The sequence below is a fragment of the Lucilia sericata genome, unplaced genomic scaffold (genome assembly GCF_015586225.1).
Source record: "Lucilia sericata isolate MDLA Ls3-8-SP2 unplaced genomic scaffold, ASM1558622v1 Contig000084F_arrow, whole genome shotgun sequence".
In the NCBI taxonomy this organism is placed as follows: Eukaryota; Metazoa; Arthropoda; class Insecta; order Diptera; family Calliphoridae; genus Lucilia; species Lucilia sericata.
The window spans coordinates 212281-500638 of record NW_023994117.1 but is presented as its reverse complement, the minus strand read 5'-3'; the positions used below and the strand labels follow the sequence as shown (position 1 = coordinate 500638).

The 288358-nt window shown below is 33.3% G+C and overlaps 20 protein-coding genes and 4 long non-coding RNA genes across 45 annotated transcripts; 10 read left to right on the top strand and 14 right to left on the bottom strand.

Annotated features, from left to right (window-relative positions):
• Positions 1-90: 90 nt before the first annotated feature.
• Positions 91-2023, bottom strand: LOC119599674 (26S proteasome non-ATPase regulatory subunit 5). The gene is made up of 3 exons (XM_037949549.1): positions 947-2023; positions 697-880; positions 91-632 (listed from the first exon to the last, which is right to left on the bottom strand). The coding sequence occupies exons 1-3, from the start codon at positions 1905-1907 to the stop codon at positions 269-271; spliced, it is 1509 nt and encodes a 502-aa protein (XP_037805477.1). The 5' UTR covers positions 1908-2023; the 3' UTR covers positions 91-268.
• A 159-nt stretch (positions 2024-2182) lies between these two features.
• Positions 2183-4163, bottom strand: LOC119599659. The gene is made up of 3 exons (XR_005231089.1): positions 3634-4163; positions 3423-3543; positions 2183-3343 (listed from the first exon to the last, which is right to left on the bottom strand). It is a non-coding gene; the product is annotated as an uncharacterized LOC119599659 (long non-coding RNA).
• A 19-nt stretch (positions 4164-4182) lies between these two features.
• LOC119599660 lies at positions 4183-7659 on the top strand. The gene is made up of 3 exons (XR_005231090.1): positions 4183-4647; positions 4713-4890; positions 7621-7659. It is a non-coding gene; the product is annotated as an uncharacterized LOC119599660 (long non-coding RNA).
• Positions 7660-11923: 4264 nt separating this feature from the next.
• On the bottom strand, positions 11924-13210 carry LOC119599658. Its single transcript, XR_005231088.1, has 3 exons — positions 12609-13210; positions 12397-12517; positions 11924-12317 (listed from the first exon to the last, which is right to left on the bottom strand). It is a non-coding gene; the product is annotated as an uncharacterized LOC119599658 (long non-coding RNA).
• On the top strand, positions 13098-13334 carry LOC119599661. The gene is made up of 2 exons (XR_005231091.1): positions 13098-13147; positions 13205-13334. It is a non-coding gene; the product is annotated as an uncharacterized LOC119599661 (long non-coding RNA).
• A 12085-nt stretch (positions 13335-25419) lies between these two features.
• Positions 25420-27324, top strand: LOC119599673 (brahma-associated protein of 60 kDa). Its single transcript, XM_037949548.1, has 3 exons — positions 25420-25639; positions 25717-26943; positions 27008-27324. The coding sequence occupies exons 1-3, from the start codon at positions 25517-25519 to the stop codon at positions 27161-27163; spliced, it is 1506 nt and encodes a 501-aa protein (XP_037805476.1). The 5' UTR covers positions 25420-25516; the 3' UTR covers positions 27164-27324.
• Positions 27325-28343: 1019 nt separating this feature from the next.
• LOC119599664 (cleft lip and palate transmembrane protein 1-like protein) lies at positions 28344-30357 on the top strand. Its single transcript, XM_037949533.1, has 3 exons — positions 28344-28901; positions 28996-29436; positions 29498-30357. Exons 1-3 carry the CDS (start codon positions 28452-28454, stop codon positions 30287-30289), a joined length of 1683 nt encoding a protein of 560 aa, XP_037805461.1. The 5' UTR covers positions 28344-28451; the 3' UTR covers positions 30290-30357.
• A 202-nt stretch (positions 30358-30559) lies between these two features.
• On the bottom strand, positions 30560-75689 carry LOC119599663 (nose resistant to fluoxetine protein 6). 2 transcript variants are annotated; one of them, XM_037949531.1, is made up of 7 exons: positions 74327-75689; positions 36612-36874; positions 33647-33825; positions 32871-33584; positions 32644-32809; positions 31962-32585; positions 30560-31321 (listed from the first exon to the last, which is right to left on the bottom strand). In XM_037949531.1, exons 1-7 carry the CDS (start codon positions 74721-74723, stop codon positions 31193-31195), a joined length of 2472 nt encoding a protein of 823 aa, XP_037805459.1. In that variant the 5' UTR covers positions 74724-75689; the 3' UTR covers positions 30560-31192. The 2 variants fall into 2 exon arrangements, with proteins under 2 accessions (XP_037805459.1, XP_037805460.1); XM_037949532.1 differs by lacking the exon at positions 74327-75689 and adding an exon at positions 37158-37236.
• Positions 75690-100633: 24944 nt separating this feature from the next.
• On the bottom strand, positions 100634-116864 carry LOC119599649. Its single transcript, XM_037949523.1, has 12 exons — positions 116621-116864; positions 116332-116549; positions 115400-115581; positions 115111-115334; positions 114757-115042; positions 114587-114694; positions 104865-105030; positions 104596-104777; positions 104375-104526; positions 104149-104313; positions 101164-101306; positions 100634-101103 (listed from the first exon to the last, which is right to left on the bottom strand). Exons 1-12 carry the CDS (start codon positions 116862-116864, stop codon positions 100987-100989), a joined length of 2187 nt encoding a protein of 728 aa, XP_037805451.1. The 3' UTR covers positions 100634-100986.
• An 8964-nt stretch (positions 116865-125828) lies between these two features.
• LOC119599687 (proline dehydrogenase 1, mitochondrial) lies at positions 125829-164992 on the bottom strand. Of its 7 annotated transcripts, none has more exons than XM_037949564.1 (12): positions 164743-164992; positions 160171-160914; positions 150791-150912; positions 144384-144470; positions 141462-141643; positions 131609-131673; positions 129723-129904; positions 129486-129660; positions 129249-129410; positions 128996-129187; positions 128754-128931; positions 125829-126468 (listed from the first exon to the last, which is right to left on the bottom strand). In XM_037949564.1, the coding sequence occupies exons 2-12, from the start codon at positions 160729-160731 to the stop codon at positions 126263-126265; spliced, it is 2112 nt and encodes a 703-aa protein (XP_037805492.1). In that variant the 5' UTR covers positions 160732-160914; positions 164743-164992; the 3' UTR covers positions 125829-126262. The 7 variants fall into 7 exon arrangements, with proteins under 7 accessions (XP_037805492.1, XP_037805496.1, XP_037805493.1 ...); XM_037949568.1 differs by lacking the exon at positions 150791-150912 and adding an exon at positions 150285-150406 and having other exon boundaries at positions 164743-164974; XM_037949565.1 differs by having other exon boundaries at positions 164712-164962.
• Positions 164993-173969: 8977 nt separating this feature from the next.
• On the bottom strand, positions 173970-187532 carry LOC119599641 (histone deacetylase 6). Of its 9 annotated transcripts, none has more exons than XM_037949506.1 (12): positions 187246-187532; positions 186900-187133; positions 182911-183123; positions 182706-182836; positions 180220-180403; positions 180016-180152; positions 179812-179946; positions 179054-179754; positions 178292-178992; positions 177602-178219; positions 177261-177348; positions 175053-175465 (listed from the first exon to the last, which is right to left on the bottom strand). In XM_037949506.1, the coding sequence occupies exons 2-12, from the start codon at positions 186900-186902 to the stop codon at positions 175053-175055; spliced, it is 3324 nt and encodes a 1107-aa protein (XP_037805434.1). In that variant the 5' UTR covers positions 186903-187133; positions 187246-187532. The 9 variants fall into 9 exon arrangements, with proteins under 9 accessions (XP_037805437.1, XP_037805438.1, XP_037805441.1 ...); XM_037949507.1 differs by having other exon boundaries at positions 187273-187531; XM_037949508.1 differs by having other exon boundaries at positions 187284-187531.
• A 982-nt stretch (positions 187533-188514) lies between these two features.
• Positions 188515-190655, top strand: LOC119599693. Its single transcript, XM_037949584.1, has one exon. It carries the CDS (start codon positions 188601-188603, stop codon positions 190425-190427), a length of 1827 nt encoding a protein of 608 aa, XP_037805512.1. The 5' UTR covers positions 188515-188600; the 3' UTR covers positions 190428-190655.
• A 6592-nt stretch (positions 190656-197247) lies between these two features.
• Positions 197248-198680, top strand: LOC119599695 (transcription initiation factor TFIID subunit 8). Its single transcript, XM_037949587.1, has 5 exons — positions 197248-197506; positions 197561-197847; positions 197918-198065; positions 198124-198246; positions 198305-198680. Exons 1-5 carry the CDS (start codon positions 197362-197364, stop codon positions 198598-198600), a joined length of 999 nt encoding a protein of 332 aa, XP_037805515.1. The 5' UTR covers positions 197248-197361; the 3' UTR covers positions 198601-198680.
• Positions 198681-199324: 644 nt separating this feature from the next.
• On the bottom strand, positions 199325-206685 carry LOC119599670 (structural maintenance of chromosomes protein 6). The gene is made up of 16 exons (XM_037949544.1): positions 206414-206685; positions 203725-203947; positions 203388-203661; positions 203205-203331; positions 203070-203147; positions 202834-203006; positions 202569-202772; positions 202284-202483; positions 201576-202224; positions 201294-201513; positions 200731-200901; positions 200268-200624; positions 200115-200198; positions 199820-200044; positions 199616-199746; positions 199325-199545 (listed from the first exon to the last, which is right to left on the bottom strand). The coding sequence occupies exons 1-16, from the start codon at positions 206534-206536 to the stop codon at positions 199521-199523; spliced, it is 3264 nt and encodes a 1087-aa protein (XP_037805472.1). The 5' UTR covers positions 206537-206685; the 3' UTR covers positions 199325-199520.
• Positions 206686-213250: 6565 nt separating this feature from the next.
• Positions 213251-216160, top strand: LOC119599692 (dystrobrevin beta). 2 transcript variants are annotated; one of them, XM_037949583.1, is made up of 9 exons: positions 213251-213640; positions 213705-213924; positions 213987-214236; positions 214339-214629; positions 214685-214961; positions 215017-215110; positions 215177-215294; positions 215357-215540; positions 215610-216160. In XM_037949583.1, exons 1-9 carry the CDS (start codon positions 213472-213474, stop codon positions 215996-215998), a joined length of 1992 nt encoding a protein of 663 aa, XP_037805511.1. In that variant the 5' UTR covers positions 213251-213471; the 3' UTR covers positions 215999-216160. The 2 variants fall into 2 exon arrangements, with proteins under 2 accessions (XP_037805511.1, XP_037805510.1); XM_037949582.1 differs by having other exon boundaries at positions 213252-213640; positions 215354-215540.
• A 495-nt stretch (positions 216161-216655) lies between these two features.
• Positions 216656-220846, bottom strand: LOC119599662 (probable ATP-dependent RNA helicase DDX46). Of its 2 annotated transcripts, none has more exons than XM_037949530.1 (5): positions 220607-220846; positions 220237-220539; positions 219022-220177; positions 217954-218954; positions 216656-217859 (listed from the first exon to the last, which is right to left on the bottom strand). In XM_037949530.1, the coding sequence occupies exons 1-5, from the start codon at positions 220624-220626 to the stop codon at positions 216797-216799; spliced, it is 3543 nt and encodes a 1180-aa protein (XP_037805458.1). In that variant the 5' UTR covers positions 220627-220846; the 3' UTR covers positions 216656-216796. The 2 variants fall into 2 exon arrangements, with proteins under 2 accessions (XP_037805458.1, XP_037805457.1); XM_037949529.1 differs by having other exon boundaries at positions 219022-220180; positions 220607-220840.
• A 652-nt stretch (positions 220847-221498) lies between these two features.
• LOC119599667 (glucose-induced degradation protein 8 homolog) lies at positions 221499-223020 on the top strand. 3 transcript variants are annotated; one of them, XM_037949540.1, is made up of 4 exons: positions 221499-221881; positions 221950-222169; positions 222372-222543; positions 222605-223020. In XM_037949540.1, exons 1-4 carry the CDS (start codon positions 221764-221766, stop codon positions 222776-222778), a joined length of 684 nt encoding a protein of 227 aa, XP_037805468.1. In that variant the 5' UTR covers positions 221499-221763; the 3' UTR covers positions 222779-223020. The 3 variants fall into 3 exon arrangements, with proteins under 3 accessions (XP_037805468.1, XP_037805464.1, XP_037805465.1); XM_037949536.1 differs by having other exon boundaries at positions 221926-222169; XM_037949537.1 differs by having other exon boundaries at positions 221501-221881; positions 221947-222169.
• Positions 223021-223149: 129 nt separating this feature from the next.
• Positions 223150-224832, bottom strand: LOC119599666 (nucleoporin Nup35). Of its 2 annotated transcripts, none has more exons than XM_037949535.1 (2): positions 223791-224832; positions 223150-223718 (listed from the first exon to the last, which is right to left on the bottom strand). In XM_037949535.1, the coding sequence occupies exons 1-2, from the start codon at positions 224714-224716 to the stop codon at positions 223574-223576; spliced, it is 1071 nt and encodes a 356-aa protein (XP_037805463.1). In that variant the 5' UTR covers positions 224717-224832; the 3' UTR covers positions 223150-223573. The 2 variants fall into 2 exon arrangements, with proteins under 2 accessions (XP_037805463.1, XP_037805462.1); XM_037949534.1 differs by having other exon boundaries at positions 223161-223721.
• A 14531-nt stretch (positions 224833-239363) lies between these two features.
• LOC119599686 (solute carrier family 35 member E1 homolog) lies at positions 239364-241536 on the top strand. The gene is made up of 5 exons (XM_037949563.1): positions 239364-239700; positions 239823-240031; positions 240312-240437; positions 240496-240735; positions 240796-241536. Exons 1-5 carry the CDS (start codon positions 239364-239366, stop codon positions 241018-241020), a joined length of 1137 nt encoding a protein of 378 aa, XP_037805491.1. The 3' UTR covers positions 241021-241536.
• A 2566-nt stretch (positions 241537-244102) lies between these two features.
• Positions 244103-245462, bottom strand: LOC119599644. 2 transcript variants are annotated; one of them, XM_037949518.1, is made up of 5 exons: positions 245437-245462; positions 245022-245326; positions 244680-244915; positions 244393-244590; positions 244103-244331 (listed from the first exon to the last, which is right to left on the bottom strand). In XM_037949518.1, coding segments are annotated over exons 1-5 (948 nt in total). In that variant the 5' UTR covers positions 245438-245462; the 3' UTR covers positions 244103-244123. The 2 variants fall into 2 exon arrangements, with proteins under 2 accessions (XP_037805446.1, XP_037805447.1); XM_037949519.1 differs by having other exon boundaries at positions 245433-245454.
• A 3730-nt stretch (positions 245463-249192) lies between these two features.
• LOC119599642 (protein tilB) lies at positions 249193-253243 on the top strand. The gene is made up of 5 exons (XM_037949516.1): positions 249193-249271; positions 249339-250185; positions 250378-250580; positions 251055-251094; positions 252958-253243. Exons 1-5 carry the CDS (start codon positions 249262-249264, stop codon positions 253034-253036), a joined length of 1179 nt encoding a protein of 392 aa, XP_037805444.1. The 5' UTR covers positions 249193-249261; the 3' UTR covers positions 253037-253243.
• A 6964-nt stretch (positions 253244-260207) lies between these two features.
• On the bottom strand, positions 260208-270456 carry LOC119599643 (DDB1- and CUL4-associated factor 7). The gene is made up of 5 exons (XM_037949517.1): positions 269802-270456; positions 265237-265429; positions 264708-265167; positions 264465-264646; positions 260208-261188 (listed from the first exon to the last, which is right to left on the bottom strand). Exons 2-5 carry the CDS (start codon positions 265425-265427, stop codon positions 260990-260992), a joined length of 1032 nt encoding a protein of 343 aa, XP_037805445.1. The 5' UTR covers positions 265428-265429; positions 269802-270456; the 3' UTR covers positions 260208-260989.
• A 1706-nt stretch (positions 270457-272162) lies between these two features.
• On the bottom strand, positions 272163-273292 carry LOC119599678 (extensin-like). Its single transcript, XM_037949554.1, has one exon. It carries the CDS (start codon positions 273176-273178, stop codon positions 272363-272365), a length of 816 nt encoding a protein of 271 aa, XP_037805482.1. The 5' UTR covers positions 273179-273292; the 3' UTR covers positions 272163-272362.
• Positions 273293-281625: 8333 nt separating this feature from the next.
• LOC119599677 (fibrous sheath CABYR-binding protein-like) lies at positions 281626-282483 on the bottom strand. Its single transcript, XM_037949553.1, has one exon. The coding sequence runs from the start codon at positions 282404-282406 to the stop codon at positions 281702-281704; it is 705 nt and encodes a 234-aa protein (XP_037805481.1). The 5' UTR covers positions 282407-282483; the 3' UTR covers positions 281626-281701.
• Between the last annotated feature and the right edge of the window lie 5875 nt (positions 282484-288358).

Here is a 288358-nt window from a genome sequence, read left to right as displayed (position 1 = left end):
TGAAAATTAAGGATAGATGGTAGATGATATATGTAGAATGGTTGAGAATAGAGAATTTAAATCGTTTTTGTAAAATCTTAAAAATGTTAGTTTAGCTGTTTGCGTTTTAGCTGACGATATGGTGTATATAGTAGAAAAATATGTAATTTCCTTTTATTATCTTTTTATATCATACATAAAAACTTTTCACTCAAAGTAATTGTATGCATTGGTGTTTTAAAATACAGTTAGTTGATAGATAAAACTATAATAAATCATTATTAACTTATTAATTTCCCTCCACAGCAACGTCCATAATGCTCTGCATATAGTAGGGGCCTTCATTAACATAAGTACGCAATTGTATGTTGGTTTGAACATCGAAAGCACTGCTATCGGCTAACAATTTAATGACACTGAATTTTGCATATTTTGCATCTTTGTCAAACTCCACCTTGCGGTCAAGTAAATACTCCAAAAATCCTGCTGTATTTTTAAGTGCCTCAATACCCCATGGGTATAGACAGAGAGCACCGATTAAATTAAGCGTAGATATTTTGATGTCAGGGAAAGGGTTGCGACAAAATTCCATTAAAAATTGCATATTGTTCGAGCCCTCGTTTAGATAATTAAACCAACGTTGTAGTATGCAACTACAAAGATATATAAAATGGTAAAGTTTCAACATAAAAATAATTAAATTTATTTGTTATTTACCTAATTTCCGATGCTACTGCAGATTCAAATGTAAATATATGTTCTAAACTGCTAAATGCACGATTTTTTAAATCTATTGGCAAATTTCGCAAATAAGAAGAATAGTTTTCAAATACATCTTTCATTGCAGTGCCATAATTCTCTTCCAGCAAAAGCACGCCTTGTTGGGTTTGGGTCAAATTTGCTAAAAATTTTATAATAATAATGAATAGCTATTAAAAAAAAAGATTTTAGAATATAGCGCTCTTACCCAATGTGTCAAATGCTGCTGGTAAAATAGAAGTATCACTAGAGTTCAAACATTCAAACAGACAACTTATTATATGTGGATATCCCAGTATAATTTTTTGTGGTTGTACACTGGATATTTTACCATAAAACTTCATAATGCCTGGAATCAACAAACGATCAAGTGGATTTTGTTCGATTTCCTCAATACGTTTGCCAATCACATCAAAAACTTGTCGTTTCTCCAGATAAAGAAGTCCATGATTTTGTGCGGCAAGTAAAACAAGTATTTCCATGACATTAACTTGCAATAATATATCATCGTTGTCCAGTTCAACCAATGCATGATCTAATATATATTCCACTTTTTCCAAAGTGGCAGCTGAACGTTTTCCCAAATTTACAGCCAACTCGTAAACACGGCATTTTATAACTTCAATACCTTTGAGAGCATTCAGTAGTGAGTCTTTGACAAACTGCTCCTCTAAACGAGTTTCCAATACCAAAGTTAAAATTGCTAAAGCCGGACTGCCCAGTTGGGTCTCAGGTTCCTGCAGAGCATTTAAAATATGGCGTAAAAGTTCATCTGAGATGGCATCACTTAAGTTATCGTCTCCAATTTGATTTTGCAATTCCTTTAATATAGTATTTAAAGCTAGAGCTCTAATACGGGGTCGTTTGTGCATTAACGCTCTGTGCAACAAGTGTGGCAAGTCATTCTGTCTTAGAGTTAAACTCGCCATGCATATGGACAATATATCGCTGACCAAATCAAGGGGTTCAGCATTAACGGCTGCATCATTCTCTTGATCGTCTTCCTCTAAGCAATCATAAATTTCCGAGGAGCTCAGCAAACGGTTAGTAACTTTAGTTTCCAAATTTGGAGTTTCATTGAGCCGGCCGCGTATTTCTGTCAATGTAGACAAACGATTTTCTTTTGTCTTAAGATTTTCGAGTTTTTCACAACACCACTCCTCTGTCATGTTCTTTTTTTAAATTTTGTATTCAAATATACAAATAGATTTAGAAAACAAAACAAATCGAAAACAAATATTTGCAAAATCACTGAAACAGAGCCCTTCGTCGACAAATATTAACGGCGTCGTCTGGCACTAAAAATGTCGAAGGCGGCTTAAATTCGACTGTAAGCCGGCTAAGTTTTCAGTTATTTTTAAATTATCAACGATTTTAAATAATTAAAAGCGGAATCCCCGAGAGTAAAGAATGGGATTTTGAAAGCAAATATTTGTTACGTGACCTTTGGCAGCACTAGGTTGAATCCTGGCCGACTAACTTTTCGCATGACACACTCAGAGGTGGTCTCTCCCTTCAACCTAGCCTCAGGGCAGTACCAATTAATGATGAATTCACTAACGTTACAGAAACTAACACGATTACACTACATTGAGACATGACCACAACAGGAGGTAGATGTTTCTCCAGCCGCCCATCCCAACCATGGTTACTATCTCCTCTCATCCTCTAAAGCAACCCCTTAACACCGCTCGCTGTTCACCACTTACCTTCTCTCTTCCTACCCCTTAAACAAATAAACTTAAGCCTTCATACCTTTTTTTTTTTTTTTTTTTTTTTTTAATTCAAATCATTTAACGAACATAATTTCATTTATTTTATCTATTATAGGTTTCCTAAGATGTTTATCTACCTTAAAAATTGGGCTTATAATAATAGAATAAAAGAATTAAACTTCAACAATAAAGAAAAATTACATATATTTATACACAAATCTAACAAAATAACGTATTATTACACTAATTCTTAGCGATATTCACAATAGATGATATCAGGCGTTTCTACATGCCACAGGAAAAGACCCTTTTCCAAAATAAAACGTTTATTTATTTTTTTGCACAATATTGCCAGACCATCGATATGGTTCACTATATCTAATCTTCCTGATCCTGTTCTAAAGAGCTCTTTATTTCGGGAGGGAAAATACAATTAAATAAAAAAAAAACTAAAGTTCGAATATATACTTCGTTTTGTTTTGGGGATGGATATTCCTACAACCTGACGATTTTTTTTTTTTCTTGCGAGGCACGCTAATCACAAACACATATGAATATATCTTATAAATAAATTAAACTTAAAACTAATAAATGATACGGAGTAATCTTAACCCTAAATTCTGATATATATCTTCTGTTCTATAGTTAAATATACTAAAAATCAAGTGCAATAATTGAAATTTCACAATTGAATACGTAGCGTCGAGTATTGAACGGATTGTACTATTTTTCTTTCTGGCTATTATTTTTCTTAATTGAGTATGGTTACCTGTTGTTTTAGGAGAGGATTTAAATTTTTGGAGAACCCTTTTTGAGATTCTTCCCAGGAAGAGTAAGGTTTCCGAAAATAGTTAACTCTGGTCCTGCTCCAGATAGAAACCCGTCTCAAGCTGTTTGGTCGAAAGATTAATATTTATAAACATTTGACCAGTAACGCTAATAAAATAACCTATACACTATGAAACTTACGTTCTCCAAGCTTATAATACTATTTTGCAGGAACACTTCTAGATTTCCTTATCCTTGTCGTTGCAGTAACCTTTAACTTTATTTCTTGTCCAATACTCGAAATTCTCAAACTCTTGCTACCCTATAGACACACAAAACATATATTGTAAGAAAAATCACACAACTTTCTTTTCTATATATTTTTTTTTTTTTTTACAAACTGTTGCTTTACCTTTATTATGTAATTTCCTTTTGTATTATTTTTAATCTTTACTTTTATTTGCCAATGTATATGGTGTATATTTTTTTATTTTTTTTTTTTTATATAAAAAACTAGCGATTTGATTTCACTTATTATTGCGCGCACTTTTTTATGTCTTTATTTCTCAACGTCCAGAAGCTTTGTAATCTTACCAAGTACAAAATTTACATGGCTACGCTTGACCTATATTAACTAGCTATTCCAATAAAGCCATCTTTATTTTTTTTTTCCCTCTAAAATCTGCCTTTTAACAACGATACATATATCCCTTTCTAACAAAATTTTATTTAGTTAAATATATCTATTTCATTTCCATTAGAATTCCCCATTACAACTAAATTTCAATACAAAAAGGACGCATAAATTCATTCATCCGTTTTACTACTACGTACCCTACTGTAGCAATCATTCACAATAGTCTGCAACAAGTAAAACATATACGAACGTTTACCAACACTGGATAACATATGTTTCATTTTTTACAATCAAAACAAAAAAAATTGGTATAGTAAGTATCGTTCCACACTATTTTTTTCCAATTTTAATTATTTTCTTTTCTTTTCAGGTAAAAACAGCGGGGCTTAACTGCGATCCGTATGTCGGGCGGTCGCACGAGCAAGGTTTCCCCCCCTGTTTGCCAATGGTCTACTGCGGATTGGCAATCCCCACTACTATAAGAAAAGTAGACCATTCCGACAAAAAAAAATAATAATGTAAAAATCTTTAAGAGCACGGCCATGTGGTGAGGCGCCGATGTCGCTGGCCAAGCCGGATAGTGCTCGAAACTCGTCCCACTAAGGTCCCCCCACGCAAAATTTTTTTTTTAGACATACACCCTACAGTCGGCACCCCCAGAGTCCCACCGCAACAAAACACCGGGTTTCGAGATGAGGAACATGAGGAGAACGGTGTGCGTGGAAATTAATGGCCTACGTGGGGAACTCCCACGCCCTGGAGTCTCACAGCCGGGCAAAGCAAAATTATGTAAGTATATGAATATGTTCATTCTATGGTTCAGTTCATGATGCATTTTGTTTAAATATTTACAGGTACTTCATATTGCGGATAAGGTTTTCTGTCGAAAGTGTATAATACTGGAGGATTCTCAGATAAGTCGGGATATACATTTTCATTTAAGGATTTTACTTTGTGGTAATTTTTTTGACTTTCAGGTACCTAGACAGTCAAATGGACTAGATCTTATATTGCACTATGGGAAATCTTAAGGTAAGTACATGCAAGTAAAATAAATAGTTTAATATTTGTATAATTACGAACGAAACGTTAAAAAAAAAATCAGGTACTAAGTGTTTATATGTAGAAAATAAAAGAATACACATTTACATGACATTAATGACAACCAAAAACATATAACATAAATTTGTATAAATAGTCATAGAAATGTGTTTCTTAAATTCTAATATTGCACTTAGTAAACTATATCACAGATTAGTTAATTTCGTCATCGTCTTTTATCTTTTTATATCTTTTGCATGGTAAATACCTATAGATTTTCCTTGCATATTTTCAAGCTCGTACATGTTGTTGCCCACGGGTTTGAGTACCCTACACTTAATGAACTTTTTGCAAAATTTTGCATTTCTATTTCTTTCAAAATCGCTCAAAATGTTATTACGTCTAAAGACTTCTTGCCCTGGTAGAAATTTAGCATGTCGTGCGCGTTTATTATACCTTTCAGCACTTTTTTCATATGCCTTGTGCATATTTTTTTTTATTTTTTCTCTTATTAGTTCAAGCCTTTCGTCTACTTTTAAATCTATTATCTGATGGTCTGTTAATGAGTTTAACTTTCTCGCTAGTTTATAATCCGAGCCGCTTGAGAACATATGAAACCCGAAAAGGGCAAAAAATGATGTTACACCTATTGCGGAATGTACTGAGGTTCTCAATGCACACTCTATTTCAGACAAATACATGTCCCAATCACGATGATCCTCTTGTAAGTATGCCCTAATGGCATTTAAAACAGATTGGTTTACTCTTTCAGCAGCGTTTGATTGGGGACTGTAAAAGGCTGTTTTCATGTGACGAATTTTATAAGTTTGAATCATTTCTTGAAACGTTTTCGACACAAATTGTACCCCGTTATCGGAATGTATGATTTCCGGTACTCCAAATTTATGAAAAATTTCGTTTACCAGGAATTTTACGACATTACCCGCGGTAGCTTCTTTCATAGCTTTCAGAAATGTAAATTTTGTCAAATGATCTACTACTATAAAGATGTAACAGTTTCCGGTCTTAGATCTAGGATACTTTCCGAGAAAATCTACATATAATTTCTGAAATGGTCGGTCTGTCAGAACTTCTGCACCGATTGCAGGCATTAGATTTTGATTTACCGCTTTAACTTCTTTGCAAGTTTGACATGAATTTACGTAATCTCTTATCTGCACTGTCATTCTGGGCCAATAAAAGAAGCGTTTGACTCTTTCTAGAGTTTTAGTTATTCCGCCATGAGCTGCTAAGTTATCATTATGAGCTCTGTCAATAATTGTTGAAGTTAAATTAGACGGAACCCATAGCTTCCACTCATACTGTTCACCGAGATTTGGATCTAATATTGTCTTCTTAAAAACTTTACCGTCTACAATTTTCAAATCAGGGAGATGGTTCGAATTTTCTGTTATGTTTTCTATTAAATCTAAGTATTCTTGACTTTCAAACTCGGTCGTTTCAAAATCTAACAATAGTTCACTGTCAATCTCTTCTATAATACCCATATTATCTAGTGGAGATCTGGAAAGCATATCTGCGACAATATTCTCTGAGCCTTTTCGATGATGGATTTCAAAATCATACGCTTGCAGTTGTAGTGACCAACGAGCTAGTCTCCCACTCAAATCTTTAAGCGTCATTAGCCATTTGAGGCTAGCGTGGTCCGTAATCACGGTAAATGGCATCATCTCCACATAAGGCCTAAACTTCTTTATAGCCATGATAGCCGCTAGACACTCCTTTTCAGTCACGCTGTATTTTCGTTGGCAGGAGTTAAACTTCTGGGAGTAGAATGCGATGGGATGTTCTTCATTGTTCGGATTCAACTGATACAACACAGCACCTATCCCGTAATCCGAAGCGTCGCATTGAATGTAAAAACGTCTAGTGAAATCAGGATGTTTTAGTACCGGAGCACTGGTTAAAGCTCTTTTTAATTTATTAAAAGATTCAATTGCCTCAGGAGTTAGTTTAAACTTTTTCGACTTTTTTAAAGTATCTGTTAGCGGTGCAGCGATTGTAGCAAAGTCTTTTATGAATCGACGGTACCAACCGGCAGTGCCGAGGAAACTTCTAACTTCACGGGTCGTTTTAGGAATCTTTATCTCTCTAATAGCAGCAACTTTCTGCGGATCAGTTTTTAGCATCCCTCCTCCGATGATAAATCCTAAGTATTTCAGTTCTTGAAAACAAAATTGTGACTTTTTTAATCCAATCGTTAGGTTAGCTTTCTTTAAGCATTTCGCTACTTCTTCCAATAATCGTAGGTGCTCCTCAAAAGTACTTGAAATTACCAGGAGGTCGTCAAGATACATAAAAACGTTTTGTTTTATTCGTTGTGGCACCACTTTATCCATCAGTCTGCAAAGGCGCTGCGCCGCGTTGCAAAGACCGAATGGCATGACTCTGAATTGGTATAGGGGACGTCCAGGCACTGTAAAGGCGGTATATGGCTTACTTTCCTCATCCAGTTCAATCTGCCAAAAGGCATACTTTAGGTCGACACTGCTAATATAGTAGGTTTCGTCTATTCGGCTTAAGATTCCATCAATGTTTTGCAATGGGTAGGCATCTTTTACGGTAAGGTTGTTTAATTTTCTTGCGTCGAGGCAAAATCGGTTTTTTCCAGGTTTACGAACTACAGTTGTTCGATTGCTCCATGGGCTTTCACTTTCTTCTATCACGTTTAATTCAAGCATTGCATCAATTTCTTTGTAGGTTATTTCCTGCACTGCAGGCGAAATAGGATAATGGCGATCTTTAACAGGGACTGCACCTTCAACTAATTTTATGGTGTGTTTTTCGAGCGGAGTCACCCCCAGTCCGTCTTCCTCAAAGGTTTTGAACATCCCTATTGCCCTATTAAGATCTTCTTGCTGTTCTAAAGTTAACGTATGCGGTTTCATTTTATATTCTAATTCCTTATTTACAATGTCTTGCGGGACTTGCTCAATATTAATTTCATCTGCTCTGATTATTTCGGGTATTAATCCAAATGTCTCCCAGAAATCTATACCTAAATATAATTCTTGTTCCAAATCAGGACAAAGATATAATAACATAACATGTTCTTGATCTTTGTACTTAATGGATAATTTTGCTTTTCCTAGCACTCGGAGTTGTTGACCACTAGCAGTTTTCACACTGGTCAACATTGGATTAACCAGAACACCTAATCTAATTATTAATTCTCTACAATTTTTCCCAATGATACTAACAGATGCTCCTGAATCTAATAATCCTCTCATTTCATAACCATTTACTTCTACATTAACAAAAATTCTAGGATCTATGACATTTTTATTTGACCTATGAATCGTTTCTATTATTTTTCTCCTTAAATTACGACGTTCCTTAAATTCTTTTCTAATTTTTAAAATTCTTTCAGATACCATCTTACTGGAGCCGGATCCGAATATCTTGTCCCTTACCCTATCATAATTAAATTTTCTTGTTTGGAATGGAAGATAATGTCTAATCTGAGGTATATTGTTTTCTAAATTCGTTTTACTAATCTGATTAAACCCATTTTCCTTTCTATTTTCTTTATCTAATCTTTTGATGATGCAGGGTTCGGCTTTTGACGTGAGTCCCCTGTCATTCCCACGCCATTCATCTGGTTTTTCTGTTGGCACACTGGACATTTCGGTGTCGTGACGTTGGGCTTGCCGCATTTGTAACAGAACAACGATCGCTGCTCAGATGGACACTCCATGTAAACGTGACCCGCTATTTTACAATTCCAACATATTAGGGATTGCTTTTGTTGTTGGAAAGCTTGCTGGCCTATACGTAAAGCTTCCACTTCCCTTATTTCTGGTATTTCCGTTTCATCCCTCGTCGTATATTCATCATCGTAAACTTCATTTATTTGCCTCACACGTGCTGGGGGTATTATGTTACGTATTTCTCTCCTTGGAAAATTGCGATCAGCATCGTTACATTCAATTCGTAATTGTTCTACTGAAGAAACAGCTAAAGGATAAACGATTCTTGCTAGATATGGATTTACATTTCGTTTCATGATTTTTATCATGTCATATTCTGGCATGGGTTGAGTAAGTTTTGACCTTAACTTGTTCATTTCATGAAAGAACATATCGATCGTTTCATTATTCTGCTGCTTTCTTTCCACCAAGTCTCTCATCACCTCGAAATTGGATCGCGGAGTCTGATATTGGGATAGTAAAGCGAGACGTAAGACAGGCCAGTCAGTTAAACCGTGAGTCCCTATAAACGACCAATACCAGTCCTTTACTGAGCCGGACACAAGTAGATGAAAATCTCTAACAACTTCCCTATCTGGAATGTTGTAATGGGTTTTCAGATGTTCTAACCGGAAGATAAAATCATCTATACCCATGGTCTTATTATCAAACACTATTCCCAATTTGTCTATTCGAATTTGACGGAAATCAAAGGAAGTATTTCCGTTAGATGATATTCTGTTATCATGTTGTGTGGTAAAATTCATTGGAGGAATTGAATTCTCAGGCACGAATTGGTTTGGAAGAGGTAAATATGCGTTTTCATTTCTTGGATTTGCTCTGTTTTCATTATTTACATTTCCAGGTACGTTGTTTCCGTTTCCTGTATTGTTACCTATTGCAGCTGGTGTACCCGCATTCGTAGTTTTTGCCAAATTATTGACTGCTTTCGCCAGATCTCCTATTGTCTTCCTAACTTCAGTCATCTCGTCTTGAACCATTTTCCTAACTTTGTCCTCCAGGGACCTCTGTACTACAAGTGCTTCATCCGCAACTAGTTCCATAACATCTGGACCTATGTTTCCGTTCGCGGTATTAACTTCATCTGAGGGTGCCCTAAATCCTGAATCAGGGCCATTCCCATGGGCCGTGGTCATTATCGTGGCAGACAAATCAGTGAATTGGGACCCTATGTGGATATTCTCATTGGAATTAGCCATACCTTGTTTTCTCGGTTTATACACCCTTCTTTGTTTTGGATCAGAATGGATTGTTGATCGATTCAAATCAAATTCTGGTAACCTACTTCTCTTCCTATTTCCGTGAACACTTAATAACTTCCTATTTGATTCAATACTAGTGTTTTGTTCTTTGTTTTTAGATTGATTCCTAGTCTGGACGCTCATTACCCTAAAAATCTCAAGGCTATTTCGTTTATTTTGCTTTCCTTTCAAATCAAAAGGAACATAAGTTAAGCAGATTAGAAAAGAGTTAAAATTTTAAACATCGATCAATTCGTTTAAACAATAATACTAAAACTTAATATATCTTAAACGTACACAAAAAAATATAATTTGCAAAGAAACAATTTGGAAATTAAATAAATAAAACGATTTAAATAAATCAGATAAACTAATAAAAAATAAATAAAAATAAATAAATAAATAAATAAATAAATAAATAAATAATTAAATAAGCAAATAAATAAATAAATAAACAAACAAATAAATAAATAAGTCAAAATATGAGCTGCATAAGAATTAATACTGTTAAAAAGATTTTAAATAGATGTTAAATAAACCTTTTTGGTTGTAATAAAAAAAACTTGAACAAAAATAAATAACTAATAACCTTTAACGTTTATCGATTAAGCTCTATATTATAAATTTAAAAAAATTATTATATTATTTTTGATATAGGGGCGGTAAAAGATAGGTGGTGGTGCATGCGGTTATATATATATATATATTTTTTTTTTTATGGCTCTCTCTGTATAGAGAGTTTCTGTATTCATGTCTCGTATTCAAAACTAACAAATAAACAATATTTAAGATCTCCGTTTACCTACTGACATATTCCTACGGATCTGTCATTGACCCTCTTGGTAGCATTTTAATACTTCAGACCTCTAGTTATATTCCAGAGCGGCTATTAAAATGTTTCCCTGGGCTGCAAACAGTATACTTAAGGATTACAAATATATAAAAATGTTCTAAATAAGTGCATTATCAGTTACGATAAGGTATTTTTTTTTTTTTTTTTGAACTCTTATGATCTGTTTCACACTTATTATTTGATACTTTCTTTCAGCTCCGAAAGTGTTTACCTAGATGACCAGTACTACTGACTTCCGAATTTCTAATCCAGAACGGCTACAGATCTTAACAAGTAATCAGATTTGGAACTAAAAGATTGTTTTGGGCTATGGACTTTTACACTAGTGGTCTATTAGATTGTGTGTAGGTTTTCATACACAATATTATATGATAAGTTGGCGTTTTACGCCTTCTTTATCCTATTTGTTTGGGCGCCATATTGTTACGTGACCTTTGGCAGCACTAGGTTGAATCCTGGCCGACTAACTTTTCGCATGACACACTCAGAGGTGGTCTCTCCCTTCAACCTAGCCTCAGGGCAGTACCAATTAATGATGAATTCACTAACGTTACAGAAACTAACACGATTACACTACATTGAGACATGACCACAACAGGAGGTAGATGTTTCTCCAGCCGCCCATCCCAACCATGGTTACTATCTCCTCTCATCCTCTAAAGCAACCCCTTAACACCGCTCGCTGTTCACCACTTACCTTCTCTCTTCCTACCCCTTAAACAAATAAACTTAAGCCTTCATACCTTTTTTTTTTTTTTTTTTTTTTTTTAATTCAAATCATTTAACGAACATAATTTCATTTATTTTATCTATTATAGGTTTCCTAAGATGTTTATCTACCTTAAAAATTGGGCTTATAATAATAGAATAAAAGAATTAAACTTCAACAATAAAGAAAAATTACATATATTTATACACAAATCTAACAAAATAACGTATTATTACACTAATTCTTAGCGATATTCACAATAGATGATATCAGGCGTTTCTACATGCCACAGGAAAAGACCCTTTTCCAAAATAAAACGTTTATTTATTTTTTTGCACAATATTGCCAGACCATCGATATGGTTCACTATATCTAATCTTCCTGATCCTGTTCTAAAGAGCTCTTTATTTCGGGAGGGAAAATACAATTAAATAAAAAAAAAACTAAAGTTCGAATATATACTTCGTTTTGTTTTGGGGATGGATATTCCTACAACCTGACGATTTTTTTTTTTTCTTGCGAGGCACGCTAATCACAAACACATATGAATATATCTTATAAATAAATTAAACTTAAAACTAATAAATGATACGGAGTAATCTTAACCCTAAATTCTGATATATATCTTCTGTTCTATAGTTAAATATACTAAAAATCAAGTGCAATAATTGAAATTTCACAATTGAATACGTAGCGTCGAGTATTGAACGGATTGTACTATTTTTCTTTCTGGCTATTATTTTTCTTAATTGAGTATGGTTACCTGTTGTTTTAGGAGAGGATTTAAATTTTTGGAGAACCCTTTTTGAGATTCTTCCCAGGAAGAGTAAGGTTTCCGAAAATAGTTAACTCTGGTCCTGCTCCAGATAGAAACCCGTCTCAAGCTGTTTGGTCGAAAGATTAATATTTATAAACATTTGACCAGTAACGCTAATAAAATAACCTATACACTATGAAACTTACGTTCTCCAAGCTTATAATACTATTTTGCAGGAACACTTCTAGATTTCCTTATCCTTGTCGTTGCAGTAACCTTTAACTTTATTTCTTGTCCAATACTCGAAATTCTCAAACTCTTGCTACCCTATAGACACACAAAACATATATTGTAAGAAAAATCACACAACTTTCTTTTCTATATATTTTTTTTTTTTTTTTACAAACTGTTGCTTTACCTTTATTATGTAATTTCCTTTTGTATTATTTTTAATCTTTACTTTTATTTGCCAATGTATATGGTGTATATTTTTTTATTTTTTTTTTTTTTATATAAAAAACTAGCGATTTGATTTCACTTATTATTGCGCGCACTTTTTTATGTCTTTATTTCTCAACGTCCAGAAGCTTTGTAATCTTACCAAGTACAAAATTTACATGGCTACGCTTGACCTATATTAACTAGCTATTCCAATAAAGCCATCTTTATTTTTTTTTTCCCTCTAAAATCTGCCTTTTAACAACGATACATATATCCCTTTCTAACAAAATTTTATTTAGTTAAATATATCTATTTCATTTCCATTAGAATTCCCCATTACAACTAAATTTCAATACAAAAAGGACGCATAAATTCATTCATCCGTTTTACTACTACGTACCCTACTGTAGCAATCATTCACAATAGTCTGCAACAAGTAAAACATATACGAACGTTTACCAACACTGGATAACATATGTTTCATTTTTTACAATCAAAACAAAAAAAATTGGTATAGTAAGTATCGTTCCACACTATTTTTTTCCAATTTTAATTATTTTCTTTTCTTTTCAGGTAAAAACAGCGGGGCTTAACTGCGATCCGTATGTCGGGCGGTCGCACGAGCAAGGTTTCCCCCCCTGTTTGCCAATGGTCTACTGCGGATTGGCAATCCCCACTACTATAAGAAAAGTAGACCATTCCGACAAAAAAAAATAATAATGTAAAAATCTTTAAGAGCACGGCCATGTGGTGAGGCGCCGATGTCGCTGGCCAAGCCGGATAGTGCTCGAAACTCGTCCCACTAAGGTCCCCCCACGCAAAATTTTTTTTTTAGACATACACCCTACAGTCGGCACCCCCAGAGTCCCACCGCAACATATTTTAAACTCGGGATTGTCTACCAGAGTAGAAAATTTTTGTATTCGTAAAAATATTTTATTTATTTCTCTCGATATGCAACTAATTTTCACGAGATTTATTTTTAAACTCACGAGAACTATTTTTTTTTCAACTCTTCCACCCCACAACGATTACTATTTAAAGGTGTTCCTTAAGCTTATCATTATTGTCATTCTCGAGATCGTGGTTCCGTTAAATTGGTATCAGAGTACATAAAACAAATTTTTCAGGAGAAGCAAAAAACCTTTTAAAATTATAAATAAACCAAAGATTTTGTTGCTCAAATAGTCCGAAACTTGGCAAGAATAAGTCTTCTTTGTTTTCATAAGGATTTTCGAAAATTGGAATTTTTCTTTGAAAAAAATCTAAATCTGTTAAAATAAGCTCTAAATTACAAGGATTGGTTAGGTTAGGTATGCAGGTCGTCCTCGCGATGTCTTCACTGGGGACACACTTGGGTCCAGTATATTGAATTTTATGATTTTACTGTAGCTTAGGGCTTTTTGGATTACATATGACGATATGTATGTAAGTTTTCTAAATAAAATAGGTACAATAATAATAATTCCCCAACAGTTTCTCAAATTGGTCCTTAATCTTTATAATTTCGAATAAAAATTTTTGTTCAAACTTATAAAGAGCTAACTTTGAAAAAATAACTAATTTTACATAAAGCGTATATGTTCTCTAAAGCTTCCTCAGAACCAGTTCCATAGGTGACAATTTCTAATAAAAATCATTGGTCTCAACGCCAAACTATGTAGAACAAGTTCAGGCTAAAAAAGCGTTCTAGAACTAGTGGTGAAACTAATTAAATTTTTCCTGGGATATTATTATGTATTATTAGTATACTAAAACTCAAATAAAGCAACTGTAATGGGCGTCGCAACAGTATTACATACGACAACATTACAACTGGAACTATTTGTTTCTTTTCCGTACACTATCCTAGGTGAACCAAAAATCAAAGAACTCATACAGTCTAAATCAAATGGTTAATCTTAAAATCCAATACTCATATAAGAGCCGTCCAACAGAACAACAATTCGATTTGAGATTTATATACGTAATGCATACTAAGATCATATTTGCTCTGTATGTATTAAAATTGTGATGATTCAATTGAATACGCATATTTCAGACCTGTTCCAACAGGCCATTCGAAATGAAATGATATTCATTCAAATCCAAAAACACATTTCTAAAGTTATTTTGCCATTCTTGACGATACAGACGCAGGTACATCAAGTGATCGGAAGGAATACCTTCAGATAAACGTTGTTTTTTCTTTTATAAATGATTAATATAGTGTGATAATTCTAAGGGATCTAAATACGACATAAAACCCACAATGCGTAGTACCGGATTTCATGTCAAGTGATCCAACTCAAAAAATCTATTTTGATGAAATTTGCACCAAGGTTAGTACTATTGAATAGTAGGCCAACACAAGTTTTTAGCTCTATCGGTCCATAACATGCGGACTTAGAGGGGGTCAGAATTGGACATTTTGGTCATACAGGGTTTTATTCGAATGAATGTTACTTTTCACCTACTGGTCCTAGCAAAAATTGTCCAAAGGAGTTCAGATAGCTATTTCTTCATTGTTTCCAAAAAAAAGACTTTTTTATTTATTTTTACTTGCGGTAAACAAAGTAGGTCAGTTATTTGTAATATTTGTATTATTTGCAACGACCTTTACAACACAAAATTTCTGAAAAAAAAAATGAATATTGTACAAGCATGCATGGTGTCATATATGGTTCGAGCATGAAAGCACAATCAAATTATTGTGCCAGCATGCTGGTGTTGTGTTATGGGCCCTTTTAAATTATTAATTTAATTAATTTATTCAAAATATGGTGAAAATTTCAAGTCATCTTAAGCTGATGAATTACCGCGGTGGCGGCTTTAACATTTTGTTCGACGGCTTTAGGCCGAATCGGCGCAGGCCTCTGTACTGAAACGCTAAATAAACAACATTTAAACAGAGTTGCCAAGCTAAAGGGAAAAAACTTTGTATCACTACTTTGTAAAAAACTGTTGGCAACAATTATTTTACAATATTGCCAGTATCAAAAAGTGTATTCATGCAAAATTTTCCGTTATAAATTTTGTTTTTATCGTTTAAGTTAAAATATGTAATAGGAATATTATTTCTGCACTTTTTTGCATTCTAAGCGTCTGTCAAAAAAGTAGAATCAATGTATTTGTATGCTGCAAGTTCCAATAACAAAAGTTTTAGCACGAAAGCTAAAACAACTTTTGTAATAGAAGAACAAATTTATTGCGGCAACAATCATATTCGTATTGCGGAAGATACCTCCTTCGGGAGAGCTTGTGCGGCCAGGGCGATACCTCCAAGCAATACTTCTAGAAGATAAAAAAGAGACATTGCCAGTTAAACAGCATGGTGATAATAAGAAGATATCTAAAGATAATCGTCTGGAATATATATAGGAGATATGACCCTATTGTCTATATTATATATATTATATATAGTTTAATCTATATTTTGTGTTTTTCAGTAATCAGTTACGTTACTTATTATCTTAGTTTAACTCAGTGTTATTGGCCAATTAAATCTAAGTTATAAATGAGAAAACACAATCAACAAAAACAATAAAATAATAAATTCGGAAGAAGAGAAAAACTTAATGTTAATAGTATTTTTTACTTGTTTTATCAATATTATTATTGTTTTAAATGTTCATTTTAATTTTTTCTAAAATGTTTTATTTTACAAAAGTAATATTTTCAAAAAAAAAAAGCTGATCATACTGATAAAGTCAACAGCTCTTAAATCCATAACTGAAAAACACAATCATCGGTTAAAGTCCGCTTAAATTTGTTCCGAGCTTAATCTAACAGCAAGTTAAGCCTAGTTTGACTGTAAGAAACCCGCCCTAGTAAGAAACCCGCCCTTACTTGTTAGTTATCTATATACATCTACATCTATTCTAACGTTACTGACTGACTGATTCATCATCGCACAGCCTAAATGGTTGAAGCTAAAGAGCTGAAATTTGGACAGGAGGTTAGTCTCTTACCAAATAGATGCACTAAGTGGGGATTTTTAGAAATTCTAATGTTTAGGGGGTAAAAAGGGCAAAATGGGTAAATTCGGTAAACTCATATCTCCTTAACTAGAAAATATACAAAAACAATAAATCGTATCGTCGTTCATTAAAAAAGTAAGGCTCTTTTTTCAAATTCGACCACTTTAGGTAATAAACGGGCAAAAGCTGTATTTTGGTACTTTTTTCGAAACATGAATATAATAATAAAGAGACTTTTGTTAGGTACATTTTTGTTCTTCACTGGTACTTTTTTACTTTGAGTTTTCTTTAAAATTAAATCTAGAAACATGAAATTAAGCATATAGGGCCCGGAGTAAATGAGAACTTATAAAATGGGATTTTTTGGTACTTTTTCGTTCTTCAAAAGGTACTTTTTGAATTATCTATGATATTGAACCTAGAAATATGAAATTAAGCACGTGGAGCCCGGATTAAGTAAGAACATATCGATACCCTATATTCAAAAAGTGCTAAATCAACAAAGTCTAGTTTTCAGGAAAGCAGAAAACTATTTAATTCGTGAAATATTACTAATTCTTACCTATGAAAAAATTTTAATATTTTGCACATTTTAGAGACTTATTTAAGATAGCACTTTTTGGTCGACAAAAAAAAAAAAAAAAAAACAAATATTTGTTCTAAGTTAGCATGTTTTGTTCAAAGAATAGAACAAAAATTTCTTCTAATAATATGCGTTATTTTATAATTTTATGAAATGTTATTTTAAAGGGATATAAGTCAAACCAGTAAGTCCAATAAGATGCATTTACACCATTTAAGTAGAAAAACTCATGGCATATCTGCTTGTTTACTATTCCTTATTCTCAGTACAAATATTTTAAATTATGAAAAGTTTTTGAATATAGAAAGTACCAATATTTTTTGATTATAATACTCCATAATTGGCACATTTAAAGACTTTTTTATAATCAAAATTCTAAATTGGAACCATAGAATATTATAGATCTTAGTGTTATAAACGATTTCTCAAATAACTTTACATTTTTCGGGAAAACATTATTTAAAGTCTAAAACTGGCTTTATATACAAATATATAAATGATCATATCTTAAAAATTATACATTCAATTTATTAATCTTCACCTGTTTTGTGTTCAGCATGTTCATCTTGTTAATATACAAAATAAATTTTAAATAAATTTTTTTTTTTTTTTTTTTTTTTTCATTTTAGTTATTATTTATTGAATCTTTCTTACATAGAAATTTACAATAAGTATTGAAATCTTAACCTAAACTATAACTAACGTCGTTATTGCCACTGCAATTTCAACAAAAGTTCTCGATAATTTGATTATCTGGCAAAATCCAATGTTTCCGTTCTTCTCAGTCGTCTGTGACCCTCAAATGACAGCAACTCCCTGGCAAGGGGATTTGGGTGATCCATTAGTTTCGACAGGTAGGTTAAACAAGAGAGTTTGATCTCCTCGCGTATTATGGGGACATTGAGATCCCTATGAATATTACTATTGCGAATGTACCACGGGGCACCTGTTATTGACCTTAACAGTGCTGACTGCTTTCTTTGTAATTTTTCAACATTTGATGAGGAGGCTGTTCCCCACAGTTGAATGCCGTATAGCCATATCGGTTTTATAACTGTTTTGTACAAAAGCACTTTGTACTCCAAGTCTAGAGCAGACCGTGGTCCAATTAGCCAGTACAATTGAGCTGACTTTAATTTTATTTGTGTAACCTTGGCTTCAATGTGGTGAGTCCATGTTAAGCGGCGATCAAGGTGGATACCAAGATATCTCACATGGCTTTGTTCAGGAATTTTTATATTGTTTATCTGCACGGGAGGACAATTTTCCCTTCTTAAAGTAAATGTAACGTGAGTACATTTTGTAGCATTGACTTTTATTTTCCATTTGTCCAGCCATTTTTCCAATTCGCCGATGTGAAACTGGAGTTGTTCAGAAGCTATTGAAGGGTTTGCATGCATGCTTACAAAAGCGGTATCATCCGCAAATGTAGATGTGTGAGTCAGTGCGCTCGTTGGCATATCTGCAGTATATAAAATATATAGGAGCGGACCTAGAATACTCCCCTGGGGTACTCCAGCAGATATTTTTCGACGTGAAGAGATCACATCTTTAGATCTGATTTGAAAAGATCTTGCATATATGTAATTTTTAAGCAGTTTGTGAACATTCGCAGGTAGTAATGTGATAATTTTGTGTATTAGTCCATCGTGCCAGACTTTATCAAAAGCTTGAGAAATATCTATGAATAATGCAGAGCAATATTGCTTGCTCTCGAAGGCCTTTCGAATAAGAGTTGTTATTCGATGTACCTGTTCGATAGTGCTGTGCTTTCTTCTGAAACCAAACTGATGGCCAGGAATAATGCAATTATCGTTAAAGTGTACTAAAAGGCTTTCAAGCAATAACTTTTCAAAAAGTTTTGAGAATAAAGACAACAGGCTAATGGGACGGTATGATGTCACTTGAGTGACATCTTTCCCCGGTTTTGGTATCATAACAATCTCGGATACTTTCCATGAGTTAGGGAAGTATCCAATACGTAGCATCGAGTTAAAGATGAACAAAATAATTCTCAGTGCTGAATTGGGCAGGTTACTTATCATCGTGGTAGTAATTTTATCTATACCAGGTGATTTTCCTGCCTTTAGACCTTTGATTGTCATCTTCACGGTAGAGAACCGGAATTTTATTGGGTGTGGAACCACATTATTTATAATGTTAGCACTAATAGAAGAATCTGTATCATTTTGAGTAAACACATTCTCCAAGTGATTGGCGAATGCTTCAATTTTTTCTGACGTATTTCTTGCCCATTGACCATTCTGAAGGCGTATAGGTGACTCATATGCAATAGGGCACTGCATATTTTTAACAGCTTTCCAGAGACTATATTCTGTTTTCTTAGTAGGGTCTAAGTTTTTGAGATAATTTCTCAGATTAGATTCCTTATTATCCTTTAAAGCGATGCGAAGTCTTCTTTGGCACTGATTAAGTTTAACCTTTATGTTTGGAGATCGTGATTGTTGCCATTGACGTCTGAGTGTTCTCTTTTCTTTAATAAGAGACTCAATGTTCCTAGGACATTTCGATTTTTTGAAGTCTCCCAAGGTGACTGGGGGTGTAGACACTTTGACAGCATCTTGTAAGATATCCGTAAATATATCGACAGCGAATTGTATTTCATGGTCATTCTTCAATGAAATGTTTTGTGGCAGGTGTGAGCTAACATACATTTTATACTTTAACCAGTTCGTTTTCTTGTTAGGGAAACAAGAACAATAGTTTTCCAATTTATTTGGGGTTTCTAATAACGTTAAAATTGTAGGCGAGTGGTCTGACGAGAGGTCCAATGAAGGGATCACTGAAATAAATTCTCGTTTTATATTTTTGATTACAGCAAAGTCAATTAGATCGGGAATCTTATTGAGGTCTGTAGGCCAATAGGTAGGTTGGCCACTAGATATGGCATCTAGTCTGTTGTACGATATTGCTTCTAGCAATTGTCTGCCTTTGGGAGTAATGAGGCGAGAGCCCCAAAATGTATGTTTTGCATTATAATCACCAGCTGCTATGAATCTTGGGCCAAGAGTTTTAAAGTATTCGAGAAACTGCTCTCGATTAACATTATACCTAGGAGGACAATATATTGAAGATATTGTAACTCGACTATCAGGTATATTTATAGAGGTGGCCTGGATATGGTCCTTTTTGTATTCTGGCATTGGGAAATGTCTAATATTTTTTCTCACTAAAATGGCTGTTCCACCACAGGCTCTGCCACTTGGATGTTTTGTATCGTAAGTGTAGTATCCATTAATTCTGAAACAATTCTTTAGGGTAAAGTGTGTTTCAGAGACGAGTAGTACGTCAATTTCCTGAAGTAGCAGGAATTGTTCTACTTCATTCTTGTGTTGGCTAAGGCCGTTAGCATTCCAAAAACAAATTCTTAGAGAATTCATTTTTTATTTAGCAGGATCTGCATGAGCATGCTTTGATTCTGCATTAATTGTTGAAACATATTTTGCATATTTGCCATGAAACTGTTCATGGTTTGAATTAGATTCTCAATAGAGCTTTGAGAATTTGTTTCGGGTGCAGGCACACCCTCTTTTAATGCATGTGCATATGAAAATAATGGGGCATTATTTTCATTGTTTGATTGCAAATTCTCATTATTCTTATTTGTAAGACTTCTATATTGGGCACTAGAAGTTTGATTTGCATTCATTTGGGTAACGGAACCCTCTTTTGTCGTATGGGCATACGATTTATTCTGATTGCTTTTATTTGTGATACTTCTATATTGAGCACTAGAAGTATTAGGAAGGCTTGGGAAGTTAGAAGCTTTATATTGAGCATATAAAGGTCTTCTGGCCTTGTTTGATTGTTGGATGTGTAGATATACTGGACATCCGCGATAGTTAGCAGTGTGATTTTGACCACAGTTACTGCATTTTCTTTTATTGTTATCTGTTTTTGGGTAAGGACAATCTTGACTCTTATGGATGTCTCCGCATCTCACACAAACAGATGGTAATTTGCAGAAAGTTCTGGTGTGACCGAACTCTTGGCAATTTAGGCATTGAGGAGGACCTCTGCGCTTAATGGGTTCCTCTACAGTTATTTTGCGATTGAGAAGATATCTTAAACTGTATATTGGATGAGTATCACCCTTTTTTTTCAATTGTGAAGAGTTAAAAGTAATTTCAACTCTAAACATTGGTTGGGGAATTTTGTCCTTGTTAAATATATTGTGAATGGACTTCACTTCATAACCTTCAGACTCTAGCGCCTTTTTAATGTCATCAGTTGGTACAGAGCTGTCTACACCTTTGATAACTACTGTCAAACCCTTTGCACTTTTTAGTTGATACGTGTAATAATTTCTTTTCTCAGAATCAAAACTATCAACTATTGTTCTAAAAGACTTTTCTGAATAAGTCTGTATTTTTGTTTCCTGAATATTTCCTTTCCGTAGAGAGACTACATGGAAATTTTCTTTGCCTACAAGTTGGGACAACTTATTTACCAATAGATTGGTGGTAGGTTCGCGCAAATAGAGGGGAGGTGGCTTTTGGTCTTTTAAAGTCATAGATGGTACTTTTTCACTTTCTTGGTTATCAAGCAGTGCAAAACGATTTTGACTTACGGAATTTGTTTTCGCTTGTTTTGGATTTGGTTCCAATTTTGAAGTCCTAGGGCTGGACTTACGTTTTGCATATGTGACATAACGGTCCATTCCCGTTTGGATCTTTTGCGTTTTATGCGAGCTCAATAAATTTGGAGTATTTTTTGGTATGGCACCAGTATTCTTTGACATTGGGCTTGAGTGACCCTCCTTATCATTAATGGTTTTCACAGTGTTAATATTGTTATTGGTACTATTTGTGATATTGTTCACATTAGCATTACTATTTACATCAACCATTGAATCAGTTGTTTGATTATCTATTTTTTCTTTTGCTTTGTCTTCCACACAATTGTCTTGTTTTGGCGCACTTGAGAGAGGAGATCTCTCGTTTGTTGTTGTTTTTGAATCTGTTGTTTGTTTATTTATTTTTTCTTTTGCGCTATTATCTACACAATTGTTCTGTTTTGGCGCACTTGAGAGAGGAGATCTCTCGTTTGTTGTTGTTCTTACACTTAAATAGTTTTTATGATTTTTTGGATCATAATTATTGTTGTTGTTGCATGGAGAGCTCATAACAAAGTATGCATTTTTTCCATTGCTACTGAGCCTCCTTTCACTTGTTGGAGAGTTAGAGAAACTCATGCACAATAACACACACTACACTCTATTTAAGGTTTTGTTGTTATTTTTTCTTTTTGTATACTTTTTGCTTTTTTTATAAATTGTTTTGTTAATAATTGCATTAACAAAAACGACAATTTATTTAATTTAAATGTATTTTTAATATTAAAAATAAATAAGTATGTATTTAATTAGCGTCCATTCGCTGTTACTTATCTTTTTTTATATTTTTATTAAGAATTTATATTCACAATGTTATTTTCCTGTGAGAGCGATTTAAAACACGTCTATCCACTATAGATGAATATCTAAAGTTCAAATAAATTTGAAGTTTTAAAAAATTTTGTAAAATTTGTATGGAAGTTAGCACTTATTTTCTTCAATAAAAATTTAACTTATTAACAAAAATTGTCGTTAAAAGTGCAAAAATTACTTTTTTAGTTTCAAATTTATACCAGACGTGGTCATGCATTAAGGAATCCTTTTGCATCAAAAACTCACTTTGCCCAAAATTGAGTTCGCACTTTTTGAATATAGGGTCACGATATAAATGGGGACTTTTTGATACTTTTTCGTTCTTTAACTGGTAATTTTTGATTTTGCTATAATATTAAACCCAGAAATTTGAAATTAATCATGTGGAGCCCGGAGTAAATGCGAACATATAAAATTTGACCTTTTGGTAATTTTTCGTTCTTCAACTGGTACTTTTTAAGTATTTTATTTTTTAAAATGGAGTATTTATTATTTGGTACTTGTTCTTTATTTAACTGGTACTTTTTGTATTTTCTATAATATTAAATTTAGGAACATGAAATTATACTGAAATGGTACTTTTTCGTACATCAACAGGTACTTTATGAGTTTTCTAAAATATTGAATATATAAACATAAAATTAAACAAGCAGTATCCTGATTGAACATACTTATTTTTTCTTTTACGGCTGGGGAGCACATTTGATAGTTTTGTAACATAAAATTTATTGAATATTAATGTATTTACATTTAGGTTTGTTAAATTACTGATGTCTGTTCTGAAAATGAAATCGGTTTCTAAAACCGATAAACTTTTAAAACCGAATTTGGTGTTCTGCAAATCGAATTGTTATTTGAACGTAAAAGTCACAAAAACACAAAAATAGAAAAATAATTATTTAATTTATTAGAATAAAATTACATTTGATTTACTTTAGACTATATTTATGTACTCGGTTTTAAAACGAGAAAAATTATGCAAATTCGTTTTTAAACGAGAAATTTACTCGGATTCAGTTTACAGAACAGACAGAACTATATAATATTATTTTGGCCAAATTGGCTTTTTTATTACGGAATAAATAAATAAATAAATAAATATATAAATAAATAAATATATAAAATATCTTTTTAGTACACTACCGTTACCGCTAAAATACCAGTACCAAAATATGCCAATATATCGATAACACTAAAGTACAGATACAGAAATAAGTCAAAATACCGATACCGCTACCGAATTAAGCCAAAATACCGATACCTTATCACCGTTTCAAAACGGTTGCTATCATTGTTTATAGGTCTTCTTATAAACCTTCAGCGAAAGATCTTCTAATAGGCCTTCAACGGAAGACCGTTTAATAGGCCTTTTTGAGTAAACCTTCTATCGGCCCCCTTACACAGCGTTTTTAGAATTTTGTTGCGATTGCAGAGGGGTGAGTTGAGTATGTAAGCTAATTTTTCGGGAATATAATATAAGGAAAAAGCATTCCGCTGTCGTTGCGGAATGCGTTATACGCATAATATATGACTTGAAATCATTGAGAAAGTACTCGTGAACGGTTCGGTTATTTCACTGAGTGGTTTTGACTATTTACGCGTAACGCTATGGATTTTCTGAAGTTAATTTAATAATCAAGTTAAAACATGTGTATCATGCCGGAATGGAAATGTGGCCTGCCAGTGAAAACAGTATCCCTTATTTAATTGTAAGGCAGAGTATTTTAGGTTTATATTTCAGTACATATTAGGGTGATCGACTCGATTTTTCAACCGGTTTTAAAACCGGTTTTTTCTGCTTTACCAGTGTCGGTTTTTTCTAAATGTTGATTTTTCGAATATCGAATAACCCGGTTTTTTCACTTTTTAAAAATCGGTTTCGAATACTTTTATTTGGTTTGTATTTAAAGATTATTTAAATGAAATTTTGAAGTAAATAATACAGCGCGTTTAAATATTCGAGTCCAGGAACTAGGATATATTTTTTTAAAGCACCATTGGTTAAACTTTTTTGATTTTCCTAATTAATTAAAAAATTTTATTTGTAAAATTGATAACTGTTTAATAAAATTTTATTAATCTTAAGATTATATTCCAACTACAATAATTAATTAACCGCTGAAATATTATGTAAGTGTTGGAATGCCTATGAAAATTTCCTAAAAGGGCTTTAGAATAAGCTAGGATTACATAGTACCTTATGTTTAACAGAAGTGTCCACTTTTTTCCTATTTTTTTTTTATATTAAAGAAATAATGTAAATCAGACGACTAGATCTAAAGCTATAATCTGTTAAACTGTTAAAAATCATTTCGGGCCATGTTTTATTAATCAAATTTAAACATAAACATTAATTTCTTCAAATTAACATATATTTTTTTATTTATTATGAAAAACCGGTTAACCGGTTTTTTCTGAATTTGAAAAATATCAACCGGTTTTTTTGAAATGTCAACTATTCGAACTATTCGAAAACCGGTTTTTGGAAAATGTCGAATAATCGATCACCCTAGTACATATACAGGAAATAAAAATTGCAAATCACGTAATACTTTACTTTAAAAAACTGATGCAATAAATGTTCTTGCTCTATTTCATTGTTATAAATTATATACAAAATCCCACTTAAAAAGTCTCTCGGATTCCGTTTTTATTTAAAATCTTTGAAAATTTTAAAATTAGCGTATTTTAGAACTTAGCCAGCTTACAGTCGATTTTAAGCCGCCGCCGATATTTTTAGTGTCAGCCGCCGTAAATATTTGTCGGCGCAGGGCTCTGCACTTTTTTGACATTTGACAGGCAAAATGGCGTCATTTCACCACAAAACTTTGCGTCGTTGAAAGAGAGTACATAATTTTTGTCGTGTAGATTTTCTGCTAATTTTTTTAAATAAAATGTCTCAAAGATTTGCTCCTGGCCAGCCAGGGCAATCACCAGTGCCTGGACAGCCACGTTATCAACCACCACCACCTCAAGCAGCCGGTATGCGTCCATACGCAGCTGGAACGGGTTTTCCGGTACGTATGCGAATACATATGTATTTGATCGATAGTGAAGCACAAAAAAAAAACAAACATTTTTATTTCCATTGCAGCAAAGAGGTTTCCCTCTGCATCCCAGCAACCCGCAAACGGTGCAAGCTAACACAAATTCACCTAGTGGTCCTCCACTTCATCAGCGTGCCTCACAGCCAGGTTTTCAAAGTGGTCTTCGTGGGACAGGCAGTGGTGGGGGTAGTAAACGTTCTGCCGAATCGCGTACTGTAAGCAGTACACAAAATAAAAGTGAATTTTCAGCGGCCAAAAAGAAAAAGAAGTTGGCCGATAAGATATTGCCACAAAAAGTGCGTGATCTGGTGCCGGAGTCTCAGGCCTATATGGATTTGTTAACATTCGAACGTAAATTAGATGCAACTATAATGCGAAAACGTTTAGATATACAGGAAGCTCTTAAACGTCCCATGAAACAAAAACGTAAACTACGCATTTTCATTTCGAATACTTTTTATCCCAGCAAAGAACCTACAAATGACGGTGATGAGGGTTCGGTAGCATCGTGGGAACTGCGCGTTGAAGGTCGTTTATTGGAGGATGGTAAGGGTGATCCCAATACGAAAATTAAGAGGAAATTTTCGTCATTTTTCAAGTCACTTGTCATTGAACTCGACAAGGAGCTCTATGGTCCTGACAACCATTTGGTTGAGTGGCATCGTACACATACGACACAAGAGACCGATGGTTTCCAAGTTAAAAGACCTGGTGATAGAAATGTACGCTGCACCATACTGCTGTTATTAGATTATCAGCCATTACAGTTTAAGCTGGACCCACGTTTGGCTCGTCTGCTGGGTGTTCATACACAAACCCGGCCTGTAATTATATCTGCGCTGTGGCAATATATAAAGACTCACAAGCTACAGGATGCCCATGAAAGGGAATACATTAATTGTGACAAGTATTTAGAACAAATCTTTGGTTGCCAACGCATGAAATTTGCGGAAATTCCTCAACGACTAAATCCTCTTTTACATCCTCCAGATCCAATTGTAATTAATCATTTCATAGAAAGTGGGGCCGAGAATAAACAGACAGCTTGTTACGATATCGATGTGGAAGTAGATGATACACTTAAAACACAAATGAATAACTTCCTAATGAGCACTGCCAGTCAGCAGGAAATTCAAGGTCTTGATGCCAAAATTCACGAAACCGTGGATACAATCAATCAAATGAAAACGAATCGGGAATTCTTCCTTAGTTTTGCTAAAGATCCTCAAACATTCATACAGCGTTGGATAGTTAGTCAAACGCGAGATTTGAAGGTGATTTTTTTTAATTTTTATATTTGGTGATTTAATTACTGAATTGTTTTATATTATTTATTAGGCTATGACTGATGTAGCTGGCAATCCAGAAGAAGAACGCCGTGCTGAATTTTATTATCAGCCTTGGACCCATGAGGCCGTTTCGCGTTATTTCTTTACGAAAGTTAATCAGAAACGTGCTGAACTTGAACAAGCTCTGGGTATACGAAATGGTTAAAGGAAGTGAAAAAGTCATTTTATGTTCAATCTTAACTTTCGGTTTAGTTTTTAACACATTTAACTTATCTGTCTCATTTAATTATTTTGTGGTATAAGTCAGATGGACTCATTTAAATATAAAACATAAAATTAAAGTATAGTATTGTATTGCAACAATGATTTATTTTTCAATTTCAACATAAATATTGATTTAAATCTAAATTCAAAAATTTAATAGATGATTCCAAAAGAAATAAACATTAATATAATTAAGAAAAAATTCGATTTGTAATACATATTTCATTATCTATCAATTTCTTCATTTTACCTTACCATAAAACTGACTTCTGCAAAATTGTATCACGGTTGCTACATAAACGACATTTATGGCGGTTTTAACTGTATTCCGGGTGCCACCTACCTGAAAATATTTAAAATTATGAATCAATTTTGACAATTTTCAATACTAAACTTCTCTTGTCATCACTGAATAGTTAGTTAGTTTGAAAGGAGGATGTATATACATCTAATTCGAAGAAATACACCTAGGTCTCTATCGGTGTTGTGCGCTCCTTAACCAGTGCCTCAGGTGGGAATCGAACACATCACCTTCGGTCTGCCAGACTAGAACACTAACCTACCGGAGATCACCATCACTGAGTAAGTTTGGAACATTTCTGCACTGGAACTCATCCAATTCAGAGCCTATCCGGTTTCCAACTGACAGATCGACATAAGGACCCAGAATGTAATTATTTATTACACACGTAGAGCCAAACCTAAATAAAGACGTTGAGCTTTGCGCAAATTATTTTTGTTTTTATAAAATTTATACGCTTTTATTTAGGAATGGCACATACAGTTTGAAATTTTGCCAATGAGACTTCACAGTAATCGTTATTAGAAATTCAATAAATTAATTGGAAATATATCCATTTAAATATATCAGGTTTTTTTATTAAAATTATAAAAATTGTTTGGAATAAATTGGGATGTTGGATAGTCTTGGTTTTTAAATATTGGTAAAGAAAGATAAATCTTATTTAAGTGTTTGGAACGTTGATAATACAATTTTTAGAATTGTTTAATTATTTCAAAATAACATATTAATGAAAAGTTGCCGACCTGCAGCCAATTTTGATGCGCCACAGAAAATTATAATGTCAACCGCCGTTTTCTTAATGTTTGCCGGCGCTGGTCTCTGTATACAACTCAGCTGTTCGGCATTTTTTTATTTCTATTTTTAAGGCGTTTTCTGTTTGTTCTTCATAATTAATGGAAAATTATTAATTAATATTTCAATAAAAATGGGTTTTCCATCGATCACCACAATTTTGGGAGTAGCCTTTCTTGGCTACATCGGTCACTCAATGTGGATGATGGCCCAATTGTTTACCACACTCAAGTGTAGTGACATTCCCTGCTACACTTCCTTTCTGACAAATAGACCACGTATGCAATTGGCCCTATTTACCTCGACCAGTGCAAATCCCATTTCTGCCGAGGTAACTAAACTAGAGTCATTAAAGAATTTCAATTACTGGGAACATTATGAAAAGGACTATGAAATTCAAGTGCCGGCAAAGACAAGACGCAATGGCACTTTACACTTACAAGTAGTGTTGGCTTTAGAAGGTGAACCTTTGGAATGGAAGACTCTTAAAAGAGATGGGCCCACTGTAATACATAGTTTAAGTATTACCGAGTACATGATTCCAAAAGCTGAAGCCTTTAATTTGTTAGGAGAGAGTGGTAATGTAAGTTTAGTTTAGTTGAGTTGTTTGTTGCTGATACGCCAAAAAGTTAAAAGATTTAAGAAACAAACTTGTTTATGTTAAAATTTTCTTGCAGAAGGACCAACAGAAAGAATCTAAAGCAAAGAAAAATTCAGCAGCAGCAGTTAAACCCAAAACTCATATTATGTCTGAAGTACATGTATCTTTGCTTACCGATCTGATCTCATTATCTGCGAAGGATGTACCACCTGAAATGGCACAATTGATACATGTCAATCGACATCAACAGATTTTGCCCATTTTGAAGACTGATTTTTTTAATATACGCATGAAAAACTTAGTTCCCGTTAACCGTAATATGACCACATTTACTATAACATTTCATTTCCGTCCCATGAGTATTGGTAAATTACGTCTAATGCTTATGATAGAGCATGCAATGAAGATGATGCTTCAAATGGGTTTCACTAAGAACGACATTGAAGAAGTTAAATCTGTGCTGTCTGAAACAAATCTATATTTCCTTTTGGCCACTATATTTCTGGCCAGTATTCATGTAAGTAATACTAGAATTTTAAAGTAAAAAAAAAAACGCAATTTAAAATGTTCTTTTACAGACTCTCTTCGATTTTCTTTCCTTTAAAAACGATGTAATATTTTGGCGCCAACGAAAGTCCTATCAAGGTCTCTCTATGCGCACTACGCTTTGGCGTTGTTTTTCCCAGATCGTCATATTTCTGTACTTGTTGGAGGAGAAAAGCTCTTTATTGGTCTCAATACCAGCTGGAGTTGGTGTTTTAATTGAATTATGGAAGTGCAAAAAAATTCTCAAACTAGAAGTCACCCTAAGGGGCATACACAAACGTTCAGAAGAAGGTGAGGCGAAGGCAATTGGTACTGCTGAATCGAAGACCGAGGAATTTGATAAACAAGGCATGCGCTACCTCAGCTATTTATTGTATCCTTTATGCATAGCTGGAGCAGTGTATTCACTTATTTATCAACCACATCGTAGTTGGTATTCTTGGACACTGAATTCCCTGGTAAAAGGCGTCTATGCATTCGGTTTCCTGTTTATGCTTCCTCAATTGTTTGTTAACTATAAACTTAAGTCTGTGGCAGATCTGCCATGGCGAGCATTTATGTATAAAGCATTTATAACATTTATTGATGATGTATTTGCCTTTATTATAACTATGCCAACTGCCCACCGTGTCGCTTGTCTGCGTGATGATGTTGTATTCCTTATATATTTGTATCAACGTTGGCTGTATCCAGTCGATAAGAAACGTCTTGATACAGGACTTGCTATTGAAGAGACGGTGGATAATGAGGATTTGACTCAACGTTTGATGGAAAATTCAATGGAAACTGCCACTACTAGTGTAGAAGATAAGAAACTTAAGTAAATAAATGTAGAAGACTTTTTTAATTTTAATATTTTAATAAATACATTCCATATTTTAATGTAGACAAATATTTGGTTGTTGTCATTGGATAAAAGATTTGAGTCATCATATTTTGTGTTTGTTTTCCGAAGTTTGACATTTTTTTAATTTAGCACGCCTGCATATCTTGAGTCAATTTAAATAAAAACAACTCTATCAATAGATTGGTTTAAGACTAAACATTTTATTTTTCAATTAATTCAATGTATACATGAGTTTAGCACATTATATTTGTTTATGTTTTAAATTAAAAAATATTTTTATATAACAACTTGTATTACATACACATTATGTATACATACGAATTTTTTCATTAACAAACATTATGATTATTTATTAATTAATTTCTAATTACAAATATTTAATACATATAATTAAAATGTTTTCTTTTAACAAAGTAGATAGTAATGAAATGATCATGTATGTTGGCGTGTATTTGAAATGTGTTAAAAAAATGTAAAATGTTTTATAAACGACCTTAATCCTTTGGAATAATTTAAATAAAAAGTAAGAAATAGCAAGAGTTTGTTCGTTTTTTTTTTTTTTGTGAAAAGTTTCTTAATTTTATAAATATACAAATACATAAGTACATAATAAAATAGACAATATTTGTTTTATAATTTAGACGATTTCTTTTCGAATAATGTTAATTTTATAATGATTTATTTTTTTTGTGTTAAATAATCTTGAAAAATGTATGATGAGTTTTTTTGTTTTTTTATTATTAGTTCGTTGATAAATAGAGGAGTGTTTCGTTTCGAGTTTTTTTTTTTTTTGTTTTAATAAACTTAACAAATAATTATGTACATAATTAAAATATATAAAACAATTGCAAGCGTAGTTGTTGTTTTAGTTATTGATAAATTAAGCTAAACGCTTTTTTCGACTAGGAGATAAAATTTTGAGCATTGTTACTACAGGGGCCTCAAATGACATGGATACCACAAAGGAGAGTAAATATGAGGCCACCACAAATCCAAAGAACATGACAACCTGTAAAATGGAAAATAAAATTATAGAAGTTACCGTTTTTTCTTAAAAACAAATCTAGTTTAATGAGTGGTGAATTTAATAACATTTGGTAGTGATATTAAAATAATAGCATACTTTTAGGCATGATAATTTAATCTTAAAAATAACAATACAAGATGGTATTTTGTTATGATGATTTCCTTTATTAAAATAAATACATTACAACCCAGCAAAAAATAATTGATGTAATACTTTACAAACGACATCTTAATCACATCTAAAAATGCGATTGCATACTTTTCGCTTTTATAAACCAAACATATACTTACAAATTAAAACACAGTTAAAAATGAGAAAAGAGATGTAGAAAAGTCACTACAAACAACATATTCGAAGTACTTCAAATTTTGATGAAATTTACATAAGCGTTTCATTGAAAGAATGTGGTTTATTTTTGACATACAAATATCGGATTTTTACATCTTCTAAAGATAAGATTAGATGTAGTTCAAAGTTGTCAGAAATGAACAACATACCTCCAATGACACGCTAATGTAAAATTCATAGGTTTTTCACCTGAATTTGAAGCACTTCGGGTTACTAGTTGTGATGAAAATTCTACATCTTTTGCCACACTTTTTTTTGCTGGGAAATAACTTACCATTGTATCACCACCCAAATGTAAAGGTGAATCCGTATTCAATGCCATTGAACGTATAACAATGGGATGAACCAAATAGGCACAGTATGTAACTCTGGAGAAGGGATAAAGGCATGGAGCTGACAACAAAGTATTCACAAAGCCTCCATAACCCGTAGAGCAGGCAATAGTAATCCAGGCCAAGGATAAAGCCCACGCCGAATGACTTAGAGAACTGTATAGAGCAGCAGTAAGTTGTGAGAGTTCGGCACGATAAAGACCAAACACTAAGACGAACAAATTCAGGGATGCCAAAGTCCAGGCAGTAATCACTGTTGGTTTCGATAAACGTATTTTACAACTTGTGCGGAAAAGAATCCAACCCACAGCCATGCCTATTAAATAGGGACCCAAACGAGTCCAGGGTTTATCATAAATTTTATCGAACAAGGCCAAAGGATCATCAGAATCGGGACGATGATTGTTGGTAAAAGCAATGACGGCAGTAGTTATCCATGAGAGAACAAGGAAAACACAAGTTGTAAAAGCTGATAACTTAAAGTGACGTACTGATACTATCAGTATTATGGCTCCAATTATATAGAATTGTGTATCATTAGCCAAATACCAACTCCAAAGCATGCACTGCAATATAAAGTAAACATTTTATTAAAAAACTTGAAAACCTTGAAATATTACTTACCATTTGGTCCACGGGAAATAGAGTGTTAATATAGAGCATATTGCGCCACCAATAATCGGGACAGGTAATGTGGTCATTAGTGGGAGGATCAAAAATAGAATAGGTAGCCAAATATTTCATTGACACTTGCACCACGCCCAAGACAAACAAATAAGGAGCGGTTAATCTGTAACAAAAATAAACTTTATGAATAAAAAGATTTCTCATTTCTGTAACCAAAAACATACCTCATAAAACGGTACATAACCAAACCGAAAAAGTGTGCTGTGCATCTGGTAAATTCGTTGGTACCCTTGGCCAGTTTATTTAATTTACCCTTGGCATTTGTGCGGAAATACAGATATGATACTAAACAACCACTGATAAAGAAGAAAGTATCCACACTGAATGGTCCATTAGTGATAGCTTGGAAGAAGAAATTCTTTTCTACATCTTTACGCAATTCCAAATTATCGGAATATTTAAATATGACAATACAAGTATGACCCAATATAACCCAGGCCATTGAGAAGGCTCTTAGACCATGTATAGATGGTATAGTATCGGAACCAACATTACGATCACAGATGGCATTGAAATTTGTTATGGCTGAGAAGGATAACAGCAGCTCAGAATAAATGCTTAGTTTCTCGGGTTCATGTAAATGCCCTTCTAGATGTTCATCGGATGTACTATTGCTGGCAATAACACCATTAATATTTGTTACAGTATGTGGCAAGTTAAGGACTATATTCAATTCTTTAAGAGATTCTTTTTTCAAGGATTCATTCGTCACCGAATCACTGTAGTCGGAGGAAGCACAACCAATACCCGAAGAAGTTTCACTGTTATTCATCATTTCCTTGTCTTGTTGTCGCAAAGCTTCGCGCAATTGTCTTCTTAAAAATACTTCATACATGGTTCCCGTTAGAATTAAGAGCAATACAATTGTTGATACAATTCTGCAAAAAATTCCGAAATAATTTCCAATTGTTAGTATGTGCTAAAAAGGGGCAAAACTTACATTAATATCCAAAAAGTACGATCTTCAAATATATTAAATTCCCGATCGGTAGGTACTCGTACATCCAATATATTAATGGCTCGTGATTCTATTGATCTATAAGCATTTTTGGCCAATTCTTTAACATCTCCACTGGAGCAAGACGAGGGCAAACAGACACCCACATAAACAGTTCGAACCTGGAAAAGGAAAAAATGTTTTAGTAGATCGTTTTATATAATTATAAACGATTTCAGCTTTTTTGTTTTTAAAGGAGAGGTTGATCTGTAAAATCTTCGGGATTCAAATATTCAATAATGCCATCAGACATGCTTCGTTCGTTTCATATTGCATGTTTAATGACGTTACATATTATCAAATGTGGTGGAAGTTGTAACGTTGTTTTCATTACCAAAATAAAGCACTAACAATACTAGTTTTTTTGGTCTTTTCTACTCAAAACTTTGGAACGGATTGTTGTTGTTCGACTAAGATTAACATTTCCACTGGAAGTTTTTTGTAACATGTTTATACCAACGAAAATCTGTTGAAACTGTTCTTCATTCAATGTGACAACTGCTATGTAATTGGGAAGCTACTGAGTAATAGGGCATAAGTGTTATTTATGATGGTTGAAGTCAATGTTTCACAACTTACACTTCTCAGGTGGAGGTGTTCCGTTGTCGTACTGTGGAGTCTATGAACACACTACTATCTGAGCTATATAGTAGCCTACTATTAGTAGGAGAATCGCAAATGCTAACGATGTAGCTGTGTTGATATCGAGTAAATTTCTCGATACAATATATCGCGTGGAATCTGCTCTTAATCTACTTAGTAAATATAGCATTTCCAGTGGCCTCAGCTTAATCCACTGAAAACGGAGTTGGTTCTTTTCAACTAGCGATTCAACTAGTCCTTAACTCAGCGGTCAGACGGAATGCTTTAGATGCGTGGTCTGGTTATGGAATGTTGACTACTGCGTTACGAAACCAGAGTTTCACTGCCCTCTCCATATGCTCTACATTAGTACGAATATGCACGTGCAATTTTGCATAAATGTGCTCGTAATCCTGTGTGTGCACTCAGAATAAGTACCATCATACTAACTTCAGAATTTCTCATTTTGACGAGATTTCTCGTCTTGCTCTCATCAGGGTTACTCCATAGAATCTTTGTTGTTCTATACACCGTTTCATTATTCCTAGCGGCCTTATGTGATTCTCTCACCCATATTCAGCTTTTATTGCGTCGAATTATTTTGCGTTTGGCAGGTTAACTGCCTCGAGCTCCCTTCCCTTTAAAGCTATTATATTCGCCCTTTAGTTGCCGACTACTCCCGAGTGGCCTGGTACCCTAATGATGTAAACCTTACCTCTGGTAGAGTTTTCTGTTAAAGCTTTCTTGCAAACCAATACGGTATTAGATTTAATTCTATCACCTAATATCGACCTAATTGACTTCTGGCTGTGGGCGCCATATTTATTCTAATCCAATTTACGCATTCCGTTATTGCTCGGACTTCTGCCTGGAAGCTAGTAACAACAGATACCTATAGGTATTTGCTTTAATGTTCCGCTTGACCAAGACATTCTATCTAGGATCAGCATTTCAAAGTTTCCGACATATTCTGTGTCTGGTATGCGATCAGGCACGTCCGATGTGTATAACCTTCCAATGTGTCCAGTAAACATTGATGACGTGTCCTATAACCGTTTTTGGCCAATTCGCCTAAAGTAAACAGCCGTTCAGCTGTAAGCGCCGCCTCATATCTTAAATATGTTTAATGGGTGGAATATCTAGCAACGTTTCCAGAATATAATGACTTCTGAAGAAGCGGTCATAATGAAGAGGAGGATGAGACGTATTCCGTCAGTATCCCTTTCTTTGAGATATAGAGGAGCTTTTTGGGATAAAGGCTAAACATATCTTCAACTTTATTAATGAAACTGAGTGGTCTTATTCCAGAAGCAGCTGGCATTACTTCGCGCAGCCTCCTGTGACTAAGTAGAATCAGCAATTAAATGGACACAAGTGAGCACCATATGAAGTGAATGAATGCCATTAAATCTCACCTAAATAGTTTCGATGATATGAGGTTACCGAATTAACCCATTATTAGCCCCTAAACATTTGAACATTTTCAAAAATATCGTTATATTTTAAAACTTTATAGAACAAAAACAAGTAAGAAGTTATAGTCGGGCGAGGCCGACCATATAATACCCTACAACAGTTATAAAAATAAAATATAAATTAAATAAATAATAAAGCATTTAAGTTGAATTGTACCTTGTCTCAGATATACTTTAGCCATTTTTTTGTTGAATAAAATTGTGTACATTTAAGTCATATTTCGAAGAGGGCTTTGTACAGGGGCTAGGGTCAAATGAGGCTCTATCATCGAAAAATTCATCAGGGTCATGAAGGCTAGTATAGAACTTGGTTTTGCAGCTTTTTGTCCAGATACGAGTATATTGAACATAATTATGAACTTAAAAGCCCTATTCGAGGGGTTCAGTTTCATTGAATTATCTTCAAAATTGCGACCTGTACTTTGATTACAAGGTTTACATGCCCTTTGTTCAGTTGTATGGGGACTAATGGACCGCTTATAACCATTTTCAATAGGTTTTGTCACTAAAATAATAGAAGATCATGTACCAAATTTCATTGAATTTCATTGAAGTTTGATTACAAGGTTTACATGGACGGACAGACGGACGGACATTGCTAAATCGTCTCAGAAAATGATTCTAAGCCGATTGGCATAGGACCAATATTATTGTGCATTACAAACATCAGCACAAACTCAATATACCCACTAAAATGGTGTGGAGTATAACAAGAGTAAAGGAACTCAATCCAATATTATAGAAATATTCTTATATTACTAAACTGTTTAAAGAGATTTTTCGGGGAATATTAAAAATATGTATATATAATCGGAAACTTAAATGGAATCCAAAGTAAGAATTGTACTTACAACACTTGTAGGATATGTTTCATTCAGGAGCATTTTAATAATATAAAATCCCGGAATAAAAGGTGGATTTTCATTATAGACTGATGTATAAGTTTGCGTATGAGCTTTGGCAAATGGTAAACCGGAATTTTTGGCAGTTTCTCGGCGTATTTGATCCTCTTCATCGTCATCATGATAGACTGCTCTACATAGAGACATTGAACCCATCCAATAGTTGTTGCCATAAAAGAAACCAGAAGCATAATGTCCCGAAGCATCATCCACTATTAAAGAATAAAACAAGGAAGATAGGTTAAAAAATATGCTATTAGCAGTAGAGTGTTAAATATTTATTTCAATAAGAGTTTTAGATTGCATTAATTTGTAACTAAATACTAATTAAATTTTCTGGAACAAGCATATGCACGCAAATAAACCAGAAAAAATAAGCCACAAATGATTTCAAAAGCGAAAAAAATAAACGTCAAGTCAGCATTGTATTCGTAATGTAATAGTAAAACATTGACTTATTGTTACATAATTGTAATAATTGCATTTGGTTAATACCTTAACAGCAATAACAAAAATTACAATAAATAAACAACAACAATAGTTAACATAATTTGTATTGACTGACGACGACGACGTTGCTGACTAAAACCACTAGACTAGACTTGAACGAGTGTGTCTCTAAATATGCACTCGAAATTACTTTTGGTTTTGTTTTTCATTTAGTGAATACATCTCAACCCTGTTTAACATGTTATTTGTAAATTTTTCTCAAATATTTCTGAATATTTTTTATTTGTCCGATGATTATAGATTTGATATTAGTTAGACTTGCTATTTCAATTTAGATCGTTAGTGGCGTATCGGTTCCGGATTGTAAAGCAAATTTTTACTAAATTAGTCTTAGGTGTAGTTTCTTTTTACTTTTAATACAGAGTCTGGGGGCTTTGGGTTACATAAACTTAAACGTTATTGTTGTTAATCAACCATAAAAGTTGTTTGCACACATTCCACAGCAACAACATAGCAGTTACCATATCTGAACATTTGTGGCAAAGCCAATGTTGTTGCAAAGGTTGTGTGTGTGTGTGGGGGCTTGCAACATATTTTTTTGTTTCTTTATTTCTGTAGTTTTTTTTTCTAACGCAAACTATTACAATTAGAGCTTCGATTTGGCGTTTGTGTGTCTAATATGTACGTTGAAATATCGAGTCGTTCCTATATAAGTATGAACATGTTGAACCGGAATAAAAAATATATATTTTTTTTTGGTTCGAATCAAGTAAAGTTGAGACACTGCATTTTATTTCGTTAATTTTGTTTTGAACGTTTTAATTTTTTAGCCAAGACCTTGGTCAAGGTGAAGAGTATGAAATGTGTAATGAATAAAGTTGAATGAATGATTTTGATTGTTTCAGAATTTGCACTTGACTTTTTTAGTTGTACGTATGATGTTTTAATTGTTTAAAATATTCATCGCAAGTGAATTCTAGGATGGAAAGTATTTTTGTATTCTAAGCTTCTCTCGAACTAGTTCCTAGGCTTTATAACTGCTCTATAAAATAAATGCTTTCCAAGAAGACAATTCCATCCAACTGTTTATACCCAGCATCTAGACAATATCCGATCTAGCCACGTCTGCCCGTCTGTGGAAAGTACGGCGAACATCGGAACATGTTTGATCCGACGTTCATAACTGACTTAAAAATAGCTGTTAAACAATGAAATTCTACATAAATAGGTTGTATATTAGCCCAAATTTCATCAGAATCGGTTCATAATTGATCCTGCTCTCCATATAATCCCTCTTATAGATTATCAGTTAAGTTCGGTATAGATAATGTTACCCTGATATTGATATAGATATATGAAATATGTATATAATGGACTCTGATGGACTCTCATGCTTATTAAAAATTGGACAATCCTTACAAATTTTTGAACCCTTTTTTTGTCATATTTTTAAAAGATCTTTCTATATTTCGGAATTGATTTTATTGGGCACATTCTCGAAAGTTAGGTAGGATGTATAAACAAACTCCATAGATTAGATTAGAGTGAGCCCTAAGCACTGCGACCCTATTTTGGATATTTTGTGCAGTTGAATATATCTTTCGGGGCTAGTGTTGCAGCACCTAAGATTCTTTCTCGACGAGTCCTTAGTGTTGGACAATTGCACAATATGTGTTCTGAGGTTTCCTTCTGACAGCCACAAAATCTGCATAGCTTCGTTGTGGCATTTCCTAGGATGAATTGATGATATCTGAGACCACAGCGTCCCGTGAATAGTCTCGTTAGTATTTTGAGATCACTTTTGTTAAGCATTTGGGATTTTCCTCTTGATAGCGTGATTAAGCGCTTGGTCTGTCTAAGCCACTCTGGGCTTTATTGCATTTTGATAATATATCAGATTACCTTGGTCGGTTTGGAGGCCTCTAATTACGCCCCGAGTTAAGCCAAGGTTCCTGGGTGAAATACACATCCAGGAGGTCAGTAGTGAACTTGCGACATAGCAAATGAGAATCTGCCTTGGCGTGATGCAAGTTCACTTGCAGGCACCAGATGTGCTTTGTGCCATAGATATTACTGGCTGGTTGGTACGTTTTAATGTCTGCCGGACCGTTTCGCCGTTGCAAGGGTAATTTCTAGGATATTACCTTTGCTGACTCGGTTCAGTACCTTCCAGTACTCCACTGACAAATCAGCATTTTGCCCTTCTATTAGGGATAGCACCCTTGATGTGTCCGTTTCGGGCTTTTCCGGGAAATATCCCACATAGTTCTCAGCCTTGGAAATTTCATCTTCGGACAGGACTTGAAGTAAGGCTCCAGTCCAAAGCTTCAGCAAAGGAACTTGTTCTCTAATACACTTGGAAGAGTCTGTGCCCTTACAGTTGAATACCAACCAACCGGGCTTAAATGAGCATCCTGCAAATTGTGTTTTTATAGATCCCTTATTCAGCTCCATAGTTTTACCATCAAAAATGTCAACTCTAAATGAGTCGATTATTTCTTGGTAAAATCATAAACATTTGCAATCAAGAGTTTCAATAAATATCTCTGTCTCTTTTTTTAATAAATATACAAATAAAGTTTATATATTTAATAAACCCACTCATGATGACAAATGAGATACAAATGTTTTAAAGAATCTTTAGAAAAAAAACGTTTTAATTACTTGTTTTGACAATTAGTCAACTAATTTTCTGATTCAGTTAATGTCAAAAAGATTAAAAACATTTACCATTGAGTTACATGCAAGTTCAATGTCATAAATATGACATTTGATTTTTTTTTTAATTTTTATAATGAAAAACGGAAACGAGCTAATCTTTTAAAATAATGCGAATGAATAATTTTATAAAAGCATTAAGTGAATAAATTAAAATAGTTATTCTTAGTTATTTGCAATTATAGTAGGGAGGTCTTTTTTAAACTTTTTTCAGTTTCTAATCGGACTAAACAGTATTCCATTCATTATATCAGGTTATACATTAAGAAAAATAACAAATTAAGCATAAAGTCGTAGTCGAGCAGGTCTGTTAATAGTACAACATTCACCTGCTTTCATCGGAAGGCCCTTTTAATGTATCTAAGATCAGATATTTTGATAGAGTAAATAATATTATAATTTATATTATGATTTATGAGGACATTAACTAATGTATACACTAATCCAAAGATCAGTCAATAGACTAGTTCATAGAATAGTCAAGCGACTAGTCCATACAACAGTCAATAGATAAGTCCATAGAAAAGTCATGGAATAGTCCATAGAATCGTCATTAGTCCATAGAATAGTTAATATACTACTTATATAATAGACTAGCTTATAAAATAGTCAATAAACTAAAGAACAGACTAAACAAGTCCACAGAATAGTTAATAGACTAATCAATAGACTTGACAATAGACTAGTTACGCAGATCTCCTATGGGGACTATAAATAAGGACTGAACTCTTTAGAGTTTGGTAGAGTAATTTATTATTTGGTACAAATGGTCTATTACCACAAATTGACAAAAAAAAAGCATCCCTAATGTGCTTAAAATAATGTTGTTTTTCTTTAAAGTAAAGTCACGCAAGTGCAATGGGTCTTAACTCTTCTTTAGTTGGAAAAATTGTTAAAGCACTTAAAGTTTTGTTACTCTAATTATATTTATGTACATGTGTATGTAAGAAAAAGATGGTATACGACAATATAATTGCATGTGTGAATGTACTAATGTACATTATGTAGTTATTTAAATTTTTTTATTATTATAGTTTAAATGAAACAATTAGTAGTCATACGACAATTACGAAAAAAAAAAAAATAGTTTGCCTCAGGCAATGTCACTCACCACTCACTTGTACGTTCATTTGAACATAAAGTTATGTTCATTAAATTATTAAATTTTTATTATTTAATAAAGTTTGTTAGAAAAAATTAAGTAAATTTGTATATTTCTTTTTTCTAAATTTGCTAACAAAAACGTTAAACAATAAAATCTTGTTGTTTGTAACCATTTATGAATGATCACTGATCGTCCGTCCGTATGTATATATATAATTAATGTTTTGCTGAAATATTAATTCTTGAGGCGTTATTTGAATTATAAATTTATTTAATTGTCAATAGTACAGGAGTGTAGTAGTTGGTTGAGTATTGTATTTGCTGAATGAATCTATTGATCTATTGTCATAGTAAATATTGCCGTCCGCCAAATTGTATTATGTGTATGTACTATTTATTTACAATAATAATAACAATTTCAGAAAAAAACCCTGCAAATTTTTATTAATTTTTAAAAATAAATCTCTGTAGAAGGTTTTTAATATTTTCTTTTTCAATTTGTAATCATATTTTTTGTATATAACCACTGGCCATAAATTGTCATTAAATATAGTTAGCGGGTTTTTTTTATAAAAATTGCATAATTTTAAAAATTACTTTCATCGTCAATTACTGGGTTACTTAATCGGTAAATTTTAACATATTGAAGGGTATTTCATACTCCAGTGATGATATAGCAATGTCAATTTTCCTAAGGCCCCAGATATCTTAAGGACCAAACTCGTCATATAATCAATCAAGAATTCTGTCAGTCACCAGTATCTTCTTGCCCAGGAAACAGGGTTCAATATATTTAACAATTTTTGAATTTCTTGTGAAAAGGCAAATTTCAGTCTTCGCCGGGTTAACATTGAGGCCTCTTGCTGGAGCCCAACTTAAGGCCATATTCAAATTCTTTTCAGCACTTCTACGAAAGTAATTTGAATCTTTGCAGAGCAGAAAGTTAATTTGTTAATTGTAATCAATTTCTTGAGGTCCCAGATGTCTTAAAGATCAAACTCGTCAATATAACCAATCAAGAAATTTTTAAAAAAAGCAAAATCGGTTCACAAATGATAGATAGATAGATGGATAGATAGATAGATAGATAGATAGATAGATAGATAGATAGATAGATGATCGATAGATAGATAGATAGATAGATAGATAGCTAGATAGATAGCTAGATAGCTAGATAGCTCGCTCGCTAGCTCGCTCGCTAGCTCGATCGCTAGCTCGCTCGCTCGCTCGCTCGCTCGATCGCTCGCTCGCTCTCGCTCGCTAGCTCGCTCGCTCGCTCGCTCGCTTGATCGCTCGCTCGCTCTCGCTCGCTCGCTCGCTCGCTCGCTGCTCGCTCGCTCGCTCGCTCGCTCGCTCGCTAGATAGATAGATAGATAAGATAGATAGATAGATAGATAGATAGATAGATAGATAGATAGATTAAGATAGACTTCTAGATAGATAGATAGATAGATAGCTTTCCGATTTAGATATTCCTGTCCCATCTAACTAGGATGTATGTTTCCATTTATATGTTTATTTCTTCCCTCTGTAATGATTCACTGTTAAATAATTTTTAATTAATTTCTTTCTGTAAAATGTTACTTTTTTCAATAATCTATTTCTTTATAAATATCCATTCTAACATAATGATTGCAAAATATTCATTTTGATAACAAATGTTTAATGTTTTTGTAAACCTATTTCTGTAAAACTATAACAACATAAGTTGTGCAAACTAGCCCAGATATAATTTAATAGTTGTACACACTTTTGTAAACACCTTGAGGGCTTTTTAAAAATTTTGTTTTTAAACCCTAGAAAACCCCCAAAAGATAAACAATCTTGTTTTTTCTTATTATTTTATTACAAATTTATTTACTGTTTATGTGCATAAATGTTGTTATGAATATGTTTAATACTTTTACCTTAATAATTGAAATCATAGTGGTTGATTAGTGTTAAACTGTTATTTTTTGTATATTTTCAAATATGGTTTACTAACTGATAAATAATGTATGAAAATACACTGAAAAAATTAATACTAATTTTTATTACAAAATAATATGGTTAAAATGGTACACAAGTAAGACGTCAATGTGCTTTGCCTGTCTTCTTATACTTTAAGCGAATCGTCCTGAACACCCTGTATTACTTTGATATTACACTTTTTGTCCAAAGAAGTCCACAAGATTATTGATTAGAATAGGTCTAATTACACTTTTATAAAGTCAATGTGTCATACATAGTAGCGCCCAGCAACGATGTGCCTTGTTGTTCCTATCCTCTATGTGAAGTCTCAATTTTAATTTCCGGTCAAGAATTACACCTAAGTACTTAACTCTATCGGCCCCCGGTATCTTCTTGCCCAGGAAATTTTTGTCTTTCTTGTGAAAATACAGACTTCAGTGTGTGCCGGATTAACATTCAGACCTTTGAATACGGCCTTGAGCTTGAGTATTACAACATTGTCTCCATAGCAGACAGATCTAAGCCCTTTCTCAGTTAGGGTCCTTAGGAAGCTATTTGTTGTGGTTAAAGAGAGTAAAGGGGACAAAATGCCACTCTGTGGTGTACCGTGGAATAACCTATTTCCTGACAGTTATATCGTACGCCTCGCAGCTTATCCATCTGTTCCTTAGCAGTTACGTAGCACCCGGTTAACATGAAACTGGTCTAAGGATTACATAACAGTGTGCAAGTGATTGAAGTCGCCTTCGATGTCAATGCATACGCAAGCATATATAGTTTGCTATCGAAGAATTCACCTATATAGTGGACAACTTCATTTAATGCGGTTTCCACTAATCGACCCTTTTCATAAGGAATTCTGTTTTTAATCATACAATCGACTATGTATTCCAAGGTTTTAAGTAGGAAGTATGTTAGGTTTATCGGCCGATACGACTTTGGTATCATATAACTGGACCTTCCCAAGGTTCCGGATCTACCCTATTACCGGTGCTTTTCCTGGGCAGATTTCCGCATTCGCGGAGGATAACTCTCAAACTATTCAACCCGGTTACTTGTGAACATTTCTAATTTGGCATCTATATCCTCTTTATTTATGAAAAGTGTCTTGTCTTAAAAGGTTCTTTAGTAAGGACCAATTGGTGTCGTAGATTGTCATAGATCTTGTGGCTTAAATACCTTTGACTCAGATATTTATATAAAATTTTCGTTCCAAACTAAATCAGTGGATTATTCATTTTTTTCAAGTGTAATAAGATACTAACTCAGTTTTTTTGTACATATTTATGGTTAGGTTTTAAATGTATATGGACGTACATATAATAACAATAATCGAACGTGCCTCGAACCATATTTTTTTTTTACCATATCACACTTCCATTTCAATTGTACAAGTAATTGAATCAATATGAATTATCAACTTTTGCATGAGGTCTTATTCGTTGTCTTGTCACGATGATTTCCCTGTTATTTACACTTTTGTTTTTAAACAATTTTCTCAGATTTGATTTCAGTTATTATTATTTATTTATCTTTTATTGTAAATAATTTGAGTTTAAGTTTTATTTGTAGAAAATTGTTAAATTTAGAGAAATCTATTGGAAAAAGAAAAATGATTCTACTATCTATGGAAAATTTTAAATTAATAGATTTTTAAAGAAAAACTAAATAACGGAATGCTAAAATTTTTCTTGAACAAAACATTTATACATTTTATATTTGGAGTATTAAAACATATTTGGTTAATACTTATGTTAATATAAAATAATAATAATAAACTTTTTCAGTTTTTTAATACGGAAATAAAATCTGGAAATACATGTTGAAGTATTATGGTGCTATTTATCAAACTGCAGTTTATTGTTATAGTAACTCCATATTTAGGATACTGTATTTTAGTCAAACTATTTGTTATAAATTACCATAGAACAAAGAATGTTTAATTACCAAATATGTGCATATGTCGTCGAAATGGCGTTTCAATAATACTTAATTGTTCTAAAGACTTCCAAACGTCATTTGTTGAAATATTTAGAAAAATTCCATTCTAAAATCTATTATTGATGATGCTGTGTTTATGAAACAATTAACATACAAATTTGGTTGCAATTAAGGTTTCTAGTTACTATTTTTGCTACGACTACTTACTACTTGTGGAGTCATGTTTACCCGAAATTAATTTAACTTGTCATCTGTATTTAGAAAATATCTTTTGGTAAAATTCTTTTAAATTCTGGAAATTATATCATCATTTATTAAGTAATACCATTCCATACAAAGATGGTTGGGATAAGTTGATTGGAACATGTATACATGTATATATATCATATCGAATACACCTACATATGCGACTATTGGACTACTATGGACTACTATTGTTTTTGGTAAAAAAAACCTTATATGTATAGTGTTCAATGTTTCATAGACGTAATTCCTAAGGATTTTCCAATCAGTGTTAGCGAGGAATGCTATATCCGGAATAATACCACTTCAAAGATATTTGGATCTAATTTCGACAAAAGCCTGACAATGACAATGAAAGTGTTCCAGAGTTTACTGTCCTCACAACATGCTCAACATTTGCCTGAATACGCATGCCCAATTTTGTATAGCTGTGCCCCTAAATCTGTGTGCTAACCTCAGACTTGTTCATTTTGAGAAGGCTTCTCGTGTTGTTCTCGTTAGACTACTCCCGAGGGGCCTGGTATACATATGATGTAGACTTTACCTCGTCAGTTTAACTACCTCGAGCTTCTTTCTCTTTAAAGCTCTTTCGTTGCCGACTACTTCCGCTCTTTCGTTGCCGACTACTCCCGAGTAGCCGTAAGATATTCATATGATGTAAACCTTACCTATGGAAGAGTATTCAGTTAAAGCTTTCCTACAATCCAATAATGTCTTGGATATCGCCCTAATTGCCTTTTGGCTGTCGGTAAATATCTCAACGCATTCCGTTATTGCTCGGACTTTTGTCTGAAAGCTAGTGTTGTGATTATATAAACGGTAGTATATCCATTTCTTGATCTTCAATATAGAACCTGAGACCCGCTTTATCCTCCAAAAAAGAGCCATCCGTGTATCAACTGCTGTTTGGTCTAATGTTCCGCTTGATTATGAAAATCTATCAGGGATCAGTGTTTCAAACTTTCAGACATATTCTGTGTCTGGTATGAGATCGGGCACGTCTTCTGATTACTTTCGAATGTGCCCAGTATACATTGATAACCGCTTTTTCAAAGAAGTTATCGGGTTTTTGATGCATAAGTTTTTATAAAGCCATTTCGTATCTATGGTTCTACATAACGCCCTGCCTTGTTAATCCTTGTTAATTTGTCGGTCACCGGTATCTTTCCCAGTAAACATCGTTCAATAGAATACCGGTGACCGTCAGAGTTAAGTACTTAGGAGTTTTCGACTTTCTTGTGAAAAGATAGATTTCACTTTTTGTTGGGTTAATATTAAACCCCTTCGGTTGAGTCCGGCTTAAGACCATGATCTCATTAGCAGTTTAACACAAGCGATTTGGATAATTTTCCCTTACAAGTATTAAGAAATCGTATGTATAGCAGACGCGTCTGCGTCCATTTTCGGTGAAGGTCTTTAGGAGGTTATTAATCATGGTTACCCAGAGTAAAGGGGACAAAATGATTATCCTGATAGTCTGATAATCTCGCAGCTTATCCATTTGTTTCTTAGCACATAGTGGAGTATCAGTGTGCAAACAAAACCGATAAAAATACTCAATAGGGGTTGAACTATAAAATTTTAAGTATTTTAGGATCTTTAATGAAGACAGTATCATTCGCTAAAAATGGGCTCAGAAGAGCTATTCTCCAAGTGGTATCCTCTCTCCACTTTTGTAGAATTTGATCATTAAATAACTGTTCAGAAAAATTGATCCACAGAAATGTGTAAGAGACGGTTACAGCACTTCCTGAGAATAACTCAAAGATGCAGCCAAATTCAATAGAGTATCGATAGTGGATTCGGCGTAATTTCAAGCAGTAATGATTAAACATTAAACCTGTTTGCCATTCTACTAACTGTATAGTTATAGTTAAAAAATTATCTAATAATACTAATTTCCTTATCTTCGCACAATCATTTTTTTTCACAAAAAATATTTAATTTCCTTTTTAAGCGAAATATGTATTTCGTAACTCTTAGTCATTATCCATTTTACACTTTTTCAAAACAAATTTCTTTCCGTAATCACTTCTTGAGTACGAGACCCGGCTAAAGTTTAAAATAGAAAAAAATATATATCTTTCGTATTAAATTAAAAACGAAAGCTTTATAAAAACAAAATCCAATTCTATTTATTTTGTTAATTTTTGTTTGTTAGTTGATGTGCAAAAATAACAAATATTTAAAACTTCCGCATTTGTTCATGTAATGAATTCATAATTTTTCAAACCATTCCACGTGCTACATCTCCATTTTAGTATTTGTGGGTATTTGAAGCGAGCGTTATGGCTTTATGACTTTAGTAGTGCAAACAGATGGACAGACAGATAGTCTGATAGACAATTATAAATATGATTCGTGTTTTTTTTGGCGTACTTATTGCGGGGTATTAATATTATGTTGATTGTAATTATAAATCTAAGTTTTAAAATAATTTATTTAAAACAATAATTACTGATAAGGTATTTAATAGATAAATGTGTTTATTAAGAATTTTGTTAAGTCAACAAAGAACTGATGTAATATTTAGATCTATAAAGTTTATGAAAAATGGTTTTCAATGGGCGCTCCCTTTGACGATATCGTAAGTTCTAAACACAAGTGACAAAATTCCTTTTAATGACCTTCAACATCTTGAAGTCGGTAAAGAAGCGCACATCAGACTAGAGCCTATCATATAGACTAGACTATAGACTAGACTGTAGACTAGACTATACTATAGATTAGGGTAAAGACTATAGTCAAGATTATACTATACTATAGACCAGATTGTAGACCAGTTTATAGACCAGACTATAGACCAGACTATAGACCAGACTATAGAGTAGACTATAGACTAGACTATAGACTTGACTATAGACTAGACTATAGACTAGACTATAGACTAGACTATAGACTAGACTATAGACTAGACTATAGACTAGACTATAGACTAGACTATAGACTAGACTATAGACTAGACTATAGACTAGACTATAGACTAGACTAGACTAGACTATAGACTAGACTATAGACTAGACTATAGACTAGACTATAGACTAGACTATAGACTAGACTATAGACTAGACTATAGACTAGACTATAGACTAGACTATAGACTAGACTATAGACTAGACTATAGACTAGACTATAGACTAGACTATAGACTAGACTATAGACTAGACTATAGACTAGACTATAGACTAGACTATAGACTAGACTATAGACTAGACTATAGACTAGACTATAGACTAGACTATAGACTAGACTATAGACTAGACTATAGACTACTATAGACTAGACTATAGACTAGACTATAGACTAGACTATAGACTAGACTATAGACTAGACTAGACTAGACTATAGACTAGACTATAGACTAGACTATAGACTAGACTATACATTCGCTCTTTCATTGCCGACTACTCCCGAGTGGCCTGGTACCCATATGATGTGCCTTCTGGCTGTCGGTAAATACATTAGGCCCTGTGGGCGTTATATTTATTCTACTCCAAATTACGCATACCGCTATTGTTCGGACTTCTGCCTGTAAGCTAGTGTTGTGATTAGGTAAACGGTGGTATATTTCTATTTCCGGGTCTTCAATATAAAACCCCCGGCCCACTTTGTCTCTCAATTTAGAGCCATCCATGTGGCAACGGATTTTTCAAAACAAATTTCTTTCCGTAATCACTTCTTGAGTACGAGACCCGGCTAAAGTTTAAAATAGAAAAAAATATATATCTTTCGTATTAAATTAAAAACGAAAGCTTTATAAAAACAAAATCCAATTCTATTTATTTTGTTAATTTTTGTTTGTTAGTTGATGTGCAAAAATAACAAATATTTAAAACTTCCGCATTTGTTCATGTAATGAATTCATAATTTTTCAAACCATTCCACGTGCTACATCTCCATTTTAGTATTTGTGGGTATTTGAAGCGAGCGTTATGGCTTTATGACTTTAGTAGTGCAAACAGATGGACAGACAGATAGTCTGATAGACAATTATAAATATGATTCGTGTTTTTTTTGGCGTACTTATTGCGGGGTATTAATATTATGTTGATTGTAATTATAAATCTAAGTTTTAAAATAATTTATTTAAAACAATAATTACTGATAAGGTATTTAATAGATAAATGTGTTTATTAAGAATTTTGTTAAGTCAACAAAGAACTGATGTAATATTTAGATCTATAAAGTTTATGAAAAATGGTTTTCAATGGGCGCTCCCTTTGACGATATCGTAAGTTCTAAACACAAGTGACAAAATTCCTTTTAATGACCTTCAACATCTTGAAGTCGGTAAAGAAGCGCACATCAGACTAGAGCCTATCATATAGACTAGACTATAGACTAGACTGTAGACTAGACTATACTATAGATTAGGGTAAAGACTATAGTCAAGATTATACTATACTATAGACCAGATTGTAGACCAGTTTATAGACCAGACTATAGACCAGACTATAGACCAGACTATAGAGTAGACTATAGACTAGACTATAGACTTGACTATAGACTAGACTATAGACTAGACTATAGACTAGACTAACTAGACTATAGACTAGACTATAGACTAGACTATAGACTAGACTATAGACTAGACTATAGACTAGACTATAGACTAGACTATAGACTAGACTATAGACTAGACTATAGACTAGACTATAGACTAGACTATAGACTAGACTATAGACTAGACTATAGACTAGACTATAGACTAGACTATAGACTAGACTATAGACTAGACTATAGACTAGACTATAGACTAGACTATAGACTAGACTATAGACTAGACTATAGACTAGACTATAGACTAGACTATAGACTAGACTATAGACTAGACTATAGACTAGACTATAGACTAGACTATAGACTAGACTATAGACTAGACTATAGACTAGACTATAGACTAGACTATAGACTAGACTATAGACTAGACTATAGACTAGACTATAGACTAGACTACCTAGGACTAGACTATAGACTAGACTATAGACTAGACTATAGACTAGACTAATAGACTATAGACTAGACTATAGACTAGACTATAGACTAGACTATAGACTAGACTATAAGACTATACTATAGACTATAGACTAGACTATAGGCTAGACTATAGACTAGACTATAGACCTATAGACTAGACTATAGACTAGACTATACGGCTAGACTATAGGACTAGACTATAGACTAGACTATAGACTAGACTATAGACTAGACTATAGACTAGACTATAGACTAGACTATAGACTAGACTATAGACTAGACTATAGACTAGACTATAGACTAGACTATAGACTAGACTATAGACTAGACTATAGACTAGACTATAGACTAGACTAGACTAGATCTATAAAGTTTATGAAAAATGGTTTTCAATGGGCGCTTCCTTTGACGATATCGTAAGTTCTAAACACAAGTGACAAAATTCCTTTTAATGACCTTCAACATCTTGAAGTCGGTAAAGAAGCGCACATCAGACTAGAGCCTATCATATAGACTAGACTATAGACTAGACTATACTATAGATTAGGGTAAAGACTATAGTCAAGATTATACTATACTATAGACCAGATTGTAGACCAGTTTATAGACCAGACTATAGAGTAGACTATAGACTAGACTATAGACTTGACTATAGACTAGACTATAGACTAGACTATAGACTAGACTATAGACTAGACTATAGACTAGACTATAGACTAGACTATAGACTAGACTATAGACTAGACTATAGACTAGACTATAGACTAGACTATAGACTAGACTATAGACTAGACTATAGACTAGACTATAGACTAGACTATAGACTAGACTATAGACTAGACTATAGACTAGACTATAGACTAGACTATAGACTAGACTATAGACTAGACTATAGACTAGACTATAGACTAGACTATAGACTAGACTATAGACTAGACTATAGACTAGACTATAGACTAGACTATAGACTAGACTATAGACTAGACTATAGACTAGACTATAGACTAGACTATAGACTAGACTATAGACTAGACTATAGACTAGACTATAGACTAGACTATAGACTAGACTATAGACTAGACTATAGACTAGACTATAGACTAGACTATAGACTAGACTATAGACTAGACTATAGACTAGACTATAGACTAGACTATAGACTAGACTATAGACTAGACTATAGACTAGACTATAGACTAGACTATAGACTAGACTATAGACTAGACTATAGACTAGACTATAGACTAGACTATAGACTAGACTATAGACTAGACTATAGACTAGACTATAGACTAGACTATAGACTAGACTATAGACTAGACTATAGACTAGACTAGACTAGACTATAGACTAGACTATAGACTAGACTATAGACTAGACTATAGACTAGACTATAGACTACTAGACTATAGACTAGACTATAGACTAGACTATAGACTAGACTATAGACTAGACTATAGACTAGACTATAGACTAGACTATAGACTAGACTATAGACTAGACTATTGACTAGACTATAGACTAGACTATAGACTAGACTATAGACTAGACTATAGACTAGACTATAGACTAGACTATAGACTAGACTATAGACTAGACTATAGACTAGACTATAGACTAGACTATAGACTAGACTATAGACTAGACTATAGACTAGACTATAGACTAGACTATAGACTAGACTATAGACTAGACTATAGACTAGACTATAGACTAGACTATAGACTAGACTATAGACTAGACTATAGACTAGACTATAGACTAGACATAGACTAGACTATAGACTAGACTATAGACTAGACTATAGACTAGACTATAGACTAGACTATAGACTAGACTATAGACTAGACTATAGACTAGACTATATACTAGACTATAGACTAGACTATAGACTAGACTATAGACTAGACTATAGACTAGACTATAGACTAGACTATAGACTAGACTATAGACTAGACTATAGACAGACTATAGACTAGACTATAGACTAGACTATAGACTAGACTATAGACTAGACTATAGACTAGACTATAGACTAGACTATAGACTAGACTATAGACTAGACTATAGACTAGACTATAGACTAGACTATAGACTAGACTATAGACTAGACTATAGACTAGACTAGAGACTAGACTATAGACTAGACTATAGACTAGACTATAGACTAGACTAGACTAGACTAGACTATAGACTAGACTATAGACTAGACTATACTAGACTAGACTAACTATAGACTAGACTATAGACTAGACTATAGACTAGACTATAGACTAGACTATAGACTAGACTATAGACTAGACTATAGACTAGACTAGACTATAGACTAGACTATAGATTAGACTATAGACTATACTACAGACTAGACTATAGTCTAGTCTATAGACTAGACTATAGCCTAGACTATAGACTAAACTATAGACTAGACTATAGTCTAGACTATAGACTATACTATAGACTATACTATAGACTTTATTGTAGACTAGACTATAGACTAGACTATAGACTAGACTATAGACTAGACTATAGACTAGACTATAGACTAGACTATAGACTAGACTATAGACTAGACTATAGACTAGACTATAGACTAGACTATAGACTAGACTATAGACTAGACTATAGACTAGACTATAGACTAGACTATAGACTATACTATTTGACTAGACTATTGACTAGACTATAGACTAGACTATAGACTATAAACTAGACTATAGACTAGAATTTAGACTAGACTATAGACTAGACTTTAGACTAGACTATAGACTAGGATATAGACTAGACAATAGACTAGACTATAGACTAGTCTATAGACTAGACTATATAAACTAGACTGTACTATAGGCTGGACTAGACTATTGACTAGACTCCACTAGTTTTTATTGTTTCATTTGTTTAAAAGTAAGATTGCTGGAATAAAGTGTTAATAAATTTTGTCCATGTCACTCTAACTGCCATATGCTCCAAGTGGGTAATTGTCACTGTTACACCTACATAAGACTATAACAACAATAATTTGGCAAATGCATTTAACGTCAATTCGCACACTACTACTATATTTATGGGTTTATTGGCCAACAAAATGCAAAAGCCATTAACTAAATAATTTAATTAAAAATCGTATTCATATTAAATAGTATAAAATATGTATAAAACAATTTCAAAAGAAAACCTAAAAAAAATTAAGCATGAATGAAAATATTTACAAGTCATTTATTGAGATTGTTTTTAAAAAATAACAAATAAATGACAGACAGCAAAGTTGCGAAAGATGGGGTTTTAGTTTATAATGAAAATAATTTGACGTAAATGAAACTTGAGAAATTAAATAAAAGAGAAAAATAATAACAATGCTATAATATTGCATAAATAGTTTAAGTTTGACAAGTACACTGACATATATACGAAGGTAAACATAAAAGTTTACAAGCATAAGTATGTGTTTCACAAGTTTAATATAGAAAAAGAAAAATACGTAGCAGATTTTAGAGTAAATTAATTGGGTACTTAAAAAATTCGTAGAAAAGAACTAAATTTGGGTTTTCAAATGCTTTTAAGTAGACCTTCGTACACATATTTGACCAAATGTTTGTTATGATTGCTTAAATAAATTATAATTTGCCAAATAAAAGAAAGGAAGAAAAAAACTAATTTACCATGAGTCATTAAAAACGCATGTATTAAATAAAAATACACGCATACTCACGCATAGTCTAGCATTTAAATACTTATACGCAAGCGTATGAGTGATATTTTTTCGGAGGCGTATTATTTATGTGTAACAATAACACTCTTTGTCTATTCTCTCTTTATATTAGCTATGTCATTCTTTTTGATCGCAATGGCCAATGGCCCTCAATAAATGTTTACAAATATACTACATTGTCAAAACAAAGTGATCTTGTTTTGATGTGTTTGTTTTGTTATTGTTTATGAAATTAAATATAAAGGTTACAAAGCCTCCAGATTACGGCATTATAATTGATTCATATTAAGTATTGAAGTATTGTTTTGTTGTTAATTTATGTCTATGTGTATACGTTTATAAGTATTTGTCACAATGACCTTGTCTTAGGCTTATGTTACCTTGCACTTCTCTTCTATTTGATTGACTAAATTGAGAGAGAAACTTTGTTTTTACAGTAAAACTAGTATGATTCAATCAGTTTTATGATAAAACTCATGTTTTCCTAGTAAATTATTTATTGGAAATAACAAAATTCATAAAATATTAAACGTAAAAATGCCAAATAATTGCTAATATGCGTAATAAATTTATAAAAAAATGCAATGTCATGTTTTTTGCTAAAATATTACACAACGAAATTTTAAATATTTGAGTTTAAGTATATGTATGTATTCGATTCCTACCAGAGACTTATTTTCTGTTTTACTACATTGCTTGTAACTGTAATAGACCAATAGCAACAAAATAGTAGAATGAGCAACCCTGGGGGTCCGTTTAATCTTTCCCATTGTTCCTGAATGTAACTTTGGATTACATTCCCAAGCCTTTTGCATTTTCCTTGACTCGGTATGGATCTCTCTTTGCTGTAGTCGATCTCGATGATTCCTTCCGGACCATAGAATAGGATCATCACCCTTCCCGGTAAATAAAGTTACAATATCGGTTTAATTGTATTGCAATAGACCAATGGTTTCCAAATACTATTCTAGGATAGTTCAGGAAGGGATCAGATAAAGTAATTATTACTTCCATTAGTCTTGTAAGAAATTACCAAGTCTTTTCTTGACTCCGTGTGGATCTTTCGTTTTGTCAATGTTGATTTTCAGAAAGACTCTTTTGGAAGCCTCTGTAAGTTCTTTTAGGATTTTGGACATGCCAAAGTAGTAATGCGAGAGTAGACTCAATGTTCTCTAATCGTTTTTTGAATTTCCACACAAATACCCACCTTATATTAATGAGTAATGGCGATATTCTTGTCGAACACCAGTGTTAGACGCAAAAGCAAGCCTACCTGAAGTACTCGGTAGTTTGCTTCTGCAGACCTAGACTTCTGGTCACCTGTAGCAGTTTTCCCAGTATATCATTGAATTGGAAAACTTTCCACATAAAACTGTGATATTGGGCGTCGAATGACTTTTCAAAGTCAACAAATAAATGATATATGTCTGACTTAAGATCAATTGACTATGAATACAAGATAGCTTAGGGCGGAATCTAGCTTGTCTGACTGTGAGATATACATTACTTGACAATTAGTTTAGTTTAAAAGGGTTGTATACCAAGGTATACATCCACTCGGAGACCTAAAGGGTCCATGTAGTAGGATATCCCAATTCATCGTGGAATCTTCTACCTAGCCATTTTATTCTCTGGGACAGCTGCATAAGATATTCCCTACTTTTTCCAGTTCCTCTTTGTCCCGCAATTGCGCAGTGACCAGTTATTACCCCTACTAAGGTATGTACTTATACTCTTCCTGTCCAATCCTAATAGTATTTTGGTTGCTTTTGGGTTTAATTTCGGCCATAGTACCCTAGAAACCCTGCAATCCAATCTGCTGTGCCAGGATAGGTTGGTAGAGTTTTTGAATTTTTCAGAGATTAGTCTGTAGTAATAACAGATAGATGTTGAGGTCAAGCTCTGTTCGGCCAATTCATCTGCGATTTCGTTTCCCGGAATATTACAATGTCCCGGTACCCAACGCAGCCTCACTGTGTATAACCTGTCCAATGGTCCCCTTTGCAGCTAGTTACCAAGCTAGAATGTAACATGTGACATTGTTAAGCTTCAACTGCTGCCTGACTATCAACATAAATGTTGATAGTCAGGGCCCTTCTTAAGGGCCCTTCAGACGATCACACTTTACGTACAACAAGTCTAATGAAAAAGTAAAATGAAATTCCATCCTTATGACAAAAAAGACAATAAAAGTCGTATGATTTATATTTTTTGTGTTTACACGATTGGTATAAAACAATAACAAAGTAAGATGGAAACAGTTGTTTCACTTTTTTTGTATGTGTTTACATAAAAATACATCCCTGATCTAATGCGACTTGCTTGTTTTTTTGAATAATTTCAAAACATGAAGAGAGCCATACGACTGTCAAATTTTCCAATCGCATTTTCTCTCAATGTGTGATGATTTCGTTACATATTGCGTTTAGACTATCCCATCCGTTCTCTTCTACACAAAATTTTGACAGATCATATTACTTGCGTGCTCGTGTGAAGGGGGCTTTAATGATATCCACGGCTTTCCAGATCGCCATGATCTATAAGAGATTCTTATGTTATCATCAACCAGATAAACTCTGTCCCCTGTACCAGATTCCGTCTTATAATGAACTTTAGATTCATCGATTATAAAAAATCGCTATAAACAAATATAATTTTTATCAGAAATCGACTGTAAATAAATACTTTTTTAATCAAATTTATAACAATAAGGCCAAGGCAATAACAAACATCTCGTAAGAGTAAATACACATGTAAAATGTATATTTATCATTTAAATAAACTTATTTAAATATTGTATAATAAACTTAAATATTTATAAATCGTGTACAATTTAAACAGTTTATAAACATATGAATGTATACACAGTAACCAATATGAGTAATAAGGTGCGTATTTTACACATGCGTTAAATGTTTTCTTTTCATTTGAAGTGAAAAAAAAATTATATAACAAAATTTATAACAGCAAAAAATATAATTTAAATTTTTTTTATTATTAATAAAAATAGCATTTAAGAATGAAATAAAAATGACACCTCAGCATGAAGAAGCTAATTTTCAATGTAAACAAATTAATTGATAATTTTTTAATAAACAAATAGTCATAACATACAAATATATTTTTATGAGTAAAAAAAGTATTTTTAATCGAATGGCCCAAGTATTATGAACTTAAATTCATGTATTATTTATACGGAAATAATAATAGATTTATTAAATATTTAAGGGACATTATTTTTATTAACAAAAACAAATTTGCATGATGATTGTTTTGTTTTAAATTTTATAACTGTTTATATAGTGGTATATTTTTATAAATTTTAGCTGTTAAGGTGATTATCGAGATTTCCTAACTAAAGGACAGACTTTAACTGGATTCCCCCTCCAAATCCCGTCTTAAAATGTTATGCAAATGGTTCATATCTGATCCTACACTGAAAGAAAAACCTTCGAAAAATTTAAAATATCTTTAAACCAATGATACAATTTCGTCAATATAATTAAAGAGATTCATTCAATTAATGAATCTTTTTTAATAATAATACGAAAAAATCATTAATTTAACGATTTTGTATTTGTTAAGAAATGACTACAGTCGTCCCCTATAAATCTTAAACAAATATTTGAATTAATTTTAAAAATTTTGTCTGTAACTTTTTACATTTAACAAAGTTAAATAATTCGTTTTTAAAAACGTATTAGTTGCGCAATTTTTATTAATAATAATTAAATATAATTTTGTTTATTTATTTATATAAAACAAATAAAACATTTCAAACCGATTTAGATGCATTTTTGAATACCCTCTCAAAGCTTTAAGTTACCGAATATTAGACTTTTCACTTTATTGTTAGATGTTAAAGGTTAAGAATTAATAAATATTTAATTAATTTTGTCTGAGACATTTTTGCATTAAACAAAGTTAAGTTTTTTTTTAAATTATTTATTTACATTAGATACAATTTTATTATTGTTTATATTAAAACAAATAAAAACAAACTCAATAAAGATGAATTTTGATTACCCTAAAGGTATTTTCTCAAACTATTTATTTAACTTTTGAAAACACGACTTAGGGTTCCTAGATTTCTTCAAAACTACTTTTTGAACTTAAAACTTTAAGCGCGAGGTCCATACTACGCGTTTACGCTTTCTCGCGTCTGTCTATGCGTCTGTCAAAAAAGTAGAATCAATGTATTTGAATGCTGCAAGTTATAAGTACAAAAGCATAGAATGCCTTGAAGTGTAGAATGCATAAAGTATAAACGTCGCACTAGGTTAGGTTAGGTTGTTGAGGCAGTCGGTCCTTCGACCGACTCACTTGGGTCCTTATGGTCCCGTTGTGATACCCTATAGCGGATCCTACGAGAGGAAAACCAAAACCTATGGGACATTACATGTCCGTGTTCGATATGGTATTAAACCAGCCTGAGGCACGAATGAACGATTCTATCTTATATACGTCAATATTTGATAGAGCCGCAAGTTCATGCAGTATTGGACTGCCTAGAAACTCAGTCCTGATATTTGCTAGGGCGGGGCAGAGACAGAGGAAGTGTTCAACAGTTTCCTCTTCATCCTCGCTCTGACAGCTCCTGCAGAAATCATTGTATGGAAGATTTAATCTTCTTGCATGCGCACCTATAGTACAGTGCCCTGTTAGGATGGATACCAATATACGTAATCTCATCCTTGAAAGCCCCATCAAGCAAAAAGACCTTCGTTCATCATAGAGAGGCCAGGTCATTCTTGATATAGAGCAATAGGTCAGTGATGACCATCTGGTCTGCGCAGACCCATATAGTTCATGCTGAATAAAGGCCTTACAGCATGAAAGCGGAATACCAACCAGTGTGTCAGTATCCCATGTGTTGAGGCGTGAACCGGCTTTTGCTAGTTCGTCCGCTTTTCTATTTCCGGGAATATTAGAGTGACCCGGTACCCAGAGTAGCTCCAGGCACGAATGGTTCGCCATCTCGTCAAGAGACACCCGACATTCGCGAACCAGTCTGGATGTCGTATAGACACCAGATAGAGATTTAATGGCAGGTTTACTGTCAGTACAGATTCGGATATTACCGTTGCATATCCTATAGTACCTCATCCAGTTAACCGCTCTTTTTATGGCTGAGATTTCAGCCTGTATGACGCTGCAGTAGTCATTCAGCCTAAAACATACCGCTTTGTTTAAGCGGGGGATAAAGAAACCACCACCCACGCCTTTAGTGGACTTAGATCCATCAGTAAAGATGTCAAGTGTTTCACCTTCTGAGAAGGATGGTTCGTTTGACATCTTAACTGTGAATTTTTTGTCCGGAAGGGTCGTGGGAGAACGTCGCACTAACATTTCAGCTGATTTTGACAATTTATATTCTCTTTTTAATTAGTATTTTTCAATTTTAATAAATTAAAATGAGTTTAATGGAGAGAAAATAAATAAAAGCTTTAGAAAAACGCGAAAGTGTCACATATAAGTTAAAGTGTAGATTGTAAAGTAGAAGAAGAGCAGAAACGTGGTATGAAAAGCAAAAGTTCTAACACTGAGGTCAACTGTTCCCATGACAATCCTTCGCTGAGGAACGAACCAAGTCATACTAGTACTATGACTGTCAACCCAGTAACAGCTGTATCAACCAATATTTTTTTCTCCAGGAAATAACTATCGGCCACATTCTAACAACCTTGAGGTCGATTTTCTGTTAAAAATTAGAATTTTAAAAGACAAAGAAGTCGACTTTTCAAAATTTTAAAAATTATGACTTTTGGTTTGACCTATAAGCAAGTTGGGTTCTCGATTTTCGAACAATCGACATTTTGTCGAAAATATAAAAAACTCGAAGTTGACTAATTTGTTCAAAAAATGACGGTAAGTCGACTATATTGTAGGAAAAAAGTTGACTTTGAAAATAAATGTAGGAAAGATTCGAAAAGTTGGAAAAAGTCGAAAAAATCGGGCCTTTTGTGCTCCTTTTCATGAAAAATGTTTGTTGGTAAAAACAAAAACCTTATAATCACTAAATCACTAAATGTATTATCGTCCGATATTCCGAAACTCAGTTTCCAGGACGTAATTCCTAATAATTTTCCAATCAATGTTTGTGAGGGAAATTTAGATCTAATTTCGGCTAAAGCCTGACAATGGCAAAGAAAGTGCTCCGAAGTTTCACAGTCCTCTCTACATTAGTCCGAATCCGCACATCCAATTTTGTATAGGTGTACGCGTAATCCTATGTATCCATTTAAAATACGTACCATCATACTAACCTCAGACTTGTTCATTTTGAGGAGGCTTCTCATGCTGCTTTCGTTAGGGTCACCCCATAGGATCTTTGCGGTTCTATACATTTCATTATTTCAAGAGACCGTATGGGTTTCTCTCACCGATAATTTTAGTTTTGCCCTCGTTGCGTCAAATGGTTTTGCTTTCGTTAAGTTAACTACCTCAACTCCCTTCTCTTTAAAGCTATTACATTCGCTCTTTCATTGCCGACTACTCCCGAGTGGCCTGGTACCCATATGATGTGCCTTCTGGCTGTCGGTAAATACATTAGGCCCTGTGGGCGTTATATTTATTCTACTCCAAATTACGCATACCGCTATTGTTCGGACTTCTGCCTGTAAGCTAGTGTTGTGATTAGGTAAACGGTGGTATATTTCTATTTCCGGGTCTTCAATATAAAACCCCCGGCCCACTTTGTCTCTCAATTTAGAGCCATCCATGTGGCAACGGATTCCTACTGGTATTTGCTTTAAAGTTCCGCTTGACCAAGACATTCTATTTGGGATCAGCGTTTCAAAGTTTCCGACATATTTTGTCTCTGGTATGCGATCGGGTACGGCCGATGATTGTGTATAGACTTCCTATGTGTCCAGTAAACATTTTTTAATATCGACGACCTTTTCCTATTTTTTCGACATTCTTCTTTTTTAACTTTGTTTTCAATATTTATATTCAAAATTTTTGCAATAAAATATATAGAATCATTTTAAAATGGACGGATTTTTTAATATCGACTTTTCGCTTTTTAGCGACATATTTCGAGATTTATTTACAAAATCGATTATTCGACTTTTTTCTTACAAATAAAGTAGATTTTTCCTCTTTTTTAGGGCAAAATTGTGGACTTTGTTCAAAAGCCGATCTTTAGAACCCTATAAAGCTGTTAAAATTTTGATCAAAATTTACGTATGTGTGATTTATGCTTTTATATATATATTAGTGCCGTTTCACACTGGCAAACTTTTTTTGGGAAACTTTTAATTTTTGTGTATGAGAGAAAAAGTTTCCCTGTGTGAACCGGCACTTAACACTTAAACCAATTTTGATCAAAATTTTGACGTTCAATTAACTTTTTAACAAAAGTCGATTGTTCTAAGCTGGACATCGATAGAGAGTGACCAATAAGCTATCGGTTTAGTTCTCTTAGTTTTTTATACTCTTTGAGATTACGTAAGAAAGAAGAGAACAGGAAAAAGCCAGTTGCGTATTTCTGCTTTTAATATTCCGATGTTGGAATTTGGTTTGTGTTTTTTGGTTAAACTCATAAAAGTTTTTAACATATTCTTAATAATTTGCCTAATGTAGGGTAAAACTTATTAGCAATTAACAACAATGAGGATGGATACAATTTATTTTCTCAATAATGCTCATATTTAAACGTTTATTATTTAACATTTATTATTTGCATTTCCATCTATAAACTACAAATTAACAAGAATGAACATTAACATATTGTTTAAGATTTTTTTTATTATTATTGGTTAAATACACACAAAATTCATAATGGCAATTCTTAATTCTAAGATTGTTTATTTATACATTTTTGCAAAAAAGAATATTAAAATAAATTGCTAATAACTAAATAGTTGTATTCTTGAATAGTTATAATGTTAATAGTGTTAACTACTATTTAGTAAAACGTATTTATAATTAAAAATGTCAACATTTAATTTAATTATAAATACAAGTTCTAGTTTTCAAGTGCAGGGGCTTGGTTTCATAATTTGTGAAGAAAATCAAATTTCAAAAACGTTTGTTTAGTAGATTATGTCACTGTAAATATACATAATGATATACATACATATGTATATGTATGTAAATAAAACTGAAAAGATTAATTACATTATATTTACGAAAATTTTGATATAAATAAAACAATTTTCGTTAATGCAATGACGTCGATAATTGGACTGATTTCAAGAACAAAAACATCGTATTTACGAAAATCTTAAAAACAAACAACTAAAGCCAGTTAGCTACCAACAATAATTTCGGATTCTCTTTATGTCGATCACTGCCCTAAGGTACATGACTTCATGAGTAGTTATTCTTGTTCGAAATTATTAACGAATATTTGCACTTTGTTATTGTTTGTGGGTAAAGATAAAAATTATTGCTATTTGATGTATAAAAGAATTTCTTTTTTAATCTAATCAAAGTGTCTGTGAGAAAAATTTCCAAACTTTTTTGTTTGGGTTTTAAAATGGTTTCTTTTGAACTTGAGATTTTAACACTTTAAAAGCTGGAACAAAGAGTTTCCAAAAAATCAATTATTTCATATTATATTCATAGCTTTACCTCCATTTTTGTTATTTTTTATCGGAACTATATACTGACAGTTTTCATACAAAAATTATTTTAACCGGCAGAATATCTACCGGTTAAACGATAACCGGAGAATGAGATTGTGGCCCTTAAAGTTTGTATTTTAAAAATATTTAGAAATTATATTGAAAACAAGTAAGTATATTCGGATATAGCCTACCGTTATAATAAAACTATTTATTTAGTGTTAAACTTTCTAAACTTTTCTGAAACGGGGCCTATTCTTTACTATTTAGTTGTATCGATATTTTAAAAAAAAGTATATTTAACAAAGTCTTGGTTGGTTGACATGGTAGTTCACTGCACGCGAACAGTCAAGTAGAGTCGAAGAGACTCCGTTTTGACCGTACCACTCTACTCAGATGTAGTATTGTATAGTATTAGATCCAGCCTGTATCAGTGAGAAATCTCAGGATAGTATTAAGCTTAGATCCACATATCTCACAAAGAATAGATATGAAGTAACTGCCAAGAAAACGTTTTCTTTTAACGGATAGAGCAGGGCATACGCAGAGCAGATGGAAGACAGTTTCTTCCTTTTCTCTGTCTGCGACAGTGTTCATTACAGGGTATCCCTAGCCGACTTGTACATCTGCCTTGCACCCGGTGTCCTGTTATACTACTACTATCAATTCCCATATATCCCATCTACAACGGTTTATTAGGTGTCTTGTGCGTTTCTCATTGAAGGAGGGCCACAATATCTTGGTTCCTTTACATTTGTCTAGGTTATTCCACCTATTTTCAGCCTTTTGAAAATTCTATCTGAGCATACTACTCTTGATAAAACCTAACGCGGTTGCTACTGGAACGGCGTTGGAGATATCAAGAGCAGATCCCGTTCTGGCAAGCTCATCTGCCTGTTCATTTCCATAATAGCCCCTATGCGCAGAGACCCAAACAAGGGTAATGTCAGACAGGCGACCCAGCCTTGGCATATCTTTCTTGCATTGTATAACTAATAGGGAAGTGTTAGTATAAGAATTTAGTGAGAGATGTGCCGCTTGACTATTCACAAAAATTCCTATGTTGCCGCGAACAATTAACAATGTCTTATTTAGAAGGTCCGGTTAGAAGGGGGCTAGTTGAAATGATCGATTTCAACCCTTTTCCATAGACTTTGGTGTGAGGATCTACCCTCTACCCAATCACAACACTATATTAAATGCAGAAGTTCGTGTAATAACGGAAGAAGTATGTAAATTGGATTGGACTTAATACGGCACCAACTGATGTTAACATATTTAACGTCAGCCATAAGGCAATTAGGGCGAGAGAGACTTAACCGAATACTCTTCCAAGGATAAGTTTTGCACCATATGGATAACGGGCCACTCGAATTACTTGCTATAAAGGGAAGAAGTTGAGCCCAACAAGAGAAGTACGAGAAGCACCCTCAAAATAAGGGGACGAATGTAGAACATGAAACTCTAGAACACTTTCTTATTGTAAGGCTTTCGAAATTAGATTTTAATATATATCTTGATAGCGATGTTCTTCCTGACATTACATGACTCAGCAACACTAATTGAAAAAATCTTTGGGACTACGTTTAAGAAACTGAACATCGAACGATAATACCTTCATAGAGCAGTATATGTGGTCTAAGAAAATATTGCTTGGTTTCTTCTACCAACATTTTCACTTAAAGGTGAGCAGAATAGGCCCGATAGCGGTGTATTTATTCTGATGTGATGTAGTATATATCGTCCATTGGTTAAAACAGGCGTATGTGACAAATTTAATCGAATTAGCTTGAAAATTGGAACCTGTACCTTGTTTAGACAGAAAGTGATCCTGAGTCGATTGGTACCAAAATGTATCCTTGATATATGTAGTTATCTCCAAAGTGGTTCGAAAGCGATTTTTAGTTAATTTTGAATCTACTTCTTAATGTTCACTACTTCTTTTTTAAATCTCTACTAATATACTGTAAAATCCGACTAGTAAGTGCATTAAAAATAGGTGCTTGTTACTTCAGATTCCCCGCAAATAGTGATCTGTACCTCGTTTATGTATTTTTCTCGAATCGAGAAAAAAACTTAAAATATAATAGTCTTCCAGTTTTTAACAGTGTGACTCTGATTATTTTTAAACTTTACACATTAAAATTGAGTAAGAAATGTTTAAATTTCATGTATTCACCTTGTTTTACACAAGATGATCATGACTTTTTCGACAGTTTTTCTCAATCAAAAGTTTTGAAATTTGAGAATGTTCAAGATATACCGACGTTTTCATCTATTAGAAATAGGAATTATAACTTTTCATTTCAAACGAAAATGCTAAAATCTTTCAAATGCTTTGACTTTACGGGTCTTAAAACGCCAGCTTAACTTTAATTTTTATTTAACAAAATCTGCATAGGGAAACAAAAATAAACAAAAAAATTTATGTTGAAACAATGAAATTATTTATTTAACTATAAAGTAAATGATGGATGTTTCGTTTTTTCTCAACTTTTTTCTTGTTAATTGTATTGTAAACTTATGAAAATGTTTGTTTATCTAATAGTTTTTGTACGGACAAAAAGCAAGACAGACGGACTGGACTGACTGACAACCAGTACTGTTTTATATACAATTTAACCATAATTTTCTTTTGTTAAACGTCACGCAACATAAAATTTCTTTCATAAACATTTTTTTTGAAGAAAAAATTACCACAAGTAGGTATTTGGGTATGAATATATTTAAGTTTTTATAAAGTTTTTGCTAGTGTCTATTATTTTCATTGTTTTTATTAATGGTCCACAATTAAGGCGCATGAAAACAAAAAACAAACAAACAATGGACTTATTATATAATACAACTATTATAAATATGTAAAATACCTACTAATAAATAGATAATAGTATTAATAAAGCTGGTAATAAAAAAACAATGTAAAATTTAATAGTTAATGCTGATTGTTTATCATATTGCTGAAATTAATTTAATTGATTTTAGAGATAAAATTAAGAGATTGCAAAAGAAATGTGAATAAAAAGATTTATACGAAAATTAGTGGAGCTAAAGTTTGCAAAATTACTTTTAGTTTTCTTTAACAAAATAAATGTTTAAAAATCAACAATATTAGCTTCTTAATTTTAGTTTAACTTAATGGCAGATGGCAAAAAGTTTATTTGTTTATTTAAATCAAGCCACGCAGCTGTCAAAATACCTAATGACAGAAGCTATTAATTATAATTTTTTTTATAAATTTATAATAAAGCCATTCAGTGTGTAAACATACATACTTGGCATATTAATTGTTTCTATTCTTATTCTTTTTAGACAATAAAATAACATTAATATTATTAACAATTTGTATTTTGTATACAATTAAACATTCATAGACACATAAATACATACACAAATAACATTTTCAAAATTCTATTATGTGAAATAACATTTCAACCCAGTTTATGAATGAATATGCATTAAATTAATCGCTGTTCTTGTCAAAATGACAGACAGCTGTAAATTTACGTGGTTGACATGTTATAACTTTATTTGCTGCAATTTGTTTATATGCAATTTTCATAAACAGATCTAATATAATTTTATGACTTTTTATGATGATTAATCTTTTGGTCAACATAAAATTGTCAACTGTTTTCTATAATATTAATAAATATGAATTTATATATTCAGTCATGCTAGTGATCTTATGATGAAGGTTCTATTATGGTTTGATCTTCAATAGATTTGTCAGCATAAGTGTTGCAAAATTTTGCTTACCATTTCTCTTCAAATCATAGTAGATTGACTATAGACTAGACTATAGGCTAGACTATAGACTATACTATAGACTATAGACTAGACTAGACTATAGACTAGACTAGACTATAGACTAGACTATAGACTAGACTATAGACTAGACTAGACTATAGACTAGACTAGACTATAGACTAGAATATAGACTAGACTATAGACTAGACTATAGATTAGACTATAGACTATAGAGTAGACTATAGACTAGACTATAGACTAGACTATAGACTAGACTATAGACTAGACTATAGACTAGACTATAGACTAGACTATAGACTAGACTATAGACTAGACTATAGACTAGACTATAGACTAGACTATAGACTAGACTATAGACTAGACTATAGACTAGACTATAGACTAGACTATAGACTAGACTATAGACTAGACTATAGACTAGACTATAGACTAGACTATAGACTAGACTATAGACTAGACTATAGACTAGACTATAGACTAGACTATAGACTAGACTATAGACTAGACTATAGACTAGACTATAGACTAGACTATAGACTAGACTATAGACTAGACTATAGACTAGACTATAGACTAGACTATAGACTAGACTATAGACTAGACTATAGACTAGACTATAGACTAGACTATAGACTAGACTATAGACTAGACTATAGACTAGACTATAGACTAGACTATAGACTAGACTATAGACTAGACTATAGACTAGACTATAGACTAGACTATAGACTAGACTATAGACTAGACTATAGACTAGACTATAGACTAGACTATAGACTAGACTATAGACTAGACTATAGACTAGACTATAGACTAGACTATAGACTAGACTATAGACTAGACTATAGACTAGACTATAGACTAGACTATAGACTAGACTAGACTAGACTATAGACTAGACTATAGACTAGACTATAGACTAGACTATAGACTAGACTATAGACTAGCCTATAGACTAGACTATAGATTAGACTTTAGACTAGGCTATAGACTAGACTATGGACTAGACTATAGACTAGAATATAGACTAGCCTAGACTATAGGCTAGACTAGACTAGACTAGATTATAGACTAGACTATAAACTAGACTATAGACTAGACTATAGACTAGACTATAGACTAGACTATAGACTAGACTATAAACTAGACTATAGACTAGACTATAGACTAGACTATAGACTAGACTATAGACTAGACTATAGACTAGACTATAGACTAGACTATAGACTAGACTATAGACTAGACTATAGACTAGACTATAGACTAGACTATAGACTAGACTATAGACTAGACTATAGACTAGACTATAGACTAGACTATAGACTAGACTATAGACTAGACTATAGACTAGACTATAGACTAGACTATAGACTAGACTATAGACTAGACTATAGACTAGACTATAGACTAGACTATAGACTAGACTATAGACTAGACTATAGACTAGACTATAGACTAGACTATAGACTAGACTATAGACTAGACTATAGACTAGACTATAGACTAGACTATAGACTAGACTATAGACTAGACTATAGACTAGACTATAGACTAGACTATAGACTAGACTATAGACTAGACTATAGACTAGACTAGACTATAGACTAGACTATAGACTAGACTATAGACTAGACTATAGACTAGACTATAGACTAGACTATAGACTAGACTATAGACTAGACTATAGACTAGACTATAGACTAGACTATACCATAGAAATGGCCAGAGCTAGACTATAGACTAGACTATAGAGCAGACTATAGACTAGACTATAGAGTAGACTATAGACTAGACTATAGACTAGACTATACATTACACTATAGAGAAGACTATAGACTAGACTATAGACTAGACTATAGAGTAGACTATAGAGTAGACTATAGACTAGACTATAGACTAGACTAGACTAGACTATAGACTAGACTATAGACTAGACTAGACTATAGACTAGACTATACTATAGACTATACTATAGACTAGACTATATGCCAGATTATAGACTAGACTATAAACTAGAACTGTATTATAGAATAGACTTTTGACTAGAAGGGTGTTACACTATTTGTCTCAAATTTTCAAAATACGACAATTATATCTACAATTCCTGTACTTCTCGAAATTCCTAAAATCAATGTTTTAATTAAATAGCAACACCCTATTATACATGTAATACCTACTCGACTTTGGGTAAAATACCTCGATTCTGTTTACTGTATTTATTTAAAATAAATTAATTTAAAACAAAAGCATTCACTAATTTATTAAAATAAATTAGAAAAAAAAGAATCAAGTTCATTACTAAAATTCTTAACTTTACGGTCATTTAAATGCAGCCTACTCTAAGCCATTGATCTTGATCATTGAATAATGATCTTACAAAGAAATAAATAAGTATGTAAGTTTAAACCAAAACAGCAGTAACACAAAATGTGCGGATACAATAAAGTTTTTTTATAAATATTTTATTTCTTGTAATTTTTAAGAAAAGTTTTTTTTATACTAAAAATAAAACTGGATGGTTTGGTATCAAGTTGTTATTTTGTTTTTGGTATAAGACATTGGATATTACGACTATTTATACAAAGTGGTTGACATACTTTTGAGATACAAAAAGACAAAAAAAACTACAACAAACTACTGACGCATTTTGTTGTTAAAGTGGTTGGTTAGTAAGTCATAATCTTCAAATATCATTATTAACATACAAAACATGATGATGAGCGTTTAAGATCACTATGATTAACAATAACAACAACATCATCATTATCAACAACTTGACTAATTAAAAGTGCAACAAACCAAATCTGGTTTTTTTGGATTTTCTGTTACAAGTTGTTGAAAAGAGTGTAGAAAAAACCCAAAACAGAAAAAAAGATTTAAAAGAAACCACTTTTATTTTCAAGATTTTGTTTTCTTTGTAAAATGAATGATGATGCATTACTATTGCTAATAATTATCATAATGTTGCGTAATATCTTGAAATATTTTTACGCTCAAAGAAAAAAAGTAGTTGGCTAAAATAATCGTATGATGAGCAGCTGAACTTTCAAAAAAATATTTCAAATTAATTTGAATATTTTTGTAGGTTGACATAAATTTTTTTATACATTCCATATGGGATGTTAATTTGAAAAATTTATGTAATATTTATATATAGGAAGTATAAAGTGGGTTAAAGGCTTTTTTTGAGATTGATTTAAAAATTAAACTTCCTTTTAATACAAAACTTACAACTATTAACAGTTGAACAAACTTTTTGCAAGTTATGAAAAGTCAAAAAATATTTCCAGAAGTTCAACACAGAGACAATGTCTAGATTAGACTTTAGACTAGACTATAGATTATACTATAATCTATACTATATACTAGACTGTAGTCTATGCTATATACTAGACTTTAGACTAGACCTTAGACCAGACTATACTGTAAAATAGCCTAGTCTATACTATAGACTATACTATAGATTATAGTCTAGTCAGTCCATAGTATAGTCAGTCCATAGTCTAGTCAGTCTATAGTCTAGTCAGTCTATAGTCTAGTCAGTCTATAATCTAGTCAGTCTATAGTCTAGTCAGTATATAGTCTAGTCAGTCTATAGTCTAGTCAGTATATAGTCCAGTCAGTCTATAGTCTAGTCAGTCTATAGTCTAGTCAGTCTATAGTCTAGTCAGTCTATAGTCTAGTCAGTCTATAGTCTAGTCAGTCTATATTCTAGTCAGTCTTTAGTCTAGTCTATAGTCTAGTCTTTAGTCTAGTCTATAGTCTAGTCTTTAGTCTAGTCTATAGTCTAGTCTATAGTCTAGTCTATAGTCTAGTCTATAGTCTAGTCTATAGTCTAGTCTATAGTCTAGTCTATAGTCTAGTCTATAGTCTAGTCTATAGTCTAGTCTATAGTCTAGTCTATAGTCTAGTCTATAGTCTAGTCTATAGTCTAGTCTATAGTCTAGTCTATAGTCTAGTCTATAGTCTAGTCTATAGTCTAGTCTATAGTCTAGTCTATAGTCTAGTCTATAGTCTAGTCTATAGTCTAGTCTATAGTCTAGTCTATAGTCTAGTCTATAGTCTAGTCTATAGTCTAGTCTATAGTCTAGTCTATAGTCTAGTCTATAGTCTAGTCTATAGTCTAGTCTATAGTCTAGTCTATAGTCTAGTCTATAGTCTAGTCTATAGTCTAGTCTATAGTCTAGTCTATAGTCTAGTCTATAGTCTAGTCTATAGTCTAGTCTATAGTCTAGTCTATAGTCTAGTCTATAGTCTAGTCTATAGTCTAGTCTATAGTCTAGTCTATAGTCTAGTCTATAGTCTAGTCTATAGTCTAGTCTATAGTCTAGTCTATAGTCTAGTCTATAGTCTAGTCTATAGTCTAGTCTATAGTCTAGTCTATAGTCTAGTCTATAGTCTAGTCTATAGTCTAGTCTATAGTCTAGTCTATAGTCTAGTCTATAGTCTAGTCTATAGTCTAGTCTATAGTCTAGTCTATAGTCTAGTCTATAGTCTAGTCTATAGTCTAGTCTATAGTCTAGTCTATAGTCTAGTCTATAGTCTAGTATATAGTCTAGTCTATAGCCTAGTCTATAGTCTAGTCTATTGTCTAGTATATAGTCTAGTCTATAGTCTAGTCTATAGTCTAGTCTATAGTCTAGTCTATAGTCTAGTATATAGTCTAGTCTATAGCCTAGTCTATAGTCTAGTCTATAGTCTAGTCTATGATTGTTTGAAAATCGATTTATGAAACCCTAATTTATACAGTGCATATTTTTTGAGTGTAATTTTATTTCCAATTGCAATAATGGATTTAATAATGAAAATATAGATTTTAGTAAACTTTATATACGGTTGTAAATTTGCTATTTGTATGCAATTACAGTTTATTTCAACAATTCTAATTCACTTAATGACTTAAGAATTTTTAATAGTTTTTACTTAAAAGGTGTTGTATGGTTGGCGGCTAAATCCAAACTTTAAAATATCAACTACTATAACAATGACGTTTAATTTGCTAAAGATGTGGTTTAGAATTTTTATTAAAACATAAGTGCAAGTCCTTCAAAGCATGAATAACTACAAACGACTCGGCTCCAGTAAACAACTTCAATGGTTGTAAACGTTTGCTCGTTGCAATAAATGACCGGGGCTTTAAATAATTGACTTTTTGGCAAATGTTTAATTTTGTTTCATTTTACTGTTTATATTTGTTTATGGATTGAAAACAACCTTGTAGCAATAATTAAAACACAATTAAATATGGGTTTTTAACCTATTTTCAAAATATGTAACACTAAAATCTACTTTAACTGCTGCCAGTTAAATTGAATTTGATTTTAGGTTTTACGACAACGATTGAGTGCGGTAAACTTATTATGTACTATTATTATGTTTAAATAAAACATAAATTTATTTTCCACCAAAATCTGGGTTAATTTAATTAAATTTAATTGAAAGTGTTAATTATTTTTTTTTTACCAAGACATGTTTCGTATTAAATTTTGACAAACCTTTAACGTGTTACGTTTACGACCATTGTGTTTGGTAAACGAATCAAAAATTTTATTATTATATTTAACTTAATAATTGTTAAATTTGAAAAATTATGTAAAAAAAATTTATAACTGTTTGGTTTGTAATAAAATACTTATGTTAGGCTTGGAGGTAAAGAAAGGTATGTATGTTCACATCTATCAAATATTACACATAATTTGACAATATTACTGAAATCACTTTAAATTTGTATAGCCTGTTGCACTATATTAGTCCTTCACTAACATTAAAGTTCACCAATAGGTTCTGTCTCGATTAAGCTATGTCCGTCCGTTTAACCTTCGTCTGTTTATGTAAACCTTGTAATCAAATTATAGGTCAGGATTTTTAAGGTAATTTGGTATACGTACGTATAATCTTTAGCTCATTGACAAACTTAATTGAGTTTGGTTGAAATTGGTTCAGTCCCTATAAAAACTTCACTACGATATTTCATATAAATACCCATAACTATGTTATTTATGCAGACATTGTAATAATTTAGCCTAGATCAATATTACGGGCCCCATAGTATTAGTACAAAATCGACACAAATACAAAGTAACCTCAATGTTATAACGATCGGTCTATCATTGGCCACAGTCCTCCTCTAAAGCCACTATAATAAGTAAAAGTAGTTTATCGTCTATTTATAAGCCGCTTATTCAAATACATAATTTTTAAAAAAGAAATTATGAGGAACGAACCATTCAAGGATATAGCCCTCTTAAACCAGAGGAATTGGTATACTTCAACTTAAAAATAAGTTGAATCTCAAGGACTCAGGGATTTCTCGAAAAAGGAAGAAGATATAACAGAGGTTAAACCTTTATTTAAAGTCGATAGATTGAACTTTTAGATGATATAACAGATTTTATAAATCCTTCTGCCTTCGTGCTGTCCTAACTTCTCAAATATGACTAAAAATGGGTGTTTTTTAAATTTTAAGACACGATATATCGAAAAAACTGTTATTATGGACAAATTCTGAGCGCAGATCAAATTCAAAGTAGAAATTCATACACTGGGGTCTCTGGAACAAAAATGTATTGACATGAGTTATTGGCGTACATTTTTGCAATCATAAAACTTTACCCCTGTAAACATTATTGGAGTACATGAACCGTTTAGTAGTCCTACTTAATGCAGCCATGGACTAAGTTTATGCATGTCTCATATATTTGGGTTAGTTTAAGACTAGTGCTAGTTCTTTCTAGAGTACTCTTTAAACGAGTGTGTGGAGTAGCCCCAATTTTTGCAGGTTATGTTCAGACTAATACAAATAATATAATTTGTTAATAAATTATCAAGGCTTTCATTTGTGGAATTCCTGGTAAAATATTTATACGAAAAAATATATTCTCGTTCTAGTAAATTAAGAAATAAATGTAAGATTTAAGAAATATTGGCATTTATAATGTTTCGTATATCGAATCTACTAGAACTCAACTCTGAAGAGTGAAGAAATCCCTGTAATATCGAAGCCCGCAACCTGAAAGATTATGTTGAGATTCAGCTGAATCGTTAGTTAATTCATTTGAGTTAATTCATTTTGTAATTCTGGTTGTTACTAATGCAAATATTGGTGTTGCACCTAAAGAAGTATATAGTATGTTCTGTGAAATCGAACATTAGGGAGTTAATTCATTTTGTAATTCTGGTTGTTAATAATCCAAATATTGGTGGTGGACCTACAGAAGTATATAGTATGTTTTAGGTTCTACTGAGACTCTATGATATGTATCAGTCGAACAGTTTGTCCGTCTGTTGAAAACGCGATATAATCCGAACGGAAGGAGTTAGAGTACTGAAATTGGTATTGAAAATTGATTTATATCGGTTCACGATTCCACCTAGACCCTACATAGTGGACCTTGAGTACGTTAGTTTCATTCACTAAGAAATTATTTTGTGAAGTATGCCGAAGATAGAACCTTATTAAAATTAGAACATTAATAAAATTAAGAACCAAAATCTATCTTCCAAATTTTATGAGGATCGGAACATACTTGGCCCAATTCCTCATATGAGCTCTCTTACACAAGATTAAATATTAAAAAAATCTTCCATGACTATAATAAATGAGTAAAAATCGGCAATAAATGTCTTAAAGACGTCAATTAACTTTAATTGTAGTTTTTGCATAAGGCCGTAAAGCTCAGAAGATATCAGTAGGAAGGGATGAGCGATTCAGTGATTTCTAAAGAACATCGATCTCAGTGAACGTGATTTTAAAATTAGTGTTCTTTAAAATAATGAATTAAATGATTATTAAATATCAAGAACCTTTCCTTGCGAATATCAAGAACCAACATATCGCCCTTGGACTTGTACTTTAGAAAAACAAATATGTATAGCCTTAAGAAAAATTTATTTTTCTACAACTTTTTAATCTTAAATTTTTCATCATCAGAGGCTTGTCATTAATTTTATAATATCTTCTTGCTATCAGAATAGATTTTTGCGGTGTTTTAGATGAAATAAGTTTCGTCAAGACCACCCCCCCCCCCCAGATATCCAACAGACTTTTATGTATCAATATAACAAATTACATATCAAATAAAAACCATTTAATTTCAAAGTATTTCTACTTAACTTTAAGAAACTCTTACAAGTCAAATTAAAATATTTTTATGTTTGTTTCACAAAAGATCTTTAAATCTTGTTTTAAAAATCCCCTAAATCAAATTACATATTATATTATGACAAAAACTTACTCTTAACAGACCACAATGTGGAATTGCTTAATCCTTGTAAATATTTATAAATATCCTGTGAACAATTTGTTGAAAATTCGCTTCTAATATTAATCCACTGTGAAGCGATGACATTCAGATCGAATACATTAAGTAAATCCTTAAGGCGTAATGTATTCGTTAAATCGATATTAGTCACTATGCCAGCATCCGAGGGTGTTGCAGAATTTATTGAAAGGTTTACCTCGTGAAGACGTAAATTTAAAGGAGTTATTTGATCACTACTAACACTGAGCAGATTTGTTATATTTGTTAATTTTGTCAATTCACTGGCATTATTTTGATCGATGGCTGCCTGAGTCCAAGTGATATGGACTAGCAGTACAGCCCATAATAGGCTTAAATTAAACACATGCATTTTTGTTTTATTTTAATTATAATTATTGTTGTATTTTTTTCGGATTTCGTTAAAATATTTGTTTTAAATTATTACGGTTTAAATGACAAAAAATTATTTTTTGGTAAAAAAATAACTTTCACTTTAGCCAAGAGTAAATATTTGTTTACACCATTTATTTGATTTATTTGTTTAATAATTTTTTTTTTATTACTAATATTTATTTTTTTCTTCTTGATTTTTTTCACAATTTTATTATGCAATATTTAATTATTTATATTTATTTTTTGTTTTCTTAATAATTTTTTCATAAAATTTGGTAAATTTTATTTTAAAGAACTTTTTTTTGTAAAATTTTAAAATTCGTAACGTATTTTTTACGTTGTTCTTTTAAATTTTTTTAATAATTTTCTTTTCGCTTTTAACTTTTACTTTCCGTTTGGTATATTTCAACGTTTTGTTGCCATTAAAACAAGCGCGTTTTAAATATGGAACGACCGACCGACTTGTCCGATCGCACGATTATGAATTGCGTCTGCGCGTCTTCAACGCTTATAAAAATATGCTAAATATTTCAACACGCACCACAGCTCGCTCGGTTTCAGCTTCAGCCTCAGTTTTAATCTCAATTTAAGTTAACACAAGACAATACAATACAAACTCATAGATACAATTTTACTTAAGTATCGAGTAGTTTTTTTCTTCTTCTTCTTCTTCTTTACATCTAACCATTCATTCATTCACACACAGATAAAAATTTCAAGATAAATAAATAAAAATGATAAAATTTTACTGTAAATGAGAGACAAAAATAAAAGTACGAGTGATATTTTCGTTTGTTGTTGTTATTATTGTTGTTTCTTTTATTTATTTTTGATTTTTGGTAGTTGGTTGTAAAAGGCGTAAAAACGTTTTGTTGGCGACCTTTAATTATGAAAATCCAATGGAGTAAAAATTGTATCTAACTATCTGTTGGGTGTTGCGCGTCTTAATGGTTCGACAAACGAAAGTGAACTGAAGCCGTTTGTTTTCTTCTTTCGTTGGCGAAAAGTTCAAGCTGGAATTAGTTGTGTGTTGCAGTACTTTTATATTTTTTGGTTTTTTAAAAAAAATGTTCAATTTTTATTTTATTGTGTGTGTGTTTTCATGCGGGGATCGTTTGTATGACTTGCATATTGTAACACATTCACTCACTGGATATGTTTTTCATTCATTCAGTCAGTCAATCAGCCAACCAGCCAGCCAGTCAGTCATGCAGTTGTTCACTTAACTAATAGATCCATTTGTTTACCTTTTAATGCTGCAAATGTTTTTTAAGTACCAACAGCAGCCAAAGTCTACACAATTTCCTTGTCACTTTTATTTGGTTGATTTGGTTACCGAGATAGGTTTTAGAACATGCAATAAGTGGTAATATATGGGTGCTGCTTTCGAGTGGTTTCCTTCGAGAATGTGGACGCTAGCACTAAGTTTGGTAGTCGTCTTGATAATTTTGATGGCGTAATACCAACAAATTTTCAGGGTAATGGAGACATAAACCTGCCGTAACGAACTCGAATATTCTCAGACTGGTCATGAGTGGTCTTATATTCAGGTGTTTTGGACCAGGTGTACTGTGGTCTTCATCTCTAAAGAGAAAGACCTCACACACAAATCGGAAAGATTTAAGCGTTTCTGAGACACAAACACGTTAGGGATATTCGAATTATCTTGAAACTAAATTAGTTATTAAATCACCATCGGATGTATTTGCTATAGCTGGTTCTTGACTTTAGAATGAGGAAACTGCTTATGTTCCATTAGCAACTTTCAAATTTGTCGCAGGTCTGCGCTCATGATTGCGCTTTCACAACTGATAAACGTAATGTTAGGATAAACTGGCTATGGCTTATTCTAACCTTTAAAGTTAAGAAACTGTGTTTGTTGTCCCCTCCGGTGCATATTACCTTGATGATCTTCTTCCATCTTGATGTGATTGCAATCCGGGGAAAAGCGGTGCTATCAGTACTTTTTGTCTGCTTGGACTATAAACTTTTAGTGCCATATAATATGTTACCGCGGGAACATGGCAGTGTTTCGTACGTTGACTTCTTCCGGTTATTGGAGAGGTTCCCTTGGGGTACACATGGTTCCTGTGGCTTAAACTTCGACTCTCGGGAAGAGAATGTTGGTTAAAAGACTGTTACTCAGTGAAGTCTATACATATTCCGGAAAAAGTTTGGTAATGTTGCCGAAAAAGACAACAGATAACCCATTGAGTAGTGGCTGTGGGACCAAAGTATTCGACGAAATTAGGGAGGAAACCATTCTCTTAACATAAGGGAATTTTAAGGGTATCACAATGGGCCACAAGGCCTCCGAGTGAGCAACCTATGTAACCTAACCTATGTTATCATGTTCAGATGATACCATAAATATGTCCTTCTTTGTCCATGTTCTTCTATGTCCTATGTTATCATGTTCGGATGATACCATAAATATGTCCTTCTTTGTCCAGGTGTGTTAAGGCTTTGCTCTGTTCATACTTGCTTACCACAGTGTGGTAGGTAAGAGTAAATAAGTGAGTAAGAACTTGAATTTAGCTTAGAATTTGTATTTAGCTTAATAGATTTTTATTTCGGTTACCGATTACATTTCTAGGTGCTGTTGCCGAATCAACAGAGACCATTCCATCTGTGTGGTTATAAATGAAAGTAAAGTTTTTGCATATCGGAAATTAAGCAACGGGACAGCAATGGCCAATTGTTTAGATAGTTCGTATACTTGAGCAAGGTGCTTTTACATGAAACGGCGGACCACCTGCGTACACAAAGGGCAGTGGTGAGTCGTCTAACAACTCAGTCAGTGATTATAAAAGTACCACCGTTAAATAAGGCCGTCATGGAAGGTATTCACGTAAAGCACTTCAACTTAAGTTGCAATTGTTTAGCACTGCTTAGGTCATTCTAAAATTCATAAGTCTGTCTACTTAGAGGATAAAACTCATGATCCCCGTTGTCGTATCATGAGTACCTACGAGCTACAGCTAACCAAAAACTTCCAAGTTGCTCTAAAGACTGTCACTGTGCTACACCATCTACATGAGAAAACGAATGTACCCAGTCATGGAACATAAGGTTATGTTTACAAAACAGGTACTACTTTGATGACTAACTATTCCAGCATACCTGAAGAACATACGAAGTTATATGCAGGAGTCAACGGATCGTACTTCTCATATAGTGGCATTAAACGACGTTATTAATATGGCGGTTGTCCGCCGTCGAAATTCAAGAAATTCTGCTGCGGAAATCAAGAGTAATTGTGGCTGAACTTAGGTCATTATAGAAAACCAGGTTCAATACTACAATTTCTACAAATCTTGTGTTAAGGATCTTTTTGTTAAACTTCCTTCCGAATTTTTGTGGTTCTGATTATACTTATTACAAAACTACTTATCATATAATAAGTTCCGAAGACTAACCATTGGAGAATACTAAAGTTATTACTCCTTCAATCATTAAAGATATTTAATTTCCAAATTTTTTACGATTTATGTAAATGGTGTAATATTTCTTAAGTGATTATATTAAATATTTTGTTTTTTTTTTTTGGTACACGAGTATGTATGTGGTAATGTTTGTTGGGTTTTATTACTGTCTTTAACTTACTAGAGTCGATAGATGGATGGCTGGCTGTTAGCTTGTATTTTCTCGATTTTAAAGTTTTCTGGCCAAACAAACGTTATGATGCAAATGTTTTGTAGTATATTGTCAAAAAGATAACAATAAAACGAAAACACGTAATAATATTTAACATACATTAAAACAAATATGTGTTGGTTTTTCAAAAAAATACTTTTCTTAAAGTGTCGGTTATATCTACAACTCTATATATCACTCTCTCTCTCATATCAGTTGATTTTAAATTGAGTCTCGAATTTGAAATTCAAATAAATATTTCCATATAAATTTGTTAAATAAGGAATTTGACCTGTTAATAAGTTTTATTAGTATTAATCTGAATACAATTTCTTTTAATCTCACGTATTTAAATTTAATTTGAAATACAAAAATGTGAAATAGGAAATTGAAGTAAATTGAATATTTTGTGTTGAAATGATAATGATATCAATTGGTAAGAACACTGATATAAATGGTAAGACAATTGTATTCAGATATAAATGTACATAAGAATTGAAATGGTTGCAGTGCTGGATTTTCTCAAAATCTGCTGATTTTAAATAGAGGTAAATTACACGCCAACAAATTTTTAACGAAGAGAGCAAAGTATATTTTTATAAATATTAAGCTATGTTGATTACGAATCTGTCTTTAAATATCTCGAAAACCTAATGCGGTGCATGTATACTTTGGACTCTAGATTATAGCTTTCTTTAAATGTTTTGGCATGTGTTATTAAAAACTACAAATATTTATATTGCGATTACTATATAATTATATAAGAAATTTACTCCATTCCAAAATTCCATTACGAATCGGTTGGAAGGATCACTAAAATCCTATGGAGTGAACCCAACGAGAGCTATTCGAGCAGACTTCTCAGAATGAACTCTTGGAAGCAATGTTATTCCAGTTATTACATTCCTCAGAAACTTTTGGATTGGAAAAATTCTAAGGAACTATAATACGTCCAGGTAACTAAGTTTCTGAACATTGTTTCATAGACCGCTATATATGGTTTCTAACCATAATTTTCCATGAAAATTACCCGATAGTGATCTAGATTATTATACTCTCTCCTTTTAGCCTTACTTAACCCTCTATTGGGCCTAATTAGAACTCTCATACATGGAAGATCACATAAGAGTCCTTATTTTATACCTCAGAACTTATATTCAATCTTCTTAGGTGAGTTACATATGTCTGGTAAAGCTTCGCTTAAGATGTTTAGATATAAATCCGGCGTTTCACTGTCTTCTCTACGTGATCTACATCTGTCAAAATACATAATGCAACGAACTTAATGTGGGTCAATCCCTCTTCTCTTTTGGTCCTATCATTCCGTTACTACAACTAGCTGTTGGCTGTCATCGCTTGATTTAAAATTTATCGGGTAAACTTTCTTAAATTCTTTTTATAGAAAATATATCATTGCCAACTATCCCCAGTAACCCGGTGCCCACTGGAAGATAAGTTAATTATGGCTCTTTAATAGTTAATATGTTCTAAATGTCACCTTGGAATAATGAAACTATGGCTTAGACGAACGGATCAAACAAATGTAGAGCATGCGGAGAGAACAGAAATTTCCAGGTTTTCGTCGAAATTGGATCCAAATTTCAGGGGGGGCGATATTATTTCATATATAACATATTTCAGGAACATTATAACATATAAAGACTATTAAGGATTCGCTTCCAAAGAAGTTTATATGGTACTCTGATAGTATATATGGTAATAAAATTATACATCCATTCCTTTACCAAGTTTAGAGTCTCCTATGTAACAACAAATTACCATGAAAGCTTACTTAAGTGATGCACCAGCCATAATCTTCTAAATGGGTCCAATCTCAAACAAATTTCGACATTAAAAACTACAAAATTAATTCCCTTTCAAGAAATTTCCTAGAAATATCATTTCACTGTTTGCTATGATTCACAAAAAACTATTACATATATAAAAAATCAATATTTTTGAAAAACCCAATTTATGTATTCAATATTCTGTATTGAAATATAAATTTGTTTTAATTATTAGCACTAAAATATTAGTTAATATTTTGGGTTTTCTGAGGTTAAATTTAGAAAAATATTACTGATTAGTCACTATTTATACCCTACACCACTTTGGTGGGGAGGGTATATTGGGTTTGTGCTGATGTTTGTAACATACAAAAATATTCGTCCTATACCCACCTTAAAGTATACCAATAGGCTTAGAATCGTTTTCTGAGTCGATTAAGCTATGTCCGTCCGTCCGTCTGGCTGGCTGTCCATGTAAACCTTGTGCGCAAGTTACAGGTCGCAATTTTCAAGATAATTGGATGAAATTTGGCACACACACATTTTGGCCCAAGGACGAAGCCTATTGAAAATGGTTAAAATCGGTCAATTATTTCACCTAGCCCTCATACAACAGAACCCCCCGAAAAGGGCTTCTGAGCTCATAATTATGTTAAATATAGCTGTATATTGATAAAAATAACTAAGTTTTATACAAGTCTTGATGACTTCGCCAAATTTCATAAAGATCGGGCCTTATTTGACTCTAGCTCCCATGCAAAGTCCCCTTCAGAAAATTACTTCAATACCCAAAATTAACTTATAAACACAAATATTGCGATGAAATTCAGCACAAATAAATATTAAATAAATATTATATAAATACATTTACAAAACTTTATCGGGTTTGGTCCATATTTGCCCCTAGCCCCCCATATAAAGCCTCTTTCAGAAAATTAGTTTTTCATCCATAAATTGCTTAAATGTATCGGAACAAGGTAATATTGAAGATATATGCTTTATTATGAAAAATAAATCACATTTAATATTCATAACTGGTGTTGGGTATCATATGGTCGGTCACGCCCGACTATACTTTCTTACTTGTTTTGTTTAGAAAATATTTAATTGAAATTTAGCTTAAATTAACCTTGAACCCGAAAAAAATTATTGTTTTGAATCAAAGAAAGACTTCTTTATAAAACCATATACAATTTTTTTTAATTGAGTCCATGGAATATTTTCAACAAAACTTTAGCAAAAAAAACATCCTTGTTTTATCATAAAACCAGAAATAATTATAACAAAAGAAAATTTTAAAGAATAAAATTACACAAAAAGGGAACTGTTAAATAAAGCAAATTATTTATACAAGTTTTAAACCGGTTGTAAGTATCTAAAAGATATTTAAGTACCTTACATGGTACGTACGTACACCTAACCATACTTAAAGTATTAACTGTATCTTTGTGTTTGTGTTTAACTGTATCTTTTAAATTATCTGCAAATGTATCTTTACCTGTTGCTCTCATCAGCATTATTTATACCAGGCTGTTGTTGTAAGTATTGTTGTTCATGCTTTTTTGCATGACATAATATTGTACTTGTAAATACAATTTTTTGTTGAAATCAGTGTTGTTAATTCGACCAGATTGTTGCCAAAATATTTGTTGTTTGGTTTCTCTATTGAATTTTACAAAATTGGCAATAATTTACAAAAAAACATTAATTGTTTACAAGAGAAAGGAAATCTGCTAATTTAAGTTGAGATTATAATGTTACTAAAAATAGTCTATAATTAAATTTACATAAAACATTTTAACAAAAAGCTCTTTTTTACGTCAAATATAATACAAAAGAGGAAGTGTTTCCTAACTTTATTATACATAGATAAAGTGGAATGGCTAATTTCCATAATGATTTGAATATTTTATAAAATACATTTTGTATTTTTTCATTTGCTGCGAATATCGAGGAGTGTAGCCCGGATTAACATAGGGTTTCTCTGAACTTTTAGGTTATCGAAAACAATAAAGAATTACAAGCTGTGTTGTTACAGAGATGATTCTTAAGTGCGATACGAAACGCATTCGGAGATCTACATTATCACAGCATTAGCTTTCAGGTGGAAGTTCTTGCTTTCTTGGAATGTTTAAAATGCCAACAGAGGTTAACATGCATATTTTCCTACAGCTGATAAAGAATTTAAGATACCGGACGATTTATATTTGATCCGACACTGGTCCAGAACAGCTATGTAATATTCAACAACAAGATCCAAGGTTTCCATTCTCCTAAGGCGTCTATGACCCTCAAATGACAGCAACTACCACGCAAGGAAATTTTTGATAATTGTGACAGGATAGTTGGATCTTCTCGCATATTGTGGGAATATTGAGATTTCTATGATTGATATATTTGGAAACTAATAGAGTTTTGACGGCTTTCTTTGCAGCTTTTCAATATTCGGTGAAGAGGCGGTTCCCTATAATTGGATGTCATATAGCCATATAATTGGACGTCATACCGCCTTCTACAGAACTTTGTTGTCTAGATCTAGTAATGGCCAAAGCAATAAAGCAGACTTGGAGAGTATTGATTACAGGCTAATTGGTCATGATATCAAATGAGTAACATCTTTTCCATCATTCGGATACTTTCCATGAAGATGAGATATATCCAAAGCGTAATATCGAGTTAAAAATAAACAAAATATTTCCTAATGCTGATTTAGACAGTTTTCTGTTTTTCTTGGACTAGAACTCAGGGGGTGACTATTTAATATGCATAGATTAAGGGATTAGTGTTTGTGGACATTTGATTTAAATGATTTACGGGGAAATACTTGTGCATGAAGTTTGTTAAACATACGAACTGTGCAACTGATGCCTGAATATTCCCTGGACAATTGACCATACATGTATGGGTGTGTTCTTGATGAAAGACATGTGCTGCGTTACAATATATAGATATCGGGAACAAATTCTCTAATTTTAAAGGAACACATTCCATTGATAAAACAGTGTAGCTGAAAAATTACCTTTCCTGGAAAATCGACCATACATGGGCGTGTTCTTGGCGAAAGACGTGTGTAGCGTTAACATATAAAGATATCGCGAACAAATTCTCTCATTTCAAAGGATCACATTCCATTGATAGAACAGTGAAAAACACCCCACGTTGCAACGGTGGTCCAGTGAATCAATAGAGTCAAAAATACTACTGTCACCGATCCTACTGTTACCTTATCCCTGTCCTGTACGCAATCGAATAGACTTTGAACCTCTGGTCATATATGAAAGTTGTATTCCATTTTTGGTCAGATATAAGTGCTATAAATAGTAAGGAGATCAGATGGAGTGAAGTATGTTTTACACCGTTTTAAAAAACCGAGACACTTAAAGAGAAAGAGTTGCCGATTCCTTAATATTAACATCACCCATAAATATAGATAAAACAAGATTATCTGCGTTAAAATCGGCTCTATTAAAACTAGCCCATTTATAGATTGTTATCAAGTCGCGATTGATTGAGTAATTCATTCATATTGTGTCTCATAGTCCCAGTATCAAAGGGAATGAATAAGAATGATAGATATTGCTGTAATCGGCAAAAGAGAGTTGAGTTGAAAGTTTGTCATGAAAGATCGCTTATGAAAATAAGAAATAGGGTAGGGCAAAGATGTCCTATGTGAAAGTCTTGTGGTGTCCTCAATTAAGCTTAAATTCTTTTGATGTGATCCCATCTATAACAACTCATATAGTGCGTTATCTCGAAATAAATTGAGAGAAATTATTACCGGCATCAAGTGCACCATACCACACTCTATCTATATCCTTCTCTTTCGCCCCTACGTTTTTGTAAATGGCATGCTGCCACGGAGGCCACCTCCGTAGTAGTATTTTGTTCCCGATTGTAGGGTGACGACGACACGTGACTCGGGAGTACATCAACACTTGCCGCCGGCACTGGGTTATTTAGTTATGCTCTGCACCGTAACTTTTATCTTTTTATTTTTCATGTTTGTTTTTTTTCCAGTTTTTTAGTCCGCGGGAGGACAATCTGACCTCCCTCAGCTTTAGTGAAACTATAGTTGGGAGAGGTCACCACCCCCGGAAAGCTCCCCCGAGAGATGAAAGTTAAATACACTTTCTATAACTTTGGAAAAACATATTGCTATTGGGCGATAATTTTCAGTAATACTAGCCTCTCCCTGGTATCATTTGGGGCAAATACATTAGCAAATGTCTAAATTTTTCTGAAATATGTTTTAGCTTGTCTTCATTTTGAAGACGTAGGGGTTCTGATATCTGCTAATTTCTTAGTAGGGTCTTAAGTTTTTGAGATAGTTTCTCAGATTATAGTCCTTACTAATTTTTAAGACTTCATTTCTTTGGCGCTGGTTAAGATGAGTCTTCACGCTCAGAAATCTTGATACTTGCCACTGATGTTTGAGTTTTCTTTATTCATATATGAGTAAGTGAATATTTCTTGTCCGAATTTTGCTATTAAATATCTGATTTACAACAGAGATTGGAACTGGTGCTAGTACATCGAATATTCGCAAATTGCTACTCTTACAAGATCAGAAAGTGAAAGTAATTAGAACAAGTCTTATAATTTTATTGATTTGATGATACGGGATTCGGAATATGTATTTAAACAACTGTACATTGATCTTATTTGTGAATTCCTGTTTAAAAGCCAAATTTTAGTTTTAACGACAAAAAATCAAAATGAAGATGGAACGTGTTCAACAACTCTCTGTCTTTTAACAACTCTCTTCTCATTTGTAAAGTATGCCAAATTTATTAACGGGTTCCGTTTATATTACCATTGTGTACACACTGCTACACAAATGATAACTGTGTAATAAAGAGTACAAATAAGTAGGTTAAATGAAGAACCATTATTGTTCACGAGATGGCAGGTATAAACATTTAAATATGAAAATATTTCGAGTATTTTTGTCTGGCAAAAAATTAAGATGTTATGACCATTCTTTATTATTACAAAATTGTTAAATTTATACAAAAACCAAACAAGAAATCTTAGGACTACCACAACATTTTTTTGTAAAGCATATCATTAATTATTCATAATTTGCAGAAATATTCATCCACATTTGTTATTTTACCAATTTTTTATGCTTAATTATTCATAAATAAAAAAAAATAAATAAATTTAAACAAAAAACCACTAACACACACCTTAAGAAGAGAGTAGTGGAAATGAAATGTTATAACAAATAAACAAAGTAAAACAAAAACAAAAAAACAATAACAACATCAACATTAAAAAAAAGAAAGGTCATTGGAAATTGCATAATATTTCTTTACACTAGTATTTGTTTATGTTTTACAGTGTGTGTGTCTATGTGTAAAACAGACTCCAATAGTTACCACAACAACAACTCACATCATTAACTCTAGCCACTGTAAAAGGTATGAGTATTAAACAAACAGTGGAGCTGAAACAGAAAATATTTACAAAATTTAATTGAATTAAGCTTTGAATTAACTTTTGAAAGAATCCTTTATGAGGCCCTTATATGAAGAGTACAGGCTAATTCTCCGAGAATTTGATAAAATAGTCCTCGTTATCACAGACTCATGAAAAATGTCGCAAGATGATTCTTTAATCAGATATAGGTTATCGTCACTGGATCCCATATAAAAAGGCGGGTATGAAAACGAACAGTCTTACATTTCTGAAGCTTCCTGAAATATAATCTAAACTGTTTAATAACGGTAACAGAGCCCTATGAAACGAACAGTCTTACATTTCTGAAGCTTCCTGAAATATAATCTAAACTGTTTAATAACGGCTAATAAACATTGTGGATGAGTTTGCCAAATAACATTTTTTACTGATCTTGCTCTTAAAAGACCATGATTTATAGTCTTCAAATCCGATTCTGATACATCTATGTTTCTTGGTTTGAGAAACTTGAAGAAGCAATGCAGGCGAATCTTTAGAGTTTTCGAGTCTATAACAATGATGTTTACGTTCTTTTTATTTGAGTTTCGGGAGTCTTCCCGCTCAGAAAGCTCTAATATCTCACATACGGATTGAGTTCTAATTTAGTCTGTAGGACTAGCGTTAACATCTATGGCTTCTTCCGACTATATTGTCTACGTTCAAATGAGATTCGACTTTTGATGTTTTGGTTGATTTGGAGGAAGATCGTACGATATCTTTAGATGATTCTTTAAAGTTTTTGATTAATTTGGCTAATTAAAGTCTCTTTGTTCCAGTTAAAGAGGGAGTCATTGTCGAGCACCCTATCTTCCTATTAAATAAAATCACTAATGTTTACGGGTACTGATAGGTTGTCGGTAGTCGTCTTTATTGAAATCTGTGGATTCTTCCGGCTGCAAGGTATGAACACATTCGGTTGTCGCAGACAATGATTGTACTATATCCATAGTAGACTTCCTCAGTAGTTCCAAAGAGTTCTTCTTAAGGTCTAAAACTGACTTTCTTAAGAAAAACGACTTTGAGCTTTGGCCTTGAGTAGCAACACTGAGCTTAAACCCACAAAGTATGGTTAACTTCCTTAACGACAAACTTTACTTAACGACCGCCAGTAAGGCTTTCGTAGTGGTCGCTCTACGGTAGAAATGGTGTCATTTCATTCACCATCTACATTTTGGTGAAAGTAAAGTGATGTTTGATAGAGTGTGGCTTTGTGTACCTATATCTAAACTTTGCATTATTCGATGAAAACAATACCCGCCATTCTTATTCACTCAATTTTAGGTCAAACCCTCTAGAGATTGGGGCAGTGAGAGTTATTTGACTGAATCGCTCAATCACGACTTGTTTGCAATATTCAATGTTGTTTTGTAACGCATGGTAGATAATGTTGGTCCATCTATATTTATGGGGGGTATAAATATTAAGAAATCGGAAACTCTTGATGTTCTGGGCATGAATATAAGGTGCGATGTCCATAGTTTAGTCCTACATTTTTCATGTGTCGAAAGTCTATTTTGGAGCTACTCGACGAGAGGGCGTAGGTACTTATCGGTGACAGTAGGGTATCCAACTCTATTGATTCTCTGAAGCACCGACGCCATGTAGGGCGTATTTCACTATTAAATCGATAGTATAATGGAATGTGTTCCTCTGAAATTGTTGAACTTGTTCCCGATACCCACATATTTTTACGCAAGAACTTTCCTAAAATTTGTTCCTTCAACAAATCCTAGTTCCCATCATAAATATTGAATGCTTGCAAAGTATCAACCACATATTGGAAGCTAGTCAAACATAAATACCATATCATCTTCGACTTCTCGTACCAAATCGTACACCTTTCTCTTAATTTCGCTCGGCGGTTTAAAAGAGTCCATGTTTTGGATTAGAATATCCTTTGTTGGTTCTTTATTAAACTAAAATTTCATAACTTTCCAATTTTGGCCATAACCCTTCACAATACTATATTAAACAGACATGACTTCGAGCTCTACTATACTTTACTCAACAATGCAATGTCGGATGCTGAGCTTTCATTCACATAATCCATGATTATGCGTGAAGTCTTGAACCAGCCAACGTAATCTGTCTGGGCTCTAGTGGTCAGGTTATCTTTAAGAGCCTTTCAGAACATTCCCAAAAGTTTTTACTTCATTCTAGTATGTATTTGAAATGATGGTCCGTCACAGATATTGAATGCTTTATTTGCGGTTTAGTTGCAGCAATTAAAAATTTCGGGAATTGTAAAATTTTAAGAAACTTGTAAAAGGCTTTTGTATAATTTTGATTTGTGTGAAGTCTTGAACCAGCCAACGTAATCTGTCTGGGCTCTAGTGGTCAGGTTATCTTTAAGAGCTTTTCAGAACATTCCCAAAATTTTTTACTTCATTCTAGTATGGATTTGAAATGATGGTCCGTCACAGATATTGAATGCTTTAGTTGCGGTTTAGTTGCTGCAATTAAAAATTTCGGGAATTGAGAAACTTGTAAAAGGCTTTTGTATAATTTTGATTATCAGTTCATTATATCTTTCCTTTATTTTTTAGTTTTCAGCACCTTTACAAAAATCACTTAAACTTGAAATTATGACCCACTGTGCATCATATTGAAAATATACCCAGATTTACACTTGAAGCAAAACACACAGTCAAACATACACTAAAATATTTGTTATTTATAATCTCTATAAATGAGTTGATGTCGTGTTAAATTTACTCTCATACAATTTAGTTTTTTTGTTTGTATATCTGTGATAATTTTTTTATTTCTTTTTTTATTGTTTATTTTCAACATTTTTACCTTTTACATTGATTGTTATTGTTGTATTTCACATATATTTCGGTTGATTTTTTTACATAATATGTGCCAATTTTTTTGTTTTTTGGCAAAATGGAATAAATAAAATGGAATACAAGAAAAAAATAACAAACCTGGTTTGCAATCTGACGAGTCATGCCCTCTATTAAGATTTCTGATGTTTTTGTTATTGTTTTTTATTGCAACATTTTTGAACTTTTATTATATTACTATAACTATTTGTTTAGTTGATGGTTTATGGTATCTTATTGTATGGGAATATTTTTTTTCAACCAGCAGCATGCAAAATCCACCGGAAAATATTAAATAGTTGTTTTTTCAAAAAATATAAATTTTTTTAAGTAAAAAATAAATATTTTATTTAATTATCTCATAAAACAAAAAATATATTTCAATTCGTTACAATCAAGGTCATTTTATAGCCTCCGTTGCTACTGAAGATTAATACGTATTAGAGTGGTCTATGGAAATCGTAAAAAAAATATTATATACACACCTGGAAATACATATAACTACTTGATATCCCAAATCCTTTAGTTAGACACTATCTGCAAAAATAAACGCTTGATTTTGTCATTCTGTTTCTAAAACATCAAAATATCGGTCGTAGCAAAAAGAATAAGGGTATTTCCACCGAAAAGTCTATATATCTTGGAAATAATATGTTTTTAATGGTTTATATTCAAATATAAATCTCAATTAGCTCTACAAATAGGAAAAAGAAGAGACATATCGAACTGAATGGTTCTAGAATAAAGGCAACACGAGATGTGATAAAAGTATACTTTTCGTTGGAGATGCCCATATACATTTTAGGCCCTTATTTAGGTTCTAAGTCGACTTAGCCATGTATTGAAAACACCATAGGCTCTATTGGGAAGGAGCTATATGATACAAATTTTACATAAATATTTTCTATACCGACTCCCATATGATGTCCTCCTCAGGAGATGCCTTAAACGTCCAAAACTTGTTTACAAATACAAGCATATCTCTATCAAACTTCATGGGAACCATAATTGTCCTTCTCCCACATAAAACTTGTCTTACAGAAAATCACCTTATTGTCTGTAGATAGTTTTAAAGAAAGCTATTGAGAGAAATTCTACAAGAATGATTAACTATAAGAATATGTGCCTCCGGTGGGTTAGTAATTAGTTGTAGTCTGTTAGACCGGAGGTCATAGGTTCTATTCCCACCAACGAAACTGGTAAAGGAGCGTAGAATAATTCCGATGAAGGAATATTTATTCGATTTTGATGTAACATATATCATCAATACTAACTAACTAACTAACTAACTAACTAACTAACTAACTAACTAACTAACTAACTAACTAACTAACTAACTAACTAACTAACTAACTAACTACTAACTAACTAACTAACTAACTAACTAACTAACTAACTAACTAACTAACTAACTAACAACTAACTAACTAACTAACTAACTAACTAAAGAACTAACTAACTAACTAACTAACTAACTAACAACTAAACTACTAACAACTACTAACTACTAACTACTAACTAAACTAACTAACATAACTAACTCACTAACTAACTAACTAACTAACTAACTAACTAACTAACTTAACTACTAACTAACTAACTAACTTAACAACTAACTACTAAACTAAACTAACTAACTAACTAAATAACTAACTAACTAACTAACTACTAACTACTAACTAACTAACTAACCACTTAAACTAACTAACTAACTATACTAACTAACTATCTAACTAATAACTACTAAACTAACTAACTAACTACTAACTAATCTAACTAACTAACTAACTACTAACTAACTCTAACTAAAAACTACTAAACTACTAACTAACTAACTACTAACACTAACTAACTAACTAACTAACTAACTAACTACTAACTAAATACTAACTAACTAACTAACTAACTAACTAACTAACTAACTAACTAACTAACTAAGAAATTAATTAGTCTCTCTAGTCGATATGTAACAAAGTCGGCATAGTCTTATTTGTATTTAAGTATATCCATAAATGCAAGATGGAAATGGTTGAGGTCTAAGCCATTTTTGCTGCGATTTTATTGATTTCTTTATAACATATCTTTCATAATATATCTCATATCAGAATATATATTATGGAATGGCGGATTCAAATACAATATAGTATTCAATAGCTGATTTCTTGTCTACCTAAACATTTTTTCGATCGATACACATGCAGTAAATTTTTGGAAATATTTTTAATTTACATAATTTTGGATTAATTTTGGATTAACTACTTTTAAACGAATTAGACGTGTAAATCTTCAGGCAAATCTGTGCGTGGGCAGCGCATCTACCGACAAATGTTTTCAAACATCTTTTACTTACTGGTTGTGGCTACCGCCACCAGCAACTGTCATCATATTGGTAAATGATTCAAAATTGATCAATATGATCTTCCGTTAAAAAAAAATAACAGTAGTTAAAATATTAATATCAATATAATTACTCTCTCACACACACAAACTCAAACTTTAGCTTCTTTCTCCTACACACAATTTTTCTCTTCTCTCAGTTTGTTAAATCACACGCTAATTCGTAACAAAATATTTCGATGTGGAAATTGCGTTAAAAAATAAATATTTATTTTATAAATATGAAAATTATTCATTAAATATTAAACATAGTGAAATATCGGCAGTCACACAAATCGGCATACTTACATTTAAATGAGAAGAAAACAAGTAAGAGTGTTATATTCGGCTATGCCGAATCTTATATACCCACCATCAAACCTCGTTTGACTCGAATGAAACTTACTTATGTCGAATTTCATCTATATACTCGTATATTTAGGCCAGTTATAAGCGTTAAAGTAATTTTCTGAAGGGGACCATGTATAGGGGGGTAGGGTCAATTATGGGTCGATCCTCATAAAATTTGGTAGATAGAATTTGGTTCGTATTAAATTTATTTGTGTCGAATTTCATCGCTACACTCGTATTTTTAAACCATTAATGAGGGGTAGGGTCAATCATGGACCGATCCTCATAAAATTTTTTAGATAGATTTTGACTCGTATGAAACTTACTTATGTCGAATTTCATCTATATACTAGTATTTTTAAGCCAGTAATGAGCGTTAAAGTCATTTTCTGAAGGGGACCTTATATGGGGAGTAGGGTCAATTATGGACCGATCCTCATAAAATTTCGCATATTGATTTTGGATCATAAGAAACTTACTTATATCGAATTTCATCGCTATATTCGTATTTTTAAACAAGTTATGGCTGTTAAAGCTGCTTTTCGAGGGGCCACTTGTATGGGGGCTATCCGAAAACGTGGACCGATATTGCCCATTTTCAATACCAAACAAACCTTACCTATAAGAAATATTTATGTGAAATTTCAACCCTCTAGCTCTTTCCATTCGGACTCTATCGTGCTTTCAACAGACAGACAGACAGACGGACGGACGGACAGACGGACAGACATGGCTAGATCGTCTTAGAATTTAATGAGGACCCAGAATATATATACTTTTGTGGGTCTATGGCCAATATTTCTATGTGTTACAAACGGAATGACAAAATCAATATACCCCCCATCTTTTTTGATGGTGGGTATAAAAACTTGAGCCTAAATACATGCATATCTATAGTTGAGCGATTGTATTTGTAAATATGCAGAGAAAAATTTTACAATTGTCAGTCCAAAGCCCAGATGGAAGGGACGAATAGAGAGAAACCATAGTTTGTTTATTGGTAGTATGCACAATATGGCTAAATTAGTCGTAAACGATTCATTTTGACACTTTCACTTATTTCCATTCATTACAAAAAAAATTGACGTACGTATTAACAATGATGCCCATTATGATTTTTGAATTTAACGTATGTATGTACATGTGAATGTACCCATGTATGCATGTTCAGAGTGTTATATTTACATTTTTCTCGCATGTGAATCTCGTTTAATATCTTAACTCTAATCCATTGCCATCATATCGTCTAGTTTGTCTGAGTAAAACGGATTAAAATAGGTTTATTAATCCTCACTTCCTGTCCATTGCACTTAAGAAATCATTACTGTAATTTACAAAACATTAAATTTTTAACAAAATAAAATATAAAAAAAGTTTTAAACAAAACTTAAATATATATTTCTTTAAATTAATTTTGTTCGTTATTATATATTTAACGCCTGTCAAATTATTTGTTTCTTTTTTTCCAAAATTGAAATTACATTGTCCAATTGTCATCAACATAATTTATTAACTAACAATTAGTGTTTGTAAAAAATTTAGTTTGTTGCTTTTTACAAATAAATTGTCTATAAATGTCAATTTAATTCACATGTCTGCGTGTAATTTTATTTATGTCAATGTCGCTGGTAACTGTTTATAATAAACATGATTTTTTATATTATTTCATTATTGTTTCGAGTACAAATGTCAAACATGAAATCCAGACATAAACATAGAAATCAGTTGTTAAGTTTATTCACACGCTTCTATTTAATTAAAATTTGAAATAATTTTTTTTAAATAATTTGAAAGGAAGTACCTAATCGCAGTAAACATTTTTATAAGGATATTGTTGTAGTGCTTTTATATCTTTGTTAACCAAATTATTGCTAGCTGTTATACTAAATCATTTTATGCTAAAATATAAATATTTAAATACCTCAATGAACGGGAGATTGGAGCAACGACAAACGGGATCCTGAGAAGCTACATGATTCACGACTATTTACCTCGACCAATCATCAATACGCCATTGAAAACATCAGAAACTTATCTCATGACGTCTACCATATATAGTCTAATCAAGAGTCTAGTCCATGTTCTATTCCATAGTCCAGTATATAGTCTATATTCTAAAATATAACCTAGTTTAGTCTATAGTCTAGTCTATCGTTTAGTCTATCGTTTAGTCTATAGTCTAGTCTATAGTCTAATCTATAGTCTAGTCTATAGTCTAGTCTATAGTCTAGTCTATAGTCTAGTCTATAGTCCTAGTCTATAGTCTAGTCTATAGTCTAGTCTATAGTCTAGTCTATAGTCTAGTCTATAGTCTAGTCTATAGTCTAGTGTATAGTCTAGTCTATAGTCTAGTCTATAGTCTAGTCTATAGTCTAGTCTATAGTCTAGTCTATAGTCTATAGCCTATAGTCTAGTCTATAGTCTAGTCTATAGTCTAGTCTATAGTCTAGTCTATAGTCTAGTCTATAGTCTAGTCTATAGTCTAGTCTATAGTCTAGTCTAGTCTAGTCTAGTCGATCTAGTCTATAGTCTAGTCTATAGTCTAGTCTATAGTCTAGTCTATAGTCTAGTCTATAGTCTAGTCTATAGTCTAGTCTATAGTCTAGTCTATAGTCTAGTCTATAGTCTAGTCTATAGTCTAGTCTATAGTCGTCTATAGTCTAGTCTATAGTCTAGTCTATAGTCTAGTCTATAGTCTAGTCTATAGTCTAGTCTATAGTCTAGTCTATAGTCTAGTCTATAGTCTAGTCTATAGTCTAGTCTATAGTCTAGTCTATAGTCTAGTCTATAGTCTAGTCTATAGTCTAGTCTATAGTCTAGTCTATAGTCTAGTCTATAGTCTAGTCTATAGTCTAGTCTATAGTCTAGTCTATAGTATAGTCTATAGTCTAGTCTATAGTCTAGTCTATAGTCTAGTCTATAGTCTAGTCTATAGTCTAGTCTATAGTCTAGTCTATAGTCTAGTCTATAGTCTAGTCTATAGTCTAGTCTATAGTCTAGTCTATAGTCTAGTCTATAGTCTAGTCTATAGTCTAGTCTATAGTCTAGTCTATAGTCTAGTCTATAGTCTAGTCTATAGTCTAGTCTATAGTCTAGTCTATAGTCTAGTCTATAGTCTAGTCTATAGTCTAGTCTATAGTCTAGTCTATAGTCTAGTCTATAGTCTAGTCTATAGTCTAGTCTATAGTCTAGTCTATAGTCTAGTCTATAGTCTAGTCTATAGTCTAGTCTATAGTCTAGTCTATAGTCTAGTCTATAGTCTAGTCTATAGTCTAGTCTATAGTCTAGTCTATAGTCTAGTCTATAGTCTAGTCTATAGTCTAGTCTATAGTCTAGTCTATAGTCTAGTCTATAGTCTAGTCTATAGTCTAGTCTATAGTCTAGTCTATAGTCTAGTCTATAGTCTAGTCTATAGTCTAGTCTATAGTCTAGTCTATAGTCTAGTCTATAGTCTAGTCTATAGTCTAGTCTATAGTCTAGTCTATAGTCTAGTCTATAGTCTAGTCTATAGTCTAGTCTATAGTCTAGTCTATAGTCTAGTCTATAGTCTAGTCTATAGTCTAGTCTATAGTCTAGTCTATAGTCTAGTCTATAGTCTAGTCTATAGTCTAGTCTATAGTCTAGTCTATAGCCTAGTCTATAGTCTAGTCTATAGTCTAGTCTATAGTCTAGTCTATAGTCTATTAGTGAATTATTGACCATCAGTTATTTTCTGAAGGGGACTTTGTATGGGGGCTAGGGTCAAATATTAAAACGTATATAGAACTATGTTTTGCAGATTTTTGTAGAGATACTACAATATTTAACATAATTATGAACTCAAAAGCCCTTTCCGCGGGGTAGGATTGTATGGGGGCTAGGTGATATAATGGACCGATTTCAACCATTTTCAATAGGCTTCGTCACCGAAAAACACGTATGGTCCAAATTTCAGCAAACTATCTCGAAAATTGCGACCTGTACCTTGCGCACAAGGTTCACATGGACAGCCAACCAGCCGGACAGACGGACGGACGGACATGGCTTAATCGACTCAGAAAGTGATTCTGAGTCGATCGGTATACGGTGTAGGATCAATATTTTTGTGCGTTACAAACATCAGCACAAACGTATAATACCCTCCCCACTATGGTGATGTAAAAAGTGAAACAGCTGTTTCCATCTTACTTTGTTACTGTTTTCTACCAATCGTGTAAACACTAACCCCCTCATTCACAAACAAAATTTTTATTTTATAAACAGTTTATAAATTAGATTTTGTATGAAAATTTTGTTTTATAAACCTTTTATAAAACAGAAATGTTGTTTCTGAATAAGGGGGTAAAAATGTTGTTTGTGAATAAGGGGGAAAGAATATAAATCATACGACTTTTATTCTCTTTTTTATAATACGGATGGAATTTCATTTTACTTTTTCATTAGACTTTACGAAATGAATACATTTCGACTATAGACTAGACTATAGTCTAGTCTATAGTCTAGTCTATAGTCTAGTCTATAGTCTAGTCTATAGTCTAGTCTATAGTCTAGTCTATAGTCTAGTCTATAGTCTAGTCTATAGTCTAGTCTATAGTCTAGTCTATAGTCTAGTCTATAGTCTAGTCTATAGTCTAGTCTATAGTCTAGTCTATAGTCTAGTTTATAGTCTAGTCTATAGTCTAGTCTATAGTCTAGTCTATAGTCTAGTCTATAGTCTAGTCTATAGTCTAGTCTATAGTCTAGTCTATAGTCTAGTCTATAGTCTAGTCTATAGTCTCGTCTATAGTCTAGTCTATAGCCTAGTCTATAGTCTAGTCTATAGTCTAGTCTATAGTCTAGTCTATAGCCTAGTCTATAGCCTAGTCTATAGTCTAGTCTATAGTCTAGTCTATAGTCTAGTCTATAGCCTAGTCTATAGTCTAGTCTATAGTCTAGTCTATAGTCTAGTCTATAGTCTAGTCTATAGTCTAGTCTATAGTCTAGTCTATAGTCTAGTCTATAGTCTAGTCTATAGTCTAGTCTATAGTCTAGTCTATAGTCTAGTCTATAGTCTAGTCTATAGTCTAGTCTATAGTCTAGTCTATAGTCTAGTCTATAGTCTAGTCTATAGTCTAGTCTATAGTCTAGTCTATAGCCTAGTCTATAGTCTAGCTGAAATTAAATTTTTACTTTTAAACCTAAAAAGTAGTATTTTCGTTATAAGTTAGTACTATTTCTAAATTTAAATTTTCCATGCCTGGATCGAAATGTATTCTCAATCGCATCCAATATTGTTATGGGTTCCAGAACACGGGGACATTCGGGGAAATTAAATCGCCAACGAATGTAAAGGTGTATTTAGATTTCCCCGGCTGCGTAGACTAAGACATTTTGGTACAAGCTTCATTAATGATCTGGATGATACGAATCTTATTAAATTTATTAAAAGGCCCGTATGCCTCTATTTGGAACCAGAGACCACCCATATTAGGTTAAAGTAATTGTAAGATTATTACCAATTATGATATTATCACTCTCTGTGTCTATCAGTTTGGCGATAATGCCTTCAACAAGAAAATAGATGATCCGCCATCGAATAGTTCTACTTCTGCAGATGATCCCGTAGGTATCTTCTTTGGCTAACTAAACATGGTTGAAAACATGGTGCTGAAGTCATATTGATGGTGATGCCAAAGTATATTTCTGTCTGGAAAACAATAATAAAGACGAGTACTCACCTCGTCCATCTGACTTGTTACATAAGCATAATCATCCAGTTAATCCATAAAGATTCAGAACCAGCTCCTGTTTAAGTGGCATTTACACGATCTGACTTTAAGTGCGTAAAGTCTAATGAAAAAGTAAAATGAAATTCCATCCGTATTATAAAAAAGAGAATAAAAGTCGTATGATTTATATTCTTTCCCCCTTATTCACAAACAACATTTTTACCCCCTTATTCAGAAACAACATTTCTGTTTTATAAAAGGTTTATAAAACAAAATTTTCATACAATATCTAATTTATAAACTGTTTATAAAATAAAAATTTTGTTTGTGAATGAGGGGGTTAGTGTTTACACGATTGGTAGAAAACAGTAACAAAGTAAGATGGAAACAGCTGTTTCACTTTTTACATCACCATAGTGGGGAGGGTATTATACGTTTGTGCTGATGTTTGTAACGCACAAAAATATTGATCCTACACCGTATACCGATCGACTCAGAATCACTTTCTGAGTCGATTAAGCCATGTCCGTCCGTCCGTCTGTCCGGCTGGTTGGCTGTCCATGTGAACCTTGTGCGCAAGGTACAGGTCGCAATTTTCAAGATAGTTTGCTGAAATTTGGACCATACGTGTTTTTCGGTGACGAAGCCTATTGAAAATGGTTGAAATCGGTCCATTATATCACCTAGCCCCCATACAATCCTACCCCGCGGAAAGGGCTTTTGAGTTCATAATTATGTTAAATATTGTAGTATCTCTACAAAAATCTGAAAAACATAGTTCTATATACGTTTTAATAATACTACCGATTTTCGTAATTATCGGTCTTTATTTGACCCTAGCCCCCATACAAAGTCCCCTTCAGAAAATGACTGAAGGTCAATAATTCACTAATAAACACTAGTATCACGATGAAATCCAGCATACATAACTCATATGTAAACTTAAAGCCATGTACCAAAAATTATAAGGATAGGCCCATATTTACCCTTGCCCCCATATAACCTCTCTTTTAGAAAATCACTTTTTTCAACAAATTTTTAAAATATTTCGGAATTAAAGTAAACAACTTAAATGCTTTGTTATTAAATATAATCCACATTTTTAACATACTCAGTGGTGTAGGGTATCATATGGTCGGAAACATTTTTGATGTTATGGCTATTAGTGTAAACTTTATAGATCTCATTGAATGATATAATCAGTTGTAATTCAGGTCTGAGTTGGGGAACAACTCTCGCGTCATCGTTTTTATTTCTTAAGGACGGTCAGGCTTGTGCTTGTTGCTGGGCTTTCGACAGAATTACTTCTCACCCCGCACTAATTTAATGCACTACTTCGTATAACTGTTCTAAGTTATGCGTTGTCTTCATTAAACGCGTGCTTTCGTTTTACCTCAGAGTGAGGTTATGTATTTAACTGGTGGAGACCATAAAATACTCACGATATAACCTGGTGGAGACCATTTAAACTCAAATATTTACTGGTGGAGACCATTAAAACTCTAAAACTTTTTTCTGGTGGAGACCATTAATACTTTTGATGAAATTAAGTCCGGATGCTCCAACTTCCTATATGAAGGTATAGGTCGGTTGGTGGGGTTTTCTCTGGACAAACGTGTGATAACCTGGCAATATGAGTGCTTAATGTACCGCCATCCTAATTAAAAAAAAAAAAAAGAATGATATAATGACACTTTTTTCCTGGGCTATGTAATATATTATTTATCATATACTAGGGCTTAGAACTATAGGTACATCCTATGATAAATATTGATTATTCTTTTCAGAGTTTTGAGCAAAAAATTACCCGTAAGTAGAATAAAGACCCCGTTTTGATGCAATAGTCAATGGACTATAGGCCTATTGTATCAAAATGGAGTCCCTACGTTTCTACTACTGCGCTCAAAAAACTACCACGTTATGCATTGAACACATTGAAGACAGCAGGCTACACGACTACACGAACACAAATGCTGCTGTGCTGCAGTTGTAGTCGTGTGGTAGCTACTGAATTATTTTAAAGACTACAGCTACAAGTAATATAAATAAACAGCTGTTTCTTGTTGATATGAATTTATAATTCAGTGGTGTCACTTTATCGTTTTTTGTTTTTACATTAATAAAAAATAAACGTATAACATTTCAAAGTAATTAAGATTTAAACTATTATTTTGAGTAAAAATATATATGTTGTAATAATTTACATACCTATTATTAATTAATTCCAATATGGTTATCAGAACTTCTCTCAATAAAGTAAAAAAAATATATTTTTTAAGCACTTCAATTTTTTATTATATTAGCAACACTGTTTCTGTTTTTGTGTTTGACAAAAATAGAAATTAGCTTAATTCGACTGCAGCGACAAAAGCAGTCGAGTGGTCGTGTAGCTGTGCTGTCGTCAAAAGAATCGTCTTCATATAAACGTGTGTATTTTATTTTTGACAGATTGCAGTTGGTAGTCTGCTGTCTTCAATGTGTTCAATGCATTAACCAAACATCCATTACATAGTCCTTTTTGCTCAAAACTCTGGAAAGAATAATCGATTTGTACCCTAGATCCTTTCTCTCATTCTTTTAACATTCTTAGACAAAAGGGGAATTAGTTCAAACTGCTTTAGATGATCGAAATAGCCATTCTTAGTCACCGTTCTTCTCCATATTATTTCCAACAATAAGAGCAATGTAAGACCGGAACCATTAAATAAAAATTAATATTATTAAGAAACTTAGTTGAAGTATTAAGAAATAACTGGGAAACTATTTACAAAAGCAAAAATGTAATAAAATATAATATGCCTACTTGAATTTAAACAAATATTTTAACTATATTAATTTTAAAAATATCATGATTTATAATTTCTTGAATTATAAATTTCAATATGACCATTAAAAAATAATCAAAATGAAGTTTGTGGCTATAAATTTAACTGCAAGAGTAATTAATTATAACGAGACATACTAATGTAATATTTACTATTAATGTTATAAAAGGAATTTGGAAATTTTGCGGAAAAACAAATAAAGAAAATAATAATAGAAATGTTGTAAATTAATAAAAAGATGTTAGTAAGTAATAGTTATTAACAGAAATTATAGGAAATACTTTAAAACCCCCTAAACCTTAGGACTTTATAATCAATTACTTTAAATACTATTATTACAAAATGTTTAAAAACAATTTCTATTAACAGCAACAAATTATATAATGTATAGTATTTTGTTGGTACATGAAAATTAGGTTTATATTACATTATTTTTATTTTTTATATATTTATAATTAAAGTTGCAACAACATTATATTTTTCACATTACAAAATATTTCACCTGGAAATTAAAGAAAAAAAAAACTAAAACTCAAATAAAACAGAAATCGCCGCATAATACAACAATAGTTTTGCAATAAAAACAAATAAAACAACAATTAAATTAAAGAAAACAGTGAGAAAACAACAAATATTACATTTCGTATTAAATAACTTTATTGTTTTTGTAAATTTCTTTAACAAAATATTTATTTTAAGGAAAGAAAAAATAAAATACATATTTGGTAATACAACTTAAGTATAATATTAGTGAACGAGCGAACGAATGAATGAACGAATGAATGGTTGAATGTAACAATGAAAGCATAGAGAGAGAAAAATAAACAAACAAAAATTTAAAATTAAAAACCAAAATACTTGTATTTCGTCACGCTAATTTACGCGGTTTTTTTTCAAGACTTTTATTACATGATTATTTTATTATATTTATTGTTGTTGTTTGTTGCTGATGATGGCTAGGATGTTGTTGTTTTGTTGCTGCCGTTATATTTACTTAATTTACAAAACTCTCACAGAAAGTAAGAGTAAACGAGTGTATGTAAGAAAGAGAGGGCGAATTTATTATAAGGAGTAATTAAAATTGACCAACATTTACCGTTAATCAAAGGCATTTGTTACATTGTTGTTGTTATTGTTGTTTTAGGTCCATAGCTATACATTTTATCTGTTGCTGGTAATTGTTATGATTACAAACAGAAAATTATGTTTTTTTTCTCTCAAACATTTTCATTAAATTGTTACTTAATTCTTTATTTTTGTTATTTTCGTTAGTTTTATTCACACTACTTCCTATAAACTACTGCCCAGTAAATTTTCAAGTGCAGCCATTAGTGGTCCATCTAGCAAAATGTAGAGCAACAGTGAACTTACATTTATCAGTAGTAAACAACCCACAAAAACCGCTAACTGAAATATTATAAAAGCTAATACAAATCAAGTTTATTTACTATATTATTAAAAACTCACCGTTTGTCCTGTTGACCAATATATGGGCACATCGGCCGTAAATATTAGCAGACGTATTATTATCGGTGTTATGATTAAATTAATCGGTGTTAGTTTTTCGAAAACATGGGCATATTTGAAGCTTAGAATCTTGTAAATTATATCTGTAAAGATAGTAAGGGAAAGAAAAGTGGCAGAATGTAATAAGCAGAAAATCAAAAAAATGCTCTAAAAGAATAAGAATATAAGGAGATACATATATTGTATAATGATAATATTACGTCACTAATTGTTTTGGTACTGCTAAGCATTTGCCAAACGTTTTTCCCAAATTAAATCTAGTCTATAGTCTAGTCTATAGTCTAGTCTATAGTCTAGTCTATAGTCTAGTCTATAGTCTAGTCTATAGTCTAGTCTATAGTCTAGTCTATAGTCTAGTCTATAGTCTAGTCTATAGTCTAGTCTATAGTCTAGTCTATAGTCTAGTCTATAGTCTAGTCTATAGTCTAGTCTATAGTCTAGTCTATAGTCTAGTCTATAGTCTAGTCTATAGTCTAGTCTATAGTCTAGTCTATAGTCTAGTCTATAGTCTAGTCTATAGTCTAGTCTATAGTCTAGTCTATAGTCTAGTCTATAGTCTAGTCTATAGTCTAGTCTATAGTCTAGTCTATAGTCTAGTCTATAGTCTAGTCTATAGTCTAGTCTATAGTCTAGTCTATAGTCTAGTCTATAGTCTAGTCTATAGTCTAGTCTAGTCTAGTCTATAGTCTAGTCTATAGTCTAGTCTAGTCTAGTCTAGTCTAGTCTAGTCTAGTCTAGTCTAGTCTAGTTTAGTTTAGTTTAGTTTAGTTTAGTTTAGTTTAGTTTAGTTTAGTTTAGTTTAGTTTAGTTTAGTTTAGTTTAGTTTATTTAGTTTAGTTTAGTTTAGTTTAGTTTAGTTTAGTTAGTTTAGTTTAGTTTAGTTTAGTTTAGTTTAGTTTAGTTAGTTTAGTTTAGTTTAGTTTAGTTTAGTTTAGTTTAGTTTAGTTTAGTTTAGTTTAGTTTAGTTTAGTTTAGTTTAGTTTAGTTTAGTTTAGTTTAGTTTAGTTTAGTTTAGTTTAGTTTAGTTTAGTTTAGTTTAGTTTAGTTTAGTTTAGTTTAGTTTAGTTTAGTTAGTTTAGTCTAGTCTAGTTAGTCTAGTCTAGTCTAGTCTAGTCTAGTCTAGTTCTAGTCAGTCTAGTCTAGTCTCTAGTCTAGTCTAGTCTAGTCTATAGTCTAGTCTATAGTCTAGTCTATAGTCTAGTCTATAGATAGTCTATAGTCTAGTCTATAGTCTAGTCTATAGTATAGTCTATAGTCTAGTATAGTCTAGTCTATAGTCTAGTCTATAGTCTAGTCTATAGTCTAGTCTATAGTCTAGTCTATAGTCTAGTCTATAGTCTAGTCTATAGTCTAGTCTATAGTCTAGTCTATAGTCTAGTCTATAGTAGTCTATAGTCTAGTCTATAGTCTAGTCTATAGTCTAGTCTATGTCTAGTCTATAGTCTAGTCTATAGTCTAGTCTATAGTCTAGTCTATAGTCTAGTCTATAGTCTAGTCTATAGTCTAGTCTATAGTCTAGTCTATAGTCTAGTCTATAGTCTAGTCTATAGTCTAGTCTATAGTCTCTAGTTTATAGTCTAGTCTATAGTCTAGTCTATAGTCTAGTCAATAGTCTAGTCTATAGTCTAGTCTATAGTCTAGTCTATAGTTAGTCTATAGTCTAGTCTATAGTCTAGTCTATAGTCTAGTCTATAGTCTAGTCTATAGTCTAGTCTATAGTCTAGTCTATAGTCTAGTCTATAGTCTAGTCTATAGTCTAGTCTAGTCTAGTCTAGTCTAGTCTATAGTCTAGTCTATAGTCTAGTCTATAGTCTAGTCTATAGTCTAGTCTATAGTCAGTCTATAGTCTAGTCTATAGTCTAGTCTATAGTCTAGTTAGTCTATAGTCTAGTCTATAGTCTAGTCTATAGTCTAGTCTATAGTCTAGTCTATAGTCTAGTCTATAGTCTAGTCTATAGTCTAGATAGTCTAGTCTATAGTCGGTCTATAGTCTAGTCTATAGCCTAGTCTATAGTCTAGTCTATAGTCTAGTCTATAGTCTAGTCTATAGTCTAGTCTATAGTCTAGTCTAGTCTATAGTCTAGTCTAGTCTAGTCTAGTCTATAGTCTAGTCTATAGTCTAGTCTATAGTCTATCTATAGTCTAGTCTATAGTAGTCTATAGTCTAGTCTATAGTCTAGTCTATAGTCTAGTTATAGTCTAGTCTATAGTCTAGTCTATAGTCTAGTCTATAGTCTAGTCTATAGTCTAGTCTATAGTCTAGTCTATAGTCTAGTCTATAGTCTAGTCTATAGTCTAGTCTATAGTCTAGTTATAGTAGTCTATAGTCTAGTCTATAGTCTAGTCTATAGTCTAGTCTATAGTCTAGTCTATAGTCTAGTCTATAGTCAGTCTATAGTCTAGTCTATAGTCTAGTCTATAGTCTAGTCTATAGTCTAGTCTATAGTCTAGTCTATAGTCTAGTCTATAGTCTAGTCTATAGTCTAGTCTATTGTCTAGTCTATAGTCTAGTCTATAGTCTAGTCTATAGTCTAGTCTATAGTCTAGTCTATAGTCTAGTCTATAGTCTAGTCTATTGTCTAGTCTATAGTCTAGTCTATAGTCTAGTCTATAGTCTAGTCTATAGTATAGTCTATAGTCTAGTCTAGTCTATAGTTCTTAGTCTATAGTCTAGTCTATAGTCTAGTCTATAGTCTAGTCTATAGTCTAGTCTATAGTCTAGTCTATAGTCTAGTCTATAGTCTAGTCTATAGTCTAGTCTATAGTCTAGTCTATAGTCTAGTCTATAGTCTAGTCTATAGTGTAGTCTATAGTGTAGTCTATAGTCTAGTCTATAGTCTAGTCTATAGTGTAGTCTATTTTATTGTCGTTAAATAGATCTCAAGGAGGTCTAACAGAGCGGCTAGGTTAATTATGAGTACTTACCTCCATTAGTCGACATGGCTGATATAACAGTCCAAAATAAAATACAGCACCAAATTATATGGGTAGTAACAATAAGGATGGCTTTGGTCAACTTATTAACATGATGCAAAATCACATTTAGACCAAATATATAAAAGGCAATGAGAGTAATGGAGAATAGCCAACCTGAAATAAACAAATCAATAAAATATCATTCAATAATAATAAAGAAAACTACAACAGTTACCTGAGACCATAAAAAATATATTGATATTGAAATTATGATTCATTTTGTAAATGATATGACCCAAACAAATGCCCAATAGATGAGGAATTATAAACAAACAAATATTATCCAATATCAAATTGAAATTCACCAATTCATATAGCAGAGATGTACTAAAGATGTTATTAAATAGCAATTATTTTGCCTCATTCCAAGGTTATAGTTATTATTTTAAAACTTACGTATAACCATATTCATAGATGGGTCCCAGAGACCACAATGTGGCTGCTGCTATTGATATGCAAAATATGGTGGTACCTATAATGATGGAATAACGCAATTGTATCTCGACTAGCAGCATTAGTAAACATGATGTAACATAAAATTGTACTTGCAATGATATAAACCAAGTCCAAGGCATACACTGTTAAATAAGAAATAGAAAAAAATTAAATTATGTAGAACTTCAGAAAAATTTGATTATTTTTAAGAAAAGAAGGCATTAACCTACCCTTTCTGTTGGTGGAAAATATGTGTCCATATAGAAAATGTTACTAAACATGTTTTGGGCACAATTCTTATAATCTCGTGAAGGTAATTCCAAGATAACATTATGATGAAAATATTTGTCCAACACTTGAGCTGCATATAACACAAATGTATACGAAGGCATTAAACTGAAATTAAAAAAAAGTTTTTTTGGATATTCTAATTTGAATTTCAGAATAAGTTCTAATATAAAGTTATGCCCAGCAAAGAAGCAATTCTCACAGAATTGAACAAGCATACATAATTCGAGTGTTTTACGTGAACTCCTAACAAACGTCCTATTTTACGGTGGTACTTTTTGACCCACGAGGTGAGCTAGAGACAATTCACCATATCCCCTTTTTGAAAAAAAAACTCGCAGGCGAAAATTTGTGTACATGATGCCTCCGGTCCATGTACAAGCACTTTCTAGCACTTGAGCTATCTAATCTGTGACCAGCACTGTCCTGTTGCAACGCTTAGTCCCACAGACACACCTCTGAGGGGTATCTGTTGTTTTTTCGGCAACAGCACCGAATTTATCTTGAAATATAGATTTTAACATTCTCTTACTTCGAAGTTACACCGCGATGGGACCGTTACAATAACCGGGACAAGACGAAGCCTTAAAATCTGTTCTGCGGGCTACCGGATACCGTGGTACCAGATAAGATGGGTTCTCTGGTTCGATCCCAGGTCAAATCACTACAAGATAATGCCGAGGATATATTTGAAACCACTAGTTTATAGTCCCAACAGACTAGAGGAGTTAGTTAGTTAGTTAGTTAGTTAGTTAGTTAGTTAGTTAGTTAGTTAGTTAGTTAGTTAGTTAGTTAGTTAGTTAGTTAGTTAGTTAGTAGTTAGTTAGTTAGTTAGTTAGTTAGTAGTTAGTTAGTTAGTTAGTTAGTTAGTTAGTTAGTTAGTTAGTTAGTTAGTTAGTAGTTAGTTAGTAGTTAGTTAGTTAGTTAGTTAGTTAGTTAGTTAGTTAGTTAGTTAGTTAGTTAGTTAGTTAGTTAGTTAGTTAGTTAGTTAGTTAGTTAGTTAGTTAGTTAGTTAGTTAGTTAGTTAGTTAGTTAGTTAGTTAGTTAGTTAGTTAGTTAGTTAGTTAGTTAGTTAGTTAGTTAGTTAGTTAGTTAGTTAGTTAGTTAGTTAGTTAGTTAGTTAGTTAGTTAGTTAGTTAGTTAGTTAGTTAGTTAGTTAGTTAGTTAGTTAGTTAGTTAGTTAGTTAGTTAGTAGTTAGTTAGTTAGTTAGTTAGTTAGTTAGTTAGTTAGTTAGTTAGTTAGTTAGTTAGTTAGTTAGTTAGTTAGTTAGTTAGTTAGTTAGTTAGTTAGTTAGTTAGTTAGTTAGTTAGTTAGTTAGTTAGTTAGTTAGTTAGTTAGTTAGTTAGTTAGTTAGTTAGTTAGTTAGTTAGTTAGTTAGTTAGTTAGTTAGTTAGTTAGTTAGTTAGTTAGTTAGTTAGTTAGTTAGTTAGTTAGTTAGTTAGTTAGTTAGTTAGTTAGTTAGTTAGGTAGGTAGGTAGGTAGGTTGATAGGAGGATGTATACTACATCAAATCCGAAGAAATACACCTAGGCCACTATCGGGCCTGTTGTGCGCTCCAATTCAAGAAAAAAAAAAAAAAAATTGTTCACTGAATGTATTATTTTTCCATGTTCAGAAACTCAGTTTCCTGGACGTAATTCCTAAGAATCTTCCAATCGGTGTTGGTTAAGAATGTTATTTCTGGAATAACATCACTTCCAAGATACTTGGATCTAACTTCGACGAATGCCTGACAATGGCAAAGAAAGTGCTCCAGAGTTTCACTGTCCTCTCCACATGCTCTACATTCGTCTGAATTCGCACGTCCAATTTTGTATAGATGTGCTCGTAATCCTGTGTGTCCACTGAGAATACGTACCATCATACTAACCTCAGACTTGCTCATTTTGAGAAGATTTCTCGTCTTGCTCTCATCAGGGTCACCCCATAGAATCTTTGTGGTTCTACCCACCGTTTCATTATTCCAAGAGGCCTTATGGGATTCTCTCATCCATATTTTTAATTCAGCTTTTGTTGCGTCGAATGGTTTTGCGTTTGTCAGGTTAACTACATCGAGCTCCCTTCCCTTTAAAGCTATTACATTCGCCCTTTCGTTGCCGGCTACTCCCGAGTGGCCTGGTACCCATATGATGTGAACCTTACCTCTGGGAGAGTATTCAGTTAAAGCTTTCTTACAATCCAATACGGTCTTAGATTTAATTCTATCACCTGATATCGCACAAATTGCCTTCTGGCTGTCGGTAAATATATTAAGCCCTGTGGGCGCCATATTTATTCTAATCCAATTTACACATTCCGTTATTGCTCGTACTTCTGCCTGGAAGCTTGTGTTATGATTAGGTAAACGGTGGTATATTTCTGTTTCTGGGTCTTCAATATAGAACCCCAGACCCACTTTGTCCCCTAATTTAGAGCCATCCGTGTAGCAACGGATTCCTACTGGTATTTGCTCTAATGTTCCGCTTGACCAAGACATTCTATCTGGGATTAGCGTTTCAAAGTTTCCGACATATTCAGTGTCTGGTATGCGATCAGGCACGTCCGATGAATGTGTATAACCTTCCAATGTGTCCAGTATACATTGATGACGTGTCCCATAACCGTTTTTGGCCAGTTCGCCTAAAGTAAAGAGCCGTTCGGCTGTAAGCGCCGCCTCATATCTTATATATGTTTCAATGGGTGGAATATCTAGCAACGTTTCCAGAGCCTTGGTTGAAGTAGTACACATGGCACCACTTATACCCAAGCAGCATGTACGCTGAACTCCCTGTAGTAGTTTGATATTACACTTTTTGTCCAAAGCAGTCCACCAGATTATTGAAGCATAAGCTAGAATTGGTCTAATTACACTTTTATAAAGCCAATTTGTCATAGTAGGACTAAGACCCCATTTCATGCCTATGGTTCTCCTACATATCGCCCAGCACCGATGTGCCTTGTTGATCCTATCCTCTATGTGGTGTCTCCATTTTAATTTCCGGTCAAGTATTACACCTAAGTACTTAACTTTGTCTGTCACCGGTATCTTCTTGCCCAAGAAGCAAGGTTCAGTATATGTAGAAATTTTTGTCTTTCTTGTGAAAAGACAGATTTCCGTCTTCGCCGGGTTAACATTGAGGCCTCTCGGTTGAGCCCAGCTCAAGGCCGTATTCAGAGCCTCCTCAGCTCTTCTACACAAGTAATTTGGATCCTTTCCCTTTAAAAGTATTACGACATCGTCTGCATAGCAGACAGGTCTAAGTCCTTTCTCGGTTAGGGTCCTTAGGAGGCTATTAATCGTGGTGACCCAGAGTAAAGGTGACAAAATGCCACCCTGTGGTATACCGCGAAATACCTTTTTCCTGATAGTTATATCGTACATCTCGCAGCTTATCCATCTGTTCCTTAGCATGTAGTTGATCCAGTTACGGAGCACCCGGTCAACATAAAACTGGTCTAGGGATTGGATAAGGGTATCAGTGTGCACGTTATTGAAAGCGCCTTCGATGTCAATGCATACTGCCAGTGTATACAGTTTGCTATCGAAAGATTCACCTATGTAGTGGACAACTTCATTTAAAGCGGTTTCCACCGATCGTCCCTTTACATAAGCATGCTGCTTATATTTAAGGTCATTGTATGGTATGCTGCTTTTAACCATGCTATCGACTATCCGTTCCAAGGTTTTAAGTAGGAAGGACGTAAGACTTATCGGTCGATAGGACTTAGGTGTCGCATAGCTAGGTTTCCCTGGTTTGGGTATAAATATTACCCTTGCATCCTGCCATTTAACTGGGGTATATGCCAATTTTAAGCATGCAGTGAATATCTGTGACAGATGTACGGAAACCAGTCCCGCCTCCATCTGCAAAAGTGCCGGGAAAATTCCATCCGGCCCTGCAGCTTTATAGGGAGCAAAGCTCTTGATTGCCCCTTTAACCATGTCAGTTGTAATAACTATTTCCGTGTTACCCTCCCCTTCCTCCAATATCGGTTCATCTATGTTATTCGATATACCGGGTGGGAAATGAGAATCCATTAGGAGTTTCATTGTCTCCTCCATATCCTCAAGCCTCCTGCCCGTGTCATCGATCATAGATTCCGGTTGGACATGAGTTTTGGATAGGAATTTTTTTATCTTCGATACCTCATTTACGCTATCTACCTGTTCACAGAAAAGTTTCCAGGATTCTCGTTTGGCTCTTCGCAAGATTTTCTTATATTCACCAAGTTTATTACGATACTCATCCCAGTATACTGCGGTCTTTTTACGCCGTGCCCGGTTAAATAGTTTGCGAAGAGTCTTCCCAAGGTTCCGGATCTCCCCAGTTACCCAGGGTTTTTCCTGGGCAGATCTCCGCTCTCGCAGAGGGCAGCTGTCCTCGAACGATTCAACCAGGGCACTTGTGAACGTTTCCACTTTGGCATCTATATCCTCTTTATTTCGACATTGAAAAGTGTCCTGACCTAAACGGTTCTTTAGTAAGGCCCCGAACATTGTCCAATTAGTTTTAGACTTATTCCGAAACTTTATCGGCTTTGGTGGTGGCCTTAGTATTTTGAATCTTATGTACCGATGATCAGAAAAGGAGTGCTCGTCCGAAACTCTCCAATCCTGAATTTCGTTTATAAGCTCTTCTGAACATATAGTTATATCTAATACTTCTTCTCTGATTCTATTGACGAAGGTAGCTTTATTACCTAAGTTCAATGTTATCAAGTCTTTAGTATTAAAGAAATCCATGAGGGCTTGTCCCCTGCGATTGGTGTTTGTACTACCCCAAGCTACATGATGCGAGTTGGCATCACAACCTATTACAATTTTCTTATTTTTCCTTTGTGCCTCTTCAACCAGTTTCATCAGATCCGACGTTGGTGGTAGGGTCGGAGAATCGAAAGGCAGGTAAATAGATGCAAGGTATATGTTGCCTCGACCTTGCTTCAGCACCGTTGCATCCGATGTTGATAATCCTGTTGAGAGGAGAAAACATAAGTTCTTGTGACATAAGATACATGTTCTCGGGCGAGATCCTGTATCAGCGTAGAAAAGTTGGAAATTTACGTGATTTAATCCAGAAACCTTGTTGCGAATCGTCCAAGGTTCCTGGATTAAAGCTATATGTATTTTACCTGTGTTGATTTTAGCCATCAGAGCGTTGGTAGCTGTCTCGCTCCGATGGAGGTTTATTTGGATAACCTCAATCATGGTCATCCATTAAACTGTCTTCCACCGAGTTGGTGGTCACCTCCTCGCTCTTTGGATTTGACTCCTCCGGATAGCCTGAAGTGGCTATTAATGCAGTGAGTACTGTTGATGGCACTGCGGTGTCCTTATCAGGCATAGGAATAGCAGTATTTTTAATAGACACATTCCCAATTCTGGAGAGCATTGCTGTTCTGTCTTCTGGCGGGTGAGTGATTTCCTCCTCGCTTTTAGGATTTGACTCCTCAACATTGCCAGTACCTGCTAATGATGCTTTGGGTACTGTCTTAGGTGTTTTAGTGTCCTTGTCGGGGCCGGTTTTGACAGCCCTTTCAATCGGCGCCTTCCCAATTTTGGAAAGGGCAACTACACTTTCTTCTGGCGAGTTAATGGTAAATTCCTCGATTTTAGGATTTGACTCCTCAACGTTATCAGTAGTGGATACTGTGGTCTTAGGTTTTTTAGTGTCCTTTTCGAGGCTTGTTGTAACAGCCCTTCCAATCGGCACCTTCCCAATTTTGAATATGACAGATTTAGAGGCGAAGTAAGCCCTACCTTTATTCTTGGCAAGACTAGCCATGGATTTCTGGTCGATACCTATTACAAATAAAGTTCCCTCAGGTTCTTCTTTCCTGTAAAAGACATCCCATTTTTCCACGGCCAGCTCAGCATTTTGACCTCCAAGAATTTCCAGTATACGTTCATTAGCCAGTTTACTGCCCCATCCTTTTATGTAGACAGTGGACTTTAGGAGCACCGGAAGCTCGCTCTTCTTTGCCAGTCCCAGCCTAGCGCCGTCCCAGGGAGGAGGGATACTTTCCACCAAGTTCTTTAGGGTGCTAACACATTGGTGAGATGCCAACCTCATCAACATCACGCCCATGCTGAACTCGCAGCTCTCGCTCTCTATTGGTTGTTTGCCCTTTGAAGCTATTGCATGGTCCACTATCTTATTGTTGACCAGGTCTTCTATTTTACTCTGTTGGTCTATTGGAATTTTGCCTGTCGGATTACCGGCATCGTAAACTGCATAGCAGAGATCGTCCCGGTGCCTACTTCTGGCAACTTTGGCGTAAGATGGCGGCTCTTTACCTTTTCCTCCGTCTAGCTTCTCCTTCCTCGTTTTTCGGGGCTTCTTTTGAGATTCCCTTACCTTCGAGGTTGATTTCGCCGACGTGTTCGTCTTCGGAATATCTGGCTTGGCGTTGTCACCCTTACTCGCAGGATTCTCACTTGAGATTCCTTTGAGTGAAGTATGGCTTGGCTTCGACTGTGTATTAGAAGACGGGGAGCTCTTTTTCTTCTTAGGCTTATTCTCAGTTGTCAACTCCTCGGGTGACCTGATCCTTTTTGCCTCAGATCTTGTGAGAGAGTCCGATTCCTTTGGAGTGTCGTGGGATTGACTAACTATGATTTCCTGAAGCATCTTTTTCAACTTCCTCCTCTGTGCTCCAGAAAGTCTTTTCTTAGTAATAGGTAGTTTAGCTATGCTATCACTCACCTCTTTCACCATTTGCTCTACTTCATCCTTTTTGGGATTTGCTATAATGGTATTATTATTATTATCATCTGAGGATTCAGAGTCGGAACCCTCACCTATATTTAAAGGCTGAGGTAGCTTAGAGCTCTCTCCGAGTACATCCTTCTCTTTCACCCCTATATTTTTGCCAGCGGCATGCTGTACACTTGACGCATTGTCCGCCACGGAGGCCAAGGTACCCACCTCCGTAGTAGTATTCTGCTCACGATTGCAGGATGACGACGACACGTGACTCGCGAGTAGATCAACACTTGCCGCCGGTACTGGGTTATTTAGGCCCTGCACCGTAACTTTTATCTTTTTATTTTTATTTTCCATATTTGTTTTTTTTTTTTTTTTTCCAGTTTTTTGGTCCGCGGGGAATATAATATTCCCAGGTGGTGGACAATCTGCCCTCCCTCAGCTTAAGTGAAATTAAAGCTGGGAGAGGACAGATGGTCCATCACCACCCCCTATCCGCCACCCGGGGACGCGCTCGGTAGGAAAAATCTGGAAAACTCCCCCGAGTTAGTTAGTTAGTTAGTTAGTTAGTTAGTTAGTTAGTTAGTTAGTTAGTTAGTTAGTTAGTTAGTTAGTTAGTTAGTTAGTTAGTTAGTTAGTTAGTTAGTTAGTTAGTTAGTTAGTTAGTTAGTTAGTTAGTTAGTTAGTTAGTTAGTTAGTTAGTTAGTTAGTTAGTTAGTTAGTTAGTTAGTTAGTTAGTTAGTTAGTTAGTTAGTTAGTTAGTTAGTTAGTTAGTTAGTTAGTTAGTTAGTTAGTTAGTTAGTTAGTTAGTTAGTTAGTTAGTTAGTTAGTTAGTTAGTTAGTTAGTTAGTTAGTTAGTTAGTTAGTTAGTTAGTTAGTTAGTTAGTTAGTTAGTTCTTCTTAGGCTTATTCTCAGTTGTCAACTCCTCGGGTGACCTGATCCTTTTTGCCTCAGATCTTGTGAGAGAGTCCGATTCCTTTGGAGTGTCGTGGGATTGACTAACTATGATTTCCTGAAGCATCTTTTTCAACTTCCTCCTCTGTGCTCCAGAAAGTCTTTTCTTAGTAATAGGTAGTTTAGCTATGCTATCACTCACCTCTTTCACCATTTGCTCTACTTCATCCTTTTTGGGATTTGCTATAATGGTATTATTATTATTATCATCTGAGGATTCAGAGTCGGAACCCTCACCTATATTTAAAGGCTGAGGTAGCTTAGAGCTCTCTCCGAGTACATCCTTCTCTTTCACCCCTATATTTTTGCCAGCGGCATGCTGTACACTTGACGCATTGTCCGCCACGGAGGCCAAGGTACCCACCTCCGTAGTAGTATTCTGCTCACGATTGCAGGATGACGACGACACGTGACTCGCGAGTAGATCAACACTTGCCGCCGGTACTGGGTTATTTAGGCCCTGCACCGTAACTTTTATCTTTTTATTTTTATTTTCCATATTTGTTTTTTTTTTTTTTTTTTCCAGTTTTTTGGTCCGCGGGGAATATAATATTCCCAGGTGGTGGACAATCTGCCCTCCCTCAGCTTAAGTGAAATTAAAGCTGGGAGAGGACAGATGGTCCATCACCACCCCCTATCCGCCACCCGGGGACGCGCTCGGTAGGAAAAATCTGGAAAACTCCCCCGAGTTAGTTAGTTAGTTAGTTAGTTAGTTAGTTAGTTAGTTAGTTAGTTAGTTAGTTAGTTAGTAGTTAGTTAGTAGTTAGTTAGTTAGTTAGTTAGTTAGTTAGTTAGTTAGTTAGTTAGTAGTTAGTTAGTAGTTAGTTAGTAGTTAGTTAGTTAGTTAGTTTAGTTAGTTAGTTAGTTAGTTAGTTAGTTAGTTAGTTAGTTAGTTAGTTAGTTAGTTAGTTAGTTAGTAGTTAGTTAGTAGTTAGTTAGTTAGTTAGTTAGTTAGTTAGTTAGTTAGTTAGTTAGTTAGTTAGTTAGTTAGTTAGTTAGTTAGTTAGTAGTTAGTTAGTTAGTTAGTTAGTTAGTTAGTTAGTTAGTTAGTTAGTTAGTTAGTTAGTTAGTTAGTTAGTTAGTTAGTTAGTTAGTTAGTTAGTTAGTTAGTTAGTTAGTTAGTTAGTTAGTTAGTTAGTTAGTTAGTTAGTTAGTTAGTTAGTTAGTTAGTTAGTTAGTTAGTTAGTTAGTTAGTTAGTTAGTTAGTTAGTTAGTTAGTTAGTTAGTTAGTTAGTTAGTTAGTTAGTTAGTTAGTTAGTTAGTTAGTTAGTTAGTTAGTTAGTTAGTTAGTTAGTTAGTTAGTTAGTTAGTTAGTTAGTTAGTTAGTTAGTTAGTTAGTTAGTTAGTAGTTAGTTAGTTAGTTAGTTAGTTAGTAGTTAGTTAGTTAGTTAGTTAGTTAGTAGTTAGTTAGTTAGTTAGTTAGTTAGTAGTTAGTTAGTTAGTTAGTTAGTTAGTTAGTTAGTTAGTTAGTTAGTTAGTTAGTTAGTTAGTTAGTTAGTTAGTAGTTAGTTAGTAGTTAGTTAGTTAGTTAGTTAGTTAGTTAGTTAGTTAGTTAGTTAGTTAGTAGTTAGTTAGTTAGTTAGTTAGTTAGTTAGTTAGTTAGTTAGTTAGTAGTAGTTAGTTAGTTAGTTAGTTAGTTAGTAGTTAGTTAGTTAGTTAGTTAGTTAGTTAGTAGTAGTTAGTAGTTAGTTAGTTAGTTAGTTAGTTAGTTATCCATAAATCCCACCAATAAACACGAATAAATATAAAATGCACTTAAACAAATGTGTATGTGAACTATTTTAAAAAGTATTGCATGACTTTAGGCTTTACAATTTTATGTGTGCATGGTCGACATTGCTTATAAACAAAGTTGCTAAACAAATAATAACAATGTTTAATCTCACTAATGTTGTTATAAATTGAGGCTAAAACAACATAAAACATGGGGCATATAATACAACAGTGAACGAACATTTGGCTTTCATTTTTGACGATAACCTAAATTAAATCCTTCATAAGTACATAAAATCTTTTAAAATTTACCCGAAAAGTTTTTTCACTACAAGTTTAAAAACGTGTTTCAATTGCTCAAAAACATTTAGCTTGTCCTTTGGTAATGATTTGAAGAAATCATAAGATAAATTAGCACCACTGAAAGGAAAAAAGAAGAAAATTATTTTTTATTAATATTAACGCTTTAATTTAACACTCACTTAATCAAAAAATACGCGTTCATTATATAAGCTGAACGCTGCAATATAACAACACGTTGCTTTACTTTGTTATTAGACAAATCCAAGTCCATGTTATTGGACATAAAACTATATTCGGCCACCAAGTGTAACCAGATAAAAAAGAAGGTAAACATAAACATCAAGCCGCATAGGGGAGTAGAAGAAGTCTGCAGTAAATTATATATAACATTGGGTAAAGATACGTAGTCCAAAAGTTCTTCAAAACAATAGGAATGTTGTCTGGAGAGGATTTTTGGCAAACTTTCTAAATAGGGAAATTAAAATTTGAATAATTTTCATTTAATTGTAATTGGAATAATGTTCATTGTTTACCTCTTTCATTTGTTTTGAAATGCCTCATAGTAAATTGTTTCATATCTACACCTTCCAAGGTATTTTTCCATTCTGCAATATTTTTTAGACTATTAATTTTAAATGAACCAACCGCATGTTTTTTCATATGTTCTTCACTTAAAGTGGAACGATTTAGTTCCATAATATAATGTCTGGCTATAAAAACTGTTAGATGTATTAACATTGAACCACAAAGTATAATTCTGAAATTCAAAATTTATCATTTTAAAGTTTTATACTTCTTTTTAAACATTTTTTAAAAACTTACATCAATATATAAAAGTTGAAATCTTCATAGACTTTGTAATTGTCAGTTACAATTCGATGACTTAAATATGTTATATTTCTAACGAAAATTGTTGTTTGAAAGAGATAAACATCTAGAATAGTCTCCATGTCCGCATTGGTACACGATTTCGGAAAACAAATCATTTGTTGAATTTTTTCGAACTTTAAAAATAATAGTGTATATTAAAGGACTGCTATTTCAGATTTTATAAAAATCTAAATTCTATATACTAGACTATAGACTAGACTATAGAATAGACTATAGACTAGACTATAGACTAGACCATAGACTAGACTATAGACTAGACTATAGACTAGACTATAGACTAGACTATAGACTAGACTATAGACTAGACTATAGACTAGACTATAGACTAGACTATAGACTAGACTATAGACTAGACTATAGACTAGACTATAGACTAGACTATAGACTAGACTATAGACTAGACTATAGACTAGACTATAGACTAGACTATAGACTAGACTATCGACTAGACTATAGACTAGACTAGACTAGACTATAGACTAGACTATAGACTAGACTATAGACTAGACTATAGACTAGACTATAGACTAGACTATAGACTAGACTATAGACTAGACTATAAACTAGACTATAGACAAGACTATAGACTAGACTATGGACTAGACTATAGACTAGACTATAGACTAGACCATAGACTAGACTATAAACTAGACTATAGACTAGACTATAGACTGACACTTTATTTTTTAATGTACAAAAACTTCACCCTGGCTTATAACTAACAAATTTGACTGGTCCCTCGGAGTACGTTATAAGCGGGTTTGTATGTCATGGAGAAATCTTGGTAACGGATTCCGATTTAGCATAGCCCAATTCTTTAGAAATGTATACTTTAGAGCTTTATTATAAATATTCATACTCACCCGAAAAAAATTGTCATGGGCAATTTCCATAAGAAAATGTCCCGATATAAGATGAACATCGAAGGGCAAAACGTATAGTAGTGTCTCCGAATGATGACGCGGTACTTTGAAATACTCATTAAATTGTTTGGATAGAAGACGACAAACATTGGGATTATGTAAACGTAATGAGGTACCCGAAAAGGCGGCACCGGCATAATAACTAGAGGCATCATACACTTGACAAAATAAATATTAAAATTATTAATAACAACTAAACAATTACTCAAACTCCAACAGCTATTCTTACATTTAACCGCCCAGTATTCACCATTTCTCAAGCCATTCACATACACATACATATCCCTAAAACACTTTTCCGTTATATTCCACTCCTTATCACTGAATTCGAAAAAACGTATCAGGGCATAAGGACTAAAAGTTTCAAAGGCATAATTAACACTGGTTATAATGGCGGCATTGGCATTAACGTATTGCCTTTCAATTGATATATTCGCGAAAATAAGAAAATTTAATAAAATCCATTTGTTCATTATGAAAGTAAATTACAGACTACAATAAAAAAATCATGTTTTAGAAATTGTGGTTTCAAAGAAATGATACATTTTTGTTTTGAAAGTTTTGTTTTGTAGACAAAACAGAATTTCATTAATGAAAAATTTAGTGATTGAACAAGAAAAAAAAAATGCAAAACACATGTAGTGCATGCAAAATATTTAAGGTGTTCACAGTCTGTGGTTGCAGTTAGAATTACACAAATTTTTTAAAGCAACAATTTAGTACATTTATCTAGAAATTAAGAAACTTGTACTAATAACATTTTTAATCCAAAAATTTTTAACACAATTTTTGTTTAATTATATTTGCAATACTATGATATGCCTTAAAGTCGTTTGCATCAAGTTTCCATTCAATATATGAAGATGATATGTATTGTAAATATTATGGTAATTTTTATTAGTCATCTGAGTTTGTATGCATACATATTCATTACTATACATATTCCATGTCTTATTTTTTTACTTTTCTTTGAATCATTTAAATTAATACTTTGTGCGTGACCCTATTGAAATGAAAAATTGTGAAAAGTGAATTTCATTCGAATAAAATATGTATATTAGGGTGACTTTTTTTATAACCCATCATGACATTTGACATAATAATTCAACAGTTTATGAGTCTATACCGCCTACCCGCACAGCTTAATATTACCAATGTGACTAAATTTTTCAACGTATCAGGTACTTACGACTTACTAATTCGCTTTTCATCATAAAAAGTACGCCACTAATACCCATTTTGTTTGTAATTTGAAGGAAGGAAATTCAATTATTTTCCCAACTTCTTCCTTATTTTTAAATCATTTACGCTTATCTATGGGGAGGATAAGCAAAATAAGGAAATTATATTTTATTAAATTTATTTATTTTTCTTTACAGTTAGTTCGCGTCTGATTTTAAAAGTTGTAATATAATCTACATATATTAGCATACTCGGTTACCACCAGATATTTTAAGCTAATCCAATTCACCATTTCGAAAAAGCTTATGTCAAAATCAAGCAACAGTGCTAAATGTTGTTCGTCTAAGATCCCCAAAATTGGGTCCTAACTGGGTCCTAAATAGATTATAAGAAAACCTTGTCATGTCCACAACAGAGTCCGAACGAAGAGAGCTGGTGGACTGAAATTTTCCTCAAACATTTCCTATTAATCCAGGTTGTTTAGCATTAAAAATATGTAGTATCGGTCAAAAAGTGTCACCTAGTTCCCATACAAGTGCCAGTACAGAATAATATCTATCACAATTTATAATCAACTGGAAATAAAAAAAACATGTCTTAACAATTAAATTTTCTCTACAAAATTATAAGAAGATCGGTCCATAATTGACCGATCCACTTCAAGAAATTACTTCAAAGCTCATTGCTGGCTTAAAAATTACTCTATATCTATGAAATCCAACATAAATATATAAATTTTATAGAATTATAAAGTTTCATATTTGGGTTACATGTTCTGAAATTCCAAAGTTGGAATAAGAAAATGTAATGTAGTTTTGGAAACCTCGATGTGTTCTCCTTTTCCAGCCCCGATAGAAATGTGGTTCCTTAATTTGTTCTTAGTGGACTCACCATATTGAAGCCAAGGTTACACAAATAAAATTAAAGTCAGCTCAAATGTACTGGCTAATTGGACCACGTCAGCTCTAGACTTATAAAACCGATATGGCAATACGGCATTCAACTGTGGGGAACAGCCTCCTCATCTAATGTTGAAAAATTACAAAGAAAGCAGTCAGTACTGTTAATGTCAATAACAGGTGCCCCGTGGAACATTCGCAATAGTAATATTTATAGGGATCTCAATGTCCCCATAGATCAAATTCTCTTATCGAAACTAATGTATCACCCAAATCCCCTTGCCAGGGAGCTGCTGTCATTTGAGGGTCATAGACGACTGAGAAGAACAAAAACATTGGATTTTGCCAGATAATTAAATTATCGAGAACTTTTGTGGAAATTGCAGCGGTAACGACAACAACGTTAGTTATAGTTTAGGTTAAGATTTTAATACTTGAAGCATGGAGCCGAATAAGGGCGTATAAACCATTTGGGAAATTTTACAGGAGACGATAAAAACATCATAAAACTTTAAAATCGGAATTTTTTCCTACTTTTTTCACATATATGCATAAATATAACTCACATCTATCCCTGTGCTAAAACTCAGTAAAAAATTCGAGTGACAACTTGCCAAAATTAATACTTGAAATTTTGCTAAAATGGAATAAGGGCATATATCCATATATTTTAGTTGAAAGTATATATAAATAAATGTTATTTTTATATACTTCTTAATTATTTTATTATATAAAACTTGGACAGCCTCAACATAACAATCAATTATAGTAATATGCATATAAAAATAGTATAATAACAATAGCATAGTAAAAATTGTACTTAGAAAAATCTTTCTTAGAAAAATCTTTAAATCGCACCTTATTGCGTTATTGTCAAAATCAGCGAACCACATTATTATCTTAGTTCATTATCAAATTGGATAGGACCTCTTTAACTAAAATAATCCGAAAATAACAAGATATAATAATTTTTTAAAATATAACTATAGTTATGGATATACGCCCTTCTTCTTGTCCACACTTTCATACTTAAATAATTCATTCAATAATAATCTTTTTTGCAATATAATTAAAAAATTAATAAATTTGAAATGTTTTCCAACCATTCTGCAAATTTAATGCAATTAGAATTAAAATTTATACGATTTTTTACAGAAAAATACATTAAATTGCTAATATTTTTTACCCAAAAAAATAAATAGTATTTAAAAATCGTGCTTTTAAAACTATCTATTTAGCGAAAAATTTATATTTTTCAATTTATTTTTTATGAATAGATGTAAAAAGGTTAGTTTAATATAATTATGCGAAAAAACGCGATTTTGAAAAGGTGGTCTTTACGCCCTTATTCGCATCCATGCTTCACTTATTGTAAATTTCTATATAAGAAAGATTCAATAAAGAATAAATAAAATGAAAAAAACTTAAGTTTTAAATGTCGAAAATACCCTACTTAGAGCCTTCATATAGCCTCCGGCAGATTAGTGTTCTAGTGTGTTAGACCGGAGACCGTAGGTTCGATACCCACCTAAGGCACTAGTAAGGGAACGCACAACAGTCTCGATAGAGACTTAGGTCTGTTTATTCAGATTTGATGTCACAAATCAAACGATCTCTAACTTCATATGTTGCCGCCCCTGGAACATAAGTGGTGTTCATTTTCAAAACATAAACTCGAATACTCTTTGGCTACGGCCGTGCCAAATTTTATCCCGATCGATTGATTCTGCCCACTGTAGATTGTATATTTCCTGTTAGCATTTGGAAGATTGTTGGATGATTAATCAGTAAACTGAATCTTTTTTAACTCCTTTTGATGACCTAAAAGTATTTCGAAAATGATACCGATATATAATTAACAAAGTAAAAAAGTATAGTCGGGCGTGGCTGACCATATGATACCCTACACCAGTTATGTGTATTATTTTTAATAAAAAAGCATTTATGCTGAATTTTTCCTTAATTTCAATATATTTTTGATGAAAAAATGATTTTCTGATGGAGGCTATATATGGAGGCTAGGCTCAATTATGAGCCGATCCTAACAAATTTTTGGTGGAGGGGTTTTTGGTGACATTAATGTTATTTATGCTGAATTTCATTGAAATTCATGTGTTCATCAGGGAATTAACGACGTTCAAGCAATTTAAAAGGGGGGCTTTGCAAGGGGCTAGGGTTAAATAAGGACCGCTCATTACGAAATTTTGCAGTATCATTTATGCTTGTATAAAACGTATTTTTGTAGTGATATTAGTATATTTGTCATAATTACGAGCTCCAAATCACTATTTAGGGGGTCCAGTTATATGAGGGCTATGTGAAATAATAGATCCATAACAACCAAAATCAATAGGGTTGGTCTTTGGATTCAAAGTTATGTGTGTAACTGTAGTTTGATTACAAGGTTTACATGGACTGACAGACGGACGGACATGGCTTAGTCCACTCAAAAAAAGATTCTGAGTTGATTGATATACTTAAAGATGGGTATAGGACAATTAATTCTCTGCGTTACAAATAACAGCACAAATACTATATACTCTACCCACTAAAGTGGTGTAGGGTATAAAAACATATTATTTGTAAAACAAGAACAAATGGTATAACAATCATAAATTTATCATCCGTTGCCTCGTTTCTGTAGTTTTCTAGAATCGAGAAAAAAAAAATAAAAATATGAAAGTCTTCCAGTTTTTAACAGGGTTGGGCTAATCACTAAACTAAGAATCTAATTATGTCTGTAACAGACATAAAAATTACTTAGAAAAAACTCAAAAATTACTAAAATACGTTTCGAAAAATACTCTAAAACGATCAGTAATTCGACTCATTAATGACTCAAAAAAGTTTAAAAAATAAGTCACAACTGATAAGAAATGAGGCTGATAAAATATTCATAAAGCGGATAGGGTATAATTTTCTCGTGTAAAAGAGTCATAAATGACTCAAATGTGATCAAAAATTTGCTAGCTGGGTTGTTTGTAACAAGCATAAAAATGACTCAGAAAAGGCTCAAAAATTACTAAAATATGATTCAAAAATGACTCTCATCCAGTCCCTCAGTCTGAAGATCATTGTATTTGTTTGAAACAATCATAAAAATGATTTAGAAAAGGCTCAAAAATGACTAAAATATGATTCAAAACTTACTCTAAATCGATCAGTATTTCTTTTCCAAATAGATACTAAAATGAGATCCGAACTGATAAGAAGTGGGGCTCATAAAAGTTTCTTCTATAAGGGTAGCAAATAAGGTATCTTTTTTCCCGACGAATGAATCATTTATGTTCGGAAAATGAGCTCATAAGGGATCATTTTAATCATGCAGAATAGTCATAAATGACACGAGTTTGATCAAAAATTAAAAAAAAATAATAGCCGACCACTGCTTTAATACAATTATGATATTTCACGATATAAAAGCATTTAACATGGAAGCCCTTTTAACAACTTAAAGTTATTCTAATTAAACTTACAATTTTAATAAAACCAATTTTTTAAAATGAAATGAAAACTTTTTGTTTATTATTGTTTTAACACTGAAATATTTATTTATTTAATTTATTTTCATTTTTGTTTTTATTTTTAATATCATTTCATGAGTACAATAAAACTTTTTTTGCAAATACACATTACATAAGAACGATTTTCAATAAATATTTGTTTGTTTGTTGTTGTTGTTGTTTTTTAATAATTATTTTAATTATATAATTATACATATACATAATAATAATGCAAGTAAAGTCATGAATAATTATGTTTAATTTATTTATAAAATAGAACTAGAGTTTTCATTATGTTTGTCTATTTAATAATTGTATTACATTTTAATATAAAAGCAATTTTTATATATATAATTAATTAAGGGTAAATAAATTTAAAAGAAATTCTAATTAAAAAATTAATAAAAAATCTATATCAAAAAAAGGAACTACACGATTTTTAATACTAACAAGTTTAAGAAATAATGGAGAAAGGTTTCCCTTCCCCTAAGAAGAAGGAAACGGAAGTGAAAATAAAAATTAGCAGCTTAAACTAAAAGCTTTTTTTTTAAGCATGTAGTAAATATGTTTAAGGTTTTTTGTGTAGTATTTTCTTTTAAAACATTAATACAATTATTAATTGTAAATTTAATAATAAAGAACATTTTTATGAAAATGTTGAATTTACTTTTAATTTTTTTTATTAAGGTTCTTTTTGTTAATAGTGTTTTGTGTGTGTGTTTTGTTAATTTCATTCTTTTTATTTATTATTTTAACATGTTAATTATTATTGTCATTTTTATTTAGTTAACATTATTAATTATAATATTTATTTACTCCCTTTTTTTATTATTTACTCAATTAAATACATTTTCTAATGAAATTTCCAATTATATATTGTTTGCAATGGATCACACCTAGAAATGAATAATTGGAGCCAAAATAAAACAAAGAATTTTAAATCTAGTATTATTATTCATTCTATACATTACACTCCTTTACATACTTCTTGACAGATATGAGCAAAATTCTAGCAAATTTGTTATAATGTTTCATGAGAATTTCTCTAATAGTAATTGACACTTTTTCGCATATGAATATGTCGTATGTCAGGTTGAAATTAAAAGGTGAGTGGAATCGTACACAGAGGGAAAAATAAATATACACGCCTGGTACCAAATTGACACCAAACTGTTTATAATTTTTCAATACCATCCGTTGTCAAAGTATATACATACGCACGACAACACTATGTAATGTTGACAACATTGCAACAATTCATTGTCGAAATCTAAATTTTATACACATCCGTTGTCTGAATGTTAACAAACGTGGTAAGCTTACTATTAACAAACAATCCGTTGCCAATAGTGAGCTTACCACGTTTGTTAACATTTAGACAACGGATGTGTATAAAATTTAGATTTCGACAACGAATTGTTGCAATGTTGACAACGTTGCGTTGTCAACACTGGTTAACTATAGAATATGCCAGCACCAATACATGTTCCACTGAGGCGTTTAAGTGAAAGTACTGCAGCTGTGAACCGTAATGTTAGATCGGAAATCGGCGATCACGATAACGTAATTTTTTCAGGCAAAATTTTGGACAATTATAGATGATATATGTATCAAGGACATTGGGGTTCAATAGGTCGGTGGAAACCAGATTTCACGATCGCAAAGTTTCACTGTTAATTGGCCGCTCTGCTAATTAGGTTTACACCTCATTGGGTTTCTTTCAGTTCAAAGTTTATACAGAGTAAATCAAATCGATTACAACTATAAAACTCAAGATCCCTAATCAGATTAACTGAGTAAATCCTCCATTTTGCCAAAATGTGATTAAAAATTTGGATAAAAGACTTCTGTATGTAAAATCGTGGTGGACATCTGTCCGATTAGGGTTTCCACTATTGATTCCTTTAATAATAACAAACTTAATGGAATCTAACATCGAAATGATAACTAGGATTCCGAAAAAAGTAAGAGAATAAAGAAATGGAAACTAATACATACAAAAATAGTCATGTTTATTAAGTACATAGATCTTTTCCAAGATCTTCAGGAATTTCAGGGTTTTAGATTGTAAATATTTAATATTACAATAGGTTTTTATTGTAACTGTTACCGTCACCTTTATAATCACCCCTATAGCCAATCAACATTTTAGGTGAAATATGTTCCCTTTTCACCTTTTTAAGTTCACAAGCTTTTTTGTCGTGAAAAAAATTCCACTGTTGTGAAATTTGTTGATGTTATTTTGTAAACATTGAACAGCTGTTGCATACAAAATCAACTATTGTGAATGAATTGTTTACAACAAGTTCATGAATGAAAATTTCAAGGGAACAAAAATTTCACTTCTATTGGCGATAGCGGTGACAGTTCAACAGTAGCCGATAATGCATTGCTGGGAGAGAATCAACTCAGCTGTCGCTGAGTTGACAATATTTGAAGATATATTTGACTAAATCGGGTCGTTCCGGAATGAGAATCCAATTGGCCCGGGAATGTTATGAACAAAAGTTGTTGTTGTTTTTATAACAGTTCGATACTGTCTTCTTGGGGAAAAATCTTTCTGCTGATACAACTGTTGCTGAGTTGACAAACTTTGACCGAGTATAAGTCGGGTCGTTCACGATTAAATATTCAATTGAACAATTGTATCTGCTTTAGCTGACAAGCTAAGAACTATTTTTATTCCCGAAATACACAAATTAGTCGAAATGTATCGCATTCATTTTAAAAAATTTCTCACCAACATTTTGCTCACACCTGTATATAGAAATAAGTCTCTACATTTCACACTCAAGTAGCAGATATTTAAAATAAAGAAATATTGAATTGTTCAGTTTTTTTTAAAGATATTTTCAGAAATTTATTTACTTTTATTTACTGTTAAACGTACATAAGTTTTGTAAATAAAATTAAGAAATTAAAACATAATTGATTTAATACTAAAATAAAATAATAATAATAATATAAATAAAAATTAAAAAAAAAAACACAAAATAGTAAAATTACACAATAATACAAATAAAAATACAGGGTGTTGAAATAATAAAATTAAAAAGAAATGAAAATAAAAGCAACAAACAAATATAATTTAAAAGTTAACTTAAATATTTTTATTTATACAATCTTTGTTTTTTTTTCCAAGAGAAATAATAAAAAAATAATGCTTAATTTATTTTAAAAATCAATTTTAAAATAATAAGATTTTACAAAACGAAAAGAAGACAACATTTACAAAAAAACGGCCAAAAACAATTTTACACTGAATAGTAAATTAAAGAAAATATAAGACAAACATTTACATAAATAGTTATAGTTTAAAATATGAATTTTAAAAAATGTAAAATTATTTTTTTGTTTTTCTCTCTCTAAAACAACGAGGATACGAAGATAAATACAAACTATTTTAAAACAACCAGAGTTGAAAACAAAAAATTTACAAAATTTCTTTTATAAATTAAAATAAAAGGCAAATTTAAAAGTTTTTGTTTAAGAAAAAAAGAAAACCTAAAGGAAATAGAAAGTTTGTAGTTTGTATTAGAATTTGCAATATGTTAAATATTGAAATAAGAAAAATTCCCTACTATTTTTAACATCCCTGTGGAGGCGTTTGTATGTGGGTGTGTGTATGTACTTAATAAATAGATAAACGTTTACAATTACAATACATGACTCGGAAACAAAAACAAATTTTTAAATTTAAAACAATTACATTACATTTAGTTTTTTTTGACAGTTTACAAAAAATTTTTTTAAATTAAATTTTACAAAATAGTTTTTCAATTTAACAGCAACATTTCGAAACACTTTTTCTTATAGTCTTTCTTTAAAAAAATCCATGACATACTTTTTATAATTAGATCTTTTGTTTCTCTTTGTTAAATTAATGAGTAGTGAAAATGCTAGATTCGTTTTGATTCGATTCTTTAACTATTCTACTTTCTTCTAATTTTTATTTTTCTTTTTCCATTTCAAAACACATGGACATACAGACAACATTTGAAGACGTTCAATAACCAATATTTCAGCTAACTGTATCCAGCAGTATTTGAATTCTGTTTAAAATTTTTTAATTTTGTGTAAAATACAATTTAATAAATATTGTTTTTGTTTAATAGATTTCAAAATTGTTGCTTTAAAATGTGTGTTTCCACTTTACTTTTTTTTTTGAAAATGTAGCGCCTGTAAGTATGCAAATGTGTTTTGTTTTTTCTTTTATGAGTTTTTGTGTTATTTTTAGGGTGTGTGTTTGTGTGTATGTGTGAGAGTGGCCAAAGTAGAGGGAACAATTTAAATGGGTACATAATTTCCCTTGGGTTTGTAGAACAATTGACCACGCAACAGTCGTCGGCGTAATTCGGCAGCTAAAAGACGTTTTTCTTTTTGGATTTTCTTAAGGACACCCTTGTTTTCTTGTGCTCTGCGTGAGAGATATGGCAACACTTCTTGAACGGGACCATAGGGAATATACTTATAGGCCGAGTAACCAGCTTGACCTGAAAAACGAAAACACCGAAAATATATTAGAATGTATTTCGTATTAAAAATTTTGTTGCCAAATTCACGTTTTCCCGTCAAATATCAAGTTTTCTATAGTCTAGTCTATAGTCTAGTCTATAGTCTAGTCTATAGTCTAGTCTATAGTCTAGTCTATAGTCTAGTCTATAGTCTAGTCTATAGTCTAGTCTATAGTCTAGTCTATAGTCTAGTCTATAGTCTAGTCTATAGTCTAGTCTATAGTCTAGTCTATAGTCTAGTCTATAGTCTAGTCTATAGTCTAGTCTATAGTCTAGTCCATAGTCTAGTCTATAGTCTAGTCTATAGTCTAGTCTATAGTCTAGTCTATAGTCTAGTCTAGTCTATAGTCTAGTCTATTGTCTAGTCTATAGTCTAGTCTATAGTCTAGTCTATAGTCTAGTCTATAGTCTAGTCTATAGTCTAGTCTATAGTCTAGTCTATAGTCTAGTCTATAGTCTAGTCTATAGTCTAGTCTATAGTCTAGACTATAGTCTAGTCTATAGTCTAGTCTATAGTCTAGTCTATTCTATAGTCTAGTCTATAGTCTAGTTTATAGTCTAGTCTATAGTCTAGTCTATAGTCTAGTTTATAGTCTAGTCTATAGTCTAATCTATAGTCTAGTCTATAGTCTAGTCTATAGTCTAGTCTATAGTCTAGTCTATAGTCTAGTCTATAGTCTAGTCTATAGTCTAGTCTATAGTCTAGTCTATAGTCTAGTCTATAGTCTAGTCTATAGTCTAGTCTATAGTCTAGTCTAGTCTATAGTCTAGTCTATAGTCTAGTTTATAGTCTAGTCTATAGTCTAGTCTATAGTCTAGTCTATAGTCTAGTCTATAGTCTATAGTCTAGTCTATAGTCTAGTCTATAGTCTAGTCTATAGTCTAGTCTATAGTCTAGTCTATAGTCTAGTCTATAGTCTAGTCTATAGTCTAGTCTATAGTCTAGTCTATAGTCTAGTCTATAGTCTAGTCTATAGGTCTAGTTCTATAGTCTAGTCTATAGTCTAGTCTATAGTCTAGTCTATAGTCTAGTCTATAGTCTAGTTATAGTCTAGTCTTAGTCTATTCTATAGTCTAGTCTATAGTCTAGTCTATAGTCTAGTCTATAGTCTAGTCTATAGTCTAGTCTATAGTCTAGTCTATAGTCTAGTCTATAGTCTAGTCTATAGTCTAGTCTATTCTAGTCTAGTCTATAGTCTAGTCTATAGTCTAGTTATAGTCTAGTCTATAGTCTAGTTATAGTCTAGTCTATAGTCTAGTCTATAGTCTAGTCTATAGTCTAGTCTATAGTCTAGTCTATAGTCTAGTCTATAGTCTAGTCTATAGTCTAGTCTATAGTCTAGTCTATAGTCTAGTCTATAGTCTAGTCTATAGTCTAGTCTAGTCTAGTCTAGTCTATAGTCTAGGCTATAGTTAGTCTATAGTCTATTTATAGTCTAGTCTATAGTCTACTATAGTCTAGTCTATAGTCTAGTCTATAGTCTAGTCTATAGTCTAGTCTATAGTCTAGTCTATAGTCTAGTCTATAGTCTAGTCTATAGTCTAAGTCTAGTCTATAGTCTAGTCTATAGTCTAGTCATAGTCTAGTCTATAGTCTAGGTCTATAGTCTAGTCTATAGTCTAGGTCTATAGTCTAGTCTATAGTCTAGTCTATAGTCTAGTCTATAGTCTAGTCTATAGTCTAGTCTATAGTCTAGTCTATAGTCTAGTCTAGTCTATAGTCTAGTCTATAGTCTAGTCTATAGTCTAGTCTATAGTCTAGTCTATAGTCTAGTCTATAGTCTAGTCTATAGTCTAGTCTATAGTCTAGTCTATAGTCTAGTCTATAGTCTAGTCTATAGTCTAGTCTATAGTCTAGTCTATAGTCTAGTCTATAGTCTAGTCTATAGTCTAGTCTATAGTCTAGTCTATAGTCTAGTCTATAGTCTAGTCTATAGTCTAGTCTATAGTCTAGTCTATAGTCTAGTCTATAGTCTAGTCTATAGTCTAGTCTATAGTCTAGTCTAGTCTATAATCCAGTCAATAGTCTAGTCTTTAGTCTAGTCTATAGTCTAGTCTAGAGTATTGTCTATATTCTAGTATATAGTCGAGTATATAGTCTAGTCTATAATCTAGTCTATGATCTGTTCTATAGTCTAGTCTATAATCTATTCTTTAGTCCAGTCTATAGTTTAGTCTATAGTATCTAGGTTTCTAGCGGTTTTTGTTACATGATATGACGGGTTATGGTTATATTGACAACACTACTTTTAAGTTTTTCTCACCTAAGGGGAAAGTAATATAATCACACATGCCCAACAGTTGACCGAAGCAAATAACTTTGTCTTCGGGCGAAATACCGATTTCCTTCATTTTCTCAATGGCATAACGTACAGTGTCTTCATTGTGGGAAGCCACCATAATACCAATCTTTTTAGCATCTTCACCATTATCTTTGAGTATCTAAAATCATAAGAACAAACTATTTTCAAAACCAATTTCTTAAAAAAACCAACAAAAAACATACCTTAATTCTTCTCAAACATTCTGTTAAAGTCTTGTGATACATTTCAGTAGTAGCCTCATAACTAGGATTGACAGGATCAGAATAACCTAGAGCACTAGCTCTGGCACGTTCTTGTTCCATATAAGCGCCGCGTACCAACTTAGCACCGAAATAGAAGTTTTGACGTTTAGCTTGTTCCAAATCGGTGTTAACCTATTAAAGATACACAATTTATTACAAAAATTTTGTTTAAGAGAGAGAGAGTGTAAATTACCTCTCTATAGGCTTCACGCAAATAGCATTGGTATGTATTGAATACAATGGCCTTGTCCTTGTTGTATTTACGCATCATTTCGAGTGTAATGCGGGAGATTGCAGGTTGGAAATAAGTCTGTTCAGCATCAATCATAATACGGACATCCAATTCTTCAGCAGTCTTTAAATTAATAACAGAAAATAAAATTCAATTTTTTATAAACTAAAATTTATTACAGTGTAATCTATATCCCACCTTAACAATAGTATTTAGACGACGAATCATATTTCTAAACATTTCTTCCTCTTTGGGCGGAATTTGTGAGATCAAACGACGCATTTGACCTGTTTTAGGATCGGGCACTCTAAAGGTATCACTCAATTGTGAATCCTCATCAACAATACCAGACCAGGGGAACAAATGCAAAATACTAGAAATAAAATTTATTAATATCTTTAATCTATATTACGAAATAGTTTTATATGTATTTACCCTTCTTTATCGGAGGTAACATTCTTAAGAAATTCTTGAACATTTTTATTGTCAGAGCCCAAACTAGCATAATATTTTTCCAAATCCTTAATAGTCTTGTGATGAGTTAAAACATTGCCTTGACCACCAACCAAATCTTCCATATATTTACGTGTGCGCATAATGACTTCAGAAAGTTGTAACTGTAATAATAGTGATAATAAAAAAATAAAGGATATGATGTAAGACTACGACATATAAAAGTATAATTACAAAATACACAAGTTTTCATACACGCAAAGAAATTCTGTTGAACTATTATATAATTAAATAAATTAAAGAAAGTAAAGAGAGCGAGTGGGAGTTTCTCATAAGTGCAATGACTTTTAATAATATCTAAAAATAAATTATACGAATTGTCTTAAAATAGAACTTTTGAATGAACATATGACAGGATTAATTGAAGAGGTAAGAGGTTAGCATTTTGTCTAATTTAAATTGTTTGGTACTTCGCTCATTCTGTTCTATTGGATAACGATATTATTTTTAAGAATATGAAAATAAATTATATTTCCTGATCAATTGGAAATTTTCACCACACATACGAAAAAGGCAAGGTTGGCAACCGTTTGGAAACGGTGAAAACATTCGGTCAGACTTTCGGTGTTATATTACAGACATCCAGGACGTCATCCCATCTGAGGTCGACAGATTGTCGATAATAAACGCGCAGAAGGCATTGTACCAAACGGCGGTTACAGAAGCCATTAATGGCTACAAGTGCAATAAAGTCTTAAACCACCCGCGATTTCGGATATTGAGAGGCAATTACATAGGCAAACTCGTTCCACACTAATTCAGTTAAGACCTGGTAGGAGCAGTATTCTCAACTGCTACCAAGAACGAATTGTTCCAGACCCCCTTAACCGATGCCCTGCCTGTCTTCAAAGCCCTCATGACACAGTGCACCTATTAAATTGTCAGCATAGGACCACTAACTTTACTCCCATAGACCTACATATGTCTAAGACCGAGTGAAGTGACACAATTTCTCCAGCTTCCAATAACATCTCATGATATATATATTATTATCTCATGATAATAATAATTAATCTTATTGAATATTTTCAGGGAAGAACATCCATTTACAGCCAACCTGTTACAAAAACAACATCCTATCAAAGAAAGTCAGTTGCACGAACGCAGAAGTCAAGGGATATTTGATCAAAAAGCAAGGGATAAAGACCAAAAGGCTGACCAATACAATGTTGCAAAACTCAGCTCTCACGATGTTTCCTGGGACAGATGATCTAGGTTGGTATAGTTTCAGCCACATGATCCAATGAGAGTGAATTCAAGATCTACGCCAAGAATACAAATATGTCTATCGGTTTCCTACAGGACCGTTACTGTTTCAAAATATACTCAATTTCCATATAGATACTTATGTTGATGTCATGAAATTCAGCAATGTCCCTATTCAGAATGTTTCGCCCTTTTATTTTGAGATTTCCCTACATAATGACCAAAAGGGCAGAGGCCAGTAACCACCGCTATAATGTTGCGAAACTCTACACGCGCTAAGTTTACTGGGACAGATGATCTAGGTTAGTCTACTTTTAGTCACACGATCCAATGAGTGTGGATTCCAGATATACGCCAAGAATACAAATAGGTCTATCGGTTTCCCACAGGTCCGTTACTGTTGCTGTTATGAAATTCAGCAAAGTCCCTATTCGGAATGTCTCGCAATCTCATTTAGAGAGTATTTAGGGAGTATCTTGGGAGGAATATTATAGCCGTCACGAGCACTGAGGGCTATTAAATGGACTTTACTTTCTAATTTTTCTATATAAAAATACAATCTACAACAAAAACAAAATACATATAAATAAAATGCAACATACCAAAAGTTGAGGACGACCCAGGGCGGTTAATTTAATAGCTGTAATACCAGTACCAAAGGTTGCGCCTAAAATAGAATTAAAAAAATATAAAACATATAAAGTAAATTTCAAGGATAATTACAAAATAAACAATATTTTAAAGTAATTATGCTGCAACAACAAACAATCATAAAGCATTTTTCAAAAATTATAAATTCTTTAAAATGTTTAAACGTATTGTTTATGAATGTATGTATTATGAAATATTCTTAATGAATAATAATGTACACAAATGAGAGAGCAATTGGTAGCCTCCACAAATGTTTGCTTGACAGTCTGTGAGTGCATACATTATAAATTATTAGAAAGCCCACAATATTTCTAATATAAGTACATAGGTCAAGGTCGTACACTTTTCTTGGACATTGGCCATTAATGAAATATAATGATGACAGATACTTAGATCAGTGTCATCTATTGGTTAACGAGTACTGTTCTTTTTTGTATTTATTTTTTAAGACATTTATAATAATGAGATTTTTTTTTATGATATACACAAGACAAAAGATTTTTCTTAACTGCGTATTTTATTTCAAGTGTCACATCTAACACTAAATGTATTGCAATTTTTTTTATTAAATTTAATTTAAAAATTATGATTTTGTGAATTTAAAGATTGAAAATTTGGAATAAGAATTTGAAAATTGGGATTTGCTTCTGATTTTGTTCAGATATCAACAAATTTTGATAAATATTTGTTTTTGATAATCTACCAAAAACTTCAATTCAAAACATAAATTGAATTATGTATGTATATATGTAAGTATGGAATCATGATTGTATATAGTACATGTATGTATGTTTGTATGTATAAATGTTCCGTTTTATATATTTAACTTATATTATTTACTTTTATTTACATATAAACAGAATAGAAACAACTACAGAAACCTTTTACTACAATCAAAATACAACTACTTAGTACAAAACAGAGATGCAAAAGAATCAATTCTTAAAATTGTTTTCATAATTTTCAATTCAATACTTGTTTATTTAAAGTATAAAAATATTAGATTTATTAAAACTCTGCTCGCAAATTTTGTTCTCAAAGTCAAATTTCTTTAAGACATAAGCCTTTAAGATCTTAAGCTCTTGAAACAATAATTCTGTTAACAGATCGAGTAAAAATTATTGTAATTTTTCTTTTTAAGATGTTAACATTCGATATCGAACAAGAAATTAAGTACATTTTATCTTAATTTCGATACGAATGCCTATTCGATCACGTATGCGTTAATTCGATCCCAGGCCTGAGTGGAAATTCTGAAAAAATGGAACTTGTGCTATTCTTTGGATATTATAAGAATTTTTAACTCCTTCCATTTTGTCTAAATGGTTAGATGTCATTGCTTTAATATAGTTTTAAACACCTTAACGTTATTCTTAATAGAAAATTATCAAGAGTTTTAAATGTACTCCCGAGAACTACTAAAACTATGACAAGTCTTCGTGCCGGCTATTTTTTAAAAAAGTTATAAGATCAACCGCTATTCTCATTACAGATACTATTAGAACAAAATCTACTGAAGCGCTATTTTTACAACTTATATGTATATTGGTTTCAACAGGAAACCATAGTATCAGTCAATTTGGAGATATCAATAAGCCACCTGGAACTTGTTATTTAAATCCTTTAAACTTTTATTCACTAATTTGTCAAACACAGTCAATCGCGCGAAAGCTTTCAGCATTAAGACCAAGATTGTAGTGGCCATTAATCACCAGTATAATGTTCTGAAACTGAGCTTGCAGTATGTTTACTTGAACAGATGATTTAAGTTGATCTATATTCCACTAGTGACTTTAGTAGACAACCTAATCAAAACTATGATCATACTATGATTATAGAAGTCTATTATTGTATTCTGGAACCATTCTTCGACAGGAACTTCTCCCATCTTCTTCAAGTTTGATATGGTTTTGACAAATGGAACTTCTGTTCAAATGGTTATACTAGAATTAAAAGCAATTCCGGAAACATTAGTCGAAAGGAAGTTATCTTAACTCCTTGAAGTTTGATGATGATGAACAAATCACTTGAGCATATTTACACGATCCCTAGAGTTCTATGGTCTAGAATGGTCTCATATCTTTTGGCTCTGCATCATTCTCAGATAGAAGGTAGATATATAGCTAGCTACTGTAAACTTGGAACCCTTCGATGTAATACTTCCTGTAAGAGTTTCTTTAATTAAGAAACAGAGGACACGATAGCTCACCGTTCTACTCTTTATACGGAACGAAAACAGACTTTGGAATGATCGTTTTATTTGGTCTTATTATCTTAATTGGATTAGATAATTTTGTAAAATTTTAACGATTGCTGTAGGAGTTTTCATATGGAGGATAAAGAAGAAACGATAGTTCCCCGTTCTGCCCTTTATACGGAACTAAAACAGACTTTGGAATGATCGTTTTGTGTCCCATCTCTTTCTCTTGTTCCCCATCATATTCATAGTTCTACAACTTCTTTGTATTTTCTACTTAATACTTTTTGCATTCTAATTCTCGAAGGGTCATTTTTAAGCTCTAGTTCCACATTCTTTAGCATAAGATTCTGAACAATCCTGTAAAACCTTTAGGGCGCTGAACTTCCTGCCAGTCAAAAATGTGTTTAATTAATTTCAATTCTGAAGTCTTAACCCAAGACTTTAGACAAAACATAGAGTTGTCTACGATCAATATTTTTATAGCGAAAGAGTGTTTCAAAACTATTGTAATGACATATTTAACTATGTATATTATTATATACGGATTTAATTCTTTTACATCTCTGCTTGTTGTAAAACAACAACAAATGAACATAAAACAACATTTAGTAACCACTAATAGAAATTAAAATGGATTAAGATTGGATTGTTAGTTGATAGGTTAGTTTGTTTGTAAGCTTACCCTCTGCTATGCGTCGAGGGAAATACTTTTCATCGTCGACTTTTTTTCATTTTATGCACATTTATAGCAAAAGTGTAGGAGTTATAGTATTAGTAATAAATAATTTAAAAAAAAATAAATTTAAAAATAAATATTGTATAAATAAAAAAAAACAATAAAGAAAAGTAAAAAATAAATGTAATAGAGAAGGATTGGTTTTTGGATTCGTTTCGTTGCAGTTGGGTAATTTAATAAATTGAACATTTTGATGACGTAGATCAAATTAATATTAATTGCATTTGAGACGACCAGCAACGAGAGTTTGTTCACAGGTGGCGCCGGGAAAAGGGGTTTAGTATATTCAGTTTACACACACCCACAATAGCCCAGCACACACATACACATTAAAGAGATTAAATTGATTTTGAAATTGTTGGGTTTCAATGGTTTTTCGTTTGCATTTAATTTCAATTCACAATATTTTTCAGGCGAAATTGTTGTTTCATACGTTGGATTAGATCAGGTAAATGGGAGATGCAACATTCGTTGGGTTAATTTCATGATGATTGTTAATGATTAGTAATTGTGCCAATTGAGTTTTAATATTTGTTGAAATATATATAAAAAAATAATAACAATAAAAATAAATTAGTTAAAATGTAAATAATTTTGGGTTAATAATAAATTAAATTAGAAAAACAGATTTGTTTGAATACAAAAAAACAAAACGTTGCGTGTTTAACTAATCATGGTTTAAACTATTGTATAATATCTAAAAATCGGTTTTAACTATTGTGATTAGTTAAAATTAAAATACTATTTCTAAATATGAATCATATTTAACTAATCGCTTACTATAAAAAGAGTTTAACAAATCACAGTTTAACTTTAATTATATCTCAAGTAATTAATTAATTACAGTTTCTAATTTTAGATTTTTACAAACTTCAGTACTCCTTTTATCTGGTGTAACATTGGACTTGTATTTAATCAAGAAATATTCCGGAAATTCTATTTTACATCAAGTACAAAAACTTTAAATTTTAGACCTATTTTTTAAAAATCTAAAAGAAATATACGATTTGTGACTCGAAGTCTTAGCATTAAATCCTTAAAGGTAACAGAGTCCTAAATAATGGTTCTCAATAACTTTTAAAATAAATGGAAATCATGTTTCTAATATTTAACTTTTTTCGGCCAAACGGCGTATTTCACGGTGGTACTTTCACATCCACAGGGTGAGATTTAACAGACTTAACATCGCTTCTTTGTGTGCCTTGCACTTTGGCAATTTTTGCACATCGTTCTGCCGGTCCATGTAGAATCGCTTTGCTCGAGTACTTGAGCTATCTAATCGCCGACCATTGCTTCCCGGTTGCTTAACTTCCGAGATGAGATCTTACCCACAGAGAACACACTGTGGTAAGTCTGTTAAAAACAAAGTAAACCCTGTAACATATGTATCTTGATAAGGAAGGGAAATCACCCTTCAGCTTACATCCATCACACTTCAACTTAGCACACTTCTCATTTATCTGACACCTACATTGACAAAAACATCCAACATATTTATTAAAGGTATACGGGTGGACGAGGCCCCTATACCTTTTCATTCATTCTGTATCTTATCTATTTGAAACCAACCCACTTTCAACGCTTAGCACCACAGTCATTTCTGTTAGGGGTATCTGTTGTCTTTATGACAACAGCACAGAATTCATCCAGAAATATAGATTTCACCATTTTACCAACATTCTCTTCTCGCCCTACGGGCTACCAGTTCTCGTGGTACTAAATAAGGTTCGACCCCAGATCAAATCATTCTAAGGAAAGGCTAAGGATGCATTTGACACCAACAGTTTATAGTCCCGACAGACTAAAGGTAATGTCGGATTCCAATCACAACCACAAGATGGGGAAGGTTAGTCGGACCTTTAGTGGAGTGTCTTGAAAAAGCATCTGTTTAACCATGTTAAGGAAGCTTGTAGCCCCAAAAAGTGCAAACAAATACTAATTGAGAAGATCGCCTTGTGCATTGGACACATGCTGAGGAAAGCATCAAATAATAATAGGTAAGTCTACAAGCAGTTCGATTTAGATGGATCATGAAATATATGTTTAACGAATCAAATTAAGTCTGTAAAAAAGGAGCTCAACTGGACACAAGTTAAAGCATCTACACAGAGGGAAAAGGAAATATACACGCCTGGTACCAAATTGACAACAAAGAGTTTATAATTATTCAATAACATCCGTTGTCAAAGTATATACATACATACGACAACACTATGTAATGTTGACAAAGCAACGTTGTCAACATTGCAACAATTCGTTTGTCAATTGTGAGCTTACCACGTTTGTTAATATTTAGATAACGGATGTGTATAAAATATAGATTTCGACAACGAATTGTTGCAATGTTGTCAACATTACATAGTGTTGTCGTACGTATGTATATACTTTGACAACGGATGGTATTGAAAAATTTCAAGCAGTTTGATTTGGTACCGGGCGTGTATATTTCTTTTTCCCTCTGTGTAGATATCGTAGCCGACACTGTGAATTATGAAATTATCTTAATAATTTTGTCTATTTATCTTATGATTTCACCCACTGTATTATAACAAACCAGTTGTTAGACCTTATTAAATACTACCAGACTTATAACACCCTGTATATATTCAATTGATTAAATTGTTGTTAAATGTAGACAAAAAAATTAGTAATGCAAATAAAACAAATGTGTAATAAAACATTTTTGGTTAATAAATAAAACAGATAAATTTAAATGAGACTAAATTTATGGTTTCTGTCTCACAGATGTGGTCAAATGTATTTTAATAGAATTAAGTTAAGGAATAAAAAGAACATTCCCAAGGAATGGCATAGTGTTCTTTAAATAATGTGAATAGCTTTTTTGTAAACATTTGCTATCATGAATGATACGAAAACTATTTATTCACAATAGTTGATTGTGTTTGTAACAGCTGTCAATTGTTTACACTGCAAAAAATTTGTGATAGGAGGATTTTTATTTAAGAATAAAATTTGATTTTGTATGATTACAAAAAAAATTAAACTTAAAAGTCTTCATTTATTTAACCAACTACTGTAGTTGTTGTTTAAATAAGTTTATATAAAAATACTATAAATATGTGTGTCTGTACTTTTAAATTGAAAGAAAAAAGATGAAGACCTACGATTTTCGTCAGCCGATTTGAAAAATCGTGTGACAAAAAGCATCTGCTTAAATTTGTTTTTGTTTTCTACTTAATTTATTTTCCTTTTTTTATCTTATACAATATACTTAGTTATTCGTTTAATATTTTATAGTATAAATTTCGTAAGAACATTTTTCTTAGACAAATTTATCCAACAATTATATGAACCGAAATCGTATTGAAAGAAAAAACACAATATTGTTAAAATATTTTCAAATACATTGAAAATATATGTACTATTTTAACGTTAATTTTCTTGGCAATGTTTCCACACGTTTTTTATTTATTTTTGGTACATATTTAACAAAATGTCGTTGTATATTTATTTCAGAAAAAAAAAGATGTTCAAATGATTTTCGTCTAAAGAAAGATTCATCTGTTTAAAAATGCTACATAATAAATATTCAAACTCGTAAAAACATCTAATTCAGTTTCATTTTCGCATGAAAACTGAAACAAAGAAATAGACAAAATAAATAAAATATAAAAAAAAGATTTTAGATAAATTATAAATATTTGCTTTGTTTTGTTTTGCAAAAATTTTGAAATTAGCAAATAATAGATTTTAGTTTTTTATATAGAAAAATATGCGTTGTGTTTTTGAAATTTTATTTATGTTTAATGATTTGTTTTATAACAAATAAGTTTATTTTAAATTTTAGAGTAAAAGATTTCTTTTTTTGATTTTTATAAACAATAAACAAATATTGAATGCATTAAGAATACTTAAGTTTAAATCTAAACAAATTTTAATGTTTTATTTGACTTTAAAACCAATAATAAAGGAGTAAACAAAATTTCAATAATTTAATAGTCAAAATCATAACAAGCTTCTATATGGAACTTAATTTAGATAAAACTTTCGAACAAATCTCAAAACGCTTTTAACTACATGAAAATACAAATTCTATTCCGAATTTAAGTTAGAATTGAACTGACGGTATCAAAACAATACAAAATAATTAAATAATTAATTACTAATCTATATATTAGTAATAAAACAATTAGCGGAATCTGAATAGTGGGCGTGGCATCATTTCCATTTTACATGAAAATGGGCGGTATTAAAATAGTGGGCGTGGTATTTCGCACAAAAATAACTAGCTATTGAATATTTCTAAATGTTTAACTGTTAAATAAAGATTTGTACAACCGTATTCAACCATTTTGTCTACATCTTTAGTAATAGAAATATTAATGGGCGGAATATATGTATAGTGGGTGTGGCGTTTCACTTGAAAATTACTTTTTTATTGCCAAAAATTATGGGTCATGTTAATATATTATCTTAAAATGACATTTTTACCGTAATATGTTATTATTATAATAATTAGCGGGTTACAAATAGTGGGCGTGATGACTAAATTAACCCAAAAACGTATACGTAAGGGACAGACCATTTTAGTAGTTTAGCAATAAATCCAAATATAGTTTTCGAATAAAGTAACAATTTGGTTTAATGCGACCATTGACAGATAAATTATTTCTAAATGCAACACTGAGCATTAAAAGAACATAAGCAGATAAAAAGGATCTGGCAACTTTTGCAATACAACAATGACCTGGTCCACACTAGGAAACTTTTGTTGAGAAACTTTTTCTTAATTCTCAGTTGAAATTTCCTTAATGTCCACACATAGAAACTTTTGTTTGAGAAACTACGTATTAATTGCATTGATTTGTTGTTGTACGAATGAGAAGAATAACAAAATAAAACAAGTTTCCGAGTACGAGAAACTCCGTACCGCGAGAGAGATGAATGATATTTTTTCTCTTTCTCTCTCACGCAAAATCAAACGTTTACCAAAAAAAGTTTCCTAGTGTGGACCGGTAGAATCTGACAACAGTGAGTGTTTGATCACACAGGCAAACTTTTTTTGGGAAAATTTTTGATTTTGTGTGAGAGAAAGAGTAAGAAAAAACAACCATCTCTTTCTCTCATACACAAAATAAAAAGTTTCCCTATGTGAACTGGCACTGAGAAATTAAATTTTTTATAATAAAAATATTGTCTGGCAATGAAATTGTAAAGTTTCCTTACAGTAGTCTAAACTTACAATTTAGACGCGGTTTACACAGGGCAAAACAATTTGCGGGAAAGAGAAGGAGATAGAAATATTCTTCTTTATTCTCTTCCATTTAATAAAAGATGCTGTATGTGAACCGTGTCTTACCAGTTACTAAGAATTTTTTATTGTCAGTACATTAACAGATCTAACAACATTTCGCACATAAAGGCTCTGTTAGTTTCTACGTTCCGTTCCGTGATGGATCAGCTGATTCGTGCTTTTCAAACAAAAAGTCAACGGCAACCTCACAGTCAAAGTAAGTCCACTTTACACGAGTACACAAGTACTATGATCTGTCAAAATTTTGTGTAGAAGAGTACGGATGGGATCGTCCAAACGCAATATGTAATGAAACCATCACACATTGAGAGAAAATACGAATGCAAAATTTTACAGTCGTATGACTCTATTTTTTGATATGATTCAAAAAACGAGCAAGTCGCAAGTCACAAAAAAAGTGAAACAGCTGTTTCCATCTTTGTTATGGTTTTCATACAAAGTGTTTTATTTGAAAACGGTTATTGTTACTGAAAAACCCTATATATACTTTACAGGGTTAAAAGATTTGTTAATCATTTTATGTGTTCGAAAGTAGAGGAAATTTTCTATTATATTTCGTTTAAATTTAAGATTAACATCTGTCATTAAATAATTGAAACATTTTTAAATTGAATAAAATAAATCTTGTTTTTAAGAAATTTTGTAAAAAAAAACACCTGTTAAAAAATCATTAAAAACTGTACATGATTGTAAATAAATTGGTCAGTATTTAAATAAGTTTATTATACAGATGACATTCAAATACATTGTTTTTATAATTTACACATGTTTTTCAATTATAAGTTTTTAAGCTGAATTAGTTTTTACGTTCCGTTCCGTGACGAATTTGCTGCTTCGTGTTTTTCATACAAAAAAGCAACGGCAATCTCAAGGTCAATCTAAAGCCAACAGCGAGCAGCTGATTCATTACGGATCGGATCGTAGAAACTAACTGAGCCTTTAGTAGTTCAAATCCCCACCTTCAATATAAACGGAATCAGGGGATTGTTTGCATTACTTATTTAGGTTCCCGGGATAATAATACTTATTATACATAACTTGAGGCTCCCTTTTCATATTTATTATCAGGAATAGAACAAACCACTACACTCAGAAAAGGGTAAGATCGTAGAAATTAAAGTTCCTATTATATATGTAACAAAGCTAATGAGAACCATTATTTATTAACAATAACCCAAGAAAGATCGCATAAGGAAACTCTCTGTTTTGTTTCAAATATTCTCACATTTAATAATTCGTATAACTAACGCGTTAACATAGTGCTACCTGTGTACCTAAAACACACAAAAATACAAAATTAAGATTTATAATTTATAATTGTAAGCTAATTAAAATGTTTGTGTTTCTAAAACAGGAAACGACTTAATAAGAAAATTTAACAAAATATATAAACTGCACAAGATTTTTAAACATTTGTTTTTCGTAAAAAAAAAAATTTCAAATAATTAAGAAACAAATTCAAATATAATTATTAAAAATAAACAATTGATGCATGCATTATTCAAATAAACAAACAGTTTTTAAAATTCCTATATAAAAAAACTTGAACAAAACTGTTAATAAAATAATGCCAAATTATAAGAAATATTTTACCTGAAACAGCTTCCAAACATTTAATGAATGTTTCCATATTACGTTCACAAGTAGCTTCGTTCAAGTAGAAATAAGTTCTAGCACTGTTAACCTTATAACGGCGATCGGCAAATGACTTATCGACATGATACTGGGGCATGCTACCATCTTCATCAACATCGCCAGCACTGGAGACAGAAGATCTGTAAAAAACATATAAAATGTTATTAGATATTGAAAATTTTTATATTCTGAAAAGAGGGAATAGAGTATTTATCAAGTCCTTTGATATCTTAAGGGCGCTCATGTACAATGATACATATTAATTTATTTAATACAATCAGCAGAATTTTCGCCTTGAAAATCGCTAAATGCTAGTAAACGAATACCAAGTTCTTTAAACATAGTTTCCCACTGCATTATCCAAAATAGTGGACGTACAGATACTTTGTTCTATTTTTCTGATTGAGAATTTTTTCCTCTTTATGTCAATATCAAACATTTCTGATTCTAGGTCCAGACAGAGGCACGTTCAAACCGACATGTCTAGTTCGTCTTAAAACTATTAAACCTCATCGCGGACCTTTTGGTATATTGCCACGCGATTCAATTTGGAAAGAAAGACCTTTGCAATGGTTGCCAACATTACAAAAAAACAAGAAAATGGTAAAAACCAAAGTGAATCTAAAATATTTTCAAATGTCGCCGACTTTCGCCGATGTTATATCCGGAATAATATCACTCCGAAGATATTTGGATCTAATTTCTGCGAAAGCCTGACAATGGCAAAGAAAGTGCTCCAGAGTTTCACTGTTTTCTCTCTCTCCATCATACTAAGATCAGACTTTTTCATTTTGAGAACTCTTCTCGTCCTGCTCTCGTTAGGGTCACCCCATAGGATCTTTGGGTTCTACCCACCGTTTCATTATTAAAGGAGACTTTATGGGTTTCTCGCACCCAAAATTTTAAGTCTCGTTGCCTAAAATGGTTTTTCGTTCGTCAGGTTAACTACTTCAAGCTCCCTTCCCTTTAAAGTTATAACATTCGCTTTTTCATTGCCGTCTACTCAGGAGTGGCCTGGTACCCTGGGAGAGTATTCAATTAGAGCTTTTTTACAAACCAGTATCCTAATTTCCTTCGGGCTGTCGGTAAATATGTTAAGCTATGTGGGCGCCATATTTAGTCTAATCCAATTTACGCATTCCGTTATTGCTTGGACTTCTGAATGGAAGCTAGTGTTGTGGTATATTTCTGTTTCTGGGTCTTCAATATAAATCCCCCGGCCCTCTTTATCTCCCAATTTAGAACTATCCGTGGTCTAGCAACGGATTCCTACTGGTATTTGCTCTAAAGTTCCGCTTGACCAAGACATTGTATCTGGGATCAGCGTTTCAAACTTTCCAACATATTTTGTCTCTGGTATGCCATCGGGCACGTCCGATGATTGTGTATAGCCTTCCAATGTGTCCAGTATTCGTTGATGACGTGTCCTATAACCGCTTTTCGCCAGTTCACCTAAAGTTATGGAGCCATGAGCCGTTCGGCTGTAAGTGCCACCTCATATATTATATATATTTCAATGGGTGGAATATCTAGCACTGTTTCCAGAGCCTTGGTTGACGTAGTGCGTACGCTGAACTACTTGTAGTAGTTTAATATTACACTTTTTGTCCAAAGCAGTCCACCAGCAGTCCACTTAGAATTGGTCTAATTACACTTTTATAAAGCCAATGTGTCATAGTAGGACTAAGGCCCATTTTTGCCCAGGAAACAGGGTTCAATATACGCAGAAATTATTGTCTTTATTGTGAAAAGACATATTTCCGTCATCGCCGGGTTAACATTGAGGCCTCTAGGTTGAGCCCAGCTCAAGGGCATGTTTAGAGCCTCTTAGAACTATTACGACATCGTCTGCATAACAGACAGGTATAAAACCTTTCTCGGTTAGGGTCCTTAGGAGGCTATTTATCATGGTTTATGTAAATGATCAATCAGTGAAATCCGTGTTGAATGAATTTGTTCACTCGGAATGATCAAGTCCGACGTTAGTGTGATAGTTCGTATTAGGAGTGTACACATAATATTATGGGACCAATATATAATATTGAACGATTGGATTCAGACGAATGTAGAACGTGGAACTTGGGAACACTTGCCAAGCTTTCGTAGAATTTAGATCCAAAAATCTTGGGATCGATGTTATTTCAGATATTAAACACTAATTGGAAAATTCTAAGAAACTTAATCCAGGAAACCCAGTTTCTGAAGATCGCACGATAATACCTTCATAAGGTTTTTCCCACTAACATTTTTCATCTAAAGTAGCGCACAATAGTACTGAAGGTGTAAGTACACAACACGAGTTGAGGCGGCAACGCGTTTTATGCTTTTCAAACTTTTCGCGCTTTACAAGCTGCAAGTCACACATCACGCGTCGTTTTGATCTTTCTTTTAATGTTTTTAAGACTATTACTGTTTTAAAAATCAACATTTTAAGTTTTTGTTTATTATTTTAATATTTTTCTTTCAGTGTTGTTGAAATTTGTTTCATTTTAGTTTATTCTTATTATACATAAAACAAAATACAACCCTGATCAGTTGCCAACGCGTCAAAAGTTGAGAGTTGCTGAACTTTCCGAGCAGACGCGTTACAAACTACAGTGTGTAACTTGTTGAATGATAATACACTATTTCACCCCTATAACGCGTTGCCGCGTATAACGCGTGTTGTGTACTTCCCCACCTTGATAGCGACCTAGGTGTATTTCTTAAAAGCAGATGTAGTACAAATCCTCCTTTCAATTGGTCGAAAGAAAGAAGGTCTAAAAAGGTTTAAATACAACTCGGTTTGTCCACCGATATTGACTAACAGTACTTATATGTGAAGAACCGCAACCAAGGACAAAGTATTTCAAAAGTAAAATCCATTATATAAATACTTACTCGACTTCACGTTTTTCAGCTTCCTCTTGTGAAAGATCTTCTTCTACGGAATAATCCAAAATTGGCTTAACACCAAAGGAGCGTAATCTGTAAAATTATATATTCATATATTATAATCATGTAAAAATTTGTTTTATTGCAAAAAACTGTTATTATATGTAATTAGTTTTGTTGCATGCAAATGTACAAATACAAATGTAAAGAAAGTGTTATTATTGTTGCGTGTATGAAGGTGTAACTACACTCAAAAAAAAAACTTAATCAATTAACAAAATCTATTCTCTTGAATAACTAGAATTATATCTAAAACTATTTTTCGGTAAAAGCATTGCTATTACCGATCTCATTGTCATTCTTGATTGCTTAATCAATTTACACACTGATATTTTTATATTAATCACTAATTTCACAAAAAAAAAAACTAAAAATTTATACACTTTCCGTTAATTATAAAATCAAATTTATATTTTTTATAAAAAATAAATATATTTTCATCTACATATGTGTGTAATTAACATTTTGTACATTTAAATACAATTCTTGTTGAGTGTAGCAACATGCATACTACATACAGGCACGAGCAAATGAAAAAATATAATTTGTTGATGGAAATGAGAAAAAATAATTTAAATGTTTGTTTTTCATTCATGTTTTTATTAAATTTATAATCATTAAATTATTAAGTTTTTTCACTAGCACAAATGTGTGTTATGAGCCGGTAAGTTAAAAATGATAATATGTGTGTCATATGAATGGACAATAGAGTGTACAATAATAGAATAGTGGAAAACTTTTTTAAAAATAAACAATCACATGTGTGGCACACAACAAAAGAAATGTTATATATTTTATTGTCATATGTAGTAAATAAATATTATTAAATTGTTATATTGAACCTGACACAATCATAATGATGTTAAATAATATTTAATACCTAGTCGTCCTTGACAGACGTGCGCTATTTCGAATACATTTTTGACAGTTTAGTTATAATTTAAAATTTTGATTAAAATTAATTTGTAGTAAGAAAGTTAGAATAAGAAAGAACACGTAGACCAATTCAATTTTCTTCCAATTTATTTCAATTTATGTTGTTGTGAGGGCAAACAAGTTCACAAATCTCATAATCATATTTATGAGAAATGGAAAATTTGGCAAGATCTAATTGTTAATTAATGTAATAAATAGTATCGTATTTACTAGAACAATCTATTGTTATTTTGAACAAAACTATAACTACAAAATAAATTAATTAAATTATACGATTCGTACTCTAGCTCGAATCGAAAATTATATAAAAATAGAGAAATTTATCGAAAATATTTTAAAAATAGCGGTAGTCTGGTCTATGAACTGCAGCCTGTATCTAACTGGTCTATAATAATTTATATAAAAGTCTGTTATATAGTTTGGACTACAGTCAAGTCTGTATTCTTTAGCCTAGTCTTTAGTCTATACTATAATCTAGCCTTCAGTCTTGACTATAGTGTAGTCTTAACTATAGTCTTAAATATAGACTAGTTCATAGTTAGTCTAGTCTATAGTCTAGTCTATAGTCTAGTCTATAGTCTAGTCTATAGTCTAGTCTGTAGTCTAGTCTATAGTCTAGTCTATAAGTCTAGTCATAGTCTATCTAGTCTATAGTCTAGTCTAGTAGTCTATCTAGTAGTCTAGTCTGTAGTCTAGTCTATAGTCTAGTCTATAGTCTAGTCTATAGTCTAGTCTATCTATCTATAGTCTGTCTAGTCTAAGTCTAGTCTATAGTCTAGTCTATAGTCTAGTCTATATCTAGTCTAGTCGTCTATGTCTAGTCTATAGTCTATCTATAGTCTAGTCTCTAGTCTATGTCTAGTCTATAGCTAGTCTAGTCTAGGCTATAGTCTAGTCTTAGTCTGTCATAGTCTAGTCTATAGTCTATCTATAGTCTATAGTCTAGTCTATATCTAGTCTTAGTCTAGTCTATAGTCTTAGTCTATAGTCTAGTCTAGTCTAGTCTATAGTCCTAAGTCTATATCTAGTCTATAGTCTAGTCTATAGTCTAGTCTATAGTCTAGTCTATAGTCTAGTCTATAGTCTAGTCCTATATAGTCTAGTCTATAGTCTATTCTATAGTCTAGTCTATAGTCTAGTCGATAGTTAGTCTATATAGTCTAGTCTATAGTCTAGTCTATAGTAGTCTTAGTCTATAGTCTAGTCTGTAGTCTAGTCAATAGTCTAGTCTATAGTCTAGTCTATAGTCTAGTCTATAGTCTAGTCTATAGTCTAGTCTATAGTCTAGTCTATAGTCTAGCCTATAGTCTAGTCTATAGTCTAGTCTATAGTCTAGTCTATAGTCTAGTCTAGTCTAGCCTATAGTCTAGTCTATAGTCTAGTCTATAGTCTAGTCTATAGTCTAGCCTATAGTCTAGTCTATAGTCTAGTCTATAGTCTAGTCTATAGTCTAGTCTATAGTCTAGTCTATAGTCTAGTCTATAGTCTAGTCTATAGTCTAGTCTATAGTCTAGTCTATAGTCTAGTCTATAGTCTACTCTATAGTCTAGTCTATAGTCTAGTCTATAGTCTAGTCTATAGTCTAGTCTATAGTCTAGTCTATAGTCTAGTCTATAGTCTAGTCATAGTCTAGTCTATAGTCTAGTCTATAGTCTAGTCTATAGTCTAGTCTATAGTCTAGTCTATAGTCTAGTCTATAGTCTAGTCTATAGTCTAGTCTATAGTCTAGTCTAGTCTATAGTCTAGTCTATAGTCTAGTCTATAGTCTAGTCTATAGTCTAGTCTATAGTCTAGTCTATAGTCTAGTCTATAGTCTAGTCTATAGTCTAGTCTATAGTCTAGTCTATAGTCTAGTCTATAGTCTAGTCTAGTCTAGTCTATAGTCTAGTCTATAGTCTAGTCTATAGTCTAGTCTATAGTCTAGTCTAGTATATAGTCTAGTCTATAGTCTAGTCTATAGTCTAGTCTATAGTCTAGTCTATAGTCTAGTCTATAGTCTAGTCTATAGTCTAGTCTATAGTCTAGTCTATAGTCTAGTCTATAGTCTAGTCTATAGTCTAGTCTATAGTCTAGTCTATAGTCTAGTCTATAGTCTAGTCTATAGTCTAGTCTATAGTCTAGTCTATAGTCTAGTCTATAGTCTAGTCTATAGTCTAGTCTATAGTCTAGTCTATAGTCTAGTCTATAGTCTAGTCTAGTCTAGTCTATAGTCTAGTCTATAGTCTAGTCTATAGTCTAGTCTATAGTCTAGTCTATAGTCTAGTCTATAGTCTAGTCTATAGTCTAGTCTATAGTCTAGTCTATAGTCTAGTCTATAGTCTAGTCTATAGTCTAGTCTATAGTCTAGTCTATAGTCTAGTCTATAGTCTAGTCTATAGTCTAGTCTATAGTCTAGTCTATAGTCTAGTCTATAGTCTAGTCTATAGTCTAGTCTATAGTCTAGTCTATAGTCTAGTCTATAGTCTAGTCAATAGTCTAGTCTATAGTCTAGTCTATAGTCTAGTCTATAGTCTAGTCTATAGTCTAGTCTATAGTCTAGTCTATAGTCTAGTCTATAGTCTAGTCTATAGTCTAGTCTATAGTCTAGACTATAGACTAGTCTATAGTCTAGTCTATAGTCTAGTCTATAGTCTACTCTATAGTCTAGTCTATAGTCTAGTCTATAGTCTAGTCTATAGTCTAGTCTATAGTCTAGTCTATAGTCTAGTCTATAGTCTAGTCTATAGTCTAGTCTATAGTCTAGTCTATAGTCTAGTCTATAGTCTAGTCTAGTCTAGTCTATAGTCTAGTCTATGTCTAGTCTATAGTCTAGTCTATAGTCTAGTCTATAGTCTAGTCTATAGTCTAGTCTATAGTCTAGTCTATAGTCTAGTCTATAGTCTAGTCTATAGTCTAGTCTATAATTCTAGTCTATAGTCTAGTCTATAGTCTAGTCTATAGTCCTAGTACTATAGTCCTAGTCTATAGTCTAGTCTATAGTCTAGTCTATATCTGTCTATAGTCTATTAGGCCTAGTCCTATAGTCTAGTCTATAGTCCTAGTCTATAGTCTAGTCTATAGTCGAGTCTATAGTCTAGTCTATAGTCTAGTCTATAGTCTAGTCTATAGTCTAGTATATAGTCTAGTCTATAGTCTAGTCCTATAGTCTAGTCGATAGTCTAGTCTATAGTCTATTCTATAGTCTAGTTAGTCTAGTCCTAGAGTCTAGTCTATAGTCTGTCTAGTCTATAGTCCTAGTCTATAAGTCTAGGTCTATAGTCTAGGCTATAGTCCTAGTCTATAGTCTAGTCTATAGTCTAGATCCTATAGTCTAGTCTATAGTCTAGTCCTATAGTCTAGTCTATAGTCTCTAGTCTATAGTCTAGTCTATCTAGTCTAGTCTAGTCTATTAGTCTAGCCTATAGTCTAGTCTATAGTTCTAGGCCTATGGTCTAGTCTATATCTAGTCTATTAGTCTAGTTCTATAGTCTAGTCTATAGTCTAGTCTATAGTCTAGTCTATAGTCTAGTCTATAGTCTAGTCATAGTCTAGTCTATAGTCTAGTCTATAGGTCTAGTCTATAGTCTCAGTCTATAGTCTAGCTCTAAGTAGTCTATAGTCTAGTCTATAGTCTAGTCTATAGTCTAGTCTATAGTCTAGTCTATAGTCTAGGTATATAGTCTAGCTCTAGTCTAGTCTAAGTCTAGTATAGTCTAGTCTATAGTCTCTAGTCTATAGTCTAGTCTATAGTCTAGTCTGTAGTCTAGTCTATAGTCTAGTCTATAGTCTAGTCTATAGTCTAGTCATAGTAGTTCTAGTTGTCTAGTAGTATAGTCTAGTCTAGTCTAGTCTTCTGTCTAGCTATAGTCTAGTCTATAGTCTAGTCTATAGTCTAAGTCTATTAGTCTCGTCTATAGTCGAGTCTAGTATGTCTAGTCTAATAGTCTCGTCTATAGTCAGTAGTCTATTCTAAGTCTAGGTCTATAGTCTAGGTCTATAGTCTAGTCTATAGTCTAGTCTATAGTCTAGTCTATAGTCTAGTCTATAGTCTAGTCTATAGTCTAGTCTATAGTCTAGTCTATAGTCTAGTCTATAGTCTAGTCTATAGTCTAGTCTATAGTCTAGTCTAGTAGTCTATAGTCTAGTCTATAGTCTAGTCTATAGTCTAGTCTATAGTCTAGTCTATAGTCTAGTCTATAGTCTAGTCTATAGTCTAGTCTATAGTCTAGTCTATAGTCTAGTCTATAGTCTAGTCTATAGTCTAGTCTATAGTCTAGTCTATAGTCTAGTCTATAGTCTAGTCTATAGTCTAGTCTATAGTCTAGTCTAGTAGTCTATAGTCTAGTCTATAGTCTAGTCTATAGTCTAGTCTATAGTCTAGTCTATAGTCTAGTCTATAGTCTAGTCTATAGTTTAGTCTATAGTTTAGTCTATAGTCTAGTCTATAGTCTAGTCTATAGTCTAGTCTATAGTCTAGTCTATAGTCTAGTCTATAGTCTAGTCTATAGTATAGTCTATAGTCTAGTCCTTAGTCTGGTCTATAGTCTAGTCTATAGTCCAGTCTACAGTCTAGTCTATAGCCTAGTCTAGTCTATAGTCTACTTGATAGTCGAATGTATAGCATAGTCTATAGTAATTTTAGAATCAAAGTAAATACGACACTGTAAATTTAATATTCAATATATTGCCCTTTTTCACACAAAGAACATGCCATGCTAGAGCTTATTCTTTTAAATATGTGTATTTATGTACATAAATAAATGCAATTTAGTCATACAGAAAAGTAAATGTATGTATTCGTTCATAGACAAAGAGTTACAAATATAAATGTGATTAATACAATTATTCGTTTATATAGTAAACACATGAAAATAATATTTGTAAATTAATAGATTATAAATAGAAAATAAATATCAAAAAAATAAAGAAAACCTCTCAAGTGTTGGTACAATCGTATGACGATTCTCGCCAGCTACAAAATGTCCATAGAAAGTTGATTTCATTAAAAGTTCAAAAAGTGTGCCACCCAATATGGCTCTGGCGAATTTCATCAACTAAATAGAAGAATATTACATGTACGGAGGAACCGCATCAAAATCAATCAATCAAAAGTCAAATCAAAATACAATTGAAATGGAAGAAAGTATTTGCACAATAAATAAAACCCAAAAATTGTGTGGAAGGTACAAGTGATGGTAGAAATGTGTTTATCGATTTTGGTATCATTGGAATACAGAGGTGTGTGTTTTCAGGAAACAATATTATTGAGTTGATTTGATTTTAGCGCATTTAATAGTTTATTTAACAAACATGGCAATAAATAAGCAGGTTGATATTATCCAAATATAATCCAAATTTATATTAATAAAAAAATGTAAAGAAAAGAAAAAAAAAACAGAAAAAAAGCATTAGTTAAAATAATAGTTTTATAAAATTACCTTTCAAGTGTTGGTATAATTTTTATTTGATCTTCGCCAGCAACAAAATGTCCATAAAATGTTGCCTTCATAAGTGCTGTAAACAATTTATCTCCCAGTATTGTATTTGCCACTTTCATTAGCTAAAAATTTGTTGTTATTTGGTTTGTTTGTTTGTTTTTATACATTCATTAATTTGAAAAAAGAATTTGGAAAAGTGAAAAATTATTAATTTTTTTTGTCGTGATTCAATTCAAAATAACTCAATTAACTAAAAGGAAGCGCCAATAAAAACTAGAACCAGCCATTTATGACATTAATGTAAGATGCCTTATTTGTCTTATAATAAATGATAAATTTTATGTAGAAAATGAAAGAAATTATAAAATATTCATACATGTATTTGAAAGTCTTATAAGATTTAAAATTATTATAACAAATCGGAAATATATTCAAAATATACATCATTCGAATTTCCTCCAACATCTGCTAAACAGAAATCTTCCGTTTTCTTAGTAAATTTAGCATAACATAAATTAATAATATGTTCCATATATTTTTCTATATACATATTAACGAGGATTATAGCCAAAAATCTTCTACCCTGATTGTAAAAGAATTCCATTCGATTTAACAAAGCCAAAGTTTTCCTTACAGTTAAAAATTTTCTGGATTCCTTGAAAAAAATCTTGAAATCTGGTCTATATTCTGAACTATTGGCTAGTTGTAATCAGGACTGTAGTTCCTCTATTCTACAGTTTGAACTATATTCTGGTTTACAGACTGGACTATAGTCTGTTTTACAATCTGGACTATAGTCTGGTCTATAGTCTAGACTGTAGCCTGGTTTATAAACTGGACTATATTCTATAATCTGAACTATAGTCTGGTCTATAGTCTGGAGACTCTGGACTATAGTCTGGACTACGGTCTGGTCTATAGCCTGCACTATAGTCTAGGCTATAATCTGGAATATGGTCTGGTCAATAGCCTGGACTATAGTCTGGTCTATTGTCTGGACTATAGTGTGTACTATAGCCTGGACTACAGTCTAGTCTATAGTCTGGAGACTCTGGTCTATAATCTAGTCTATAGTCTGGAGACTCTGGACTATAGTCTGTTCTTTAGTTTGAATTATAGTCTGGACTACAGTCTGGTCTATTGCCTTGGCTATAGTCTGGTTGATAGTCTGGACTATAGTCTGGTCTATACTTTGGTCTATAGTCTGGACTAGAGATTGGTCTATAACCTGCACTATAGTCAGGGCAATAGACTGGACTACAGTCTGATCTATGGTTTGAACTATAGACTGGCCTATATTATTGTCTGGTCTATAATCATATCTTTGTTGCTTATGTTTCGTACATCACTGTGTTATTATTATAAAATGTTTGACTTGCATTTCAAACTTTTGCAAGGAATTACAATTATTCTATTTAATTTCATTTGTAAAAAACCAACTGTCACATTATTTCATTTATATTATGTATAAAAACAAAGTTGCCAATTTATGTACGCTAAAAAGTACTTCATTATCGATTTATTTTGCCGACATTTAGTCTGCCACCTACTTAACGGTCACAAGTTTTCTCTTTTACTCATGAATACTTTTAAAACAACAATTTACATTGTATATTTAACACAAGTTGTGATTCACAATAAATACACAAAGTAAATGCACTTTGCAAAATCTAAATATTTATTCTATTGCTGTAAAATCACATCATTGTCATTATATAATCTCGTATTTTTGCCAATTGACTTTATTTTTGGCAATTGTATGCAATAAATTATCAAAAAAAAAGATAAAAGTTTCCAGTGTCTGGAAGTTGAAAATAAAACACTTAAATACACACGTGTTTCATTTTTTTGGTACTTTTTTTGCCAGTAAATTATACAATCAAATAAAATATCAATTACGAAAATAATTCACCTGACTAAACAGCATTTACGGGTAAAGTTAAGAGAATAATGTTTAAAGTAAATAAATATATTTATTTATATACACAGAGAAAACAGTTTTGTTATAATATTGAAATTAGTTGCCAAATGTAAGATTTTATTACCATATAACATCTTGTTTGTATAAAAGTTGGTTGTAACAGCTAAAACTGTTTTTTGTTTTGGTTGTTGTAACTAAAACTGTTTTAGAAATGAGGAATTACTTTAAAATATTTAAACAATATAAAAAATGTATCAATAAATAAAAATAAATATTATAAAAATATGCGAAAACATGTGTATTTGTTATTTTTAGAACCAAAATCTATTTTCCTTAGTGTATTTACCCCCTATTACGATATTTTATAATGCTATAAATTTAAATAAAAACACATACAAATGTTGTACTGTTAATAAGCTGTGACGAATTCACACTCACGCTACATAAAATATATTATATATGAAATTAATTTTAGCATTGAACGTCAATAACACTTAAAATCTGTTCTTGATAAATAAAAGTTCAAATTTAATTGTCATTATTAAATTAGAATTGTTTAATTAAATTGTGTTAACACAAAAAGAGAAGATAGTTTAAAAACAATTAGCTTCTACTGTGATTTATTCATTCAATTCTTGCATACAGTACAGTGCAGAACAAAAGCAACAAAGTTCAAATTAATATACAATTAGATTTAAAAAATTCTTTTTAACCCATAGTTATATCTAAGGATTACAAGAACAGACTTTATTCTGCATTCACTGCTTCCAAATCAAACTAATCTGATTCCAGTTCATCATACCTTTTTCAACAATAGTTGTTATGATAAGTTGTCCAGACAATTAAAGAGACCGATATTTTGGTTATCTTAGATATCAAGTTAATCTAAAACCACATTGGACTATAAGAAAGTCTTAACCGAGGTAAGCCTTGCATCATATGGGTACCAAGATAGTTGGTGAGAGATTGAAGATGTCTTTAGGGGTTAGAAGAAGTCAAAGTGCTGTAGGTGTACAATTGCCATGTTGGCCTTATTTTACGGTGGTACTTTTTCAACCACAGGGTGAGCTTATTCGACGACTCACCATCGCCCCTTTGTGCTTCTTACACGCCGGGGGCTATTTTTGTTCATAGTTCTGCCCGTCCATATACAAGCACTTTGCTCTAGTACTCGAGTTATCTAATTTCTGACCATTTCTGCCTCGTTACTAAACTTCCAAGATGCAAAAATATCACTCTTGTTTACAAGCACTTAAATGGAATGTCGGCGTAAAGACTCCCGGAGTGTCTTTTGGTGTTAGTAAGGCAGCACCCAAAATTTTAGCTTTACGGGACGCCACTAATTGGCAGTTACATATAATATATTCCGAGGTTTCCTCTTCATGGTATCTGAAACCACAATGTCCAAAGAGATCGCCCTTACTGACCACAAAAATGGGATGTCGGCGTAAATACGTAAGATGCAGCATTACGGGACCCTACTAATGGGCAGTTACATAGAGTATGTTCCAAGGTTTCCTCTTGATGGTAACTGAGACCACAATGTCCAATGAGATCGCCCTTACCGATCACTAGTACAAACAAATGTACTTGAAGTTAACCAGAAGAATGCAAAACCGTTCGAAGCAACGAGGGCTGAATAAAAACATAGGCGAGAGAATCTCATACGACCATTTGGAGTAATGAAGCCGTGGGTAGAACCACAAAAATCCTATAAGGTGACCCTAACGAGAGGAAATTTTTAAACATATAAACAAGTTATGGACCAGTTCTAGTTCTTTGCGGACGCGTGTGAGGTCTCATTTTTTGCAGGGGGGCTGCCCTTTTTAAAACGGATATTTCCGCATAAAGATCACATCAGTAATTAGACAACCTAATGAGGATTGTAAAACCTCACTTATGTAATCTGGAAAATAATATTCTTCAGAAAACGTTTAATGGCATTACAAGTTGAAGTACATTCCTTAGCCATAAAATTATAAATGAATGCGTCAATCTTAATAAAAGCCCCTGTACTATATATAGCAAATATATAGTAAGTTCAAATATTATATAATTTTAAACTGTGAAGGTTTTTATATACATATATACTTATGTACTTATTTATGTATGTATGTATGTACATATGAATTTATGTACTTAAGTGTACATTCATAAAATATTTATAAAAATTATTTATTTTTGCTTAGACCTGCAAAAAATCGAATAGAAAATTATAATACTTGACAATAGTACAGACATACATAATTCCTTCCATCTGTAAGTACCAAAATACACTTCAAAATTAAACGAAATTTTAAATTTTATCAGTTACTCTCTCTCTCTCTCAATTCTAAACGTCACATTGACATAGAAATATTATACAACTACAAAATTAAAAAAAAAAATTGCAAGTGTTTTAACAATATATCTAGCACCCTAGCAAGCTCTAGTATCTAAAGAATAATTTTTGATTTATTTTGTACCAAAAGTATCTTACAGTTTCAAATAATCGTGTGCGTGTATGTTTGTATCTATGAAAGTGTTTTAGGTATGTATCGGTTAGTTTATTAGTCAATTGCGTTTTAGCAGTTGGTTCATTTTTGGGGGCTTGTCTGTTTTTTTTTTTTTTTTGTTTTTGCTTGATTGTTTAAGTGTTTGTATTTATGTAGATGTGAATATGAATGAGAATTTTTGCTGTTTAAAGCTGTAGCTTCTTAAAGAAAACTAGTCGTCGTTTTTGGTCGTTTAAATACTGTTATACTAGATATTTTGAATGTATGTATACGTAACCGAGTGTGTCATGAAAATAGTGAATACGTAACACAACGTAATAGATATTTTTTGTATAAAAATGCATATGTTTCAAAACATATACGAAATAAAAAACAAAAAAAATGTTTAAAATTTTGTGTGACGTTTTAAAAGAACATATAGTTTTTCAGATACATACATAATTTTATTATATTCTCAATGTGACCAACTATAACTTTCAGACGATTTTTGAAGTTGTGGGCATCATAAATGATTAATGTCCCTTTAGAACTGATTTTTTCTGTCTTAAATTAGAATGTTGTTAAAAACTATCAGAAGAATTGCATGGACCGCTTACAATTTTGTGAATTTTGTATATTTAAAATGACCGATTTTTTTAATCCTGCTGCTCATTTGTCCAATTAGTACGGGGACACGGAGATTCAATTAGCAACTGTATAGCTCATGAATTGGCGAAAATAAGAAGCTAAATGCCCGATATCGACATAGACTAAGTCTTCAAACGATGGATAAAACTAAATAAAACGAGTAATGTTTGTTCGTAATCGATAAACTCAGGAACTAAGACACCTGATAGCGCAAAATTTGAAATATATGTTCCAGAGATCGTGAGATTATTTTAAAATTTGATGGGTATATATCATGGGCCAGCAACGCGGACCGTGCAACACTAGTACCTAGTAAGTTTTCCCCGCGAATATTTTAAATCCAAAAGGGCGCACAATAGGCCCGTTAAGAGCTTAGATTTATTTCTTCGGATCCTCTTTCAGCCAAAGCTACAATTTCTTGTTATCTCAGTCTAAGATATCCAGAATTTCCTTCTTATACTAGACGATGAGGTGATGATCGCTATCAAAATGGTTATTTTCTCTAAAGGTGGATACCCTGAGTTCTTATTCTTTTGTCCTACATTCGTCGGCCAAAATCTGGGTGTTGAAATGTTTCGATATTATTCAATCTCTATTAGTTGTATTCGGTCTCTGCATTTTCAAAACGAATATAAACATTATTGAACTCCCTAAAGTAGGGTTCCCCAAACAATTATGTATTTGAAAATACTACAATAAGTTTATTAGACCGAAGACCCCAAGGTCGTACATTTTTTTTAGCCAATCACCTTAGACACTATTTCACATAAATATTCATTGTATTTTTCACATATTACTAACACATATTATTTGTTTAAATTATTTTTAGGTTTCAGTTCACTCCTTCATCACATTGACGTAAATCATACATAATATTCGTATGGGGTAAAACTATAATGGGTTTTTTAATAATCATCACGTGAAAATATATCTACATTGTGGTTTAAATACCACATGCATGTTTAGATTCTCTACCGGTTTTTCCGTTCTCTGCCCACCCATGCTAACACATTCATCCAACGAACCAACCAAACAGTCAGCCAGCCACATCTATCGAGTATTAAGACTGAAATTTCAGCGTCTAGTTGTTCTACATTTTGTTTTTGTTACTCTGAGTTTATTTCTTAGCTTTTTGTCGGTTTCTGCTTACGTCTTCTGAGCTGATGTTTAATTTTTTCTCATTTTACGCTTTACTGACTTTTGTTTGAATTGTAAGCAATTTTTTTTTTTTTTTTTTTTTTTTTTTTTTTTTGCTTTTTCGCTCGCTAATGTACTCACTCCGGTTTAGTTGGTATATAATGTGAGTAAATATTTATTTTTTAAATATATATGTAGTATACATGGACAAATGCCGGTAAATATGCACTTGTGTATGTGCAATGTATGTAGATACACATACAAACATGTGTTGTATTACCATAATGGCATACAGTAGGGTAGAAATATTGCTCAACACTGAGATGAAAATGTCAAATGGTGATTTCCTCCTTATGTATATCGATGTTTATATTGATAAAGGAGAAGAACCTGAGGGTTTGACATTGATTGCACTAATATGCTGAATAGGCAATTTTTTAAAATTGATTGACTAAAATGTACCACCATAAGACCTCCATATTTACCACATCTCTATATGGATAGGAAGAACATTGAAACATTTCATAGCCTTTCGATTTAGGCCACGAGAATACGACGTTTGGTGGAATTGTAAAGAAAATATTTAAAAGTTTGGGTTTTTAGGACATATATAAAAAGCCACATAAGGGCTAAAGATCGAAAGATCCAAATTTTCTTGATTGTGTTTAAAGCGGGTGATACTTATTGAGGACTCAATAAGGAACTTTGTAGATCTACAGATTCTCCCATACATCGAACAGGCTGTTTATTCCGCAGTCATTACCCATAGATATCGTTTAAGATATGTTTTAAGATGAGCACCACCGAAACCTAGACCGCTATTTGATAGACCGAAAAACGATCTGCCATTAATGAACCAAGATATTATTCCTAAATCTCAAGGACACAATACGGCATGTCTGGTATGAACAGAGTAAATCCCGAAACACACTCTGGTATAGAAGCGAGCTACCTATCTTACAGCACTTTCATCTGACGTGTTCATAGAGAAAAACATCTGACACATGTAGCGAGGTTCACATACATACTCCTGATTTATTCCGCAGTCCATTAATGTGACCAAAACTCACTACTCAGAGGGGTATTATTATCACGGCAATAGCACCGAACTTATCCCGAAGTATCAATTTAAGCGTGCATCAATGTTTAAACCAGCATTATCTTCCCGACTATGTTTTATAGTAGGACATAGATTTTTTCTCTCGTTTCTTTCCTTAGAGTACTGACTTAGTAAGTCTTCTGGGTTGAAAGCCCTTGGGAATAGACCATTCTTCTTTCTTGTTTTCTTATAGTGTTTTTGTTTCTCTGTCTTTGGATCTTCACTCTTTGAAGGGAACCACAAAGGTCCTTATGGTCTCCTAGTGGATGTGCACCTTTTTATGGTACATAATTCTTCTTAACTTAAGCTTCTCTTATCGCAAATTCGGATTTCAACCACAATCAAAAAGTGCACCAATAATCGGCAAAGGACAAAGTCGGAAAGATTGAGTTCTCTGGTCAGACTGCAAGTCTGGTAGCTGTTACTGGCAGCTCCCGGGGGAATTGCAATAATTCTTATCGCCAATAGTTGCCGCATAGAGATATTGAAGTACTCTAGTTTTAACCACCTGGTCTATATAATATCTTTGTTGAGGAACAACTGAAGTCGTATTCCGTAAAAATTAGTCAACCTACCGATGATCAGGTCAACATTTTTCCACTGAAGAGAATTCTCGGAAACAGTATTCGTTGTCGGTATTTTTTGAAAATATTTTAACAGTGTGCTTTCGGTAGCTTAGAAGTTAATGTTCTAGCCTATCAGATGTTCTAGCCTATCAGATCTTGGTTCGATTCCCACCAGAGGCACTGTTAAAGAAGCGCACAACTAATACGATGAAGGCCTGGAGGCCTCCTTTTTGACTAACTAAGTGATCAATCATTTATAGACTTCTCTAAAAGACTTTTTCGAACAGTATCGACTTTTTCGAGAATAATTCATTAAGATTTCATACAGTTTTATATTCTTTTTTAAGTAATGACCAGGAACCTGATGTATCAGGTTCCTGGTCATTAAATTTAGTCGAAGATGTGGTATTGACAGAGATATCAATACCAAAACTTTTTCTTAAGAAAATAACTCTCGACAAAAGTCCTATTTAGTTATAAAACAAGTTGTTATTGTTTGATAGTCAATTGTATAAATTAAAACTATGGGTGCAGTCGCAGATGAACATCTTATACTTATAACAGGAATACATTCTGTTCATCATTTTTGCTACTCACTGTGCCAAGGTAGCAAGGTTTTTTTTACAATTGTATTTAATTACTGTGTTTTTTAATTTTAAACCCCTTATTGTACATTAGTTACTGTCTATAAAATTGTGTGTATTCAGTAAAATATTTGTCTATTAATCGTGCTATTAAGATCAGCAGTCAAAAACAAATAAACGAAAAAAATTAAAAAGAAATACAGGGTATTTAAAGCAATTTTTATACAGGTTTTTAATTACTATTTAGCAATGACTATCATATTGAGATAATCAAATCAATATTGGGGTTTGAACTTGCAATGCTACGATGCTAAAAGAAAACCTGATCGTATAAGACTTTCAAATATCAGTGTATGAAATTGTATTTAAACGAAAGCGGCAAACAAATATATTAAAATTATTATAATATCTTAAATTAAACTGAAAGTAAAAATTATACCATCCAAAAAAAAAACACATAATAAATAGAATCACTAAACAAAATTCGAGAGCCAAATATCGGGTTTTTAGGTCTATAAGAAATAATGTGATCTTGCTTTAAGTGTTCTGACATAATGCAAAAGTATAATTTTGAATTAATTCTTAATGTTTTGGAAAAATATAACATCAAAAGTTTTTTTAACTTTGAAACGAGTCTTTTGGATCTATAGCAATATTTCTAAGGATCCTTAATGAATTAGGAAGATATAATCAGTATTTGACTAGTCTGAAGTAGACTAACCGGTGTCAATTAGAACCCTCTTTATATCAATATGGATCCTTACGGATTCTAAAGATTTAAAAATCGAAAGTGGACATGTTTCAAAACTAACAATTTTGATGGCATGAATGGAAACATGTTTTAAATCGATTATTTCCTTTTGGCTACGAATTTTGTATAGAATTTCTATAATAACAACAACAACAAAAAAGCATTAAGGGAAAACTAATGATGAAACTTTTCCAACTTACCTTCATATTATGCTCAACAAGCTTTTCACTGGAACAAATAGTATAGACAAGATAGGCGCGTACTAGCTCCCATGTTGTTTTGCTCTTGAATGCCGCAATTGGATCATTGAAACTAACATCCAAAGGATCACGTTGGGGATTTTCGGGAACATTTGGTTGTGGGGCTTGCCTACGATGTGGTTTCCTCGAAGAAACCGAAGAAACTTTATCGTCATCCGCAATCGTTTGGGTAGCGGTTACAGTTTGAGATTTGCTAGCATTTGTGTGGACACGTTGATAATGTTGATTGAAATGAGGTGCAAATAGAGCATTGGCTAATAAGAGTTGTTTGCTGCGACGATGAGTGGAATAATGATGCGATGAGCCTTGTTGTAAATTCAATTCACTTGCATTGTCCTTCGAATCATGACTCAATTGTCGAACCGAGCTCGACCAACTTGTTGTAGCTTTAGAGCCAGCAATGTATTGAAGTTTGCCAGCACCAAAGCTGCTGGAACTACAGCCACTATAACTATAAACTAAATTTGTACGTTGAGCACAGATGGAACGCAAAAACGCCATTACACACGCGCACTAGGATGTTTTTTTTAATAAATTGAGTTTTATAGGTTTGGTTTTTTTTAGTTTCGTTTGATATTTTCTTTTTTCGTATTGTTTTATTTGAGTTTACTTGTCTTGAAGTAAAGGAACAAATAATTTCCTGTTTTTAGACTTTGTTATTTAATTAACTTTTTTTAATTCACGCTTAATTTGAAAGGATTAAAACTTTTATTAATACACACACCAAGTCCATGCCCTAGTACATACACACATAAACACAATTTCAGGATAAAACAGTAAAAGAACATCCGTTTCTGACAGGACTTCGTTTTACGGCGAATTCAACATAAATTGCTAAACTACCCACTCGTTTCTGTTTTTTATTTTTATATTGAACCATAAAACCACTCACCCACCACCACTGACTTGTGTAACACAAAGTAAATTGTTAGGGATTTTTCTTTTAAATTTATTTCTTATGAAATTAGGAACAAAAATTGTCAGACAATTGATATTTTTAAAGCGTGACAGCAAAATCAATTTATTTTCTTTATTTTTTGTACTAAAAACTTTGAAAATATATTTAAGTTACTGCAACAGTGGGTCTCGCAAGTGTTAACAAAGAAAGAAATTTGTAAATATTTTAAAATAGCACATATATAATTTATATATTGTAGCCTCATGACTGCTACGATGTGCTAATGAAGTGAGAGTAGTAATCAAGTGATTAGTTAACAAAAATCTATCGTTTATTATCTAAACTCGTGAAAATTTTTATTCTAAATTTACTAATATTATTAACAAATATCATTAAGGTATTTTTATTTTTTATACCTGAAATATGCACTTTTATTAAAAGAATGACGCACATATATTAATTTAAAAAAAATGTAAACAAATATTTGATTAACTATAATTAAAATTACATTAATCCTATTTATACTATACAGATATTGGAACAGTCAATATATAATCACTTTCTAAGTCTATTTAGCATCTTAAGGGTCCGTAAATTATATGGGAACATATATAAATATGTATATATTCCCATATGGGAAGTTCATGTTCTTTTGGAACAATACCATCTCTTACTGCCGAATTACATATATAAATCAGTGATGGTTGTATTGAAAATCATTTTGGACCAAGAAACGAAAATATACTTTTCTAAAGGATATACCTGCGCTGAATCAGAATCTGGGTATAACTTCATTATTTCTGATCCTTACAGAAAACTTTTCCAATTAAATCTAAAGAAGATCTGCTTATATCGGTTAATTTTCACTGCTGCTATTATGTAAGCCATTTCCTCAATAACATCCATTCAATTTCCAGATCATATCCACTTTATGCGGCATGGAACTTTAACAATAGCGTGAAAATTCGGAACATTGTGATACCCTTAAATTAACTCTTTTTAATTTGACGATCTTTTACAAATCCTGTGGTTCGCGAGAAATTTCAACAGTACTTCTAACTATTCTCATTAGATTCTTTATTGACACATCTTAGAGACAGTCCAGATCATAAAAGAAATTTGTATGTACTATAATGCTCAAACGATCTGAAATGCCCGGTAGGAAGAAGTCTTAACTAATTCTTCTCAACAGCCAAGAGCTAATTCTCCTGAAGATTGTTTTCTGTGCTAGAGTAATTTGGATATACTGCAAATGGTAATAGTAGTCCACATTTTTATAATTGGCTTTCATATACGATGAATCGATACGATCCAATTCCGTTAATCGCATATTCGCTAGCATTTAAATTTTTTCTTAAGTTGAGATCAAGCGGAGCCAGTAATTTAAATTACAACGTCCGAAAGAAAGTGTATGCCACCCTGTTTTTCTCCTGTTGGTAAAGCCGCTTTACACGAGCACACAAATAATATGATCTGTCAAAATTTTGTGTAGAAGAGTACGAATGGGATGGTCTAAACGCAATATGTTATGATACCATCACACATTGAGAGAAAATACGGATTTGACAGTCGTATGGCTCTCTTAATTTTTTGAAATGATTCAAAAAACAAGCAAGTCGTATTAGATCAGGGATGTATTTTTATGTATACACATACATAAAAAGTGAAACAGCTGTTTCCATCTTACTTTGTTATTGTTTTATAACAACCGTGTAAACACAAACTTTTATACTCTTTTTTGTCATACGGATGGAATTTCATTTTACTTCTTTATTAGACTTTACGTAAAGTGTGATCATGTAAAGGGCCCTTAAAGGAGATCAAGCAGAGCCAGTAATTTAGATCACAACGTCTGGAAGAAAGTGTATGCCACCCTGTTTTCTCTTGTTGGTAATTAGATTCGTAATATGATGTCATAATGCACAACAAGAGCCAGTTCTTGAATAGTTTACATATATTGTTATAGCAATATACATAGATATCGGCCTGGAAAACGGCAAAGACATTCAGCTATCTAAAGGAGATCAAGCGGAGCCAGTGTCTTAGATCACAACGTCCGGAAGAAAGTGTATGCCAATCTGTTTTCTCTTGTTGATAATCAGATTGGTAATATCATGTCATAATGTATAACAAGAAATCAAGCTCAAAATTCCCGAGTCAGTTTTTTAATGGTTTGCATAGATTGCCATAATATCGTCCTGAAGAAGAGCGTATTCCGTATTCCGATTCTGAGGGTTATGTCATAGCTTAGTGTATGTAGCATTAATCTTAAAAGACTTGCAAATGAGTCGGAATGATTTCGAAAATCGTCCTTTTTAAATCAGAACTCTAAAAACACGACTAACATTACTGAAAATTTCAACAATACAGCACGTTTTTTGAAAAATTTCGCTTAACATTTCGGAAGTTAAGCGATATCTTAATTTAAGAGAGGGAGAGAGAGAAAAAATAAGCTGTCAAGTTTTGCAAGTGGATAAAAATGTTGAGCAAAACATCTTTACTGGAAAAATGTAAGTAATGAAAAAGAAAACACCCTGTATTGTACTTCATTAAACACTGTCAGTATTGTATGGATGTTTGTGTGTAGGTCTGTATGTACATAAAATAATTTGAGAGAATGGGTTGGTATGTATGGCTGCGAACTGTTTCAATGGATTTTATGCCGGATTTTTTCTTAATGTGGTTTGTTTTTTTCTTTTTTGCTAGTTTTTGTTATTTTTGTATAAATTTTTTCTATAACTTCTGTCGTCGTTGTCGTCACGCTTTCGCTGCTCTTTTTTCGAACTTTTTTTCAGAGATTATATAATTTTATTTATCGTTTTCTTCAGGTCCTTCATTTAAACCCCTTATTCATATGTGTATTAACAAATATTTGAACAACTATTTATTGTGAATTGATTTTGTTAACGTTTGGGGTTTTTATTTATATTTTTATATTTACTTTTTTAATTTATTTATAATTAATTTTTCTCATACTTTGTATTGATTATGAAAACAGAAAAAAAGCAAGATGCTAAAAAAAATATTTATTGTATGTAGGTATATTTTTAGAAAGTTTCTGAAATAATTTTATTTTTGCTAATGTTTGGCATGTGTTCGACGTTCGCAACGCACATAAAATTGATTTTTTTTTAACACAATTCACAACCAAAATCTTTTTGAAAACCAAAAAAAAAAAAAAAAAAACATCACAACCACACAAATTTTCATAGTCAGCAGAAAAATGTTTTTTCGTGTGAAAATAAATTTAATAGAAACTAAAACATTGCAAAATGTGTGTGAGTTTTTTCTTCTTCTTTTTCAAATTCTCGATCAAACCCACACTTTTAAGAAAAGAAAATTCAAATTCACTTTTAATTATGCCAATTCAGTTAATTTTTTTCTTTTTTTGCAAAAACTTTAATTTTTTTTAATTTTCTTGAAATTTTTTTTTTTCGCTAAATTGGCAATTTTCTTTAAATAAAGTATTTTTCAATTAAATTTTCTTCATATTTAGTACATACATAAAAATTATGTATATGTACATAAATACATTTTTTTATATAAATATATATGTATATACAAATATCAAGTGAAAACCCACATAATATGTAATAAATCAAAGAAAATTATACCTTAAACAGTTTCTTCTGTTTATTTTTTTAATATTTCTTTTTCAATTTATTTAATTTTTTATTTTTTGAAAAACAATTTTCACACCGCAGTAGAGTATATCACACAAACACACACAACGAGAGAAGGAAGAATGAATTTTAATCACACGTCGCCCGTTCAACGCTGAACGACAACTGACAACTAGAACGTTACTAAACCAACTAAGGAACCAAATCGCCGCATTTACCTCCTAACCAGAAAGCACAAATAACAACAACCAATTTGAAAAAATACGAAACGAATAGCCCCACGAAACGTTTAAATTGTTGATGATGATGTTAATGATGATGATAATTATTGTCTCTGCGAGCACATACCACCACTGGTTCTGTGGTAACTGAGCGAAAATGTCACTCACTCGTCTACATAATGTCTCACCAAGGAGAAAATTATTAAAAAAAAAGTTTAATTTTTTGTTGCTAGTAAAAAAAAGAGTCATGTGTTAATATAAAAAATACAAAATAAAAATAATAATAAAAGAAGAAAAAAAACGCAAAAAAACAAGGGTAAAAGGGGCTCGTTCGTTGGGTTTTCTCTCGTGATTGTGTGATTTAATGCATTTGTTGTTGTTGCTTGATGATGATGTTTACTAGTTGTTGTTGTTGTTAATTATTACCTTTCTAAGAAAAAGTTGTTCACAGTGTAGCCAGATGTTATTAAATCATGTCCCCCGAATTGGCATACAAATATCGTGGTTTCAATAGTAACACATCGAAATATTGTTCGTAGTTCCAATGAGTAAAGTACTATAAAGTTTTTGCCTTCTGCCTGTATATGGATGGCAATATAGGGCCAACAAAATTTTAACTCTGCTACCAATCTCAATCACATCAAGTTTTCGAGATATCTTGTCCTAACGGAACAATAAAGCGAAGACAATCTGTTATGACCCAATCTCTCGAATATAAAGTATAGATTTGACCTTGGGTTTGAACTCACCTTCCTTCAAGATATCTTAACATCACAACTTGTCAATGAATGCCGGACGTCTCTACACGAGATGGCGAGATATTCGAACATTACCCTTATATGGGTCAAAGGACACGGGACTATATATGTCGATTAAATTGCTGATACCTTGACCATGCTAGGAGATCTAGACGTGGACCAGTTCTGTGGGGTTCCACTGTCTGTCATAAAAAGTCATATTATTGTTAATGCAAAATTTCGCTGGTCGGGGGAGCATACTCTCTAGAACGTTGCGGCCCAACATGGATCCACATAGAACCACCTATATTTTTAGTCTTCAAAGATCTCAGTTAGGTAATATTGTATCGGTCATAACTGGCCACTGCAAATTTGGAAACCATGCTAGGCGCATTGGTTTACCGTATAACGACTTATGTAAAAGTTGTCAAAATAAGGATGAGGAGTCCATGTTCTATGTCACTGTCCACCTTTGAAAACGGCCCGTTTTGGAACCTTAGTGTCAACTTATTTTAATGTTCTATCAGATCTGTCGAGTGTTCAGCTAGAACGACCCATTGCATACCTGAACTTGTCAAAATGGTTGTGAACTACAATTTCACGCTAAGCTGGACGCATGTTACTAATCTTACGTCTCCATATCATTATTTCTAGGACTCTCTTCACATTTTCTCTCTCTCTTTCTGCTATCCCTATTCTTCTATTCTTCTTACAGGTAAAATTACAAAGGGATCATTATTGAACCCAAGTAAAGCTCTAATTTCGGATATTCGATCCAACCACCTGTCAACGATATTTCAAAAATGAGATCGCAGATCAATCTTTTAGAATAGACTCTCTGAGTCTCGACTTTTTTTCAATTTTTCTTTGGTACCAGAAATTAGTTTAATCCACCGATCAGCCTTATCGGTAGAACAAAATGTCTGTCCGCTCTCTTAAGATCATAGAAAAGGTCTAATAAATAGAGAGAAGGGGGTTTCCATAGTATCTAACTTTTTGATTGGACCTATTATCCGTTTTGAATCAAATTCATGTCCTCTGACCTGACAGACTAGAATACTACTAAATAGCTCATCGGAGGTACTAACGTATGTCCTTTAGTTCTAACATGAAATCAAGGCCCTGCTATACGTAATTGATTAAATGTTCTCCCTCTTAAAACTTCGGACTTGAACATCTGAGAGTCCTTGTTTGGCAGTTTGATGCACAGTGGCTGTGCCAGGAAGTGTATATATATTATTCAAGGCAGCGTGCCTTATCTAAGGAAACCACTCTCATTGTTTATTTACCCATATCCCATGTGTTGTGGTTTGTGTTTCGAATCGCCAATGTCATGAACAGTTTTTAAATCCAAAGTTTTCAGAAAATTTATAGCTTTAAATTTCACTTTCTTGATTGTCGACTTAAGATACATATTACTTCCACTTCTTGAGAAATTGATTAGAGTTTACAAGTTGAAAAGAAGTTATATAATGGCCACTTTCCAATTTTTCAAAATCCCCAATTTAACATAGAAATCCCCTCGTCTGGTAGCATTTTTCAGTCATATGTACTTTTATCTGTTTATTATCGTGGATAAAAAAAATTTAAAAAAAGATTTAAACAAGCGCATGTCAGTGGATATTGCGGCGAATTTTTATGTGGTTGAACGAGTTTTTTACGAGAATTTATTTTGTCTTAAAAAGACAACAACGCCAAAAATCAATTAAATTGTTTTTATTCTATTTGATTTTTTTATAACAAATAAAACATCTAATTCATGTTTTATAATGATGTGCAATCAAATTTACAAAATTCTTCTATAAACCCAAAAAATTATTTTTTATTGCGAAAATAAAATAAATAGAAAGTAGAGATTTATTTAGTCGTGTACAGTGGTTTTAACGACTATTTTATTCCAAAGTTATTGTATTGAAAACAGTTATTTTAGGTTTTTATTTTCAGGATTTAAATCAGAGCTAATAAATAATGAATTCTTATTTACCCCCATTATCTCAATGTCTGCTTATATTTTATCGTAAGATTAAATTGACAGTTTTCATACAAAAACTATTTTAACCGGCAGAATATCTATAGGTTAAACTATAACCGGAGGTGGAGTTAAAATTATAAAAAGCTAAATTTCAGCCCTCAAGGTACTCCCTCGAAAGCCTATTGAGCTTTCAACAGTTAGACGAAAATGGCTATACTACTATGATCTACGACCAGTATTTCGATGTGTTACAAAAGGAATAACAAAATCATCCTTTTTAATGGTAGATTTTAAAGAAACGGTCTTGGACTCTTTTAGAATTAATGCAATTATGCAACCCACGATTTTATATTTAGTCCGATCAAGTTATCTTTACAAGTAATTGTTTCAGCGGGAAATACACACACAAGCGATATTCTTATTGAATTTACATTCACTAGTTTCTCATTAATATCTTTAGTAATCGATTAAAAACGATATTTACGATCTTTTTTACACAAATAGGGTACATTGATTCACATAATTATTTAAAATTTTTATATAATTCTTCTTTTTATTGAGAAGTTAACACATCGTAATTAAATAAATATAGACATTCACGATCTTCAACTGTTAATCATTTATATTATAACGATAAGAAAGAAAAAATCAAGATGGGAATGAAGAAATTATATTTTTTAACATTCCGTTTGTGACAAAAGTATATATGTATGTATATTCTAGACGAAATAGCTTTGTCCGTCTGTATGTGGAAAGAAAAGCTGATAAGGTTTGTTTAATGTGCAAAATGGGAAAAATCGGTACATGAAGTTATTTTTATACACCTGGAAATTATAATGTTAAGAATGGAGAACTTCAAAAACTTACTTTAACGTTTATAACCGGCTTAAAATTGTCAGGATAGCGTTAAAATTCGACGCAACAAGTTTTTTTAAGAACCAAAATCTCTATATCATGTGTCATCAGGATCAGTTTATAATTGATTATACAATTAAAAGCATTTGTTCATTGGATCTCTTTCGAAAATCAATCTATTGTCCATATTGGGTGAGAAACCCCCAACATTTTCTGTGTATTTCCAATAGGCATTCGGTCGACGTCCAGTGGAATGAAAGACACTGCAAAGAATCGTAAGTCCATCCGGATCTGTCAGGGAAGGGGATCAAGCAGGTTAAGGGTGACTGGGAAAGTAACCTGACATTTGAATTAAGAGAAATGACGTAGACCTCTTACCTTGCCCTTTCCCGGGTGTCGGAATAGGGGGTGGTGATATACAATCTCTCTTCTCCCCGCTACCGTTTAATTTAAGCTGAGGGAAGATTAAACACTACCTGGGAATCTTGTTTCCCCGCCTGAAAAAACCTGATAAGATAATCTATATTCCCCTAGAAAGAAAGACAAATATGGAAAGTACAAGTAAAAATATTAATAATAACAAAATGCAGGGTCCAAATGACCTAGTGTTGATATGCTCGTGAGCAAAAAACTACTATGGAGGTTGCGGACAATGCGTCAAGTGTACAGAGAAAGATTTACTCGAAGAGAGCTGGTTGGCGCTAAACTGGAACGGGCAAAGAATAGGCAAATTCCGGCTCCCAAACTCCACTGTCTATATAACAGAATGGAATGAGCGCATATTAGAAATTCTTAGAAGCCAAAATTCTGAACTGATTGTGAATAAATGGATGTCTTTTACAAGAAAGAAGAACCTGAGTGAACTCTACTTTTAATAGGTATCGACGCACACATCTGAAATTGCCAATTGGCTAAACAAAATCATTGAAATCAGATAGGTTTTGTTGAAAGCGATTTGAGCCATGATTGAGGTTTCTAATCATTTATTGACTATTTTATCAATTTCTGCTATAATTTGCAGAATTGGATTACTACTTCGCCCGTTTTGGTACATATGGATGTCGAGAAGTAATGGAGGAAATTGTTGTGCTAATCACGCTCCACAAAGTAGTTTTAGTAGAGTTTAGTGCTTTCTTACTTACCAGGTTATTTGGGCAAATACCGTGGTACGTGTGAGTACCAATTGGTATAATGAACAACTATGATTCTGTTATCCTCTTGTAAAAGGTGTGATAAGCTGGGATGATACAATAACTAGCACCATTATAAGCCAATAACTCCAGAGCTTATCGCAATGCTCAGAACTCCGGGAATAGATCGAGTGGCAATTCCATGATCTTATTTCTAAGCGCATTGCAGACAGTCCCTGATATGCATTGGCCACCGAGAGTGGTGTGGTTGGGTTGGTATATTTAATATAGGATCTGATCGGAAATATATTACTGCAAGTTTAAATGATGTAAAGTAAACAAGAGTTTAACACTAGTACATGAAAAGCGGTTGGTTCGAATACATATATTACCCCATACAGGGACTATGACAAAGAGTTAAAAGTCAGATTTCCAATTTATAATGTTTGTCCGTTATTACTTACCCCCGGGCGCATGTTATCTTGATAAATATCTTGGTGAAAAGAGGTGGTACCAATACCTCTAGTCTGCCGGGGCTATAAACTGGTGATGATCAAATATATCCTCAGTCTTTCCTTCGAATGATTTGAAACGGGGTCGAACCAGAGAACCACATAATCTGGTACCACGGGAACCGGAGACCCACAGGACAGAGTTTCGGACTTTTTTTGGTTCCGTTATTGGAGAGGTCCCTTTATGGTGCACGTGGTCGCTGTGGTTTAAACCCAAATTCGCGGAAAGATAATTTTGATTTAAAGACCGATACACAGTAAAGTCTATAATTCGGGATAAGATCGGTTCTGTTGCCGAGACAACAGATACAGCACAGAGGAGTGATTGTGGGATAAAGCGTAGGAAATGAGTTGGTGCCAAGTGTATATGATACGGGATAGATGTAGTGGTATGTGGGCCTTATCTATCCGTATACCTAGAGTGTGAGTGTCGAACGTTTGTGAGTAAGAACAAGTCCTCGACTTATTTGATGGGTTCGTTCTACCAATTACGTCACTAGGTGCTGTTGTCGCCTCGACAGAGGAAATCCCACCTGCATGGTTGTAAACAGAAGTTAAGCAATGTGGCAGAAATGGTCAGAAATTAGTTAGCTCGAGTAAGATAAACAAAGGGGCGGTGGTGGTGCAATTAGACCATTGAGGCAGTTGTTATGTAAAGCCCTTCGACTCCTTGTCTGATCTGTTTTGGATTTCTCCAAGCCAGCTTTAGTCGTAACTTCTTTGTTGTGTATCAAAAGTAGTATCTTCATTTTATTTCTTAAATAGGCTGGAAATAGGTGGATTAATCTGAACACATGTAGCGGGGACAAGCTAATATAGCCTTCTTTCAATGAGAAGCGCACTAGACAACTTATAACCCAAAGCAGGAGAAACATATCGAGGTTGTTGTCTAGTGATAACTGGATACTGGGGACAGACATGGAAGTCGGCTTGGGCTTTCAACGATTTATCTCGCAGTTGCAATAACAGGAAAAAAGAGGAAAGGGTTTCCACCAGCAGCTGTCAAGACAAACACATTCCTTTGCAAATATATTATATTCAACCACAGCAAAAGTTTACCAACCAACGTAACATAATCTCCAAGGGAAAACTGAGAAATACCCTGCTTCAGCAGCCGCCGCAACAATTTGGATGTGCCAAATTCAGGAGCGTCCTTTGTTGATTGTGACCATTAATGATATTGAAGTTAATTTGATTGAGTGCTGTAGTTGTGTTTATTTGGTGTATGGCGAGTGGGAAATGCTCTTTGAAAGATAGTAGTAGCACTAATTATAAAGAAAGAAGTCGGTATAATCCTTCTTGAGTAGTAAATATAAACCAGAAACATATCTGGAATTACCAATTGTAGAAACAAGAGCATTAGCAACTGTGTAATATATTCCAAACTTAGCAAATGTGATCCGAACCTTGAGTTTTCTACTGTGGGATTTTTATGGCACCAGAATATGGCCGATAAGGGAATGCTACAGAACTAATCTCTATACAGTGCAGCCTGACTACAACTTTTGCCAAAGTATAAGGAATTTTATTGTCAATTATGTACCCATGTCTCTTTACCCAGATAAGGGTAATAATTGAATGTCTCGCCTTCCGTTTAGCAGATTTACTGTCAAAGTCTAAAGAAGATTATAGTACCAAATTTCTCAGTGAAGATGTTTTTTTTATTTGTCTTTGATCCATCGGTGTAAGAAGGAAATCAGTCAACATTTAAAGGAAAAATTATTGTAAAAAACTTTTCCGGAACACAATAGTATATAGGATTATAGAGATTTGGAAGGAGATCTACAACTAGAAGAAAAGAGCTGCTTGCCAGTCTAATTGTATCTTTGAAGTAAATTAGTTAATAAAATAATTAGATATGTTCATATATTGATAAATTGAGATTTGTTAGACACCGTTGGAAAATATGATCTATAATTTGATTTTTGCCCAACACTATGAACAACATTAGGTTGATAGGAGGATGTATCTACAAGAAATACACCTAGGCCACTATCCTGCTTGTTGTGCGCTCCTTTTCATGGAAAATGTTTGTCCACTCAGAATATGTACCAACATACTAACCTCAGACTTGTTCATTTTGAGGAGGCTTCTCGTCCTGCTCTCGTTAGGGTCACCCATAGGATCTTTGTGGTTCTACCCACGGTTTCATTATTCCAAGAGGCCTTATGGGTTTCTCTCACCCATAATTTTAATTCTGTCCTCGTTGCGTCAAATGATTTTGCGTTCATGAGGTTAACTTCCTCGAGTTATCTTTCCTTTAAAACTATTACATTCGCTCTTTCGTTGCCGACTACACCCGAGTGGCCTGGTACCCATATGATGTGATCCTTACCTCTGGGAGAGTATTCGGTTAGAGCTTTTTTACAATCCAATACGGTTTTAGATTTAACTTTATCACCTGATATCGCCTAATTGCCTTCTGGCTGTCGGTAAATGTGTTAAGCCCTGTGGGCGCCATATTTATTCTAATCCAATTTACGCATTCCGTTATTGCTCGGACTTCTGCCTGGAAACTAGTGTTGTGATTAGGTAAACCATGGTATATTTCTGTTTCTGGGTCTTCAATATAAAAACCCAGGCCCACTTTGTCTCCCAATTTAGAGCCATCTGTGTAGCAACGGATTCCTACTTGTATTTGCTCTAAAGTTCCGCTTGACTAAGACATTCTATATGGGATCAGCGTTTCAAAGTTTCCGACATATTTTGTCTCTGGTATGCGATCGGGCACGTCCGATGATTGTGTATAGCCTTCCAATGTGTCCAGTATACATTGATGACGTGTCCTATAACCGCTTTTGGCCAGTTCGACTAAAGTTATGAGCATTTCGGCTGTAAGTGCCGCCTCATATCTTATATGTTTCGATGGGTGGAATATCTAGCATTGTTTCCAGCGCCTGTACGCTGAACTACCTGTAGTAGTTTGATATTACACTTTTTAATGCCTATGGTTCTTTCACATAGCGCCCAGCACCGATGTGCCTTGTTAATCCTTTCCTCTATGTGGTGCCTCCATCTTAATATCCGGCAAAGTATTACACCTAAGTACTTAACTCTGTCTTTCACCGGTATATTCTTGCCCAGGAAACAGGGTTCAATATACTCAGAAATGTTTATCTTTCTTGTGAAAAGACATATTTCTGTCTTCGCCGGGTTAACATTGAGGCCTCTAGGTTGAGCCCAGCTCAAGGCCGTGTTCAGAGACTCTTCAGCCCTTCTACACAAGTAATTTGGATCCTTTCCCCTTAGAAGTATAACGACATCGTCTGCATAGCAGACAGGTCTAAGTCCTCTCTCGTTTAGGGTCCTTAGGAGGCTATTTATCGTGGTTACCCAGAGTAAAGGGGATAAAATGCCGCCCTGTGGTGTGCAGCTAAATACCCTTATATGTTAATTTCAAGCATGCAGTATAAATATTTGACAGATGTACGGAAACATTAGTTCATGATTATGCTTCTTTATAATTTGAGCAGAGGATTCTATACTTTTTGATCTTGTTGTTTCATATACAGGCTTGTTACAAAATTCCAACCAAGCAGCAGGCTGCATTTTTCTTATGGTATTTCTTTCAAGTAGTTAGTAGTATATTTATGAAGGTTCTGCCTTATTAGTATGATCAAATATACTCTTGTAGAGGATTGTAACTTTATTTGTTGTCGTTTTAACTTTAGAAAGTTAAATCAATCAAGATTCGCGGGCAGTTTCTTTGTCCAAAAAAGCAGATAAGGAACGTATGTAAGTAAAATATTTTATGACATATTTGAATGTTTGATAAAGAAAACTCTTAGGTATTTAGAATATTTTAGTAATAATTTGTTGTTTATTTTTCCGATTTGTTTGTGTTGCACATTAAACTAGACGTAACACTATGATTAACATTAATACTTAAACATAAATAGTACATACTTATTAATTAATATTTATTGATGCATAATTTATTATTATGTCAATATGCATTCTTACGTACATGCAAATATTTTATGTATTTTTTTCGTATTATTTTGTTTTAACTATAAATTTGTATCTATGAAAATGCTAATATTTCACTTTTTCTTTTGTTAATTTAATTTAGCTTAACAATTAATTTACAATCAACCTAGTTACTAATAATATTTGTTTATGTTAAATTTTAGTTAAAAATGTATTTTTTAGTATGTATTTTACTTTACTTGTCAGTATTTTATTTATTGTTTTAAAGAAAAATAGTTTCATTTTGGAAATATAACAAGATTTTAACAAAATATTATTTATTGTTCAGCTGTTAAAGCAAAGTTAACATAGTCAAGTTTAGTGAGTTTTTTAAAAAATGAATTAAATAGTTTTAACAAGAAATAAAATATATAAATAAGTTCTAACAGTTGTTTTTTATTATTTTGTTAAAGAATGAAAGGCAATAAATAGTTGTTTTTGGTGCATAATTTAGAATTCTCTTTAACAAGTGAATTTGTTAAAAAAAAAAGTAATAAAGAAAATACTTGCAGTTGCTATAGGTAAAAAAGGAGCTTTGGCAAGGTAAAAATAAACAAAATTAAAAAAATGTTGTGCCTCATGGGTTAAATGGAAAATTTTTAATTTGATTAATAATAATAACATAAAATGATTTAATTTATAACTAATTAGTACATATTTATATGTATGTTTGTATATATTAATCTAATATAATGTTATAGGTATAATTAAAATTGATTTAGCTTTTAATTTATTAATTTTATCTGATCCAATCAGTTCGCCATAAAATAATGTAAAATATTCGCACATAAACGTTGTACCAAAGGCCAAATGTATTGTAAAACATATTGAAAAACTGGACGCAAAGAAGGAAACAGCAAACATATTTGATGCTGTACTGACTCAAGCAGTACCAAAAGCAAATGTCAGTTATTTGTATCATAATTCAATTGTATATAATAGTTATTTTCAAGCTGTTGTCTTAAACTATCACTGCTCTCGTCATCTTCATAACTATCTGTATCACTATGACAGCGGTTATTTTGATGTTGTTGTTCGCCCTCATCATCGTATGACCACTGCATGTCTTCGCCAAATTTATGACGATGGGCCAAGTTCTTGTAGGCATGTAATTTACTATTATCAATATATGATTCGCATGGATAACACCAGACGGATAAATCACTAAAACTTAATGCTAATGGATGGGATGTTTCCAAATTATGATACAGCATATGCTCCATAACGTAACGACCGCATAAAACCCGCTGACAGCTAAGACACATCCAATTTTCGGCCGTTGATGAACATTCATGGCAGGGCATTGATGTATTTATTGCTGTTTATTTAAATTAAATATAGAAACCGTTAAATATTACTTTATGCTAAGAAATAACTAAAAATTGTTTAAAAAAGAATTAAGCACATTTTACAGAGCACTAATAAATAAGAAATAAAAACAAAACAGAAATTTTAAAAGCACAAACACAATACAAATGAATTAAAACAAATCCAAGAACAATTTTTAACTTTTACTGGTTCTAATGAGTGTGATAAGATTATATGTGATGGAGTTTTATTAATATATAATATTTGGATATATTGACAGCAGCAGTAAAGTTTAGAACTACATACTTCAGATTCATGAACAGTAACATTAGAACTGGTAATGTCACTAATTCTGCTGGCACCCGTTCTATAAAATAGTTGTGATTCCAAAGTACAGCGTTGTGTGATCTCTCAACCTGAGCTAATGGCTAATGGTTTGGGAGAGAATCCATCTAAGACGGAACTAGTTCTTTTCACTTAAATTTCAGAAAGGTAGTCCAAAGTATCTAGGGAACTTCCTCGACCGCAAATTGTCCTGGTAAGAATTAAGGTTTGCGGTTTGTTAGGTAACGATGAGGAAAACCAGTTATAGACTCATACTCAATAAGGCTCAAAGGTGTGCTTCTATCGCCACAACTAGTGCTAGGAGTAGTTCTCCGAAAGCTCGCCATTGAGAAAAATGTTGAGAGTATTGTGGAACTGAATAAGGTACGAAGGGTATTTCTAATAATTTGGTTACGATCTTGAATGTTCGGAGTGACACCTTCAATAGTGTTTCTTAGTATGAACAAGTGGATTGGGTCCGAAGAACTGTTTGAGGGGTGTGCAGTTTAAATTGTCTTATGGACTTCCGGACTAAATGCGAAGAAATCTGGAAAGCCGTAGATATTATAATGACACACTTTACTAGGGGTTGAAAGTAAAGCTTTATGTTGATAGACACGCAGCTGTTATAGCTTAGAAATGTCACACGTTATATTCTAGACTGGTAACTAGCTGCAGAAGGGCCGTGAAAGTGTTCGTTAGCTAATACACTGTAAGACTGTGTTGGGCACCGGGACACTGTGGTATACAGGATAAAGAGAGAGCCGATGAATTGGCTAAAGTCTAGGACTAGGTAAAATATTCGAAACTGAACTGGGAAATGTAGCCAGGTGTGACTTAACTGTATTTCAATTGTAGTTCTTTAGTTACTAACGGTCTCTCACAAAGGGATCAATTTACTGGACCTAAGTGCGTCCCCAGAGAAGACATCGCGAGGACGACCTGCTATCCTAACGGTCTCTTTCCTCTACTTCTAATTTTGAAACGAATCGAAGCCTTCATTCTGGTCGTACATTTTTGTCATAGAATTTTATTAAAATTTCATAACCTCTCTACTATATGGTTTAAAGTAAACCACATAGTTTAACTAAAATATTAATAGACTAGTTAACACATTGTTAGGGAGTGCTTAAAACATTTGAATTATTTAGCAAATTCTCGCAGGACTAAGTAATTTATACCACTCCCATATTAACATATAAATTATAGGCAAACAAAATGTATAGAAATGTGCTACTCAAACACATTTTTAAAAATTTACAACTATAAATGAACAGAGATAGAAAATAATATGAAAAATGATGTAGCAAAGCGCAAAGCGCAAAGCGTTTTCTTGTTATAATGTAAATGTTGTATTAAACAAATCACCAAATAAAAAAAAACAAAAAGCCAACAAATTCAATAACAAATATGAAAACATAAAAAGCTAAAGTAAATGAAACCAATTATCCAAACAATACAAGACATATTGTTTTGCTTACTTTTTGGTACATCCCCTGGATGCAACTGGGACAAATGAGGACAATTTTTTAATGGTACAACAGCAAACATTTCATTATTTTCAAAAGCCTGTTTTACATGTTTGATTTTTTTTAATTTGTTTACAAAACGTTGATGAAATGTGTCAGGTGGTTGATTATTTATAGATTTTTTTTTAAATATTATTCATTAATTGTTATGCAACGTGCATTGTTGGGTAGGAGTAGTAGTGGTAGTAGATCAGACATGAAAATATTTAAAATTTATTTAAAATGGTTAATATCATCCATCATTGTTTCTTGGAATAAACGTTAGACATGTTTCATGAACAACTATTAATTACCTGCATGTGCTCTGTGAGAAATTCTGTAAGAGTTTTTACTTTTACCTTCGGTTTACTGCCACTTGCCTCTAGAGATACATTGGTGTCTGTATCTTGAGAACCACCAGCAGCGCCTTGGACATCATCCCTTGTAATATCTAAATTTTGTAAAGTAGCAGAAAGAAAATCCTCATTGTTGTTTTCACCCGATGTCTGTGGCAATCTCTTTCCAAAAGCTAAACTTTTCCAATACCGTTGTTGTACTCCTATACACTTCTGTAGTGTTTCCATGCAGCTCATATAGGCCACAGTTGGTGGCCGCGAAGCACTGCCATTTAGATTTATTGCTGGTATAGGATCGCCAAGTAAGGATTTTGTACACATGGTCATGGCATATGATATGGAATTGACATTGTAGCCTCCTTCTAAGCAAACAATTATGCGTCCATTAGCTAGGGCCGACAGCCAGTGGGTGAAGAGACCATAGGCTTCGGGTGTTACTTTGCAGCCACCAAGTGGATCTCCAATGGCAGCATCAAAACCAGCCGAAACTAAAACCAATTCTGGATCAAATTCATAAGCTATGGGCATGATAATCTGTTGGAAGGCCATTACATATTCCATATCGCCCATGCCTTTCTGTGGGAACAAATAACAGTAGAAATTAGTTAATAAAGATGCATTAAATTTAAACTAGTCTGCCCGACTTACCTTATTCCAGGGAATGTTAACATTGAAACCTACACCAGCTCCCTTGCCCACAGCATCATAGTCACCATCTTTACTTTTAGGGAAGAATGTGGCATTGTCATAACGATGAATACTTATGTACAAGACCTGAGGATTTGATTCGAATATGTGCTGAGTACCATTGCCATGATGCACATCCCAATCAACAATAAGCACACGTTTGAGACCATGATCTCTGATGGCATACTGAGCGGCAATCGCTACATTATTGAAAATACAAAAACCATGAGGAACATCCGATTCGGCATGATGTCCCGGTGGTCGTACAATGCAAACACCACTGCGTGCTTCGCCTTTAACTACTTTATCGACCACCTGCAATACAGAACCGGCCGCCAAAGTGGCACAATCGAAAGTTGTAGGATGGAAATAGACGGAATTGTATTTGGCGCCCATGTTTTGCAGTTCATCTTTCTCTCCAATACGACGTATCGCATTAACATGTGAACGAGTATGAGCCAAACAGATTTCATCGGTTGTAGCCGTACGTGATTGTACATGTTGCATGCGATTCAATAATTTGTACTCTTGATGCATTTCGAAAATTTTACTTATACGTTCGGGTTGTTCGGGATGCCCCTCTTCGTAGGTATTCGAATGTTTTAGCATAAATTCATCATAAACATAGCAGACACGTACTTGTGGTGAAAATAGTTTTGTTTCTAAAAGCCATACAAGAAAAGAATGAACATAATGAAATTAATTGGTTATTTAGAAATGTACCTTCTTTTAGTGTCTTAAGGCGTAATGCATTCCGTTCTATGACATCCAATGGTATTTTGGGACCAGTGCCACGTGTGGGAAAACGTTCGGGCAAAGGTGCACCGCCAATGAATAAACGACTAACTTTGTGTAGATTTGCTTGTGGATTAACATTGTTTAAATCTTCCATGGTGTAGGTATCTTGCACCTGCAAACATTTCCAATAAGGACGATGAGAATAAATGCAATTTAATATAGACTCTTGTATGGAAGGACAAGGTGGCTGTAGTTTTTCCACCAGCAAAGGGCAAGGTTCTCCCAATAAGGCCCTCAAAGTTAAGGCAGCTCCTTCGGCTAAGGAATCCAAACAATAGCCTCCCTCCAAAACAACAGCCAAACGAGAATTGGCCAATTTAATTAAAGGATTAATAAGATGTGGATAAAAGGCAGGTGTTACTTCCATTTCACCTTCAGGGCAACCCAAGGCAGCATCATAACCGGCAGAAATTATTATCAATTCTGGTTGAAATTCTACAGCAACTGGTATCAGTATTTGCTGGAATATGGCCAAATAATCACCATTACCCATGCCCGTTTTATTAAGGGGTAAATTGAAATTATAACCCAAGCCCGGACCATGACCAATAGCATCAAAATCGGATTCTTTTAGATTAGGCCAAAAGGTGCCGTGCTCAAAACGATGTATTGAAAAGTAAAGTACTCTGTAATAAATTATTTATTTAGTACGATAAAAACATTTCATTGTGATGTCTATATACCTGGGATCATTGTAAAAGAATCGCTGAGTACCTTGACCATGATGTACATCCCAATCGATTATCATGATTTTTTTTAATTTTAAAATGTCCAAGGCATACTGTGAAGCTATTGCTACATTATTAAAGAAACAATAGCTGAAATAAAATATAAATTAATTCTCATTCATTTAAATGTTATAAAAAAGTATTGTAACATTTAACTACCCATTGAATTCAGCTTTCATAGCATGATGTCCAGGAGGACGTATAATGGCCATGCCATTTTGTATGTTACCATTTGTAACGCTTTCAACCAAATCAATTGTTGAGCCTGTTGCCAATAATGACAAATCAAAAGTGGTCTAATTAGGGGAAATATAAAGATTCTGTAAGAATTGTATATTTATGAAGAGTAAATCAAATACTTACCGGATGTATATAAACTGAATCAAACTGTGAACTTAAATCTTCCATTTTAACATCATCACTAACACCCGAAGTTTTTTCCAACAATTGATAATGTTCTTCGCTATGCAGAAGCATAACTTCATCCTTGGTAGCACGTCTTGAGGGTAAAATTTGACAGCGTTCAACTAAATTTAATTCGCGACAACTGCAAACACAAAAGCAAAATAAACATTTTGTTATGGACTAAGCATTAGAAAAGTAAACAAGTTAAGAATATCATTAAATAGAGAACTTAAATATTAACATAGAAGGTTTAAGAGCACCAAAGAAAAATTCAAAACTGTTTCCAAAAAATTTAGAATCTAGTAAAGTTCGGCATGTAAAGGTGAGGAAAAAATAAGCTAAAATATGATTTATATTAAGTTATGCCATAAGTTTGGAAATTAAAAATGTATTAAAAAGTATCGGTTTGTTTCGAATAACCTTTGGCTGACTAAGCAGTTTTGTCAAACTGTATAATAATATTTGTTTATCAAAAAATATATTTTTAAATAAAAATCTAAAACATTTAATAACAACTTAATTCTGATTTAAAGTTAAATGATAAGATAATTTTTAATTATATTGTTTGCTTTGGTTGCACTTATCTGAGATAACTGCAACAAAATATTTCCATTTGGATTAAAATAATCTAATAATATTATCAACTATGTTTTTATAAAGTATTGTTAATAAATCTTTAACCAGCCAGAGGAACGAATGAACGATTCTATCTTATATATGTTTATATTAGATAGAGCCGTTCATGCAATATTTGACTCAGTCCTGATGTTTGCCAAGGCAGGACAGAGGCAGAGGAAGTGTTCTACGGTTTCCTCTTCATCCACACTTTGACAACTCCTGCAATAGCCATTGTATGGAAGATTTAGTCTTCTTGCATGCGCACCTTTACTACAGTACCCTGTCAGGATGGCTACAAATATACGTAGTCTCATCCTGGAAAGCCCCATCAAACAAATAGACCATCGCTCATCATAGAGAGGCCAGGTCATTCTTGATGTTGAGCAGTAGATCAGTGTCGATCATCTGGTATGAGCAGACCCATAAAGTTCATGCTAGAAAAGGGATTTACAGCATGAAAGCGGGACAGCAACAAATGTGTCAGTCAGTTTTTGTTAGACCGTCGACTTTTCTGTTTCCGGGTATATTAAAGTGACTCGGTACCCAGAGTAGTTCCAGGAACGAATGATTCGCCATCTCGTCAAGAAACACCCGACCTTCGCGAACCAACCTGGATGTGGTGTAGACACCAGGTAAAGATTTTATAGCAGGCTTACTGTTAGTACAAATTCGAATATTTCCATTGCATATCCTATTGTACCTCATTCAATTAATCGCTGTTTTTATAGGTGAGATTTCAGACTGTAAGTAGCTACAGCCTAAAACACCACCAACGCCTGTAGAGGACTTGGATCCATCAGTATAGATTATCAAGTGTTATACCCTCTGAGAAGGATGGTTCATTTGAAATCTTAACTGTGAATCTTTTGTCCGGAAGGAGCGTGGGGGAGCAGTAATCGATATTCTCGAGGATGTAAGTCATATTCCCCAGGATAGAATGGAATGATATGGAAGATATGGAAGCCAAACCGGTATGGCCATGCATACCGGTTTGGCTTCCATATCCCAGCAGCATGAAGTCTAACTGCCGAGTTAAGGCCAATTGTCCATCTGATCGGCGGGCAAACAATGCATAAGTGTAAACAACGCCTGTGATGGCGTGCTTCGAATTGCACCAGTGATCATTAGTGCAGAAGCACGTATTATTCCTTCAGTATGATTGCAATAGGTGGATTTTTCAAAGCTTTCCACCAGACAAGTGCTCCATACATCAGAATAGGCTTTATAGCCATGTCGAAGATCCATTTCGACTAATGCCCCAATTCTTACCAATGGCTTTCCTACATGCGTACATCGCGATAGATGCCTTTGAGGCTCTCGCTTTGATTCAAATTTCTTAGTAGTTTAGAATCAAGAATCATACCTAAGTATTTTACACTATCCGAGGGTTTAAGCTCCATCCCGTTTAGGCGAGGAAAAGGGAAGGAGAGAATCTCGTATTTATTCGAGAATAGAACAAGTTTGGTCTTCCCAGGATTGACACTGAGGCCACTGTTATAGCTCCAACGACTCAGTCGTCTCAGTGATTGTTCCCAATGTCTAAATTGTATTCAAAATTCTTTCATTATTATCTACATATGTATGTGTGTGTGTTTGGCATATAATTTGCATTTACCAACACCTCTCTATGAAATTATTATACAAAGCTTTACTCAAGAGAATTGAAATTAATTTGCGTTTGAAGAACAAAGAATTTCTATAAAATAGCAGCAAACAAGCTAAAAAAAAATAATGGCATAATTATAACAGTTAACACAAATGACTGCTCAAGCACAACTTTAAATAAACAAAAATATAAATATTTTAAAGTTATGTTGTTTACATACCGATCTAAAACACGTATGAATCTTTCTGGACACTCGGGATGTTCACTATCCCAGAGACAACGATGCTGAGACATGGATTCATCATAAATAAGACCAGTGGGACGTTGAGTCATGTATTTAGCATTCACCGCCTACATGAAACAATTCAATTGCGTTTTATTGACTTAATTGTTTAAGACATTTCGGCACAACAATTAACACTTACATTTTGAAATATATCTTTGACTACAGTTTCTTGTTGATTTTGTTGTTGCATTTTCAGTAATTTTGCTTTGCGTTTTGCCTCCAGAAGTGCCGCACTCGGTTTGCGATTCTCTACTGAATTGACTGTGGCTGCTGCTGTCACTGCTGATTTGACCATTGCGCGAGTTTGAATTTTAGCTTTTTGTGCTCCCCTTCGTGTAACAATTGGCGAACTCTATATGAAATTTGTGATAAGATTAAAAATATTTTAGAAATTGAGTTAATTAAATAATATAACAATAAGTAAATGTGTATAAAAAAAGCACTTGTACTTGTGAGATTATATGCACTACTAACATTATTATAATAACAATAAAAACACAAATACCTATATCAATAAAATGTTGAATTTATTATAAAATCTGAGAAAAACAGTTTATAAAATGAGAGCAGATAACAAACAGTACACTAAGCAACAAATATTTTTTTTCGATTTTCTTTAAAACATGAAACTAGGAAAATTTGTTTTAATTCCTTTTACCTAACAATAGTTTAGTGCTATTAGCCAAATAATTTATAAATAATTAGACACAGTCTTTAGCTGGTTTAAAAGTCAAAATGATACTGATTCATTGTATTGCTTCATTCATTAACTGAAGCGGTTTTAGTCATGTTTTTTTGTTGTGTTTGGTAGTTAACAGAGTACGCTTCCACCTACTATATATGGGCTACTGTGGATTTACCGGATAAATATTGTATTCATATGCATAGTGTGAGTATGCATGTGTGTAACTTAAACCGCAAACAATAACAAAGAAATGTTTAGGCGTTAAATTTTGTTTTTCTATACGAATGGAGAATTATTAAAGTTATAAAAACTTTAGAGAATTGTTTGCAGTAAAAATGTAGTTGATTTGCTTTAAGCAATATTTATTAATTTTGACGTCATAACTGCTTTAAATATGATATTAATTCACGTTGCTGTTATGCATTTTTTATATTAATGTAATAATATTAAATGTTTTAATGATTGCACCATTTTTCCAACAGAGTTCCACAGAGTTTTTGCAAAACGTAATTTAAGGTTATCTGACATATATAACACGATAAATATCGAGCTTTCTCAGCGATCACTCTCTTCAATGTTATAGATAGAATTACATCAAATCAGTCGAGTTTAAAATTTGATCAGGGTTACCGTAAGTTCGAAGACTATTTTGCAGATTCTCCAACATTCTGCAACATGCTTCTGACTACTGTATTCCGGAACCGTGTATTACGAGAAACTTCCGGTATAGTATAATCTCTGATTATAATGTACCTTCACCTGTTAGTATTGATGGACTAAATGTGTATACAGATGGTTCTAAAACAACTAAAGGTGTCGGCGGTGGCATCTTCATTGAAGAATTTGGAACGAAAATCTCTTTTCGACTCACTATATTACAAGCGGAAATTTCGGCGATAAAAAGGGCATCTAATTGGCTTAGGTACTATCGGATATTCAGCAGGGATATCAGAATCTATACTGACAGCCAAGCCGCTATAAAATCCCTGATAGGTGTATATTCTGCATCAAAACTTGTCCAAGAATGCCGGGCGTCCCCCAACGAGATGGCGAGACATTCAAGAATTACCCTCGCTTGGGTCAAAGGACACGGGGATATAATTGGTAATTCTATTTGCAATTCTATTGCATAAGCTGGAACGAAGATCTCAAGAACATACTTGCTCGATTGCTAAGATGCTATGGCCTTATATGGATCCTCATAAAACATCCTATATTTTAGGGCTAAGCAGAATACATCTGAGCACTTTGTTATCAGTTCTTACGGGTCATTCCAAGTTCAGAAACCATACAAGACGCATTGGTCTTCCAAATAATGACTTTTGTAGGAGCTGTCAAAATGAGGAAGAGGAGGAAACAATTACTCATATTCTGTGTAATTGCCCGGCCTTTGAATCGATTCGTTATCAGGCAATAGGGTCGACATACTTTTCTGATCTATCAGATCTGTCAACTGTTCAACCTGAACGTATTCTCGCATTCCTAAAATTGTCGAAATGGGTGTGTAAATAATCACACACTATATTCTCTACTTCTCTATAGGGTCGTTACCATCTTTATTCTTTACTCTTTCAATATTATCTTTACTGTCTCTATCTCCTTCCAAATCTTGTTTCTTTCCAGACGTTACAAAGGGACCTAATAGGACCCAAGTAAAGCTATACTCGTGGTAGTATACAGTCTGCAGAACCTAACATAACCTAAACATATTGAAAGATATATAAAATTCGAATGTCCATAAACACTATTTTCTATTTTCTCACTACAACGAACACAATTTTGATTTTTTTATCCGAGACAAAAACAATCAACATTAGCAGAGCCCTGTTCAGTAATTTTTAGAGTGGCATTCAGAACAGAATGTGTTCCATCGGTTTTGTGCGGTTCAGAAGTGTTGATTCTGATACGGAAGACAGAGATATCCTAGGCCAACCAAAAAAAAGTTTGAAGCCTCAAGCAACAATTTGAAAACGTTACTATAGCAGGATTTGTCCAAAAGCATGGAAATTCGATAACTTTCCAATTGATGCCAAAAAATCTTAGAGATTATGCATATTCAAAATGCTACTTGAACTCTTTAAAAGAAAATCATTTTTGGATCATATCATTACTTGCAATGAAAAATATATCCATTGCAACAACCCGAAGCGCAAAAGCGTTAATGCTCTGTATTTGGTGGGACCGAAAGGCGAACTCTACCGAGTGCAACGAAGAATTCTCAGGAAATGCGGCAAGACATGAAAGCGTAAAATTTCATTATGGTAATTCTCGGCAACATTTTAGCAATACTTGTTAAAAATATTTAAAAATAAGCGGATGGGAAGTTTTCCTTCTCTGCCTTATAGTTTCGACATTACTACGTCCAACTACTGTTTGTTTTGATCGGTACAGAATGCATTCTCTGGGATACGTTACACTTCAGAATATGGTAAATAGACTTGATTCATTCTTTACCTCAAGAGATAAGCAATAATTTTCGTGCGGAATCCATATGTTGCCCGAAATATGGAAAAAGATCACAACTAATAATCGCCAATACTTTCAATAAATTATAATACTATTTATATTTTCCTTTGGAAAAGCCGCATTTTTGGTATTTTTGAGATGAAATTTTGTAGAATTACAAATAAAGACATAACCTTATTTGTATCTTCTTCCTTCTGTGATATTTTTGCAAATTCAAGAGATTTTTAAAGATTTCAAAAATCATTTTAGGGTGAAATTTTTTTACAAATTGTGACATAAAAGTTTGACAAAAAACGCAGTTTGTAGTAGAAAATTCAGATTTTGCCAACTTATGGTTGTTCAAAGCTTAAGGTTAAGATATCTCGCAGAATGAGGCATATATGTATAACAAAGATCTAACTACAAAATAAGGGTTTTTTCGAATTTTAGGACACGGTATTTCGAAAACTTGATATAATTGAGAGATAACATCAAGTCAGAGGTCAGAATAGGATTCAGCTCAGTCCGTTAGACAAGTAAACTTTGGTCACTGGGTTAAAATTTTATGGCTTTTTTACAGCCGCCAATTTTGTGATATATGAGAATAACATAAAATTAGATTTTTTTGAATTTTTCACAAACGCAAGGTGCTCTACACTTCATTAAATCTATATTATTGACTTTTATCGAACACATCCTTTTATGTGAACTATTGTCATCATAATAAGTAGGGTGAATAAAGTTCGACTATATCACAACTCAATCTAAACTAGTCTGTTCTAAAAGCTAACTCCAATAGTTTTACCACACATTAATAAAACAAAAAAGGCTTTCATAAAACATCCAATAAAAACTAAACTAAATAGTCATCACCAGCGTCATCCATAAATATACCTAAATACATGAGAGACAGACAGACAATCACAAACATTTTATTACATTAAACAAATTTTGGTGACACTAAATTGTACATACATATTTCGCAAAATGAAACTTACCATTGTGTTATTTTTGTGCGTAAATACAAAACGGGCAGGCGATAGGTTGACTGTCTGGCTTGTTGGCAGGTAGTTGAACTAATTAAAAAATATAGAATTTATATTTTTCTTGTTTTTTTCACGCACTTTACACACGTTTTGCAGAACAAACTTTTACAAAAAAAATATGACAAATCACAGACTTTTATTGGCAGTAGTTGAATACTGCGTGTCAAGTAGAATTTATTATTTTATCTATTAAAAAAACAATAATTTTATTTTTAAATTATTACAACTTATTTTGTAATAAATGTTCTTTCTATAATATTTTTGCAATAAATTATATCTTGAAGTAAAATCACTATACTTTGACTTTTGTTACACAGTCACTCACAGAAAACACACCCTGTATATTTTTTATTTTCTCAAAATTTTCTTTACATTTGTGTGTGACTTTTCTCGTAGAAATTTTCTAGGACTTCAGAGAAATTTAACATTTTTTCACTTCAATGTCATTTTAGTTTTACATTTATTATTAGCAAATTGTTGTATATTATTATTTTATTTAAGATTTTATTGTATTTTGCTTACACTCGCGGAAAATTCTTTTACACTCGCGACGAAGCAGCCGAAAACACAAAGTAGAAAAGAAATTCTTGAAACGACGACCAAAAAATGAAAAGAAAATAAAACAAAACATTTCTAGAGTTGCCAAGATTAATTACACATTATTTAAAATCTTTTATAACAAGCCAAAGAAATATTTAGATTCAAAAATCATAATGAATTAAACAAGTTATAAAAATAAAAATTGCAAAATATTCTTTAGAAGCTGTAGTTTAATAATTAAAATGTTTGAACTTATACACCTGTGGCATCTTTGTTGTTTTTAAGAGACCAAAAGAAAATTGTATAAAACATATGTTCACATAATAATTCACAATAGCTTGACATTTGGAGAGGGCATTGCCATAACAAACTTTTATTTTGGCGCAATCTGTTGTTTGGTGTGTGTAGGTTCACACAGGCAAACTTATGAATCTTTTCATTTCGAGTGTCTTCCTGTGTGAACTCGCACTTTAATGTACAGGATTTCTTAATTTGCTGATTTTTTGTCACAAAGATGTATTAAAAACAACTACTCAATAGATACTCAAAGTCAAAAGGCACAGCCGTCAACATAGATTTTAACAGTCATTAATTTAATGTATTATGTGAAGGTAATATAATATATTTGTCGTTCATCACCCAACAATTCCTATGAAGATATTCTTTTTTATTAGAAATTATCATGGTATTTGTAAAAGTAATAAAAAGACTTAATTATTTTTATCGGAGAAACGACAATATATATAATATATACCTTATGAAGAGCCTTTTGTCGAGAGGATCTCTTTGTGACTTTTTTAAATATCAAAGGTGACCACTTTATATACTTTGTGCCTTTGGCCTCAATACAATCAAACATTTGTCACCCACCTTAATTAATATTACTTACCGCTTTTAGCTATTAAACTTTTAAAATTCCTTTATTTGGTTTTACACCCTGGTAACCCTTTTATTTATATTACTATTGTGAATGTTGAAGTTTTTTTATATGTTATCGTAATACATTGAATGACTCTGTTAAGCAGAACAAGACTATTTTAAATAATTGTAAACAAACCCTTTTTGCAGATAATCCTATATTTTTATGAATTTTAAGTTTATTTCCCACAAAAAATGTATCCCAGTGTAAAAAGAGAAATACCAGAATTTATACAAGAATATATGGTCTTCTGTGATTGTTTTATTGATATTAAAAAGGAAAAGACCTGCTGGGTATTAACGAAAAATTTGAAATTTATGGAATTTTGGCAAAAACAACTTGTTGCCAGCATTGATCTTAGTACATCATGTTTGAGTAAAATCGCTAAGGATTTGCAAAAATATAAAGGACCTAAAGGAAAATGGTACGAAACCTCTTCCAGCCTCTTACCGCAAATGGCAGAAAATGATCAAAATCAAATATATCTTGGAAAATATATGTTTCACGCTGTAAATATTTATAAAATCTACGTCATCGTCAAGTGTTGGGACAAGTGTGTTGTTTTGATGCGTTTACCAGATTTTAAGGGATTTGAAATAAAAGCTGAATATGAAGATGTACTCAGTTATAGCATAGTACATGGCACAATTAAATTTTGTCCAGTAGTTGAATTTAAATTTAAAAACAATCATTGCCTGAAAACTGATTTTCAAGAACAACTTGCTAATAGCGAAGAATATGATTTGGAAAGTAAAAAGTTTGAGTTACGTCAATTGTTAGAACGCATACGTAGCGCCAAGACGGAATTACAACTACACAAGTCTATTACGGCTCATTCATTTCACAAGGTACAAAGTAATCAAACGTTAGGACAGCCTTTTTTGCGCACTATTAAAATAGAAGAAAAACAAATATTAAGCAGATGTGGAGATATTTGGAAACGATTTACAGCACATGATGATTTGGTTATAGGCGTACCATTAGTGAATCAATGTGCCGCTACCAATCTTACCATTATACGCAATCTAATACCGGTACTACAAACAAATCAATCACCTGAATATTCTATACAGCTGCAATATCGTATGTTTCAATTGAAGCTAAAATTTGACCAATTAGATGCCTTCGAGACATTTCTAGAAAGTGAAGATGAACAACTGCAGGAAAATATTTGGTCTTCTGAAGGAGACTTACAAATACTTCCAGAATCATTTGTAGTTTTACTTATCAAGTTGAAAATATCTCAAATAATTTCATTAAAGCAGAGTCCACTTTTCATAAATTACGAAGTGGTAAGACATTTGAGTTTAACACCGGATCCATCAAAATCAACATTCACCATGTCATTGCAACTTTTTTTGCAAAATTTGGATTTTCATAAGCTACTTTTTGAGGAACGTTCGCAATGTGAACTAAAATTTTTGCCTCATACACTACATCAAGATTTTCTAACAATTGCCATGACCTCTCAAGAAATAAATTTGAAAATCACTTTTTTAAATATAAAAGATTTGGAAATCTTTGAACAGTTCCTAAAGGAAAATTTAAATTTTTTGAAGCCATCTTCAACATTAGATTGCCATCCAAATAATTATAACTTTCCTATAGTATTTTACAACAAAAATCCTTCATCATTGTGGTATGGCAGTCTTATTATGCGTTTGAAAGAAATGTCTGAAGACGACTGTGATCAGTGTCTAACAACATGGAAAATCTATTGCCAAAGTTTTGATAAAACGCTACTTTTAGTAAAAACATTTCTAAATGATCTGCTGTCGGTCAAATGTAACATTATCTCTATTGCAAATTGTAATCAAGATAAAAACTCAGCTAAATGCGTTATAGAATTCGAAAATGCATTGCGTCAAGAACTATTACAAATTCAAAATATAGTGCGCAATGCAAAAAATATTAAAAATCCCCAAGATTATTTAAATATTGTGGAAAAACTTTGTCAACTACAAATGAATTCCGATATTATAGCTGTAGATGTAATGGAAAACAAAACAAATATGCAGTAATAAAATATGTATAAAGAATACGATATGCGGTTGTGCCTTGTGATTTTTTTAATAAATAATAGTTTTAAAGATATTTTATACACAGTATTTAATTATACAATTTTGTACATTTTATTGCAATTTGGATACTTTTGAAAGCCAAACCCCTCTTGATGGGACTACAAATGAGTACTCCAACGAGCCATGACAGGATGTACCAATTCCCTGTTCTAGAAAAAAAGTTTTGAAATTGAGAGACAAGTTTTGTATTCCCCTTCGCCTGGGTAACAATCTTGTCGCGATGCGAGGGCTTACGTACACTCTGTTGTCAGGGCCTTCTGAGTTTATTGGCTTCAAACCTCTACTCGCGGTGGGTTCTGGCTTATAAAGGGGTGTATAACTAAAGGTTACTCATCCTGTCATGGTATGGCTGTAGCAATAAGCGGTTTACATAGCTTGTCGCTTTATTATCATGGCATAGATGATACGTGATTGCCCATTGCAGGTTCGCTCTTGATTGATAAGAGCTTTACTATTAGGGTATTGCGTTATATAAGCACTTTTAAGGTCAAGGTGGTTGGAAGCAGTGCCGAGGTCCTGAATGGCTAATTAGTGCGTAAATAAATTAGCCGTTAACAGCTCCCCTCAGCGTCAGGGTAAAACGCTGTTGTAAGATAGTTGCCTAGTCCACGTATGCCGTCACTGCGTGGATGGTCCGTCCGAACGAGCATATTCGTGGGATCAAAATTGAATCGAAACATTTAAATAAAGAAAAGGAAGAGGTAGTAGCGGACAGAAAAGACGTACAATGTGACGAAAGGGTAGTAGAGCTGGACACTACGGCTTTCAGGGACCGGACTAGTGAGGATGGTGGGGATACAGACCTATCATTAGACGGAGGACTGACACTGACTGACATTCATGCTAGGATCTTGAAGCATGAAGAACAGATTCTAACGGACTGTAATGTGGACGACCTTCTAGGGTTGTCGAAGGACTCCTTTGGAGAATCCGGCGCCACACAGAAGTTCGGGGAGATGGATCTGTCATCCGACGGGGAACATAACACCACTGTGGTGTCTGCTCACGGTCGGATGACAGAGTCATCCCCTCCTACTGACGAGGCCAAGGAGGACCAATGTAGCCTCTCGGAAGAAGGTCGTCCACATGGCGTAAAGAACGCCAATCTCGTTCGGCAAGCCGCCGTGGAGGAGTCGCCTAGAGCCCCTCCACGAGATCTTGCTAATGCTGGTCGAACGAAAGAGGATAGGGCGAAGAACGGCACCCGGAAATCTCTGGCCTTTCTGGCTAAGATGGAGCAGAGAGATCCGGCGTCGTTCTCATCAAAGGAGAAGTACCTCGTCAAGAAGCACAAGCATGACGTAGCTAGATTTGAAAGAATCTATGGTCCTGTTAGTGTTATCTTGGGGTGGCCTTCTAAGGAACAGCAAGCAGGTAATGATGTTGGCCAGGTATGCACTCACAAGGGTGTGGGGCCTTCAACATCGGCTGCTTGTCGTGACGAAAACAAAAAGGAGGATGGTGTTATTGCTGCCGAAGCGCTCAGGGCCTCGGCGGGAGCTGCGGGTGGCAACAAAACATCATCCAAAGTGGTGCCAGGGGCGAAGAGGGAAGGGAAACCTCCAGCTGCTTCTCCTAAGGGTCCTCAAAAGGGGGCCATTAGGAGAACCGGGTCTGGAGGTGGCCAGAACTCCAAGCTAAAGGGGCCCAGAAAATCTTCGTCGCTGAGGACGGCTGGTAGAAACCCGGCTAGCACCTCTAATGAGCCTCAAAAGGGGACCATTAAAAGAGCTAGATCTGGGGATGATCCGCCGACCTCATCAACGAAGAAGGTGAAGAAATCCACGAGCCTGGATGGAAACTTTCGGGCGGCTGTTATAGATCGGTCTGATCCGGATGGGAAGATCAGTCCCGAGCTTTGGCAGCTGGTCGAGGGCAGGTTCCTGGACGAAATCGCTGCATACAGTGGTAGCCCAGATGACGTATCCTTCAAGGGTGCAGACTGGGCTAGGGGCATCAAGATTGTCAACTGTGGCAATAAAAATTCCTTTGAATTTTTAAGGGCCACGGTTGCCAAGCTTGGAGACCTTAGTCCGGACTCAAAGCTCGAGGTGATTTATGCATCTGAATTACCACTCAGGTCAATAGTGACAGTGTGGATTCCACCACCCATAAGACCGGTGGACACCATACTGGCGGTATTGGCCAAGCAGAACAGTAATCTCCTTACAAACCAATGGAAGTTTGTTGCTTCAATGGTGTGCAAGGAGAATACAGGGAGGGATTTCCGTTTCGCTGTAGACGACAAATCCCTCGAGATCTTGGATGGGCTGAGGGGAGTTGTCAACTTCGGACTTGGAACTGTACGGTTTAGATACTCTAAGCATGACAGATCCAAGGAAGCTGCAGGTGGTGCAAATAAACCTGCATCATTGTGAGGCAGCTTCAGCGGAGTTGGCAAGGTTCATCACCCATTCCCAGACGGACGTGGCCCTAATCCAAGAACCATGGCTAAATAACAATAGGGTTTGTGGATTAGCGATCACGGGATATACTTTGTTCGTCCCGTCCACTGAGGATAAGGTTAGAACTTGTATATTGGCAAAGAATGAACTTAATTTTCTAATATCTCATTCTTTTAGGAGCGGTGATCTAACCGTTATAAACAGAGAGGTCAAGGGTGAGCGGTTGCTCTCGGTGGCCTCAGTGTACATGCCGTATGAAGCTATAGAGCCGCCTGGTGTAGAGGTGCTGGAGCTGACGGCGTATGCAAAGCGGAAGGGCGCTATCCTGATACTAGGCTGTGATGCAAACGCACATCACAGTCAATGGGGCAGTGCTGACATTAATAAAAGAGGTGAGTTAGTGTTTAATTTCATTACTGCATGGAATCTTATTATCTGTAACAGGGGCAATATGCCAACGTTTAGGAATAAAGATAGGGAAACAGTTATTGATATTACCCTTACTAACCAAAATGAGGATCTTATTAGGGATTGGAAAGTACATACCGACTATTCGTTCTCTGACCATAGCCGGATTACCTTCACAGTGAATTTGAGTAAATCCAAGCAGGAACCCTTTAGGGACCGTAGGAAAACCGACTGGTTAAAATTCTACAACAGGGTCCGGTCAGGATTTTCGCAGATGGATATAAATGTTCTGCGGTCCCTCGAATTGGATAAGGTTGTAGACAAATTTACCAGTGTGTTAACGGAGAGCTATGAGCTATCCTGCCCGTTGAGATTTCCGGGTAGGCATAAGCAACCTAAGTGGTGGACCAGGGAACTACGTGATCAAAGGTCGACGGTTAGAAGGTTGTTTAATAAGGCAAAGCTTACTAGACTTCCAAAAGATTGGAACAACTACAAAGTGAGTTTCAATAAGTATAAGGGAGAGATCAAAAGAGCAAAACAGATATCATGGAGGAACTACTGTGAATCTGTTGGCAACGTAAATGAGATGTCTAGATTCCGTAGAATTTTAGCCAAAGACCCCAAGGCCTTAGGTTACATTCAGCGTGAAGACAACTCGTGGACGGAGTCCAGCTCAGAGACACTCTCTTTGCTTATGGAAACTCACTTCCCAGGTTGTGCTGATATAGATGATAGGGACTTAAGTCAGGGGGTCCAAGGACCTGGGGCTTCTAGTTATTCATCTGGTCATATTGATGAAATAGTCACTAGGGACAAATTGGGCTGGGCGGTGAACACTTTTGACCCATATAAATCACCGGGTCCGGATGGTGTTTTTCCGGCCATGCTCTGTAATATTCCTGAAGACGCATTGGCACTTCTAGCTGATATTTTCAAGAGGTGTCTCCTCACGGGATACCTTCCAAGAAGGTGGAGAGAGGTTAGGGTAATCTTTATTCCTAAGGCCGGTAGGGCATGCCACTCGAAACCTAAGGATTTCAGGCCTATCAGCCTATCGTCTTTTATACTGAAGACTTTAGAACGTCTGATAGATCTTTATCTCAGGAGCAATATAGATACCCGTCTTATTAGCAACGCTCAACATGCCTACCTAAAGGGTAAGTCGGTTGAGAGTGCGTTACATGAGGTGGTTGGTTGTATTGAGCACGGTTTAGAGCATAGGGAATATACTCTAGCCGCGTTTTTGGACATAGAGGGCGCCTTTAACAACATTAGAATAGAGGCCATCAGAGAGTCGTTAGTCGTACTCGGAGTTCAGGATTTCCTAGTGAGTTGGATAGTATCGATGCTTGATAGCAGAATTATCAACTCAACCTTAGGGGATGATAGGATTCGCAAACGAGTTACCAGGGGTACACCACAAGGAGGAGTGTTATCTCCCCTACTATGGTTACTGGCGGTCAACTCTATCCTAAGGATCTTTGAATCTAAAGGTAGGAAGATAGTCGCTTATGCGGATGACGTGGTGCTACTGGTCAAAGGTAAATTTCTCCCGACAATCAGTGAGGTCATGCAGTCAGCACTAAGTGATCTATCAACCTGGGCAAACAGGAATGGGTTGGGTGTGAATCCATCTAAGACGGAGCTAGTACTTTTCACTAGGAAATATAAAGTTGAGAGTTTTAGCTTGCCGAGATTAGACGGCGTTGAACTGAAATTATCGGAAGGAGCCAAGTATCTAGGGACCTTCCTCGACCAAAAATTGTCTTGGAAGAAGAATATACAGGAACGGCTTAAAAAGGGGCTCAATGCCTATTACACGTGCAGAAACTCTATTGGTAAGAATTGGGGTTTGCGACCAGACATGGTAAATTGGATTTACACGTCGGTAGTAAGGCCCATCATTACCTATGGTTGTACTGTGTGGTGGGTAGGAATGAGGAAATGCAGCTATAGATTAATACTCAGTAAGGCTCAAAGGTGTGCTTCTATCGGCATAACAGGTGCCAGGGGCAGTACACCGCAAGCAGCATTGGATATTATTCTGAATCTGCTCCCAATTGAGAAATATGTTGAGAGTGTAGCGGCTAGGAACTTATTCAGACTGTTTGAATCAGCTCTAGTAAGACCAAAGCGGGTAGGCCACACTAGAATACTGTACGAGGTAGGTCTAACAGGAATTGAGGGAAGTACGGAGGGTATTTCTGATCATTTGGTTACGACCCTGGACTTCGGAGTAACACCCTCAATAGTGATTCCTAGTAGGGATGAGTGGGAAGGATCCGAAGTACTGTTTGAGGGGTGTGCAGTTTTCACTGACGGATCCAAGATGGACTCTGGCACAGGTGCCGGGGTTTATTTGGTAGACAACAATATAAGAGTGTCCTACAGACTTCCGGACGAATGTAGCGTTTTTCAAGCGGAAATCCTGGCTATATGGAAATCCGTGGATATTATTAAGACACACATTACTAGGGGGTCGGAAGTGACGATTTATGTTGATAGTCAGGCAGCTCTTAAAGCTTTGCAGTGTAAAACGTTACATTCTAGCTTGGTAAACAGCTGCAAAAGAGACCTGGAAGGGTTAGTCAGGTTATACACACTCAGGCTGTGTTGGGTACCGGGACACTGTGACATACAGGGTAATGAGATTGCAGATGAATTGGCCCGACAGGGCTCGGATCTGGAGCTCGATAGAAGGGTCAGTTCGGTAAAACCCCCCATTTGTCATTACTATAGGCTAATTTCCGAATATTTCAGAAAAACCACCAACCAATCCTGGTACAGTAGACTGGATTGTAGGGTTTCTAGGACACTATGGCCGAAGTTAAATCCAAAAGCAACCAGAATGCTATTAGGATTGGACAGGAAGAGTACAAGGATTTTAGTAGGGGTAATAACCGGACACTGCTCAATTGGAGCCTTTAGGGGTAATGGGGTCGGTAACACACAGGATTTTTGCAGGTTGTGTGAGGACGAAGAAGAACTGGAGACAGTAGAGCATATTTTATGCCACTGTCCCAGATTACAGAGTCTGAAACTGAAATGGCTAGGTAAAGGATTCCACGATGAACTAGGAGATGTAGCAGGGTGTAACCTAGGCGACATTATGGGCTTCATTAGGGGAACTTTTTGGATTTTCAGTTAATAGACAATTAAGGATTTCCCTTCCATGACCACTTCTTTTTTCTGTTCTCTTTTTGGAGGGAAAATCTCACTCTTCTCATCTCTCCTTTCTTCTGTTTTCTTCTGTTTTCTCCTTGTTCTTTATTAAAGGGATTCACAATGGACCATTGGGTCTCCGAGTGGATGTATACATTGATATACAACCCTTTTAAACTAAACTAAACTACTTTGTATTCCATTTGCTATGCACGATACAGGTCGTAATTTTAAATATAATTTCATACAATTTTGCACATTTTCTTCTCTTGGCCCAAATCTGTTGAAAATGGTTGAAGTCGGTCTCTTATTTCTTCTAGCCCCCATACCGAAGAAGAAATGAATAGGGATTTGAATCTTTTAATTATGTTAAATGTTTACAAAATCGACACAACTTAGTTTTACATAAATCTAAATGATAGTACCAATTTTCGTAATGACCGGGCCTTATTTAACCATAGCCGTTATACAAAGTAGTCTTCAGAAATTACTTGTAAGTCAATAATTCCCTTATAAACACTAGTACACGATGCAATTTTGAATAAATGACATTTATAAATCTTTCCAGCAATTTGTTAAAATATTTCAAAATTTTAAAAACAACTTCAATGCTTTTTTATAAAAAATAATTTATATTTTTATCATGCTTACTAATGTACAGTCGGCCATGACCGGCTATATCATGTTCTTGTTATGGACAGTCTAGTTTTAAAATTGGTTAATAGTACCATTTTCATCGCATCAAATCATCTATTGTGAATTCTTCTGTGGCTTTCCCTTTCTGTTATCATTCTACGTTGAGTAACAAAGACGTGAAGAAGAAGAGCAATTGTAAATTACAATAACATTTGTAAACAAAAAAAATAATTTTTATAATTTATTAAAAAAATTAAAATATGGATAAAACTGAAACGGTACAACCCACTGGAAATGCACGACGCAAAATTCTAAGTGTAGCTGTGTCACAAATTCTAATGGAGAAGGGTTTTGATAGTGTAGACAAAGAATGTTTAGAGACTCTAACAGAAATGCTACAGAGCAGTAAGTAGACAAACTCGCTCCAAATTTCATAGTAATAAATTTTAATGTTTTTAGTGTTAGTTGAAGTTGGTCAGTCGGCTAGAAGCTATTGTGAACTCTCCGGCCGTACAATACCTGTAATAGGTGATGTGATTGTCTCGTTGGTAAATATGGGTGTATCACTTCAAGGTATTGAGGCATTTGCTAAAAGGGAAGGAAGACAAATTATATCCATGCCTGCCCAACAACAACAGCAAAAACAATTAAACCTTTTGCAGGCCGGTACAAAATCGCAGCATCCTCCTCATATTTTACCTTATTTGCCTTTGTTTCCTGATCCACATGCATATGTTCGAACGCCGGTAGGGAATACTTCCGCCATAATTAAATTACAATTTAGAAATATGTTTTTAATCTTAAACATCTTTACAGACACATAAGCAACCTGTAACAGAGTATGAAGCTATACGGGAAAAAGCTGCCACCCAGAAAAGAGACATAGAAAAAGCCTTAACAAAATTTCTGGCAAAAACCTCAGAAACTCATAGTCTTTTTGATACGGAAGATAATATGTTTCCATGTATGAATGTAATGCTAAATATTATTGATGTTGGAATAAAATTTTGCTTTCTTTTCAGTAATTGCTTGTAAACCATCATTTCCTCCATATTTAGCTGCATTAAACCCCACCGATCAAGTGTTTGATTTCGAAGAACTGGAGTATCATTATTTAGTTGCTAATCGCACCGAAGATTGTAAAGGTATGCCGGGAAATATTTTATTTATTGTTTAAATATTTTTAATTTTATTTGATTGTAGATGACGAAGAGAATGAAAGTGGTAATGAAGAAGAGAGCGCTGGCAATGAAGGCGGTGGTGGAAATAATGGAAGTGGTGGTGCAAGCGCCGAAGAATCCGAAAAGAAATCAGAGAAGAACGACAAAGATACCAAACCAGACAATGATATTAAGCCAAATTCAAGCACAAATAAGGCAATTCTAGAAAATCCTAATATTGATAATCCTTATTTAAGAGCTGCCACACTACCTAAGCGAGCTAAACCAGATCCAGTTTTATTAGCAACAGCTCCCACTGCCTCGACAAATAATGTATAAAAACAAAAATAATGTAATATTTTATATGTTTGTATCTTACCCTAGAAAATAATAACAAGAATTTTACTAAACTTACATATAATTAGTAACTTAATTAAGTCCATAAAATTGATCAATTCTCAGTTTTCGTACGCAGCTACATTACTAGAGCGTATGACTTCACTTGGATGCTGTATAATATAATAAAATTAACAAAATATGGGAAGAACAAAGATAGATGAAGAAATAGAAAAAGTTCAAAAGTCAGAGAGATAGAGTAGTAAAAAATAGATGTAGTCCTACATCCTAAAACAAGTGAAAACTATGTCGCCCAACAGCACAAATTAAAAAATCTATTTGTAACGATTACTAGTGCTGGACAATCGCATATACATATGTGTCTAGTGAGTTCTGAACACATTTTCTGGTTACATCAGTTATAACAAACGGTACCTACATAGGACTGAGGTTATGTTACGCTTTTGAAACAATGTATTTAACATTCAAATTCCCGAATGATACTGAATGTTCATGTCCCGCCTAATTCATCTCCTTCCAATTGGGTTAGTTGCCATGTACCTTTATTCATTTGCCATCCTCATCCTTCGTTGCTTTTAATCCACTTCCAACGGATATTTAAGATTTAAAATGGTAATTCACAAATTACAATAACACTATAGAAAAACATAGCGAGACAAATAATAAAAACATAAAATCAGCACAATATGTCATAATACGCTAAATGTTCATGCAAGAATGGAATTTTTATATGATAAACTATTATGTATTTAAAAAACATTTTACATTTTAATACAAAAAAAGAAAGACAATTCAACAGATAAATATATATAGTTAAGTCATGTTTAAATTAATGCAAATCCAGTTGCTTTCTATGCTGCATTCTCTCTATGCTTTATAAATTCATTTAATATAAATTCATATTAGCGGCGATCAGGTTCAGCAAGTCTAAAATAAGAAATAATGATGGCGTAAGATATATAATTAATATATAATATTGTTAGTTTAATAGTAATACCTGTGTATTTTTATAAAATGTTCTGGTACTAATGTCATATCCTGAGGTGTTAAGAATGAATACTGACGGAGGGCACGTTTACGACCTTCATCAATAAGTAATCGAGTCATATACTCGCGATTTACTTCGTCCTATAGATGGTTAAGAAATGTTAAAGAAAAAACGCTCCCATATAAGCCAAGCTAATAAAAAATATATACTCACTGTAAATACATCGTATTCATCGAGAAAGTAGAATGGATGATCCACACAAGACCATAATGAAATTAAAAATGCCACTGTACTATACGAACGTTCTCCTCCAGAAAGTGCTTTAGTGCTAGATACAGCATTTTTATTATGGTCACGAGGAATAACAGAAATTTTTAATTTCTTCTCTTGATGATCAATATCAATAGTACCCTCAAAATTTCGTAGTTTTAAAATCATCTAAAAATAGTAGATTAGTAATTATATGATAATTATGTACAAACATTTATAAGTTAACATGCTAACTTACACTAAAAGACAATTGTAAAATAACAGCCATATGTTCCTTGAGCTTTTTCAAAAAATCAAAGCGGAATTTTAAGGATTTTCTTAACTAAAATATATGAAAAAATTTATAAAAATTTAGAATTTTGAGTAAATTTTTAAATACACTAATATTTACCATAAGTATTGATATTTTTATATTCTCAAATGTTCCTTCATTAGCCTCTAAGGATTCTTTCTTTGTAGCAATTAATTCACGCAATTCCTGAGGATCTAAGTTCACTGGCAGACCATGTTTCAGTTGGGCTTTTATTTTTGCTATCTTTTCTCGTATTTCTTCTAAATTCTCCTTAGTATCAACACGTTCACCCTTTTCTTTGGCTGCGGTCTTGGCTTGCTTTAAAGCTTTTGCAATTTCGTTTCTATCACACTGATATTTATTTAGTTTTTCTTTTATTTCTGTTAATTTTTCACGACTTAAGGATTCATTGTTATTAACACTTCGCAGTTTCATTTTAATTTGATGCGATTTAGTCTAAAATGAGGTTTTATTAATAACGAGCGTGATAATTTGAAAGGTTCAAGATAATAATAGTTAATTTTAACTAACATGTATTTGTGGTCTTAGAATATTTTCTTACCTTATAGGATTCAATTTCATTTTGTATTTCTTCTAAAATTGTGTGTTGTGCCTTTAATTCATCTTCAAATCGTTCTTTTTCCCTTTTTATGTCGGTTTGTTGAAAACGTTTTTCATTTAAAGTTTCTTCGACTTTTTCAAGTCTCTCTTTAGTTTCATCCATTTCTTTTTTCTAAATTAATTTTATAAATTTATTAGTACATTAAGTAGATATATTAAAGATAAAATAGTTTGTTAAAAAATAAAGACTAAAATTTTGAACTGAACTAGAACTGGAACTAAACTAAAACTGAACCAAAACCGAACTAGAACTGAACTAGGACTGAACTAGAACTAAACTAGAACAGAACCAGAAATCAACTAGAACTTAACAATATCTGAAAAAGAGCTAAGCTGAACTAGAACTGAAATAGAACTAAACTACAACTGCACAACTCAACTAAAACTTAACAAGATCTAAAAACGAGCTAAACTAAGTTATTCACAAAGTTTGTGAAGTAAATTAAATGACTCTAAGCATTAAATTTATTGATATAAAAAACCTGTATAAATTTACCAACTTACCAAATACTCAATTTCAGAATTGTAATCAGCATATTCTACATTTTGCAGTTCGTTTATTTTTTCTTGAAGTTCAGCAAGTTTGTTTTCATGTTGATGCAATTTAACGCGCTGTTTTTCAATATTTTTCAAATCTTGTGGTATTTGTTGGCCCGTATGATTTAAATCGACTTCTAGATCTTTTAATTTATTTTCAAGTGATGATTTTTCATTTACCAAATTTCTTAAATATACAAAAGACATTATCGTAGAGACAAATAAAGCATTTGATTTATGTTTTATTACCTTATACGTTCATCAATATTTACTTGGATAAAATTCGCTTGTCTAATCTTTGTTGTATACATACGATAATTTGGCTTGGGGAAATATTCAAAAATAACATTGTTATCATTTAAAACAATGACTTTACTCAAGTTCTTTGGAACATGTGCACGGTTTGATGTTATACTTTCGGCCAACTCCTTGCTGTCGCTAATAAGTATTGTCTCAATATTTCCACGATCTATCAGACAATTCATTACTACGGGATCTTTACATTTAATTTCGTTTAATGCCAAAATTGTGCCCTGTGGTGGATGTACACAACCTTCACTCACGTTGTGTACTTGATTGCGAAAAGCAGTTGTGATTATATTTGGAGGATTTTGTGTAAATTTACTTAGAATTGCTCTTAATGTATCACGATCTTTGTTATTGTTAACAATAAAGGCATTTAGCAGGGCCCCACCTAATATATTTTCAATGACATCACGATATTGACGCCTCGGCACCTCCACATAATTACCAATTGGACCTCTGGGTAGTTGGGAGAATTTGCCTTCGGAATTTGCTTTGTGTATTTGATTGATTAAGTCAGGCATATATTCACCATATATTGAAAGTTTATTTTTGGCACTAGCTTTGACATTTTCTATTTGTACTTTTCGGATACCTAAGCGTTACGAGTAAAATTAAAGAGTGCAACAAATAAGAATATTGATTAAAACTTACGTATTTCATCCGAACATTCCCGCTGTCGTCGCTTTATTTCGTGTATAATTTGTTCCTTTTGAGATTTATTGTCGCTGAGAACTTTTAATTCACGTTTTAAATTCTCTATCAATGGTTTTAAATGCATTTCACATTGATTAGTGAATTCATCAATATTTTTTTTATTTTCAGCTCGCAAAGCATCAACATCATCTTGATTGCTATGACGATATTAAAAATATATTGTAAGATATTGAACAATTTAAGTTATTTATTCAATGGCGTATGAGTAAAAGTATATATTACCCTTTGGAACGTTCATCAATGTGTCGTTTGATTTCTTCGATTTGTGTTTCCAAACGTGATTTTTTCTTTTTTAGTGAATCTACTTCCTCCTGACAGGTTACTGTTAATTTTGTTTGAGCATCAACTTTACTTTTTATTTCTCTATAGTGCATATTCTCCTGTTGATAATCATTATTTTTGGACGAAATTATTTCATCAAATTTTCTAAAAAAATGTTACATAATATTATTTGCTTTAAAATATGTTTATTTATTGCTTAACTTACTTAATTTCTTGGTTTAGGGCTAAATTCACTCCATCCTTATTTTGAATTGTTTCCAGAATTTCCTTTTCTTTTCTGTGATATTTTTCAAGTTTCTCATCAATTTCTATCAAAGAGTCTTCTTTCTCCTTGACTAATGACCACAAGTATTCTATTTCAGAATTCAATAATTCATCCTATAAATAAAAAATAAACTTTAAAATGTTGTGACTATTACAGTAAAATTATAAACAAAATACCTTTAATTTTTCAAAAGATAAAATTTGTTTAAGTTTTTCCTCGTGTTCATATATATCTTCACGTTGTTTATCCAATTTCTGGAAAGTAAAGTTTTATTAAAAAAATAGCTAATTATGGAAAATTATTTTACTTACAGTTTTATAAATGCTCAGCTCGTGTGTATGGGATCTATGCAAATGTAAACATTCATTAAGTTTTTCCATTACCACATCAACTTGTGTTGCCTTAAGAAAAAGGCTATAATTTTTCGATGGTTCTAGTCTACAAGTCAAAAATAAATAAATATCAATTTAATTGTTAATAATTATTTAACATACTCTTTAAGAAATTCTCGAGCACTGTCCTGGTTTAATACAAAAACTGGATTATCAACTTGTACATTATGATACATAAGAATGCGATGCAAGTCATCAACTTTTTTCGTAACTACTAAACCATTTGCTGCTTTTATAGCATATGCACCGGAGGTAGTTGTTATTGTTCGAACAATTGTAATTTTGTCTCCATAAACGTAGGGTTCATATGGCTGTGGACCATCGTTGGCAATTTCGATTTCAATTTTAGCTGATGTTTCTCCATTTTTTATGAAACCTTTAAAAGAAATTGTGAATTTATTATAGATATATAAATATTGTGTAAGACTGCAAATTGTACCTTTGGCACTGCTTGAACGGTTAGTATCTTTGGCTTTTCCTCCTAAACCTAAAACTAAGGCAGCCAACACAGCACTTTTTCCGCTTCCATTACTTCCCACTAAAAAATTAACGCGGGAGTGAAAGTCTATCACTAAGTTTGAATGGCACATAAAATTGGTCAATCGCATGTGTAAAATTTTACCACAACGTCGTGAATCTTCATTTAAACGCTGACTTTGTGACTGAAACATAAAAGGGTGAAGGAAATATTATAGTAATTTTTTACTGATTTTAAACATTAAAATCATGTGAATTTTATAAAATTCATTTATTTTCTATACCCCCACAGAACATTTTCTGAGTACTCGGAATTGTAACCAATGTTGTGTGCTTTACTTTGTGTTACTTATAATTTGATTTACTTGTATATAAAATCTGGATATGAATTTTAAATTTTTAATAATTTTTTTTTGCATTACATCTTAATATACTTGTGATTAACATTGTATATGAGAACAGAAAATTAAAATATAAAACAAGTAAGAGTGCTATATTCGGCTGTGCCGAATCTTATATACCCTTCACTATAGTGTATTGGAAAAATATATATTTTATAAAATTTTAATTTATGTACCTATTTAATTTTCCCGATTATATCATTATTATAGCAATAGCAAAACAAAATGAACAACAACAACGCTAAACGAAATAAACACTCAAAAAACAAAATACACAAGGCAGTAAAGCCAACAGACATCCAAACATTAGAAACGAAATACACAAAAAAACAAAATACACAACGCAATGAAACCAACAGACATCAAACATACGAAACTGTACACCAACAAACAAAAACAATATACACAAGGCAATGAAACACACAGCCATCCAAACATACAAAACTGAATACAACAAGAAACAAAAACAATATACACAAGGCAATGAAACACACTGCCATCCAAACATACGAAACGAAATACTCGAAAAAAAACAAAAACAAAATACACAACACAATCAAACCAACAGACATCCAAACATACGAAACTGAATACACCAAGAAACAAAAACAATATACACATGCCAATGAAACACACAGCCATGATGGCTGAGCCATCCAAACATGTGAAACGAAATACTCAATGAATAAGCAGTGTTGTTGTTGTTGCTTATTAATCAAAGCATGAAAAAAATTGTATTTTTTTATGAAATTTTCAGAGGTTGTCTCGGATTTTTGCTCATATCTCCGTCATTTATGGACCGATTTTGCTGATTTTAAATAGCGATCTTCTCGAAAGCATGTCTAATAGAATTATTGAAGATTCGGATCTCGCCGATATCTGGGGTCCTCTAAAAACTGATTTCAACAGACAGACGGACATGGCTTAATCGACTCCGCTATCTATAAGGATCCAGAATATATATACTTTATAGGGTCGGAAAATTATATTATAGAAATTACAAACGGAATGACAAACTTATATATACCCTTCTCACGAAGGTGAAGGGTATAAAAATAAAGTGTGCTGTAATTTAATCAACAAAAAATTTTTCATTTATCGAAAAATATTTTTTGGATCAACATTTTTTCAATGTTTAGATGAATTTTAAGCAAAATTTGTTGCTTAAAATTAGGATCATGATCTTATATATGGCCTTATACTTATGAATGAATTTGTAGATACATGTATTTGGGTAGCATTTTTTTAAAAAAACATACATATTTAGATACTTCTTAATACACATGTATTTTAACTAGAAAGTTGTTGTAGATATTTTTTGATACACTTGTGTTCCAGCTAGGAAGGTGCTGTAGAAACAATTTTACTTACCAAGTATATCGGTAAGAATGTAGGAATAGCTACTTTTCCACACACAAGTATATTATAACAAAAATATAATCTACACACAATATCGCAAACCAACTATATCAGTTAGTGTGTCATTTTCAAGCGGCCATACCCTGTGTAAAGTAAGCCAGAGTGTGTGTAAGTTTGTAAGCACTTTCGAATAAAAAATAAACAACACAATATCAATGTAGTAAGCTATAAATTTTCTGTTGGGACAGTTAAATTCCTGAATAGTCCGTATGTCCAACATTTTTAGGGCTGCATTGTTTTTTCCTTCCAAATTTAATTTAATTATCCCATGAATTCAAACATGAATATTTAAACAGGAGGTTATAAGTAAAATACTGGGTTATCCGATATTTGAAAAATTAACAACAATTAAAAAAACTGGCATTAGTAAAACAGATAAGACTGGTGGAAAACCCGAGTCGTTCACCCTACTATGTGGGAACTCTTCAGAAATCAAATATTAATCTGTTGTACCAATGATCATTTAACATACCTATACATTTTATTCCCCTTATTCACAAACAACATTTTTATTTTATAAAAGGTTTATAAAACAAAATTTCCATACAAAATCTAATTTATAAACTGTTTATAAAATAAAAATTTTGTTTGTGAATATTAGAGTTATTTAGCACTTAATCTTAGTTTTATGCTTAGTTTAAAGAAATTCCCTGATAAAAATTTGCGGGAATTCCCAGGAAATTCGGCAAAAAAAATGCAAGACTTCCCGTAGTATATCTATATTACAGCTTTTTATGAATACAGCTTAGTATTCTACATTATACTAAGATTGTTATTATTAAGCATCAGATACATCAATACATAAATTATCAAATGCAAAATATACATTACCAATGTGGTGTTTTGTGTCAAATTTCCATGGGAACAGTTGCGACGCTTTGTTGAGACACTTTCATTTTGCGCGTCCCCAGCACCGCTAGTACGATTACGTTTTCTAGTTAAACTCAAACTCATTTTTGTTCAACTCACAGAACTTAATTAATTGCAATTTATTTAATTAAAAATCTTTTTATTAAAAACAAAATTCCATTAGAAATAAAATAACTACTTTGGCGGTGATTGCTTTTTTTTTTGTGTTTACGACGGTGATTGTTTTATTTTGTATAGCGTTGCCAATCGGTTTTTACTAAGCATTTTAATAGTTACCAGATGCGTTGGTTAAAGTATTATTGTGATTCGATATACGGTCAAACTCGTTTACTACGAACTCAGGGGAAAAGTGAAATTTGTTCGATGTAAGCGAAGTTTGTTATATGATGGGTAATTTCCGTAATTAAAATAATGTGAATTGTAATTTGTTTCATATTCTTTACAAAATACCGCCATTGATTATTTGTTCATATATTTCTTAACAAATTTTATTTTTTTCAAGAAACCTATATATTCTCTTATAAAAGAGGTAAATTGTATGAAATTGTACTGAAGGGACAGAATTTAGTTCGCTTTATCTGAGGACTCGTTATAACCAAGTTCGTTATAAGAGATGTTTCTTGTATAAAAATAGTTACCAAAATATCGGGACTTGAAAAAGTGTTCATAATAATTAAGAATTCTTTATAACCGAGTTCGTTATAAACGAGTTTGAAATTAGACTGATGATGCAAAATTTAAAAACAGTATAACATTTAGCATTGTGCAATGTTTCCACTAATACCATGTTTCCACTGAGGTGTTTTGAGTCGATTTGGGCAAAACTTGTTGAAATTATGTGGATTTCCTATACAATATTGAGACATAAATCCAGTTAGTGCCGGTTCACACAGGGAAACTTTTGATTTTTGCGTGTGAGAGAAAGAGAAAGAAATATCAACCATCCCTTTCTTTGTATGCGAGGGTCAAATGTGGCCCTATCATTTCAGTTGTATGCGAGCTAATTGAAATAATGGACCTATTTTACCATTTTCAATAGGGCTATAAAAAAAGGTACGTGCCACCTGTACCTCGCGCACAAACAATGATTCTAAGCCTACCCTACTCGGGGGAGTTTTCCCGTTTTTCCTTCTTATTACTAAGAAAACATATTCCAAAGATGACCACGTCAGAGAAATCAACCTCGGAGGTAAGGGTATCTCAAAACAAGCCCCGAAAAACGAGGATGGAGAAGCTAGATAGTGGAAAAGGAAAACAGCCCCCATTTTACTCCAAAGGCAAAATACCAATAGACCAACAGTATAAATAGAAGACAATAAGATAGTGCCCACGCAATCACTTCAAAACAACCAATAGAGAGCGTGAGCTGCGAGTTCAGCATGGTCGTGATGTTGATGAGGATGGCATCTCTCCAATGTGTTAGTACTCTAAAGAACTTGGTAGAAAGTATCCCTCCTCCGTGGGACTGGCAAAGAAGAGCGATCTTCCGGTGCTCTTAAAGTCCACTGTCTACATAAAAGGATGAGGCAGTAAGCTGGCTAATGAACGTATACTGGTGGCCAAATTTGATGTCTTTTACAGGAAAGAAGAACCTAAGGGAACTTTATTTGTAATAGGTATCGACAAGAACTCTATGGCTAGTCTTGCCAAGAACAAAGGTAGGGCTTACTTCGCTTCAAAAGCTGTCATATTCAAAATTGGAAAGGTGCCGATTGGAAGGGCTGTTACGACAAGCCTCGAAAAGGACACTAAAAAACCTAAGACCACAGCATCAGTAGCCACTACTGATAACGTTGAGGAGTCAAATCCTAAAAGCGAGGAGGAGATCAATCACTCGCCAGAAGACAGAACAGCAGTGATTAATAAAATTGGGAAGGTGTAGATTAAAAAGACCGCTATTCCTATGCCTGATAAGGACAGAGCAGTGCCATCAATAGTACCCACTGCATTAATAGCTACTTCAGGCTACCCATAGAGCGAGGAGGTGATCACCAACTCGCTGGAAGACAGTATAATGGATGACCATGATTGAGGTTATCCAAATAAACCTCCATCGGATCGAGACGGCTACCAACGCTCTGATGGCTAAAATTAACACAGGTAAGATACATATAGCTTTAATACAGGAACTTTGGATTATTCGTTCGGTTTCTGGATTAAATCACGTACATTTCCAACTTTTATATGCTGATACAAGGTCTGGCCCGAGAACATGCATTTTATCACAAGAACTTATGTTTTCTCCTCTCAATAGGATCATCCACATCGGATGCAACGGTGCTGAAGCAAGGTCGTGGCAACGTATACCTTGCATCTGTTTACCTGCCTTCCGATTCTCTGACACTACCACCAACGTCGGATCTGATGAAACTGGTTGAAGAGGCACAAAGAAAAAATAAGAAAATTGTAATAGGTTGCGATGCCAACTCCGACTATGTAGCTTGGGGTAGTACAAACACCAATTGCAGAGGACAAGGCCTCATGGATTTCCTTAATACTAAAAACTTGATCACATTGAACTTAAGTAGTAAAGCTACCTTCCTCAATAGGTTCAGAGAAGAAGTATTATATATAACTACAGTTGCGTTCAAAATAATAGGAGTGAAAATTACAAAATTTTTAAATATAAATTTTTTAGTGAAAGATTTAGATTTTTAATTAAATATTTTTATAATTTATTTATTTAACTTGTTCTCTAATTTTTATAATCGTTATTTTAAATATTTAAGAATTTTATTAAAAAAATATATATTTTTTTAACCCTTAAGAGGATACCAAACAGTAGTGGCACAACGAAACTCTTAGGCCTGGCTGGGACCCCTTGTATTTTGTATGGAATTTTATAGTTAAAACTATGAAATCAATAAAAAAATTAAATTATTTAAAAATTAACCAAATTTATTAATATTCACAACATAAAATAAGTTTGTGTAACCAAAAAAAAAAAAACAAAAAATTCAGTTATTTTAAAATTTAAAATAACTGAATTTATGTTTTTTTGGTTATTTTATTTTAAAATTTAAAATAACTGAATTTATGTTTTTTTTTTTTTTGGTTACACAAACTTATTTTATGTTGTGAATATTAATTAATTTGGTAAATTTTTAAATAATTTTTTTTTACTGATTTCATAGTTTTAACTATTTAAAATTTAAATACATAAAAACGAAAAAAAAACATAAAAATTCGATAAAATTTGTAATATTATGCATTGAAATATTATGTAATTTAATGTTGACCACATTCTAAACAAATGTATATGCATTTTGCTGGAGGTAAACTTTTTACGATTTACGATTTGTATTTCTGTTTCTTTATAAATTTTGCACTTTGATTTGCTTTTCAAGTACTCAGAGCCAATTGACATAAAAGTCCAATTGGTTCCTGTAAAAGATGCAAAATAAATTATATATTGAAGGAATATATTGAGTATACTTCGTTCTTCCTCTAAACTGAAAAAGTTGTTCGTCAACGGTAATATTTTCATATGGCTTATAATTTGGTTTAAGATTTTATCAGCTTTATCGGTTTGAGATCGAAAAGGTCCAGTGCGGCAATCACCAAAACGTATAAATCGTAATAAAAGCTAAAATCTCTTCAATAACATTATTCGAAATATATATACATACATATGTAAATAGGCATGTTTGTAGTTTTCAATAATTCTGCTGTATGCTCATTTATTATAATTTGTTTAGGCCTAATATTCTAATAGAACAACATCCTCCTATACCTCTCAATATCTTATGAACAATCTTCTGGTATATGGAAGAGACATGGACCACTCTATTCCATCTTTTCCATAAAATAAATCATTATTGTTGGACGTATAAAAAAACGTTTGATCGTTTTTATTTTCTTTGTCGTTTTCGCTTGTACATATTTTCAACATGAAAGCTTTCTATCATCGAAAGCTTTCACGAATTTAGCAATGCCTTCAGCAAATTTTTTTCAAAAAATCAGGGATCAGATCTTGAAATAGTTTCCATAACGATATCGACATTGTTATTCATTACAATTACTATAAGTACTTGTAAATTTTTGCACAAGCAGCTATTTGATGAATTGTTGAAACAGAAAATAAAATGACTGTTATTCTCTTGTTATTTTTTACACACTAAAAATAAAATGTTGTCCAATAATTTTTCTGTACTCTTATTTTCATAGATTTTGTTTTGATTTCATTTACTGTTGTATAAATAGTAAATATTTAGTTTTGATTGCACTTATATCCATTTAAAACATTACTAGTTCTGACCAGGCCTTGGAGGTATGAATATGAACAAAATTTTATTAGGGGAGATAACCACGCCCACAATACAAAAATTTTAATTTTTTTTTATATTCTTCTGTACAAAACATAACTAATGAGGAATTCATAAAATTTCAAGAAGATATCTCAATTCTATTAATATAAAAAATTTAATTAAATCCAAAAAATGTCTGGCCAGGCACTGATATCCACTTAAGGGTTAAATTTATATACAAAATCTGTTGTTCAAAATAATAGGAGTATTTGATTTAAGTTCAAATATTTTTAAATAAAAACAAAAACGAAGAGAATTTCATCTAAAATATTATTAATTAATGTGTAGCAGTACAACATCAGTTATTTTTGTCAAGATTTTATATAGAATTTGGGTATATGAGCTTCCGGACCTTTCATCAATTTGGAATAAATAATGTTTTCATACCACAACACCGCCATTTTATCAAATTTGTTTATTGGGAATATGAGAACATATCTTGGGGTAATATGTTTACCTACAACATTTGCTCTTCGATACCATTTTACAATTTATTAGACCATACCATTTTTGTCAATCAAAATCATTCCTATTATGCGAGTTCTTTGAAAGTTGGTTAGAGCTTAATATTTTTCGATTAATGGACTTCCAATATATTTTCTGAATTCATTTAGATTTAAAAATGTAATTTGTTGTCGTATTCATGCATTAAAAATTCATCCATGTATAAAACCACCTCTAAATACTTTACTTGGCAAACTTTATTGGTTTTACTATATGCTTTATGGTCTGAAATGAAATTTTTTCAAAAAAGATTTGTTTACACAGAAAAAAATATTTTTAAAAAATTTTCAATTAAACGGTTAATCGAAAATTTTGAAAGGGTTCAATTCATTTTGTATTTAAATCATAAAAATGTATAATCAAATACGTATTTAACAACAACAAAAATATAAAAAAAATAAAAATTTTTTATACGAAATCAATTATAAGTAGTAATTGAATATACATACAATTTTTGTTATAGGTTGAACTTCAATAAATAAAATAATTGAAAACGAGGGTTTGGTAATTGAAATCGTTTTTCAGTTTTTTTCTGTGTAAAAATTGATCTGAACTAACTGAATATTGATCACGATGTTTAATAACTACAATTTGGCTTAGTTTCACTAATTTGGGACGCCCTAATTGGATTAATTTTAAAAAAATTATAAGCGCTTATCATATTTGAATAAAATGGTTATTTTTTATGGGAAATTTTAAAACATTTGACTTCCTAAAGTATTCAAACAATCTTTTAATGAAATTACCATGAGGTTTTTCATATTTTTTTCGCGATATTTTCATAATTTTCAAGATATTTGAACAGATTTCATTTTCGTCAATTCTGACATTTTATTTCAGCATTTGGAAAAAATGAATACCAAAAAAACTAATGAACCCATATAAAAAATTTCATTCGTTTTGTATTTTAAACACTTAACAAACATATATCGTGAAAAAATATTGAATTTCTGTAAATGTTTCTTTTTAAAATTAAGCAGCACAATTATTTTTAAGTCTCACTCCTATTTTTTTGAACGCAGCTGCATATGTTCAGAAGAGCTTATAAACGAAATTCAGGATTGGAGAGTTTCGGACGAGCACTCCTTTTCTGACTATCGGTACATAAGATTCAAAATACTACGGCCGCCACCAAAGCCGATAAATTTACGAAATAAGTCTAAAACAAATTGGACAATGTTCGGGACCTTACTAAAGAACTGTTTATGTCAGCAGACCTTTCAATGTCGAAATAAAGAGGACATAGACGCCAAAGTATTTTTAATAATATAATTTTTTTTTTTTTTTTCAAAAAACCCCACACTACAAGTGTCACTCAAAGAAGTGACTTCCTAGTCATATCTAGAAGAGTGTTTGGCAATACCTTACCAAGAGTCATCTATAAGTTTCTTCTGCATATTTATCTTCCACGTTCCGCTTCGACGTTACCCAGATCAGCATCAGTTCTTCCCGACTAATAATAAGAATTCGTATACTTCCGCAATATAGCAGCCGATAGAAAATATTTGCAGGGTAATAAGACGGATGATCTTTTTGTAGTTCCAAAAATAAAATTTAATTTTACGAAATTAAGAGAATATGATTTAGAAATTTATTTAATATTCTTTACAAAAAACACCATTAATATTATTTATTCATATATTTCATAACAAATTTAACTTTTTTCCAAGAAACCTTAATATATCTTATGATTTCAACACATAATTTTGAAGTTCGTTATAGAATAGGAAAATTGTATGAAATTGTACTTGAGGGATTTAAAAAGAAGTTCGTTTTATACGAGGATTCGTAATAACCGAGTTCGTTATAAGAGATGGTTTTTGTATAACAATAGTTACCAAAATATCGGGACTTGAAAATTTGTTCGTATAACCAAGAGTATTATATGCGAGTTTGACTGTAGTTTTGTTAAGATATTTCCAAAATACTCAATCACATGATATGGCATCCTTAGCTTGCACTATTGTGAATACTGCAGCAGAACTACCAACTTGTAAATACAAATCTTTTTCAAATTTGTTTTGACATTAATATTAACGAATAAATATTTGCCTGAAAATATTTAAAGCAAACGAAAATTTTTCATTATTGAAAGATAATTAAATAATAATTAAGTCTAAAGCAGTAGACAAAGTATATACCTACATAGTTTACTAAAGATAATTACTGATTGAGCACACATTTATCACAAAACGACTAGTTGTGATCATGGCAACAAGTGTTTGTAATTACACCTGTGGTGGCGGCAAAGAACAAATCTATGATTTTCCTAAACTTACTGCGATAATAAGCAAACTGCACCATGAATTCGAAAATTATAAGTATACAGTTTATCGCTGTGCAGCAAAATTTGTGGCGTTGCAAAAAATATTTTTTAGTAAGTAAAAATCTATATAAATTGAAGAATTTTTCGGGAATTAAATTATTGTGTTTCAACACAGCTAGCAATATTCCATACAAATTGGTATTGGCTGTTATGGAACGTCATGGTATACGAGATGGTGATGTCAACTTAATGGTACCTCCCTTTCAATTAACTTCTCTTATACATGATGTATACTATGCCTGCGAAAAATTGGGTCATTTTACAAAATTACCTTTATATAGTTTGGAATCTGCGACAGCAATTCTCTCCAATTTCTTTTGGAATATCTTTGATCCGTAAGTAGCATTTGTTAAAATACCTGTAAGCTGAATACTAAAGAAAAAAAATAAAATTGCAGGCATCGTCGTCATTCGATATCATTGTTGGAGATCAAAATTACTTTTCTACTGCTTTGTAAGTTGTATGCTTCCGATCAGATGATTCCTGAATTCTATAATTTACTACATCACAAGAAGACAAAGTCTGTGCCCAAATTAAATTTTGAATATTTGTTGATTATTTTGGCCAAAATATTTTCATATATTGGTGAAGGAACTGCCTATGGAGCACAAAATATTACATTAGTTATGGATCAGTGTTATGCCAGGGTATGTATAGCAATGTTTTACACCATAGAATAGATATATACCTATTGTATGTTTTACGCTTTTAAGGTAGGATTTAAAAAATAACATTTAACATTTTTTTAGTGTCACAATACATCTGGACTTACCGACTATCAATTTCATTCTCTTTGGACAACAACACAGACGCGTTTTCTAATTTATGCCAATTTAATGGCGCTAATTAAACGTATAGAGGATACCGAAAAACTTATCCATTTAAATGTTTGTGCATCATGTAATATGGACAAAATAACTGGTATACGATTTAAATGTCAATCCTGCAAAGATCTATCGTTATGTTTAAAATGTTTTGCCACCGGTTATAGCACTAATAAACATGTTGTGGGTCATAAAATGTATGAAGTTTTTACTGAGGTAAACAGTAACTCACCATTAACAAATATATCTATTAATTATGTTTAATTAACAGGATTTGCCAACAAAAAAGTTTTCACATTATTTTGCCAAACTCTGTACGGTATTTTTCTGTAATTCTGAAAAGTCAAATGAAGAATCTAAAGGTTTATGTAATATCAATGACACGGTAGTTCATAATGATACAGAATTAGTAACAATTGCCACCAATCGTACTTCAAATGCCTCTACAGTTAGTGTTAAAGCAGCAGCAGCCACAGCGGTAGCTAATTTAAATAATTCGCAATCACCGAATGACAAGATTCAAAACTCAAATATACAAAAAATTGATTGTAAGTTAATAGTTCTGCTGAATAATAGTTTACTAATTTATTTATACTATTTTAGCTTCGCTTTCATGCTTGACTACAACCGCATCAACAGCGTTGAATGTTTCGGGAAAATTGCAAATAATTATAGACAAATTATTGCATCAGAATGAGTATGAGACTATAATTAAAAATTAACTAAAATCCTTTTAATAATATATTTAATTTTTTTCCATTAGAAAACTAGAACTACAATTAAAGTGTGTGCAAACTTCTACTCAAGACGAACTCTCAAGATTTCTGAGCGATCATCAACAATTTTTAATGGATATTATAACAGAAATGCGCAACTTTTCGGTAATTTGAAAAATTTTTACTATTTAATGTGTTATTTTAATATAAATTATTGTTAACAGAAGCATACCTCCACTACTGAAGCAATGAGCTCATTTCCAACATCTAGTACACCAAATCGATCTAATTTTGCTAAAACACCCACAGATTTAGACAACTTCAGTGCGGTTCTTAATCCACAAACTAATACTATTGCTATTAACCATCTTCGTATGCTAAACACACCAAAAGACAATTTAACACATTCAAGTAAGTAAAGCATTATTTAATTTAAACAATTTCCTAACAATAATAAATTATCTAACTTTAATGATGTAGTAAATGGTGCCGATATAAATCGTAGTTATTTGGATGCCAACAAATCAGATTACTCAATAAATGACTTGAGTTTGTGGTTTAATCAAAAACGTTCATCTTCATCAATGCCACCATCCCTAACATCGCCTCCTCAGACTTTAGGTGTACTCACTGAAGTTTCCTCTCAGGATGAACTTAATTATCATGATAACGACGATGATGTCGTCATGACAGTGCATACACGTGAGACCGAAATGACAAATTTCAAACTTTTATTGCATAAAGTTAAAGAGATTGTGGAAGACTCATACAGTGACAATACGGAATTATCCGAAGCTACACAAAATTTGGAAAATGTTTTAGATTCTATTATAAAAACAGAAGAAGGCAGAAGAAAGAGCCTTAACTAATTATTTTCTACTCTCGCTGTTATATTTTGTTTGCAATTCTCTTTTTTTATTTAGCTTTAACATAAAAAATAATGTTTTTATGGAAATTTTTATCATTCCAGAGTATTTTTTATATCTATATACAAAAATATTTTATATGGTCTATAATATGACTGTTTTTTTAAATAAATATATATACCACAAAGGTACCAATAGAGGACTAAACATTTCCGGCGAATTTCGTAACGAGTAAGTATTTGTGTAAATGTATTGGCCTGTACAAGTGTTTTAATATTTTTCACAAAGTCTAAAAAAAATATTCATAAAAAATGGATTTTATCGAGAAACAGAAATCTAGTTTCTAAATTATAACTTGTGTTATCTTAAAACTCGTAAATTTAGTTCAAACATATTCATCTATTTCCGGTCCTGTTGGGAAATGCATCACTGCGCTTCATCTAATGCGCAGTACTTTAGAAAATGCTTAGGAATGCGTTTTTATTAAATGGTGTTTAAAAATTAATTTTAACTACATATTGAAACCTAATTCCGGTCCTGTTGGGAAATGCATCACTGCGCTTCATCTAATGCGCAGTACTTTAGGAAATGCTTAGGAATGCGTTTTTATTAAATGGTGCTTAAAAATTAATTTTAACTACATATTGAAACCAAATCATACACGTTTAATTTTCATTTTATTTCATTTCTTTAAAATCGTTACGATTCTTACAAAATAAAGTCCATTATATTACTAAAAATAGAATTAGAACGCTTAGAAAAACATGTTTTTTGTATTGTTGTAAAAAAAAGAACAAGGAATTAAAGTACTTTATATCTTCCCTTATTGAAGACATGATGAGCTGAACTGAGTTTTAGTAACTCCTCCTTGATAAGACGTGTAATTTCACGTTTCGCTTTTTGTACAGCCAATTCACTGCAACTTTCTATGGCCAAGTAAAGTTTACGTTCACCTTCCGGTGGATTTTTACCATTTGGTACATAAGTGCCGCGCACAGTAAGACCAGCTTCCGAATATTCGGATATTTGAGCTAAAGCTTCCTTAGAAGTAACTTTCCAGCGTGCCTGTTGTGGGAAATCATTAATTTCGAGTTCCTCCTCGTATTTTGTGAAGGAGTTGGGTTGATTTGGAAGAAGTCCAGATATTGTAGCACTTTCCTCTTCGTCTTTGGGTTGGTAATTGAGTTTGTTGTTTAGTTTGGCAGCTAGCTGTTCCACTACGGAACGGGCAGTAATCATTGGCTGTCCAGTTGCGGAGCCCTTAAGAATAGCATCGGCAGCCACTTGAGTGCTGATCTTGCCATCGATGCCCAAATTTTTATTGGAGCTTATCTTAGAAGCCAGACGTTTGGCCAATTCAAGCTTATCAGAGCTCATACCTCCAGCAGCGGCTGTCGTAGATGCAGTAGCTGCTGGAGCGGAGCCAGCAATGACCGTACTACCCGCCGTAGGGGTGGCAACCATAGTAACTGCAGGCGTGGGTATGGAAGTGTCTTTGACTGTACGTTTTGCAGCAAACAGCTGTTCAATTTGTTGATCAATATCTTGTTCAATATCTTCTTCATCATCCGAATCAGCCAATCCCAAAGCAGCTTTCTGGAGTTTTTTGCTTTCCTTGGCGGCATTAGCTTCTTGCTCGTCGAATTTAAAACCTTTGCCACTAAAACCGCCGCCAGTATGAACTTTCTTTCCTTCAGCTTCTTGAGCATTCTTATAATCATTCCATAGTTTTTGCAATTCTTCGGGTACTACAGACTCGGCAAGTTCCAAAGCTCTTATAATGTCACCAGCATAACGGCCTTGGTCGTAAGTTAGGAAAGTCCATGCACTGCCCTTTTTCCCAGCCCGCCCTGTACGACCACATCTGTAGAAAAATAATCGTTAATAATGAAGAGAAAAATTGGGCGCAATGAGTTATTCTTCAAATTGTGCTTTTTTATGTACTTGAATTAACTTACCTGTGAACATAATCTTCATAATGATTGGGCACATCATAATTAACAACTAAAATTAAATCCTTCACGTCTAAACCGCGAGCAGCTACAGACGTAGCTATCAATAAACGCACCTTACCAGATTTAAAGTCTAAAATTGTCGAATCTCTATCGAACTGATCAATACCTCCATGCAGACTCATACAAGGATACGAAGCTTTCATTAGATCGCGCAAAAGTATGTCGGCATTCTCTTGTTTATCCACAAAAACTATAATACTACCCTTTTCCTGATATATACCTAACAGTTCTAAAAGTTTAAAGAATTTAGCATCATCTTCCATTATGGCAACATGCTGCTCGACATCTTTACACACTATTGATCGGCCGCCAACAATTACTTCTATCGGTTTCTTTAGAATACGACGTGCCAAAGCTTCCATTTGTCGTGGGAATGTGGCACTAAACATAACTGTCTGTCGATCTGGACGCACATTATCTATAATGCGCATTACTTGCGGTTCGAAACCCATATCGAACATACGGTCTGCCTCATCCAATACTATATACGTGACACGTCTCAAATTAGTTACACGTCCCGAGTTGGCAGCCAACATGTCTATCATACGTCCCGGAGTGCATACAATTATTTCGGCGCCTCTTTTCAGTTCAGCTATTTGTTCCGAGATACCAGTGCCACCATAGACACATACTGCTCGTAGATTTAGACTTTTAGCAAATTTCCTAATATCTTTGCCAATTTGCATGCATAGTTCACGGGTAGGAGCCATAATAATCGAAATTGGACCATCACCGTCTTCTAATGGAGGTTGATCCAAAATGTGCCTAAACATTGGTAAAATGAATGCTAGCGTTTTGCCACTGCCTGTTTTAGCAATACCTATAAGATCACGTCCAGACATAATAGCCGGAATCGCTTGACATTGTATGGGAGTTGGTTTTTCAAAACTTAATTTACGTAGAATATCCATTTCCTTTTTGCTAACACCACACTGAGCCCATGTCTGAAAAATAATATAGAAGTTGTACTTGTGGATGGTAATTTATTCATATTTTTGTTTAATAACATACCTTAATTGGCTTTGGACACCCTTTGCCCTTAACTTGTATTCCCTCCAATTCAGTACGATATTTTTCAACTTCTTGCTGCGTCATGCGCGCAAGCTCCGGAACTTCCACATAGAAATTTTTACGAAATGGGGCGTAATCAACGCCGGAATGATCAATTTTAGCCAATTCCTTGCGATGTTTATTTGCTAAACTCGCTGCTGTATCCTTTATATCTTCTAATTCTTCTTCGCTAGAATACTCTAGACTGTCCATGTTTTGTTCAATAAGTTCTCCTTTATTTTTATCTTTTGTGGTTTTCTTAGCCACACCAGTGAGAATAACGACACCCTGTTGATTTTTCTTGGGTTGAGTAATAATATGATTAACGTTGCGTACTTCTTTGTCGACTTCTTTCATATATGCATCCAATGGATCGATTTCATCGTCTTCCTCAGTCGCCTCATTATTGCCTGTATTATCTGCCGTTTTGGATTTTTGCTCCAGCTGATCCATTTCCAGCTTTTCCTGTAGTTTCTTCTGCTCTAACTGCTGCTGTTGGATCTTTTGCTGCTGTAGCTGAATTTGAAGTTTTTGTTTCTCTTCTTTAGCCTCCTCCTCTTCTCTAAGAGCTTCGATTTTAGCTTTGGCAGCAATTACTATACTCTTCGATTTTAATCTATACACTTTTTCGTCATCTTCGTCATCTTTGGGTTTTTTGATACGATGGAATTTAGATGGTGGTGAATCCGGTTCTTTCTTTATGTCAACTGCAAAACTGTTGTCCTCCTCTTCCGATTCGTCTTCAAGACTCCATTTTTTAGCCGTAGCCGTAGTTGTCGGAGGAGGTAGCAATGATTTTAATTCTTTTTTATTTGCTTCTAATTCTCGGAGCTTGCGTTCGGCACGCCAACGTTCTATACGTTCACGACGTTTTATCATTTCAAGTTCTAAACGCCGTTGTTCTTCTTCTTTATCGAGCTCCTCTTCCTCAGATTCAGAGCTACTGGAATCTGCTTTGATTAATATTGGTGGTGTAGATGTTGTATTCCTAGCATATTCAGCTTCTCTTTCGCGTTCACGCTCACGTTCTCTTTCTCTATCCCTTTGACGTTCTCGCTCACGATCCCTTTCCCGTTCCTTTTCACGTTCCCGTTCTCTGTCGCGTTCTGCTTGACGACTACTATGAATAGATATTTTATACATACATACACATCTATTTTGGAAATATGTACTTACAATTTCTCACGTTCATAATCTTTTGATTTTGATGGTGATTGCCTTCTGCGCTTATCATCCCTCCTGTTGCGATCCATGTCCCTTGGGTCCCGTTCATTTCGATCACGTTTCCTATCATCTCGCATTCGGCTATTTCCATTACCATTACGCGCAAACCTATTATCCTTTGGCGATCGAGACCTACTTCTGGAATAACGTCGTTTCCTTTCTCTATCGCGATCCCTATCACGCTCTCTTTCATAGTCCCGCTCCCTCTCATAGTCCCGATCTCTGTCACGTTCCCTTTCACGATCACGATCTCTTCTAAAAATGGGGAAAATTTATCATAAATTTTATTAAAATTCTTGCAATTAAAGTGATTATCTCTTACCCTGAACTACTTTTTGACATTTTTGCAGCCTCAAAATATATTTCTTATCAAACGTTAATAAACTTTAGTTTTTCAATTTGTGTAGTGTAATTTTATAAAAACACTATTCTTTGCTTTTAATACAATTTGAAATTATTTGCACGATAAAATATATAATTTTACTCCAGAAAAAAAGCCGCACACAAAAAAGCAAAACAAAACGTTTGTGTTTTTGACGTTTGTCGTGTCGAGTATGTTCAGTATATTCCGTTGTTACATGTTCAGTCATACGTCAAAATTTTTTTATTTACTGTCAGCTGGTTTTTAACGGCAACGATAATTCAGATAAGGGAAAATCCCTGAAAAAAATAATAAATTAGAAAATAGAAATCTAGAAAATGGTATGAGTCCATGATACAACCATATTATTGTTTTATTATGGTATGAGTCCATTAAAAATTGAAAATATCAAGTACATATTTCACACATTTGATTTCTCTTTTCGAAAAGTCAATACTGATAAAATAATACAAATGTATGTATGCAGTTATTTCACGTGAAAAAGTCGTAAATTGTGTGTTTTCCAATATTCATTATCTATTAGGTGATATTTCATAATTTAGATACATTCATAAGAAATGTTTTCTATTTGTATTTGTATGGACCAAATTTCTATTTGTAAGTGTAATAGTATTTTTGACAATAATAGACTTGAAATAAATATTGGAACTATTATAACTTATATTTAAATTTTACGCGTTTTTGATTTGAGTGCATTTTCTTTGGTCCCAACAAACTGCGCAAATTATTGTAATATTATACGTATTTATATTTTTTTCAGACATTAAAGGGTTATTTATAATTTTTAATATCGTTGAAAATTGTAATTGCCGGCTTACAGTCGATCTTAAGCTGCCGCCGTTTTTTTAGTGTCAGTCGCCGCCTCCGTAAATGTTTGTTGCCGCAGCTCTTTGTTGTACTTCTTTTGTTTTTTGGTGAAAAAAAATATTTTAGCAATTTTAATAACAATTTTTATGCTTGTAATCACCAATTTTACGATTACGGAAACATAATAAACGCGAGAAAATAAAAATCTCGATAAAAAATAACAAATTTTATTATATTTTTCTTGTTTTAAAAACGGCTTCAAAATTGGCAAAATAAGGAAAAATAGGAAAATGAGCTACAACGACAAGAACGATGGGATTTCGAAGGAGGAGTGGTTAATGCGTCTGGAACAATTTCCGTTTAAACAAGCTGACATGAATCGTTTAATAATGAACTATTTGGTTACAGGTAAGTAAATTATAGAATAAAATACTAAACTATGTATATGGTAGAAAATGATTTTTTGCCTTTAGAAGGATTCAAGGAGGCAGCAGAAAAATTTCAAATTGAAGCTGGTCTGGAACCTAGCATTGAACTGAATTCATTGGATGATCGTATTCTAATACGTGAAGCTATTCAGAATGGTCGCATACAGGAGGCAACACATTTGGTCAATCAATTGCATCCCGAATTGTTGGATACTGAACACCATTTGTTTTTTCATTTACAACAATTGCAACTAATTGAACTCATTAGGTAAGCAAGCTAAATATAGACATTCATCCCTTAAATAAATTAATAAAAATTTAACAAACTTGTGAGATAAATTATCCTATCTAGAGTGTTTAGCAATAGTGTATGTGGTCACTGATCAGATATTGCACTTTAATGAATTGTCTAAAATGTATTTTAAGAAAATATTTAAAACAACGTAAGCAAAACTTATTTTTTTATACAGAGCTGGTAAAATTGAAGATGCTTTAACATTTGCTCAAAATAAATTATCCGAAGCAGGTGAACATACTCCAGAGGTTTTGAGCGAATTAGAAAGAACTTTGGCACTTCTGGCCTTTGAAAAACCACAAGATAGTCCTTTTGCATATCTACTGGAGCAATCTCACAGACAAAAGGTAACCCTTATACATACTACTAAACTTCATTTTTACATTTCATTATATTTATATTGAAAAGATTGCCAGTGAATTGAATGCTGCCATTCTTAAGTGTGAACATAGTGCAGACTCAACACCGAAAATTATGTTTTTGTTGAAATTAATTATGTGGGCCCAGTCGAAATTGGATGCCAGTGAAGTTAATTATCCAAAAATGAAAGATTTGGAAACTGCCCTTATTGAACCTAAATAAATGATTTTTTGTAATTTTTCAACATCATTAGATTATTTTTAAGTTTTATCCGTTCAATTAATAAAACGTATTAGAATTAATAAATCATATAGAATTAAAACGAAGCAAAATAAAATATTTTAGAAGTCGTACCTAAATACTACTTTAATTTATATATTTTATGTCATTCATTTGTAACTGGTAGATGTTAAAAATATAATATTAAATAAATATGCAATGTAATAACTAAATTTAAACATAAATGCAGTAATTGATTTTAATTTATTTTAGAAAGCGCTTTAATATAAAGTCGTACCAAACACAAAGAAAAAACTAGTTTTTGAAGATTATAATAATCATAGTTTAGCTCAGTGATAAAAAACTTGAAACATTGAATGCATATTACCCAGTCTGGCTTTTATAACCCATTTAATGCAAATTAGTCCCTTCCAATAGGACTAATGTCAAGCTCACCCAATTATGATTCCTATAATTACCATTTAGGGATATATGTATGTTGTATGTAAATCGCTATTTTATAGTATATTGTATGTAGTATGTATTAATAACTTTAATACATACTACTATGTGAAAATAAAAAAACATTTTTTCTTTTATATTTTTTAAGATTTCATTACGAAACAAATTTAAAAATTGCAATTAATGAAAAGTATAAAATTAAACTAACTGGTAATAATGAAAACATTCACATAAATTGTTGTACGATGTTAAACAAATTATAAATTTCGAAACAGTGATTGACCTAACTGTAACATGTAAAAATATGCCTTATGATGTAATTTGTTTAAATAAAATTTACCAACCAAAAAATAAGTCCATAGCTTTGTTCATTATACCAGAACTCTTCTGAGGCGCATTAACACCCGCCACAACGGAGGTATCATTTTGAGCACTCTTATATGCGGTTTGGGCCAAAGGGCGGACTTTCGGAGTTAATGAGCTGCTGTAAAGAAAATAACAATTGTGATTTCGTTTTACTTGCTTTTTTACAATTTACTAGGTTATTACTTACTTTGTATTATTTTCACATAGATTTTCTTTGTCAATTATGTTTTTATCTTTGCATTGTGTTACACCAATCATTATATTGTTGGATAGTATTTTCTCATTGTAATTGAGAGCCTTGTCGCATTCCAGACGTGAAGAGTATTTTATATGCACCCAGTTACCATTTTGAGAAGGAAATACTTTGTCTACAATTGTGCCACATTGGGCAAAATGTTGCATTACAGTCGATGTGGCAGTAGATGGAAAACCGAAAACAGTTACCCAGAATTCTGTATAACGTGGCTGGGGTGGGCACTGCATCATTAGGGAAGCATTATTAATACCTCCCGTATTGTTGACATTGCCAGTCCCAGGTACTAATGGAGACATAACACCCATGCGTGAGATATTAAAAGAAGAGTTATTACCCATGTACGATTCGTTAAACTGTCCAGCTGGAGTGTTTTGATGTGTACTCTGATTCATATTATATGCCGAACTGATACTAGCATTCTGCTGGCCCATTATTGGTGTGCCAAATTGGTTTTGAGGTTGCAGAGAGCGTGTTGGTGTTTGAACTTGATTGCGATCATTGCGTAAAGAATCGAATAGACCTTGTGTAGGTGGACCCGACATACTGGCATTATGGCTCTGGATTGGTGTTCCTGGGTAGTTGTTGATATTTTGTATAGTCGGTGGTGTTTGTTGATAACCGCCAAAGAGGGTTTTCTGACCCAAGACAGAACGGTTATAATCTTGTGGCGAGTTTGCTCCCATTCCACTAGGAGATGTGGCAAATCCAAACGATACATTTCTTGCTCCCGCCTTATTTGGTGACAGTGTGTTATTCCTGGGAGTTGTAGGTGTTTGCTGTTCCCCCAACAGAAATGATGGTAAATATTGGTTTGTAGCTGGGCTACCACTTGGACTTCCTAACGCCATTGGTTCCATATTCCTGTATTTCGAGAATTTAATTCAATATTAATAATTTTAACAAAAATAAACGCTTAGACCAGCCGCAATGTTTTTTTAATGAAAAGCCTTTGTGCGCTTGACAGCAGCTGTCATCAGAGTCCTGCGCCGACAAATATTAACGGCGGCGGCGACTGACACCAAATATGTCGGCGGCGGGTTAAAATCGACTGTAAGCCGGCTAAGTCTTCAACTACGTTTAGTTTTTAAATTTTCAACGATTTTAAATAAAAACGGAATCCGAGAGATCAGAAAGTGGGATTTTGGAAGCAAATATATTGTTTATAACAACAAAACAGAGCAAGCTCAAAAGTTGTGTGAGAAATTATGCAGGGATGAATAAAAAATTCTTAAAAATTAAAAACAAATCCTTTCTCCAAGTTTTACGAGGATCTGCCGATATTTAACCCTATCCTCCATATAAAACATTGCATTAAGAAAATTATCAATAACGTAAAAACAAAGATATTTTATTTGTTTATTTACTAGCTATACCCAGTGTGCTGTGCTACCCTAAAAGCAATATAAACAGCTTAACGATTTTGATGATTCTAACTACAATGGTTTTCCAGATATACAATTTGTTACATATGGGAGATTCCACGCAAATTATTGCAATTTCTGTAAATGTTCTTCAGTAAAATTTGAAGACTCTAGCTCTAATAGTTTCTCAGATATACGAATTTTTCTATTTAATTCATATGGGAGTTCCAAGCCCCCCAGATGAAAGTCCGCCCTTTTTTCTCCAAAATGTTCAGATGAATATTAAAGTTCTTCGTGCAAAATTTGAAGAATTTAGTTCTATTAGTTTCCCAGATAAACGAATTTTTGTATTTAATTCATATGGGAGGTTCCGCTCCCCTCATTGATAGTCCCCCAATTTATTACCCAAAATGTTTACATGGTTGTTAAAGTTCTTCCAGAACAACATACTTTAAAGGGATCACAAAGAGATTGAAAAATATTCCAAAAGTTTCCTTCACGAAGGGTAGTCATCTTGTCGCGATGTGAAGGCTTAAGTGCGATGAATCTCATGGGCCATGCTGACGGAGACAGCTTTGCTTGAGCTGGCTGCCTCCTAGGGGTCACCCTTGTCAGACGGGTCATGAGACGAGCACGAAACTAAGAACTACCCCTCCCACCTAACAGATGTCTGTTTCCCACATTGGGCGGTCTGTTAGTAACGATCTGTTGATTTGCTTCTCCTGTCACTGAGACAGGGCAATCAACAGAAAGTCCGTTTTGAATCATTTGATTCACGCACTTAAGTGAGCAAGTCCTGAAATCCATCAAGCGTCTGTTCCAGATTGGACGGCTTGATGGTCTGTTTGCTCCCAGTGGGACGGCAGTTTATAGTCCTGGCAGTAGGCCAAAAATGCAACAAAACCCTCCCCCCCCAAGAATGTCAGAGAAGAAAGAATGCCCCTCGTATCCGGTCCGGGGCTTGATAATATCCGGAGACCCTATTCCCACAGCGGCGACACCGGGCTGTGGTGAATCGAAAGCGACTGGCGTCCGGACTAGTCAGGTGGTAGCACCAGGCTTGACTACTCCGCGAGCTTCTGGAGCAACAACAACAACAACAACCGCAAGTAGCCGGCCCAAGCTGGCTGCTTGTAAACCAAAACCGCCCACTAAGCCTTCGGGTGTGGGTAAAGGTCCCAGCGGTGAGGTACCTCTGCCTGCCGTGGCGAGTACCTCTGCAGCCGCAAAAGCAGCCCTTGCTGATTCAAAGTCAGCTCAACCCCTGTCTTCGGGTGACAACAAGGTCTCCCAAGTGCCCTGTGCGAATGTGGAATCGTCGACCCTGATGACGGATTCCTCTGCTGCACCTCCCCCTACATTGGAAAAGTCGTCGAACTCGTTGTCGGGCTCTTCCAATGTATCCCTAGAGTCTTCCCCCAGGCACAAAACACCTTCCAGAAGGGCTTTTGTTCATCGGCGGGCCGCCGAGCGCGTCGTTGAGCGTCATGGCGCCAAACCCAACGATGCTTTAACGAGAGACGAGAAATCGTCCAGCCTCCTGGCTAGGCTAAAGGGCTCCAATCCTCCAGCTGAGGCAGAAGTGGTTAGACCTGCTGCCGAGGCGCCTAAACGGCAACGATCTGAGGAGGAGACCCTTACTTCTATGCCGAACGACCAGCCGACTAAACGTCAAAAACAGGCGCAAACCATTGTCATCAATAGGCCTTTCAGTGAAGTGGCTAGAAACCCACTGGTAAGGGCTATTGTTGACCAAAGCAACAGCGACGGAGCCATCTCCCAGGAAAAATGGGGGACTATCCGTCAGAAGATGCTAGGCGTGTACTGGAAGATCCTCAAGGAGAATCCAGGACCCGCCCCCCAAAACGATGATGCTGGTTGGTACCAGGGTCACATTAAGCTGCTAGCTTGTTCAAATGAGCGCTCTGCGCTTCTGCTCAAGCTAGCTATTCAATCCCTTGGGGAAGTGTGGCCAGGTGCAAGGTTGGACGTGATCCCGGTAAGCGAAATTCCTCGCAGACCGAGATCAATTGCCACCATCCCAACTGAGCCACGTGACCCGGCGGAAATTCTGGCGTTCCTACAAAGCGGAAATCCTCATCTACCTACCCATGATTGGAAGGTGGTGAAGGTTTCCGCCCCGATGGGAAATGTCAGAAAGGCGACTGTTGTCCTTAATAAGGAAACGTTGGCGCCATTGCGTGAATGCGGAGGTAAAGTTTACTATGGTTTTGATAGTATCTCCCTTCGCATTTATCGCAGTGACGCCAAACGCAGCGCCGCCGCCTCTGGTACTAAGCCGGAGGCTCCGTCCAAGGAGGAAAATGGAAAGGCCGACGATCCCGCTGGTTCTGAGAACCAAGAATACTCCCAGTCTACCACAGGTATAATGGGTGAGCTTCTTGGCAATCTGAAGTTAGCGGAGGATGGAGACAGTTCGCAGGATTCCGATCCTGAGGACGTCGACGTCACTGTCGTGTACGATCCTGATCTCGGAGATGGTGAAGGTAACCCAGATTAACCTTCACCACTCCAAAGCAGCATCAGCTGCTTTGCTCCTCCGGATGGCGGAGAGAGGGGAGGAGCTCATCTTGGTGCAAGAACCGTGGACCCACCACGGCAAAATCCTTGGACTATCTCTCAGAGGTTACAAACTTCTGTTTTCAAATCCTGCAGGTAATATTAAAAATATTAGAGCCTGTATTCTGGCCAAAAACCATTTAGATATCTTCATCTTATCTGATTACAGCGATGAGGATACGGTAGCGGCGGCACTTGAGACCGGAAACTCCACCATCTGGCTCCTTAGCTGCTATATGGCGCATGACCATGGTGAACAACCGCCAAACGACCTGGTCAGAGATTTAATGCGCGAAGCAAATAGGCGTCACGTTCCTGTGATAATTGGCGCTGATGCAAATGCTCATCATAGTGTCTGGGGCAGTTCAGACACCAACAGTAGAGGTGAGTGTTTACTTGACTTTTTATTAGAATTTAATATGACAGTCGTTAATAGAGGTTCAGAACCTACTTTTGTTGTGACAAACAGAAAGGAAGTTCTGGATATTACAGCTATTAGTACAAACTACATAGAATTGATCAAAGAGTGGAATGTCTCCAATGACTGCTCCTTCTCTGATCACCGCTACCTGGACTTTGACATAGTGGTCCAGGTCAAAGTTTCAAAACCCTTTCTAAATAGAAGGAAAACAAATTGGGAGAGGCACAAAGCTTCTCTGAGTACTATTCTTCCCTCTGCTCCGACGGTAGAGAGCATAAGGGATATTGATTTGGCTGCAAATTGGATTGCTAGTTCTCTGAGCGTTGCCACGAAGAGATCTTGTAAACTATACAGTGGCCTAAAAAAGGACAAACCACCGTGGTGGAGTCCTGACATAGCGAGCATAAGAAGGACATGCCGCCGGTCTTTTAACGAGGCTAAGAGATCAGGCAACTGGTCCCTTTATAAGGCAAACGTTAATAAGTTTAAAAATTTGGTTCGGAATGCGAAGCGGAACTCGTGGAGGGTTTTCTGTAGCAATATTGAAAGCTCTTCCGAAACCATTCGTCTCCGTAAAATTTTGTCAAAGTCCCCTTCTGTTCCTAGCTATATACAGAAAATGGATGGGAGCTGGACTTCAGGTAGTCAGGAGACTTTAGAGCTTCTCCTTAATACTCACTTTCCTGGTTGTATTCCAATTAGTGATTTGACTAATTTCTCTCCAACTTCAATGCGGACTGTAACACACGTGCCTATTGAAGATGACATTATCCGTTGGGCAATTAAAAGCTTTGATCCTTACAAAGCGCCCGGCCCTGATGGTATTATTCCTGCAGATCTTCAACACAATATAGATCTTGTAGTTCCTTGGCTGCGGAACTTATACACAGCCTGTCTCTCTTGGTCATACATTCCTACTCAATGGACCAAGTGTAATGTGATTTTTATTCCCAAGGGGGGTAAAACTTCACACACTAAGGCAAAAGATTACAGACCAATATGTCTGGCATCATTTATGCTGAAAACATTGGAAAGGATAATCGATATCCACATTAGGACCTCGATAGATAAATCCTTTCTCTCTGCCTTTCAACATGCATACACGAAGGGCAAATCTGTTGAGACGGCTCTTCATACTCTCGTTGGTCATATTGAAAAATCCATGGGGTATGGAAATTATTCACTGGTTGCCTTTCTTGATATAGAAGGCGCTTTTAATAATGTCAATCCTGCATCTATCTGCCAATCTCTATCTCGGGCTGGGTTTGGTAGGTCCGTTGTGGGATTTGTCGAGAATCTTCTCTCAAATAGGATCATTGAATCCTCCTTAGGAGATACAGTAATCTCTAGAAAAGCTTTAAGAGGTACTCCACAAGGGGGAGTACTATCACCACTCTTATGGAACATGGCCATAAATGATATTCTGGTAAAACTAGACTCTCTTGGCTATAAAACAGTCGCCTATGCTGATGATGTCGCGGTTGCGGTATCAGGCGATCACCTTGAAACCATATCCCAAAGGCTAGAACAAGCACTAAAGATCATTAGCTCGTGGAGTGTCGAATGTGGTCTTAGTGTAAATCCTAGTAAAACGGAACTTGTGCTATTCTCTAGCAAATACAAGATTCCTTTATTTCCTTAAAACTCTCGGACAGCGCTAAATATCTTGGCGTTATCCTAGATAAGAAACTATCTTGGAGTACAAACGTACTCTCTAGGGCATCTAAAGCCATTACGGCACTATATGTTTGTAGGAAGGCCATAGGAACATGCTGGGGCATAAATCCAAAGAATGTTCACTGGCTCTTTGAGGCAGTTATTAAACCTATTATGCTATATGGGGTTGTTGTATGGTGGCAGGCGCTTGAAAAGGCTTCACTCAGACAACAACTGGAAAAAGTAATGAGATCAACTGCGCTTCTTATCACAGGCGCTCTCAGAACAACTCCTTTTAAGGCGCTGTTCACTATGCTCAACTGGCTCTCGGTCGATCTCCTTGCAAGGAAATTGGCTATGTCAACTGCGGCCAGATTGAGTGTAACTGGCAAGTGGAAACAATGCTCCATAGGCCATGCTAGGATCATAGATCTTATACCGGATAATCAGTACATTGTTGATTATTGTATTCCAGTACCGTCTCTAGTGAGAAAGTTCCAATATCATATCTCTTCGGAGTCTGAGGAATCTCTTCTTCCGCCAAGTAATTGCTTCCGAGTGTATACAGACGGATCCAAGACGACGAAAGGAGTTGGTGGTGGCATTTTCATTGAGGAATTTGGAACGAAAATCTCCTTCCGACTTAATGATGAATGTAGTATCCTTCAGGCTGAAATATCGGCGATAAGGAGGGCGGTGAATTGGCTAAGGTACTATCGGATATCTAATAGGGATATCAGAATTTATACTGATAGTCAAGCTGCTATTAAATCCCTAACTGGTGTGTTCTCCACATCCAAAATTGTCCATGAATGCCGGACGTCTCTCAATGAGATGGCGAGACATTCGAACATCACCCTAATTTGGGTAAAGGGACATGGGAATTCGTATGGCAACGGTATTGCTGACACATTGGCAAGAGCTGGCACTATGCTTAGCAGAATGGATATAGATCAGTTCTGCGGTATACCACTACTTGCAGTTAAGAGGCAAATCAGTGAAAAATGCCTCTGCATCGCTCGCGACAAATGGTCGCGTGAACATACGTGCTCAACATGTAGAGTACTGTGGCCACAAATGGATCCGCAAAGGTCTAAATATCTTCTTGGTCTCCAAAGACCGCAGTTAAGTAGGCTGATATCGATAATCACTGGCCACTGTAAATTTGGGAACCATGCTAGACGCATTGGTCTCCCGTTCAACGATTACTGTAGGAGTTGTCAAAACGAGGATGAAGAAGAGACTATTACTCATCTTCTCTGCGATTGTCCTGCTTTGGCGGAGGCCCGTTTTCAGACGCTTGGATCGACCTATTTTGGTGATCTAACCGAATTGTCAAACATTCAATTAGAACGTCTTCTAGAGTTCATTAATTTGTCAGAATGGGTGTGAATCCTATTACTCACACTACTCATCCACGGCAGCTGCCCTGGCTTTCTCATTTCTCATCATCTCCTTCTCTTTGCAACTGTCTCTGTTCTTTCACTCTCCTCTATCTCTCCCTCTCTCCTCTTTTCTTCTTCTTACAGGTATTTTTACAAAGGGATCAACATGGACCCAAGTAAAGCCGAAATTGGCTACCTGTGTAAACCTAACCTAACCTTCACTTTGAAAACATTGTTAGAGTGTATGAAAACTCGCAACTCTAAAGGCAGACTATTCCTATTTTAGCTGTAATTTCTTTATGATTAAAATAAGTAAGGAGTAAGAGTTATATTCGGCAAATCATTTGTCGTAAAAAAGCGGAAGTGGTCATATACATATATATATGGACTTTGATCATTAGATTAATAAGAACGTCACCGTGATTTTCGGATTAGGGACTTAAATGTGGAATTGGGTCAATTATGGACAAAGTTCTCTATAATTTAAAGTACTTTTTTTAATTCTACCATAATTCTATCATAATGATAACTTTTGGAATGATGTATTAGCTATAAACTAATTTTCTGTAAGAGGGTTATAATGGCTGACCGATCCTCATAATTTTATTTTTCATAAATGTAGGTTTCGGTTCCTAAAAATGTTTTTTTCGTCGACATCGACATTTGAAAGCCATTTATGTGCGTTTAAGTCATTTTCTGAAAAAGATTTAATATACAGTGTCTCTCATAAGTATTCGAATTTAAGTATAATATGAAAAGAAACCAAATTTAATAATATATTTTTTGTGCAGAATTAATAACTTAATTTGTTAAATTGTCTAGACAGTCCTTAGCTTTGATATCACGCTTTTTTAAACTTTAAAAAATCACATTTACTTAAATTAATTTAGCTTTATTTAAAAAAAGTCCATAAAATTACCTCACAAAAGTATACGAATTTTCCTGTATTTCATATTTGACTATATTATACGAAACACAAAAATTAGAATCGAATGTTTTTTTTTTTTTTTTGCTAAAAATTGTTTTAAGGGGTAACTATCAACCGAATGGATATATATTTGGCCCATTTGGTCCACAATTTTGGGGCATTTGTACCATCTTTTCATGTAATATCATTAAAATGGCGATTTTTAGCAATATTTGTATTTTTTTCTCCTTTTTCCCAGAGATAAAACCAAAATTTGTTATTGGGATTTAATATACGCCTTGGAGTATCTAAAAATAATATTTTTTGTTACAAAAATCTGTATTTAAACGTTCCAATATATATTATTGGAATCATTCTTCTATCGCTAATTCAATTTATTGGAACTCAAGTCCATTTTTATAATACCAGGGTCAAAAATTTTCGGGGAAACTTGTCTTCTATATATTGTTTTAGATATCAGCTGTTATACATTTTAAGTTTTCAATATATTGTGGAAGTGTACAACTCCAAAGCATGCCTCGAAGAAACGCCATTCAATATAGTGGAATCATTCTTTTTATAACCATTGGCCTCTAGGCTGAATGTCACCATATCATTATGGTCTAACTCAAAAATATTGATTTCTGTTTAAATATTATCTACTATGATCAAAATAAACCCAACATTTTGGACATACAGCGTTTTTGTAATGGGTAACATAATCGTGAATGTTATGAGTAGTAAAAACTGAAATCTACTGTATAGGATGACATTTTGTTAAGGCATGTTTTGGAGTTGTATACCACTACGATGTCTTGAAAATTTAAAATATATTAGTGCTAATATCTACAATAATATATACTTTGTCTTTGTCGAAAAATATCGATCCTAGTGGTACGAAAAGGGACTTAAGATCCAGATAATTCAATAAGAAACAGAAGAACGATACCAAAAATATATCTTGGAATGTTTAAGTACAGGTCCTTATAACAAAAGTTATTATTTTTAGATACCTCAAGGAATCTATTAAATCCCAATATTAAATTTTGGTTTTATCTCTTGAAAAATAGAAAAAAAATGGCAAATATGGTCAAAAATCTCATTTTAATGATATTATATGAAAAGATGGTACAAATGCCCCAAAATTGTGGGCCAAATGGGCCAAAAATATATCTTTTCGGTTGATAGTAACCCCTTGAAATAATTTTAAGCAAAAAGACCATTCGATTCTAATTTTTGTGTTTCGTAAAATATGGTCAAATATGAAATACAGTTAAAATTCGAATACTTTTGTGAAGTAATTTTATTGACTTTTTTTAAAAAAAGTTAAATTTATTTAAGTAAATGTAAATTATCTAAATTTTAAGGAGTGTGATATTAAACCTTAGGACTCTCTAGACAATATGTCAAATTTAATTATTAATTTTACACACAATAAATATTATTAAATTATGTTTCTTTTAAAAATACACCTAAATTCGAATACTTATGTGAGACACTGTACATATTTACATTACATATTTTCGTTCCAACAAAAATTGTTTTATTATGGTATTATTACGTACGTAGAAAACGTTAAAATCAATTATTGAAGGGGGCAGGGTCAATTATGGCCTATAGAGATTTCGATTGATATCGAGCCCTTTTTGCAAAATGGACGTAAGCGAGATAAATTTTCGTTCAATTAAGATATTGCGTCTTTAATTTTATGTTTATACATATATTTACTATTTTAGAAAATTCAAAAAGTACCAGTTAATGAACGAAAAATTACCAGAAATACTCCAGTTTAAATTTTCATTCACTCAAGTCCCTGATTGCTTAGTTTTATGTTTTTAGGTTCATTATAAAAGAAAATTCAAATAGTACCAGTTGAAGAACGAAAAAGTACCAAAAAGTCCCGTTTTATATGTTCTCACTTACTCCATGCCCTACAGGATTAATTTCATGTCTATAGGCATAGAAAAGGTATACATAGAACTGAAACTGAGTATGACAAAACCTAAGTCTGCTGTCAAAAATCTAAGTCGTGAGAATGTATTAGTTGAAAATTATGTAACCCAACAAACACAAACTCTTTCGTTTAAAAAGTTTTTATATTTTTGTTTGATATTATATTTCGATATTTTATGAAATAATGTTTTGAATTAGACATTTTTATTCAATATCAGTTGACAAATGTAAGAAAGATCTTCATTAAAAATTATTCTTAATTTTAAATAAACTCTTTGTGTTTGCTGGGTTGAGTCAATATTGACACTTGAAAATTATATTAAAAAAATAAAAACGATTGAAAAATTAGTTTTTTTCTGAAAATGTTTTCAATAATTTTATAGGAACAACATAACTTTTAGCAGTGTTTATTGCAGCAGCAGGGGCTAAAATTAACGCTTGATATGAACGATTATTGTTAATTTCAACGCAGCCCAAATGCAGTCAAAATACACCCTACACCACACTAATGGGAACGGCATTTTGTTTATGTCTTAAAGTTTGTAACACCTGCGTCGATGTAATGATGTAATCCGTCCATAAATTAGCCTATTGAACTTTTTTGTAAGCGGTACATACTATACAAGAATAGGGTATTTATAAAATTCGACTCAACAAATTTTATATATACGAAATTTTGACTATATATTGTTATAATGAGTAGTACATTCATTAATTAAGCAAACATCAATCTCTTGAATATAACTTCTACATTAAAAAATACTAAATAACTTATTGCTACTTACTCGCAATGTGGTAGGGTATGATGTATTCAGATACATTTTGTACTTTCATATTTTTGTTATTTTATGTAAACAAAAATAAAAATACTCATACAATTGTATTAAATTCACACAGAACCTGTACATGTGAGAGAGTAATATTTCTTATTCTCAGTCTCAGTTCTACATATTTATTTTTCTATGTCTATAGGTTCAATATTATAGAAAATTCAAAAAATACCTTTTGAAGAACGAAAAAGTACCAAAAAGTTCCCTTTTATATGTTATCACTTAATCCGGGCGGTACATTCCTAATTTCATGTTTCTAGGTTCAATATTATAAAAAATTCAAAAAGTACCAGTCGAAGAACGAAAAAGTACCAAAAAGTCCCTTTTTATAGATTATAATTTACTCCAGGCTCTACATATTTATTTTCATGTTTCTAGGTTTAATTTTATGGAAAACTCAAAAAGTACCAGACGAAATTTTGTAGCAAGCTCAAAAAGTACCAGTCAAAGAACGAAAAAGTACCAAAAAGAGCCATTTTATAGATTCTCATTTACTCCGGGCTCTACGTGCATAATTTCATGTCTCTATGTTCAATATAATAGAAAACTCAAAAAGTACCTTTTGAAGAACGAAAAAGTACCAAAAAGTCCCCTTTTATAGGACCTCACTTAATCCGGGCTCTACATGCTTAATTTCACGTTTCTAGGTTCATTATTATACAAAAACTTAAAATGTACCTTTTGAAGAACCAAAAAGTCCCCTTTTACAGGTCCTCACTTAATCGGGGCTATACATGCTTTCATGTTTCTAGGTTTAATATTATAGAAAATTCAAAAAGTTCCTTTTGAAGAAAGAAAAAGAAGAACGAAAAAGAGAAAACTCAAAAAGTACCTTTTTAGAACCAAAAAGTTCCGAAAAGTCCCTTAATTATTAATTTCATGTTTCGATTTCAATATCATAGAAAACTCAAAAAGTACCAGTTGGAGAATGAAAAAGTACCAAAAAATATCACTTGGTACCGGTGTTCCAAATAACACCCCATTACCATATTTAGTGTTTCTTGAATAAAATCAAATTTCCCGTTTTTACCCCTTTTGGTACTTTTTTCCTCCCCATTAACGAAATAAAAATTCTGTTCCAAAAAGTTGCAACATCGTATTGGGAGCTCGTTATTATGTATTCATATGTATAAGTTAATAAACCAAAAACAATGTTTTATAAAAAAGTTCCAAAAATAGGTACAATTTTCACCCCTTAAACGTCCGAATATCCAAAAAGTACTAAATTCATAATTTTATTTGTTCGTCAAGTTATGAAGGATTCAAAAATATTTTTTGAATGTTTTCTGGTTTAAAAGATACATGGGGTGCAAAAGAAGTACCAAATTACAGTTTTTAAACATTTGAAAAAATTACCGGACACCTGCCCGTTTTTTTTAAATGAACGACGATAAGCTTTAACTGTTTTTGTAACTTTTCTAGTTTAGGAGATTTGAGGTTACCGAATTTACGTTTTTACCTTTTTTTAACCCCCAAAAAATTCGAATTTCCAAAAATCCCGTCTTATTGGATACATTTGGTGGGAGACCAACCTCCTACCCAAATTTCAACTCTTTAGCTTCAACCGTTTAGGCTCTACGATGATGAATCAGTCAGTCAGTAACGTTAGAATTTTATATATGTATGTATATAGATTTCGTGCATTGAATTATACTGTAAAAACATTGTAATGTTCGACTTGAATTTAAGTTTCGTTTTCACTGGAGAATGCTATTGAATTAAAGTGTATTTCAACACTTGAAATTTGAATGTTTGACTGGAATTAAACTTGTTTTAAACTTTAACAATTGTTTCTTGTAAATATTCGGCCACCATAGCGTTTGGAGACAACAAGATCTTCACTGAAAGGCACACCAGACAGACATCGCGCTCTATTATGGGTGTATGGTAGTGATTCTGCTGAGATCAATGGTATAATAATAAGTATGTATCCCAAGGATACCCCCTGAATACGGCAATCAGCTTCCGTCCATTGCCTTTAGGTGATAATATACCATGTCACCACTAGCCGACCGACCACCACCCGCCTAGGTGACTAGGTATATAATTGCCACTCTCTTGGCATTCTTCCAGGAGACCATCATGATGCCTCCTCTTTCTTGAAAAGAAAGACGTTCTTTATAGACCAATAAATAATTAATTAACACCATTACTTCCATTTTTTAATCTTCTAGATCTCACAAATACGCCAAATCTAGATTTCAATAAACACTTTTGGGTATTAAACGAAAACAACCCCCGCCTGGAAAAACATTTTCATCATAGTTATTAACAATTTATCTAAATTAAACCAAACACTTGCTGTTTCTTTGCACAATGACCGTCGGTATAGTAGTATAGCAATCTTATTAATTTCAATTGTTAGTAAAAAATTATTTTTTTATTTAAAGATTATCATTTCTGGCATTTTAGATTTTTGCACACACACAACAACAGACTTTTTTTCAAATAAAAAATGCAGAAAACAGTTTGGCGCGAAAAATTCTAGCAGAATTTTTTTTCGCAGTCGGCAGAATTGACATCAACTGCACTTCCCATTTAAAATACACATGTTTGATACCCTAGCCCTTTACGGTATGACATACCAGCAATGTAAAAAGGTGTAGCTTCGTTGACGTCAACGAAGCTGGTTTGAAGTAAAAGCAGCGACTCGAATTAGGCGCGTAAAACACGAAAATATCTGAGGCGAAGCATATACATCGAACGTTGAGCAAAGTTCTACACCGGCCAAATTTCAATGAGCGGCTTATTATTAGATAAAAGAAAACTTGCTTAAATGAAAACAAATTAATTTTATATTGTAAAATTCCATAAATTTAGCGAAAGTGTTCTGTAAATTGTACAAAATATGGCGAAATTTTCAAGCCGTATTAAGCGGAAAAATTTTCGGCGGCGGCGGCTTTGACATTTTGTTCGGCGGCTAGGCTTAGTAGGCTTAAGCCGAATCGGCGCAAGTCTCTGGCTGTCATATATTTGAATAGAATTTAAACGGTTGCATTTCTTTATTGTGAATGAAAGTATAAAAATTTACATACATTCCAAAAACATAGAAACGAATTTTTATTTTTAATTATTGTGAATTATTAAAACAGTTGATCGACTGAAAACAAAAAAGTCGTAAATTTTTGAAGTTTGATTTTCATTAAAAATCAAAAGTGGAATCTTAGAACTTTCCATTTTTTTGAACAAACTAGAAATATTTTATTTTCAAGCGATTGATTTCAAGCTGTCGACAATGAATTCCCACGACAATTGGATCTCCGGTCCGGTCCGGACCGACCCGATTCTTAATCGGCCAAAGATTGTCAACTCAGCAACAGCTGTATCATCCGAAGTTTTTTCCCCAGGGAAGAACATCCGGTCACAGCCAATCTGTTACAACAACAACAATGAATTTTCATACATTTTGTATCTGCCGGTCCACACTAGAAAACTATTTTTGGGAAACTTTTGATTTTGCGTGAGAGAGAAAGAAACTCCGGTACGGAGTTTCTCGTACTCGGAAACACGTTTTGTTATTCTTCTCTTTCGTACAAAAACAAATCAATGCAATTAACACGTAGTTTCTGAAACAAAAGTTTCTATGTGTAGACATTAAGGAAATTTTAAAAGAGAATTAAGAAAAAGTTTCTCAACTAAAGTTGCCGTGTGTGGACTGGCACTATGAAGAGTGAAATATCGTCTTGTGGTTGGCGATATTGTGGTTGAGATAGATTCCATTTTATTTTTATTGCGCTCTCTGTCGATCCTCTCATTGTTCATAATGATAATCTTGCAAAATTGCAAAAACAAGGTTGTTAAAATGCGCATTTTTCGCAATGTGTTATTGTTAACAGAAGATATTAAATAAAAATAATAAAAATTAAAATGCGAAAACATATTGTTTTGTTTCTTTTATTTTATTCTGAATATTTTCTTACCATTTCTATTTATTTCTTAAAAAATAATTCTAATTTTAAACAAAAACACCATTTTGTTTTCATTTTTTCCAATAAACGTCAGAAAATATGTTCTGTCGACAGTCGTTTAATTTTAATTCGTCGCTCGCTCTTTTTTTTGTGGTTTGTCGACAGCGGTTCCAATTGTAATTAAGCTGTAATGTTGACGTGTTGAAGTGAAAGAAAAATTATGATGTTAGTTTTAAATCGCTAAATTACCATCACTTGCAAGAGAGAAATTATTGTGATTTTACACCTTCCTTGGTTGAAGTAATATTTACCAAAACAATTTCTTCAGACCAATTTATTTCCCTTGATAATTGGTAATATAACTTGCCAAAATATAATTTTGCCAAACTCAAAATGAAGTGTCAATGTTAAATATTATTACAAGTTCAAAAATTCGGTGTGACAAGTTGTATAAAGCAATAAATTTATAAATTATAAAAAAAATATATTGATAAATTACAAAGATGAATAGTGGAGCTGGCAAACGCACTGGCTCTCGACATGTCCTGGTAGTTTTAATATTATGCATACTCTGGTACATTATTTCATCCAGCAATAATGTTATTGGTAAAATGGTTCTGAATGAATTTCCGTACCCCATGACGGTGACAATGATCCAACTATGCAGCATCACATTATACAGCGGACCATTCTTTAATTTATGGCGGATAAGAAAATATCAAGATATACCAAGGGGCTATTATTTCCGTTTGATAATACCTTTGGCTTTTGGTAAATTTTTAGCTTCCGTAACATCACATATTTCACTGTGGAAGGTACCCGTGTCTTATGCTCATACAGGTAAAGATGTTTTGCAATTATTACAACAAAACAAAGTTAGTGACGTGTGTGTTTTTCTAATAACACTTGTAAATTGTTTATTAATTTGTTAATGTGTTTATTTATTTGATAACACATTATAGTTAAAGCTACCATGCCATTGTTTACGGTGATTCTGACGCGTTTGATATTTCGGGAAAAACAACCTACACTGGTCTATTTGAGTTTGATACCAATTATAACGGGAGTTGGTATTGCAACTATGACAGAAATATCTTTTAATATGATGGGTTTAATATCGGCTTTAATATCAACCATGGGCTTCTCTTTGCAGAATATATTTTCCAAAAAGGTAAGTTTTTTATAAATATTTAAAAAAATGAAACATGTGGAACCTATGATGCCATACCAGCTATGTTTGAAGGGTATATACATACATACAAGTAATTCGTGGCTAGTAGGTGAGTGGTTAGTATTATAGTCTGGTAGACCGGAGGTGGTGGGTTCGATTCCCATCTGAGGTCTATGTAGGAGTATTTCTTCCTTCTTTCAAACAAACTATCAATAGCGAATATTTGTTTGAAAGTCTACATAATGTCAATATTTATTGTATTATCTTTTTATTTTAAAAGGTGCTTAAGGATACTGGTATTCATCATTTACGCTTATTACACTTACTTGGTAAATTAGCTTTATTCATGTTTTTACCGATTTGGTTATATGTTGACAGTTTTAAAGTTATACAACATCCAGCAATTGTAAGTAATTTTTATTTCATATTTTTGGCATATAATGTAAAATTCTTTTATATTTCAGACAAATTTAGATTATCGTGTTATAGCTTTGCTATTTGCCGATGGCGTTTTAAATTGGCTACAGAATATAATTGCATTTTCGGTGCTATCCCTGGTTACGCCGCTAACTTATGCTGTGGCAAGTGCATCGAAACGTATTTTTGTTATAGCTGTATCTTTGGTGATATTGGGAAATCCAGTAACATGGGTAAATTGTTTTGGCATGGCCTTGGCAATATTAGGTGTACTAAGCTACAATAGGGTAAGTTTGCATTTGTCTACTCCAAACTACAATTAGTTAATGTAAATTTTTTTCTTTTAGGCAAAACACATAAGTAAAGATAAATCCATTATACCTACAACAACACAAAAAAGTAATATAAAATACACTTCATTACCGAATAATGTTGATCCTTATTATCGTGGTTCAGTTACAACAAATCACAAAATTTCGAATGGCTATAGTTCGAAAAATACCGCAAATAGTCTTTTAGCTAATGGTAGTACTATGCCTAATGGTAGTACAACTCGTCTCTTATTTGTTTAGTTCAATTTTAAATAACTTTTTAAAAGTGAAAAAAGAAAGTTTTGGAATTTAGAAATACAATTTTATTTATAAAAAAAATATATATTTAAAGTTAAATTTTAAGTTAAACATCTGCAGGCTATCATTTTATTTTATTTTTGCCATATTCTTGTAAAACTTCTTAAATGTGATTTCATTTCAATTCTCAGTATTTTTTGTTACATAATTTTTTATCTATCGAACGATTTTTAAATGTAAAATAATGAGCCCTTTTCTTTTACTTTAATTTGTTCTTGTTCCATTGCAATATTTAAAAATGTAAATACACCAATTTTAAAAAGTATAAAAACGAAATATTAGAAATTACTGCTATAAACCTCCTATTTTTAAAGTTTAAGAATATATTCAATTAACAAAAATATATGACGCAAACTTTTGTATATATCGTAGAGAAAAGAACTACGTTAACAAATACATACATATAAATTGTAAATTGTTTATTAAAAAATAAAAAAAGTAATTTAAACAACTGGAAAATATGTGTATTTTTATTAGTGTATAATTTGTTAAAGTTAATCCTTAGAGACCGTCACATAAATCGTCATTCGCCTGATAAAAAGGTTACCTATATCATTCTAAGCTACAACTCTAAACTCTATAACAGTTGCATAAAATATGCTCCACTGTTTCTAGCTTTTATTTGTTTTAACACAATCTGCAAAAATCCTGAACCTAGAAAGGCTCAAATAGCACAGTGATCTCTTCCTGACTAATCTTAATAGTACTTTGGTTGTCTTTGTGTTTAACCTTGTTCGGCCATATGTCCTGGGATACCCTGTAAGCTATCCTACTGTGGCAGGATCGGTTGGTGGTCTTTGAATTTTTCAGAAATCGCTTGTGCAAAACATTGTGAGCAATACAATGTTTGTGGTGGTTACTGTGGTATTCTCCACATGTACAACAACAACCCTCGGAAACAACACCACCTCAAATATCAAGAATATTGAAAATGCCTAAGCAACAGCGGCCAATACTTTAAGATTATGCCGTTAAAATTAAATTGAGAGTTGGGGAACGTGATCATAAATATGGTTTACCTTTCATCATAAAGCGAAATATCAACTGCATGTTTACAGTATAACACACATCAGCACCCCTTGTAGCAATGATTTTAGAATCGCTACTACTACCAGCCCTGATAGAGCATTTTTCGATACTCACCAGCATGGTGACACTAACAAAAATATCCTCCCAGATCGCAAAAGGCATCAAACAGCAACGTGCCAGCATACCATCATTGACGCACTGTATTTATCCAATTTGGTATGGTCGATCACTCGATGCTGATCTACGACATCACGAACTCCAGACTCCCCAACGATGTCCAACGCTAGAGTTCAGAGGTCAGGGATCAGAAATGTCGCAAGATACTAATACTTACAATACTTATCTTGCTAAGCTTTCTAAACCTCCACAGACGTCTCTGATGATAATAGACTTCTTGAGAAACGCAAACCAAGTTACCTGCTTCAAAGTCATCTCTTTGGCCAAGGAAGTAAAGACGATGCTTAACATGTCCGTCAAAATCTTATTTCTTAGTAAAACAAAATGACCAGGATTACAAACGACCCAGAAGAATGCACTGCCAATTGCAACCGGATGCCGGTCAGGCAAGATAATGTGTTGTTGACCAGACAGTTCCTGTAAGCAGTCACCCAAAGATTCAAATTCTGAAGCAGGATCTCCTTCCCAGATACATCTGGATGGACTTTCGACGCTTTCGAAGTGGCATCCAAGACGTCGACAGACTGTCCAACGCTAGGGAAATGTTGCATCAAATGGCGGTCTCTGAAGCCATTATTGGCTTTTACTTAGGCATACACGAACAAAGCAGTTTCCCCAAATACTATCGCGAATGAATCGTCACTGGCGCTTTAAATCGTCTTTCACCAAAGTCCTCACACATGATGCATTTATTCAATTGTTCGCCCTATAATTAAGACCCACCGATGTGTCGCAGTTTTTCCAGTTGTCCTTACCACCTACAGACAATAACACAAATAATTCATTCTTACTATCATTTCCGGAATGGACTATCGGCCATAGGCGAACTAAATATTACAACAACCACAGGCAATACATCCTTGTAGTGTATAGCTGGTGACTGGTTTCTAAATCTTAGCATCCCTAAGTTTAACTTGTTAATTCTACTGACAATCTTCGAAACTATCCAACTCACTAGGAAATTCTGAACCAAGAACTACTAACGACTCTCTAATAGTCTCTGTTTTAATAACCTTCTATATCAAGAAGCGCAGTTAAAGTATATTCATTATGTTCAAAACAGTCCATAGTAAAGAAATTGGCTGATAGGTCCATACAATCAGTATCTGTACCACAGGAAAAATGTGTTTACAGAAGTGGGGAGTTAGACTTCGTCAACGAGTTATTTAATGTTTAAGGGTTTTTGGCTAAAATTCGACGGAACCTTATTTACGTTGTCAATAAATTTGCTGTATGTCACCCAAGAATCCTTTTTGTTCTCTTGAGATCTCCCTTATGTACTTATTCAAAACATAATTGTTCAAATATACAGAAAGTTTCGTGAACTTGGTACTATTAAACAAGTTACTAACTATCGATCCGAGGTTCCCTTGTAAACCATTTACATTATTATTTAATTAATAATTGATTCCCTATCTTTAATCCTAAACGTTGGTATGTTATCCCTTTTACAGATTATAAGATTATTTACAGTAATGGAATTAAAAACCCTCTTACCTATTTTATTAATATCAGCCCTACCTCATTAACTATAATATAAACAGAATTACGATGACGGTGTGCCTACGCCTAATCCGCAAACTTTAATTTTGAATTACGGCCACGTCCGTAGGTGTTGGTTAATGATATTAAACTCTGTCGAAGAAGACTCACAATGATTATCTACATCATTCGGCAGCTTCCTTGGACTTCTCCTGTTTAGAATACCTAGACCTTGGAGTTCCGAGACCAAAAGTGGGAACTCTCTTCACCTTATCCATACCACAATAATACTTACATAAGTGTTTACGTTTAAATACTTTATAAAATTCAAAAACTATTTTTTATATCACAATGCTCTTTAATTAATTTTATCTAATTGAATCCATTCGTAGACGACATGCCTTTCATATCCAATTTTCTGTAGTAATGATTCAGATTTTACGTTTCCAACAACAACAAAAGCAGATGAATGAACATTTGACGATGTAGCTATTAACTGGCTCATTGAAATTGCCAAGTATTGACCAATACCCATACGTTGGGCTGAGGGTAAAACTTGCAGTATTCTTTAATTAATAATTAAAAAAGTTTAATGAAATAACTACTAGAATAGTTAATAATACTCACGCTAAACCGGAAAATTCATTTTGAAAAATCCAACCAACTAAATTATTAGTTGATGTTTCCATAATACCAATACATCTTTTTAACTTGATAAAACCTTTAATGTAATTTAAAGATGCTTCCTTATTATTAGCCCAATTAGCGTGAATTAAATCGGCGTGATGTTGTTCTATGGAAATTACCTTAAAACCCTTGGCAAGTCTTTTATGATAAACAAGTTAACATTAGTGTTAAAATATCACGATGAAGAGATTTTAATAAAGTTCTTTGATATTCCTACCAAAAATTACCTTGGTACTTTAAGATTTAGCGCTTTGTCGCGATTTAAAATAAGACCTTGACATTGTCGGGCCTTTTGTATTGAGCCTCCTTTAGAGATGACGATTTTCTTGACTGCTTCGCTACATTCATGCGTAACGCTTATAAGTAGAGGTCCATTTTTCCACTGTATTAAATTTGTATTATTTAAACATTCTAACAATTCAGTACAGTTCGGTTCCCAGGTATGAAAAGCGACACTTTGAATCTGTAAGTTTAGTATTCATTAATTAAAGTTTTGGTCTTATTTTAGGCGACTTGAGGGTCCATATGAGACCAAATTTGTTTTATAGACTTTAAAATTATCGACCCACCAAATCTTGATGTAAACAAATATAAGTTCCATATTTACGAAAATCTCCATTACGATGTGTATAGAAGGTTTTACGAAACGAAATCCATTCCTGGTTATCTTTGTCGATATTCAACTCCGTCAATTGTCTATTCCATTGAAATTGTGTGAAGAGCAGTAAGTATTGAAAACCATTTGAGTTATATTTTTCTTTATATAATTCCAATAATTCACTAAACTCTTCATCATTGAGTGGTCGTAATATATCAAACATATCATTATATTTCGTACTTTCCGCCTGATGATGATTACTGGTCATTTTGTCCACTACAATATATTTTAGGGTTGAATCTTATCAATTACTTCTGTTTGTATACAAACTATAGTTTTATAAAAAAAATCAAAAATTATTATCAGTGCTACAATTGAGTACCTACTGATCTTAGGTAAAACGTGAACGTTACTAAATCTTGTATAGTATTATTGTTTATTAAATTTTAAAATGTACCTAGTACGATTGAGATTAAATAGATGTCTAGTAGACTAGTTTAATCGTAAATTGTATTCAATTATTGAGAGAGACAAACGAACATGATAATGAGAATTGTTACTTCTATATGTATGTGTATATAAAGATAAACCCCGGCAATTCTGGATTAGTGTCTCAAACTATTGACTCAGGGATGGAAAATGAGATTTTGTGTCAGTATCAAAAAATATTTCAGAGGGTACTTTTTTGGATCTCAAAGTACTAAAATATTTTTTTTGCTAAATGATGGCAATTTCTTAACTACATTTACATTTAATTTTTTTAAACAATCCATAACAGAAGTAGAAAGGCATTATATGTTAATATGATGAATCCTTGTCCGTCCCTCAATGTTCACCTTTTACATCTCAAATATTAGCCAGATATTGTACTATGTAAATATCTTAAATTTAAAGCTGTCATGATATAATTTATTATATTTTAATAAATCCGGCATTAATTAAAATCGGTCCACATTTCGCCCTATAAAAGGACGAATTTAGAATTTCAACTTAATGCTAATAATTGAGCTACAAGTATTAGTACACAGAAAAAATTATCAGTATTTTATTTTCAATTAACATGTTTTTCTCTTAATTTTAATTAATTTAAGCAATTTTTTATTTGTCTTAATTATCTCGTTGTTTAAAACCTAAGTTTACAAATTTGATTAAATTTTTAATTGATTCAATTAGTTTTTTAATTCATTGAAAAAAATTTTCTGGCCAACTTTTCTATTTTAACTTTTTTTAAATATTTTATTTTGATTTCTTATGCTAACAATGTTTATAATTCTTAAATAGTCAATACGATTTTAGGCATATAATATTCAAGTTTCCTGACATTTTATAAAACACTTTATATGTTCAAATTTGATAATAAAGTGATATTTTTTGCAAATGCTCAAAGCATTGTTAAAGGTCAAGCATTCCTTTAACATTGTGAGTAATCAGTTAATAATTTGATTGTTTTAATCATCAATCTAATTGGTTTTTAATACATTTTCTACCAAACAAACTAATTCATTTGATTAATAAATTAATAAAAATTAGATTTTATTTTTATTAAATATTTAATTTATACAATTAATGAATTAATCAATTTTAAATTTTGTCTCAATTATTGATATTAATTGTTCTGATAAATTCGTTATTTGGAAAAAAAAGTATTTTTTTTAATTTTTTTTACAAATTTGATAATTGATATCATCATTTTGGTGATAGGTGCAAAACTTGCTTGATACAATTATTTTGATAATTGAAACATATTTTTAGTTTTTTCTGTGTATCGACTGTTCATTGTCAATAAATCGCTTAAATATGTGTTATTGAATTAAAATCCGTCGTGGGACCTTAAATAGGATATTTACTCGTACATCCGATTCTGAATATGACATGAAACAATAATTTGCTTAAAAGTCCAAATATTTTTGACCTAAAACTTCTTATATTATCCTTGGTTAAAAGCTTAGTTTCAAAACATATCGTTTTATAATAGATTGAATCCTTCGAGTTTCTATCATTTGGAAATCATTTGTTTTAAAGTCAAATATTATTTCAAAATTTTAATTTCTGGTAATTTTCTCATAAAATATTAACAATGAAATTTTAATAAGATTAATATTCATATAATGTCAATTAAGATAAAAATATGTACAACTTTATTAGCCGTTTATAATTTTATTATTATTTTTTTTAGAAAAAACGACTTTTAGTTGATGCATTTTTGAGAATATATATAACAATGTGCTAAAACACTCTTGGTATTTAAAATTTTAAATATACTTTAACGTGTTATTTTTTTATCGAAACGATATATTAAAGGTTTTCATACAAAAATTCTTTATCTATCTGTTAAACGATAATCGGATATTGTGATTGTGGCCCTGAGAGTATCAAATAAGACTCGGGAGTACAACGGTACTTTTGAACATCAAATAGTATCAAAAAAAGTACCATCGTACCAATTTTGCCATCCCTTGTTTATAAATTAGTTATATGATTTTGCTCATCAACGAAACAAGATAATAATATCTGGTCTATATTTTGGGAATTGATAGTTATTTGTAATAAAAATAATTACTTATTCCCTATTTGTTAATATTATTTATTCCCTGATTTAAATTGTTAGCTCTGATTTAAAACAATTTAAATTTCTGATTCGGATTCCACTTATACCCAGACTAACATCCAATATTTATCTTTTCAATATCAGTTCTAAGTGTAATTCCTTAATTCTATTTATGGGTTATTTTGATTAATGCTTGGCTAAAGGCCCAAATAGACTACACAAGTGGCTTGACAAACATACCAATATTTTACGTTTGTGCAAGCCTGTTGTGTAGTGTATGAGGGTGTTTCCTGTTTGTACAAATGCTTGCTGTTTGTTTGTACAAAAATTAAAAAATTTTGATTTTTACACAAACATATTGAATTTTTGTCAAACCATTTGTATGGTTTGTATTCAATAATAACAAATTTTTCAAAAAATTTGCATTTCTAAGAAAAATTGACATCTGTGTCTTTGAAAGACCACAAAAACGTGAAAAAAATCGGTGTTTGTACGAGCAATGTTTGTGTAATGTGTGTGCGAATGGAAAAAGTATGTTTGATAAGCCGCTTGTGTAGTCTATTTGGGCCTTAACTTTCTAATAAAATAGGTTTGGAATGTCTGTGTATCGTAAGGTACAAATAGTGTCCGCCGTGGTCCAATGTCATTGTGTTCAGTCAAATATAAAAGAAAGAAAGAAGACAGAGATATGTAATAAAACTGAGATCTAAAGGATCCAGGTTAGTTCTTGAACAATAATAGATTTAGATCTCGAAGTGGTAGAAATGTGATAAGATATCATTAGTCTCGCTATATACTACCAATCAATAAACTAGTTTATTACCCTGATGAAACGAAGCAGATTGGATTGGTAACACCCAGCAATATTGCCGAGTTTGTCGTGGAACCTATTTTCTAAGCAATCTAAATTTTCACAAAGTATTTTTCTAAATCCGTTTAAATATTTTTCAGAACGTCTTGAAATTATTAACATTTTCCAATCAAATGGAACATTTATAAATCTATTGATTTTTCTTTCAGGCCAATTATGAACAATTATTCCCCGGGAATTTGTTACCTTTTGTGTGCTTTAGGTATAGGAGAGGGAACAAACTCCCAAGGAGTATTTTATCCAGAATAGGCCTGAATCAGGCCTTTAAGGCCCAAATAGACTACACAAGCGGCTTGACAAACATACCAATATTTTACGTTTGTGCAAGCCTGTTGTGTAGTGTAGGAGGGTGTTTCGTGTTTGTACAAATGCTTGCTGTTTGTTTGTACAAAAATTAAAAAATTTTGATTTTTACACAAACATATTGAATTTTTGACAAACCATTTGTATGGTTTATATTCATCAATAACAAATTTTTCAAAAAATTTACATTTTTAAGAAAAATTGATATCTGTATCTTTGAAAGTCCACAAAAAAGTGAAAAAATCGGTGTTTGTACGAGCAATGTTTGTGTAGTGTGTGTGCGAATGAAAAAAGTATGTTTGATAAGCCGCTTGTGTAGTCTATTTGGGCCTTTAATTGTTTGCCTGTTTCATTTCCTGTTAACAAAACTGTTATACAAAAATTTAAATTTGTAACTATGGAAACCATAATAAACAATTTGAAAATACAAAATAATTTTGTTTAAATTCGTAAATATTTTCAAGAATTTAATTTAACTACATTGATATAATGGTTCGCAGTAAGAAAAGAATTTAATAATATTAAATAAATCGTCATAAACAGTAATTTATCTTGTTTATCTTTAGTAACTGAGGAATTGGTGCGTAAGAAATCTGAGCATAATGAATTACTAATAAGTACCTTGGAGGAACTTTCTTTGCATCAGGAAGACATTGAACGTATAGAGCATTTGCATAACTGGTGTCGTGATCTGAAGATCTTATTATTGCAATCGAATTTAATTTCGAAAATAGAAAATTTATACAAACTTAAACGACTGGAATATTTGAATTTGGCACTAAACAATATTGAACGGGTGGAGAATTTAGAAAAGTTGGAATCATTAAATAAGTTGGATTTAACACTAAACTTTATAGGTGAACTGACCTCAATTGAAAGTCTCAAGGATAATTATAATCTAAGATCACTGATATTGACTGGAAATCCTTGTTGTGATTATCCCAATTATAGGGAATTTGTGATTGCTACATTGCCCCAGTTAGAGAGTTTAGATTGCCAAGAGATAACTTTGACTCAGAAGTTAAAGGTCAAGCCCCATCTGAAGGCATATCGTGCAGTTATTATACAAAAACAAGCCGACTATGCCATGCAACGTGATGAACAAAAGCTACGTTTTCAACAACAAAAGGAAGAACTGGAGGCTAAGATGTCCACCATCGAAGATGAGGATGAGCGTATAAAAACCTTTTGGGATTCAAAAAGTGAAAATTGTCCTGAAATACGTCAAGAAATTGCTAAATATCACCGCAAAGGACGTGAAACAAGTTGTGATGTTGCGGATAATAAGAAAAAGTCCATTGAACCAAAGTTATTTGCTCCGTGTGGACGTCCCTATAATATTAACAAACCCAATTTGCCATTTGCGCTTAGCGACGAAGATGGCGAATACATATTAAAACTGGAGGTTTACAAGTAAGTAAAATTACTTAATATATTAGTGGTAACAACTTGTTTGTTATTAAATTAAAGTTTGAACACACTCTGCTTAATGAATTAATGGCGTGATCACTTCATCACAATAGTTAAAGTGATTATTGCAGGAAATCAATACAAAATCTTTGCTTAAGAATCTATAAAACCTTTATGTTGCTCCCCATTTTTTAGATTCCTCGATACTTCTCACATTAAAGTGGAAATCGAAGTTAATTATATCCGAGTAACTGTCAAGGGTAAAATTTTTCAAATAGCACTTAATGTTGAAGTTAAACCCTCTGACGCGGTAGTCCAACGTTCACAAATAACAGGTCAATTAGTTATACATGTTCCTAAGCTGCATGAAAATGAAATTTTGAAATCTAAATCAACTGGTAAGTTCTTTTGGATTTAATAAACTCTTTTGTCTCCCGATTTTGAATCTATTTAAAAACTCATTGAATTAGATCCAGAATGAATAGAATGACTATAGCTTGTAGTCGTTCAATTTTGATATTTAAAAATATTTAATTCAAGTAGCGAAATCAGTAAATGCTACTCAAGTATCTCAAGTGGTTCTGTTGGCGCTTGTTCTGGAAATAGTTGTTTTTAGAACAAATTTGAAAAATTTTCCGGGAAATTAAAAATTGTTAAGAGATTATTATAACAGATTAAAAACAATTTATTATTAATGTAAATCTGGACGTTAAAGATTTGACGGATTCTTATAATATAATTCTCTACAAGCTTTGTAAACAAACAAGTTGTCCGACATAGACCAATATAGCCGCATTACTTTCGTAATCTTAAATATTAAAAAATTATAAATTCATCATCATAATCATCTGATAACTTTTTTTTTATTCTAGGCAAAACTATTGAGACCAATAATAAAAATTTCGATAACAGGTAAGTGTTTTTAATTGAATTATCAATATTAAAAAGGCGTCTGACTAAAGTCATTTGGACAATTACGCTTAATATGACATTACTGTATTTTGGCACGAGTAAACTACATCAGAAGTACAATTTTGAATGAATGTTTAATAATTTTAGATAAAATATTTTTGTAATTTAGTGGAACCGTGAGATTTTTAAAATCGCGTTTACGCACGCTTATGAAATAAAATATTTAATCTCGTATTCTTGATGAAACATATTTGCTCTGCACTCTCTTGAACTCCGCTGAATCCCAAAATACATACATATGTTAAAAAAACAGGCTTCTCAGCAGTTCAGCCGGACAGTCCAGAATTACCGATGACTACCTATTTTAACATGTGCTTATCGTACAAGGATAATGCATAAAGAGTGCGAAAGTGACAATCGGGAGTCAATGCATAATAATTAACATTTTTACTTAAGATTGTGTTTTAGTGTCCACTCTCTATACTACATAAAGACCCTTAAATAATGACAGTCTTCGCTCCGGTTACCAAAGGTATACTAAAGGAGCGACATTCTTTACACTCGTTTTACAAATAGTACATTCGTGACGTTAGTGGAAATGACAGTCTTTTTCGGATGCGTTAACTCTTTGTCAAAATGCAGAATTCGACACGGAAATCATTACTGTTTTTCCACATTTGAATAAGAATGACATTTAGCAAAACCCAATACCCTGCAAAAATTGGACCTACTCTACATACTCATGAAAAGAGTACTTCTCAAAAGACAAGGGCTGGTCCAAAACTAATGCAAATACATAAAAAAACATACTACATTTAACATTGTAATGAGTTGAGGACCTCGTAATCCATCCATTACATCAGAGTCCAAAAAGCAATAAACATAGTTCGTGCTTGCATTTCACTTCTAAATGTTTATATACTCCAAGTAGGGCTGTGTAACACGATGCGCTATTGAGCTGAAACTAAATTTTATCCAGGTTCATTTCAGCCCAAAAAAAGCCCGTAATCATGGCTTCGTAGCTCCCGCAGTTGATCGTTATTGCATTATTTTCAAAACTGCCACTCTCCGTGGGTACATTGGCTTCTTGACAATATCTGGCGGGGGTTTTCCTATACCCAAACGCGTTAATTTTGTTTGTTGACATAGCAGCCAACGTGAAAATGCAGCTCGTCAAAAAAGAAGATTTTTATAAAGTGGAGCATCTCGTTCAGAACGAAACTGATGTCAAAGTAATGCGTTAGTGACGATGTTATTGAATTAAGTTGCACCATTTGGCAACAAAAGTACCCACCGATGATCTGGACCAATAATTCAGATTCGCGAACTTTTTGCACAAATTTGTGTACTTCACTCACTATGGGTACGGTTTTGGCAACAAAACACTTACTTTGGAAATAGTTGTGTAAAAATTTCACAACGCGCCAAGCCCGCGAATACTGACATTCCAAATAACATATGATAATCATGGACAATCATGTACAATGACTGTTTCAAAAGGGCACGCGAGTTTTCTAAGAAGAGTTTGACCTTTGCCCGATCGTTACGGCAAAGACTATTATCAAAAACTCTCAATTCCAAAGTAATGGAGCATTCGCTTCCCAATAAGTTCAATAGACTAGATGTTAGGTAATATGCTATTAAAAAATTGACATTGCCCTTTACTTATTTAACGACTAATTTTCCTTTGGAAAAGTCAATGAAATCGGTATTTGCGAGAACGATTTAACATTTCGTGCAAAATAGTGCAAAGTTTAGAGAGCAGAAGAAATACTGCATGGTGTGGGGTCATAGCAAAAATCATAGTAATAATAAATAGATAAAAACTCAGTTATATAGAATATCCTCCTTTTTTTCTTTTAGGTCTCGACAACTTAAAGGAACCGTCAAACTCGATGCCATTTGCAGCAAAATCGATGAAGAAATTCCAGATTTGATTTGAATTAAAAAACACTTTTTAATTATTTAATTAAAAATCTTTTATTTTTTATTGTTTTTACTTTATTATTTCTTATGTACGAGTAATTTTATGTAAACTTTACATAATCTATAGTTTTTGTTTTTTTTTTTTTAATTTGTTCTTGAATCATCATCAGTATGTTGTGGTGTTATATTTAAATATTCTTGTGTTTGGGGTTTGTGGCATGTAAATTTTTATGCATTTTTTAAATTTATTTTAAATACTAATTTTGTTTAATAATACATTTTGCTTAATTTTGTATTTGGTGTATTATTGCAAATAAAAAAACGTTATTTTTTTACATAATTTTCGAATTTTGGAATGAACATGGAGATTTTTTAATAATAAACAGGCGAATTTTGAAATGGATTATATACATAGAATCTGGTGTGTTTATACATAATATAATTCTAATAAATGTGTTGTATGTTTTATTTTAAATTAAAAAATATTTCAAATCTAAGCTAGAAGTTTAAAGTACTAAACAATTTGGAAAATAATATTTGACTGAAAATGTTTAAATACGAATTGTTAAGTTTTTTTGGTTTATGAAAGAGGATTTATTTAGAACTTTGCATGAATTTAAGAAAAATTCTGATTACTAACTGCAGTAGAGTTGTGGAAAGGGAATAGATATTCAAATCCTTCTTCGAAATACTTCCTGAAATTTGCTTTTCGGTTAGAGCCATGTTCATTAAAGGTTAAAGGCTGGGCCAGTAATGGCTGGCTTTTAAGTTAATGTTAACTCTCTCCATTTCTTGAGAATGTACTATGATTCCAGGATACCCCTGAATGTTCTAATAAGTCATGACGTAATGATTTGGGACACCGCTAAGTGTTCTAAAATAGTAACATCATATTTTTCTTGGGTCAGTACTCAGGGTTTGACCCCTACTTATGCAGTACATTGTGTTAGAACTAGTGTTTGCGGGGATGACCCCTACTTATGAAGTACATTGCATTGGTGTTTGCGGACATTCGATTTAAATCTTCTTACATTGAAATTGGCAGGGAACTCTTCTGCAGGAAGCTTGTTCCACATACGAAAGGTGTGGCTGAAGAATGAATTTTCCCAATTTTCAACCACAAATGAGCGTGTTCTTTATGAAAGACGTGTGTTGTGTAAAAAATACGGATATCGGGAACAAGTTCCCTAATTTCAGAGGAACACATTCCATTTTAATATCGATAGAACAGTGAAATACACCCAACGTTGTGAAAGTGCTCCGGAGAATCAATGGACTTGAATAGCCTACTATCACCTATAAGTACCTATGCCCTCTCATTTACGCGATATATTAGCATTAAGCCCACATATGGGAGTTGTATTCCATTTTCGGTCGTATATAAGTGATGTAAGGAGAACAGATGGAGTGAAGTATATGAAGTATATATTGAATGTTTCTTTCGGCACTCGAATAATGTGTTTAGTCCAGTGGACATCGCACTGTATTTTCATGCCCAGAACATCAAGAGTTTCTGATTCCTTAATATTTACAGCACCAATAAATATAGATGAAACATTATCTGTCATGCCTCTATAACACGACCACGTTCAGTTGGAAGTTTGAACGGTGCCTTGCGGTACCCCTGAAATTTATCTTGAACCTATCTATAACAACTCGCATAGTGCGATCTCTGAGAAAGCTCGAAATAAACAGAATAAATCGACATTAAATGCTATTAGTTTTGATATACATAAATGCACCATCAAACGCCTTGGAAAAATCTAGAGCCACAACTTTACTTTCACCAATGTGGTGAATGGAATAACATAATTTCTACGAAAAGAGTGCTAGTAGGTCTCCCGAAGAGTGATCTCTACCAAAGCCATACTGGCGATCGTTATGTACAATGTTGGTCTCTAAATTCTTAAGAAGCTGGTAAGTAGTTTACTATACTTTCCATAACTTTTGAAAGTGCGATACAAATTCATATCGTGGAGATCTTTTAGAAATTGCCGTATATAAGCAATCTTCCAACATGCAGGAAATTTGTCTATGGGGTATGGAATGCTGAAAAGAAAAGCTTTAAGGTACTCCATCTGGTACAAGAGACTTATTTATATTGAAACCCCATATCGAAACTTTTTAGGAAATTCCAAAAGGCGCCGTTCGTGTAGTGTTTTTTACGTGTAAATACTCACGAAGACCTCGCCTTTTTGTGCAGCGTGTCGGTTTGGATGTTTTTGTTATTGCGCCAAGTTCTGAAAGTTTTCTCTCTGGATCTGATTGCGCTTTTGCGTTTCCGACCAAGATTTTTGCCTCAGTTAAATCGACGATGTTTTTATTCCAACCATAATTATATTTTCAGCCATTTTCGTCATGGCATTGACATTTTTCTCTAGGAATCAGAGTTTCCAATTGAATTGCCGAAAGAATTCGTTGAGCTCAGTCCAGCGAGCCTTTTCGTAAATAAAACTTTATCGTTTCGTAGCTTTTTGTGTAAGATGTTTCAGTATTCCGGTACTATTTTCCGTGAATTTACGCCATTTCATTATGAATCCTGTTGTAACCATTCTCCGATTGTTTATAAACCGAGATAACAAATGTATTCGAAGTCCTCGATAATCCCATTATACATTTGAAAGAAGAAATGTGTTTGTTGAATCGATATACATTATTTTGGTCTTCCCGAAATAATAATTTTCAAATCAACTATTGTTGCATTAGCGTATTGTTTTTAATGTTTATTCTCAATATCGGAGAATTCCAGCGTATACAACGGTAGAGTCGATATTAGTTTTACGCCAAACTTAGTTTGTCCATTATAATGGACTCGGGACTCTGAATATGTGTATAACTCCAGTTTTTGGGCACTGTTACAACTATTCTTTCTTTCTGTAACATGGGTATCGTGTTGATGTTCCATACCCTTCGGATGTGCTATAGGTCTGTCATCGTACTTTAGTAGTGGAGTTTCTGAGAGTAAAAAAGAAAGAAGTAGAGTCGAATGGACTCCGTTTTGACAGAAATACAAATTCTGGACATAAGTTGTAATAACATTTAATATCATTTTATTTTGCCCCTTATTTAAGATCTCAAGACGATGTTTTTATTTTAGCTATCTGCAGACGAGGTGATATTTGAAAAAGAAGTTTTTTGAAAGGAAACTCATAAGTTTTTCTATAATTTAGTGGATTTTTATTAGGTATAATGAAAACCAAACTTTAAAGATCATTTTTAAATAACTGAATATATGTATGTCAGTATGTATTATTGCACAATTAAACGATATGAAAGACATAAAAAATAAATTTTTTATAAGGAGCGGAGAGGGTCTGGCTGTAATGTAAAGTAAATATTTGTAAAATAAATATATGATGTATATGTTAGTTTGTTGTTAGGGAAATTTATTGTGGTTTTTGTTTGCGGAATTTGTGTTTTTTATATTTTTTGTTGTGTTGTCTTCTAAATTTTGTGTTCACAATCTTATTTTCTCTCTCACAGGATAGAATTGTTGTTGTTGTTGCTGTTTTTTTTTTACTGATTTAGATATTCTTATATTTTAATTATTACTTTTTTTTTTGTTTTCTTTACATGTGTTTATATATTTTATTATATAGTTATTTTTTTGTTTGTTGTTGTTGGTTTGTTTATTATTTTAAGTAAATCTAAATTGTAGTGACAATTAATAATGAGTTGGGTTCTGTTTTTAAATTTATATTAATGTTGTTTTTTTATTTATTTATTAATTACCTTTAAGATGTATCAGTTCTATTGATGTTAAATTTGAGTTTTTTTTTTTTTTTTGTTTTTCTTTTAATTTTAAATATCAAAGAAAATATCATAATGTAATAATTTCTGATGATAATGATGATGATGTTACAAATCTGTTAACAAACTAATTTACGTATGAATAAATGTATATGAGAATAAATGTTTAAATTAGAATAAGATGATGAAGAGTTTAGCTTTGAACGTGATAATAAAATAATAAAACTAGATCTCTTCCATACTTTTTATATAGATTTTGTTACATGATAAATTGTAATAAAAAAATGTTCTTAATAAAAATATACAGTATATGTATGGTTATATCGCGTGTGTGTGTGTGTTTGTAATTTTATCGTTTTTAATTTAATTTTAACTATTGATTTTAGTCAATATTTTAATACAGTCGTCAAGTTTGTAAACAATTAAAGAGCACTCTCCATACCCACTTAACAATTATTGTTGTGTTCTTTGTTTTCTTTTATAATTTATTGTTTATTTTTGCAAAATATACATATTTTATTTATATTATAGATAGAAATCATAAAAAAGCTGCTTAAATTTTTTGTAGTTTTGTATTCCTGTCTTTTGTTTGCATCGGTATATAGGCACACTGTTTCCCTTTGCGACTAGTTATATTTATATATTTCTAAAAGGCCCATATGGCTATTATAATAAAATGATCTAAAATATGGAATGAGATCCTTAAATCTATGAACGATATTTTTAAAAAACACGCAAAAAATACGAAGCTACAGATTCACATAGAAATATGTTTCTGAATTGCGCTACATGGAAAAGGCGCATCTTGGTTTGTTGGTTTCGTTTTAAGTTACTCTAAGGAGGGATTATTTATTCTCGAAATTCATAACGCATCTAATGCTTTGCAATAGTGGAACGCAAAACTCTCGAAGACAGACAAAAAAGGACGACCTGTCTTATTAGTAGACAGTAGTAGAACATTTAATGATGTTGAGAGAAATCTTCTGGGGGAGAGATATCCTCTCCTACCAGGACATGTGTTCATTGGACGAAGCTATCTTGTTTTGAGTGTAACTGCGCCAGTGCAAATGTAAAAAAACCCAAATGTCCCAAAAGCCAAGGAAATAGATTAAATAATCGAAGTAAATAAAGAAAAATAAGGATTATTGTATAAATAGACATACATATGTAGATATAAACTAAGGCCACTCGACAGTGGCAATTCTGGTCTGAGGTGACCAGGCGGTCAGACCAATAACTGTTGTTTGATTTTCCACAGTTTTGTGGCCTGCTTGTACTGGTTTGATGCATTAGTTTGAAAAAAAAATAACATTGACATCGGTTCCATACTGAAGTTTTCATATTTATATCCAATATGAGACATCGGAATATTGCATTAAGTCGTATGCAAACATAGAAGTGTTTCATTTCAGTCGTATTTCAAGTTTGAATTGGGAATCAACTCTCGCGTCATTGCCATTATTTTTTAAAGACAGTGAGGCTTGTTTTTATTGCCATGCTTTAAGCAGAGGTGCGTCTCACTCGCACCAATTGAATATATTACTCCGTATAACTGTTTTAAAGTTATGTGTTCTTTGCATTTATTGCGTGCTTTCGTTTTACTTACCTCGTTTGAGGTTATGTAAAATTAAACTGATGGACACTAAATATACTTTTGATTTAAAATTTGTTCGGGCCTCCAACTTACTATATGAAGGTATAGACAATTTGAGTTTTTAAATATTCGCCAAAAAACTTCAAGAGTCAAAAAAAGTGTCTCATTTCTTATATTCTTCTTACAGGTATTTACAAAGGGACCTCCAGGAATCATGTGAAGGTGTACTTAAGCGTAGTAAAATAACTCGTGAAAACCTAACCTAGTAAAAGCTCCAATTAAACAATGAATCTTTAAAATCACTGTCGTAGTCTTTAACTACTTCCATCCAGTCCAATAAGTATCTTGCTTGCTTTTGCAGCAAGTCTTGATTATTAAGGCCTAGCCACTTTAACAATTCCAGGACTGGTTAATAGTATCACGTAATCTATCAGAGATTATGCTAAAATGATGACAAATGATTGTCCCTGCTATTTAAGTCTTGTCTTGCAAATTCATCCGCTACCCCATTAACCTGTACATTGCAGTGAACTGCTATACAATATTTTTACGTTCCTACGACAATAGGTTCTTCCAACCGGAACGAATTGGAGTTCAACGAACAGCGGTCAAGGATTGTCAACTCACCTACACAGACTTTAAACGTGTTAGAGTGTCAGTGTTTATGTCATGTTTACTCTTGTTTAGTGTTCGGTATATGGCTGATAAGCAGGGTTGGAATCAAATCTAGATATGTCCCAACAATTTGGAAAGTTTGAAATTGTTTATCACTTTACACTACTCTGATGATCCTATATCTATCGCTCAATAAGGCAGAACTACTTGGAATTCGATTGCTTTGCCTCTATGGTGAAAAATATGCATTTCACTACTAAATTGTAACCAATCAATAGTCATTGGCTTTTAAATTTGGTGGAAATATCACAAAGTCGCAGTGTCATATGTTTTAAGAAGACTTCTCGATTTAAACAATTTCCTACTTTTTTATAGCTTTTAACTCTAGAAGAGAACAAAAATTGGGTACAATATTTCGGATCAGAGTCATATCGGAGAATTTGTTCTCTATATAACCCCCTTAGATATATGTTAATCGCTAGGGAAACAGTGTATTATTTTATGAATTTTGCATTTTTTATTAACAGAAATTTAAAAAAAAGTCCCTTATTATTTCTTTTTGTTTTTGCTTTTACTGGAATATGTCATTGTTTTTTTAATTTGTTTTAGTAAATAAGGCTAAATTTCAATTCTTTTCTCGAGTTTTTGTTTTATTTTTTGTTTTTGGTTTACTTAATTTAAAAATTTTGTAATTCTTTTATTTAAATTTATTTTGTTTTCTTTTTCAAATCATCCTTAATGGAAAACGAGGTAGGATTTTTGTTGTTGTTGTATAAAAAATTGTTTGGTTATTATTTTTTCAGAGTTTTTGTTGTTCTTGCAATCTGTTTAGTGTAGTCAAATAGATGTTTTTAATATAATTTGATAAAAAAATAATAAATAAAATTGGATAAAATAAAAAAATTAACATAAAATTAACACAAAAGTTTTAAATGTTTTATAACTATGTATTTAATTTTGATATGAAACTAATTAAAATTTCTATTTATTAAACATTGAATATCTTTTTCTTATGAAGACTTAAAAGTGCACATGAGTAATACTTCTCATGTGTCTTAGAATACTTTTGTGTGGTTTTTAAATATTTATTTTAAAAACCTCTTGAAAATAGAATTCTTTAATAATTGCCACTATTTTCATTCATAGTTTTTCCGTTAAGTATCCAATTATAAAGAAAAAAATAAAAAAAAACATCAACTAAAAATAATAATAAAACACAAAAGTATTATTTTTTTGTGAGCGTTTGTTTCATTTTGTTTGATTTTTTTTTAACATAATCGTTCATTTTCAATTATTACGTCTAATTATTATATTCTGTTTTGTTTTTGTACACTTAAAGTATTGATAAATAAAATATAAATAATTTCAAAATTATAGTTATAAACTTACAAATTAAAAAACCTAATTGTCTACAAAAGCAATTATGTTAAACATGAAATTTTTTTACAGAATCGCTACATTTTTGTTTTTAGTATTATTAATTTTATTTTGTTTTGTTTGGCAAACAAATGTTAAAGAAATTGTTTAATGGATTTCATCTAGATGCTGTTGTTTTCTATATCGTTATATAATTTTAATATGTTCTGTTTTTGTTTATGGTGTGCAAAAAGTAAAAAAGAGAACGTAAAAGTTTGAAATATTATAAAACAAAATCACACACACTAGAAGTGTTGTCGATCGTTTACATGTTTTCACTTTTTTTCTTAAATAATTTCATCGTCATTATTATAACTTTTACGGTTAATGTTAATTCTTGTTAAAACAAAATTAAAACTTAAAAGAAGGAAACAATATGATTACTTAATAAATGTTATAATAATGATGACAATAAACATAAATAATAATTATAATTAATTTTAGTATAAGATTTTTTTCTGTTGTTTTTTGTTTTATAATAATAATTATTATTATTAAATTTTGTTGTGGCTGTGGTTGTGGCTGTTGTGGTGCATATATGAGAATTTGTCTTATATACGTCGTCCTTTGAGCATTATTCATATGATGCTGCTTCTAGACACGCAAGATCTCACAAGCTTTATTATAGCAAATTGCTATCCAATCGGGTTGTGTGGCACCCCATTGAATTTGATTGACTTCACCTTCGGCGGCTGTATAAGCTAAAATTGGATCCTCGATTGCACGTGGCATTTGCTGAATATCCCAGATCAGTGCTTGGTGATCATCACCGGCAGTGCATATATGACAGGAACTGAAAAAAAATAATGAAGAGATATAAACGAAATAAATACTATAAAAGGACGTATGTATTTAGGAGATAAAGTTTAAGATCTTAAGAATAATTTGTATCACATAATTATTATACGGCTTCAGTGTGGTCGCCTCGGTGAGTGATAACCAATATAGAAATATTAAAAGCTTAAAAATTCTTCCATGTAGGGATATTAACAAATTGTGTCGTCGTCATCCTGCAATCGTGAGCAAAAGACTACTACGGAGGTGGGTACCTTGGCTTTCGTGGAGGACAATGCGTCAAGTTTACCGCATGCCATTGGCAAATACATAGGGGTGAGAGATAAGGATGTACTTGGAGAGAGCTCTAAGCTACCTCATCCTTTAAACATAGGTGAGGGTTCCGACTCTGAATCCTCAGATGATAATAACAACACCATCATAGCGAATCCCAAAAAGGATGAAATAGTGTAAATGGTGAAAGAGGTGAGCTTAACTACCTATTACTAAAAAAGGTCTTATTTAAAGCACAGATGGGGAATTTGAAGATGCTTCCTGAAATCATTGTGAGACAATCTCACGACACTCCAAAGGGAAAATCGTATTCTCTCTCAATATCTGAGGCATAGAGGATTAGGTCTTCCGATGAGTTGAAAGCAGAGAATAAACCTATTAAGAAAAAGAGCTCCGCGTCTACCAATACACTGTCGAAGCCAAGTCATACCACACTCAATGACAACACCAATCCAGATATTCCGAAGACGAACACGTCGGCGAAATCAACTTCGAAAGTTGCCAAAAGAAGACACCGCTATCTTAATAATATGCTGTAACCCAGAAGAACTTAGTATCTCCCGTTCCTGTTAAAGAAGAGGGATCTTCCGGTGCTCTTAAAGTCTACTGTCTGCATAAAAGGAAGGGGCAGTAAATTGGCAAATGAGCGTACATATATTGGACATTTTTGGAAGCCAAAATGCTGAACTGACCGTGGAAAAATGGGATGTCTTTCACAAAAAAGAAGAACATGTGGGAACTAACTTGTAATAGCCATCGACCTGAACTCTATGGCTAGTCTTTTAAAGAACAAAAGCAGGGCTTATTTCGCCTCTAAAGCTATCATGTTCAAAATAGGGAAGGTACCGGTTGGAAGGGCTGTTACAACAAGTCCCGTAAAAGTGGGCCTGTTTTTTTTATATGGAAGACCCAGAAACAGAAATATACCACCGTTTACCTCCATTTAATTATTACTCTCTACTTCCAGATTTAAACCAGCCGATTTGATTCACAAAGTTTAGGATATTCATTAGGCATATCCCAGATAGCTCACCCAGAGTCTGGATTACAGACAAGATACAGCAGCTAGGCCGAAACAATGTTCTCTGCTTTCATTGAATGATGGGCAATAGCAGAGAAGGTGAGGTATAGTTTCCTCATTCCAGTTCCATTCTTCTGTCGTGATTGCCAATAGTGTCCCGTTAAGACTGATACCAGCATTATCTGTTATCTGTTCCCTGCAAAGGCTTAATAATAAGCTTGACCTGGGAGCATCGTATAGAGGCCAAATTGTAAGGGAGATACCAGTAAATGAGTCGATTTCATCTTCCCCTCTCATCGCACCATTCCATGCAAGTTCGTCAGCTGTACAGTTTCCCTGACAATTTTACTATTATTAGCGTTATCCTAGAATGACTCGGTATCTCTTTCAGGGATACCCGGCATTCTTCGGTTAACCTAGATGTCGTATAGACACCCGCTAGATTTCGATGGCTACACAATGAGAAGCGTTTTCCATTGCCTGCCATCATACGATAATACCATAGAATAGTATGGGCTTAACAACTGCTGTGAAGATCCAGTTGATACCTTTAGTGTGAACGCCCCAGTTAGAACCAACCGCTCTCTTATAGGTGTAAATAGCTATATTAGCCTTATTTATCCTGTTTTGGATATTCATATTCCCCGGGTGATTTGGTGGACCCGAGTAACTCAATAATCCTATAGGGGGAATGCCCGTTGATTGCCGAATTTGGCAGCGGGTGTTACATACCCATCACTGAATCTGGATGTACAATTGGCACTTGGGAAGCTGGTGTAAGAGACATCATAGCCATCATCAGTACACGAAGCAGGGTTTTTAACTGCCTTAAGCAGCTTTGGAGGTACTTGATGAGAAGTACAATATTTATGAATTTGTTACAATCAGCCAGCCTGACCCGGTGTGGCCGCCTGATTAGTAACAGTCACATTCGACTTTCCACAGCCCATTACTGACGCTGTGGAAGTAGGGTCCCCGGAGATTATGAAGCCCCTGACCGGGTACGCGGGGCTCCATTTTTCGTCACTGCCAGGTTATACTGCCGTCCCCACAGGGAAAACAGACGCAGACCACCAGCCGCCCAATATGGGAACAGACGCTGGTGGATTCGGACAGACGGTACACATTTAAGTGTATGGTTCAAATAGGAACCATCCGGGCATGCTTTCCATGACTAACCCACTCAGTGAGGTGAGAACAGCCAAGGAAAGCGTCTGATAGCAGTCCCATAGGGAGACAGAATCAGACAGGGGAAGGGTTGTTTCACGCTCAAAGCAGACCCGTCTGGAACGGGTGACCCTACCAGGAAAACTTGTGATGGCCATTCCCTTCAGCATGGCTCTACAGATCATTGCGCTTAAGCATCTGCATCTGCGACGTTCAACTTTGGAGACATAAAGTTTTCAACCTTATACCTCCTAGTAAAAAAAACAAGATCAGCTTACAGCGGATTTGCACTGAGGCTACAAAAACGAGCAGATTCCATGCAACTGGTTATGGTATCAAGTATAAGTCTTAATACTCCTTCTATATATTTCAGTTAGCAAGGAATTCATTGAGACATTCCAGAGAAGGGGAGACGGAACTCCCCCTGAGTTGTACCACGACATATTTGAACTAATGACCCTAATACTCAGGAGCTGTTTAATTAGTTGCTGAGTCGCTCGCTTACAAGTTCAAAAACATTCTCAATAGCCTTGGACCGTTTGGCCGTGTTGATTGTTTTTGAAACTTTATAAGGGAATACGGTTGTGCTATGTGGGAGCCAAGAAGATTGTGCAGTTTGAAGCCTGTTAACCGGAAAATTTAGAATGCCAGGCTGTGTAGTTGTTATAGCGCTTGTTTATGTGTATTTCTGTCCAATAATTTCCATTTAATAAAATAAAATATTTTAACAAAAATTTCAACTTTCACACATACTATTTAGCCACTTTTAATATCAATATAAAATCGTTGATCAAAAAATCATATTTTACATACCTGTGCGGCGCCCACGCAATACCGTTGACGCACGCTCTATGATTGCTCAGTCTTGCAACAGGTGTACAAGGAACACGAACGTCTAATATTATTACTTCACATGAGTCCATAGCAACGGTGGCTAAATAATTTGGATCTTGTTTGTTCCAAGCCAAACGTAATAAAGCTGTATGTGTGGGATCCTAAAATAAAAACAAAAATATGTTGTATATGTTAATGATCTTTTTAATTCATTATAAATACCTCATATATAATTGTCGAATGTTCCAAATGTCTCAAGTCAAACATACGAACGGAACCATCTGCACCCACGGAAGCAAACATATCACGACCACCACCAGCCCTTGAGAAGGCAATATCGTATACCTCCTTGTCGTGGGCAATTAATTGTGTTTTCACATGACCTGCAACATAAACACGACCATGTGGTTGACCCGTCTCCAGACCCCAAATGGTACATGTTGTGTCAATAGATGAAGTCCCCACTAGATTAGGATCCACTTCATTCCAATCAAACGATGTCAAAGGTGCACAGAAATCACTGTTTTTGTTATTATTGAGTACGCATTCTAAGCGTGTGTCTGGTTCACCAGCGCGCCAAACGCGTAAATAATCACCGCTTGTGGCCAGTAAATCGGGATATATACCCTTTGAATCGGGTATCCACATAATTTTTGTAGTTGGATATGGATGATCGAATGTGCTTTTTAAAGAAAATAATACTTATTTAGTTAATGGTTTGCAAAAATTTGTGTAGATGTTATTGTATTACCTTTTAGCACTGAATTCACTTGTATCCTCATCCAGACTTATTATTTGAACTTTATTGTTATATTCTTCAATAAAACTTCCTAGAGCTAAACGAAATCGCTTATCTGGACGTACGCTCCAATTCATGGAATACAATGGCCATGGTGCCAAGTATTTGTAGATTTCTTTTCGTTTTCCGGCGGTAGCTGACATAACTTTATTATGGTTGCAAATAAAAAATAATTTTATTTAAATTTTTTTGTAATTGCAATTGATTTAAAATAAAAAAGGCCTTGTCATTATTGCAAATAAATTCAGCATTAATCAAACTAATTAAATTTAAATAATGATTTAATTTTATCAACGACAAATATATTAGATACGAAACTTAACGGATTTATCAACCTATAATCAGTGCCAAAATATGCACAGCTATATTGTTAACCCATTAGTGCATTAAGGTTCTGAAAATAATTATTTTATAAAATTAAATTATAATTTAGCTTCTTAGCTTATAGGAATTAATATAATCGATTGCATAAAGAAAGAAATTTGAGAGAAGTTGAGTCTCCCTATAAAACACAGTCGAAGACATGACTATTGCCCGAATTCAGAAAGAAAACTATTTTTAGAATTTTGTATGAAAACTACACAGTTTTTGTTAGTGCTTTTCATATAAAATTTTAAACATTGTTTTCATTCTTCTTTCTAATTCTCCTGATAAAACTAGTAGAGTTAGGGAGTTATTCAAGTTTTAACATCTCAACAAAAATGCTTATTATTAAAAAATAAACATTTGTGATTCGGTTAAGAAAAGAATGATAGCGAACAAGACTGTGATCTTAAGGAGCAAGGTTAATTAAAGAATCATTTATAGTTCCAGATATCGAAGCTAAAGAAAAGAGAGATATGAGATTAGAATCCTAAAAGTCTACCTATAAAAAAACGAATACCCGCAGGAAAATCTAGCAGACTGAATATATAACACCCAGCCTGATATTATCGTTTTATTTTATGGAAAAGGTTCTCGATCTTAAAAAATTTACAACTAAACAACACGGAACAGGAAACATTATAAACCAAAACAAGGAATATTTTGAGGAGACAACAAAAATAATTGTCCTCTCATCCACTCATTAATTTTCTAAATGGGACCTTATATGATGGTGGCTGTTTTTGATATACATCTCTACACTATTTCACATTGCTTTCAATCTGCACAAAGACGACTAAGCCGTTAAAGCACTAACAGTTCTCTTGGTGTCAACTCCAGGAAAACTTAACTTGTTCTTTTTACTAAAAGATACAATATTCCTCCTTTCCCGTTACCTTGTCTGAATGGAGTGAAACTAACTCTTTCATACAGTGCAAAATACTTTGGCATTCTAAACATTCATGGAATCTGAATGTTCAAGCAAAAGGTTCCAAAGCAGCTATAGCCATCTACGCTTGTTGTAATGCCATAGGCAAAACTTGGGGCATCAGCTTCATGACTGCGATAAGGATTACACCATCTTTCGGGCCTTTTGTATTCATGTACTGGCTACCCGCTGATATTATGACCAACTTACCCTAAAGTCAGCAGATAGACTCAACGGTACGTTCGTCCGATGGTCTAACGGGTTGGGTTTGACTACTGCTCGCCCATATTCCTTCCTAAAAATAGCTTCACAGTGTCGATAACAACAGTCTTATTTCATTCAGTAAATAGATCGATCGATATCTACACTGATGTATCCAAGTCATCAAAGGGTGTGAAAGGTGGATTCTATTGTTCAATAAAATGGTTAGTTTCAATGTAATATAATATTACAAGCTGGAATCTCAGCCATAAAAAGAGCGGTAAACTGGCTGAGGTACTATAGGATATTCAACAAGAATATCCAATTCTATGCTGACAGTAAACCTGCCATCAAAACTTGAACTGGAGTCTATACAACATCCAGACTAGGGTGATCGATTATTCGACATTTTCCAAAAACCGGTTTTCGAATAGTTCGAATAGTTGACATTTAAAAAAAACCGGTTGATATTTTTCAAATTCAGAAAAAACCGGTTAACCGGTTTTTCATTATAAATAAAAAAACATATTTTAATTTGAAAAACTTAATGTTTATGTTTAAATTTGATTAATAAAACATGGCCCGAAATGATTTTTAACAGTTTAAAAGAGTATAACTTTAGATCTAGTCGTCTGATTTACATTATTTCATTAATATAAAAAAAAAATTAGGAAAAAAGTGGGACACTTCTGTTAAACATAAGGTACTATGTAATCCTAGCTTATTTTAAAAGCCCTGTTTAGGAAATTTGCGTAGGCATTCCAACACTTCCATAAAATTTCAGCCGTAAATTAATATTTGTAATTGGAATATAATCTTAAGATTGATAAAATTTTATCAAATAGTTATCAATTTTACAAATAAATTTTTTTTTAATTAATTAGGAAAATCAAAAAAGTTTAACCAGAAAAATATACGCTAGCTCCTCGACTCGAATATTTTTAAAATTTAGGCGGGCTGTATTATTATTTACTTAAAAATTTCATTTAAATAATCTTTGAATACAAAGCAAATAAAAGTATTCGAAACCGGTTTTTAAAAAGTGAAAAAACCGGGTTATTCGATATTCGAAAAATCAACATTAAGAAAAAACCGACACTGGTAAAGCAGAAAAAACCGGTTTTAAAACCGGTTGAAAAATCGAGTCGATCACCCTAATCCAGACTGAATGTAACTCGTCTCTTCACGTAATTGCTAACCATTCGAACCTAGAACTACTCTGGATAGCGGGACATTCGGATGTTCCAGGGAATAATATAGCGGTCGCGGTAGCTAAGGCTGGTGCTTGTCTACAAATGAACGCAGCTGACAAAATTGTTGGTGTTCCACTATCCTGCTGTAAAATTGTAATTTAGGGGGAACTTTTCGTGCCTGCTCAGATCAGGTGGGCATCCCCAACAACTTGCTCAACTTCTACACTGACTTGTCTTCTTTATGATGGTGGAATATCTCACAGTTTGCTGGGATTTCCAAGAGTAAGGCAACGACTGTTGGTAGCCATATTGACAGGGCACTGTAAAATACATATGTGCGCACGCTAGAAGAATAAATTTCCCATACAACGACTTTTTCAGAAGATGTCATTACGAGGACGAAGAAGAGAATGTGGATCTATCCAGCATTGATGGAAATAGAATAGAATCGTTTGTTTGTGCTTCAGGTTGGTTTAACTCCGTGTTGATTTCTCGACACTTTTGTCGACAGCCTCAACCACCAGAATTAACCAATGTTTTGGTTAACTATATTTCGCTATTCTTCGATAAGTGTTTGTTTCATACTATTCTTTCTCATTTTTATCCACTTTTTATTTGGCTATCCAAGATGAGCACTTATTCCCAAAACTCATTTGGCCTCTTCTAAATGCTTTTTTTTTTAGTAAACTTAGACCCTACTAGAATCATATTACCCTGAGAATCTATGGATTTTCACATATTTTTTAATAAAATTGAAAATTTAAGGAATACTCGCTATTACACTTTAACGTGTGAAAACTTTACATTTTAGAAAGTAGAAATAATAACGATTTAACACTGAATACGTTTTTGAATATCCTAGATTCAATAGCTAAATATACTATACATATATTAAAATTAAAATTCTATTACATATAACAATCCAAAGATATCGAAACGTGATTGCGACCAAAATTTTAAGAGACCAATGTATTATAGGTACATATTTGGAAAAATGTATGCGTGTGTATGTCTTTTAAGCCCATTAAAGATATATGAATAATCATTGAAATTGGCGATATAATCCCGCTGTCACTAATTCGTTGTGCTAAATTCGACGAGGATCAATTTATATTTGAACCAAGTTCACATTCAATCAAAAAGGTTTAAAAAACATTCAATTTACTAATAATAAATAATAAAGCATAATACAGTCTTAATGTACATATTTTTGCATAAAATAACAACAAAAAAAGATAAATTTTAATATGCATTAACCATAATATAGATTATTGAAAAATTAACTTGTGTTTTGTTACAATTATTATTTATAGAAGCTAATTTTAAAATTATATCAAAAACTCGTGTATAAATTCGTTACGAACGTAGAAAAATAAACATTGTACGTTTTTATGCAAATTAAAAAGGGGTATTGACAGCTAAGAAAAATCAACGGTCAATGGCATTGCTGAATAGATGTATGTATGTATACATATAGGTTTGTAAGTTTGTTTGCATGTAAATATCTATGTAAGTACATATGTGCGAAACAATAACGACACAACGAAAACAAATGTTTACTTACATACATACACAACAATAGATTGCATTACTAAAAACAGCAACAACAACAATAAAAACAAGGCATTAACACACAAACACACTGCGCAATGCCTGCCTTCCCCCAATTCCGCTAGAGACCTATCCAACACCCTCTCATCGCATCTTCTCTAAACTTTACACAAAATTTAGTCGACTTTACAAAATAGGTACCTCTATTTCTTCCTTAATTATAATGAAGGACAGTCGTTTGTATGCAAATAAATCAAATTTAAATAGAATTAAAAACTTACCTAAAATTTAAAGATGTTGCTGATTTTTAGTTTAAAAGGCGACAATCAACTTTGATGTGTCTAATGACGGTGATGATGATGATGGCTTCACTAGAGAGTGGGTATGTCTGTCTGTCTGGTTGGCTGAACTTAAGTGTGTATGCCGAGAATCGTTTTGTTGTGAAAGCACCAACAAATAAAATACTTTCAATCACAAAAACAACGAAAGAATAATAAAAAATAAGAGGTTTTTCCAATTGCAAATGAAATAATTTCAAATGAAAATGAATTTTATAGTCTGGCGACTATGATTTTGAAGAAAATATTTTTTATGGTATGAAAAAAATTCCTTTTGTTCCAAAAGTGAAATTGTCTCAAATCATTTTCGCCGCTAGTCTGTTTTATTTGGTCTTGTCGGTGGACACAGGTAGTAGAGTAGGGGTGTACTGAATGCCGAACTCAAATAATCTTCACATGAATTTATGACATAAGTAATTGTAGTTTTTTGCAAAAACTAATCTCACATCACAATATTAATTGTTTTTTAAACACTTTTATTTCAATTTAATAATTTTCTGCATTGATTTTACTATTAAAAAACTTATTTTTTCTAATCCAGACAATGCATGTATATAACAACCAAAAAAATGTATATAACAACCAGAACCCTGCGCCGACAACCATTAACGACGGCGGCGACTGCTGACATTACAAATTTTGGCTGCGGCTTAAAGTCGGCCGTAAGCCGGCTAAGTTTTCAGCTTTGTTTTTAAATTTTCAACGATATTAAATAAAATCGGAAGCCGAGTGATTAAAAAGTGGGATATTTTAAAAATATGAATAAAATTATTTTTTGGCTCTAATAGTTTTCTAGACATACGAAGTTTTTTGTATTTATTTCATAAGGAGGTGTCACGCCCCAGATTTCCAGTCAGCCCATTTTTACCCCAAATGTTCACATGGTTGTCAAAGTTGATCGTGTAAAATTTGAGGATTCTAGATACTATGACTAATCCAATCCTTTTTTGTCTGAAATATTCATATAGCCAAATTTGAACGAGTGTTAAACAAAATATACAAAAAATATGGCCGTCTTAAGCAAAAAATTTTTCGTCGTCGTCGACTTTGAAATTTTTTCGGCGGCTATGCTAAGACGGCTTTAAGGCGAAAATGTATATAACGACGCGTAGTTTTTTTTTTTTGTAAAACTAACATGGTTGTAAAAATAGTATTCAAAATGACAATTTACTCAAGGTTGGCAACGCTATTTAGTATATTTTTGAAGTATTAAACATATGTTGGCCGTTATTACACTAGACCTTCTGGTATAGCATTTTTAGCATCTCGAGTAAAAAATGCGTTATAAAAATCGAGTTTGAAATGCAAACAAATATTATAAAAAAATTACTTAGAAAACACTTGGATTGACAAAATATATTTCAAGTAAAATCGATTTTTTATTACCAATTAATCGAATGGTCGATATGGGTATCAATGGAAATGAAATATCTTTCGATTAATATATTCATTCTATGACGCTATCATTAACCCATAGAATCAATTTTTTATCGGTATACCGGTAATTCAAATATTTTAGATAGCCAAGAAGATCTTAACACAGTTTTAAAAGAAACTATTTCCAGATGGTACAAAATATTTAGTCCGGTCGATACCTGGAAGGCTGCAGGTCGTAATTGATGTGAAAGGAGGGTCCACAATATACTAATTTAATTATGTTGTGCCGGGAGCAAGCACTAAACTACATACATACATATATTATTAATCATTTACATAAACTGACAAGCTTGTTGCTGTAAATAATATTTTGTATTAAAACAAAACATTATAATTTTAAGTTTTCTTTATATCAGATCTGTTGTAACTTCTATATGTATGAATATTTAAAAGACTAAAATAAACTTAACTTAAGAATCTTTTTCTTTCCTTCCCCTTTTCTGCCGTACCCCCTTGAACAGCTGAATGTAGTCATTATTGTAGTATACAAGGCTGCATTCTAATGTAATAATCGGTTGAATTCATTCTTCCTCTTATTATCTTAGAATGCAACCTTAACCAGTTCAGGGGGCCTTGACAACCTACATATGTATATAACAGTTTTCACAAGTATCTGCAAATTCCTCCTCACTATCCGTTTCAACTTTTTGTTCTGTAGTGCCTTCTTCCTGTAGGCCAACAAAACCCTTAAATTCATTGACATTTGTATCTTTATGACATGTACTAGTTCACTAGTTATCAGAAAATTTAGTCATTAACATCACTCGACGAACACGAGTACATTATAGCGATTTTATTAAACATCAGTATAAATTAATGAATTTTAAAATTTTGAATTGAAAAAAGTTTTTGAAAAACATTACATACTTCTTTTTCATTTGTAAATATATTTGTATATAGAAAATTAAAGTAAAATATGTATTACATAATTACGATTTAATAACTTGATTACAAATCTTTAATAATATTAACAACAAATAATTGTAACAAAAACAATATAAACATAATAATTATAAATGTAAATGAGGATTTCAAATAAGAATTATTTTAAATCTAAATAAAATAATTTAATTTGAGAAAATGTTCGTGGGTAATTTGCGACCCGAACTACCATTATTCGAGTTTCCAAATATACTGGAGGGCAATGGGCGACTAAAACGATTCGATTGCTGATTGTTAACACGTCTGGGACGGAATTCAGTTAAACGTTCCACGCGTGGAAGGGAGAGATAAGTTTTGGGATATAATTGCTGTGCTTGAGATTGAGGACGTCTAGGGCGAAAAGCGACCACACGTTCGGGATGAGGAACAGTCAAATGACTTACTGGTCTCAAAGGAGCATTTACAATGGCAGCAGATTGTGGACGAATTGGACGGAAATTAACGGCCTTGTTGGGGCGGGGTGGGGTAAATTGTGTTGCAAGTGTTAGGGGAGCATTGACAATAGCAGCGGACTGGAAGTCGTCGATTTCTGGGGGACCATAGGTAAGATCAGGTGGTCCATAAGTTTGCTCAGGTGGACCGTATGTATCAGCTGGGGGACCATAAGTTAACTCTGGTTCTGGTGGTCCATAAGTTAATTCGGGTTCTGGTGGTCCATAGGTTTCTGCTGGAGGTCCGTATGTGTCAGCAGGAGGACCATAAGTGAGTTCGGGTTCTGCTGGGGGTAAATATGTTGGTTCTGGCAATTCAAAGACCGGTTCAGGTTTAAAGCCAGCTGGTGGATAAGGTGCTACTTCTTGTTTTGCTGGTCTGGGTGGCAATACAATTTTATCACTGCTTGGTCCTGGGAAACGTATACGTATGGTATGAACTCCTGGCTCTGCCAGAGTACTAGTGCAAATAACACTTAAAACCAAAACACTTGCAAATATTTTAGCCATTTTTTTATTATTATGCAATATTTTTATTAATTATTTATTTCTTTAATTCGAATTAACACAACACTTATACACAACACAATTATTCCTCCTAGTCGTTTGAAATGGTTAAACTAAACTGTTAGTTTGGTTTATTTTAAATTCGATTAAATACAAACTTTTTAATTAAGTATTCATTGCTTTTTTATTTAACACTGACTCTCTAACCTTCATTGTTCGTTAAGTTAGTCATATAATTTTGGACATTTACCATTTAAATACTTATTGTACAATTTGGCTTAATGTTTAAAATTTTTAAGAATTTCCAATGAGTGTGTTTGTAATATTTGATATATTCATAAAAATTACAAATTATACTTCTAATAAACAATGGTACTCGTACAAGAAACTCATGGTTACAAATACGTCAATCAATTTCATACGCATTATGTTTGAAATTATATTCTTATAAAATTCTTATGACGTTTTTAATATGACTGTCAAACTGTAAGCATTTGTGAGAAATAATAAACACTTTTTTTTGATATTAAACTAATGTTTTGAATATTATTAGCGGCAAACGCATAGATAGATATTCACATGTGTCTGTCCTCATTTGTATGCAACTAAAACTTTTGTTGATATTTATTTAGAGCTGAGCAAAAATGTTAGGGTATTTTACACTACCTGATTCACGGGAATCCCGGGAATTCTTCAATTAAAAGCTGTTGAGGAAATATTAACCATACATGCGCGTATTGGAGTTAAAATAGATAGATAGATAGATAGATAGATAGATAGATAGATAGATAGATAGATAGATAGATAGATAATAGAGAGATAGATAGATAGATAGATAGATAGATAGATAGATAGCTAGCTCGCTCGCTCGCTCGCTCGCTCGCTCGCTCGCTCGCTCGCTCGCTCGCTCGCTCGCTACTAGCTCGCTCGCTACGATCATCGCTCGCTCGACTCGCTCGCTCGCTCGCTCGCTAGCTCGCTCGCTCGACTCGCTCGCTCGCTCGCTCTCTCGCTCCTCCTCGCTCGCTAACTAGATAGATAGCTAGCTAGATAGATAGATAGATAGATAGATAGATAGATAGATAGATAGATAGATAGATAGATAGATAGATAGATAGATAGATAGATACCCGCAAGGGTATTCTCAGGAGAGAATAACGGGAGTAACGTCCCCGCGGACCCTAGTTGTGGCAGGAATGGAGAGTGCGCCAAAGTGGTTGCAAGACTCTGAGAAGACCTGTGACAGGGCGAGAGGATGCCGCCATTAATTAGGCATCCAGCCGAAGGGATACCCTCAAGAGAGGTGTAAAAAGGAGAGTGACGACTCCGAGGCTACTCCTAGTCTTTAAAATAGGAATCTGGTGATGATACGGACTTCGCCGAAAGGCATTAAGACCAAGCCCAGTACGGTCTTAATTATGGTATTACTGGAAACAACGGATTGGAAATGTAGCTTAAACGGGCTGACAATTGTGGTATTCTGAAACCTGAGTACATAGGAGTGAAATCGTATGGAAATGGCTTTCGGGTTAATGCCACAATTGCCTCCGTCCCATTAAAACTTGGCAAGTCTCAAAGTACGTTCGAAAATTGTCACCATTGAGTTGGCGGTGCAGGTTCGGATGGTCTTTCCCGATTAACACGGATCTGGCTCTGGCATAAGATCTCATGAGGACCCTATGTCAACCCTCGCATGGCCTCCCTGCATGCATAGATAACCATGGGATCATACGTGACTGCACAACAATTATAGATAGCGGCTTTGAGTTGGGACCACGAAAAATGAGTAACAAAAGTACAAATAACAATGATAACAACACTGATGCCAACACTATAACATCAGGCAAAGATGAAGATATTCCTGGAAAAGGTGCCATACAATCGGACCCACCGGAAAATGCGGAGGAACCAAAAGAAGCCAAGAGGAATAAGGCTAAACCTATTGATGCCGTTACTAAACTCGGCACATTGATAACGTCTTTGATGGAATTTGTTAGGAAAAAAACCAACATCCACCACTCAATAAAGGCACAAATCCGTGCCATAAGAGCTACCTATATTAGGGCAGTAGTTGAAATCCAAGGAGAAAATACAGATATCATCAAAGAAATGGAGCAACTGGCTCATCCATTGCCAAATTTACCAAAAACAAGTGTCGAAGCTAAAAAAAGGAGCAGGGACTCAAATGAGGAGTTACCGAAACCAACTTCAAAGAAAAAGAAGACAAAGCGGTCACCAAACCTTGCTGTAGATAACGCCGACAAAACTCTATCTCAACCAGAAGAGACTGGTGGTTCACCACCATCCGAGTGGAAAACGGTAAACAGAAGGAAAGATAGGCAACGTAAAAAAGAAAGGCCAGATGCAGTGATAATATCCGTAAAAGGACAAACGACCTACGCTGACATTTTGCGTAAAATAAAAGGGGACACAGATCTTCAAGAGCTTGGAAGTAATGTACGGTGGATTCGAAGGACCCAGAAAGGCGAACTACTACTGGAGATAAATACGAATAATGGTGAGAAAGCAAAAGAATTCAACGATCGGATTGGAAAAACTCTGGAGGGTAGAGCCGAAATACGAACTAGAGTAAGCGAGACGATGATAGAGTGTAAAGACCTTGACGAGGTGACGACAAAAGCAGATATTTGTGCTGCATTGGAAGAACAACTCAACACGCCTGAGATAAAAGAGGGCGCCGTTAAGCATATTCGCAAAGCATACGGAGGAACGCAAATAGCAAAAATTGTCTTACCAGATGCTATTGCACAACAAGCGTTAAAAATGGGTAAAATCAGAATAGGATGGTCGATTTGCCGAGTACGTGAACCCCTTACACTAAAACGATGCTTTAGATGTCTTGAGTTTGGCCATATCGCAGGAGTCTGTAAAAACAGCTTTGACAGATCCAAATTGTGCTGTAAATGTGGGGAGCCAAACCATATTGCAAAGGACTGTACATCAGAACCGAAATGCATGTTCTGTATAGCTAACAAGGACCCAGAAATTGGACACATCGCGGGCAGCAGCAAATGCCCTGTATTCAAGAAGGCAATCAACAAATCTAAAGAATGAAGATTATACAACTGAATCTTAATCATTGTGCAGTGGAACAAGACCTCCTTGGACAAACAATTCGAGAAATGGACGTGGACGTAGCTATTATATGTGAGCAATACAAAAACTTATCTAGTGCTATATGGGAGAAAGATAAATCAGGCAAAGCAGCAATTTGGTCTTGCGGTAAACATGCTTTCCAGGATACAATGAGAAGCCCTGTCGACGGATTCGCCAGAGTCAAGATTGGTGGGATTTATTTTTATAGCTGCTACATCTCACCAAACGTCCCAATAAATGAATTTGAAATATTTATAGACAACCTTGTTTCCGATGCAGCGATACATAGCCCAAAGATTATCGGAGGAGATTTCAATGCCTGGGCAGTTAACTGGGGATGTCAGTCAACTAATGCAAGAGGCCGTATCCTCCTTGAAGCATTTGCACAGCTAGACCTTGTACTTTGCAATGCTGGGAACACTCAAACATTTAGAAGAGGTTCAACAGGATCTGTAGTTGATTTAACGTTTATTAGCCCAACTCTTGCTAGGGATTTCGAATGGAAAGTCAGTGAACACTACACGCATAGCGACCACCAGGCCATAATACTTTCAGTATGTTATGAAAACCATATACCGCCAAAACCAAAGAGAATGCCTCGAACGACAGGATGGGCACAAAATAAGCTTCAACAAGAAATATTTCTGTATGAATTCGCTAACCAGGTGACGTTGGATGACATGAGCCAAATCACACATACCCATATTATGGATGCCCTAAAGAGGGCGTGCGATGTATCTATGCCCAAGAGAAGACAATCAGATAGTAGGAAACCAAACTACTGGTGGAATCCTGAAATAGCAGCTCTCCGAAAGGAATGTCTTAAAACACGACGACTATACCAAAGGAGAAGAATGAGACCAAATTCCGAAGTAAGACACCAAGCCTACCTTGAAGCTAGACGAAAACTACAACTTGCCATTAAGAAAAGCAAACGAGATTGTTTCAAACAACTGTGTAAGGAAGTTGACTCGAATCCATGGGGAAATGCGTACAGAATCGTATTATCACGACTGAAAGGTCAACGAACTCCCCAGGTTACATGTCCACAAATGCTCCAAAGAATCATAGAGGTGCTGTTCCCAAGAGGACCATTTTTCCAGGAAGTGACTCCATCCATACATATGCTCAGTGACCGGAGACAACAAAGCACCAGGACTGGACGGAATCCCGAACAAAGCTTTGAAGCTGGCCCTAAAGGACAAACCTCAAGTATTTGCAATGGTGATGAACAATTGCCTTAGGAAGGGAAAATTTCCTGAGCCATGGAAAAAACAAAGGCTGGTCTTAATACCAAAACCTAACAAAAGGATCGGAGACCCATCCTCATACAGGCCGATATGTTTGCTGGATACGATAGGAAAAGTATTAGAACGAGTTATCTATAATAGGTTACTACCTGCGGTGGAAAGTGTTAACGGCCTCTCGGACAGACAATATGGATTCCGAAAAGCAAGATCCACAATAGATGCCATTAATCAAGTTAAACACCTGGCGGAGACAGCTATCAAAGGAAAAGGGGCCAGCAAAAAATATTGCGCAGTCATCACACTGGACATAAAAAACGCATTTAATAGCGCTGGATGGCAACACATCATGTCTTCACTACATAGGCTAGACGTTCCAAACTACTTAGTAAGGATACTTATGGACTATTTCACAAATAGGACCCTCTGGTATGATACTGACATAGGAATGCACAAATATAAAACATCGGCCGGAGTCCCCCAGGGTTCAGTGTTGGGCCCACTTCTCTGGAATACAATGTATAATGAAGTCCTGGAGCTAACTATACCCAACGAGGCAAATATTATTGGTTTCGCTGACGATATTGCTGTAGTGGTCCAAGCACGCTTCCTTGACGAGGTAGAAATGTACGCTAATGATACTATACGGATTATTAAAACCTGGCTTGCGAAAGTTGGGTTAGAACTTGCAGATCATAAAACGGAAGCTGTCCTAATTAGTAGTCGAAGAAAGAAGGAATCTATAAACATCGAAGTAGGAAGGTCAAATATCAAATCGTCTCCATCAATCAAATATCTAGGAGTGTTAATCGATGATAGACTTAAGTTCAAACCCCACTTGGAATATGCATGCAAGAAAGCAGCCGCTGTTAACAATGCCCTAAGCAGAATCATGCCAAATGTTGGAGGTCCAAGGCAATCGCGTAGACTCCTAATCTCCAGAGTAACAACGTCAATATTACTATATGGAGCACCCATCTGGGCACGGACTATTAGCAGTATTTCCCGGAAAAATATACTCTCATTATTCAGACAGTGCTGCCTTAGAATTTGCAGTGGCTACAGAACCATATCCCTGGAGGCCATATGTGTAATTGCTGGAATGATCCCAATCGACCTAGCTGCCGATGAAGGTTGTAGATTGTACGTAGCGAAAGAACTAAACGCAGAGGAAAGTAATCGCGACAGAAAAAAAGTCGAACGAAGAAAAACTATGTCATATTGGCAAAGAAGATGGGAAAATGCAGATAAGGGTCGGTGGACATTTAGAATTATCCCAAGCATTAGCAAATGGATAGATCGAAAGCATGGCGAAGTCAATTATCACCTTACTCAGTTCCTTACAGGTCACGGAGGATATCGAAGTTATCTCTATAAATACAAACACGATCACTCGCCTAACTGTCCTACATGTTCAGTAGTAGAGGATGTGGAGCATGTTGTCTTTAAATGTCCTAGATTCGAGGACATTAGACACGACGTAGAGGTAAACGTGGGACTTACAATTACCCCTGATAACATAATAGACGTAATGCTAACGTCAACAGAGCATTGGGATTTAATTTCAAATTTTATAAGAGTCGTGAATCTTCGCCTGCGACAAGAGGAAAAAACACGAAAGGAAACACAAGCAGCAATGTTATATGCAGAAGTAGCGTAAATGCTAACCAGCCCTGCGAAGTAATACTTAAGAGCAGTTCCGTAGGGTTTTGCGGTTGACGATGGGAAGGCGGTTTAGTGAGTAGGTGACGCACAACATAGTTGAATCTCACATCATGAATCATGATAAATGATTCATATCTATGAAGATTCCGCACCCCATATCAAAAAAAAAAAAGATAGATAGATAGATAGATAGAAAGATAGATAGATAGATAGATAGATAGATAGATAGATAGATAGATAGATAGATAGATAGATAGATAGATAGATAGATAGATAGATAGATAGATAGATAGATAGATAGATAGATAGATAGATAGATAGATAGATAGATAGATAGATAGATAGATAGATAGATAGATAGATAGATAGATAGATAGATAGATAGATAGATAGATAGATAGATAGATAGATAGATAGATAGATAGATAGATAGATAGATAGATAGATAGATAGATAGATAGATAGATAGATAGATAGATAGATAGATAGATAGATAGATAGATAGATAGATAGATAGATAGATAGATAGATAGATAGATAGATAGATAGATAGATAGATAGATAGATAGATAGATAGATAGATAGATAGATAGATAGATAGATAGATAGATAGATAGATAGAGATAGATAGATAGATAGATAGATAGATAGATAGATAGATAGATAGATAGATAGATAGATAGATAGATAGATAGATAGATAGATAGATAGATAGATAGATAGATAGATAGATAGATAGATAGATAGATAGATAGATAGATAGATAGATAGATAGATAGATAGATAGATAGATAGATAGATAGATAGATAGATAGATAGATAGATAGATAGATAGATAGATAGATAGATAGATAGATAGATAGATAGATAGATAGATAGATAGATAGATAGATAGAACAAAAGACTGTATTAAATATCTGGGAATCATTATTGACAACCGTTTATCGTTTAAATGTCATTTTGATTATATAAGAAATAAAACTAGCAATACATGTACATCACTACATCGCATAATGCTTAACACAAGGGGGCCTAAGTACCTAAGAAGGAAAGTACTCGCGGGAGTAGTCAAAAGCACCATACTTTATGGTGCGCCGATATGGGCTGAATCTACCAATTGTAGAAAGATTAATTCCATCTATAGACTTACAGCACTTCGGATATGCTGTGCATATAGGACAATATCTGATGAAGCGGCCTTTGTCATCGCGGCAATGATGCCAATTAATATACTGGCAATGGAGGCAAAATATGCGTATGATCTACGTGGTGTACCGGATAGCGAAAGTGCTTTAGGAATCTCTAAAGAGACAGCAATGCAGAATGGCAGCTTCGCTGGTCATAAACAAATTTTCACTGAATATATTATTTTTCATTGTTTTCCTGGACGTAATTCCTAAGAATTTTCCAATTAGTGTTAGTGAGAAATGTTATTTCCTGAATAACATTACTCCAGATTTCATATTTAACTCTCGTCTGAATCCGCTCGTCCAATTTTGTATAGATGTGCTCGTAATTCTGTGTGTCCACACAGAATACGTGCCATCATACTAACCTCCGACTTGCTCATTTTGAGGAGATTTCTCGTCTTACGCTCGTCAGGGTTACCCCACAGGATCTTTGTGGTTCTACCCATTATTCCAAGAGGCCTTATGGGATTCTCTTACCCATATTTTTGCGTTCGTCAGGTTAACTCAGGTTGCCGACTACTACCGAGTGGCCTGGTATCCATATGAAGTATGGATCTCCCGCTTCCTATTGGTTGTTTGGCTTTGAAGCGATTGCGTGTTCCACTATCTTATTGTTGACCAGGTCTTCTATTTTACTCGGTTTGTCTATTGGAATTTTGCCTGTCGGATTATTGGCATCGTAAACTGCTTAGCAGAGTCGTCCCGGTGTCTTCTTCTGGCAACTTTGGCGTAAGATGGTGGCTCTTTTCCTTTTTGGTGGACAATCTGCCCCCTCTCCATGCGTCAGTGTAAAATACACTGACCTTACAACGAAACGATAGAAATTAAAGGCATTATGTTCTGGGATTCTAGAATGGTTAACTACATTAGTTGATGAAATGGCATCAGTGATTCCCTCAGAGTTTATAATAATATTGTAAAGAACACAGATAGCTTTTACTATTGTATCAGCAAAAGATATATCAGTTTCAATAGGCTTCCAAAGTAAATACCACTTTGCGGTAATGATACAAATGCACATGTAGTACATTTACGTGCTCGAGAAACTCGACAGTTGAAATATTCGTTTTAATATTCTGCTCGATATTATTTTTTGTTGGAAAATTCCTCGAATCAGTGGTAATATTGACACATACATATGTATGTATCATATCAGGATGCACTAAGTACTTATTACATCATGTATCATATGTTAAATTTAAGTTGTAATAAAAACACTTTCATATTATTATCGTTAAAAATTTATTAAAAAGTAAAACTAATAAAAACAAACAATTTGATTTAAAATTACACTAACAAATACTTATTTAGTTCTTTAGGAAGGTTTGGAATCTAGCTGTATAAACGAAATTTACTGGCTTGACAACTTTGGCTTTTGTCAAACGAGCAGGTACCGCTGTTGGGGGTTGGCGTCTTTGTGGGAAACGCTGATAGACCAAGCGAGCAGGTTTTTCAAATGTATTGGAAACTGAAATTACAGCACCATTTTCATCAACAACAATTTCTTCATCTACTTCATCTAAATCTTCGGCAACTTCTTCGGCTTCTGTTTCCTCTTCAGCTTCTACTGGAACTACTTCAACAATTTCGGGAGTGGCGTCAGTTTCAGGTGGACCGTAAACTTCATCGGGTTGTTGAGTTTCAGTTTCTGGTGGACCGTAAACCTCATCAGGTTGTTGTACTTCAGCTTCTGGTGGACCGTAAACTTCGTCGGGTTGTTGAGTTTCAGTTTCTGGTGGGCCATAAACTTCATCAGGTTGTTGGGCATCAACTTCTGGTGGACCATAAACTTCGTCAGGTTGTTGTGTTACAATTTCAGGTTTTTCAGTTTCAGTAGGCAATTCGAAAGGAATTTCAGGGGTAACACCTGCTGCGGGATATCCAGTTGGTGCTGGTGTAGGAAGTGCTTGTTGGCGAGCTGATACTCGTCTTCTCAAGGGCTTTTGGCGAATAGGATCCGCTACTACACAAATAGCCAAAGCCAAAACAACAATTGCGGTGAATTTAAACATTTTCAAATTGTTTAATTTAATTAGTTAAAACAATGTTCGTTGATTGAAGTGGGGAATGAATGTACTGAAGATTTTTTAAAAATTCTGTTCTTATATACAAAATATAGGAAGTTCTTCCTCAGTTTGACACTGACTCTGACAATGACAGTTCTACCTAGTCGTGTATCTTTAACGAATTTCAATTTATGACATGTACTACTAGTAGAAGTGTTTAAATTAATTTTTACATTATTTATGAATATAGCAACATAATAATATGTTCTAAAGACAAATTGTCCGTTTTTGATATCGGCCTCTTTTTTATTGTTGTTGTTTCTTGCTAAAACACAATTCTCTAGGCTTTAATTAAAGTTATAATCATGTATGTTTTTATTTTTCTATTCACCTCTGCACGTGATCGGTTTCCTAAGTAATCGTCCATCAACCGATGTGTTGAAAGTGTAAACACTTATCAAAATTAATATTCGAAACATAAGCGGATTTTAAAGTGTAATATTAATTTTTTTCATAAATTTATATATTTCTTTTTTATTAATTAAAACCTGAATCAACCTTGTGAGAGCAGAGTTTATGGTAGTAAGTTCAATATAACTCATTATCAGGGAATTTATTTATGGAGAACATAATTGGAAATTATTAGATATTGTACAAATATTTCAATGTGGGTCGTATTTAAAAAAATTGTACATGTACAAACATGTCATCCATATACAACTATAAATGTCAATTTTGTCATAAATACTCGTTAATAATACGCGTACGTTTATTTGTATGTTATCGCTACTAGTGTTTTAAATTAATCGAATAATAAAAATGTATATAACTGAAATAAAAATTTCATATTAGCATCTTGATCTATCACTTTTAAATGCTTCCTCTTTCATATAGTTTCTAGGAACTTTTCTAGTCTACAGTCCAGCCTGTAGTCCAGTCTATAGTCTAGTATGCATTCTATTCTAGTCCATAGTCTAGTCTATAGTCCAGTCTATAGTCCAGTCTTTAGTCTAGTCTATAGTTTAGTCTATAGTCTAGTCTATAGTCTAGTCTATTCTAGTCATAGTCTAGTCTATAGTCTAGTCTATAGTCTAGTCTATAGTCTAGTCTATAGTCTAGTCTATAGTCTAGTCTATAGTCTAGTCTAGTCTAGTCTATAGTCTAGTCTATAGTCTAGTCTATAGTCTAGTCTATAGTCTCTATAGTCTAGTCTATTCTAGTCTATAGTCTAGTCTATAGTCTAGTCTATAGTCTAGTCTATAGTCTAGTCTATAGTCTAGTCTATAGTCTAGTCTATAGTCTAGTCTATAGTCGTCTAGTCATAGTCTAGTCTATAGTCTAGTCTATAGTCTAGTCTATAGTCTAGTCTATAGTCTAGTCTATAGTCTAGTCTATAGTCTAGTCTATAGTCTAGTCTATAGTCTAGTCTATAGTCTAGTCTATAGTCTAGTCTATAGTCTAGTCTATAGTCTAGTCTATAGTCTAGTCTATAGTCTAGTCTATAGTCTAGTCTATAGTCTAGTCTATAGCCTAGTCTATAGTCTAGTCTATAGTCTAGTCTATAGTCTAGTCTATAGTCTAGTCTATAGTCTAGTCTATAGTCTAGTCTATAGTCTAGTCTATCAGTCTAGTCTATAGTCTAGTCTATAGTCTAGTCTATAGTCTAGTCTATAGTCTAGTCTATAGTCTAGTCTATAGTCTAGTCTATAGTCTAGTCTATAGTCTAGTCTATAGTCTAGTCTATAGTCTAGTCTATAGTCTAGTCTATAGTCTAGTCTATAGTCTAGTCTATAGTCTAGTCTATAGTCTAGTCTATAGTCTAGTCTATAGTCTAGTTCTATAGTCTAGTCTATAGTCTAGTCTATAGTCTAGTCTATAGTCTAGTCTATAGTCTAGTCTATAGTCTAGTCTATAGTCTAGTCTATAGTCTAGTCTATAGTCTAGTCTATAGTCTAGTCTATAGTCTAGTCTATAGTCTAGTCTATAGTCTAGTCTATAGTCTAGTCTATAGTCTAGTCTATAGTCTAGTCTATAGTCTAGTCTATAGTCTAGTCTATAGTCTAGTCTATAGTCTAGTCTATAGTCTAGTCTATAGTCTAGTCTATAGTCTAGTCTATAGTCTAGTCTATAGTCTAGTCTATAGTCTAGTCTATAGTCTAGTCTATAGTCTAGTCTATAGTCTAGTCTATAGTCTAGTCTATAGTCTAGTCTATAGTCTAGTCTATAGTCTAGTCTATAGTCTAGTCTATAGTCTAGTCTATAGTCTAGTCTATAGTCTAGTCTATAGTCTAGTCTATAGTATAGTCTAGTCTATAGTCTAGTCTATAGTCTAGTCTAGTCTAGTCTAGTCTAGTCCAGCGGTTCCCACCGTTTTTTACTTCGCGGACCCCTTGAGGAACTTATTTAACTTCATTGTTATAAATAATTGTTCATCCGAAAATTGTCTTAGTCCTGGTCCATAAACCCTATAAAATATTCCCGTACATTGAGAATAATTAGTATTGCGGTGATGTTTTCAATTGCATGGTTTTAAATATAGAATGACTTCTAACATGATGTTTAATTTTATGATCGTGAGAGCTTTCATGTTCATTTCTCGTCAAGGTAGCGAAAAGGTTTCTTTATCAAGTATTGTCGACATGTCTGAAAGAGTCATGTTTCTAAATTTTTTTGCGATTGCATAGGAGTGAGCTGAGTATGTAAGCTAAGTTTTCGGGAAAATATGTGAAAGTTAGACTTCTTCGATGTTGTTGCGGAATGCGTTACCCACATAAAATTTGACCTGAACTTTTTGCGAATGTATTGTGAATTTGGATCTTAAATTTGAATTTTAAAAAACCTACGAATTATCGGAATGGAATATTTATATTTAAAATTAACTAGATTAACACTTTTGCTTACAATTTAAAAAAAATATTATGAAATGTGTCCTAACTTCATATTCCGGGATTCCAGTAAGGCAAATCATTATCCGTCTGATATAAAAACATTTATTTCGATACATATACATTTATAAAAATTACAAATCACGTAATACTTTACTTTATAAATGTGAAACAATAGATTTGTAGGGCCTAGCTTCATACTGATAAACGACCGAAACAATAAAATTCAAAAAGTCACCAACAAATCTGGGATTATTGAATAAAAATTGTGCATTTTAGTATTTATGAAAAATTTGGAGATATTTTTAATATTTTCTAACATATAGAGAATATTTTTTATTCATGATTTTTTTTCGTTCGTCTTCGCGGACCCCCTAGGATTTTGCTACGGACCACTAGGGGTCCGCGGACCCCCTTTTGGGAACCGTTGATATAGAGAATATTTTTTATTCATGATTTTTTTCGTTCGTCTTCGCGGACCCCCTAGGATTTTGCTACGGACCACTAGGGGTCCGCGGACCCCCTTTTGGGAACCGTTGGTCTAGTCTATAGTCTAGACTATAGACTAGACTATAGACTAGACTATAGACTAGACTATAGACTAGTCTAGTCTATAGTCTAGTCTATAGTCTAGTCTATAGTCTAGTCTATAGTCTAGTCTATAGTCTAGTCTATAGTCTAGTCTAGTCTAGTCTAGTCTAGTCTATAGTCTAGTCTATAGTCTAGTCTATAGTCTAGTCTATAGTCTAGTCTATAGTCTAGTCTATAGTCTAGTCTATAGTCTAGTCTATAGTCTAGTCTATACTATAGTCTAGTCTATAGTCTAGTCTATAGTCTAGTCTATAGTCTAGTCTATAGTCTAGTCTATAGTCTAGTCTATAGTCTAGTCTATAGTCTAGTCTATAGTCTAGTCTATAGTCTAGTCTATAGTCTAGTCTATAGTCTAGTCTATAGTCTAGTCTATAGTCTAGTCTATAGTCTAGTCTATAGTCTAGTCTATAGTCTAGTCTATAGTCTAGTCTATAGTCTAGTCTATAGTCTAGTCTATAGTCTAGTCTATAGTCTAGTCTATAGTCTAGTCTATAGTCTAATCTATAGTCTAGTCTATAGTCTAGTCTATAGTCTAGTCTATAGTCCAGTCTATAGTCTAATCTATAGTCTAACCTATAGTCTAGTCTATAGTCTAATCTATAGTGTAGTCTAGTCTATAATCTAATCTATAGTCTAGTCTATAGCCTAGTCTAGTCTAGTCTATAGTCTAGTCTATAGTCTAGTCTATAATCTAGTCTATAGTCTAGTCTATAGTCTAGTCTATAGTATAGTCTATAGTCTAGTCTATAGTCTAGTCTATAGTATAGTCTATAGTCTAGTCTATAGTCTAGTCTATAGTCTAGTCTAGTCTAGTCTATAGTCTAGTCTATAGTCTAGTCTATAGTCTAGTCTATAGTCTGGTCTATAGTCTAGTCTATAATATAGGCTATAGTTTAGTGCATAGTCTAGTCTATAGTATCTTGTATGCAATTTACTTTATAGTCTAGTATATAGTCTAGTCTATATTCTAGTCTGTAGTTTGATCTATAGTCTAGTTTATAGTTTACTCTATAGTCTAGTCTATATTCCACTCTGCAGTTTGGTCTATAGCACAATCTATAGTCTAGTTTATAGTTTAGATCATAATATAATATATAGTATGGTCTATAGTCTAGTATATAGTCTAGTCTTTAGTAGGTCTGAACTATAGACTCCATAGTTAAGTCTCTTATAGTTCAGTCTATGACTATACATATGATAAAATATACCGCTGTCTATATTATTCTAAGCATTTATTAAAACGATTAATCGAATAATTATTTAAATAAAACTGCCAACACTACATAGTAATGAAATATTTAACATTTTTGGCGCTTTAAACATTTTCACAGACAATTAATTTAAAATACAGAGTATATTGTATGAATTCATAGCAACATAATCAAAATATTTACGACACATAGTTATTGTTATTCATTCATGTATATTTTTCACGTTAAATATTGAGACCGGCAAAAATAACAATAGAGTGTTTCGTCGGAGTATTACTATGTTTACACCAGGGCATGCAAGTAATAAATTCATTAATTTGAAATTAAAATATAAAAAGCCCAACAGCTGAATTTCTTATTCTTATTGGGATATATTTAGCAGTTTAGTTTAATAGAATATTACGAGGCACCCATGGAACATTTAAAGCTTGCTTGACTGCCTAGATATGTTCAAATATTTGGAATTTCGAAATATCCAACCATCCCAGTCTGCGTACAATGACTATGTATTATTATGATACTTGATTGATGCTGTTTCCTATGTATTTATACTAGTATCAAGCGATGCCATGAGAACTGCGTCAACCAAGGCTTTGGCAACGTTGCTAGGTATTCCATCTATTAAAACATATACAAGATATAAGCCGGCACTTACGGCTCATAACTTATAGGTTATAGGACACGTCATTAATGAATACTAGACATATTGTAGAGAGCTTTGAAACATTGATTCCAGATAGAATGTCGCGGGTTCTGTATTGAATACTCAGAAACTGAAATATACTGCCATTTACCTAATCAGAACACTAGCTTCCAGGCAGTAGTCCAAGCAATAAAGGAATGCGTAAATTGGATTAGAATCAGGGTTAAAATATTTAGCAACAGCAAGAAGGAAATTAGGGCGATAGCAGATGAAAAGTTAAATCTATGACCGCATTGGATTGTAAGAAAGCTTTAATCGAATAATGGGTACCGGGCCACTCGGTAGTAGAGGGCAACGAAAAAGCGAATGTTCTAGCTTTAAAGGGAGGCAAAACCATTCGTCGCAACGAGGGCTGAATTAAAAATATGAGTGAAAGAATCCCATAAGGCTTCTTGGAATAATGAAACGGACCCTAACGTAAGCAGGCTAGTATGATGGTACTTATTCTGAGTGGACATTGAAACTCTGGAGCACTTTCTTTGCCTTTGTAAGGCTTTTGTAGAAATTAGGTCCAAATATCTTGGCAGTTATGTATGTATATAATATCCCTCACAAGCACTGATAAGAA

Excerpts from the sequence above, each read along its gene's own strand:
- LOC119599664 (XM_037949533.1), top strand. The coding sequence starts at position 28,452 with ATGGGTTTTCCATCGATCACCACAATTTTGGGAGTAGCCTTTCTTGGC. Across the intron at positions 28,902-28,995 it reads TGTTAGGAGAGAGTGGTAAT|AAGGACCAACAGAAAGAATC; the intron begins GTAAGTTTAGTT and ends ATTTTCTTGCAG. Across the intron at positions 29,437-29,497 it reads TATTTCTGGCCAGTATTCAT|ACTCTCTTCGATTTTCTTTC; the intron begins GTAAGTAATACT and ends GTTCTTTTACAG.
- LOC119599667 (XM_037949536.1), top strand. The coding sequence starts at position 221,764 with ATGAGCTACAACGACAAGAACGATGGGATTTCGAAGGAGGAGTGGTTA. Across the intron at positions 221,882-221,925 it reads AATGAACTATTTGGTTACAG|AAAATGATTTTTTGCCTTTA; the intron begins GTAAGTAAATTA and ends TGTATATGGTAG. Across the intron at positions 222,544-222,604 it reads AGCAATCTCACAGACAAAAG|ATTGCCAGTGAATTGAATGC; the intron begins GTAACCCTTATA and ends TATATTGAAAAG.
- LOC119599677 (XM_037949553.1), bottom strand. The coding sequence starts at position 282,406 with ATGTTTAAATTCACCGCAATTGTTGTTTTGGCTTTGGCTATTTGTGTA.
- LOC119599693 (XM_037949584.1), top strand. The coding sequence starts at position 188,601 with ATGTATCCCAGTGTAAAAAGAGAAATACCAGAATTTATACAAGAATAT.
- LOC119599673 (XM_037949548.1), top strand. The coding sequence starts at position 25,517 with ATGTCTCAAAGATTTGCTCCTGGCCAGCCAGGGCAATCACCAGTGCCT. Across the intron at positions 25,640-25,716 it reads CAGCTGGAACGGGTTTTCCG|CAAAGAGGTTTCCCTCTGCA; the intron begins GTACGTATGCGA and ends TTTCCATTGCAG. Across the intron at positions 26,944-27,007 it reads GTCAAACGCGAGATTTGAAG|GCTATGACTGATGTAGCTGG; the intron begins GTGATTTTTTTT and ends ATTATTTATTAG.
- LOC119599663 (XM_037949531.1), bottom strand. The coding sequence starts at position 74,723 with ATGCATGTGTTTAATTTAAGCCTATTATGGGCTGTACTGCTAGTCCAT. Across the intron at positions 33,826-36,611 it reads AAACATATCCTACAAGTGTT|GTTCGAACTGTTTATGTGGG; the intron begins GTAAGTACAATT and ends TTCCTTTTCCAG. Across the intron at positions 32,586-32,643 it reads TATTTCCCGTGGACCAAATG|TGCATGCTTTGGAGTTGGTA; the intron begins GTAAGTAATATT and ends TTTATATTGCAG.
- LOC119599670 (XM_037949544.1), bottom strand. The coding sequence starts at position 206,536 with ATGAGTTTGAGTTTAACTAGAAAACGTAATCGTACTAGCGGTGCTGGG. Across the intron at positions 203,948-206,413 it reads TGACACAAAACACCACATTG|TCACAAAGTCAGCGTTTAAA; the intron begins GTAATGTATATT and ends TTTATGTTTCAG. Across the intron at positions 202,225-202,283 it reads GGAATGTTCGGATGAAATAC|GTATCCGAAAAGTACAAATA; the intron begins GTAAGTTTTAAT and ends CGTAACGCTTAG.
- LOC119599692 (XM_037949582.1), top strand. The coding sequence starts at position 213,472 with ATGGCAACAAGTGTTTGTAATTACACCTGTGGTGGCGGCAAAGAACAA. Across the intron at positions 214,237-214,338 it reads TGGATCAGTGTTATGCCAGG|TGTCACAATACATCTGGACT; the intron begins GTATGTATAGCA and ends ACATTTTTTTAG. Across the intron at positions 215,111-215,176 it reads AAATTATTGCATCAGAATGA|AAAACTAGAACTACAATTAA; the intron begins GTATGAGACTAT and ends TTTTTCCATTAG.
- LOC119599662 (XM_037949529.1), bottom strand. The coding sequence starts at position 220,626 with ATGTCAAAAAGTAGTTCAGG. Across the intron at positions 220,540-220,606 it reads ATGTCAAAAAGTAGTTCAGG|AAGAGATCGTGATCGTGAAA; the intron begins GTAAGAGATAAT and ends CCCCATTTTTAG. Across the intron at positions 220,181-220,236 it reads GATTATGAACGTGAGAAATT|TAGTCGTCAAGCAGAACGCG; the intron begins GTAAGTACATAT and ends ATCTATTCATAG.
- LOC119599695 (XM_037949587.1), top strand. The coding sequence starts at position 197,362 with ATGGATAAAACTGAAACGGTACAACCCACTGGAAATGCACGACGCAAA. Across the intron at positions 197,507-197,560 it reads AACAGAAATGCTACAGAGCA|TGTTAGTTGAAGTTGGTCAG; the intron begins GTAAGTAGACAA and ends TAATGTTTTTAG. Across the intron at positions 198,066-198,123 it reads GGAAGATAATATGTTTCCAT|TAATTGCTTGTAAACCATCA; the intron begins GTATGAATGTAA and ends CTTTCTTTTCAG.
- LOC119599642 (XM_037949516.1), top strand. Across the intron at positions 250,186-250,377 it reads TTAAAACTGGAGGTTTACAA|ATTCCTCGATACTTCTCACA; the intron begins GTAAGTAAAATT and ends CCCATTTTTTAG. Across the intron at positions 251,095-252,957 it reads AATAAAAATTTCGATAACAG|GTCTCGACAACTTAAAGGAA; the intron begins GTAAGTGTTTTT and ends TTTTTCTTTTAG.
- LOC119599644 (XM_037949518.1), bottom strand. Across the intron at positions 244,916-245,021 it reads TTTGTTTACATCAAGATTTG|ATTCAAAGTGTCGCTTTTCA; the intron begins GTGGGTCGATAA and ends CTAAACTTACAG. Across the intron at positions 244,591-244,679 it reads CTAAATCTTAAAGTACCAAG|ACTTGCCAAGGGTTTTAAGG; the intron begins GTAATTTTTGGT and ends TTATCATAAAAG.
- LOC119599686 (XM_037949563.1), top strand. The coding sequence starts at position 239,364 with ATGAATAGTGGAGCTGGCAAACGCACTGGCTCTCGACATGTCCTGGTA. Across the intron at positions 239,701-239,822 it reads CGTGTCTTATGCTCATACAG|TTAAAGCTACCATGCCATTG; the intron begins GTAAAGATGTTT and ends AACACATTATAG. Across the intron at positions 240,438-240,495 it reads TTATACAACATCCAGCAATT|ACAAATTTAGATTATCGTGT; the intron begins GTAAGTAATTTT and ends TTTATATTTCAG.
- LOC119599674 (XM_037949549.1), bottom strand. The coding sequence starts at position 1,907 with ATGACAGAGGAGTGGTGTTGTGAAAAACTCGAAAATCTTAAGACAAAA. Across the intron at positions 881-946 it reads AGCAGCATTTGACACATTGG|CAAATTTGACCCAAACCCAA; the intron begins GTAAGAGCGCTA and ends TAAAATTTTTAG. Across the intron at positions 633-696 it reads GCAGTAGCATCGGAAATTAG|TTGCATACTACAACGTTGGT; the intron begins GTAAATAACAAA and ends ATATCTTTGTAG.
- LOC119599678 (XM_037949554.1), bottom strand. The coding sequence starts at position 273,178 with ATGGCTAAAATATTTGCAAGTGTTTTGGTTTTAAGTGTTATTTGCACT.
- LOC119599666 (XM_037949534.1), bottom strand. The coding sequence starts at position 224,716 with ATGGAACCAATGGCGTTAGGAAGTCCAAGTGGTAGCCCAGCTACAAAC. Across the intron at positions 223,722-223,790 it reads CTATGTGAAAATAATACAAA|CAGCTCATTAACTCCGAAAG; the intron begins GTAAGTAATAAC and ends TTTTCTTTACAG.
- LOC119599643 (XM_037949517.1), bottom strand. The coding sequence starts at position 265,427 with ATGTCAGCTACCGCCGGAAAACGAAAAGAAATCTACAAATACTTGGCA. Across the intron at positions 265,168-265,236 it reads AGTGAATTCAGTGCTAAAAG|CACATTCGATCATCCATATC; the intron begins GTAATACAATAA and ends TTCTTTAAAAAG. Across the intron at positions 261,189-264,464 it reads ATTGCGTGGGCGCCGCACAG|TTCCTGTCATATATGCACTG; the intron begins GTATGTAAAATA and ends ATTTTTTTTCAG.
- LOC119599687 (XM_037949564.1), bottom strand. The coding sequence starts at position 160,731 with ATGGCGTTTTTGCGTTCCATCTGTGCTCAACGTACAAATTTAGTTTAT. Across the intron at positions 129,411-129,485 it reads GTCTAAATACTATTGTTAAG|ACTGCTGAAGAATTGGATGT; the intron begins GTGGGATATAGA and ends ATTAATTTAAAG. Across the intron at positions 126,469-128,753 it reads TTATATTACTTTCCCCTTAG|GTCAAGCTGGTTACTCGGCC; the intron begins GTGAGAAAAACT and ends TTCGTTTTTCAG.
- LOC119599641 (XM_037949506.1), bottom strand. Across the intron at positions 180,153-180,219 it reads ATTCAGTTTATATACATCCG|ACCACTTTTGATTTGTCATT; the intron begins GTAAGTATTTGA and ends TCCCCTAATTAG. Across the intron at positions 179,947-180,015 it reads ATGAAAGCTGAATTCAATGG|CTATTGTTTCTTTAATAATG; the intron begins GTAGTTAAATGT and ends ATTTTATTTCAG.
- LOC119599649 (XM_037949523.1), bottom strand. The coding sequence starts at position 116,864 with ATGAACAAATGGATTTTATTAAATTTTCTTATTTTCGCGAATATATCA. Across the intron at positions 115,582-116,331 it reads CCCATGACAATTTTTTTCGG|TTCGAAAAAATTCAACAAAT; the intron begins GTGAGTATGAAT and ends TTATTTTTAAAG. Across the intron at positions 101,104-101,163 it reads ATTGGTCAACAGGACAAACG|TTAGCGGTTTTTGTGGGTTG; the intron begins GTGAGTTTTTAA and ends ATAATATTTCAG.